The sequence below is a fragment of the Podarcis bocagei genome, assembly GCF_964188305.1.
Source record: "Podarcis bocagei genome assembly, chromosome: 12".
Taxonomy (NCBI): Eukaryota; Metazoa; Chordata; class Lepidosauria; order Squamata; family Lacertidae; genus Podarcis; species Podarcis bocagei.
In genome coordinates this window covers 40,620,006-40,907,209 of record NC_138137.1, presented here as the reverse complement: position 1 = coordinate 40,907,209, position 287,204 = coordinate 40,620,006, and the positions used below count along the sequence as shown (strand labels likewise).

The 287,204-nt window shown below is 42.7% G+C and overlaps 10 protein-coding genes, 5 long non-coding RNA genes and 1 pseudogene across 31 annotated transcripts in view; 7 read left to right on the top strand and 9 right to left on the bottom strand.

Moving 5' to 3' along the window:
* Nucleotides 1-20,595: 20,595 nt before the first annotated feature.
* On the bottom strand, nucleotides 20,596-33,633 carry RAB18 (RAB18, member RAS oncogene family). The gene is made up of 7 exons (XM_081164154.1): nucleotides 33,474-33,633; nucleotides 29,589-29,644; nucleotides 27,152-27,213; nucleotides 25,377-25,449; nucleotides 23,475-23,593; nucleotides 23,327-23,393; nucleotides 20,596-21,990 (listed from the first exon to the last, which is right to left on the bottom strand). The coding sequence occupies exons 1-7, from the start codon at nucleotides 33,539-33,541 to the stop codon at nucleotides 21,818-21,820; spliced, it is 618 nt and encodes a 205-aa protein (XP_081020280.1). The 5' UTR covers nucleotides 33,542-33,633; the 3' UTR covers nucleotides 20,596-21,817.
* Nucleotides 33,634-62,211: 28,578 nt separating this feature from the next.
* Nucleotides 62,212-68,116, top strand: LOC308569872 (patched domain-containing protein 3-like). Its single transcript, XM_081164104.1, has 4 exons — nucleotides 62,212-62,988; nucleotides 64,001-64,122; nucleotides 65,179-65,324; nucleotides 66,157-68,116. Exons 1-4 carry the CDS (start codon nucleotides 62,227-62,229, stop codon nucleotides 67,737-67,739), a joined length of 2,613 nt encoding a protein of 870 aa, XP_081020230.1. The 5' UTR covers nucleotides 62,212-62,226; the 3' UTR covers nucleotides 67,740-68,116.
* LOC308569902 lies at nucleotides 68,026-71,438 on the bottom strand. The gene is made up of 2 exons (XR_014000921.1): nucleotides 70,401-71,438; nucleotides 68,026-68,169 (listed from the first exon to the last, which is right to left on the bottom strand). It is a non-coding gene; the product is annotated as an uncharacterized lncRNA (long non-coding RNA).
* A 311-nt stretch (nucleotides 71,439-71,749) lies between these two features.
* LOC308569469 (uncharacterized protein) lies at nucleotides 71,750-94,412 on the top strand. The gene is made up of 8 exons (XM_081163391.1): nucleotides 71,750-72,729; nucleotides 73,078-73,199; nucleotides 73,829-73,974; nucleotides 75,184-76,709; nucleotides 86,952-87,785; nucleotides 90,852-90,973; nucleotides 92,141-92,286; nucleotides 92,514-94,412. Exons 1-8 carry the CDS (start codon nucleotides 71,968-71,970, stop codon nucleotides 94,118-94,120), a joined length of 5,265 nt encoding a protein of 1,754 aa, XP_081019517.1. The 5' UTR covers nucleotides 71,750-71,967; the 3' UTR covers nucleotides 94,121-94,412.
* Nucleotides 79,476-86,231, bottom strand: LOC308569885. Its single transcript, XR_014000901.1, has 3 exons — nucleotides 85,964-86,231; nucleotides 85,261-85,426; nucleotides 79,476-80,885 (listed from the first exon to the last, which is right to left on the bottom strand). It is a non-coding gene; the product is annotated as an uncharacterized lncRNA (long non-coding RNA).
* A 603-nt stretch (nucleotides 94,413-95,015) lies between the features above and the next one.
* Nucleotides 95,016-111,644, bottom strand: LOC308569864 (mycocerosic acid synthase-like polyketide synthase). 2 transcript variants are annotated; one of them, XM_081164085.1, is made up of 7 exons: nucleotides 111,612-111,644; nucleotides 107,075-107,178; nucleotides 105,982-106,135; nucleotides 104,713-104,873; nucleotides 103,680-103,883; nucleotides 102,896-103,077; nucleotides 95,016-101,830 (listed from the first exon to the last, which is right to left on the bottom strand). In XM_081164085.1, the coding sequence occupies exons 2-7, from the start codon at nucleotides 107,133-107,135 to the stop codon at nucleotides 96,290-96,292; spliced, it is 6,303 nt and encodes a 2,100-aa protein (XP_081020211.1). In that variant the 5' UTR covers nucleotides 107,136-107,178; nucleotides 111,612-111,644; the 3' UTR covers nucleotides 95,016-96,289. The 2 variants fall into 2 exon arrangements, with proteins under 2 accessions (XP_081020211.1, XP_081020212.1); XM_081164086.1 differs by having other exon boundaries at nucleotides 104,737-104,873.
* Nucleotides 111,645-116,180: 4,536 nt separating this feature from the next.
* On the bottom strand, nucleotides 116,181-133,469 carry LOC308569865 (phthioceranic/hydroxyphthioceranic acid synthase-like). 3 transcript variants are annotated; one of them, XM_081164089.1, is made up of 8 exons: nucleotides 133,408-133,469; nucleotides 131,025-131,099; nucleotides 130,205-130,358; nucleotides 126,847-127,007; nucleotides 125,003-125,206; nucleotides 123,802-123,983; nucleotides 118,030-123,555; nucleotides 116,181-117,497 (listed from the first exon to the last, which is right to left on the bottom strand). In XM_081164089.1, the coding sequence occupies exons 2-8, from the start codon at nucleotides 131,077-131,079 to the stop codon at nucleotides 117,495-117,497; spliced, it is 6,285 nt and encodes a 2,094-aa protein (XP_081020215.1). In that variant the 5' UTR covers nucleotides 131,080-131,099; nucleotides 133,408-133,469; the 3' UTR covers nucleotides 116,181-117,494. The 3 variants fall into 3 exon arrangements, with proteins under 3 accessions (XP_081020215.1, XP_081020213.1, XP_081020214.1); XM_081164087.1 differs by having other exon boundaries at nucleotides 116,182-123,555; XM_081164088.1 differs by lacking the exon at nucleotides 133,408-133,469 and having other exon boundaries at nucleotides 116,182-123,555; nucleotides 131,025-132,203.
* LOC308569893 lies at nucleotides 128,533-139,958 on the top strand. The gene is made up of 2 exons (XR_014000912.1): nucleotides 128,533-128,847; nucleotides 139,751-139,958. It is a non-coding gene; the product is annotated as an uncharacterized lncRNA (long non-coding RNA).
* Nucleotides 136,856-139,754, bottom strand: LOC308569887. Its single transcript, XR_014000905.1, has 2 exons — nucleotides 138,783-139,754; nucleotides 136,856-138,282 (listed from the first exon to the last, which is right to left on the bottom strand). It is a non-coding gene; the product is annotated as an uncharacterized lncRNA (long non-coding RNA).
* Nucleotides 139,959-149,052: 9,094 nt separating the features above from the next.
* LOC308569871 (patched domain-containing protein 3-like) lies at nucleotides 149,053-164,065 on the top strand. The gene is made up of 4 exons (XM_081164103.1): nucleotides 149,053-149,898; nucleotides 160,453-160,574; nucleotides 161,801-161,946; nucleotides 162,172-164,065. Exons 1-4 carry the CDS (start codon nucleotides 149,119-149,121, stop codon nucleotides 163,755-163,757), a joined length of 2,634 nt encoding a protein of 877 aa, XP_081020229.1. The 5' UTR covers nucleotides 149,053-149,118; the 3' UTR covers nucleotides 163,758-164,065.
* Nucleotides 164,066-167,366: 3,301 nt separating this feature from the next.
* On the bottom strand, nucleotides 167,367-187,899 carry YME1L1 (YME1 like 1 ATPase). The gene is made up of 19 exons (XM_081163366.1): nucleotides 187,687-187,899; nucleotides 185,228-185,359; nucleotides 183,970-184,132; nucleotides 182,910-183,008; nucleotides 181,757-181,866; nucleotides 180,421-180,568; nucleotides 180,074-180,157; nucleotides 179,220-179,302; nucleotides 177,884-177,974; nucleotides 176,769-176,921; nucleotides 175,772-175,904; nucleotides 174,750-174,812; nucleotides 174,166-174,278; nucleotides 172,751-172,906; nucleotides 171,992-172,143; nucleotides 170,964-171,090; nucleotides 170,791-170,864; nucleotides 169,591-169,677; nucleotides 167,367-169,124 (listed from the first exon to the last, which is right to left on the bottom strand). Exons 1-19 carry the CDS (start codon nucleotides 187,717-187,719, stop codon nucleotides 168,981-168,983), a joined length of 2,145 nt encoding a protein of 714 aa, XP_081019492.1. The 5' UTR covers nucleotides 187,720-187,899; the 3' UTR covers nucleotides 167,367-168,980.
* A 2,339-nt stretch (nucleotides 187,900-190,238) lies between these two features.
* On the top strand, nucleotides 190,239-213,286 carry MASTL (microtubule associated serine/threonine kinase like). 3 transcript variants are annotated; one of them, XM_081164151.1, is made up of 13 exons: nucleotides 190,239-190,452; nucleotides 191,673-191,810; nucleotides 192,253-192,392; nucleotides 193,026-193,114; nucleotides 194,864-194,970; nucleotides 195,520-195,664; nucleotides 197,321-197,493; nucleotides 198,563-199,765; nucleotides 202,600-202,735; nucleotides 203,623-203,637; nucleotides 206,814-206,927; nucleotides 207,013-207,114; nucleotides 212,979-213,286. In XM_081164151.1, the coding sequence occupies exons 1-13, from the start codon at nucleotides 190,246-190,248 to the stop codon at nucleotides 212,987-212,989; spliced, it is 2,580 nt and encodes an 859-aa protein (XP_081020277.1). In that variant the 5' UTR covers nucleotides 190,239-190,245; the 3' UTR covers nucleotides 212,990-213,286. The 3 variants fall into 3 exon arrangements, with proteins under 3 accessions (XP_081020277.1, XP_081020275.1, XP_081020276.1); XM_081164149.1 differs by lacking the exon at nucleotides 212,979-213,286 and adding an exon at nucleotides 207,895-208,696 and having other exon boundaries at nucleotides 190,241-190,452; XM_081164150.1 differs by lacking the exons at nucleotides 203,623-203,637; nucleotides 212,979-213,286 and adding an exon at nucleotides 207,895-208,696 and having other exon boundaries at nucleotides 190,242-190,452.
* Nucleotides 209,732-240,996, bottom strand: ACBD5 (acyl-CoA binding domain containing 5; the record flags this gene model as incomplete). 2 transcript variants are annotated; one of them, XM_081164152.1, is made up of 13 exons in its annotated part: nucleotides 240,858-240,996; nucleotides 238,847-239,040; nucleotides 236,122-236,242; nucleotides 233,841-233,913; nucleotides 230,767-230,878; nucleotides 219,178-219,303; nucleotides 216,672-216,884; nucleotides 215,551-215,657; nucleotides 214,628-214,880; nucleotides 214,258-214,457; nucleotides 213,826-213,876; nucleotides 213,296-213,405; nucleotides 209,732-211,931 (listed from the first exon to the last, which is right to left on the bottom strand). In XM_081164152.1, the coding sequence occupies exons 2-13, from the start codon at nucleotides 238,938-238,940 to the stop codon at nucleotides 211,919-211,921; spliced, it is 1,473 nt and encodes a 490-aa protein (XP_081020278.1). In that variant the 5' UTR covers nucleotides 238,941-239,040; nucleotides 240,858-240,996. The 2 variants fall into 2 exon arrangements, with proteins under 2 accessions (XP_081020278.1, XP_081020279.1); XM_081164153.1 differs by lacking the exon at nucleotides 209,732-211,931 and having other exon boundaries at nucleotides 213,292-213,405.
* A 146-nt stretch (nucleotides 240,997-241,142) lies between these two features.
* Nucleotides 241,143-241,934, top strand: LOC308569909 (centrin-2 pseudogene; annotated as a pseudogene). Its single transcript has one exon. The product of its transcript is annotated as a centrin-2 pseudogene (transcript).
* Nucleotides 241,935-251,744: 9,810 nt separating this feature from the next.
* LOC308569840 lies at nucleotides 251,745-253,374 on the bottom strand. The gene is made up of 2 exons (XR_014000897.1): nucleotides 253,183-253,374; nucleotides 251,745-252,727 (listed from the first exon to the last, which is right to left on the bottom strand). It is a non-coding gene; the product is annotated as an uncharacterized lncRNA (long non-coding RNA).
* Nucleotides 253,375-254,987: 1,613 nt separating this feature from the next.
* Nucleotides 254,988-287,204, top strand: part of ABI1 (abl interactor 1) — a 102,960-nt gene continuing 70,743 nt past the window's right edge. For 2 of the 10 annotated variants that reach the window (XM_081163234.1, XM_081163230.1), the window contains exon 1: nucleotides 254,988-255,267. In XM_081163234.1, the coding sequence (XP_081019360.1) occupies nucleotides 255,151-255,267 (117 nt within the window). In that variant the 5' untranslated portion in view covers nucleotides 254,988-255,150. The remainder of the gene's footprint in view (nucleotides 255,268-287,204) is intronic. The other 8 variants (XM_081163232.1, XM_081163237.1, XM_081163239.1 and 5 more) reach the window with 5 other exon arrangements.

Below are 287,204 nucleotides of genomic sequence, written 5' to 3'. Positions count from 1 at the left end.
AACTAGGACATTCCATGATTAAATCGGAAACTGGGGCTGCTCCTGTAAATCTGGGACTGTCCCTGGAAAATAGGGACACTTGGAGGGTCTGATGGTACTGTTTAGACCCGATAAATGCCTGTCATGTGGCACAAGTACAAAACTTTGCAACATCAGGGCCATCCATACTAAACTGTCTTCTTTTAGCATATGTTCTGTTCCCACTTCAGTATCTGTAAGCATTTCAGGACTGTGTCCCCCAACCATCTATGTGTCTTATTCTGCAAAAACTCCACAACATATTCACAAAGGATTGGGCATTGTGTATACCTTTTCAACAACACCCAAAACCCATTCATATGCAGCTGACTACTGCGGCCACCACCCTCATTCCCAGATGACCCTGCCAGTTTTTTTATTGCTTTTCTCCAGCTAAATCATTGCTATTTAGTTATTAAACCATCTGCAGCTTTTTTCCTGTGGCATCCTGAAGCCATTTAAAAGATCGTCCCTCTGCCTCTTAATATCAACATGGAGTTTCAACCCTGCCCTATTTAAAGCACAAATGAAAACCATCCCATGTCAGGGTGAAACTGCATGAGGATTCAGAACAAAGACAAGGATCCACAGGCTGTTCATTCGTATGCAGAGTCTCTGATGACTCTTCCAGCTCCCAGCAATTTCGCACAATTGCCAAGGGCTTGAGGTCTGGGAAGTAAACCAAACACTTCGAATATGGTGCTCACTTGCTAAGAAGCAAGCAAGTGAGCTGGGATGTTTCGTGCTCTAAGAGGATTTTACCACCACATGGGATTTTCCTCTGCATTTATGCTGAAAGTGCAGCCAGGGTCAACCCACCTATATGATGAATGGGACATTTGTCCCAGGAACTAGCCTTTCTGGCGTCAATCCAGAGTAAGTCTGAGCCATTGAAATTAGAAGGGCAATTTGGATGCAAATATAGTGACAGTTGTGCCGTCCAAGCAGTGACACCCTGGTTCTGAAACTTCTTGCCCCGTAAAATTCAGCGGGCACCTGTTTTCACATTTAGGCACCAGGTAAAACATGGCTTTTTATACAGGCTTTTAATGTTTGCCACTAATGTGCAGCAATAGGATGCTTCATATATTGTTGATTTTATTGGAGTGATGTATTATTTTAGGAGGTTATTGCTACTCACTCCAATAGCTTTTGATTAAAGGTGGGATATAAATATTTTAAATGAATGAATAAATGGTTGCCAGTATGCCCACTGGTACATCCTGTGGCATATATGAAACATTGCAGTATATATATCCCCTTAAAAATTCACAACCCATGACAGACTGCTTGCTCCTCCTGCTCAGTTCCTGCTTGCAGTGGTTTGGCCTCTCCTACGTTGAACATGCTTCCTTGAGATGTGTCCCCATTTCATCAGATGCTGGGATTAGACACCCACCCTACTTTCTGATCTGAACAGAGGCAAGGGGCAAATAGCTCTGCTCTGTGTGAACAAGTGTGGTGGTGACTGATATATGGGTCTTCCCAGCCCCACACTAATATGTGGGGTGGGGCTATTGGGTTGTTGCTTTTATTATTATTGTGTATTTTGTATTTTTATATCTTGATTTTATTCTCTGAACTGCCCTGAGACCCCTGGGTATAGGGTGGTATAACAACAACAACAACAACAACAACAACAACAACAACAACAACAACAACAACAACAGGGCTTATGATGTAGGGGCTTCACTTTTTTGTGGTCCTGTTTCTTTTTCTCCGGCAGCCATTTTTTGTATAGTGAGCCAGCAATAAATCACATGGAATAAGTGAAATTAATTCTATATTAGAAGAACCAAGTTCTGCTCAGGAGAGCCAGGCCTAATGAGCACAGCACCTTTTCTTGCCCCTATGAGGCAGTTGCAGAGACTGAAGGTCCCCACTTTCCCACAGCTGCCTAAGTCTCCTCCTCTCCCAGATCTTTCCCAAGCAAGCTGAGACTACTCTGCCACACCTGTCTTTGCTCCTCCCACTTCATACCTCTCCTGGTCCTGGGAGACCAGGGGGGAGGTGAGCTTGTCACAGCAGAAGCGGAAGACACCATGGCTTTTCCACCAGCCCAACTCATCTCTGCCTCTTGTCCTCCCATCTCTCCTGGGATCCAGCCAGTCCATGACTCCCCGCATCAGCCATCTTGTGATAGCACCCACAGCACTACCTCAAAATCCCAAATGTACTCACTGGCCCAGAAAGATTGCTGACTTCTGAAATTATTTGATTCCTTTTATATGTGATGGATGGGCTTTTCATGGTTCAGTGTGTCCAGGGGTGGGGTGGGGTGCAACATGGATGCCCTTGCTGAGATTCCTGCATTGCAGGGAGCTGAACTAGATAACTGTTTGGTTCCCTTCCAACTTTGCAATGCTGCAATTCTACGCTTTTAGGTAATGCAGGCTGGTACCAGCCAGGACAACATTCTTCAGTGGGGCAGATAAGATGAAGAGGAAAGGAACTGAGGAGGAAAAGAGGAGGTCCAGGAAGAGAGAAGAATGGAAGAGGTGCAGAGCCAGTCTCCGACTCACATGTGACTAAGGACAAGAAGGCCATGCAGGTCAGACATAGAGTAATGCCTTCCAAGCTGCCTTGTAGCTATACCCACTGCTGTCTGGTCAGTTAAAAAATAACCAAGACAGAGAGGAGAATAAAACTGGCAACTGGGTGCCACGTCTGGAAACTTTCACTCTCCACTTCATCTCACAGCTGCCGAAAATGAGCCGCCAAAGCAGTTGTCTTCAATTACAGGTCGAGCTGGAGAGACAAAGAGAGTAACAAGCAGTAGAGGAAGGCTTGCCAGCTCCTGGAAGACCCCATGTTTATCCACGGGTTCCTGAAACAGCCAATGTTTCCAAGGGGACTCTCGACTTTGTGTACGTCGGAGTAAGCTGCAAGCGCTAAAAGCCTAATCGCTCTACCCAATGTTGGCGCCAGCTGTTGTGGGTGAGCCATGATGGTGATGTTTATAGTCAATCAGAAAGCTGGAATCCTGCCTTCATCCCAAAGACACTGGATTTTGACGTAATCAAAGCAGTAAGATCTATTTTCCACGACCGACGCTAAGACTGGAAACAGACCGTCTATATTTTTAGAGAGCATAAGGTGTTAAGATAAATGCATCGCTACCCATTACATGCTCCCCTCTCTTCCTATAAGGTTACGGGTATTATTAATAATGAATTCTTTCCTGCTCTCCACCAGAAGGTCCCAGGTCAGGTTATAAAATACAAAAGCACAATCAAAACAGCAAAAGAAAACAGAAACTCCTTCCCATAATACCCCCCTTAAAAAAACAATAATGCATATAACACAATACAAGGAGGACACCAAAATCAATCCTTCTGTTTTCAAAGGCCAAGAGTTGCATTGTCAGCAACTGGTGGAAGCTGTAATGATGGTGGCAGATGAACGTCTGGGAGAACAGAGTTCCATGTTTGGGGGGCCATCACCAAGAAAGCCCTTTCACAAGTCATTACACCTGTTATGTACTGAGTTGAATAGGATCCAAACTGAAGCAGTCTGATTGGTCCTAGAACAATAGGATCCAAATTGCAGCAGTCTGATTAGTCCTAGAACAATAGGATTCAGAATGCAGCAGTCTGATTGGTCCTAGAACAATGCAGCAGTGTGATTGGTTGGCAGGAACCACCCAATCCTGCTCCAGATAGAAGTGAATCCACAACCTGATTGGCTTACAGTAGAATTCCGGAATTAGCCAATCATGTGGAGCCCATTGTGTAAATAATGTATATAAAGCAGATACTGTGAGGGGACTTTCATTCATTCCTCCTCACCACTATGAGCTGAATAAAGAGCATGAAATCACTTTGCGACTCTGAGTATATTTCAACACCACAAACCTCTGAGAGCAGCTTCTACATCCCCATAATCTTGAACTCTCTTGATTTCCCATTACTTACAGGGAGTTTTGTTGTGATAAAGAACATCAAGAGAATGAGACCCATGTATGCCACCTTGAGCTCCTGGGTGGAAAGGTAGGATTTAAATGCAACAACAACAACAACACCTTTTTAAAAATTAAAGTGATGTTGTGTTACCTTGAGGTTTACTACTGGAGTCTCTAATACGGTATTAGAGTATTCTTCAAGAATTCTTGCACTCACTTTTGTATTAAGGCTGAGATACTGATTTTCTTTGACAGCCACATAAATAAAATACTTATCCTGTGATCTTGCAGCTTTCTATTCCCTTGGAAGTACCATCAAAGACACTGGCACTTCTGAATAAGTTCATTCAGCACCACAGTCTAAGTATTTCCTCTCTATTCATAATCACGGGGTCCAGGGAAGGGTTATGTTTCTAGACTGGTGCATTGTCAACGGATATTTCCATCTATCTATCTATTTATTTTATATAATCCACAACAGCTGACAAGTTTTTAGAAATCTCATGGAACAGCATCACTTAAACGAAATACAAAGTCACGCTCCAAAACCTCAGCGATGTTGGGTACAATCACCATCAACAACTATATTTAAATATGTGGTATGCAGAGAGCCGTGGTGATATCATTTTCAGCCAAAGCTATAAAGGACCCAAAGAAAAGGATATAGATGACAGGAGTAAATCTCTTTCTCTCCCTCTCTCTGGAAATGTATCCTTTACTTTCTGCTCACACATTCAAAATAATGTTGCGTGCACCCTAATCTCCAAGCAGCGAGAGACTTCCAGGGCCCATGGGTTTGGCTTCCTTGGAATGAAGGTCGATTGTGGTGCCTTTAGGATATATAGTTTTATTTACACTTATATACAACCTCACCATAGGATGGAGGAGCTCACAGAACCCAACACCCCGACAGTTATTGATTCCCCATTAGGGTTCCAGAGAAACCCCAAACCACAGCTCTTGAGTAACACAGAGTAAGATGTTTCTTTCTGTCTCCAGCTTCCAGCATCAACCAGATTTCATCCAGACTGTTCCCCCCTTTAAAAAAACCCCTATAACAATACTGTTTGTGGTATGGGCCTCCTCTTCGGTGCTGCTACAGATTCTTCTTCAGTTGGGATTGTCAAATGGTGGTTCATGAGCTACATTAATTGTGCAGTGGGGACATCAGAGAAGGACTTCGGGGCAGAGGGCAGGACCTCACTCAGCAGAATGAACAGGAGGACTACCACACCCCGAAATAGCAGGGCTGGCTTACATTTTGAAGTAAACAAAGTGAAATGAATTAGGGTGTATAGACAGGTGTTATAAGACCATTGTCTAAATAACTGCCCCACATTTGCATTGTAATAATAGAACGATGTAGAGAGATGTGTCTAGAAATCTCTTTCCCCCTAAATGAATGTGTTATTCTTAAAGTGTGTGAGAAGGAAAGAAGACCTGTTCCATTGCATGAGTGGCTTGGCTTGGCTTCTGCTGTTATTAACAAGCTGATTAATCCCATGCTTCAAGTTCTGAGCAAAACATAGGAAGGAAATGGTTGTATTTTCAGATCAGGCTACTTGGAACTATGTGTATACCAGATTTCAAGCTCTCTGTCTGTTAATGGAGCTACCTTAACAATTTAGCTACTCGATGAGTCCCAAATCTGTCTTTGCGTCTAAAGTGAAATAAAATAAAGAATCACCCTATCTAAACAAAATGTTTCTGAAACTCGGGATAACACCTCTTGCATCTGATGAAGTAGACTGTAGTCCATAAAAGCTTTTGCCATAATAAATGTGCTATGTCTTCAAGGTGCCACATGGCTGCTTTTGCTGCAGCAGACCTACAGAACTATGCCTCTGGAAAAAGAAATGCTTTCTATAATTTCCTAATGGCAAAGGCTGGTGGAAACAGGGAGCAAAATCCAGATTCCTGGGTCCATCACCATAATATCCGTGGTTCCATCTCATCATTTTCAGGACACTTGAGCAAGACTCCAACAGGTGATTTCAACAACAAAAGGATCATATGGGGACAGGCAGAGCATCTGCTTTGCATGCAAAAAATCCCAAATTCAAGCCCCAATATCTCCAGGTATGGCTGGAAAAAGCTCTTTGAAATCCTAGAGAGCTGCTACCAGTCAGTGTAGACAATACTGAGTTAGTTAGATGGATCAATGATCTGACTCACTAGAAGGCAGATTCCTTTGTTTATGCCGCCAGTCCATGCAGAGTTAGATGGTCTGATTTGGTCTGGCAGCTTCTATGAACAGACTCCGTTCTTACCTCTGCACTCTCCGAAGGATAGAATCTATACCTCGCGGATATCAAATGAAATGGAAGTCCCCCGATATTAAACCTTTCCAGCCCTTGTATTTCCTTCCCCCCACCCAAAGGCTGCAAATAGCATTTCCACTCTTGACAGTTCAATGCTTGATTTTCTCTTTGTTAAACTTCATTTAGTTGCTTGGAAAAATGCTGGAAACCTTGAATAAATAAACCACCTCAGCATTGTTGGAGAACAGATTCTTTTGGTGTTAATTAGAAACAGTACTTATGTTCCCCTTTTACCTGATACTGTTTATTATCTGATAAATCTATTTCAGAAAGTTAATTTACACTTTTATAGAAATCATATGTGGTCAAATGAAGAATGCAACATGCACACGCACACACACACAAAATCCTCCTAAATATAATAAACTCTATTTATTTAGTTTTAAAAATCTGTCTTGCCCATGCAAAAAACATAAAATGTCATTTAAAAATTCATTTGAAGACTCTGAACTAGAAAAATAAAGGCTTTGAACATTGGCTTACAATACTCTCTAATTATCAGTACAGTTTTCTTTAGTAAGTGTCTGGTTTCTTACTTTAGTTCATAACCCTCTGAATGTTCTCCCTCCAGGACAAAATGAAAATTCTGATGTGTAAGCATTTTTATAACACATTTTGTTCTTGAGCTTTCCGACTTCAACTGGCATTCTATCAAGTAGCAATATTTATTTATTCATTATCATTCATATACCACTCAATTGTCAGAACCTCTAAGCAATTTACACAGAAAATATTATATATACATTAGAATTATCCATAAGAGTCAGAAGACAAAAAGGAGTAGACCTAAACAAAATTTCAAGTATACACGAAATCAGCAGTTAAAAATATACATCTATTAATAAAAATAAAAATATCTCTTAAAATATATAGTTATTATATATACTTATATATACTAACTACAGTATTTCTCTCTCCCCCCCCCTCACTCACACACACACATATCTCTAGGATAGTCTTAAAATCCCATCTTTCTGACTGCATTAGAACCAATTCTGCTAATCCAAGACGCATTAATCATAAGGAGATGGCAGAGTTATCTGAATTAAATTGAAATATTTTCTCTCTCTAAGGCTCACAGGAATATATAAGTTTTATCTATGTTAGCTAAATCTTGATCAGATATCAGGAAAGAGAAGCAAAATTCCCAGCAGGGCAATACATCACCCTATTATTTGAATATGTAACGTTTTGGAGTAGCTCCACTCTTCAATGAATTTATTAGGTGGCTCAGCAATCTTATCTTATCCATATGTAGCTAAGTGAACTCTGTTGATACCAGTTCTTCCCAAAGAAATACGCTTGAATGCCTCCCTCTGTTCAGACTTACTCTTTCTCTCTTTCCTCCTTGAGAGAGGTTATCGCTAATAAATATGGTTTTAATATTGCAAAAGTGAGCCATCTGTCTTTATCGTGGATTAAAGTATCAGAGAAAGGTACACAATATGCACCCAGCAGTGTTCTTAAAGTCAAGCTAAGCAGTCTGCCAGTCTCTCCAGATGGTTCTCATAACGCGGCATAGAGAGAGCTACATTTCACTTCACAATCTGAAGAGACGACATTCAAATAAAAGCTTGCCATAGCCGAGATACTTTTCAAGAGTCCTCACAGGTATTCTAATTATGTAACATATGTAGTTATTTGGGGTACATAAATTGGATTTTTATTGCCATACGTGGATTCCTTAAGGAACTCCCATCTTTATACGTGGATAGACAGATATGAGTATGTGGTTAAAAACAGTGGCAATGCTCTTTCAGTACAGTAGGCAGAGATCATATATGTTTCCGTTTTACTTGTTAACCTTGTTCTTCGCACTATACTAAAAAAATATTATCAGAGTTGTATACAACAATGGACATAGTCAATTGCGAATGTCTTTTGTGCAAGACCCACTGAAATGTATGAGAGCTGTGAAAAATATGTGCTGCTTTCAAAAAATTTCATCCATTAAATGTAGAGAAAACTCTGAATGGATTGTGTCCAAAATTTTGTTGTATTGTGCTGCATTAGGCTGCACTATTGTCAAGCTTTCTTGCCAACCTAGCAGTTCAAAAGCACATCAAAGTGCAAGTAGATAAATAGGTACCAATCCAGCAGAAAGGTAAACGGCATTTTCGTGTGCTGCTCTGGTTCACCAGAAGCGGCTTAGTCATGCTGGCCACATGACCCGGAAAAACTGTCTGCAGACAAACGTCGGCTCCCTCAGCCAATAAAGTGAGATGAGCACCGCAACCCCAGAGTCATTCATGACTGGACTTAACTGTCAGAAGCCCTTTACCTTTACCTTTATTGTCAAGCTTGGTGGCTATAACATTGGGTAATATCCAATGTCATAGTCAGAGGAGACCAAATGAAGTTAATGGATGCATGAGTATTGCTGTGTACAACACTCCTGTTTACTCTGCATCCAGCAAGCTTCCACTGCTGGTTTGGGAAGACATGAACCACAGTCCTCTACCCTGCAGATCACCCTGTGTTCCCCCCAAATCTGCTCTGACGTTAGATCAATCAAAGGACAATAATCTACAAAAGCTCTCTCAAATGAATCAGTCTTTGCTGCTCATCGAAACACAAAAAGCAGATTGGCTGGCTGGCTGATATGGAGGAAGGTGATTCTTAAGATGTTCTTGCTCCAAATTGTATATGGCTTTAAAGGTTAAAATCAGCACCTTGATTGGAGTCCATAATGAAACTGGCAATCAGCAAATCTGGTATAATATGATATACATCTCATCTAGCTCTAATCGGAATTCTGGCAGCTGCATTATGATCTAATTTTATTTAATTATCCCAGATCATGCAGCTGGATGGACTATTTTTAGACTCAGAGATAAAGCATAATTAATTTCTTTAGGAACAGAATCAGTTCAATGAATCAGATCATTATAGTGGTGGGGGAATCCTAGATTCACCATCTTTGGTATACATCTACAAAGCAATAAAAAGGAGAGCGTTTCCTGCTGTAAAAATTTACTATCAAAATTTAGACTGGGAGGAGGTGGTCATCAAAGGGTGGGGAAAGGCTAGCAAGAGACAAATGCGAACAAATGCATTTATACAGATTCAGGTCCTAAGCACACCTAACTGTGGGCCAGCCCCACTGAACAAAGTGGGACTTACTTCTGAGTAAGCATGCATAACATGGTACTGTATTCACTTGGGAGGACAGAAAGAACCTAACGTATTGCTTGCGGTATGTATTTATTATTTTTCAGCACCTGAAAAAGAGATCAGAAAGGTGCTACTGGAGAATACATTCATTCACATGAAAGGCCCAAATACACAGTGACACTAAACTCTCTCGTCCTCCTCCTCTATTTCTCCAAATCTCAACCAAAAGAACAAGAAGAGCAATGCCCTTGCGGCTTGCATACTTGGTGCAAATAACCCACCAAAGAAATTTGGCTTTGTACTGACTTCCCTTCCACATCTGCTGTTTCTTTTTAATGAAATGAATACCACGTCAATCAAGCCCTTACTGCAGTTTAAAAGATATGTATACACATGCATGCACAGAGAGAGGGGGGGCTTGTGTGTTGTAGTAAGGAAGGAATACGAATTTCCCCTATTAAAAGGGTTTGCAGGAGACAGTGGAGGACTGCTGTGGCATCATATAATGAGGCTCTATATTTATGATCACATTAAATTACAAATTATTTCCATGGTCTGTTTCTTTTTCTTCTTCTTTTTAAGCTGTGTGTACGCATTCTTTCAGAATGACATTCAAGCTTTCAATCCCATTCACCGCGTTGGACTAAGCATAAAATTCACCAAAGAACATACGTATTCGCTGAATGCAGTTTTGTCTCCCAGACTTGTCATCAAGAGTAAATCATAGGACCTTATCAAAACCTCAAATTGCCAGGCTCCCCTTTTGCGGCTTAACCTCAGAATCAAATTTGTAAGTAACATGTGGTAATGTACAACAGCAGTTTGCTTAAGGTCCTTTATTCTGCCGGAGTGACTTAAGAGAACAAAATTATTGCCGTCAACTACGCAAGAAGCAGAGTTTTATTGACGTAGTGTGCCTTGTTTGGGAGGAGATGAGGAGCCATTTAATCCTTCACATCCCCCGTTGCATCAGCCTGTAAATGGATTGACAAATCAAGTGTCAGACACCACGTGATGCCTTATCACAGCAGTGCCTGAACATGTGAGTCCATTGAAAAGCATTGCCATTAAAGTGGATTCGGATCTGTGAAGGCATTTTTCACACATCCACTCCTGCCTTCAAGTGATCTCTGGATTCTCCCCAGGACTGTCTACATAAGGGATAGGGAGATAGGGTCTCCAGATGTTGTTCAACTTTGACTCCCATCAGTCCCAGCCAGAATATGCAAAGGTCAGGAATGGGGGCTATGTCTATTAATGCAAGAACCCTGAAGCTGGTCCAGTGGTCTGAGCAATGCTGTCTGCATGCTTCTCCCATCATGTGAGCTTCTCAAGGGGACCTGGTTGGCCACTGATAGGCCTTTGGCCTGACCCAGCAAGGGTGTGTTCTTAACATTTCAATCAAGTTCTTTGGACGCGATCCTAAAAATCAAAACTTGCCTGTTTCATGTTCTTCAAAACGTGGGAGACAATTATTGGGGCAGCTAAACACAGCATTGTCTTTATGTAGTGATTCGGTGGAACTACTGTTAGAAGATGGCATGCAGTTAGAGAAAGTATTATACAGTTGACAACGTTTCACAGAATTAGAAACTATTTGATATTTGGGCTGGTTATCCACAAGGAGTAATCAGTCTGCAGGAATTTGAAATAAATGCGCTACTTATCCTAATAAAGCTAACCAGACCGTGAACTGAAGAAAAATATTAGGAAAGCATCATTGTTATTTTGGTAACTTAACATTGTTAGGAAAATCCCTTAAAAACTGGAAATTCAAATCTCAAAGAAAATGCCATTGGTAAACCACTAAATAACAGCCTGTAGCCCCCATCAGATATTAAACGTGCCAAGAGTCCTCTTAACCCTCATTTGTCTCATTCGGAAAATTTCTAAGCATGTGTTTAACTCTCCCAATTGAAACTCGATGCTTTTCAGTCTCATTAACTTTGGATTGATCGTGGATGGCTGGAGTGTGACCATTTTGAATGTTAATGTTTTTATCAGCTCCTAAATATGCTTTAGATATCTGTGCATTTGCTTTAAAATTCCATAGAGCGTTATGTATTTTAAGGAAAAGAAAGAGGCGGCGTTAAAACACGCAAAAATTCCCCTTAAAAGCTTACAAAACACATAAAGCCACAATCACAAGTTTGTTCAAAGAAAGATCATATCTAATCTGTCAAACTATATACCTGCATTTCAAAAAATGTTTAAAACTCTTTATCCAAATCATACTTCTGCATTCATTTGCTTGGTTTTTTTAAAATCTTTTCCATGTTATTTCATGGTTTGTTTTAAAGCTGTTGATATAAAGGCATCTTATAATATCCATTTGCATCACCACTACGTTCATGATTTGTAATCTAACTTTGCTTTTCAAGTCTCTGGGTAAGTGCATGAGTATAGGAATAGCATATATATCCACAAATAGCTTTTCCTTCCCTGTTGTGCTCATGCCCGTTGACTATCTTTTTGTTTCTTATATTGCACGCCTACAAGCAGAGCCTTGTAATCTAAGATACATAAACTATTATTTCCAAATCAATCCACTGTACAATACAATGCATCTGTTTGAAAGCGATTGAAAAAATATTATTATTATAAGGTAATCCAATTACATAACCACCAGCATTAAACATATCATCCTTCCAATCTGCTGAACCACAACTAGGCTACATATATACACAATGTCATTTTGATGCCATTGACATAAAATCTTGAAATGGTTTTCCTTCAGATTTATGCTTATAACGTGGACTGGATCCTTTCCCAAAATAAATGGAAAGCTTCATCTGTAATACACATTCTAAGGGTCTCTTTCCATTCCCAGCTTTTCCCTTTCGTAATTAACTTCTAAAATTGATTCCTGTACATTTGCTAGGTTAGTTTACTGTAAACCAGAAGAGGCAATTAAAAACCATCTAGTAAATTAAAGGGGAAAAACCCCAGAAACATTCGAAACATTCGAAATGCTGGCTCTTATCCATCCCATCCTTAAGGCTAAGGCTGCAATCACCCACATTGCAGTGGGACTTATCCTTTAAAAAATGGTGGCTGCTTTTTGTTTAAATTCCTGCCTCTCTTTCCCTCTGCATAAGTACCTGCCATATGATGACCTCTTCACAAGCACTTCATAAATTTTAAAAAAGCACAATCTTCTAATCTTAGATCAATATCCATTCCGCCAGCTGTTTTATGGAAGCTATATAACTCATTAAATAATAAAATGCAACAAATTGAAAGAAATAAACAAACTCAAATTAATTAAAGACAATGAATCCACATATAAGCAAGTGTTGAACTAGCCTGTGTGGGTGGGAAATTAAAAGGAAATATTAAAAACAAATATTTAAATGCTCTGTGTCTGAAAAACAAAGTTTCCTTTTTTTAGCTCACCCCTAAAAATATTTAACTCTAAACATGACTTTTAATTGGTGAAGCGTTAATTTTATCATCAGATTTCACCTTGGTATATGTTTGTGTATTTTTATAATGCTGTTATATAGAGAACATCAGTATTTATTTCAAAAGAAACTCTTCCTCGATACAATCAAATATTTTGAATCGTTCTGCTCTGTCACTTTCTCCCAAAGCTGATAAACCAACTTCAACAACAGCTGATAAAAAATAGTATGGTAAAAGCGCCTGACTCTTTTATCTACACACAGAAAGAGATGAAAATGGAAAGAGGTGAAATAAATAAGTCAGATACCTGACTGATTGATGGCAGGAAAGTCAGAAAGCAAATGAAAGTAAAGCCCATGAAAATGAAACGCCTCTTTTGGGTTTCAGCAATTCTCCTCCCTATGACATCTTCCTATGCCTCTTGTCTCTTGAATTCACCTAAAGAATTGCTGCCATCTTATGGAAGTGCCTTTGAAAAACACTCTTCTTTAAAACAGCTGTGCTCTGCCTTGTTGGGATAACTATCCTTCTAAGATAATTCTGATCTTGCTCGTAAGATAACAATGAAAAATAACATTGTCACGCTTATCCTCTTATTTACGGCAACGGTGGGGGCGGCTGGTGGATCTTAGAGAAAGGAAATTCCATGCTTATTTCACTTTTCAAGCTTTGTAAATACTACGTTCACTGTCTTTGGCAAATTGAAAATATTGTTTATACATATTAAAAGGAAAAGAAAGGGCTACAAAAGTCCAAACAGGATAGGGACCCCTGTGCATACTTCTCCCACTCGTTCAACTGGATTCCCTTCTGTGTGGGTTCAACTGAGCATTAGGGCACCCAAGAACCAAACTCTGGCCATTTGGCATTTTAAAACACTGATACATATGTCACTCGTATCTCCCCATCTGGATTCCCATTAATTCCCTTCCACAAATTCCAAGGCAGCTGCTATTTCTGAAGAACTGAAGAAGTAGCACTCTGGAATCTTTATGATTCAATCCAATCTGTAGAAATTAGACAGTTATATCTCAAACCATACCCACAGAATATTGGACTAAACCACTGAGCCTAGGGCTTGCCGATCATAAGGTCAGCGGTTCGAATCCCTGTGATGGGGTGAGCTCCCGTTGCTCGGTCCCTGCTCCTGCCAACCTAGCAGTTCGAAAGCATGTCAAAGTGCAAGTAGATAAATAGGTACCACTCTGGCGGGAACGTAAACGGCATTTCCGTGCAATGCTCTGGTTCGCCAGAAGCGGTTTAGTCATGCTGGCCATATGACCCGGAAGCTATCTGCGGACAAATGCCGGCTCCCTCAGCCAGTAAAGTGAGATGAGCACCGCAACCCCAGAGTCAGTCACGACTGGACTTAATGGTCAGGGGTCCTTTACCTTAAAAGCTACAAATTCATTGTCTTTGCATATTGGAGCAGGCCAGCTAGACGACTTTGTGCACTATTATCTGGTCTCACGCTTTATATAATTCAGGGATAGATTTCCCTTTGTATTTCAGGATAGACTAGGTTAAGCAGATGATTTCAAAATTAGATTTCAAAATTAGATGGTTGCTGGCTGGTGTTATCTATAGGATACAGCCGCTAGCAGTGAGAAAATTACAGGGTACTTTTTCATTTTCATTTTTGACCCCCAACAGTGCCAGCTGCAAAGAGGATTTTTAAAAAATCTAAAAGATTTGGGGAACTTGACAATTTTATGTTTTGATAATTTGCAGCTCTGAAGAGGTACTGTATATACTTTAACTTACTCTTGCATTGTCTTGCTTGGCTATTGTGTGTGTGACTTACATTGTAGTAGCCACTGGCTTCAAACACTGGAAATTTGACAAACAGAGGAGTGTTATTTTCTCATTGGTAATCTAGATGCACTTTACAGCATATTCATGTGTGACAGTATTTTAAATAGCGTTCAATTCAGATTTTTAAAAGAAAAGAAAAGGGCCAGTATTAAAAAGCTGTATAAAATTTCAGTAAGGAAATCAATTTCAGTTCCAAGCTCCACCTAGGCTTTGTAATCCGGGCATTAAAAACTGAGTGTTTTTGTATTTTATTTTATTTTTAAGATATGAAAAACAGGTTTGAATTTGTCCTTTTTAACTTTACTACTAGCAGACTCCCCTGAACAACAACTTCATTTTGAAATGGGCTGCACAGTGCCCAGTGTTTTCTTTGGCAGACAAGAAAAGGGGGATTTGGGGGCAGAAATAAATTGCTCCAGAGCACCAAAATGGGATTAAGAGATTTGACAGGAGTTCATAAAAAAATCAGTGCTACACAGCCACAGAGGTATGTTTTCGTTTGTTCCCTTTAAAAGATAAAAGCATGAAAAGAGGCAAGGACTGCTGGCAAGCTTCAATGGCCAAAGCTAAGCCTGCATGAAAGGTTCCAGAGGCTTGGGGCTAGAAAAAGCAAAGAATACACAAACACACGTCTCCCAGAGCTACTTTAAACACTACGACATGAGTAGGTTTGTCTATAATGTGCAAATGCCCATGAATAATAGTGGGGGGCTATAAAATACCAGCCCTGCTCAGCTCTCCACATTGTCCAGGCTAGCTTTCAGCCAATGTAGAGTTGAAGCTAGAACACGAAGCTAAAGACAGATCAAGTCAGGGCACTTCCAGACCATCGCTGTTTTCAGGTGAGATTCCATCGCATGCCTGCAAATTCAGGTTGTGCACTTACTTACAGGTGGTATTGAGAGCTCTTAAACAAGAAACCTGCCTCCTCAAATAATCAGACTCCTCACGATGAGGAAAATGACAGGACAAGGCACTGGCAAGTGCTTTGGCACAGCATCATCTAACCTCCTCACAAAGAGGACATCTGGAAGAGCCTGCCAAGCATACAGATCTGCCCCTTGTTGTCTTCTAAGGCATTTTAACAGCAGAAGGGTCTTTTAAATTCTGCCACGTTCTATTCAGGACTGGAATACAATTTCAAATGTGCATAAATCTAGTTCAATTCCCTCCCCTCCCCCCCCAAAAAAGTGTTCCTGGGTTCAGGTCTACTTCGTCAGATGAATGAAGTAAAAGCTCAGTTGGCAGGTATATAAAGGAGAACATTGTATGGTAGGAACTGACCGGCAAAAATTACAGTCATGATCGGTAGAGCTTAAATGGATGTTAAATAGGCACACCTCTTTGTAGCAGATTGGAGATTATTTACTTAGCGTTACTGAGAGTATGTATTAATACCTGTAGTGGGGCAGGGAAGCATTAGCAAGAAACAGTCACAGATAGCACAAATAGCCTGATATCAGTCAGCTAATTAATCCAGGTAGCGTGATCAAAATCCTGTGTCTCTTGAAGTCCTATGTGAGAAGATGGAAACTCCCCATGTCAGCCTATGAACAGGCTTACTGTACCTGAAAAACCTTGCTGGGCCTCCAATCACCCCTCCGGTTTTTGTTCCGCAGCAAATGGTAAAAGAGCACCAGTGGAAGAATGGCTTGGGAGTCTCTGCAGTTTCTGCAGATAATGATCTAGAAGTCATATTATTGTTTTGAGTATGGTTGATTGCATTTGCATTTTGTGGATTTCAAGTTTCAAACTGCACAGAGGACCCAGTTGACTGTGCAGCACAGAAATGCCTAAATAGCAGGACTCCAGATCATCTTTCTGCATGTGGCTGCATGAAATGAGTAACTTCTCAAGTGGCGGTGGGTGATGTGCAAGCAGCTCATTTGTGCAAAGTTCTGCATGTGGCACCAGCATGCGCAGAGGCCTCAGCTTAGGGCACCGCAGATGGATATTAGTACAAACAGGCTGAAAAGGGCAGTTGCCACACACTTAGTGGATCGTAAAAATAAACCCTGACAATGGATTAGTTCATTTCTGGCGTAGCGCGCAATGAGTTTTGCAGTTGTGATTCTGTCTTGCCCTCGCTGCTTCCTAGAGATGAGCCATCGTTCAATGGAGGGCCATATTCTTACCACAGAAAAAGATCCTGGATTCAGTAGTGTCGTGGGGGGGGGGGCAGAGGGGCAATCACCCCAGGCACAGTTTGGGGGGCTGCATTTTGCTCCTTACACAGCCCTGGCAACCCCACGCTGCATTGTGAGACTGGGATCAGAGAGTCCTATCGCAGCCTCTCAAAGCCACGTGGGGCTGCCCAGGCAACTTGAATGCAAGTGTGAGTTCTTTTTTACCCCAATGCATTCCAGTAGAATGCACAGGAGTTTAATTGGTTGGGGGGGGAGAGAAAATGGACAGTAACCCCCCAAATGGTTGGTAAAGGGGGGAAAGGACACCGTTGCCAAGGACATTGTGGGGAGGGCAAAAGGCTCCTTGGAAAGCTTTTCCTCCTCACCTGCTTTGCGGGCTGTCATCCATCATTATCCCTATACATTCCTAGGGAGACCAGGTCTTGTTGGAATGCATTGGAGGGGGAAAATAAGGGCAGGGAAAGCTGTAGCCCCAAATAGACTGGTGGGTTGAAGAAGCCACCACTACCATCCTGGGGAAACAGGTCTCTTGATGGGGTGTAGGAATTGCCCACCAAACAGCTCTTTTCTTCCCAGAAACAGATATGCCAAAAACAAAGCCAACCTTTCCATGCTGTACTAACTGCTAGTTAAATTTTTAAGGAGGGGAATTGCAAAATAACTGTAAATCAAAAGAGAAAAACCCAGTGCTCGTTGCTTTTAAATATTATGCAATAGATTTGCATGATGCACACATGCACCTTTGCCAAGATTGTGAACGCCACCGTTAACAGCGCTGTATCTTGAGCCTCAGGTGACTGGAGAGGTCTGGGCAGCTGAGCAGTTCCTGCTCTCATCACTTTTCCCTACTATTTCAACTTAGGCATGGAACCTTTCACCAACCATGCTAAGCATTGCACTAATGCTAATTACTTACATGTGGCTGATAATGTATTTTTAGCAACCATTCTAATGTGGTTTCAACTATATAGCGTTGACAAGACTATAATCTTGAGGGGAAGGGAAGTTGTTCAAATTAGGAGGGCAGATTTTCCTGTCAGATGAAAGATAAAAATGGCACAAAATAAGTGGAAGTCCTCTTCAAATTAGAATTTAAAATAAATGTGTGTGGGGTTTTCTTTTTAAAAAATCTAGTAATTCAACTCCACATCTGCCAGAGAAATTAGAGTTGCCTGTTTTCCTCTAAACACATTTCCGTGTGGGGCCAAGTTATGTTTTCCCCTAATGTATTTTCATATCGATTGGTAGTTTCTGCTCCAACGGAACAGAGCAAGCTACAATAACTGTTGATGAATTATGAACTTTTGAACTCTGGCAACAAAACTAAAACCCAAAAAGCTTGAACATATTTATGTGACTGACTTGTAGGTCTCCATAGTCTTTCTCTCGAGAGAGCACAATGCTATATAGCTCAGCGTTTCCAATTTGTCTGCCTTAAAGGGAGTCCTTTTTACACAGCGCTTCAGGCCACCGAGTTCCTACACTACCGAAAAAGGATTATGGGATATTTTCTAGAGCACTCTGTTTGGCAGGGCAACAACCAGCTGCTTGACAGCTTCTCATAAACTGAGCACACATCCTAGAAGATGCCTACAGAAAATGATTTTTTTCAGACTATTGTCCACCAAAAAAAGATTGCCCAGGTAACTATTGACTGGTCAGCTTGACATCAATACCAGGAAAGGCCCCAGAACAAATAAACGATCAATCTGTGAGCACTTCGAAAGCACGCTATGATTACTAAGACCCAGCATAGGTTTCTCAAAAACAAGCCATTCCAGATGAATCTTTTTTTGAGAGTTACAAGCTTGCTGGATCAGGGAGCTGCTGTGAACATAGTATATCAGGATTTCAGTAATGTTTTTGACAAAGTCCCCAATGGTATTCTTGCAGAGAAGCTGGTACAATGTGGGCTGGATGAGGTAATGTTTAGGTGGATTTGTAGCTGGTTGACTGACCGAACCCCAAGAGTGCTCACTAATGGTTCCTCATCATCCTGGGGAAAAGGGGGGCAAGTGGGGTGTCCCAGGGTTCTGTCCTGGGCTATTGTAGTTCAATGTCTTTATAAATGACCTGGATGGAGGAGTTGAGGCAATGCCCATTAAATTTGCAAGTAACACCAGACCGGGGGGGGGGGGGGAGCTAATACCACAAGACAGAATCCGACTTCAAGATGACCTTAACAGATTGGAGTACTAGGCCCAAACTAACATGAATTTCAATAGGGACAAAAGTAAGGTTCGGCACTCAAGACAGGAAGAACCAGCTGTGCAAATGGGAAACACCTGGCTTACCAGTAGTACATGTGAAGAAGATTGAGGGGTCTCAGTAGACCACAAGCTTAACATGAGTCAACAGCGTGGTGCTGCAGCAAAAAATAAAAACAAATAAATGCTATTCTACACTACATCAACAGAAGTAGTGTGTCCCAAACAAGGGACGTAATAGTACCACTCTATTCTGCCTTCTACCTGGAGTACTGTGTCTGGTTCTGGGCACAATTTAGAAAGATACTGAAAGGCTGGAATGTGTGAGAGGTGACAATATGATCAGGAGTCTGAAAACCAAGCCTTATGAGGAATGGTTGAGAGAATTGGGTAAGTGCCAAAAGTAAACTGATGCAGCTGCTACTTGATCCAGTTTCATCAACCGTAAAAGCCATTGCAGTAAGTGCAATACCAAAACATATCCACAAAGGGATAAGCTGTGTGATACAAGCTGAAAATTTGTGACCAACTATTACCGTATTTTTTGCTCTTTAAGACTCACTTTTTCCCTCCTAAAAAGTAAGGGGAAATGTGTGTGCGTCTTATGGAGCAAATGCAGGCTGCGCAGCTATCCCAGAAGCCAGAACAGCAAGAGGGATTGCTGCTTTCACTGCGTAGCGATCCCTCTTGCTGTTCTGGGTTCTGAGATTCAGAATATTTTTTTTCTTGTTTTCCTCCTCCAAAAACTAGGTGCGTCTTGTGATCTGGTGCGTCTTATAGAGCGAAAAATACGGTACTTGCCTAGCACTTGCTTTGATATGGAAAAGTCAACTCTTGTCACCTTGTTTCTGCTCCACGTTGCCTTAGTAAAACGTGGGGATCAAAAAAAGTTTAACCCAAACAGAAAGCAAGTGGCTAGAGATTATCAAAGAAGAATTCTAGGTCCACATTAGGGCAATGCCTTTATTAAGCCAAGGAAAATGTCGAAATAAAGTGGTATGCTCATATTGGTCAAGCCATTCATGACTGCATAAGATAAATTTTAAGATGGACTTTGGGAAAAGCTAGAAGAAATTCAAAATGAGGCATTTTTGGGTGCTTGCAAGTTTTATGTTACAGCATGGCCTCCAAAAAAGATGTGCACTGACCACTCCTCTTATCTTTGCAAATACAACAACCGGTTCAGTTAATCAGTTCAGCCTCCATCCCAAGTGAAATGCAAAGGTTTCTTTGGTTATTGAAGAAAAGGAATACGGAGAACAAGACACCACACAAAACTTAAGCACATATCCTATGATAAAAAGATGGCAGATGCTTTTCAATCTTTATTCTGTAGTTAGGAACACACCTCTCTGCAATAATATATGATTCTCTCCCATCTATTCAAGAGGCATTTTGCCATCTTTACACTGGGCAATAAGCAGTTCAGCAAATGTGCCATATATTAAAATGGCGGCATACATCTGAAAACTGTTCATTTAGCCTAAGTAGTGTGAACCTTTACTTACAATGTTTGGCTATAGAACTTCAAAACTCTAATAGTTTCCCAACAAGTGTAAAAAGTGGAAATTAAAGTTTTAAGTAAAATGTATTTAAAGTGACAACAGCTCATATACTTGGTGAAAGACCAGATGGTGTGCAGCCCTTAAGTGTACAAAAAAGCAACATTATAAAGGTATTTCAGTTTACTGTATATATTTACAGGAAATTGCACAGTAGCTCATACTGCGAAATATCAGTATCCCACAGTATTTTAAGTCATTAGTGTTGTCTATTACAGGATCAATAGTCCAAGAGATCTTCAATTGTGTCTTACAAAATTCACCTGTACATGAGGAAGATGTTACAAAAAAGTGAATACTGTGAAAAAAATTTATTAGTCTATACAAGTTCTCTGAAACGAGCAATTCATTGGCTGTTTGTTACAGCAAATTCCAATGAAATAGCACATGCCTTACACATACACACCCAGAAGACAGAGCTTTTAAACATTATTTAAGCTTCAGAACCAACAGCCACAAGTTGAGCAGTCATCTGGTTCAGACCATTCAAATTACATATGAGCAACAGTTTTGAGTTACTGAAATTAAATTACATTGCTAACATTTAGAAATAAGCATTCAAAGCTTGGCAAAGTGATTCACAATGAGACTCCATTAAGCCTGTAACCTAAAGGGGGGAAAAATCTCCTGCAGGTCCATAGCACACTACATCATAAATGCCATGGTACAAGAGTGCCACGCGCACACACATTCAGGATTAAAAGAAAACCAAAACAATTAGACAATCATTGTATTCACTGAAGTGAAAAAATTTAAAATCTCCTCTTTTCACCCAACCCCCACCAAAAGTAATTTGCACCTCTTTCAAGATCACAGATTTTAACTGGGATTAGTTACAAGCTAGAAAAAGTGTTGCTTAAAGCTAAAAAGGGATTGTATATCCATGCTGTTAAACTGGTAAGAAAAGGCCTTTGCCAATAAAATTGTGCAAATTTTACATGTATCGACTTGTACCATTTGAGATTTGTGTGCCTCAAACAGTGCCATAGTTGAGTTAAAGACCCGAGTTAAACAGAATGAAGCCAACATGTGTTTGAAATATTTCCCCAAAGTAATTCCATGATAATTATGAAATCTGAGTGTCTTTGTTCCTGCAACAAGTTCTTATGCTACATATAAAAAGAACCTATACGTTTCAAATTAGGCATGCTAACCATAACACTTCTCAACTGGAAAAGCTGCAGAGCACATTTTCCTAGAAAAATGTTCACTGCCGTGATACACAAATATGTGCAAACCGCAAGGTCCCTAAAATAGCAGATGTAAGTTTATGTACAGAGGACACCACTATCCATTTAAATACACCAAAGAATAAGTCTTCCGGAGTTTATAACACAGAACAGTAGCCACCGCAGCCGCCTCGATAGCCCTCTTCATTGTTTGACAACTTTACACCTCTGTTTTGGCTCTCACTTTCCCACAGTCCTGGAGTCTGTATGATTTTCTCAACAAGCTCCTCAAAGGCACACTGTACACCATCACATGTTTTTGCACTTGCCTCTGCGGGGGGGAAGAAAAGATGAAATGTTAGACATGTGTCACTGTGTGTTGTCCCAACTTCCTCTTCCATGGGTGCACCATTAAGCAGACAGCACCATGGCTCTGTCATTTGCACACCAATGTAGGTGCAAAATTCTTGAAGACTTAGCTTAGAGAAACTGATAGTTTGGAAAAGGCTTTTGCATCACAGCAAGTAAAGAATATTCTTTGAGTTTTTCATCCCCAAGATTTGTGTTTCGTGAAGATTTCATCAAACTGTACACACGAACACACTGTGTCAAGCTGTAAGTGAACAAACATGGTCTCTGGTCTTCTCAGGGAGAGACAGATTGCTAACTGAAGTCATGTCAGAAGAATGGAGGGTGTCAGTACCTGGAGGAGGCAACAGCAGCAATACCAGTTCTGCTGAAAAGCACACTGAAACTCCCACAGGAGCTACTGGCAGCATCTGGCACCTTCCTCTTTGAAACTGCATCCTCAGGGAAGAGGGATGCAGAAAGAGAAGCAGATTTATCTTTACCTCTCTTAGCAAAAAAGGGCTGTGCATGAAATGGGAGACTCTTGAAATCAAGCTAGAAGGTAATGTAAAGGTAAAAAGGTAAAGGGACCCCTGTTAGGTCCAGTCATGAACGACTCTGGGGTTGCGGCACTCATCTCGCTTTACTGGCAGAGAGAGCTGGCATACAGCTTCCAGGTCATGTGGGCAGCATGACTAAGCCACTTCTGGCGAACCAGAGCAGTGCACAGAAACACCGTTTACCTTCCCGCTGGAGCGGTACCTATTTATCTACTTGCACTGGCATGCTTTCGAAATGCTAGGTTGGCAGGAGCTGGGACTGAGCAATGGGAGCTCACCCCATGGCGGGGATTCGAACCGCTGACCTTCTGATCAGCAAGCCCTAGGCTCAGTGGTTTAGACCACAGCACCACCTGTGTCCCGGCAGAAGGTAATGTAACAGTATTTAAATCAAGGCAACTGTGACCGTTTCACCACCTTTGCCCATTAATGGGACCCATGAGAGATTCCTCTGCATAATTCATTGAAATAAAAGGACAGCAACAGAGCCTGGTGGATAGTACTCATGGCATCCAAATAAGAACCAATGTGACATCAGCTGTACAGCTGTCATATTTCATGGCCTACATAAAGTAACAATACAGTGGCAAATTTAGTTCCACAACTTTACTTAGCTTACATTAATCTTGCTGTTGTAAAATACAGCTTGATCCTCCAAAACATGCACCACCACAACCCCAGCCATTGTATCTTGTCGTACAACAACTGCAGCTAAACAGAACATTCCACCACACTTTGCATTTCTTTTAAAGGACTTACCTATGAACAACATGGAATGTTTTCGGGCAAACTTGAGACCCTCATTTCTGTCAACTTCTCTGTTTTCCTACAACAAGCAGAACTGTCAGACACTTATAAAAATAAGCTTATGAATCACAGGGGGGAAATGTATTTCAGGGCTACTCACCTTATCGATTTTGTTTCCTACTAACATTTTAACTATATCATTTCTTGTGCAGTATGTTTCTAGTTCAGTTAGCCAGTTGTCTAGTTTAGCAAAAGTGTCTCTTCTTGTGACATCATAAACTGAAATCAAGAATTAATAGCAGTCAGTGATGCATGTATTTCAAGGTTAAGAACAAAACAAACATTTCACCTTCACATTTATAACCCTTTCTCTTGCCAAATTCATTGCAGCACTGCAAAACTCACTCACCTACCCACCCACCCCACCACAGCACCGAGAAAGGGCTCTGGAGAATGCCTGATCTGCAGGTGGGACCAATCCTCCACCTATCCCATGCCATCTCAGGGAAGGGGCTTGCCTAATGAGATGGCCAGCCTTGAATTTAGTTATGACAATAAAGTTTAGAAACTAGACAGAGCCATGATACCAGTAAATGACTTATTGAACTGTGGCTCTTCCCTTATTATTGCCTCTGAGTCCTCTTCTGCAATCAGCCACTGTAATCCTTGCTACTGACTTTCAGCTGTCACCTGAAGACCTTTTTATGCCAACAGGCCTATGCAGTTATTCAAACTTTTTTTTATTGCCTAGTCTTCTTAATGATTATTTTCTATTGTTTTATAGTATTTTATTGCATATGTTGTTGTTGTACAACACCTTGGCATTTTACATAAATTTGTTGTATACAAATATTTTTATTAATAACAATAAACAATAGAACCAGAAGTCCATTTTGCAAGGTTGAGACTCTGAATTGCCAGCCATTGACTGATCAAAGCTAAGTAGCTGCTGACAACTAGACATCTGCTTAATCTCTTATAAGGGACTCAGCCCAGGTGATGTATTTAGACAAAGAAGTCTGACTAGATGGCTCCGGCCTCCAATCCAGGTAGTTATCTCACTGAGAACCTAACTGCATTATTCCTCATTGAAAAGCCAACACAATTGCAATATTGTTTACAAAAGGTTTCAGTAGCTGTAAGTTCATGAACCTTTGGTAGATCAGAGATGCACAAAAGCTCTGTGATTTGAGGTATATTGACAAAAAAATTACTTCCTCCCCCTCTAAATTATGTTGATTGAGGGGAGTGGATTTTGTGTGGATGGGGTGCAAGCTCCATTCAGTTCTGGTACTCAACACAACTTCATGGGCTCAGAATTGTTTAATTATAGACATGTCTTCTTTTGAATCTGGCTCCAGTTGGTGGATCTCAGGGTACTATTAAAACACAATGCTTGAAGTCTGCTCACCCCTGGGGTAGATAATGAAGCGAAGATGGAGGAACCAATTAAAATGTACTACTACAGCAAGTTGGAGATGGTTCCCAAGCAAGCACCTCAAGGATTACCTGGAGGGAGGTAATTTCATTTTCTATGAAAGAGCTAACTCTGGCCAGAAATGCACTGTCGCTTCCCTTTCTCCCCTCTCTTATTAAGTGAAGCAGATGCCTGTGTCATCAGATTGAGCAGATAGCAGTTGGAGGATGTGTAACCCTGAGCCTGTCAGTCGTGTGCCTGCTCAAAATTCCTTCCACACTTGCTTTACATGTGAGCACACACAGGGAGAAATTCCAGAGCCTGTATCTTGTCCCTTGGGAGAAAAGCAGCTGGGGAGGGGAACTGGAGCACAGTGGCTGGAGAAAAACATCACCCTGCACTCAGTCTGGAAAAAACCACCTGCAGCTTCTTCACCCAGTAAAATAAAGCCTGCAGACAGGGAAGGAAGAGAAACAGCAAGAGCTACCTACAGAACTCCACCCTCCAGCAATTCCCACAGTTCTTATTTCTAATTTGCCACCCATTTGCCTGTGTAATGGTAAAATTACAGTGAGGCCAAGAGTTTCAGTATCATGCCCTATACCAGAAAATGTACAGATAAGCAGTAACCAGCTGCATGCTTACCTAATATAACACCCTGTGCTCCTCTGTAATAGCTGGGTGTTAACGTTCTGAACCGTTCCTGACCTGCAGTGTCCTAAAAAATTCAGACAATTTTGAGAACTGATTTGACATAGTTAAACAGATTTTTCCTGCAAATCCCACAACAGGCAGCATGCATCCTGATATTTTGTATTTTCACCTAGAAAGAACTTTCTGATTTGCATCTTCAAGATGGCAAACCTTTTCATGCCAAAGCTTAACAGGATACACTTCCTGGATTCTACAAAGGTATCATGTGCAGAGTACAGCAGGTCTTTACTATGTTAAAGCCTATGGCAATAGACATACAATTCTATTTGCCCATTACAAACAAATATGCACAAAGTTCCTCCTTCTATGTGCTATAGACCTTATCTAGCCATTTCTTCTTCTATAGCAGGGTTTCCCAAGGTGGTCAATATTGATCCTCCTGAGGGCAGTAGAACTGTGCAGAGGGCAAATAAATACTAAAGGATTGAAAGAGCCTGAGGTAGAAAAGAATTTTATGAGGCACAGTACAAAAAAATTTTTTAATAGGAACTATGAGCCTCAGGAACAAAGGGCAAGAGCATGTACACTGTGCACTTCCCTTGCCAATAAGGAACCTCTGTTGCTGGTATTTCCAACATCATGCATGGCTAAAGCTGGATTCAGCCATGTTTGTGCTCTTCTGAACAAATAAACAGGCTGAATGTCAAACAATGCTGTGACTTAAGACTCAAATCCACAAACTTTCAGCCCAATATTCAAACGCCCAATCATCTCATTAGAGAAGATAAAAAGAATAGTATTGTTTCACTACTTTTAACTTCCTTATTTTACTTCTAAGAGTCACAATGATTGAAATGATTAATAAATAACTGATTAATAAATGTTGATTATGTACTGATAATTATTTTATTGCATATACATTTCTTAGAATTTGAGTTGGGTTGAGATGTACCTTGGTCCTGCAGCTGTTAAGTAGGTTTGAACTTCCCATGCATCAGCTGATTGACCGGGAGTTCAAAGCTGCTTGATTTGTGCATGTGAGCTAGTTCCCCCCATGGCAGGGCTGATTGGTCTGTTTTCAACATTGTGATATATCACCAGGAAAACATTGTGATATCCCGATATACCACAATGTCTGAAATAAGGATGTAACTATTAGGAGGCGATGGGGCAATTGTCTTGGCAACAGCAACTACTAAGGCTTCTAAAACTGATACATTTTCACTTACCTTTAGCATATTGTTACAACTCTTATTTTATAGTACAGAGCAACAGGGGTAGCAGGAATCATGAGAGAAGCGATGACCGGCTTCATGGTTTTTCCCGCATCACAATTTTTTACATAGCACATGGACACATTGTGATTTGCCATGTCAAATATTATGAAACCGTTACTACAATGTGCACTTCAAACCTATTTTGTACGATGTATCACTAAATCGCCCAGCCCTACCCTGTGGGGAACTTACTTGCTGAAGTACCTGAACCCTGCAGAGGTTTTCAATATGCAGATTCACTTTCACCACAGCAATGTTTTATTGAACTATAGCCTACTGACCAGTTGCTCAGCACAAAAGGTACACTGTTGCTTGCCAGGACTGGCTTTGATAACACTGGAAACAGTCTTCAGGTATCAATATTGTTTTGCTGTAAGCCACATTGGCAATGGCCCAATATGGAAAAGCAACATATGAGTAACATCAATTAATCAGTCAATCCATACATCATTCAATAATGCAAGGTTCACATGCGTTATTAGGACTTACCCAGATTGCTAGTTTAGCCTTGTTTCCATCAACAGATATTGTTTTCACTTTGAAGTCAACACCTACAAGAGAAGAATACTTAATGTTCTCTCCAGAAAAGGACAGAAGTTAAAACAGAAAACATACCAGATATTGTGGGCTACAACTCTCATCACCCCCAGGGATGATAGGAACCATACTAATTCTAGCTTTTTCTGAATCATTATTCTATCTGCACCTAATATTCTAGCACAATAATTTGGATAGACAAATATTTGGTGTGTTTATGACTTGTTATGCTTTCAGATGAACTGCAAGATTGCAACATGTGGCAAGATATAGGTGAAAAAAGCAGCGAGTTTTAATTAGCTCTAAGTTTTGCTATTAAATACAGCTCAAAAGCAAACCAACACAAAGAACATTAAATGTTGAAGGCAAACTACTGCAGAGAACCAAGCAACCCATTTTACACAAAGTCATAACTTCTATATAAATTTCACATAGGAAAACTGAATCTCGCATATAATTTGCCACATGCAAGAGTCAAGAAAGCAAGTGTACATTTTCATGAACCCTACATCATATAAAACTGGTTCCAATACCAAAGTAACCTTTGTGTAACAAATGCTGTAATTAGCTGCCCAGAAAATTTATCTATGGTGACTTCCATAATAAACTACCCATCTCTGCATTGTTTGGCGGGCAGAAGTCATTCACAAAACAGAGGCAGCAAAAGAATGATAAATATACCTCTGTTCATTTTGCTATTTGTTTTGAGATAGAAATGTAAGAGGGCCCATAATGTCATCACACAACTCAAGGAAGGGACAATCAGCTTCAGCAGCATCCAATAATGATAATTGTGGTGGCGGTGGTGGTAATAATTTTATTATTTGTACTCCGCCCATCTGACTGGTTTGCCCCAGCCACTCTGGAAGGCTTCCAATAGATAAAAATAAAATAAAACCACAAACATTAAAAACTTGTCTTCAGCTGTCTTCTAAAAGTTGTATAGTTATTTATCTCCTTGACATCTGATGGGAGGGTGCTCTACAGGGCAAGTGCCACTACTGAGAAGGCCCTCTGTCTGGTTCCCTGTAACCTCACTTCTCACAATGAGGGAACTGCCAGAAGGCCTTCGGGGCTGGATCTCAGTGTCTGGGCTGAAAAATGGGGATGGAGATGCTCTTTCAGGTATATAGGGCCAAGGCCATTTAGGGCTTTAAAGGTCAGCACCAACACTTTGAACTGTGCTCTGCGAGTCAATGTAGATCCTTTAGGACCAGTGTTATATGATTATATCGTCTTGCAGTCAAGACAAACATCCAGAATGAACGAGGAAGGTTTGTGCCTGCTCTGCAACCAAATTTATGTACTCAAGAGCTCTTTTTCACAAAGAGGTTCACTTCTGGAGTAAAAAAGTCCCCTGTAAACAAATGTAAGCTCTCTACTTGTTTACATGTGATTTTCATTAAATTTGAATCTGCTATTTCTCATCAAAATCTTATGTGGCAGCTGTGGCAACTCCTGCTGATCATGACAAATTCCACCAGCGTCATATTTCTCCCTTACAGAATCCTCTCCAACAGCCCCGCCTTGTAAATTTCAAATGCTATAGTTCCATGCTTTTATCCTTTGATCTATTTGACCTCATCACTGCTGAACTATGCAGGCCTCACAATTCAAAGCTATTAACATCTTCTCCCAAACAAACCAAAATGCTAAATATAGCCATGATCTTTGTACAGTCTTAGCAACATATGCAGAATACATGAACAGAAAAAACAGAGACCATTACATTGTTTCTGTAGAAATGCCCACTTTAAAATGCTAAATGCTTGAAAGACAGTATCAATTTTGACAAGGAGAAGGATTAGGAAGTTCAACTCCTCCTGAAAAGTTTTTAAGACAAGTTGCAGATAGCAAAGCATGTGCTTTTACTATTTGTGGGCTTCCAAACCAAGTAGTGTCTCCACTTGGCATACTTCAAATTCCTACCATCACTCACTTGTACAGGGCTTATGTCAAAATCAGACTTAACTATGAAGTGTTTCACAGGTTCAGCCAATTTATAATATTTGATATCAATATAGTTGATCCTTGCAGTTTTCAAATTACTAGCAGCGATTTTGTTCTGCATATGCAGAATCTGACTTGTCAGAATCTAACCTGTCAACAAATTCAGACATAGCTGCAATGCTGACAAAAAGGTGAGTAAACTACACTGTCAGCTTCCTTATGTTTCCCTTTTACAATGGGGGAATGGTGGGGGTGAGAGGTGTCTAAACTTCCAATTTAAGCAAATTTCTTACAGCAAATCCCGCCTGATTTTTGTGCCAGTGCTGCGGCTTTTACTTATTAGGGATCAACTTTCTCCATTGCAGTGTCTCCACTTTTAACAGCATTACTATCAAATAGTCTGAATTTGATCTAAATAACAGAGACATCACAAACTTACCAATTGTTGCTGCAAGTTCTGGATCAAATGTATCATCGGTAAACCGTAACAGAAGGCTGCACAGAGGAGAAGGGCATTTGATGGAGAAAGGAGGATAAAATGAGCATTGCAATAATTATATTTCAGAGATATAACTATCCAACCAGAGACATTTGTAACAGATCTCAGATTTGCGTTGCCAAGTAACATGATTGTAACAGAACATTTACCCTCTTCCCTACCAGATTTCAATTTTTTAGGACAGTCAACTCTCCCTCCTCCAGAAAATAAGCTTATCCTCTTTCAACATCAATTAACTCTTGTGCAAGCAAACTTGCAGCTCTATTGAGAAAGATTGGCCAAGACAGTGCCACAGAATTCCATTCTATACTTCTTGAACTCACTAGGGTATGTTAGGGCTGCCATATTCCAAAAAGGAAATTGGCCAAAATCTACACTGCTGATACTGCACAGCAGTAGAAGAATGTTAAAATGTTGAGATAGCAACATCAGGAGATACCCATTGGACTTGTGAATGTGCTATGTAATACTGAGTGGTTAGAAGTTAGCTGCAAAGAAAGGCTCTGTTTGAAAACTGAACGACAACGATTCCACCTAAACATTAGGAAGAACTTCCTGACAGTAAGAGCTGTTCGACAGTGGAATTTGCTGCCAAGGAGTGTGGTGGAGTCTCCTTCTTTGGAGGTCTTTAAGCAGAGGCTTGACAACCATATGTCAGGAGTGCTCTGATGGTGTTTCCTGCTTGGCAGGGGGTTGGACTCGATGGCCCTTGTGGTCTATTCCAACTCTATGATTCTATGACAAATCACTCTTCTAGGGCTAGGGAACCTCTGGCTTTCAAGATGTTGTTGAACTGCAACTCCCATCATCCCTAGTCATGGTAGGTGGAGGACCAAAGGTTCACCATGTGGTCACGGTTCTGCTGTAAGGATTACTATATTGTATGTGTTTACACACACAGCACAGCACACAAAATATGCTAAATAAGTGACAAGCAGTGTTAGAAACAATGAAAGCTAGGTGCTAAATGGCACCTTAAACCTATGTTATGGGTGCAACAACAGAATATCTAGGCACACTTTTTTAATAACAAGAATACAAACCTGAAAATGAATGAATTGCAGTTTAAGTATGTTCATTTTTCATATGGTCTAGTCCTTCCCCTGTCCACCCCCCTAATATTCTTAAGAGGGTCTTTTCTCCAGTATTTAGAAAGTAGCTGGAAGTGGGAAGGCAGAAAAGGGTCCTCCTTTCCTTCCACTTTGCAGTTTTAATCTGAAATCTTCGGCGCAGTACTGCACCCAGAGCTCAGAAACTGCTGCAACCAATGAAATTCCCTGTCACAAGATGCACCTAGAACAATAGGAGTCTTGAACACTGGTGACAAGGTTACACCTACAAGTCTGCTAAAGTCTATCCCACCTACTGAAATTCTACTTAAACATGAAACTCTTTTACACTGCTGATGGAAATGTCCAGGGTCCAACAGTAGCAGAATTCAGGTCTCTGGAAGATACCACTCTTTCTAAATAACTAGATTATCAAGTTCTCTCACCAAGAACAGTTCACTCAAAAGCATGTATATGACACTGGACTGTGCGCATAAAAATGCACCACTCTTCCCTCTCCTCCTCCCCTGCCAGTCCTTCATCTGCGGTCCTACTGGAAACCAAAGGTCTGTGAAAGCATCTCAACTGTATAGCTAACACAGCATCAAACTACTTTCCAAAGTGCAAGAATTCCAGAGGCTTAATTGTTAGTATGGAACCAAAAAACAAGTTGATAGCTCTCCTTACAGCGGATTACAGGTAAGCAGCCTGCTGCAATAAAGTGAAGCTTTCTGAGGTCACATACTTGGAGATGACCTAATCCAGAAGAAATCTAAAGTCTTGGCTGCCAGCACTGAGTCCTTGCAACATCTTACAGAGTCATGTACAAGGGGGTGGGGCACTGACTCTGCACTTTATACACACATCCTCCACAAATTTGTTAGCCTCTTCAATTTTGTAAATTCAAAATAGCAGACTTGGTTACTAAATATACTGATGTAACATATACAAGAACACTGGCTTCAAATAGCATGAAGCATTATTGATGGTGCTGCTATGGAGTCAAACACCACACTGATGGGTAGAAACAAATGTCTGCCATTTATACAGACATGATATATGTGAAAAAGTTATGTAAGTGGTTTTAAGGTCATGAATTAGTCTTTCAATATAGGCTGTTTCTTCTGCATACTTTCCTTTGTATCCTAAAGGATGTCCAAATAGTAATTTATTCACATGATGAATAAATTGATTATCAATTTATGACACAGACACAGCACAATGGGCTGTACTTCACAACCCAGCAATAGTAGGACAGGGATTATGTGGAATCTAGCTAGTAATTGTGAGACACTGTAGACAAGGCAAAGGTTATTGTGATTAAGAAATGAGAAGGAGCCCAGATATGAACAGAAGCTCAGCAAGACACAGATAGACAAAAGAGGCCCTTTAGAACAAGGGGCTAGAATATTTATTTATGACAGCAAACACCACTAGGGAGGGAATGCAGATCCTTAAAGGACTTCATATCTAGGTACTTGGAGTATCTTTCTAAAAGTGGGACTCACGAGGAGTGCCTGCTTGACAGCCTTTAGTCTGTTCTCCACAAACATCTGCTGTCCCAATTTCAGTTGCTGAGCATTATGTGGAAACATGGGAAGGGCCCTATGCTCCATGGTGAAACGCCTTTTCACCTTCCAACAGGCCTGCCTGGCACCAACTCTAAACTGATTCCAGAACCAGGTCAAGTCCTGGTTATATTCCCTCAGGCATTTGTTGCCTAACACTGCAGTTTGTTTATTTTAAGAGTGGCATCTACTTATCGTTTTTTGTGCCATTTTGAGTTACTGTTTTATAAACGAGCTACATTTCACAGCAAGGCCAAACAGCACCGGATAGGGCTATAAACATTTTAACGAGAGAGGGAAAAGACCATTTGAATCCCGATTTCTCCAATACAGTGGTACCTCAGGTTAAGTACTTAATTCGTTCCAGAGGTCCGTTCTTAACCTGAAACTGTTCTTAACCTGAAGCACCACTTTAGCTAATGGGGCCTCCTGCTGCTACCACACCGCCGGAGCCCGATTTCTGTTCTCATCCTGAAGCAAAGTTCTTAACCCAAGGTACTATTTCTGGGTTAGCGGAGTCTGTAACCTGAAGCGTATGTAACCCGAGGTACCACTGTTTAAGCCCAGGTTTCCAACTCTTACTTCGGCGTGTGATCCTATGCGTTGGCTCCTCACCTAGCAAGCCTGACAGTGCCCTACTCTCCCCAGACACGTCGCAAAGGCAAAGTTCAGAGAAGGGGCGAAGAAACCTTCGCGTGGTTGCCCGAGAACCAGATGCAATGGCTGCGATGTAAGGGGCTGAGCCCCGGAATGATGTTTGCAGAACCAAAAGGCTCCAATAATCAAGCAACAGGCCGGCGTGGGGAGGAAACCGAGCCTCTGTGCATATGCAGAAGGCGTCGCCCTGATCTGCGGAGACAACAAGCCAGAGGGGGAGCTTTGGCCGCCGAAGCCAAGGGACGAATGTCCCAAGTCAGGGGGCGTGGCGTCCAGTCCAGCTGGAGCTCCACCACCCGCCCCTCCCTCCTCCTCAGGAGGAAAGGCCTGAATCCGGCCAAGGCTTCCTCGGGAGTAAACCCCATCCAAGTCCATAGGCAACAGCCCCTAATAAGCAAGGGGGGGCAGTTGCAGTGGGAGGGGGGTATTGGCCCCCTGCCCCTCTCTGGTGACAAGGGGGGCGGAAGCGCCCTCAGGCCTGAGGGAGGCTGCTGGTGGGGCGGGGAGGAAAGGCGAGGCCGCAGGCGAGGCCTAGCGGGCAGGAGCCTCACCTAGACTTGCCGACGCCGCTCTCTCCGATGATGAGGATCTTCAGCGTGGTCAAAATATCCTCGTCCATCCCGACAACCGGAGGCCTCTGGCCCGACCGACCCAGCTCCTCGGTCCCTGCTACGCAGACTGCCACGTCTTCTGCGCATGCGCCCACCCCACCCCCTCCGACTCGCCCTTATCCGCCTTCCCCAGGCGCCGCCTTTGTGCGCTTGCGCGCGGAAGGGGCCTTCCGCATCCCAGCTCTTGGCTCCGCCCCTCCGCAGGTGGTGGTGTGGTGCGTCGCGCGAGCCGGTCGGCTCCTGGGGCGCAGGCGCGACGCCCGCGCTGTTTCCTCGCTGGTGTGGTGAGCTTCGGAATAAGCCTTCAAAGCGCAGCGGCAGATGGAAGGAGGCGTCCCGAGAAGAGCTAGCTGGGAGCTCGGGAAGGAAGCTGCATGGCGCCGAGCCCAGGCTCCCCAGAGATTCAGAAAACAAGAGCCTTTCTTCCCTGGCAGCACCTGGATGCGACACGGCTTGCAAAGCGCCAGGTCCGCATTTCAGAGGCTGCGCTGCGTGTTGTCGTGATGAGTCACGGAGCCACCGAGGCAGTTGTTGTTGTTGTTTAGTCGTGTCCGACTCTTCGTGACCCCATGGACCAGAGCACGCCAGGCCCTCCTGTCTTCCACTGCCTCCCGCAGTTTTGTCAAACTCATGCTGGTAGCTTCGAGAACACTGTCCAACCATTTCGTCCTCTGTCGTCCCCTTCTCCTTCTCTTTCCCAACATCAGGGTCTTTTCCAGGGAGTCTTCTCTGCTCATGAGGTGGCCAAAGTATTGGAGCCTCGGCTTCAGGATCTGTCTTTCCAGTGAGCACTCAGGACTGATTTCCTTAAGAATGGAGAGGTTTCATCTTCTTGCAGTCCATGGGACTCTCAAGAGTCTCCTCCAGCACCATAATTCAAAAGCATCAATTCTTTGGCGACCAGCCTTCTTTATGGTCCAGCTCTCACTTCCATACATCACTACTGGGAAAACCATAGCTTTAACTATACAGTAATAGCATACAAGTACAGTACAGTATAGGGACGCAGGTGGCGCTGTGGGTAAAAGCCTCAGCGCCTAGGGCTTGCCGATCGAAAGGTCGGCGGTTCGAATCCCTGCGGCGGGGTGCGCTCCCGTCACTCGGTCCCAGCGCCTGCCAACCTAGCAGTTCGAAAGCACCTCCGGGTGCAAGTAGATAAATAGGGACCGCTTACCAGCGGGAAGGTAAACAGCGTTTCCGTGTGCGGCTCTGGCTCGCCAGAGCAGCGATGTCACGCTGGCCACGTGACCCGGAAGTGTCTTCGGACAGCGCTGGCCCACGGCCTCTTGAGTGAGATGGGCGCACAACCCTAGAGTCTGGCAAGACTGGCCCGTACGGGCAGGGGTACCTTTACCTTTACCTTTTTACAGTACAGTATATGGCTGACATCAGTTATTCAGAAATGCTTATTTTTTAAACGCATTTTCTTTGGTTGGCCTTGCCTCTCTTCTGGGGTTCACTTCCCCTTTTTGAATGCTTAGAGAAGGTGGGCACACATTTTGCAATCATTTGACATCCAAATTGTCCATGTGGCCTTAAAGGCAGGGCAGGAGATTCTGTGGCTCTTGGGATGTTGTTGGACTGGCAACTCCCATCAGCCTTGGTCAATTGTCGGCGATTATGGGAATTATAGTCCAGCGGCATCTTAAGTGTTGCAGATTAATCACTCCTGCATTAAGGAAAATAACTACAGTAATTGAAGCTTTTGTGTTGTGATGAGTGTTGGGGAGTCCAAAACAGGGAGAGCAGTCTGATGTCAAGGCTGCAGTGCGACTGGTTGCTAGTTGAAGGGGACAGAGGGAACTGGCATGCAGACTGTGTATATTTCCATAGGCAGCAATCAAAGAGGCCAGATAAGTAGCGTGGTCTGTGGTCCGAGACAAGGAAAAGATCAGATTCTAAGGCAGGGGTCAGCAGAGTTTTTCAGCAGGGGGCCAGTCCACTGTCCCTCAGATCTTGTGGGGGGGGACTATATGGGGGGGGAGAGAACGAATTCCTATGCCCCACAAATAACCCAGAGATGCATTTTAAATAAAAGGACACATTCTACTCATGTAAAAACACCCCGATTCCAGGACCGTCCATGGGCTGGATTTAGAAGGCGATTGGACCGGATCTGGCCCCCAGGTCCTTAGTTTGCCTACCATGTTCTAAGGGCAGCAGCTGCAAGTCCAAGGCAAGCAGGCCTACAATGAAAGGACAGCAATTGCTCTGTCCAATAAGTTGCTCAAAGTGGGGGACCAAACAGTCATACAAGCATAACTGGGGCCCTCTTGGCTTCCCAGATCACCTGGCCTGCGTATTAACAAGACTTTTCTCTCTGGTTGTCTGGGTTAATTAAGCAACCTTGCTTTCAAAAAGCCATGATCTCGCAATGCAGGTTTTGACCTTAAATTATTAAAGTAAAATATATGTCTTACAGGAGCGGTTGCATTCAAACTTTGTTTCTGGGTATTTTTCAAGTGATAATCCACGATAATCGAAATATAATATTCCTGTGAATATGAATGGAAGAAGCTATTGTTTGGGGAAAAAATTGTGGAGCTGATTCAGTAGCAAAATGTACCAAAACTTTAAAAGACCTTGCATTATGTAATGCCATTTCCTGTTGGCATTATTTGTGTGGAATGTCAGTTCTTCATAATGGGCAGTATCTGGCCAAATGAATGACATCATCTTCCTGTTGATGTAGTAAAGGAAGAAAATCATGTTTAACATGTTTTGTAGCAACGTCTAAGACTATGTAAGCTAGAAACCAGAATTCTTCAATGTTAACAATAATATTTAAATAAATTTTAGTATCTCCTTTATACTTGTTATTGAGTTTATTTGTTGTAAACCACCCTGAACAATTTTGGAGACATAATATACATTTATTAGATAAATGGATGAACAGTTGTAACATTGTGTTTGCATTTTAAGAGGCCAGTGTCCAGGAGAGTTCTGTGGCAACCCTAGCTCAGATAAAATAGTGAGAGTAGCTCAGTCGGTAGAGCACGAGACTCTTAATCTCAGGGTTGTGGGTTTGAGCCCCACGTTGGGCAAAATATACCTGCGTTGCAGAGAGTTGGACTAGATGACCCTGGTGGTCCCTTCCAACTCTATGATTCTAGGACTCCTTCGTCAAAAGGTGATTATAAAAACTATGCTTCCTTACACAGAAAAATGTATTTTCACCTTCCCTAGGGTTACCACTAGGTTCACCGTGACACTAGGTTTTTAAAAAAGGAGAACCACCAGTTTAGCAAATACATTACATTCTGCCTCCAAAATTGTTCAAATGAGATTTAATAGGGTTGTCAAATTTGCAGATGACACAACTGTGATTGGGCTCACCCCTGAAAGGGAGGGTGAAACGGATTATAGAGATGAGGTGGAGCGGCTGACAGAGTGGTGCAGAGCTAACAATTTGCTCATAAATACAAGGAAGACAAAGGAGCTTGTGGTGGACTTCAGAAGACAGAAGAGCAACGTCCAGACACTTTTGATTGATGGGGTCTGTGTGGAGAGGGTAACAATGTTCAGATTTTTGGGCATTGAATTACAAGAGGATCTGTCCTGGAGTGTCAACACAAGGGGGCTAGTGAAGAAGGCGCAGCAGAGACTGTATTTTTTGAGAATACTAAGGAAAAACCATCTTCCGCAGAAACTGCTGCTTGCCTTCTATCACTGTGCCATTGAGAGCGTGCTTACTTATGGCTTATGTGTGTGGTACGGAAGCTGTACTACCCAGGACAGGATGGGGTTGTGCAGGGTTGTTAAGGCAGCAGAGAGCATTGTTGGCTGCCCACTCTCCACCTTAGAGCAGATTTATGCCACAAGGTGCCATAGGAAGGCACTGGACATAGTAAAAGATCAATCGCATCCTGGTCACTGTCTCTTCAAGCTCTTGCCGTCGGGACAGAGATACAGGACGATGAAGACAAGAACGAGCCGTTTTAAGAACAGCTTCTTCTCCAGAGCGATCTCGGCCCTGAATGGGAAGCCCGGACTTTGAAAGTCATCTAGTCTCCCTTGATGTATTATACTGTATTGTTTAATTAGTGTTTTTATGGAGTAGTCAAGTAATTTCGTTGTCCCCGAAGGGGGCAATGACAATAAAGATATTATTATTATTATTATTATTATTATGTAGCGAACTGAGGGTATTAATGTAGTGAAATCATGTGTTGAAATACCCCGACTTCCCTACATGTTTAATGCCCACTCTGCCTCTGAAAACCAAGTCCATGCAAAAGGGCTTGCCCGATATATACCAGGCATATATATGGCTCTGTCATGTTCGTGCTAGAGTCTCTGGGTCACTTAACAGCCTTTCATCTCTGCACTCTCTCACTGCAACATGTGTTGAAAATCTGAGGTTCAGTTGTTCGTTTGTTGACAGATCTAATGAACGACATCTGGTACATATGCCAAAAGTTGAACAAGGGTGAGGAAGGGGAGAAGGATAATTCACTTCATGTGACTGTAGCTTTTGCCCACAGAATGAATTGTCTAAGGGAAATATACCCATCTTACTTGGAAACATTCTATGGATCAGTAGGAAAAACACAGTGACCTCCTTTGTGATCAGCTACATGTGTTGACTCATAACACTTCCTCAGGCCTGTCTTCTCCCACGATGAAGTTCAGCCTTGTTCCTCTCAAGAAAGGTTAATTAACAATGGCCGCATGACATAAGCACAGGAAGAATAATTATATTAAACAGTAATGGCACATACCTTGATAAACTTGCACCAACAGCAAAGCATGCATGACTCAAGGTAAATGCTGTAGTGATAAATTTCATAACAATTTTAATGCCATAATAATAAATTGGATCATAATAGCAACTAGGAGCTGTAGCTGTGTATGTTCTCACATGTGAAGTAGCATCAATGGCATCAAATGCAAATGAAGGCTAATTTATTCATTTGTTTAAAATTCTTGACCACCTTTCTCAAATTGAAGCATGTATTAAGATGTAAACACAATAAATGAAATATAAATAGTACAGTAAACTGCACCATGTGTTGGAAGTCTTTTTAAGATAGCCAAATTTATTAGCTTAATTGATTGTCAGACTCATTTCACTGTACATCTACAAACTGGAGATAAAATTCAGACATGGATGCACTTACAAAGTATACACTCCAAATTTATGCTAAAACGTAGGGCTATTAATCCAGAGAACTCTGTGATAATGTAATATATAGTAGGCCCTGCTCCATACCACATAAGAAATCATTTAAAAACAAAACAGAGACTATCAAAAGAGACAATATTAGCAGTCACATCAGTATTCTGCCTATCCCACTAATTCTTGAACAGCTGAATCCCCCTTCAGATGCTATCTTGTCTACCATTGACCCATGCCACCCCATGCATTTCCCTGCCTCATAAAGGACCTGAATGACATGACGTCATACAATATTTCTCCACTCTTAATTCAGTGGTTGCCAGCATGGCACCTGTGGATCAGATGGTGCTCTTGAGGTCTCCCTCTAGTTCTCATAAGACCTTGGAGTCCTTTCCCCATGTCTTTGTCATGACATGAAATGAAATGAAATGGTGAGAGTGGTTATCTTCTCTTCTGGAAAGAACAAGAGTGGAAGAAGGAAGAGTGACCCTCTTTCCCATTTATTTTTTCATCTCTGCATTTCAATGCTCAGATTCGTTCTACTGGATCCAACTTTTACCCGGATGGCTTTCAAAAGCAAAGTACGTGCCAAAGAAGGATAGAACTTTCTTTATGTATGCTACAACAGCAGCAAGAATACTTATTGCAAAGTACTGGAAGACACAAGATTTACCCACCCTGGAAGAATGGCAGATGAAGGTGATGGACTACATGGAACTGGCGGAAATGACTGGCAGAATCCGAGACCAGGGAGAAGAGTCGGTGGAAGAAGATTGGAAGAAATTTAAAGACTATTTACAGAAATACTGCAAAATTAATGAATGTTAGTATGATGTTGGAATGAAGTTAAGTGGCTTTAGCAGCAATGTTTCAAAGGAGTATGTAAAAATGGATTGTTAACAGGTGAGAATTTAAAGTTATATTAAGTTAAAGGATTAAGATAAAAACAAAGAGGGAAAGGATATGCTGAATTAACTAATTTAACTGGAATACAAAAAAGGGAGGTGTGAGGAGGTCAGGGAAACAAGTAAACGAAAGACAAGACATGGAAAGATTGATTTATTTTTAAGTGTTTTTATTTTTCTGTATTTTGTACTTTTTCTTTCTTTTTTCTTTTTCTTATTTTTGTAATCTTTTCTGAAACTTTAATAAATATCATTTAAAAAAAAAAAGAGGAAAGTACGTATGGGTGTCTTCCCTGTCTTTGATGGGGCGGCCGATCTGAGAAGATGGAAATGAAGTGGCCAGAGGGTAGCACTTGCTCAAAAATCCAAATGTATTGACAGGCCTTAAAAAGTTTGGCAACACCTGCCTGATTCTTGCCTCCCATTTGCAAGGAGTGAGGAAATGCTGAATAGAATGGTGGCTCATGCATTTCTTGCTAGACACTACAGGAAAGAAATATGTGGCAGACGAGAATCAGCAGCAGCTACACAATGCCTGTAATGTCTAGTTAGGGCATGAGTATCTTAAGTTCTCAGCTGTCTCAGGTCCTGCTCCAAGAAAAAAAGGGGGGGGGGATCTGGCACCAAATGGGATGGAGACTGGTTAAACTACTTCAGCAAAGAGCCTTTCCCCATCTTCCCATAATGATATTAAGCCTGAACTACTTGCAAAGGAAAAAATGTCTTCTGGGACAGGCACTTGAACAGGGTTATTAAGTAGTCCTTGAAAGCAAGAGCATTACAGAATTGTAGATTCCTGCGCTGCTTGGTGATTAGTGCAGACGTCCCACTGGATTTCCTGCATCCACAGCCAATTCTGCTTCCCTTTGGTTCTTTGATTTCAGCATTTCAATCTATCTTACTTGTCTAATGTTCATAGCATCTGGTGACTAGAACAGAGTTACCGGGGCTGGGGTGTGAGATTTCGCACTGAATATTCTTCCTTGTGTTCTGCAAGAGTTTTTACAAAGCAACTCACATTTGTGGGAGGAGTACCTCATGATTTGGTTCAAATTGGGGAGAGTCAGCTTGTGGATTTCATTAAAGGACTCCTGCATTTTCCCCCCAGCCCCACAACACTTGGAGCACTGAATGCGATGTTTAGTTATATTTCAAGATGGGAGTGGTTTCTCTGCCATTCAAGCCACCAACCTACATTGTCTTACAAAACAGTGAACTGCACAATCTCAGATCTTAGCAGATCAGTTTCATTGGATTTCACTGGATTTCTAGAGCTATCTAATGTCTGTAGCATTAGCAGTTGTTTTCCAGAGACATTTTACGTTTAAATCATCCCTTCATTATAATCTGCACTTCATTTGCCGATGGGAGTGATTCTGGGTTCCACAGTGCTGCATTATGAATCATTTCCTGCCTCCTCTAACCTTTTAGCAATCTTCTCCCCTTTCTCATCCAAATGTTCTCCTTATATATATATTTCTAGGTAATATAATACAGCTTGACTAATATTCACAAATGTGTAAATACATATTCCTAGTCTATCATAATAAGTGTGTTCCCAGAATTTTCCATTGGCAATCTACGATTTCAGGTTTATGTGTTTTTGATTAGTTTCAGCTAATTTTCCTTAATTTTTTTGCTGGCACACTGCTACTTTAATGGCATTTTCGAATTTTTATTAATGCTTGCCACAAGTCGTACTATTTCCAGATGTCCAGATGCCATTGGAGTAAAAGAAACAAAAAGGCCAGCAATGCTGCGTTTAGAGCAGCAAAAGAACCCATGTCTGATGCTGTGATGACCAAAACTTTCATTTTCTTTACAATGACCCATTGTTCTTCCTTCTGCTTCTTACGTATGTCCATGTTTCAGGTTTGCTGCAATACTGCAAAGTATGCAGAGCAGCTAAATACTTCTGTAGGAAAAAGAGGCAGTGCATTTAAATATATACTGTTAAACACCTACAGGTGGCATGGGTGTTAAGTCTCATTGATTTCAATGAAATTAGCCTCACTGTCACACACTATGTTTTGGAATGATAACATACTGATCTGACTCGTTAGCAAAACCCATGATGCACATTTTCTCCAAATGGACTTTTGAATTTTACAAGTGTGAATATGAGGAAGAGCCACATGTTACCAATTTGCACATTTGCCTCACTTCAGAGGCTTAATGACTCCCCAATGCTGCAAAAATGCGATCCAGCCCTTAGGTTGATTTCATAAGCTTATAAAACATTTGAATGTGATTTAAAAATAAATTAATGAATACAACTTTAAACAGCATGCAGCACGGAATGGAGTTATTATCACCACCCCATATTCTATTCCTGAAAACATGAAGGATGAAATTTAGAACTTTTAGGCCCCAAAACAAGTAGACATGCAGTTCCCCCCTTAACTTTCTGTCTTACAGCCAATCCAAGTATCTGGTCCTCTGAAAGATGTGGGTGTGTAATAAAATCTTTGTACAATGCAACATTAATGTTTAAACATTAATGTGATGCAGGCACATTGCACACCATGTTAAGATTGCGGCTGAAATAAATGCCATCTTTTAACAAACTAAATAAAACAGATAAACTACACACAGTCGTTTTGTTTGTTGACATCAAACACTGAAATCATCTTCTAACCCAAATGACATTACTTTAATTCAATACAGAAGAAAAGAGCATAAGGAGCTTTGGTTTTAATCCTGTTAAATGCTAACTTTACAGTTTTTCTTGCCAACGAACACCCTGTCTGATTGATGACCCTGATAACTTTCCTAGTGACCAAGTTTTTGAGAATAATAGGTACAATTCTATCCCATGCTCCTGCTGAAGTTTCAACCAGGGGTAGGTGCAAAATTGAGACACCAGTAAGTTGGCAGGAGATGAGTGGTTTTCAGAGGAAAAGTTTGGGAGCGAAGAAGAGAGGCAGACCAATGAACAGATTACATCTGGAGCAGGCAACAAGCAATCTCAATCATGGATGAATTAAAGAGGGATGTTTGAGAATTTTCACCAAAGCCACCATAACTCGGGAGAGGTCAGGGTGTAAGAAAACTGTTAGCCATTTGGAGAAAGTAGGTCAAAATGAATCTATCTAGCCAACGTAAACTATTGTAATATAGCTAGGAGTGTCTTAGTTCAATCTAAAGGCCCAAACGTTAGTCTCCAGCTGTTACATCTGGATCCCAAAACTAGTATTTCAATTTTAACAGAGACCTTGTGCTGCAGATATATGGTTTTCAATAAACAGCTCCTAAAGCTATTGGTCTAGTCTTCAGGCTTCTGAATGAAAAACTCACTTCAGTGCTGAAGTGTACTCTGGGTTATGGATTTTACTTCTAACTCAAACCCTGGGACTTGCCCTTTGTAAACAAGGTACTCTCTGCTTAAATAATTTCCCCGTTTACTTTTTATTTTTTTGCAAGTCTACTGGCCTTCTGTTTAGTGCATTGCCTTTCAGCACAGCAAGAGGTCTGTTTGTGTGGGTGAAATAAGAGATTTGTCCGGACAGCCAGAGTTCACTTTCTGCTGAAGATGGGAACATTATAGGTTCATAAATTGTTTCCTACATATTGAATTGGTCTAGCCATAGACTGCCTTTCTAGATGGTTTTTAAATTTTTGTCAATAATTCTTTCTCTTTTGCTTCCACCCCAGACCCATTGTGAGACCAGACCACAGCCTGCCTCCATCAAGCTGAGGGACGGGACAATTTCTTTGTCATGCTCATAAACAGGAGTCTGCATTTCAGATGGAGGACATTGCTGACTAGTCACCTAGAGCCATTTCCTGACAGACCTTGTGTCTGTGAGAAAGCAACGTGGCTTTATTTGTTTAAAATATGTTAAACGTGGTATCTGGGCTGAATGCAATAATAAAATTTAAAACTACAGCAATACAATAATAAATACAAAGAGGAGATTAAAAACACAGCCCAACAATCACAGCACAAGCATTCAAAACATGTAATAAAGGTCTCTTCCAGGTGACCTATTTATTGACCATTCTGCACAAAGCATATACGGAGGTTAGGTTGTATTTGGTCTTTGTTGAACGTTTATTCTGAATTGTTTGTGGGGAGGTTATATGGCAATGAATGTTTGTCGTGATTTGCTTGTAGTGTTTATAGGTCTTCCCATTAGTCATATGGGACCGCCTCTCCTGGTATGTCCCATGGAGGACCTTATGGTCTTCAAACAAAAATATCTTGGAGGTCCCGGGCCACAAGGAGGTTAGGCTGGCCTCGACCAGAGCCAGGGCTTTTTTGGCTGTGGCCTCGATCTGGTGGAACGCTCTGTCACAGGAGACTAGGGCCCTGCGGGATTTGACATCTTTCCGCAGGGCCTGCAAGACAGAGCTGTTCCACCAGGCCTTTGGTAATCCTCATAGAACTCTAGCCCAGTGGTTGCCATTACTGTATTTTTCGCCCTATAGGACGGTCTTTTCCCCCTCCAAAAATGAAGGGGAAATGTGTGTGCGTCCTATGGGGTGAATGCAGGCTTTCGCTGAAGCCTGGAGAGGGAGAGGGGTCGGTGCGCACCGACCCCTCTCGCTCTCCAGGCTTCAGGAAGCTATCCCCCCAGCCCGGCAAGCTTCAGGAGCTTCGCCATCGCTCTCGGACCCGTTCTGGGGGCTGGGGTCAGGGGAAGCTCGGGCTTCCCCCGCCCCCAGCCCCGCAAGCTCTGGGAGAGATGGGGAGGTTGCGCAACCTCGCCTTCGCTCCCGGATCCCCAGCCCCAAGGCTAAAAACGAAGCCAGGAAAGCCAGCGGGATTCATCCCGCTCGTTGTCATGGCTTCTTTGCTCTTTGGGGCTGGGGGGGGGAATAATTTTTTCCCCTTTATTCCCCCCCCCCAAAAAAATAAGTGCGTCCTATGGGCCGGTGCGTCTTATAGGGCGAAAAATACGGTAATTTGATTCTGAATTGATTTTAGAATGTATTTCTATTAATTGATTGTGATTTTATGTAAACTGTGTTACTTTTACTGTTGTTTGCCGCTCTGAGCCCAGCTTCAGCTGGGGAGGGCGGGATATAAGTATTTATTATTATTATTATTATTATTCATTCTACGCTATTCGGTGCTTCAGGTGCCAAGCCCATTCGCAGACCAACTCTGCATTACAAAAATGTCTGCAAACATGACAGGAAGAGAAGAAACGCCATGGTGGATCTGCAGCAGCACAGCCAGACACCTTCATCTGCCCCAGCTGCACCAAAGCATGTCTCTCCTGTACCGGTCTCTACAGCCACAACAGGTGCTGCAATCTTCCAACAGTTTGACTTCACTCCCAAAAGCACACTCCTCCTTTGTTCCCCAACACAGATAGATGCCAACCATTTCCTAACCAGAAAAAAATGTGGGGGTTTTTGTTTGTTTTTTCAAAAGTGAATTTCTAGCAGCAGGATGACAGAATACTTTAATCCACTTTAATTGTGCAACCCGAAATTTCCCACTATGTCCTTGAATCCCTCCTGCAAAAAGGAAAAGAAAGGCAGCTTCGCAGCTCCCTAAATCCCAGTCAAAGTCTGCTGGAAAGGAGCAGCTTTCAAATGGCATTGAAGAACAAAATTGGTGCTGGTCAAATATCCGAAGGAAGGCAAAAGTGGGGTTCCATTGTAAAATAGGTCTTATACCCAGGGTGTCGATCTTAATGCAAAGGCAGGTATGGGAGACAGTTTCTTCTTCTTCTTTGTATAATTTTTATTAAATTTTCCTGTTTTACAATTTAGAATACTCATTTTACATCCTTAAGATACCAATGACTTCCCTTCTTCTCTTTCCATGGTTCATTTTACATATCATAAATCCCTGCATATTTTACAAAAAACTATGCCGTTCAGTATTCCATTATTGCATCCATCAAAACTTATTTACACTGTTGATTTTATCTTACTGCTGCCAGCGTTTTCAGCTGTACACAATTATTTCCCATATAGCCAATAAACGTTTTCCAATCTTCTTTAAACATGTTCTTCTTGTTCTCTTATTCTATATGTTAAGTGCGCAAGTTGTGTATATTGTTAGACTGAGGTAAAGTTCTCAAACTAAATAAAAAAATTCCTTCCAGTAGCACCTAAAAGACCAACTAAGTTAGTTCTTGGTATGAGCTTTCGTGTGCATGCACACTTCTTCAGATACACTGAAACAGAAGTTGCCAGATCCTTCTATATAGTGAGAAGGTGGGGAGGGGTATTACTCAGAAGGGTGGTGGGAATGGGTGATTGGCAGATAGCTGAGATGAGCCTGTTGATGACTCTTAACGACTGCAATAGGTCTTACAGGAAAAGGCAAGGGGTGAGAAGGTGAAAAATAGCTAGTCATGTATAATGAGATAAGAATCCAATGTCTCTGTTGAGACCAGGTCTCTCCATGGTTTTAAGTTTGGTAATGAGTTGCAATTCAGCAGCTTCTCTTTCCAGTCTATTTCTGAAACTCCTTTGTAGTAAAACAGCTACTTTGAGATCTTGTATAGAATGTCCTGGGAGATTGAAGTGTTCTCCTACTGGTTTCTCTGTATTGTGATTCTTGATGTCTGATTTATGTCCGTTTATTCTTTGGCGTAAGGTTTGGCCTGTTTGTCCAATATAGAGAGCTGAAGGACACTGTTGGCATTTGATGGCATACACAATATTAGACGATGAGCAATTAAATAGTCCCGAGATGGTATGTGTGAGGTTGTTGGGGCCAGTAATGGTGTTGTCCGGGTGTATGTGGCAGCAAAGTTGGCATCTGGGTTTATTGCAGGCTCTGGTGCCAGTGTCCGTGTTAAGTTTGGTTGTAGTATTATTGTGGGTTAGGAGTTGTTTAAGATTGGGTGGCTGTCTGTAGGCAATGAAAGGTCTTCCTCCCAGAGCTTGAGAAAGAGAACTGTCATTGTCCAGGAGAGGTTGTAGGTCTCTGATGATGCGTTGTACTGTTTTAACTCATTACCAAACTTAAAACCATGGAGAGACCTGGTCTCAACAGAGACATTGGATTCTTATCTCATTATACATGACTAGCTATTTTTCACCTTCTCACCCCTTGCCTTTTCCTGTAAGACCTATTGCAGTCGTTAAGAGTCGTCAACAGGCTCATCTCAGCTATCTGCCAATCACCCATTCCCACCACCCTTCTGAGTAATACCCCTCCCCACCTTCTCACTATATAGAAGGATCTGGCAACTTCTGTTTCAGTGTATCTGAAGAAGTGTGCATGCACACGAAAGCTCATACCAAGAACTAACTTAGTTGGTCTTTAAGGTGCTACTGGAAGGAATTTTTTTATTTTGACTATGGCAGACCAACACGGCTACCTATCTGTAACTGTTTCTCAAACTAAGACACTATTTCCGGTTTTGCGGCGTTTGGAAACCAAATCGTTCTTAAACCGGACTGCTCTTAAACCGAGGTACCACTGTACTTAACAACTGACCAATCACATCAGTTCTGGCCCCCCCAACAAAGTTCTGCCCCTCCTCAACAAAAATCCTGGCTCTGCCCATGATAGGTGACCAGCTGAAGAAGCCTGGGGGGGGGGGAGAGAGAGAGAGAGAGAGAGAGAGAGAGAGAGAGAGAGAGAGAGAGATAATTGCTACAGGCCATTTGTACTCAAGGAAAGGGCAACCATGTGGAAGATGGACCCAATCCAAGCCACTCATTCACTTTTTTGAAGGGAACACCAACTAGAAATAGAAGTTTCTTTCCCAAGCATATCAAAAGGAAGCGGGGGGGGGGCAGTCTATCAAAGCACCCAGGATATTAACGTCTGTGGGTTAACAGAATGTAGCTCTTGTGAAAGCCAAATGCCAAAATCATGGAGTTATATTTTTGTCTGACCTTGATTTTAGCGTTTTCTTACTCAGCACGGTTCACTTCATATTTGTTTTGTTTTAAAGTCTGGAATATTTTGCATTTCACCTTAATAGTTCCACTCTGTTTGAAATGTTTATATAGCGTGATTTACTACAATATGGATGTGTAATTATGTGATGATTAGACAAAACATTTCTGACAAGAAAGGAAAACAGTAGTTAATAATGTTTTCCATCTGTCTGGTAGAACTTCACTGAAAAGGCAGCCCCTTTGCATGGACCAAAGACCAAGGTTACACCTAGATGAGAGCACGGTAGAAGCAGTAATGCCTCCATAAATTCATTCTGATCGCTGCTCACACATTTTTGGAAAGCATTACCATCTGTTTTGCAGATAAATATTACAATAATTAATGTCAGCACATGTTTACATTACAGAATCTTAGAAGATTTCCTCCCTTTCCTCTGCAGAAATAAAGATGCCTTTTAAATGACTGGAATGAAACGCACCATCGTTATTAGGTAAAACGAGTGTGTGTGTCAATAATGGCTCCTTTTATTACACAACTTTGAGACATTTTAAAGTTTCTGTTCTCCATTTAGGGCAGAATTCTTGGCTGCCATTATTGTACCTAGACCAAAAAAAGAGCTGAAAACCTGCAGATCTAACAACAAAGACTATGCCATCTGTGACCCTGTGACCCCACATTGGCAAATATTTAGCAAAATCCCCCCCCCCAAAAAAAAACCTCTGTAAGGAAGAGAGCATGTCTTCATTCAAAACTCAAGTTCCCCTAGGGGACCTGATAGGTGCTATTGCTTCTAGAACAGCCACTTTCGCAGAATCATGGGGTTCAGTCAGGAAGCCTTGTGGACTGCTCTCTTCCCCTCCACTTTGCCAGGTCTGCTGATCAGAGGGGGGAATGTACATAATATTGGAGGCCACCCATCTCCAAGAAGTGAGATTCCAGGGCTTCCAGGCACTTACCAAGGTTTTGTGTTTCCTCTGTCTCCTGAGGCACAGTAGACTGTAAATATGGTTTATGTACACATTGCTACAACCTGAGCCTACCATAGAGGGGTTCACAGCATTGACACCCCCAAACGGATCTTGCTTCTCCCGTAGTTTGGATTCCAGCAGAAAGCAGGCCTGGTTCTCTCTCTAGCTAGCTGCTTTACTTCTAGGTCATTTCACCACAAACCATCAACTCTAAACTCAGACTTCATCTTCTTGTCGTCGCACACAGAGCCCCTTTCCTTTCCTTTCCTTAATGGTCCATCACCCAGGCAATCACCTCAACAGGAAGCTAGGGTCACTCATATTTTAACGATTGCTGGATCCAGGAGTTAGGAGGGTCTCTGCATACAGCACCCCCCCCCCAAAAAAAAGCAACTCTAAACAATATATTTCCAGCTGGGGCACTGGGAGAACAGCCTGATGCCAGAGAGCCAATCTGGTGCCACTGGCTGATATATAGATTCCTAGATACTGCTTTTGCTTTGTCTGATTGACTTGTCACTAAGGAGAGCATTCCCTGCACCGGCCAACTGATGCAAGCCATATTCACCAGACCATCTCAAAGACTGCGGTCACGAGCAACTCTGGTGGGGTTTTTAAACCAGGCATGAAGTGTGCTGAGAGTAATAGCACAAAACGCTGCATTTATTTCCTTACCTGATATTTGAAGGAGCAAGCGTGTATTTGAGTTCTGAAAAGTGGTTTGTTCAAATCTGCCTAATTAGAGATGTCAATTTGCATTTGAGAGGAAGAAATGTGTGTGAAGATTTTTCCAGAAGCTGCTTATTCATTTGTAGTGTCACAATGTGTATTTTATGTAAATTGCAGTTATGTTAAAGATTCTTGGTCGGATGAAATGGGGGAGGATGAGATTTCACCCCTCCCATACCCAAGAATCTCCTGATGATCTCCTGATGGTCTCTGCTGACTCTCCAGAGAGGAGGAGGTGTGTCCTGCCTATCTACTTATTCTGCCCAGCAACATATCAGTGTGTGTGAGAGAGAGAGTCAGTCAGTCAGTCAGTCAGTGTATCGGAGAAAGTGAGAGTTAGAGATTCTAGAGATAAGATTGCTGCTAAGTGCAGCTGCAGACTCTCAGTGTAGCATTGATTTATGCTTAGAATATTCAGCTCTGTATATAGTCTTGTATCATAGTTGTAGTTACAGAATAAATGGAAGATATTCTACAGAGATGCTCTCCAAGTGGTTTATACTCTGCAAGACTCTGCAAAACTCTGCTGCGCAACGACTGTATTATTGAGACAGTGCTCTCAGCTCTAAGCTGTGAGTCCACAGCACTGTGACCTGTTCCTGTGAGAAAGGAGGTCTCTGGCGGTGCTTCCCAGCTCGCCTAGCCCAGTCGGGGTTGAGGTGCATGAGTCCAGTTGGTGCACTGGCTCTAGGGCGATGCTGACACTCAAACACACGTACCTTATCATTGCAGTACACACTCTTCCAGTTTCTCCATTATTGAGTCTCCAGACCTATGAGATGCTGTGGAAGGGACCATTTTAAGAAGGAAAACCGCCATTTAGGAGAATTACTGGGGATGCAGTCACACACACAGATTTTCTTAGACTGCACATGGTGCCCAGTATCTCCAGCCATCTCAGTGGTTCTTTACACTGAATAATTATTGTTATGAACATTGAAATTGGCCAAAAGCATTAGTATGCATGCCAAAAGCGTAGGCTTCCTTGCTTAAAATAACAGCGGCTGCTTGTTCTGTGTTAATAGTTTTGCTACGGTATAAGCACAATATTGGAGGAAGCTTACGGAGACGAATGCTTCCAGCTGAAAATATTTTTACTCATTCAGTTTCAGTTACTTGTATCTTCCTTTTAAAATGCTTTAATCTTCTTTTATGCTCTTATGTCTTTTTATACTGCTATTTGCAAAATGCTTCACATAGGCTGTGTGTGTGTGTGTGTGTGTGTGTGTGTGTGTGTGTGTGTGTTACTATCATAATTATGACCTGTTTGGTTACTATGAAATGGTTACAGTGGTACCTCAGGTTAAGTACTTAATTCGATCTGGAGGTCCGTACTTAACCTGAAACTGTTCTTAACCTGAAGCACCACTTAATGGGGCCTCCTGCAGCTGCTGCGCCACCGGAGCACGATTTCTGTTCTCATCCTGAAGCAAAGTTCTTAACCCGAGGTACTATTTCTGGGTTAGCAGAGTCTGTAACCTGAAGCGTGTGTAACCTGAAGCATATGTAACCCAAGGTACCACTGTATTTGATAATATTGCTCTAGGTATTACTGGGGTGGGAATCAGGTTCTTTCCTAACGTTTTAACCTTGAATGCATCTAGCAGATGACCTTTGCACCTTACTGAAACCACACATACAGCTGAAAGGTTAAGTAATGCCCTTAGTAGGAACATAAGAATTTAAGACGATCCTGCTTTTTCCAGAGCTGGATTAACCCTTAAGCAAAATAGGGACATGCTTAGGGCATCAAGGGAAGGGGGACCCCACAGAAATTTTCCATGGCCAAATTTTTAACATTAATGGTCACAAATTGCTCAGCCAAGGCGGAAAACTGGGGTGCTGTATTCCGGGGCCGGACGCCTGTGCTAGTCATGTGACCCATGCAAGATCACTGCTCCCCCAAAAGCACTTTTTTTGGGGGTGAGATCACGACACCCCAAATGACCATTGTACTCTTGCATGAAAAAAATGGAATGTCCCGGTTTTCTGGGGACAGTTGAGAGGTTTGAGAGAAGGTTCCGTGCATGTGTGTAAAAAGTAGCCTATGGTGCAAAGACACAATTGACATTTCTTGCTCTATCCACTTTTGCTCCTGGCCCCACCCACTATGTCATGTGGCCCCCTAAAGGTTGCCCAGAAGGGAATGTGGCCCTCAAAATGAAAAGGCTTCCGTGCCCCTCCTGGAAGACATCCAGACATTTCCAAGCACAATTCAAAGAGTTGGTGTTGACCTTTCAAGCCCTAAACAGCCTTGGTCCTGTATACCTGAAGGAGCGTCTCTACCCCCATCATCCAACCTGGACACTAAGGTCCAGCGCCGAGGGCCTTCTGGCGGTTCCCTCACTGTGAGAACTGAGGTTACAGGGAACCAGGCAGAGGGCCTTCTCGGTGGTGGCACCTGCCCTGTGGAACACCCTCCCAGCAGATGTCAAGGCAATAAATAACTATTTTACTTTTAAAAGACAACTGAAGGTGGCCCTGTTTAGGGAAGTTTTTAAAGTCTGACACTGTATTGTTTTTAATATTCGGTTGGAAGCCGCCCAGAGTGGCTGGGGAAACCCAGCCAGATGGGCGGTGTATAAATATATAATTATTATCACTATTATTAGACTTTGTACAGACACCCTTGGACCAGAAGGGAGTCACCCAGAGATTGGTTCCTGCCACTGAGGTACCTGATGCAGCTTTTTAAGACAACCTGCACTTACATGTCCATATCCCTGAATTCGTCTGGTCACTCCAGTTCATCTTTCTCAGAATACAGTAGAAGGTTATTAGTGGGTAAACAGAGGACATGGGGAAATGTTGCAGCTCCACTTGAGGACCATAATCTAAGTGAGTTACATAGGCTGGTTTGATCACACAAAGAACCTCCTCGCCAGAGCTACACATTCCTGATGGTGACCAGTGCTGCAGTAGAAATTCTCAGTAACAGTCAGCATACCATTCCCGAATTTTGGTACTGGACAATATGGAAGCCATATAAAGTCATAATACAGTGGTACTTTGGTTCTTGAACATAATCCATTCCAGAAGCCCATTCGGCTTCAGAAATGTTCGAGAGCTTCTTGCACTCAGTGGAAGCCACGTCTAGTGATGTTAAATTCTCGAGAATAATCTTTTGGAGCATATTCTCAAGAATATTTTCGATTAATGAGGTGTGTACATTTAAAGCAGCTGTGTAGACAGACAACACAGATTTTACGATTTGTGGAGAATATTCTCCAGAGAATTTTCTAGCGGAGAACATTCTCACCTCACCTCGCCAGCTGCATCGCAAGTTCAGGTTCCGAAAAACATTAAAAAGTGGAAGGATTTACTTCCAGGTTTTCAGCGTTCGAGAACCGAAACTTACGACAATGGAGGCATTCGGGAACTGAGGTGCCACTGTCATCTAATTTAGCCCTGAGAGGCCTTTAGCCATAAGACAGCAGTACTGCTTTATATGGAGAGAAAGGGAAAACTAGAAATATTTTGAAAAAGGTTTTTAAGAAGACAACCAAGGGGCTTAAGGGACAGGCCTTTGCACTGGTGTCCACGGACCTGGGCAGTGGCACCATGAAGTACAGTAGAGCCTGTTTATCTGTAAGAGCAGAAGCCTATTTGGGGAAAACTGATCACTTGAGGAACAGTTTATTTCAAGGGGTGAGGAAGGGGTTGATTTATTATTTCTTCAGTTCTTCCTTTATTGCTTTTCTTCAAGTGGGTTGAGTGTGAGCATGCATTTCTATCGCTCCATTTTCTCATATATGCTTATGGCTCCCCACTTAACACATGAGGCTGGCATACAATATGTTCCAGATGCAGAAATACGTGTCTTGACAGTCTCGAAACAGAACTATTTTATGTTTAGTATTTAATAACCTTCTCTTTGTCCCAGTGAAAATAAGTCACGGCTGAATTTCTCTGTCTCCACCGTTGATATTTTGTGCACCTGTTAGGAGACTTGCCATATGAAACCTTTGTCTACCGAGAGGAGGTGGAATGAATTTTTCATCTAATGAGGTTTTGCTTACATCTCCTATCCCTTCGGTAAACTCCCTGCACTGTTAGTCCCACCTTTCATACCAGGAATACAGATATTTGTGGGGCTCATGGTGTGGTTTATTGGTGCCTCAGGCTTTTCTGTCAGGCTTTTTCTTATTATTATTTTGCAAGAGTAACACAGATAAAGCCTTTTGTTGAATTGGGTCTAGATTTAGGTCTCTCTAGAGAGAGTTAAATCTACTAACGCTACTCGTCAGTGCCGTAATTGTGGCCAATAGATTTTCCTGGATGGCTTCCACTGTGGATTCAACCCAGACAAAGGCCACGAGTAGCCATCTGATTTTCCATTAAGGTAATTGTCAACGTGATTGTTTGCAGGGAGGAGATGCACCATATGTGTTTCCACTGGAAAAATGATAGCTGCAGAGAGATTATGCAAAGAACTGTACAGGAGGGGGGAAACTTTTTGTAGTAAACACAAAGTTTACTGTCAGTCTGACAAAACCCAGGAGCGAAGCTATGTTCGTAATGGTTCTTTACTGCCACCTGCCGGCTTCTCTTGTACAGAAACAAATACATAAAAACATACACCAGCCTTTCCCAACCTGGTGCCCACGACCCTGAGATTAAGAGTCTCAGGCTGAGCTATCCCTCCAGATGTTTCAGACTACAAATCCCAAGGGTTGCCTGTCAACGTGACCAACAGTCAGGGATGATGGGAGTTATAGTTCAACAACATTTGAAGAGCGCCACGTTGGGAAAGGCTGCTATATATTATTCAGGCCAGGGATTCTCAGGGCCAAACTTGCCTATGTTTGTGGTAAAATCACACCTTTACCTTGCCTACCACCTGACTTCACTTCTACATTTGCAGGAGGCAAAAATGGAAGGACTAGTTCAATATTGTTAAACAAAAACCAAAACAGGAGGAACAAAGCAAAATTAAAGTTTAGGGTGTTGCCTACTGGTACTACACAGCTTTTTTGTCTGTTTTTGTTGCTTGCGCCACCCCTTTGCCAGCAGCAGTACTGCTAACAGCAGTCACTGGGCAGCTGCTGCCATTTTCTTCCCCCTAGAATGGTCCTAGAGCCATGGTTCCCAACGTGGGGGAGGGCAATTTGATTTTTAAGGGGGGCAATTCGAGAATGAGTTATTAACAGTGAATGGCCTTCCTCCACGTGAATCGGAGTTCACGTTTTGAATAATAAGAATTATATGTCGGGGGTGGGGGCATCAGGATTTTAGAGATGCTTAGGTGGGGCTGGCCAAAAAAAGGTTGGGAACCACCGTCCTAGAGTGATGCTACAGCATGCAATTAGAGTTGTTGCAGGTAAAAAAATAGTGGTGGCTGCCAGTAGAAGCAGACTTGGGGCTTTAAAATTTCAGCGGCGCCCTGTGCGAAGCCAAAAATTCTATGCCTGCCCCCACTTCGCACTGTCCATTGTTTGTCATTGTTGCAGTGCCCTTTCAGCTCCATGCCCAGAATTGGTTGAGCTCTTTCCTTTCTTAGATTTCAGTGCAAAAGGTGAACATGCCCACAATTTTCCGTGCATCATTTTGTCTAGAATCATGTCTATATATCCATATTCTATAACTTGAAGGATTTATGTGCTGGATCATCCATACCATATTTTGAAGGATTTCAATATTATTTGGCTAGCTCCTGTCTACCTACTGCCTCACTACAATTTTTGCATTGCAGGTTAGCTATTAAAAATGTGCTTCACATTATTCCCTTTTCAGGAAGCCTCTAGTTCCTATCAGATTGTAGTTACATGAAAAACACATTGCTCTGCTCTTAAGGACAAACACTGCATCTTTGTTGTGAAACACTTTGTATATACCACTGAGACAGCTGCTATAGTCTTCAAAACACCACACTGCTGTCCAACAGATAAAATATAAAAGAAATGATGTCACCTAATCATATGGCTTTTAAAGGTCTCTTGTCACGTGATATGGAGAGGGGGAGCAGGAAACAATAGACACTGAATGTGTTTAAGCACATTCACATATACAATGGTGGAAAAGAGATTATGGTTCAGCTGAGTTCAGCATTACACCTACAGATACACAATGGCTGCCAACTGTTTTTCCTGTGTTGCTCAACTACTTGGATTTAATTTCTGTGCTACTAAGTGGATGGGCAGGGAAGATACAACAGTAACACTGTCTGTCTGTGTCTGTGTGTGTGTGTGTGTGTGTGTGTGTGTGTGTGTGTGTGTGTGTAAACCCTTCCATTTATGAACGCACATACAGTGGTACCGCGGTTTTAGAATGTAATCCGTTCTGGAAGACCATTCGAGTTCCGAAACTTTCAAAAACCCAAAACTCAAAACGGAAGCCTCAGTATGGAAAACTCAAAACAGAAGCCGTGTTTCCTGTTCGACTGCCGAAGGGTGTTCGAAAACTAGCGTTCGAGTTCCGAAACATTCGTCAATGGAGATGTTTGAAAACCAAGGTACCACTGTATTTAACAAATTTAAACACACAAATATAAGAGCAGGGCTTTTTTCAGCCGGAACTCGCTGGAACTCAGTTCTGGCACCTCTCAGGTGGGCGCCATTGCCGTGATAAGAGAACAAGGGAAATTAGTGGTGAGCTCCAGCAGCCCTTTTTCTAGAATAGCACTGCTTGCTCCACACCTGGGTGTTACTTCAGAAAAATATAATTGCTGGCCTAACTGGACCACTGCTTAGGCCCCCAGGCTGGAAGTTACTCACTGCTATCCTAAGGGCTGGCTCAAGAGGTGCTGGATGCTGCGAAAAGACTGCTGGAAATGCTGGCTTCACACTCCTGGGCTTACCCTGTAGCTTGTCCGAACACGTGAGCAGAGGCTGCTAAAAAGTGTTCACACAATCGTGAAAAGGCTGTCGGTGACATCCTGGTTCATACACTACAATTCTCAAAATCAACACAAATTACTGAGTTAGCTCATGCAGACTCTCTTCCTTATGTAGTCAGGGCTTTAGTGGAACAGTCTCAAGCCTATTTGTGTCAACAAGAAAAAATTGCTGGGAAAATGCATTTTATATTGTGCAGTAACTCTCATCGGAGTTCATGCATTCAGAGTAATAGGTAATCCATCATCTCCAGTGACCATTTATAAATAACTCTGTCAATTAAATTGGCATCTGTAGGAAGATTCGGTTTTGCTAAAAAAAATTAACATTCATTTGAATATTATGATTAAGAGACCAGTGCATAGTTTCCAATTATCTTTCGCTTTACTATGTGCTTGTTGAACTAGACAAGATACCATTCATGCAACTAGAAACTGCATGCATGGCTTTTAAAAAGGAAACATCAGGCGATAGCTCAGTTAGCTAGAGGGTAGTGCTGATAATGCCAAGCTTGCAGGTTCGATCCCCGTGTGGGACAGCTGCATATTCCTGCACTGCAGGGGGTTGAACTAGATAATCCTCAGGAGCCCCTTCCAACTCTCTCCCCTTTCCTTATGTGATGAGCCTTGCTCTCCAGGTGTTTTAGACTACAACTCCCTTCAGCCCCAGGCAGCATGGGCAATAGGCATGGAAAATGGGAGTTGCGCTTTGAGGGCACCGGGTTGGGAAATATTGCCCTGTACCTTTGTAATCTTCACGTCTCAGCTGGGTTCACACAACACAGTAAACCATAGTTAATGGGCTGCTGTGAATTGGTTGTTTTAGTGTTTTATTAAGTAAAGTCATCCTACGCTCAAAAAGGGAGAAATGGAAGGATAAAACCCTGAATAAATAAAACAGAGCAAGCAAAAGCAACAAAGCATGATGCCTGGATTAGTGTTTTGTGTGAAACATGGATCATAGCTTGCTTCTCTCAAAACAAACTACTATTTGAAACACAGATTTGGCTTAACGTTCACGGTTTGTTTAAGTCAAACCACGATCCCCGGTTCAGATGTAGTGCTAAGCTACTCGTACGTGCTGTGGAAGGAGAAAAGCAGAAGTAATCTCTGTGTTCATGGTAAACCATTAAATATGGTTTGATCCTGATATGCAAACTGAACCACTGTGTTCCTATGATTATGTTGGACCTAAATTCAAAGATTAAGGTGTTTGGCTTCTTTCCCACTCATTCTGAGTGTTTTCTGTAACTATTCTTCTTTGACTTGAATCCTTAGCCTAAACTTTAAACAAGCAAGGCGGACCCTGCCAACCACATTCTTACACACAAGCAAATTTCCATTAACTCTAATCAGAGTTCCAAGAAGAAAATACATCTCTGCTAGAGACATGAAAATAGTTTCATGTCTAAACTCTAAAGAAATATTGAAGAGATGTTATCGGGGAGAACAACGTATGGTGCAACGTTTTACGTAAACAAAGCACTGTGGTTGCGATCTCAGGGAAGCATTCCTCTTTTCTTTAAAGTGGCTAATAATGATTTAAAACCAAAGCATAGTTTTGTAATAGAATGTGCATATTAGCTTGCTTTGTTTTTCCTGTGCAGCGCATACATTATTTGGTCGTGTTCTTTATTGTTTTGGGACTTCTGCCAATTAATAATTAGAAATAAAAAAGAATATTATAAAATAAAATATTAGCCATCTATTCCACCAAGGTATAGCTAAGTGGTGCAATCAATCATTCCCAGCGACCCTTTCAATGGCACCCTTCACCAGTCTGATAATTTAACAATCACCCGACAGCCTAATAATTCCTTGCTCAAATGCCCAACATGCTTTCAGCAGTACCTTTTTCATTTTTGTTTCCAGCAGCGTATTATGGATTCTCTTCTGGAAAACTATTGAACACAATATACCTTCCGACTTTTGGAACCATGTCAGGAATTTTGGAAATGTCTGGATAAGCCATTTTTATTTCCAAAGTCACTCTGAAAAAAATTACTTATCTATCTTTTCTGCTTCTCTCATGGTAATACCCCATAGAGGGATCACAAATATGAAATGTTGTACATGAAGTCAAATCCTAAGCATGATTACTTAGAAGAACGTCCTGCCGTGTCTCATTTACTTCTTTGTTGGCCAAAATATACCGCCAGCATTCAGAAAACATTGTGGCAGCAAACAGAACAAACAGTAGCATTACATTCATTTGTAATTTGTGATTAATTTATGCTTAGGGTGCTTCTCGCCACACCTTGCTTTGTGCTAACGTCTTGCCTGAGAACTTGAAAACTTGCCACATTTTTGTTATTTTTAAAAATTGGTCCTAAAAAAGGCATTACCTATGTGTGGACTTTTATCTATCTTTTATCTATTAAAAAGCTATCTTTGCTTTTTATGCTTAGGATTGTTGCCTCAAACCTGCATGTTTGCTATTGATCCACAAATGTTACAATGGTATTTACCATAATGAACATATAGTGTTGCCTGAAGGATGCTGTGCACAGATGCCAGATACTTGCAGCCAATCATATCCATGCAGACATATATTTCAGATCCTAGATCTTACACTTCATGAAGCTGATGGTATAATAATATAGCAGCTGCAGTAACAAACCTAGACAGCATCTTCAAACCTAGACAGCATCTTAAAAAGTAGAGACATCACCTTGCCAACAAAGGTCCGTATAGTAAAAGCTATGGTTTTCCCAGTAGTGATGTATGGAAGTGAGAGCTGGACCATAAAGAAGGCTGATCGCCAAAGAATTGATGCTTCTGAATTATGGTGCTGGAGGAGACTCTTGAGAGCCCCATGGACTGTAAGAAGAACAAACCTATCCATTATTAAGGAAATCAGCTCTGAGTGGTCACTGGAAGGACAGATCGTGAAGCTGAGGCTCCAGTACTTTGGCCACCTCATGAGAAGAGAAGACTCCCTGGAAAAGATCCTGATGTTAGGAAAGATGGAGGGCACAAGGAGAAGGGGACAACAGAGGACGAGATGGTTGGATAGTGTTCTTGAAGCTACCAGAATGAGTTTGACCAAATTGCAGGAGGCAGTGGAAGTGCCTGGCGTGCTCTGGTCCATGGGGTCACGAAGAGTCGGACACGACTAAACGACTAAACAACAACAACAACAAGCTGCAGTAAAAGTGCTTACTATTTAAAGCAGATAATTTCTAAAGCTCCACCTTTGCGAAAACAGCAATCAAATCTAACTTTCTGCACAGTTCTAATGCTGCTTCCTTGGACTCCTTTGGGGGAAAGAGCAGATATACGTTTGATAAATAAATGAATAAATTTGCTCATAGTAGCTTGCTCCTTAGTAAGTCTGGTTAGGGTTAGGGACTACTCAGTTTTCTCTCTGCTCAAGTGATTATTATTTTTTTGATTTTTTTTTTCCACTCTCATGTTCATCCCCATTGAACTATCTTGTCGTGTGAATGATTCCACATGAAATAAGCCATGGGTACAAGAAACTAGAATTTGTCAGACTGGAGCATTTTTTGAAGCTAGAAGGTATGCGTCTGAAATTCCTCAGCAGGTGTGTTTCTAGGAATATCAGCAGATGTACCATCAGAAATAGGGACGCGGGTGGCGCTGTGGGTTAAACCACAGAGCCCAGGGCTTGCCGATCAGAAGGTCGGCAGTTCGAATCCCCGCGACGGGGTGAGCTCCCGTTGTTCGGTCCCTGCTCCTGCCAACCTAGCAGTTCGAAAGCACACAAAGCGCAAGTAGATAAATAAGCGTCGCTCTGGCGGGAAGGTAAACCACATTTCCATGCGCTGCTCTGGTTCGCCAGAAGCGGCTTAGTCATGCTGGCCACATGACCTGGAAGCTCCCTCAGCCAATAAAGTGAGATGAGCGCCACAACCCCAGAGTCGGTCACGACTGGACCTAATGGTCAGGGGTCCCTTTACCTTTACCATCAGAAATGTGAAGGTGCCTACAAAGTTAGCTTAAAGGGAACGTTTTCTTGGAAACATCACCAAGGTGTGAGAACAAAACTTAAAAACTAAGTAAGTCAACAAACTAATGTTTCAAGGGTGGGCAACAATCCTGACTATTCTGAATGACTATCAGTTTTTTACAGCTGAGTATTTGGTGCCATCATGTGGCCAATTTAATTTTACATATCTGAGAGAATGGGTTTAATACAACTCCTGCCACCACACATCACTAACCACTGGCCATGCTGGCAGGAGCGGATGAGAATCTGAGTCCACCAACATCGGGGGGGGGTACAGGTCCCCCATCCCAGCTGTAAGGCATGAGCTAACAGATGAGGCGATTTCTTAAGAAGAAACCTTATACTGTATATGACTTGCATCCCAAAGCCAGACACATTTCAAAACAATCCCTTTTAAATACATTCACAAGATAGCTTTAAGCACATACAATTTCCTTCTCCAAGGAGCGTCAAATCTCCCTCTCTTGAGATATGTCTGTTCTTCATGTTACAAGGTGAAATTGCTAATAATTGCTCTGGGCTACAACCAAAGCATTAGATAAAGAGGTCAGAAGAGAGTACAGCATGCTAGTTTATGTCACTACCTGCTATTTGAATAGAGACTGAAGCAGGGTTGCTACAGCATCTTCCCTTGTGAAACTAGTCTTTCCTACATCGATTGCACACCAACAATACAATCATTTTAGTGAATGAAAAATACAACTCTTAGTTCATTGCCAGATTCATTCATAACAAGAGCGCAAGTATTCACTTAAAGGTAAAGGTAAAGGCACCCCTGACCATTAGGTCCAGCCATGGCCGACTCTGGGGTTGCAGCGCTCATCTTGCTTTATTGGCCAAGGGAGCCAGCGTACAGCTCATGTGGCCAGCATGACTAAGCCTCTTCTGGCGAAAACATAGCAGCGCATGGAAATGCCGTTTACCTTCCCGCCGGAGCGGTACCTATTTATCTACTTGCACTTTGAGGTGCTTTCGAGCTGCTAGGTTAGCAGGAGCAGGGACCGAGCAACGGGAGCTTACCCCATCACGGCGATTTAAACCGCCGACCTTCTGATCGGCAAGTCCTAGGCTCTGTGGTTTAACCCACAGCGCCACCCGTGTCCCTATTCGCTTAAGGTGAACCAAATGTTCAGATTTATAATGATGAGGAACTAAAAAACTGAGCAGATTTAACTGTGCAGCTACTTCCACAGCCACATAAATGGAATGATCGGAATTGCTACAGGAACCATGTCACAGTGGTACCTCGGGATGCGAATGGGATCCGTTCCGGAGCCCCTTTCGCATCCTGAATGGAATGTAAGATGTGACCGCATGTCTGTGCGTGCACAGGTTGTGTTTTGCTGCTTCTGCGCATGACGTCATTTTGAGTATCTGCGCTTGCGCCAGCAGTGAAACCCGGAAGTAATGCACTCCGTTACTTCTGGGTTGCCGCGCAGCGCAACCCGATAGCGCTCAACCTGAAGCACATTCAACTCGAGGTATGACTGTTCTTATTTCCTTGCTGCTCATCCCCAAACCTCTTTGCTCTCTGTAGGTAACATTTGCTATTGCATCTGCTATTGTCAGTGTTACTGGTTTCATGTCCCTTTGGCATGAGAATCTTGACTCCATATCCACGATCAACCTTGTTGATTCATGATAACCTTGTTATCTGTCAAAGGTAGCCCCACGTAGGATGCATTGCAGTAGTATAAGTAGGAGATAACCAGAGCATGTACCACTCTGGCGAGAGAGTCTGTGGGCAGGTAGGGTCTCAGTCTGTATACCAGATGGAGCTTAACATCTTTTCGATGCACCCGCCCCAAAGGTGGGGTGTCAGGCCCAAAGGTGTAACTCACTATTCCTACTGCATTGTAGTTGTCCCCAACACACTTGCTAAGTGAAAATCTTTGTTAAATCACATATTTAAGGCCTCAGCATTATACACCCAAAGTTTATAGAGCTTAACTCATGTCGACTCTCTGCTTGGGATGGAAACCTTCAGTTCCTGCTGCGAATATCTTCCCCATTTCCAACAACGCAAAAGATTTGTTGCACAAAAAAGTGGGCATTGCTAGATAGATAGAACGCGAGCCCAAGCAGGGGCCGAAGAGGGCCAGCCTTGCTTTCCCTAATATGACGTCCACCCCCCACTGCCGCCCATCCCGTCCAAGTCTGCAGCGCCTTAGGAGCCCGAGCAGGAGGAGGCCACGGCGGTGGGCGCGTGGAACTGGAACGCAGCCGCGCCCGGCGAAATAACGCCCGCCGGGCAACGGACGGCGGCGCCCACCCTCCGACGGCGCGCCGGGAAGAGCGGCCGAACCACGCTGAGTAGCCGCCCCGCGGCCCGGACTGCCTGAACGATGGCGCCCCGCGGCTGCCACACGGACTGCGTGGAGCGTCCCCTGTCGCGCGCGCTCCGCCGCTTCGGCGCCTTGGTGGGCGCGTACCCGTGGCCCTTCCTGCTGGCTCCCGTGGCGCTCACCGTCGGGCTGGGCACGGGCTTCGTGATGCTGCGCAGCCGCGAGGCCAACGACATCGAGGGCCAGTACACGCCCGTCGGGGGCCCCGCCAAGGCGGAGCGTTGCTTTATCCGGACGCACTTCCCGACGGACGACGCGCGGCGCTTCTCCCCGCAGAGGCTGAGCACCGAGGGCTCCTTCGCCTCCTTCATCGCCGTGGCCTCCGCCTCCGGAGGGAGCGACTCGGTGCTCACCAAGGCGGCCTTCACGGAGCTGCTGGAGCTGGACTCGGCGGTGCGGGCCATGACCGCCGGCGAGCGAAACTTCGCGGACCTCTGCGCGCGCTGGAACAACACTTGCCTGAGCCCCAACCCGCTGATCACCGCCGTCGAGGGCGACGCGGCCGCCATAGAGACGCTGCTGCCCGCGCTCACCTTCCCGCTCTACCAGAGCCACGTGTTCCTGGGCTACTTCCTGGGCGACGTCGTGCTGGGCCCGGGAAATGGCACGGCGCGCCCCGTCCGGGCAGCCCGGGCGATGCGCCTCTTCTACTTCTTCCAGGAGGATGGAGCTTCGCAGCGACAGGCCAGCAAGGTCTGGATCGAGACCTTTCTGGAGCGCATCCCCGTCGTGCTGGGCACTATGAACCTCCATTTAACCCGGGTAAGCGCCGCGCGTGCACGTCTCGGGAGGCGGGTAACTTTGGTCAAACCACTTTGCGACGGCGCTGCCTTGTGCTTGGCAGTTGCGTCCTTCGCTTTGATAAAAAGCCGTCGAGGTTCTCAAGCGTGGGTTGGCTTTCCTCGCCCGAAAGGCTCCTAGGGCAATAGAAGCAGGAGGACAGGCCCTGCCCCAGCCTTGCCATCCAAAAGCCGGACGGAAAAGGGATGGGGAGGAAGCTCAGATCTGCGCTGACTCTGTGGCTTATAGCTAGCACCTGCAGGATGCAACCCTCCCCTTGCATAACAATATAATAGCGAATTTATATGCATACAGCCAAGGGTGCCAACTTGAATAAAATATTGTGGGGCCCAGGTAAATAGACATCAGAGGGCTCTTCAGGCCTGAGATCAGAGTCCAGCGTTATGATTAAGATGTACGTAGGTGCCATGACCTATATTCTCTAAGCTCAAAAATACACATTTTAAAAATATGCATATCCTTTATTAAAGAATGGCTTGGTGCTCTGAAGGGGAGCAGTGGAAGATGAGCAACCATTGGAAACCTTCCCTCCCTCCATACCCAGAATGAGCAAAGGCAGAGCTTTAAATCAGACCACCCTCAATCTTTTAGATTATATTAAACTAATATGGAAGAGGAATTCTTTTTTTAGGCTGCAGTCCCATGTCCGCTGAACATGGAAGTAAAATGTGATATACTTCTCAGTGGACACGTAGGGTTGCTGAAATTAAACAGGCTTGAAAAAACTGGGCAGAGAGTTTTTTTAATTATCATGCAAAAAGTATTTCCATGGAATGAAGTTGCCACTTTCTGGAGCTTCCAACTAACCGTTGTTGTTGTTGTTGTTGTTTACATAATGCAGTGAAGGAAATTACAATATAACCATTTTATGATTTTTCTTAGCCAGCCTTGATACCCTCCAGAATATTAAGCTACATCTTAAGAGATCTATTATGCAATAGTTTGTCTTATTCTTTCTTTCCTCACTTGGCAGGTGACCTATTTTTCCTCAGAATCCAGACAGAAAGAATTTGGAAAAATTACCAAGCGCGTGATCCCATTGGTTTCTGTCACATATTTTTTAACAATATTCTTTTCCATTGTATCATGTGCAAGGTAATCTCCCCACCTTAATTCTTTGGAGAGGGAGGGAAAATCCCTGTCGTCCCCCCACCCCACCATCACAGGTAGATCTGCAATATGCACTAGCTAAGTGAAGTATTGTAGATGGATAGATCTGCTTAAAGAAATCCCAGTACAGTGGTACCTCGGTTAAGAACTTAATTCGTTCTGGAGGTCCGTTCTTAACCTGAAACTGTTCTTAACCTGAGGTACTTTAGCTAATGGGGCCTCCCGCTGCTGCCACACTGCTGGAGCACGATTTCTGTTCTCATCCTGAAGCAAAGTTCTTAACCCAAGGTACTATTTCTAGGTTAGTGGAGTCTGTAACCTGAAGCGTCTGTAACCCAAGGTACCCCTGTATTGAAAGCTAATTGGGAAAGTGTCACTCAGCAAATGAAGTGAAAGTCTCATGAAAAACACTGCAGCAAAATGGAGTCAGAGATCTGGCCCAAATGTAGGCCTACTATGTAGAGTGAAGCCCACTAGTAGACAGAAGAGGCAATGTTCTCAATAGCTAGAGTGGCTTGTTCACTCTCTGTCAGTTTCAATTTCTCAAAGTTACTGTTTCTATTTATTCCTCCCCCCCCCCCAATAATATTTTCGTGATTTAGTATGTATTTTTGTGTTCTTATATTGTGAACTCCCCTGTGATCATTGGGTTGAAGGGCGGTATATAAATTTAATAAAAGTTAATAATAAAATGTTCAATAATAACAAAAATAAAACAAATTAAAAATGTAACCTATGAAACGTCGCAGCCCGTAAAAACCAAAGGACAAAGGTACAGCACATTTCCAAAGAGATAATAAAGTGTTAACCCATACAAAGGTTTCCTTTACAAATCATAAAGATAAGTTTCTTAAAAATGCAAGTATTTGCCTTCTGTGAACTCCATCATTATTAAACCCTAGAGTATTTCTATTTCTTACAGTTGTAAGAAATACGTGCAACTGCTGTGTGGCACTGTCATTTTGTTCAAGGAAGCTGCAAATTGGCACATTACCACGGAACTCTGAGCCCAAACATAATTCTTCTTTATCTGCTTTACAGGATGGATTGTGTACGGACAAAAATTTGGATTGCAATTTTTGGGGTGATGTCAGCAGGATTATCTGTCGTCAGCAGCTTTGGATTACTGTTGTTTTGTGGGGTGCCATTTGTTATCACAGCCGCAAATTCTCCCTTTCTTATACTTGGTAAGTGTATACATTCCTCATGCCTTCTTATCCATTGGGCTTTTGATGGGTGTGCCTAAAGTAGGTATTGGGCAGTAATTCCATATAAATCTGTGATCGCTTGGAGAATTTAATGCTAATTCTTGTTTTTTTATTTGAAATTGTATAAGCAGAAAAATTTTGTATCACATGTGTTGCAGGGGGCGGGGCCAGATGTCTCTTCCAATCTCTTCCAACACTATAATTCTATGATGCTATCAATGGGCATATGCACACATTTTTCATCACACGCCTTCAAAACATTTATTAGCAAAGGGCAGATCTGGACTTGATTGCTCCTCCTACAGGAGGGGAATGTGGCCAGAATGAAAACTTGTGTGGAACAAGGAAAGCTTGCTTTGTGTGCAGTGTGTTTACGCAAGCCAATGCTTTTCCATCCCTGCTGTTATAAATTCCTGAACGTTCTTTGTAAAGCACTCAAATATCATTTTATAAAGAAAAGTAGGTTTCTGATTTGTAAATACAGCCATACCTCGGTTCTCAAATGGAATCCATTCCAGATTCCGAAACTGTTCAAAAACCAAGGCACGGCTTCTGATTGGCTGCAGGAACTTCCTGCAGACAATCGGAAGCCGCGTCGGATGTTCAGGTTCTAAAGAACATTCGCAAACCAGAACACTCACTTCTGGGTTTGCAGCATTCGGCAGCCAAAACGTTTGAGTCGCAAGGCATTCGAGAACCAAGGTACCACTGTCAATAAACGACTAGGTGTGTTTCCCTAGTAAATATCCATGTTGTTCTCCTCCTATGGCATGTTTGGAACTGGTATGTTACATATTTTTCTATTCTTCAGGGGTTGGTGTTGATGACATGTTCATCCTCGTGTCCTGCTGGCAGCAGACTAAAGTGAAGAAGGGAGTCATAGAACGGATGGCTGACACCTATGCAAAGGCAGCTGTCTCCGTTACCATCACAACACTTACCGACGTTTTAGCCTTCTACATTGGAGTTGAAAGTTCCCTTGTGTCAATTCAGTCATTTTGTTTGTATACGGGCACAGCCTTTGTGTTCTGCTACATCTACAACTTGACTTTCCTTGGGGCAGTTCTTGCTCTTAATGGCCGAAGGGAAGAGAGCAACAAGCATTGGCTCACATTCAAGAAAGTGATGGATAAGCCTCAGGATTCAAAGAGCCGTATGTATAACAGGTGCTGTATAGGAGGGGCTTTCGACGAGTCCACTGGAACAGAGACTGAACACCCCATGTATGGCTTCTTTAGAAATCACTATGCCCCCTTCCTGATGCACACCAGGACCAAGTTGTCTGTGGTAGTCCTGTATCTGGCATACCTGGTTAGTAGTGTTTACGGGTGCAGTCAACTTAAAGAAGGTATAAATGTTCGACACCTAGCTGTAGATCGTTCTTATGTCGTTGCGTATTATGACTCAGAAGAAAAACATTTTACTGAGTATGGCCCAAGGCTCATGGTTGCTGTTACAGAAAGCATACCATATTGGAATTCATCTGTCCGTGCAGGTCTTGAGAACTGCATGCAGTTGTTTGAAGAGTCCTCCTATGTGGATAAGAGATTATCGGAGTCATGGCTGAGAACTTATGAAATGGTGGCAAAAGGGGCATCTTTAAATTTAGATGACCGTACATCATTTATGACTAACTTAAAGACTCTTTTCCAAGCAAATCCAGAGTACGAGTGGGATGTTAATATTAGTGCTACTGAAATAGTTGCATCACGGTTTTTCATACAAACCGTCAATGTTACTACTGCAGTACATGAGAAAAATCTTTTAAACCAAATGAGACAGCTTGCTGAGGACTGTGAGACGCCACTATTGGTTTATCATCCAGCTTTTATATATTTTGATCAATTTGCTGTAATAATGGAATACACCATTCAAAATGTTTTGATTGCTGCTGGTGCCATGTTAGTAATTTCCTTGCTGCTCATCCCCAATCCTCTTTGCTCTCTGTGGGTAACATTTACTATTGTATCTGTTTTTGTCGGTGTTACTGGTTTCATGGCCCTCTGGAATGTGAATCTTGACTCCATATCTATGATCAACCTTGTTATCTGCATAGGGTTTTCAGTAGACTTCTCTGCTCATATTTCCTATGCCTTTGTTTCCAGTGAGAAACCGAAAGTGAACGACAAGGCAGTGGAAGCTCTCTACCGCCTTGGTTTCCCTATCCTACAGGCCGCTGTTTCCACCATTGTGGGCATCCTTGTGCTGCCCATGTCATCCACTTACGTCTTTAGAACCTTTTTTAAGATAATGTTTCTAGTTATTTTTTTCGGGTCTCTTCACGGTCTCGTTTTTATTCCTGTATTTTTAACATTCTTTGGGTTTTGTGGTGAAGTTTCAAACAAAGAGGACCAAAACGATAGCAAGGGCATTGAAAATTCACCCAATGTTTAAGGAAAACATTGTCCATATGGAAACAAGATTGAGGAACTCGGTTTTCTAGAAGGAAATGTTATGGGGAAACTGAGATTTTAGAATGAAAAATGGAACTAGTGATTGTGAACATGGAGGGAAAAACCATAATCAATCTATATTGCCTGTAAATAGCTTGGTAAATTGAAGGAATATGTTCAGTTGTTCCTTATGTTCCGTAGCTATCTAATCTTCCTATTTATGTTATGTAAATACACCCCTTGGCGTAAAATTTTCACTTGAAAGGTGTTGTGGTTTGTTACAAGACTCCAAAACGATACATGTTTATTTGGCAAAGCATATTTCAGTCTTTTGCTGATAGTATGGTACACCCAAAATAAATTAATGTGGGATAGAGACTGCTCAGGTGACTGTTTGAACTCATTCTGTAACAACATGCTGTGGTGATTGCCTTTTAATCTTAGCAGAAACTCCTGGCTTCTTGTCTTAGCTGTTCCTCAGGTTCTAAGTCATGGCAACGGCAAAATGAAACGAAATGATATAATATATGTATAAGGGGATGCGGTATGGAAAGGAGAGAGCACTGTCTGTGTTGATGGTGGTGTTATGAATGCTTCTAAGAGGCAAATCAAGAAATCCCTTTTCAACTGGAGGTGGTTGTATTCTGAGATTCTCATGGTCCAGAATTCCTTCCCATCAGTAGAAGACCCAGGACTCTCAATGTGAAGTTTGGCAGCAGGGAAATTCTAACAGCACAGAATCTGGATTCTCTTCTTTGTGAGAAGGGAATTTCCATGTTAAGACAGGGCAGTGTGAAACTTCAATATTACAGTACTGTATTCATTTTTGCAGGGATGCGGGTGGCGCTGTGGTCTAAACCGCAGAGCCTAGGGCATGCCCATCAGAAGGTTGGTGGTTCGAATCCCCGCGATGGGGTGAGCTCCCATTGCTCAGTCCCAGCTCTTGCCCACCTAGCAGTTCGAAAGCACATCAAAGTGCAAGTAGATAAATAGGTACTGCTCCGGTGGGAAGGTAAATGGTGTTTCTGTGCGCTGCTCTGGTTCGCCAGAAGCAGCTTCATCGTGCTGGCCACATGACCCGGAAGCTGTCTGCAGACAAACGCCAGCTCCCTCAGCCAGTAAAGTGAGATGAGCGCCGCAACCCCAGAGTTGTCCGCGACTGGACCTAAGGGTCAGGGGTACCTTTACCTTTACTTTTATTCATTGTTGCAGTATACAATGTAAATAGGGAGTAGAAAAGCTTCCCTTCTGGACGACATTCTGAGTGGGGGAGCACACGCCAGTGGTGGGCAGGGCCGGGGCAAAATGGAAGGCAGAAAGTAAATTTTACCTCAGGACAATAGGCTAATTTCTGCACATACACAACACTCTCTTATATTCCTCCGAAGAATTCTGCTCTGAGCGGACACAGATACAGAAATTCCCTCCATTCAGGTGTTAACTCAGGTTCAGGAATGGTGAACACAAACCAAATTTGTTCACATAATTTATTTACCCTTTTAAATCCACAGATTATGCATAACTGATGTGAGCCGCAAGAGGAAGAGGCTACTGTTGCACTGAGGTCTTTCTTGCAATACTTTTTATTACTAATTTCACATAATCAGACCAATGATCATTTTTTAACAGTGTTCTTATACATTTAAAACATTTTCAATTTTTTCACACCTGAGATTTCTTGAATCCCCAGACTTCCCCCCACCTCACCCCCTGCTTTCCAATATTTATCTATTTTTCTGTTGCATCTTATTACATTTTTCAAACTCATTTTAAATCCTTTTCTTAAATTTAGTCTTATTACATTATAAGTGTTAGAATAATCCTGCTAAAGTTTTAAAATATCTACAATGATCTTTGTGTTGTTTAGTCATGTCCGACTCTTCGTGACCGGACAATGATCTTTAAGGTACTCTAAAAAAATCCCCACTCTTTGCTGAATTTCTTGTCATCTTAGTGTCTGATCTTCATGGTCATTTTTGCTATTTTGGTATAGTCCATCATAATGGTTTCCCTTTGGTTGGGACCTTCTCTTCCTTCCATTTCTGGGCAAAAAGCATTCTTGCAGCTGTCATCACATACATAAACAATCTTTTAAAGTCCTTTGTTATTTCTCCTATTATTCACAATAAGAAAGATTCTGGGGTTTTTTTTGGCAAAGTTTGTCTTAAACATTTTTTCCCCCAGTTCATTATATATTATTTCCCAGAATTCTTTTGCCAATCTGCATGCCCACCACATGTGGTAGAACGTGCCTTCTTTTTCCTTAAACTTCCAGCATAAATTGGAAGTGTTTTTATACATTTTGCTAATCATATAGGAGTCAAATACCAACGGTACATCATTTTCATATAGTTCTCTTTCAGCGCACAACAAGCCGTAAATTTTAAACCCTCTTTCTGCAACTTTCCCCTCAAGTTACGTTGTATATTATATCCAATATATTTTGCCCAGTGTATCAAATCAGACCAATGGTCAAGTCCTTCTCTAAACTGGTGTGTTTTACTTACATCTGCAGTACTTTTCCTTTTAATTTTTTGTCGTTCCAGGACAGACACCCTCCCAAAAGCGGAGGCATGTTATTGGCCCAAAGGTGTAAACACACTGTTCCTATTTCACTGTGGTTGTCACCAACACACCTGCTAAGAGTAAATCTTTATTAAACCACATCTTTAACCCCTCAGCACTTTACATCCCAAGCTTTTTACCGCTTAACTCACAAGTCGACTCACATCGTGCACGTAACTGTGATTGGGGGATGGAAACATTCATTGCTGGTATCGCCTCTGCGAATATTTTCACCATTTCCAACAGATTTCTTTGGCCAACATTCCCCAGTGCCAGATTTACGTATAAGCTAAACAACCTATAGCTTTGGGGCCCTCTCTCTTGGAGGCCCCCAGAAAATTTAAAGGGGAAAAACCTGTACATTTCCAAAAAATAAGATAAAAAACAAAATAAAACCTATATACAGCAACAGTGTTTTGTGTTGTGTAGGCTCCTATGATACAAGCACAGTGGTACCTCTGGTTGCGAACAGGATCCGTTCCGGAGCCCCGTTTGCAACATGAGCAAAACGCAAACTGCAGCGGCACATGCGGGTTGCAATTTGCCGCTTCTGCGCATGATGTCATTTTGCGCATCTGCGCATGCGGCGAAACCCGGAAGTAACCCTTTCGGGTACTTCCGGGTCACCACAGGACGCAACCTGAAAAAACATATCATGAAGCAAACGTAACACGAGGTATGACTGTAATGGGCCCCGCCTGCTAGCCCGCTCCCTAAAATATCACTGGTTTGCTCATTTCTATATATAGGGTGCCTATGTTCTGCATGGACTGGTTGCATGGCAACATGTGCAAATGGCTTTAGATACCTATTAGGTCCATAAATTACCATATAGCATATATTCAACATGAGGGACGCGGGTGGCGCTGTGGGTTAAACCACAGAGCCTAGGACTTGCCGATCAGAAGGTCAGCGGTTCGAATCCCCGCGACGGGGTGAGCTCCCGTTCCTTGGTCCCTGTTTCTGCCAACCTAGCAGTTCAAAAGCACGTCGAAGTGCAAGTAGATAAATAGGTACCGCTCTGGCGGGAAGGTAAACGGTGTTTCCGTGTGCTGCTCTGGTTCGCCAGAAGCGGCTTAGTCATGCTGGCCACATGACCCGGAAGCTGTACGCCGGCTCCCTCGGCCAATAAAACGAGATGAGGGCCACAACCCCAGAGTCGGACACAACTGGACCTAATGGTCAGGGGACCCTTTACCTTTAGCTTACATTCTGCATGGACTGGTTGCATGGCAACATGTGCAAATGGCTTTAGATACCTATTAGGTCCGTAAATTACCATATAGCATATATTCAACACACAAAACAGCGGCAATTTGTTGTTGGCAAAGGGCACAGAAAGGGCCCCATTACCTTCAGTAGCTTAGGGCCTCATCAAACCTAAATCCAACCCTGGCGTTCCCAGATGGAACGCGAGCCCGAGCAAGGGCAGCCGAGGGCCAGCCCCGCTTCCCTCTGATACGACGCCCGCTGGGCCTTGGGCGTCCGAGCAGGAGGCCACGGCGGCGGGCGCGTGGAACGCAGCCACGTCAGGAGAAATAACGCCCGCCCGGCAACGGACGGCGACGCCCACCCTGCGACGGGAAGACCGGCGCCCACCGCGCAGAGCAGCCGGCCCCGACGCCGCAAGCGGCTGTCTCGGCGGGGAAAGAAGCAGGCAGGCGATGGCGGCCCGGGGACTGCGCCGCTTGCACACGGACTGCGTGGAGAGGCCCCTGTCGCGCGCGCTGCGGGACTTAGGCGGCTTGGTGGGCGCGCACCCGTGGCCCTTCCTGCTCGTGCCCTTGGCGCTGACGGGCGGGCTGGGCGCCGGCTTCAAGTACCTGCCCCGCAACGACCTCGGCGACCTCGAAGGCATGTACACGCCCATCGGAGGCCCCGCCAAAGCGGAGCGCCGTTTCGTCCTGGCGCACTTCCCGACGGACGACGCCGCGCGCTTCTCCCCGCAGAGGCTGAGCACCGAGGGCTCCTTCGCCTCCTTCATCGCCGTGGCCGACGGGGACTCGCTCCTCACCCGGGAGGCCTTCGCCGAGCTGCTGGCCCTGGACGCCGCTTTCCGGAGGATCGCCTTCGGCGGCGTCTCCTTCGACAGCCTTTGCGCGCGCATTGGGAACGCCACGTGCAGCAGCCCCAACCCGCTGCTCAGCGCCGTGCAAGGCGACCCGGGCAGGATCGAGGCGCTGCTGCCTACCCTGACTTTCCCCATCGCCGAAGGCGGCGTTTTCCTCGGCCCCTTCCTGGGTGGGGAGAAGCTGCTTCCCGGAGTTAGCCCGGCGCGCCCCTTGCGCGCGGCCAAAGCGATGCGCCTCATTTATTTCTTGCAGAATGACGTGTCTTCGAGGCGCGAGGCCAGCAAGATCTGGCTGAAGGCCTTTCTGAAGCGCATCCCCGACGTGCTGGACTCCTTAAAGTTCAAATTCATCCGGGTAAGTGGCTTTCTTCCAGCCGCTCCTAAATTGACACTTGTAGGAGGGTCCTCTGAAATTAAACTCATCTTGGGAAAACTGGGCAAGTGAATTTATTATTATTATTATTATTATTATTATTATTATTTTAGATCGCCATGCAACACGCTTTAATTTGGAATTAAGTTGCCATGTTTTGGAGCTCATCAGTAATCACACTAAAAAAAAACACTATGAAGGAACGAGCAATAATAATAACTATTCATTTTATGATTATTCTTAGCCCTTGAGAACATGAAGCTATAAATTAAGAGACAGATTATTTAACACTCTATGTTCTTCCTTCTTTCCCCACCCCTAACCTGACAGGTATTCTATATTTCCTCAGTATCAAAAAAAGAAGAACTGGAAAAACTTACTGGCAAAGTGATCCCATTGGCCACTATCGCGTATTTTTTAACAATAGTCTTTACAATTCTATCATGTGCAAGGTAACTTCTCACCCCATAATTCTTGGGAGAGGGAGGGAACCAGGGCCGTAGCTAGGGGTGGTGCAAAATAGGCTAAAAATGTGTCCATAAATATAAATATTGATTATTGCCTTATAAGAAATGGTTTTAAATAAAGGGTGAATTGAATGGGTGGAAGGGGGCGTTGGAGAGAGGCGGAAAGAAGAGCTAATTTGTCCCTGGCTAAGGGGTGCAATCTGGACGGTTCTGTCAGGGGCGCAAGATCACCTAGCTACGGCTCTGCAGGGAACATCCCTCTTTTTCAACATGGGCAAATCTTTAATACGCAGGAGGGAGCAAATTGGCACATGTACCATGAAATGCCATATTCCACTAGATGCTTTTAAATCTGTTTTCCATGCTTTTTGGGTGTCTACTGGTCAAGTTTCTACAGTGTAGACAGAGCGAAGCCCACACATAGACTGAAGAGACGGTGTTATCACTACCTAGAGTGGCTTTTGATCATTGGTACACTAAACACATGCTTAGTCTGCCTATTGGGTAATCCAGTACTGATACCTCTGCCAGTTTCCATTTCTCAAAGGGCATAAATTGGCACATACACATTGAAACTCTGAATCTAGGTATGTTCTTCTTTATCTGCTTTACAGGATGGATTGTGTACGGACAAAAATTTGGGTTTCATTTTTTGGGGTGATGTCAGCAGGATTATCTGTCGTCAGCAGCTTTGGATTACTGCTGTTTTGTGGAATGCCATTTGTTATCACGGCTGCAAATTCACCCTTTCTTATACTTGGTAAGTGGGCAAATGTTTGCATTCCTCATGCTCTATCTAGTGGGCTTTTGATGAGAATATCTAAATATGAAAGAGAACTTTCACCCATCTATTATTTTCCTGAACTGTGCTAAGAATTCTAGCTTCTCTATGACAGAGCTTTCCAAACTTTTCATACTTGTAACACACTTTTTAGACATGCGTCATTTCGTGACACAGTAATTCAGTATGACTAGCAAACCGTAGGTTAAACTAACCCCTTTTCCAGTCCCTGGAGGAGCACTGGGAGCATTTGCACGGCACACTGCAACCAACACACTAACATGTCGCAACGCACAGTTTGGAAAGCTCTGCTCTATGGTGCTCAGTCATGGTTAATCTTCTTAGGCTACGGAACAGCTGCATATTCCTGCATTGCAGGGGCTTGAACTAGATGAACCTCAGGGTCCCTTCCAATTCTATGATCTGCGCTATGATCAGCTATATTCACTTACTTGGGAGTAAGCTGCATTGAATTTAGTGAGACTTACTTTTGAGTAGGTGGGGCTGTGGGTTAAACCACGGAGCCTAGGACTTGCCGATCAGAAGGTCAGCGGTTCGAATCCCTGTGATGGGGTGAGCTCCCGTTGTTCGGTCCCTGCTCCTACCAACCTAGCAGTTCAAAAGCCCGTCAGAGTGCAAGTAGATAAATAGGTACCACTCCGGCGGGAAGGTAAACGGCATTTCCGTGCGCTGCTCTGGTTCGCCAGAAGCGGCTTAGTCATGCTGACCACATGACCCAGAAGCTGTACACCGGCTCCCTTGGCCAATAAAGCGAGATGAGCACCACAACCCCAGAGTCAGCCACGACTGGACCTAATGGTCAGGGGTCCCTTTACCTTTATTTTTGAGTTGAGAGGTATAGTATTGCACTGTAAGGTTCCAGTTGTGTGCACCAGAGTGGGGAACTGGTAGAACACAGGCTGGATGTCTCTGTCTAGCTCATGGCATCCTGTCCGTAACTACAGTGAAGTCTGGAGGAAAGCTTGCCATTGTCTCCAACGGAAGTCTTTTGTTAATAAGGTATCACAGTGCTTTCTGTTTTATATATAGAATTGCAATATTAATATAACTTACTAATCTGTAAATAAAAAATGACTAGGTGTGTTCCTCTTGTATATATCTATATATTCACATGTTTCTCCTGTGGCATGTTTGCAACTGGCATGATCAATAGTTCCTGTTCTTCAGGGGTTGGTGTTGATGACATGTTCATCCTGGTGTCCTGCTGGCAGAAGACTCAAGTGAAGAAGAGTGTCAAAGATCGGATGGCTGACACCTACGCAGATGCAGCTGTTTCTGTTACCATCACAACACTTACCGACGTTTTAGCCTTCTACATTGGAATTGAAAGTTCCTTCATGTCCATTCGGTCATTTTGCTTGTATACGGGCACAGCCTTTCTTTTCTGCTACGTCTACAACCTGACTTTCCTTGGGGCAATTATTGCTCTTAATGGCCGAAGAGAAGAAAGCAACAGGCATTGGCTAACGTTCCAGAAAGTGATGGATAAGCCTCAAGATTCGAAGAGCCCTATGTATAACAGGTGCTGTATAGGAGGGTTTATTGATGAGTCCACTGGAGCAGAGATTGAGCATCCCATGAATGGCTTCTTTAAAAATTACTATGGCCCCTTCCTGATGCACACCTGGACCAAGTTGTTTGTGACAGTCCTGTATCTGGCATACCTGGTAAGTAGTAGTTATGGGTGCGGACAACTTAAAGAAGGAATAAATGTCCGAAATCTAGCTGTAGATCGTTCTTATGTCATTCCGTATTATGACCTGGAAGAAAAATATTTTTCTGAGTATGGCCTCAGGGTCATGGTTATCGTTACGGAAAGCATACCGTATTGGATTTCATCTGTCCGTGCAGATCTTGAGAACTGCATGCAATCAATGGAAAATCTATCCTATGTGGACAAGGATCTTTCAGAGTCATGGTTGAGAACTTACGAAACTGTTGCAAAAGGCATTTCTTCAAATTTAAATGACCGAAGTTCATTTATTGGCAATTTATCAGCCCTGTTTAGAGTACATCCAGAATCTGAGTGGGATGTTAATGTTAGTGCTATGGAAATTCCAGTGTCACGATTTTTCATACAGACCATCAATATTACCAATGTAGAGAAGAAGAAGGAACTTTTAAACCAGTTCAGACAGCTTGCAGAGGACTGTAAGTTACCACTGATGGTTTATCATCCAGCTTTTATATACTTTGATCAATACAATGTAATAATTAAGAACACCATTCATAGTGTTTTGAGCGCTGCTGGTGCCATGTTAATTACTTCCTTGCTGCTCATCCCCAATCCTCTTTGCTCCCTGTGGGTAACCTTTGCTATTACTTCTGTTATTGTTGGTGTGTCTGGTTTCATGGCCTTTTGGAATGTGAGCCTTGACTCCATATCCATGATCAGCCTTGTTATCTGCATAGGGTTTTCAGTAGACTTCTCAGCCCATATTTCCTATGCCTTCATTGCCAGTGAGGAACCCAGAGTGAACGACAAGGCAGTGGAATCTCTCTACCGCCTTGGTTACCCTGTCCTACAGGGTGCTGTTTCCACCATTGCGGGTATCCTGGTGCTGTCCATGTCATCCACTTACATCTTTAGAACTTTTTTTAAGATAATGTTTCTGGTTATCGTGTTGGGACTCGTTCATGGTCTCGTTTTTATTCCTGTGTTTTTAACATTCTTTTTTGGGGATATTATTCCTTAAAATCAACCATTCGGGTTCATCTGCAGACTCCAAAAACACTACCTGCCTGTTTATGATGGCATGGTTCAGACACCATAGCAATGGTGCGCCCCAGATAAGAGTAGAATGGGATAAATATGGTTTGGGTGCCTGTAAGGAGCTTAGCAACATGCTGAGACGATTGCCTTTACAGAAGCACTTTGCTTCTCCTCTTTTGTGTTGGTATCCCAGCTGTGCCTTGGGTTCAGAGCCATGGCAGGCACCTAGATAAGGGGGTGCAGTGTGGTAAAGGGAGAAGTCTAGCTGGTTGCAGTGTGGGTCCCTGTAGGAGGCAAATTAAGTCCAGGCCCAAATCTCATACGATCTGGGCTCTCATAGTATTTGTGTAAACCCTTTTTAAATGGGAGAGTTTGTATTCTGGAGTGCCCCCCAGTTCAGACTTCATCATCATCGGTAAAGAAAACAGGATCATTGATGTGAGGTTTGTCAAAAGAGAAGATCTGAAATCCGTGCCGTAGAGTCAACCCTTAAAAGCACTGAGGGGCAATTCTCATGTGAAACAGGGCTGACTGTCAACAGGACATAATGAAGTTGAAAGCTGAGGTGATCTCTCCAGACCTTCATCAAAAATTGTAATGTATACTATTAAAATAATTCAGTTTATTTACTTATTGTGTTTACTTTTCTGTGCTAACTTCAGGGAGGGCGAGGAGTTAGCTGTTTGAACACAAGTGTCACTAGATGGCACTGTGGAAGAAGACTAGATTGAACAGAAAAATAAAGTTCAGTTTTGTGCTTCATCTCAAGATGGAACAAGGCTTCTGAGTAACTTGACAGCTATATCGCAGTGTGTTGCCCTGTGCACCAGTTCAGCTACAACTTACACTATCTTTAGGATCAGTCTGTTAATCTGGCTGGTGACGTTGATGACAAATGTTTTGGGGGGGGCGGGGGAATGAGCAGAGGTCAGCATTATAAATGCAAATTTTACAAATTTGTTACAGCCATTTGTTTTAAGATGCTGCTTCCGTTCAAATATATTGTATTTTTGTAATACTCAAACTGTTTTATTTTGCCACTGGAAAATCACAGTCCATTTCCCTCACTCCTTTTACAATAGTTTGGCATACGCAGTTGTAAATACCACCTAGAACAGCGGTAGGCAACCTAAGGCTCGTGGGCCAGATGCGGCCCAATTGCCTTCTCAATCTGGCCGCGGACAGTTCAGGAATCAGCATGTTTTTACATGAGTAGAATGTGTGTTTTTATTTAAAATACATCTCGGTTATTTGTGAGGCATAGGAATTTGTTGGGACGCGGGTGGCGCTGTGGGTAAAAGCCTCAGCGCCTAGGACTTGCCGATCGAAAGGTCGGCTGTTCGAATCCCCGCGGCGGGGCGCGCTCCCGTCGCTCGGTCCCAGCGCCTGCTAACCTAGCAGTTCGAAAGCACCCCCGGCTGCAAGTAGATAAATAGGGACCACGTACTAGCGGGAAGGTAAACAGCGTTCCGTGTGCTGCCTGGCTCGCCAGATGCAGCTTGTCACGCTGGCCACGTGACCCGGAAGTGTCTGCGGACAGCGCTGGCTCCCGGCCTCTAGAGTCTGTCAAGACTGGCCCGTATGGGCAGGGGTACCTTTACCTTTACCTAGGAATTTGTTTTTGTTTTTGTTTTCAAAATATAGTCCTGCCCACCACATGGTCTGAGAGACGGTGGACCAGCCCATAGCTGAAAAAGGTTGCTGACCCCTGACCTAGAATACAGTTGTGCTAGTCACGCAAGTAGCTTTTGAAATGGTTTTCAATTCACATTCTGTGGAACTATGAAGTTCGTTGTAAGTTTGGTAGGGTTCCTTAACGAGAAGTTCATGCATTGCTGACAAACCTCCATTACATCAGCAACGAGCCATCCACCAGAGCTGTTTCAAGTGGTCCGGGGTCTTTTACACTCTGGTCCATGTGACCACTGTGTACAATTTGCTCAACACTTTGTTGACAAAACCTCTCAGATTTCTTCAGATTCGGATACTGTAGTTGATACAGGTCCAGTGGATGTAATTTTGGACTCTGCTTTGGACTTTTCAAACTCTACAGCCCAAGGATGTGGACAGGATCCTTGAAAATGTGAGAGCTACCGCGTGCTAGATCTTTTAGTTCTTCTTGATGTCTCCGCAGCTTTTGATACCATCAGCTATGGCAGAGCTTTCCAAAATGTGCGTTGCAACACGTGTGTTGGCTGCAGTGTGTAGGTGTGTCACACGAACACTCCCCACGCTCCTGCCAGGGCTGGAAAGGGGTTAGTTTAACCTACAGTTTGTTAGTAAAACTCAGTGGCGTAGTGTGGGGGGTGCAGGGGGGGCCGGCCGCACCGGGCGCAACATCTGGGGGGGCGCACTCGCACTCGCAGCTCTCTGCCCCTACCTGGCTCACTCTCTCTCACTGCAGTGCTGGCTGTGCGAAACCGATCCAAGCTGCCGGGCCGCCGCCCACTGTGGAGGGGGAGGGTGCCAGGCGTGCATTGCGGAGAGAGCGAGGGAGGGACTATCTGGGGGAGGGACAGTGCAGCGGCCGCCCAGTGCAGCGCTGAGTGCAGGAGAGAACCACAGCAGACCAGCCTAGGCAGCAGCAAGAAGCAGCTGGCAGCGGCGGCAGGTTAGGGGTTAGGGGGCGCAAATTACTTGCCTTGCCCCGGGTTAGGGGGCGCAAATTACTTGCCTTGCCCCAGGTTAGGGGGCACAAATTACTTGCCTTGCCCCGGGTGCTGACAACCCACACTACGCCGCTGGTAAAACTGAATTACTGTGTTGCAAATTGATGCATGTCCAAAAAGTGTCACCAATGTGAAAAGTTTGGAAAGCTCTGGACTATGGTATCTCTGTGCTGGGACTTGGAGGTTCTGCTTTACAGTGGCACCGTCCTTCCTGGATGGGTAAACCCAGGAGGTGGTCCTGGAGGACTCCTGTTCAACATCTTGGCTGTTGGCCTATGGCAGGCATGGCCAAACCTGGCCCTCCAAATGTTTTGGGACTACAATTCCCATCATCCCTGACCACTGGTCCTGTTAGCTAGGGATGATGGGAATTGTAGTCTCAAAACATCTGGAGGGCCAAGTTTGGCCATACCTGGCCTATGGGGTCCTTCAGGGTTCTATTCTGCCCCCATGCTACTTAGCATTTAAATGAAAAAGCCGTAACTCACTTTATGTGGGGCGTCTTTGAAAAGTGCTCAGAAACTTCAACTGGCTCGAAAAGCTGCAGCCAGATCGTAGACCGGAGAGCACATGACTTCTTTGCACAATTCAAAGTACTGGTTATGACTTTTAAAGCCCTACACAGCTTTAGTCCAAGCTATCTGAAAGACCGTATTCACTCATACAAACCTGCCTGGATGTTGACATCTTTGGGAGAGGCTCTTCTCTCAGTCCTGCCACCTTCCCAGGCACACTTGGTAGGGAGAGGGTCTTCTCGGTGGCTGTTCCCAGACTTTGGAACTCCTTCCCTAGAGACGTTAGACTGGCTCCCTCCTTGTCCTTCCACCAGCAGGTGAAAGCTTTTGTTCCAAAAGGCTTTTGGTTACTGCCAGCTTTTAATGAGAGGGCTGGTGCCATGCTGTTTTTATTGTAATTATTTGTGTGGTTTTAATAGATTTTATATATGTGTGTAGTTTTACTTCTAACAATGTTTAATTGTTTTCTTTAGTGTTTCCTTTCTACATGTAAGCCGCCTTCAGTCCCATCAGGAAAAAAGGTGGGGTATAAATAAATATATAATACTGTAATTATAAGTAAAACCATTGAATGTACATATGAAAAACATTGGTCATAGGAACATACGGAGCTGCCTTTTATTGAGTCAGACCATTGGCCCATCTGTCTCAGTATTGTCTACATTGAATGACAGTGGCTTCCCAAAATTTCAGACACTGTTTTCTCCCAGTTGGGGATTGAACCTGGGACGTTCTGCATGCAATATACACGTTCTGCCACTGAACCATAGCCATCCCCCATAGCCACCATGTTGGACTCGCGGACAAATCTGTCCCAGTCCCAGCAAACATTGTTCCAAGTATTTGTGCATGCTTGTTGTGACGGTGAAGGGTTCCTGATCGCCAGAATCCATCGCACAGCAACGCTTATAAATCAGCCAATGGAGTAAGAACTGCACTGATGCCTATGATATTCTCCGAATCTTTCTTCCACTGTATGATACAAAGAGAAATACGAGTGAGAACATCTTTGTCTCCATAGCTCATATGAAGCAATATTTCATCCACTGACATTTCACACATTCTGGAGACCAAGGGCAGCCAACATAGTGCAGTCACAATGTTTGTTGGACTACAGTTCCTATCATCCCTGACCAGTGGCTATGCTGGCTGGGGGTGATGGGAATTGGAGACTGAAGGGAGTTGAAGTGCAGCACATGGAGGGCATCATCTTGGCTACCCCACTGCAGACTGTAGCCCTCATCAGAAAATTGCATGACCTTCATAGAGCTAATACGTGGAGCAGAGCAAAACCTCACCTCTTGTCAGTGACTCCCACCCCAATGTCCATGCAAGGATTACAGTGGTACCTTGGCTGCCGAATGGCTTGGCTCCTGAATGCCACAAACCCAGAAGTGTTCTGGCTTGCGAACGTTTTTTGGAAGCCAAATGTCCATTTCAGCTGTTGGCATTGTTTCCGGGGCCAATCAGAAGCCGCACCTTGGTTTGCGAACGTTTTGGAAGTCGAACAGATTTTGAGAACGGATTGAGTTCAAGAACCAAGGTACCACTGTACAGTGGTGCCTCGCAAGACGAAATTAATTCGTTCCGCAATTCTCTTCGTCTTGCGGTTTTTTCGTCTTGCGATGCACGGTTTCCCATAGGAATGCATTGAAAATCAATTAATGCGTTCCTAGGGAAACCGACTTCAGACCAGGTCCGGGGACAGTCTGTCCCCGGACCTCTTCTGAAGGCTGGGGGGGGGGGGACAAGGGCTTTTCTTCCCACCCCCAGCATTTTAAAAAACCCTGGGACAGCGGAGGACTTCTCCGCTGTGCGGGGCTATCTTAAAATGCTGGCGGGCGGCATTTTAAAATCGCTCCGGACAGCGGAGGACTTCTCCGCTGTCCGGGGCGATTTAAAAGCCCCTGGGAAGGCAGGCAGGGGGGACAAAGACTTTCGCCCCCTGCCCGCCTTCAGAAGGTGTTCCCGCCCCCCGCCCCACTTCGGAACAGCTTTCCGAAGTGGGGCGGATGGGGCAGGTGTCCCCGCCCCCCCCGCCCCACTTCGGAACAGCTTTCCGAAGTGGGGCAGCGGGGCCAGGTGTTCCCGCCCCCCCTCCCCACTTCGGAAGAGCTTTCCGAAGTGGGGCGGCGGGGCCAGGTGTTCCCGCCCCCCCTCCCCACTTCGGAAGAGCTTTCCGAAGTGGGGCGGCGGGGCCAGGTGTTCCCGCCCCCCCTCCCCACTTCGGAAGAGCTTTCCGAAGTGGGGCGGCGGGGCCAGGTGTCCCCGCCCCCCCCGCCCCACTTCGGAACAGCTTTCCGAAGTGGGGCGGCGGGGCCAGGTGTTCCCGCCCCCCCTCCCCACTTCGGAAGAACTTTCCGAAGTGGGGCGGCGGGGCCAGGTGTTCCCGCCCCCCCTCCCCACTTCAGAAGAGCTTTCCGAAGTGGGGCGGCGGGGCCAGGTGTCCCCGCCCCCCCGCCCCACTTCGGAACAGCTTTCCGAAGTGGGGCGGCGGGGCCAGGTGTCCCCGCCCCCCCGCCCCACTTCGGAAGAGCTTTCCGAAGTGGGGCGGCGGGGCCAGGTGTCCCCGCCCCCCCCGCCCCACTTCGGAAGAGCTTTCCGAAGTGGGGCGGCGGGGCCAGGTGTCCCCGCCCCCCTGCCCCACTTCGGAAGAGCTTTCCGAAGTGGGGCGGCGGGGCCAGGTGTCCCCGCCCCCCCCCGCCCCACTTCGGAAGAGCTTTCCGAAGTGGGGCGGCGGGGCCAGGTGTCCCCCCCCCTCCCCACTTCGTAAGAGCTTTCCGAAGTGGGGCGGCGGGGCCAGGTGTCCCCGCCCCCCCGCCCCACTTCGGAAGAGCTTTCCGAAGTGGGGCGGCGGGGCCAGGTGTTCCCGCCCCCTCCCCACTTCGGAAGAGCTTTCCGAAGTGGGGCGGCGGGGCCAGGTGTCCCCGCCCCCCCCCGCCCCACTTCGGAAGAGCTTTCCGAAGTGGGGCGGCGGGGGCAGGTGTCCCCGCCCCCACTCCCCACTTCGGAACAGCGTTTTAAAATGCTGGGGGTCGGGAGCGAAGCGCTGCCGACCCCCAGCATTTTAAAATCTCCCCGTGTCCTGGGAAGATTTTAAAATGCTGGGGGTCGGGAGCGAAGCGCTGCCGACCCCCAGCATTTTAAAATCTCCCCGTGTCCCGGGGAGGTTTTAAAATGCTGGGGGTCGGGAGCGAAGCGCTGCCGACCCCCAGCATTTTAAAATCTCCCCGTGTCCTGGGAAGATTTTAAAATGATGGGGGTCGGGAGCGAAGCGCTGCAGACCCCCAGCATTTTAAAATCTCCCCGTGTCCTGAAGGCCGGCGGGGGGCAAAAGTCTTTGCTTCCCCCCCCCGCCTGCCTCCCCCCCCCTGCCCCGGGCGATCTTAAAATGCTGGCGGGCGGGAGCGAAGCGTTCGCTCCCGACCCCCAGCATTTTAAAATCTTCCCAGGACACGGGGAGATTTTAAAATGCTGGGGGTCTGCAGCGCTTCGCTCCCGACCCCCAGCATTTTAAAATCTTCCCAGGACACGGGGAGATTTTAAAATGCTGGGGGTCTGCAGCGCTTCGCTCCCGACCCCCAGCATTTTAAAACCTTCCCAGGACACGGGGAGATTTTAAAATGCTGGGGGTCTGCAGCGCTTCGCTCCCGACCCCCAGCATTTTAAAACCTTCCCAGGACACGGGGAGATTTTAAAATGCTGGGGGTCTGCAGCGCTTCGCTCCCGACCCCCAGCATTTTAAAATCTTCCCAGGACACGGGGAGATTTTAAAATGCTGGGGGTCGGCAGCGAACGCTTCGCTCCCGCCCGCCAGCATTTTAAGATCGCCCGGGGCAGGGGGGGGGAGGCAGGCGGGGGGGGAGCAAAGACTTTTGCCCCCCGCCGGCCTTCAGAAGAGGTCCTCTTCTGAAGGCCGGCTGTGGGCGAAAGTCTTTGCTCCTGACCGCCAGCATTTCCCTATGGGCTTTCGTCTTGCGATGCAAACCCATAGGGAAATTCGTCTTGCGAAGCGCCTCCCAAACAGAAAACCCTTTCGTCTTGCGGGTTTTCCGTCTTGCGAGGCATTCGTCTTGCGGGGTACCACTGTAATTACTTGTAGGCATTGCTCAAGGGTGAGGATCTAAAGTGAGCCTTGCTGTCCTCCACATGAACCCTATTGATACCATTTAATTTTGGTATAGGACTAGTTTCCCTTGCTTTTTACTTTTATACCTTTGGGGGCGTTTTTTCCAAAACACCACCTACTTTTCCTCATTGTGGTGTCAATGGTTATTTCCACCACATTGCTGTTTTATCTTTCCAGCCTACCCTCTGATGTAGGTTAGGCTGACAAACTGACTGGCCCAAGGTTACCCCATGAACTTCATGACCGGAAGGGGATGTGAATGGGAGTCCCCCACTTTAGCCCAACAGTGACAGTTCTTAAAGAACTCACACGTGAAACTGCTGACCTAACAAATAATATGTAACGAGTTCCTAAGATTGGCCTCCATTCCTAAGAACTTGAAAGTGACCAATGTAGCACACAATTTAAACAATGGATCCAGAGGGAATCCAGGAAATTGTAGGCCATTTAGTTTAACGTGTGTTCTAGGTAAATTGGTGGGTGGAAAGCATTATTAAAGTTAATCAAAAATATGCAAACCCAAATCTTCCAAAGCAGGATCAACATGGTTTTTGCAAAAGTAAGTTGTGTCTCATTAATCTTTCACAGTTCCTTGGGAGTGTTAATAAGCTTGTGCATGGGGCTTGCTTGAAGCTTGGATCATAGAGTTGGAAGGGATCAGTAGGATCATCTAGTCCAGAGGTGGCCAACTCCCAAGAGACTGCGATCTACTCACAAAGTAAACAACTGGCAGTGATCTACTCCCTTTTTGGAGGGTTCAGGTCAAAGTTGTTCAGCTTTTTTAGGGAGGAGGAAAGCCCTGTTTTCTTGCGGTTCAGGTTGAAGTTGGTGAGCTTTTTTTTAGAGGAGCCAAACTTGTTGAGTTTTAGGGGGACCCATCTCTACCACAGACGTCCAGTGATCTAACAGTAGATCACGATCTACCTGTTGGACATGCCTGATCTAGTCCAAACCCCTTGCAATGCAGGAATCTTTCATCCAATGTGGGGCTTGAACCTACAACCAACAACCTCATGCTCTACCAACTGAGCTATCCCTCAGGGTTATCTAGTAAGCACTGTACACTTGGGATATTTAAAAAGCCTTTGACAAAGTCCCTCACCCAAGGCTCCTGAGCAATTTTAGTAGTTGTGCATCAGTAGCTGGAAGCACAGAGGAGGAATAAATAGACAATTCTCACAATGGAGGGATTTACTCATTCCTAAATTTATATCTCACCTTTCTTCCTAGGAGCTCAGTGTGGCATACATGGCCCCCTCTTCTCCATTTTATCCTCACAAAAATGCTGTGAGATAAATCAGGTTGAGATATTGTGGCTGGTCCAGAGAGTCATGTACTAAGAAAGGTTCCCCAAAAATCTGTATTGGAACCAGTGCTTTTTAACCTGTTCATAAATGATATACGGTTAAGTGTAAATAGATTTTACTGACCTGTGGATAGTACAGTAAGGAGGGAAAAAATACATGTCTGATATTTTGGAAAACGTGCATATACATAAACATATATATAAAGTGACTGCAAGCACAGGGAAACAAACACCTGCAGGCATGCCCACAGTGGACCACAGGTGTCTGGAATTCTTGGGGGGTGGGTGGGAGAGAACAGCAGCGCATCCACAGCTGTGGATGGAAAACATTGAGAAAGAGTGCAATTAAAAGTCAGGGCTGTGCAAGCCACATGCACATTAAAAATCTGGTATGTTCAGAGCCTATGTCACATCCTAAGTATATCTACTAGTATGTCATATGAGCAGGAAATCTATTTATAAACTTGTGGTATCTGAAATCCGGCACAAGCATCATTCTGTACAATAAAAAAATCTAAAACCTTTCACCGTGGCATTTAAAAGAACTTGCCTGGCAATCACATAATTATAATAATTTCTAGATTCATGAACTCTTGTGAATCTGCAATTTCTCACCAGTTTATTCCAAAACTGCTTCATTCAACTTCTGTGAAATCTTCTTAGTGCTAGCTTTAAAGAACAGTGCCTTTTTGCTCTTCTGGATCCTAGCTGGACTTCAGCAAGCTTTTAAAATATATATATATTTATACGTGGCACACTCATCATTAATTTTTTTTTTATCAGAAGGAGCTAAATACTATCAAAACAGCAGATGCAGCAGCAAGCAAGTTCCTTAAAAAATCAGGTCATGTGCATAAGAAGTAAAACTGAAAGTAAAATACATTTTTTTAATACTTGGGGTGTGTTCACATTCCTGCCTCAGAGCGCTATTAAGTTGTTGTTGTCGTCGTCCCCCCGCCAGTGTGTTTCATGCCTCTTTCTGCCTTTGACTGTTCTCATCAGGACAGCTTCATTACTGTCAGATTTGTTTCTGTTTGAGGGTGCTGATGGCAGGAGAGAGACAAATTAGGAGTGGCTTAAGGACTCCAGTCAGCAGTATTTTATAATGGAGTACAAAATACATAACATGTGATGTCATGGGAACATGAATTACAAACTCTGCACTGGAAATGCGGTGAGTGTACAGTACACAGAAGTGGGGAGCCGCAGGTCGCCCACCCTTGCGGAAAAAAGACTGCCGAGACGAAGGAAATTCCCAGTTAAACGGGCTACTGGTTAAAAGATCACTTTCATTGCATCTTGGCTAAAAAGGCACTGCGCCCTCTCGTTCTGGATTTTCTCGGGAGTTTCCCTCAGACATAGCGGCCACATTGCAGCCAAGAAACCGATGCCTTCGCTGAACGGAGTTTCCCTCAGCATCGCCTCGCTCCCTCCCCCCAACTGACTTCTGAGGCGGTTAGCGGGTGGGCGTTTCCCGAAGGGCGAACCTCCGCCCAGCGGCCATTTTTACCATCTTTTCCCGCTCAGTTCCCCCTTTTCGAGATGTTTCAGAAACTCGTGCTAAGTGGGGCCGGGCTGCCCTACGCCTAACTTACTCGGATAACGGTCTGAACTCCTGCTCTCTTCGCCGCTGGTAGGAGGAGAAAGAGAAAAGGCGATGGCGCCCCTCAACTGCCACACGGACTGCGTGGAGAGGCCCCTGTCGCGCGCGCTGCGGGCCCTGGGCGCCCAAGTGGGCGCGCACCCGTGGCCCTTCCTGCTCGTGCCCGTGGCGCTCTCGGCCGCTTTGGGCGCCGGCTTCGTGTTCCTGAGCAGCCTGGAGGACAACGACATCGAGGGCCAGTTCACGCCGCTCGGGGGCCCCGCCAAGGGCGAGCGGCGCTTCGTGCAGGCGCACTTCCCCACCGACGACGCGCGGCGCTTCTCCGCCGAGAGGCTGAGCACCGAGGGCTCCTTCGCCTCCCTCCTGGCCGTGGCCCGCGGCGGAGGCTCGCTCCTCACCCGGGAGGCCTTCGCCGAGCTGCTGGCGCTGGACCAGGCGGTGCGGGGGCTCCGCAGCCCCGACGGCCCCGCGCTCCCCTTCGCCCAGCTCTGCGCGCGGAGCAGCCCCGGCCACAACTGCAGCAGCGCCAACCCGCTGCTCAGCTTGGTGCAAGGCGGGTCGCGCATCGAGGCGCTGCTGCCCGACCTCACCTTCCCGCTCTACGTCGCTCCGCTCACTGCCAACCCCCTTTTCCTGCCCCCCTTTCTGGGAGGCCTCGACTTGGCCCCCGGGGATGGGCCGGCGCGCCCCGTCCGGGCAGCCAAAGCGCTGCGCCTCTTCTACTACTTGCAGGAGGATGAGGCTTCTCGCAGAAACGACAGCGCGCTCTGGCTCCGGACGTTTCTGGAGCGCATCCCGGGCGTGGTGAAATCCTTGAACCTCGCAACCATCCAGGTAAGCGTCTCCTGGCACGATGGAGCCGGAATGTGACCGATGTGAATCTCTGTGTCTGCCTGATGCATGCTGCCATGCTTACTGGAGCGAACAGGATCTGAAGTCAAATCACTAGGGCCAGAGGTTTCCCATTCCTAACCCACCTGCATCAGCAAGTGGAGGCATTCAGTGGAGGCCAAACATTAAATTTTAGTAAATAAACAATGTGCGTCACCACAGGAATTAGAAAACAGCATCTCTGGCAATGCAAGAATGCCAAGGAGTACCTCTTTCAAAATGATGCACATTATTACTATGCCTTGTGTCAATCTCTAGGTTTTAAAAATGCATTTTATCCTTTTATGCTGTTTCCTGAATTACTACTTGTGCACTGCTTGGACATGCTTGGATGTAAATCAGGGGCAGAACACCTTGAGCCCATGCGCCAAATTTGGCCTGCCAAACTTCACCATTTGGCCCATAAGGCCATTTTACCCAAACTATGCCCACACGCCCTACATCTGATGTCACATGTGATGTCAGCCACAGGGCAGGTAGAGATAGGGCTAGATCAGCTGCACATACCACCGATCCCAGCAGAAAGGACCACCCATCAGCTGATGTATTCTACTTGGGCACCATCTTCCCCTACTCCCATTGGCCCACTTTGACAGGACCACCCATCTGTCAATTTCCTCTACCCACCTGTCAAAGTTGGACCATAGGATGGGGAGAATCAGGATCTGACCTGATGGTGGTTGACTGGGGTCTTGAGAATAATGTTCGTTGCAGGACTTCCAACTGCACTATAAATAAAGCTTTCAAAATATGTTTAAATAGGGGGAGCAAGGGGAATGAATTTGGGCCCCACTGCAAAAAGCTTGGGGCCCTGAATTAACCTCTAGCAACACCTCCTCCAGATTATGTCAGTGTGATGGGCTGATTTGTTCGAAATGCATATCCTCCGATCCACAGCTCCTCACCCATAGGAACCCCTCCCCCTTCTTTGCAAAAGTGAAAACAAAAAAGGACTATCTCACCTAACCTTTGTAGAACAGAAAGCAGAACCTCACTGCGTACTAAAACTGAGGGTTAACTAACAAGCCCAAGCAAAATTAGTACTGTATCTGTTTTCTCAGCTGGGGTTGTTATTAGTGCAACTAGTTCTGCTTCTCTGTGCTACCCAGGCCTGAATAGTTTCTCCCTTTCTGTCTCTCTCTTTTTTTTTTTACCTTTATCTCCCTTAAAAAAATCTTTTTAAATTAAGTGGTTTGACTACTGGAGCCAGTAACACTGTTCAGTGTAATGCCTCTTTGCATCCAGAAGGGAAGCAAAGGAACTGCTCCAGACAGGTAAGTTTTATTCCATTTGGGTTAGCCTGTTGCAGCTTTTCATTAATTAGCATGTGTTTTCCCTCTCACCCTATTAAACAGAACTCATTGCTTTGATTTTACGCCTTCTGCTACAGCATCCAACCAGACATCAATGCCTGACATTTTATTGAAAGGCTATCTTTGTTTTAAAGTTAATTATCCTGCCTCCTTTGGACAATTATTTTATTATAAATATCAGGTGGGGTATAATATGCACATTTAAACAATATATGGAAGATGTATCTTTCAGCAGAAATGGGGTTTCTCCCTCACAATCCTCAACATTTGGTTAGTTTTACTGGCAGGCCTAACAGGAAGACTAACGGCTTCTGTTCCCTGCCCTGCCCACCCCCAGATAAAGGGGGAAATAAAGAGACAATTGTTCAGTTCCATGCTGCTTCCCGCAGAATTCTTTTTTCCTCTTCCTGATCCAATAAACTTTTAACCGAGAGGTGGGGAACACCAAGTTGAAAGTTAATTTAGTTCTCAGCGCTACTAGTTTCTGTACAACCCGAGACTAGTCCTAAAATGTGGATTCAAGGCCTTCAGTTGGTGAGCACAATAATTTCAGAGCTCTGCTGGATTAGACCAAAGCATCCTTTTCACCCATAATGGTCAAGGAGATGCTTATGGGAAACCCACAAATGAGGATTGTATCCCTCTTTTGCTCTTGTTTCTCAGCAATTAGTACTCTGGTACTTAGAGGCATGCTGCTTCTGAAGCTGGAGACATGGAATAGCATCATGACCGGTTGCCATCGGTATTATTATCCTCGGTGAAGCTCTCTTAAGTACTTTGTAAGGAAAGGTACTTAAATAGCCATCATTTATTAATAAAGCCCATATTGCTCGTAAAATTCTTAAATCTTTCATGAATTTTGCACATATATATGTATGTACGCATGTATGCAATATTGGATTTATATTCTCAGTGACTCAAAGCCTGAGCAAATGGATAGGTTTTAGAAGTTATGTAAACTAGTGGCTGTCTCTAAAAGTTTGAAACCAGACAGTGGTGCTAAGCTGAAGCGTCTGTCATAGGTTATGCACACATTGGTGACTTGAGGCATTAGAGACTTTGTTCAGCCAACCCAACCAAGCAGCTTAATGAAGACTGAGAATTGCTGGGCGGCCTCAGAATGTTGAGTGTCCAATGGGATGCGGAGTGAAATGAATGATTCTGAAAGAGGGCAGGTCTGGCTAACTTGAACCCTTGGTGTATGAAGTCTTGCACTGTTTAGGAAGGGCTATCTGAAAGAGCACCTCACCCCTTATATGGCAAGTCAAGTCACTGAGGGCCTCCAGCAGATACCACCTGATCAGGAGGTCTGTTCCACACAATGTAGGACTTGGGCCTTTAGTGCTGTGACACCTGTCCTTTGAAATTACTCCCCACTGCTTGAATATTACACAGACGCTGTATCGGCTGTCTTTTAAGTGTCTGCTGAAGAACCTTGCTCTTAGCAAGTAGAGATCTTTCCCAGTTTACATCAGTATTGGAATTGTTTTAAAGATGTTTTTATTGTTTGCTATCCTGGGCCCCTGTACAGGAACACTCCATGCTGCAAAATTTATTTCAGGTCCCACTTATATTCTGCTAATTGCACCTTGTCTTTATACTCTTGTGAGCATTTAGATTTATATATTAAGAGAGAGAAAATATTTAACATGTGATCTTCTCTTCTCCTCCCCCCCCCGCCCGCTCCCTATGGCAGGTGGCTTATTTTACTTCATTGTCCAGACAAGAAGAGTTTGAAAAAAATACTAAGGAAGTGGTCCCTTTGTTTTCCATCACGTATACCTTAACAATAACCTTCTCAATTATCTCATGCTCAAGGTAATTGCTGAGGAAAGGGAAATCATTTTTATCTTTTCATTTTGTGAGAGTGTATGGGGGACTCCCTGGTTCTGAATGGGGCAACTGTGCCCCTGAAGGAGCAGGTGCGCAGCCTGGGAGTCATTTTGGACTCACAGCTGTGCATGGAGGTGCAGGTCAATTCTGAGTCCAGGACAGCTGTCTACCAGCTCCATCTGGTACGCAGGCTGAGACCCTACCTGCCCGCAGACTGTCTCGCCAAAGTGGTGCATGCTCTAGTTATCTCCCGCTTGGACTACTGCAACGCGTTCTGTGTGGGGCTACCTTTGAAGGTGACCCAGAAACTCCCAACTAATCCAGAATGTGGCAGCTAGACTGGTGACTGGGAATGGCCACCACATAACACTGGTCTTGAAAGACCTACATTGGCCCCCAGTACATTTCTGAGCACAATTCAAAGTGTTGGTGCTGATATTTAAAGCCCTAAACGGCCTTGGTCCTGGATACCTGAAGGAGCGTCTCCACCCCCATTGCTCTGTCCGGACACTGAGATCCAGCGCTGAGGGCCTTCTGGCGGTATCCTCACTGTGAGAAGCGAAGTTACAGGGAACCAGGCAGAGGGCCTTCTCGGTAGTAGCACCCACCCTGTGGAACGCCATCCCATCAGATGTCAAAGAAATAAACAACTATATGACATTTAGAAGACATCTGAAGGCAGCCCTGTTTAGCGAAGTTTTTAATGATTGATGTTTTAATGTATTTTTAACCTTCTGTTGGAAACCGCCCAGAGTGGCTGGGGAAACCCAGCCAAATGGGTGGGGTAGAAATAATAAATTATTATTATTATTGTTGTTGTTGTTGTTCTTGTTGTTATTAGGTATCATGTGTATGCAGGCTTAAGAGGAGGTAGTAGATCTACCAAGCTTCATCTGAATGTCTGCTATCTTTCCCACATTCCATCTTAAGAATGCAGACTCAATGGCCTTACCAACAGCTTGGAAGCTTGCATCCTTTTTTGAGATATTTTGTGCAACTAGGGCTTCAAAGCAAAGCTTCACACAGCTTCAGTGCATGCATAGCCGATCCATGTGGTGCTAACGGGTTTAGCTTGGTTCAGTGGGAGGGGGGATTAGCACATGTACCGTGATACTCTGAATTGAATTAGAATCTTCTGAATCTGTTTTCCAGGCTGGACTGTGTACGGACAAAAGTGTGGGTTGCAGCTTTTGGGGTGCTGTCAGCAGGCTTATCTGTCGTCAGCAGCTTTGGATTGCTGCTCTTTTGTGGGGTGCCGTTTGTTGTCACAGTTGCGAATTCGCCATTTCTTATCCTTGGTAAGTGAGCAAATGTACACATTCCTCCTGACTTCTCCATTGGGCTTTTCATTAATATATTTAAGTATGATGATGGGTGAAAAATTCTCTTACATAGCTATGGGTTTGCAACGTTAAGGAGCCTTTTTTTTCCGGGAGCCAAGCCATTTGAGTATCAAGGTACCACTGTATTTCTCTTCTCGTTTGACATATAGGAACTAATATGTTATATATTTGCCATTCTTCAGGGGTTGGTGTTGATGACATGTTCATCCTGGTGTCTTGCTGGCAGAAGACTAAAGTGAAGGACAGTGTCAGAGAGCGAATGGCTGACACCTACAGAGAAGCAGCTGTATCCATTACCATCACGACCCTCACAGACGTGTTAGCCTTCTACATTGGAATTGCAACTTCATTCCAGTCCGTTCAGGCATTTTGCATCTACACAGGAACAGCCTTTGTGTTCTGCTACTTATATAGCCTGACATTTCTTGGGGCCATTCTTGCTTTAAATGGGAGACGAGAAGAAAGCAACAGACACTGGCTCACATTCATGAAAGTGAACAATGAGCCTCAGGATTCTCAGGGCTGCACATATAACATGTGCTGTGTAGGAGGGTCTTTTGATGAGTCCACTGGAGCAGAGACTGAACACCCCATGAATGGATTCTTTAGAAAGTATTACGGTCCCTTCCTTATGCACAGCTGGACCAAGGTGCTTGTGGTAGTCCTTTATCTCATGTACTTGGGTAGTAGTATTTTTGGCTGCACTCAAGTCAAAGAAGGTATAGATCTTCGAAATCTAGCTAGTGACAATTCTTATGTCATCCAGTATTATGAATGGGAAGAGGAATATTTTTCAGAATACGGCCCAAGGGTTATGGTGGTTGTTACTGAAAGCAAAGCTTATTGGGATTCATCTGTCCGTGCAGATCTTGAAAACTGTATGAATGCACTAGAAAGCTCATCCTACGTCAACAAGAATTTATCAGTGTCCTGGTTGAGAACTTACCAAGATGTCGCTAAACGTATGTCTTTCAATATAGATGATCGTAGGCTTTTCATTGACAATTTAGCCACCCTTTTTGGGATTAATCCAGACTTCAAGTGGGATGTTAATGTTAGTGGTACAGAAATATTAGCATCACGTTTTTTCATACAGACAGTCAATGTTACTACTGCAGTGGATGAGAGGAGTCTTTTAAATGAACTGAGAGGCCTTGCTAAGGACTGCAAGGTACCATTAATGGTTTATCATCCAGCTTTTATTTACTTTGATCAATATCTTGTGATTGTTCAGAACACAGTTCAAAATGTTGTGATTGCTGCTGGAGCCATGCTACTCATTTCCTTACTACTCATTCCCAATCCTCTTTGTTCTTTGTGGGTAACCTTTGCTATTGCCTCTGTTATTGTCGGTGTAGCTGGTTTCATGTCCTTCTGGAATGTGAATCTTGATTCCATATCCATGATTAACCTTGTAATTTGCATAGGGTTTTCAGTAGACTTCTCTGCTCATATTTCCTATGCTTTTGTTGCCAGTGAGAAACACAAAGTGAATGACAAGGCTGTGGATGCTTTGTACCACCTTGGCTACCCTGTTACGCAAGGAGCTGTTTCCACTATCTTGGGAGTTATTGTACTCTCCATGGCATCCTCTTACATCTTCAGAACCTTTTTTAAGATAATGTTTCTGGTGATCTTGTTTGGGGCTGTTCACGGTCTCATTTTTATTCCTGTGTTCTTAACTTTCTTCGGCTTTTGTAGTAAAATGCCAAATAGACAGCTTCCAGTCAGTGCCCAGAGCTCCAGTGCTGAAGGAGTTCCTTTCTCAGATACAAATACTGTATTATGAAACCGCCTAATGTAAACATGACAATATTGCAATGAGAGCAGTTCGATAATGGAACTAATTACCTAGAGGGCAGGAGTGGACTCTTCCTGGTGAGCATTTAAGGTCCCCATCCCTACCTTGCAGGCTGCCATCTGATTGGATTTTACTTTGATTCTGACTTGATTTTAGGAGGTAGGATGTATTTTAATTGATTGCTTGATTTTATGGTAATATGTCATATATTTGATATTAGCCACTCTGAGCCCTGTTTTGGCTGGGTAGGGCAGGGTATAAATAAAATTTATTATTATTATTATTATTATTGTTCCTCAGTGTTCTCTCTCTCACCACTTATGGGCCAACTTTGGAAAGTGAGCAGGACCACTGACATCACGATTACATCAGGTGGACCTTTTGTCTACATGGGTCTTACAGAGCACTTTTCATAAGGCTTCGGAAGACCCAATGATTAGCTGATTGTCAGGTGTTGCAAAGCCCTGCACGCAGCAGTTTGCTTAGGATATTTCAGGCACCACCATTCTACTGATTGACAGCGCCTCAAAACCCCTTTCAGTTGAGCCACGTTTCAAACCTGCCTGGAAATACCACCCATTGAAGTGGGTACCCCTCCTTATCCCAGATCTGTAGGGGCCTACTAAGGTAGAATCTCTTATGTTCTCTGTGACGCTGTGATATTAGCACCCAAAATGTACAATATATCAAGTTTTGCTTGTGTCATATTTTCTTTTCTTTTTTTAATGTATTTTTTTAAGATTTCTTGGTTTACAAAAATATGTGCGATGTCTCTTTTTTCGAGTTAACCTTTTCTACAGGTCAGTTTCATTTGTTGAGACATTAGTGTTACATTAGGAAGAAAAGGGGGGAAGAGGTGGAGGGGGCCATGGTGGGTGGGGTGGGGATGTTTCTATTTTACTTAATGTATGTGTGGGGTTTTGTGTCAGCATCGTTTGTGCAGGTTCTATTCGCTTGTGTTCCTTTGATGGTGAGAGAAGTTGGGGTTTGCCTAGGGTGTGGTTGCTTGTTTTGGCTGTGGACAACTTTGTTGTCATGTGTGAGTTGGGAGGGTGTTTTTGAATGTTGCGGCTGGGACGGAGGAGGGAGAGTTTGGTTGTGTTCTCCAAGCATATTGTGTCTACCTTCTGTCTCATCATCTAAAAATCTGATTCTAACCTTTGTAGCATCTTTGAAAATTGTCCTTGTCCCATTTTGTTGCCGTTATGATGTCTTCTTGGCCTCTTCTGAATTCCTGTCTTGTGTACACACACAATTTTTCTGTGGTTTGAATTTGAATTCACTCAATTGACATGATATGGAGGCATGATTTTCAATGACAGCTGGTTAAAACAGCTGCTGCTGGACCTCCCTCTCTTATCTTACAAGTAAGGAAAGTACATACAGTAGCTCCATAATTCCGAATACAGAATTCCCCCACAATACATGTGCCCTGAAGTTATTTTTGATTTCCACACATCCACAAGCATTGCTGTTCCTGTTCCTAGGCCAATACAAATATTAGAACCACACAAGAGTTTATTAATACAAATTAGGATATGTTTTGCATAAATACCCCATTATAAATCTTCATTCAAATTAATTATCTGTACTAAAGTTACAATCAATACATTTCCCATATAATTCATATTCCACTTAGCAAATAACAGTAAAAAAAAAATCAAAAAAATCAATTGTACTTAAATAATTGAATGCTAGAAATTGAAGGCTGCAATCATAGGCACGCCTCCAGAGCAACACTCTACATGCCTACTTAGAAATAAACGCCATTTTTTTTCAACTGAGCTTCATGCCAGGTAGGTCTGTGTTGGCCTGCGGTGTTACATACAGATACGTCTGTTTTGCACAATCAGAAATTTGTAGCTAAACAGAAATTCTGTATTGTGCACCAAACTGAAAAGACATTGGACTTACTCCATTTGTCATATGCATTTATATCTTCTACCACAAGCCACCTACTGTGCCTACGTCTTACCCGTCAGACTGTGGTGATAGGCATGGCCAGAACGTGTCCTGTATAGAGAGAGGTTTCCATTTTGGGGACTAGTAGTACCATGGCGATCAAGGGGTTTTGAGGTTTTGAACTGCAAAAAAACAAACCCTGAACACTAAGCCATTACTGATAATTAATTTAGTATAATTCCTGGAAATGCATTTCTACAACCAGCTTCCAACATCAGTACCTTCAGCTCCATGAGAATCGGTTGTGTCAGAATTTTCTTTCAAGTATAAGATTAAAGTTGACACTGTGGACTGAGGATCAAGTAGTTTCGTGAGAGGTATTTCCACTCTCCTTTCCGTAAAGATACGATTCTGTAGAGTTAAGGCTAATGTAGAGTCTACACCCAATGATGAAAGTGGCGTATGCATTGAAAGATCAACAGGGATTGTTTTAGCCAGGCTTTTCAAAAGTGCGATTGCATAATCTACAGGCTCATTTAGAGAGTGGTTTTTGAATCCAGCTTCACCAGCAAGCTCAGGATTACTACCTGTCTCTTCAGAAACAAGTTCATAAAAACGACTCTTCAGCGACAAATTTTGAGATAAAACATGATCAGCTAAAGTTTGAAAATTCAATTTTAACACAGCTTGCTGAGGTTTATCCAGAATTAAGCTTCTTTTTAGATATTCATGAATCTCGTTCACTTGCAGATCCTCTATTCCTTTCGTTTGTAACCTATAATTTTGATAGTGTTGTTGATCTTGCAAGGCTCCAAGATTTAAAGCACCCCAGTTAATGGACTGCGCTGGAAGGCCACTGTTTCTCCTGTAATGACAGAAGAGATCCAGGAAGGAATTGGCAGCTGCGTAGTTTGACTGTGTTGCATTTCCAAGAAACGATGAAATAGAAGAATAACATACAAAGTGGTCAAGCTCCCTTCCTTGCGTGGCACGATGAAGATTGATTACCCCTGCTACCTTTGGATTTAAAACTTCCTCAAAGTTTGACATGTTGAGGGTTTCAAGAAGCCCATCATGCAAAGCCATAGCACTGTGGAATACACCTTTAACAGGAGAGTTTGGGAAAAATTTACTGATTGACTTGATAGCTTTCTCAACCTCTGAACTGCAAACAATGTTAGACTGCAAGTTGACTATTCTGCTCCCTTCACAGTGATCCTGGAGAGCATTTATTTCTTTTTGCTCCTCCGTGCTTGGATTCCTCTGTGAAAGTAGCACAATGCACCTGCCTCCATTCTGAGCTACAAATTTTACAGTTTCTAAGCCAAGCCTAGTGAATTCATCTGCGACTATATAAACTGCATTCTGCTTAAACATTCTCCTGTCTGTTTCAGGCTCTGGTATATCTGATATCTTGCTGTCTTCCTCATCACTTTTTAATACTGCAACTGGGAAATTCTTGCAGTTGAAATAGGATGCAACATCAGGCCTCAGATGCTTTCCTGCTTGCTGAAAAATGAAATATGCGATATCTTTTAATTGTTTCATATTCATTGACTTCAGCCAACAATACATCTCCTTCTGAGATCGTATCAGATATGCTTTCTGGAAAATGCGGATAAGACTGACAGTGTGAATATGGATATTTTCATGATCACTCCCAGCCAGATACCTCAAACATTCTGGTTGTTCATTGCCATAAACCAGTACAACATCTCGGAGATGGAAAAGACAGCTTAGGCCCTCTTTAAATAGTCCATTTAGTGGAGGTAGAAAAATAAGGGCATTGCACTGATTAACACGTTGCCATAGACCAGTTGTATGGTTTGTAACTATTATTTTCCAAGCTAATTCCTGAGCTGAAAAAGTAAGCACTTTGCACAAAACTGACTCAGGCTCAGTGCAAACAATACCTAATATTTCATTATGTTTTGGCACTGGCAGCGTTTGATGAAAAATCTCCCTTGCTACCCAGAAGAACGAAGTACATGGTATATTTCTGAAACATGGAAATTTTTGAGTACTGAAACAAACTGTTTCTGGAATATTAATTCTTGACGCTGCAGAAACCGGATAACATGAAGCAATATGATCTCCCACTTTTACCTTTTTCACCTCACTACCTGTTGCTGTTACAGTGCCAGTAAAGTCTAGAGCTAATAGCTTGTGTTTATCTATAGTATCTGAATTCCAATACAATGTTTTCCCAAACTTGCAGCTGGACACGCTAACAGGGAAATAGTCTTCTGAGTGGATGCTTATTTTTTCAAGTTGAACTTCAACACTGTGGTTGCCAAGTTGAGTACGTGAATTGGCAACTTTAACTGACAGATCATTCATACAGTATGGATCTCCTGTATACAAGATGCAGAAGTCTGAGTTCTGAAGTGGGTGGGAAGGTGTATTGAAGGCTGTGGGTTCAATCTGTGTGCGCCTAATTTCAGAACTATAAATTCGTCCCTCATCAATCCAGACTTCTGGATAATCCTGTGCTTTATATTTTACTAAAACATCAGCTAAGGCCGAGATATCTATTGCATTTGTAGAGCTGATGTCAGTAATCTGAAACGTTATTTCCGGGACTTCAACCATACATGTTCGAGCCATGCCGTACAAACCAAAGCCAGTGTTTATATGGTCTACTTTCCTTTCTGATGTCCTGTAAGTGATTACTGTAATGGAGCAATGGGACTTCTTCTCCTTTAATGCAATAACAACTTGGCGAAATGCCTCACAGCATCTTACTGAATGTTTCACCACTTTCTCTGGCAAATTTTCATTCAGTTTTTGGATGCCCCACATAAACAGAACATCATCATATCCCTGAAGTTCCATATTAATCTTACTTTGTGCATAGGTATCTGTTCTCTTAGCTGCCAACAATTTCTCCCATTCCTGATACGCAACAAATCTAGACTCGCTATGTAAGTAATTCTTGAGCTGCTGCGATATTCCAAATTTGTCAGCAAACACCACAACTCGAGGTGCTTTGGGCAGATTATGCATTGCTTGATCAGAAGTTATTTCCTTCCACTGATTTTCAAACAACAATTCATTTTCTTTCCTGGGAATTTCCTGTACCAAATTAATTCGAACACATCTCAGTTCTACCAGAACGGAGCCTTGTTTATCTGTGAAGCATCCACAAAACTCTAAGAAATTGTCAGTGGACTTGGTTGTTTTTAAATATATAATCATTTCCTCTTCCAATGAGCGAGCAACTGCAAGACTACTTATACCAGAAGGTAAAACTACTTTGTTATTGGAAGTAACTGCAGCCAGAATACCTACCATTTGCAGAAAACAATCCAAAAGGACTGGATGGATATAATACTCATACATTTCTTCTACTGTTTGTCTCTTCACTGTAACAGTTGTCACAGCTTCTTTCAAGTCTTCACAATAAAATACATTACTTAGCTGCCTGAAAGTAGCATCATAGTTGGATCCAGACTGAGCCAATGTTTCATAAACCTCATCTTCGCTAACAACAGATCTACACCTCTGAAAAATGTCTTTTAAGGAAATACTCTTTTCTTCAATTGATGTTTCAGGGTTCTTTCTGACTTGTCCCGAAGCATAAACTGTATTAGCTGAACCTGATTGTATTCTGAACTTTGACACTGTTTGTTGTGGCTCAACCTTTATCTTCAAAGCATGGAGATTTTCATTTAAAACACATGGTGCAGGGAAAAATATATTCATTTGACAATAACTTAAGGGTACTTTTGGCCTTGAGCTCGTCATCACGGCTGCCAGAGCAAGTTCCACCAAAACAGCTACAGGAATTAATGCAGCACAGTAGTTGTGCTCATATAAATGTGGTTTCAGAGCCTCAGAAATAGAACATATGAATTCTGAGTTATCCTTATTTGTACTGCAAATTAAAGAATGGTTTGAGCTTACACCTCTGCTGTTTGCTTTCTGATGCAGCATGAGTTTATGATGATCAAAGTGATACCTGGGATAAGCTGATGGTACACTTTGATAACCTTCATAAAAATGCTGCCAATTCACATTCAATCCCAATTCAAAAAGATCTTTCACTAGATTAAGAAGAGTCACATATTCCCTATCCGTTTGCAAAGAATGAAAAACTCTGGTTTGCGTCCCTAATGTCTCAACGATGTATCTCTGCAAAGCTCTTTGAGGACCTATTTCCACAAATGCAATGTTGTCCTTGCCTCTTACTGAGGTTATTATGGCCCCTGCAAAAGAAACAGGATCCCGAACCTGTCTGGCCCAGTAGGTGCCTGTAACAAAATCGCCATCTGAAACGGCCTTCCCTGTTGCTGTTGAAATAAGCTCAATCTCTGGCTTCCTTTTCTTTAATTCTGATAAGTTTTCTGAGAGTTCTGTTAGTACCGGTTCTATCATGTGGCTGTGATATGCAGCTGGCCCATCTAAAGTATGAAGAAATATGTTTCTTTTACTGAAGTGCTCAGCCAGATCTTTCTGAATGGAGTGGATAGACACTTCATCTCCTGATAGGGTGCAGGACAAAGGACTGTTAAATGCTGCAACGCAGACTTTCCCGGAATATGCTCCAAGGGCTGCTGACACTTCTGCAACGGGAATGTTGCCAACCACCAGCATTCTGCCTCCAGTGACTTTAGCCTGTAGCCTGCTTCTGTGGTAGATGACTTTGACAGCATCTTCCAGGGAAATCAAGCCAGCACAATGGGCAGCAGCTACTTCGCCAACTGAATAGCCAACAGCACCAATTGGCTTAACGCCCCAGTGTTGCAGGAGTGTAACCAAGGCCACCTGCAGTGTAAAGAGTAAGGGCTGGGCAACTTCAGGCCTGGGCAAATCATTGTGCTCACTTTCTGTTAAATTCAAAATTCCAGTGGGTGAAAGCTGTTGAAATAATTGCTTGATTTCAATACATTTGTCTCTGAAGACGGGCTCAGATTTCAGCAGGATTCTACATATCCCTTTGAAATTCAAACCATTACCGGAGAACACAAAGATCAATTGTGCAGGCTTTTTCCGTGAAACAGTTTCCATTTCAGTTGAATTAAGCTGTTGCTGTAAGTGCTGGAGAGAGGATGCCACAAACGCTTTTCTGTATTTGTGGTTTATGTGACTTCTTCTACAAGCAGATGTGTAGGCCAGATTTGGGAGTGTCGCTGATTCACTGGTATTAAGGTACCTAGCTGTGTCTTCTATCGCCCGTTTGAGAGAACTTCTTAAAGCTGCCGAAATGACAAATAATTCGACGGGCCTTTTGGCTGGAAGGGTAACCTGGGCCTGTTTAAATTGTTTGACAACCACATGGGCATTGGTCCCACCAAATCCAAAACAACTGATCCCAGCAACTCTGCCGTATTCACCAGGCTCCTCCCACTTCTCCACTGTTGTTGGGATGGAGAGATTCAGTTTCCCTGTATTTATGCTGCTGGTGCTCTCTGAAAAGTGCAAGGATGGGACTATCTTCCCATGGTGCATCATGAGAAGAACTTTGATTAAGCCTGCTGCCCCAGCAGCTGACTCTGTGTGCCCAATGTTCCCTTTAATGGAGCCAATCTTGAGAGGGGGCAAATCGGGAGGCCTTTTTCTGCCAATGACATTGCCTAAGCTCTCTGCTTCAGTGGCATCTTCATTAGGGATTCCTAGACCATTTGTTTCAATGTACTGAACAGCTGAAGGATCAATATATGTTGGATAAATGTTAAGTAACAACTTCTCTTGTGCTGCTTGAGATGATCGCGTGCCTGGAGCAACAGAACTTCCATTCTGGTTGATTGCTGTGATGCTGATGATGCCCCATATTTTGTTGAATTCTTCCTGTGCCTATTTGTGGACAAAAGATTCGAGGAATACACAATGTTATCAAACATTAAGTAACTGTTGCAGCATGATTATATTTAGATTTGTTTTAACAGCGACAGCACTGATCAATTTTGTTTGAGAGCAGTGTTTGGACCTTTCAGTAACACGGAATCTTCTCCTCATCTGTAACTTCCTGTGACATGTTGCTTTGGTGATATAATTACCAAAGTCCATGATCCCAAACTACCTACTGCAGGGCAGTAGGATATACAACTTTATGCTGAATTCACTTTTTTCTGCACCATGGTATTACTCTTAAGCATTACTTACAGTACAAGAGCAGCAAGATATTACAGCCATTTATTTCGAGGGATATTGGGGAAATTTGTAATTATTATGAGGCAGTTATGCATTTTTTAGTGGCTAACTATTTCTTGTTGGACTGTTTTCTGGTTAATAGTTTGGAATACTTCATTAGTGAGTAAATTAAGGGGTCAGTCTGGTGTAATCAGAATGTCAGACTACTACTGGGAAGATCAAGTTTCAAATCCGCTTTCAGTCATTAATCTACAGTAATCGTGTGGCTTTAGATCAATGACCATCTTTCCGTCATTGGATAACAGGGTAGAGCACAACGTATGCCACCTTGAGTTCCTTTGAAGAAAGACAGGATATAAATATAATAAATAAATAGTATCTGTTTAGAAGAGAGTCTCATGATAATTGGGAATCTCTCCAATATCTTCTAATTTAGATACCAATCAGAATTCGGAGGTTAAAACCTCTAGTTCAGGGGATCATGCCAAGAAAGAGCAGCCAAAGGTAGATGGCCATTTTGAAGGCTTAGTGACATAGGCAGAGAATCTTTCTGGAACTGTTTCTGGAGATTTGAGACAGAGTAGCATCAGTGCTACCTTGAAGGAATGCCTGTTTGCCTCCACTTAGGTTCTGCTTGGGCATATTTTTTAAAAAAGCAAATATTACAAAGACAGCAAGTCTCTGGTGTTCTCCTTTCCAAAGCACACTAGACCCAATGAACATCCCTGGGACATTTGGGAAATTGAGAGTTCAGTATAAACACCCTACCTTTACCAGTGGCTTTAATAAAAGAACGCCACATCCTTCTCCTCTTCCATAGCCACCTGCATGTTTAGAGAAGGGTTTACTAATTCCGTCAGGTGATAAAAGGTTTGCTTTACTCAGAGATACAAACTTCCAAGGCTCTATGATGCAATTGACTCCTCCGCAGATAGCAGATTCGCAGTCTCCTATATCAAAGGTACAGAAAAACAAAACAAGCCTGAAATCATGAAAGGGGGAAAACGAATATTTCATTCACGTAGCCACGAGGTGTTGATACCATCTGTGTCATCATGGTGATTTCTCTTGCAGAATCCTTTGTTGGGCATATCTTTGTCTCTCATCTCCATGTTTTAAACTAGCCTCTCCTGGATCAGGCAGGGCATAAGCAGTGGAACGTTGGTTGTCGAACGTAATCCGTTCTGGAAGACCATTTGACTTCCAAAACGTTTGACAACTGAGGCGCAATTGCCGGTTGGCAAAATCCACTGAAAAAATGGAGAAATGCACCTCAGAAGCCATTCGACTTCCTAGGCGCGTTCAAAAATGGAAGCATTCACTTCCGGGTTGTCAGCGTTTGAAATCCGCAACGTTCAACTTCCGAACTGTTTGACAACCGAGGTTCCATGCACCACCTAGCACAGTGCATTACAGTTGATATAATACACAGAAAAATCATTTAGTGATCCACTAAGACCCTCAGCAATTTTCAAGTGGTCTATGGGGGGGTGGGGGAAGTTTGGGAATCACGGTTAATGGTATGCATAAGAAACCTAGTAACCAAGAATACCTTGTTTAATGGCTTTGTAACCAAGGTCTAAAGCAGAGAGAAAAGATGAACAAGCTGTATCAATGGCAATTGATGGTCCAGTCAAATTAAAAGTGTATGAAATCCGATGAGCAGCTGTACTCATTGCTGCCCCTGTGGCATCATAATGGTTTATTTCAGCAACTGCCCTGCTGGTTATAGATTCATAGTCTCGATTCATCAGGCCTGTAAATACAGAACATTCGTTTTTAAGGTCAATTTACACTCAAATCTACATCTAGTACTGGTTTTTATTCTTCACCTCCTATCCTACAATTATTTATTATTTCACTTTTATTCTGTGTTTCTTCTAAGGCACTTAAGCAGCATGTGTTTCCCCATCTCAGTTTCCCTTCACAGTAAATCTGATAACCAGCCTCGCACACAACCAACATACTAAATTTTATTAATGCATGAAGGGGTTAAAAACATAGAGTGAGCTCTGCTGCCAAGCTTAGCTATGTCACTTCCCCTGACCTTGGGATGAGATAGGTAATCAGGCTTATGGTCCCATCTACTTGAGAAACTCAGTGTGTGAGGAGGTTTGAGCTGCTTGTTTCAGCTCAGCCACATGGCTCTCACCAGCCACCCTTGTGTTCATATTCCAATAAATCTAGGAACTTTTACCACTTTGTAACTAAGCTAAGTTTTCCTGCCTGTGCAATGTTTTCTGATGAACGTATGGAAAAGCACATGAAGCTGACATTTGATGAGTTTGTAAGTAAACCAATTTTTAAATTACCAAACTTGTGGCCTTTTCCTATGCTGGGGAAGAGAGGAATTTAGGAACTCACTTGGAAAGACATATTTTAAAGGCCTAACAATATTATCCAATATTGTCAATTCTGACAAAGCAATTATCTAGCGTCTTCCAACATCATTTTATTTGGAATTGCCAGGTGTAAACACCCATATAGATGTGGTGTTACCAATCGTTGTGTGGCTCCCTCTAAAGCAGATATATGGTATGCAATGTAAATATACAAAATCTTCTGCATCATAGCTATTATCTTACCAACAAAAACCCCTGTTTTGGTACCACTAATGTTTTCAGGAGTGACTCCTGCATCTTCCAGCGCTCTGTAGGTACATTCCATGAGTAACTTTTGCCGAGGATCCATACGCTCAGCTTCCTCATTGCTGATGCCAAACAGCTTGTTATCGAATGCATTCAATCTAAAAAAAATGAAACACACTCAACGGGAAGCGGAACATGTTCTGCTTCCAAGGCAAAGTTCACAAACCAAAACACCTTCCAGGTTTGCAGCATTCTAAATCCAAGTTGTTCATAAACTAAGCTGTTCTTAAACCAAGGTACCACTGTATGAAGCTGGTGGAAATAGCAGTGAAACACCATGGCTTGAAACTATTGCACCAGGAAAAGCTGCACTGCAGTATAATCAGGGCTCCCCCTCCCTCACCAGAACTCACTGGAACTCAGTTTGCAACTCTCAGGTGGGCGCCATTGCCATTATAAGAGGACAAGGGAGGTGTTCATTGTGAGTTCCACCACCTCTTTTTCTAGAAAAAGAGCGCTGGGAATAAGGATAACTCTCATGTGGGAGACAACAGTCCTAAAATGGGTTATAGCTGCCTTAGTCCCTGAAGCAAGAATGAGGCATTTGTTGGGCACACTGGCTGTGATTTATGGGACATTTGGAGGAGCACAGAGACAACATCTGGTCTGAAGGCACTTAGGGACATCTCCTTACTGAAGCTGAGCAGGTCCAGATGTACCTGGGTTGGTGACCGCCTGGGAACTTGGATTCCATGATGGAAGGAGGGGTATAAAGTGTAAGGAAATAATAATGATAATAATGAATTTATTATTGTTGTGGCGATTATTAACTAGTCACTTTTTCAGAAAAAAAGAACTCAAAGAGGCTTAAAATGTGCCTCTGCTCATGCTGCTCACCAAACCACCTCAGCATGGGTCCTGCCCTCAAGGCCTTCCGATCATGTAGTTGGAAAAGAGATTAATACCCACACTTGAAATTGTAGCTGATGAGCAGAATGTGGAGGGACATTAGTATTATGATGACATCACCTTTTTTTGTGAAGTTCATATAGTGTACAATTTCAGCATAAGATTTGCACCCAAAGCAGCTCCCGTAGTGTGGAAATGCATTCATTATAACGCAGCACTTTGAGATTGCTCGTTAGTTTTAAGAGATATTTTGAAAGGTTCATATAATAAAACATATTACATCAGCGAGTCATTTCAAGGGGGAAATGTGCAAGTTTAGAAAGTCTGAAGGATTTATTAGCAAAATATATGACTTACTCATCAAGAAGAGCAGCACAAGTTGTACGTATTTTACCTGGTTTGTGGTCACCTGGATCATACCACTCTCTAATGTTAAATCTTTCTGGAGGTATTTCTGTAGTGCAGTTTCTGCCATTCTCTAACACTTTCCAGAAACTGTCAATTCCTTCACCTGTTGCATGAAGATTTAAATATACATTTTTAGATGTATTAAAATATACTGTTTTCGTTTTCAAAATGTCAAACCTGCCTTGTTCAGTTTATCTGAACTTACATGAGAAATCCAACTTTCAAAATGCAATACAAATTAAATTTGCATTTCATGTGCTACAAAATTTCAAATTTCATAGAAAATTGGACCTTTTCCTAAATCACACAATCTCATCATACTGTCTGTAATTTTTCTGCATGATGTTCTTATGAAAATTGCATTCAGCTGTTACCATATTTGTTTGGATGGCATCTCGCAGATGAGAGCCATCTAGTTGTGAAGGCATAAGGTTTAGGTTAGCATATTCCAAGTTCAGGAAGGCAAAATACATAATTAAATTGATATGTGCTATTCTGCTTGTTGTGGAAGTTAGATCATACATTTAAAGAGTATTGATGAGATGCAAAATTCCAAGATCTGTCATGTAACAAACCTGAATTTCCAGTGGACTTCATAATATCACAGACATTCACTTCTCCATGTTCATGACAGGGACATATTAAAAATATTTATAGCAAGAATTTAAATACAGTGATACCTCAGGTTAAGTACTTAAGTCGTTCCGGAGGTCCGTTCTTAACCTGAAACTGTTCTTAACCTGAAGCACCACTTTAGCTAATGGGGCCTCTTGCTGCTGCTGCGCTGCCGGAGCACGATTTCTGTTCTTATCCTGAAGCAAAGTTCTTAACCTGAGGTAATATTTCTGGGTTAGCGGAGTGTGTAACCTGAAGCGTATGTAACCCGAGGTACCACTGTATTGGTATCTCTCAATAACTAGTGCTGAGTTCTTAGTTTACTCTTACTTTAAATCACGAGAAAGCTTTATGCCATAGAACAATAAAAATAGTGAAAGAAACATGGATAACTTTCTTATATCACTCCCCCCCCTCAAAGACTTACCTCCAGGAAAGTTGCATCCTATACCCACAATAGCTATTTCATTCTCAGACGCCATCTTCATTTTATTTTTCTACTTGTGTTGGTCACTGAATGAGGCAATCGTCCTGTGGAAAAGAAGGCAGAGTTGTAAGTATTTATTTTTAATTGGTGCCTACTCCTTGAAATATAAGCAACCCTTTGTGATGACCGCAGAGTAATATTCTTCGATGAAGAGCAGATCAGTTCATAAATGTGTGTGTATGTACGTGTACTATATAGCTATACAGTACCAATCTCTGAGGTACAGTGGTGCCTCGCAAGACGAAATTAATTCGTTCCGCGAGTCTTTTCGTCTTGCAATGTTTTTCATCTTGCGAAGCACGGTCCGTCGCAACTGCGCGTCTTCAAGCGGCTTTAAGAAAAAAGTGAACAAATTCGCAAGACGTTTTCGTCTTGCGAAGCAAGCCCATAGGGAAATTCGTCTAGCGAAGCAACGCAAAAACCAAAAAAACCCTTTCGTCTAGCGAGTTTTTCGTCTTGCGAGGAATTCGTCTTGCGGGGCACCACTGTACATTGAGATTCAGATGTGATCCTGTTGCAATAAACAAACAGAACAGCAGGCGGCAACCTACAGGTCACCTGGGCAACCAAGCACAGATGAAGGGAAAGTTCAAGGTCTATTGTGGAGGTCAAAGAAAGAGGACTGACATCCAAATCCTGTGTAAGAAAAGTAGGCAGTTCCATAAAGATTGATACGCATACATGAGTTGGCTGCTGAAGAGGAAGTCAGTGTTTTGAGACTTAAGACTCTCCTGAGGGCCAGACTGTGAGTACTGAGGGGAATTCCAAGGCCCCACCTTCCACTTTACCTTTAAAGCAGAATCTTGCCCCATTAAACAGTCATAGCATCCCCCAAAGGATCCTGTCAGTAGTGCTTGCCGAGAGACCCTTATTCCCCTCACGCCGCTACACCTCTCAGTGCGGCGAAACAATAAATCCCTCTTACCTCTCTTTTTAATAAGGAGTATAATGGGGAAAGTGCTCTAGAGCGCGTGAGGTAACTTACACTTGACGTACTACAGGTATGCCAATTCTAGGGGGTTTAGGTGTTTTCAGTCCCCTCAATATTTGTTTGAAGGCGCCCAGCGCCCCCCCCCCAATGTTGAGGGAGACTGGTGCAACACACACTGACACACATAAACCAGTCTTGGGGGGGGGGGGACCTGGCGCCTCTCACATAACATCTAACCTTTTTAAAATAAAATAAAATGTTTCTATTACCGTGGTACCTTAGTTCTCAAACGCCTTGGTACTCAAACGCCTTGGTTCACAAATGCCGAAAAACCCGGAAGTAAGTGTTTTTTGGAAGCCGAACGTCCGATGTGGCTGTCGGCTGCTGTTTATGGGGCGCCTTCACCTATCAGAAGCTGCGCCTTGGTTTTTGAACATTTGAGAAGTCAAATGGACTTCTGGAAAAGATTAAGTTTGGTACTTTTGTTTTTGCTATTTCTTTTGCGTTTTTGTTTATGAGGCTTTTTCAGTTAATCTGCTTTTGTGACTGTGTGGAACCCAGTTCAGCTACTGATTGATTGATTGAGTGACTGAGTGACTGCGGAAATGGATAACACACACACACACTCATCCAAACAATGACAATCATCAGTGAAGGTAAGAAAAAAAATTAATTTTAATTTTTATCATCTACAAAACTTATTTATTTTATAGTACAGTACGTTGATTATTGCTTTCATTTTATGGATCAATTGTATTGTTAGATAGTGAAATTCATGTTAAATTTCTGTTTTTAAAAGTCTGGAACAGATTAATCCATTTTGCCTTACTTTCTATGGGAAAGCACACCTTGGTTTTTTAACACTTTGGTTTTGGAATGGACTTCTGGAACGGATTAAGTTTGAGAACCAAGGTACCACTTTACTGATATGCTTCCCACCCCAGGATCCATCCTCATTTATTTATTCCCTGCAAACAAATCACAATGGAAGCTCAATGAAAAGCCAGTGTATAATCTCCCTTCAAACAAATCAGGATGAATTTTTAATAAACAGGAAGCCAGAGATGGCTAAGTCTTCACAGCAAAGGAGAATCCTGTTGTGAACAAAGGTTGTCATCAAGTGAGACAATTATTTGAAGGGCAGAAAGCTACATTTGGGGAGGAATGTAGTCATCTGGTCTTTATGGGGTTAGATTTCATACTTCTTCTTATAAGAAGGAGTAAGCCTCCAGCTTTTTGAGTTTTCTCCCCAATTCTTTCCAGCTTCTGTTTATAAACATCCTGTTTTGGCTGGCCTAGATACAGTGGTACCTCGGGTTAAGTACTTAATTCGTTCCGGAGGTCTGTTCTTAACCTGAAACTGTTCTTAACCTGAAGCACCACTTTAGCTAATGGGGCCTGCTGCTGCTGCTGCTGTGCTGCCGGAGCACAATTTCTGTTCTCATCCTGAAGCAAAGTTCTTAACCCGAAGCACTATTTCTGGGTTAGTGGAGTCTGTAACCTGAAGCCTATGTAACCTGAAGCGTATGTAACCTGAGGTACCACTGTATATAAATTGAGCAGCTGCACTCACTTTACTCCTTACAAAAGATGTTCCTGTGTAAAATGAGCTTTTCTCTTTTATTAGGAGCTATCGAAGAAAGTCCAATAAAAATAAAAATATCCCACTCACATCCCATCCCTCTGTGAAGTATTTCACACTTGCATTGTTTGCAAGAGGCTGTTTATGTTAATGTTAAGCAATTGTTGTGTAAGCGCCTATACTTTGCCCTTTGCAGAAATTTCAACCTGGTCTATTTCTGCATTGTGCTATTGACATTTAAAACATCAATTTTAATTCCTTACTCCCCAGGACAATTTTTCTATAATGACAAATCATAATTGAGTATCAGTACATTAAGGCGTGAGATGATTATCGGAACCAGTTTGCAGAAACAGCTACCAACAGTTTAGGAATGCAGCAGTTCTGCTATGGCAAGAGCAGGGGACGGAGGCATCCTCCCTTTGAGATGGAACGCCCCGAGTCTCTTCCTTTAACTGATGACTAACAATGTAGTCACAGTGTAATGAATCTGAGGATCCTCCCAGCTCCCACACAAACAAGGTGTTTTCAGAAGAGCATGGAAGCTCTCCTGTTTGCACACCAGCATTTTGTTTCCGACGGTGGCTAACCAGATGCCTCTGGAAAGTTTTGTAAAATTGTACCAGGGGTTATTCCAGATTTGCTATTTCTGGATAGGCTTCCGTCACATACCAAAAAATTCAGGCTGCACAATTAAAGTTGATAGGGTGCTCTTGCACAACAAAAACATTCCCCCCCCCACACACACACCAGAAAAGGTAGAATTTTGGGATAAGGGGATTGGTGGGCAATTGCACTGGAAAGTGCGGAATAATTTATTGATTAAATGTATACACCTACAAGGATCACAGAGCAGTTTACAATATAAAAACACAAAAGTACATAATGTAATAACTAACAAAGCAATACCCTCGCCCCTCACCTTTTCCGGATTGAGAGAGTCATCTGACCAGTGAGGGGGCCCAGCTCCTTAAAAGAAAGATCAGCCCCCCCTAGTGCCTTGGCCCCAAGGAGCTGGCGCTCTGGCCCCACACAGTTCAAAAGGCCTGGGTGAAGAGGGATGTTTTCACCTGGCACCTATAAATACGTAAAGGCACCAGGCTTTGAAATTCCTGAAGTAACATGCTTCAGCTAAGGGGTAATTCCACTTGCTCTACTCATGTTCTCTGGGACACACATGCCTGCAAATATGCATATTTATCCTAAGTATATCATATAGCATTAAGACCAGTGCTTTTATTAAAGAAAAAAAAGGTGCCAGTACTCAGTTTGGCTGGATCATGCCCAATATCCTTATGGAAATCATGAAACAATTGTTATGCCTCCCGATAAAACGAAAAGAAGATCTTATTATGGAAAAACTAATACTGAACCATCTTCAATAAAAGCATCCTGGGCACATTGGAAAAAAAGCAGCTGAATAGCTTTGTAGGTGTAAATAAAGCACATTATGTAAGTTTCTACAAGCAGTTAGCAACACACAAGTAAAATATTAACTGCTCAACGACTTTATGATTTCAGATAACTTCAGGTGTGCATGCATTAGAGATATATACACCACCTTTGTGTGACGGGGGCAAACTGGTCCTGGGTGCCCATTTCTCCAAAACATCGTCAATAAAAGTTACGTTCAAATTAATCAGCTACAGAACGGAATGTTATCTTTTCCAAGGAGAAAAGGCTGAATTGTTCAATCTACATTACACACACACACACACACACACACACACACACACACACTAAACATTATATGCGGATACTCACATAAACAAAAAGCTTGAAAGACATACACATAATGTACAATAGTAGTACAGAGAACAACTTGAAGCATTCTGTTTACATATTTAAGATTTCCATACAATAAACACAATCACATATAAATAAAGCCCATCCTTTTTTTTTAATGCACTTCTCCATTTTGTTTGTTTCTGCAACCAATACGTCCTCTGTTTAATAACACCTACCTTAGGCATGGATTTCCCAGGTTCCATGTGCTCTTTATAAAGATCAGTTATCAGTTACACTGTCAATGAATCCCCAGTCCTTACTCTCTGTACAAAAGTCTATGGCTCCCTTAGTTGTTCTTCATATTTTCTAGACGCATTCAGGCTAGGCTGTCTGGTTATACCAGAACAGGCATCATGCTTAATTGGCAAGTAAACAGCACGTGGTTTTGTACACTGTCTTTCAACAGTTGGAGATCGCAGAAGCTAATGAAACATAAATAAGATTTAGAAAGGTAAAATTGCCATGGCAGAAGCAACAGCCTCAGACCACCAAATGAATTATGACATGCTTTCATGATTAGAAGTGGCGAGGGGTTGCAGACATGGGTAGTCCAAACAGGTAATGCACATTGGATAAAGACATCTCTGCCCTGTCTCTGGTGTGCACAGAAACATGCAAACGTCACTTGAAATGCAGAGATGGTGGGGCAAACTTTTATGGTTGCGTGGCCATCTGTTATGGATGCTTTAGTTGAGATTCCTGCATTGCAGGGGGTTGGGCTAGATGACCCTAAGAGCCCTTTCAGCTCTATAATTCTATGAGTCTAAGCCACTAATGTGTACATAGCCTCAGTCTCTTGGAACAGCACAAAGAAACCTATAGGTTCCATTTCAGTCTCTGCTTGTTGTCAGAATGAATGCTCCCCACATTAAATGGGGGGCGCCCTTTGCGTGGTCGTGCGCAGCCCCCTGGACCCTATGTGGCACCACTAGAACAGGCTTGGCTTCGCCTTCCCCAGATGGGATACCTGGAGGTCTCCGCCTACCTCAGCCAGTTGCCCAATCCCGCCTGGGGAGGCCAGGTAGGGGGAGGGATCACCCTGCCCACACAATAGGGGGGGGGGATCTTATCTGGGAATTGTCAGTTGGCTCCAGAGCTTCTCCCACCCTACCCATCCTCAGTTAAGACTTCTTTTGCAGGTGAACTTTTCTCCACAGGTACACGGGCACTGCTACGGCCAGGTCGCTGTTGAAGGGCCGGAAAGGAATTATCCTGCATTGGCAGATTTGCCTTTCCTGTGGCAAAACATCACAACTTTGGCGGTATCAGGCCTTGGGCAGAATCCTTTAATCTATCTTCCCTAAATGGGGGTGGGGGTGGGGGTGTAGCGGTGACCCCCCCTTCTCTTTGCAGCGGCAATCCCAGGGTTCCCCGTTAAAGGGGTTGTTTTGAGGGGAGGCTTTGGCTGTACGTCTAGATGTCATCATTGCTCTCCCCTGCGATGGCGGCGTAATGGGGGTGGGTTATCTCTGCTTGAACATATGTTCTCCAGAGCCAGCCTATCCCCCCACCACACTCTGGATAACCCTGATGTTCCCCAGATCCCAGGTGGGGGACTGGGAGGGATAAATGCCCAATGCCTGAGCCAAGGTCTACACTCATCTGAAACATAATAAAGTTGTGGCCAATTTTAATCCCATAGCACGTTGTCTTGAGTCGTTATTCTACACGGGGGCCGCCCAGGGTTTGGGGGACTCCGCCTGTCAATGCAAATCTAAGTGTCAGGTTTGTATACAGGTATTTTCTGTTGGCCACAGTGCGCACCCCCCCCTTCGTTGTTTCTGTGGTTGTATTCACCATTATTAATATGCATTTACTAGCTTTGTATAAAAGTACTTTTCTGAGAACTTGGGACTTTTTGGTTGCATAAGTACCATAAACCTATCAGTTTACAAATAGTACTGACACTTTAAAGTAATTCTTTACTCAGGGTGTCAGAAAATTAAGAAATTAATTAGAGCAATATGTGATGAGATATGGGTTTATAGCAAAAAAGGAGACAAACAAGTTATATCCCCCACTCCACTCTTATAAATCTTCATACTACCACAAAAATTATGCAGCTGCACAGATCTCTCTGGTAATGTCAAGAAGAGAGTACATAGGCACTGCACATCCTCTGTCGTTTTTATTCAGTGTCTGGCATTTAGGGGTGAATTTCTGTGCACATAAAAGTTAACTAGTAAGTCCAATGTTCACTAACATACCTCTCCTATGATGCTCAGTGGAACAAAAAATGTCAGTCATCTCCATAGCTGTCAACCTTTCCTTTTTTTGCGGGAAATTCCCTTATTCCAGCGCCGTTTCCTGCTGCTTCCCGCTGCTATCCCGGATTGTTAGATATCCCGTAGACTGTCCCCGGGACAGGTGAGGCTGCTGATCCCTTATTTTCGAGGTTGCTGATCCCTTATTTTCAAATTTGAAAGTTGACAGCTATGGTCTAAAGGGAAGTCCTCTTTCTGCATATAACTGTTAGTTCTCCTTCTGCACAAAACTGCTGCATTATGGGGAAGCCTTGCTCCTCTTTTCTTGCATTCTGGGAAGTCTTGCTTACAATCTGCTTCTGCACAAACTGTACAAAACTATTCCAAACACCAGGACATTCTTTTCCTTGTTCAGTCATCCTAAGCTCATGGAAAACAACATGACCTGCTCTTCATGCCTAGCTGACCACATCTACAGAACTTGATTGTTACATTGTTTCATGTTATGATCAATCATTAGTAATTGTTTGTGCCATATTAATCTCTAGTTACAATTTAATTAGGAGGCTTCATGCCTGTCTAGTTCCAGCTTCGATTCCCAGCCTTTAATCCATCGATGATAAATGATCACATGTAATCCCCACCTCTCACATGTAATTCCCGCCTTAGTACTTATGTTAACCAATCAGCAACAAGTTTCTTTGTGTATCAACCAATCAGCCACAGGCCCACCTGTGGCAATGTTTGTAATATTCAATAAAAGAGGCTTTTCAGGGTCCGCCCAGACAGACGCCTCATGTTACACCTGCCTCTCGTCTCCTGTGATTTTTCATTCCTACAATGGTCATATCAGAACAGACTATCTGTATATTCATATTGTTTACATGTCTTCAAGCCACTTTACTAGAAATGACTGGTTGACTGGGCCTTAAGTAGACATCTACAGGAACATGTCTTAGAAAATATTGATCTGGCCATGATCAAGTCATCTGTGTGCTGTAACTTATGCATGATTTATTCTAACATGCAGCTAGACACATTTTGTGCTGTGTAGAAGAAAAAGAGGAAGAGTGTGAAATAATTTTTTGTGCAGTTCACATTGTAGCCTTATGAGGCTTTGCCCTCGGGTGGGAAAAATATTGCGCCTGGGAAAGGGAAGTGGGAGTCAACAGACACTCAAGGAATAGTTTCGGAGAAAAAGGTTTTTATTTCTACCATCCATGAACTGGTAGAAGGAGCAAGTGTGATAAGTCACAAAAAGCATGCACAGAGTTCACAGTCATGTGCACAAGCATATATACCCCTTTCCAGTTCCCTCCTCCTTCTCCCAGAGTCCTGCCCCATGAGTTCCTCTGAGCATGAACAGAAAGCTGTCTTGGGACTATTGGACTCTTCCCAGGAAAGGGGTTTCAGAGTGTTCAGATATGTTTCAATCTCTTGTTCTGGCATGGTTCCCGGACAGAAAGTAAGTTGCAATGTGGTTCTTTAGCAAGGCCAGAAGGCATGAGAAAGGCCTGAGAAACAACGGACTGTTCTCTACCTTTGTTACAGCAGAGCGGAATGTTTCTGATGCTGAGAAAATGATTTTGAAAAGCTTTGAGAAGCTTTGACCCTGCTTTGGTGGGGGGGTGACTTCGGGCCTAGGTGAGGTCACCTGTCCTCACCTTCCTTCAACATATGAGTGAACCAAAGAGAACTTGCCCCAAACCTGTATCTTCGCATCCAGTGAATTCTTCTTTTATGTACCTATCTTTTCCTTGCCACCAATGAGTTCCTCAGCCTTGCAGTCTATTTCTTCCTTTATTTTCCTGATAATTTTCATTTGTCCACCCCTTCCTTTCCCTTCCTTTTGTTTACTAAAAGTTTGAGGAGGGGGAACTACTATTGCAGTGGGGGGGGTAGTTTAGAATAAGCCCTGCTGCACTCTGTCCTCAGTTAGTAGGCCTTATTCCACCCACATTTGGGGTATCAATGACACAATGTGACTTTTTCCATTTCTAGGCTGCCTTTCCCCATTATAAAGGAGGACTCAGGGCATGTTACAAACTTGGTAAACCATTATCAAATCCACTGTAATGGAACAGACATACTCACTGTTAAGAGGCTTCAGTGTATGAGCTACCCTCAGGAATGAGTACCCTGACTGAGATGCAGAAGGAATCCCCACTAGGGCCATGGTCAGCTCCCAAGTCCTACAGCAAGGATGGGGAGCTGGTTCCCACCCTGGCATTGCTGAGCTTCAACTCCCATCAGCCCTGACCATTGACCCTGCTGGCTGGAGCAGATAAGAATTGGAGTCCAGCAATAGCTGAAGAGCTGCAGGTCTCCCATCCCTGTTCGGCACTAAACATAAATTTCTTCCTTGTACACTCACATGTATAAGAATCTATATGTATCAGCTGAAAAAATGAAATATATTTTGTAATGCAAGAATTCTTACTAAAGTGATATTAAACATACCTACAAAGAATCTTTAAAACATGCTGAGAGTCTTGTCCCCCTTCAACAAATCTCTGAAATAACACCCCTCTTTTTGTATTAAGAATAAACATTCCATTTAATCACATAAAAGTACACTTTATTAACTGATTAAAAACAATGTAATTTATTTGAACACAAAGAGTAATAATGGTTATTTTTGATGCAAAGTAGTAATAAAGCAAAAAGACTTCGCTGTATAGCATAAAATTATAAAATATGCAAGTACAAAGTAGTAATGAAGGTAAAAACATATTCCATATTAAAAATCGGGGGGGGGGAATATGTACTTCACAATTTTAAACATGATATGCAAAGTTAACTAATATGGTACTTAACTAACCTCCAAAGTCTGCAAAATATAAAGTGTAATGTTAATTATACTGCATACAGACCTGGGAATGAAGGCTGTCAATGGCAGTGAGGACTGAACTCCAAATACAGCCCTTTGCTCAGTTCACTTTTTAAAAGACCCAGGAGAGGCAGAAGCAAAGCTCTATGTCGTGTCTCCCTTGGAAACTGTGAGATCACAGTGAAAAATGCTATGTATTGTAATGGTTGTTTGAATTTCCTTGATCAGTTTTCAAAAGGGAGAAGATAAACATACAAAACATACTGTAGTGGAGCAAATCACTTGTAGATTAAAAAAAAATCAGAAACACATTTTACATTCATTTTAAAATCCTGTGTTTAATGTTCAAACTCAAGCTCAGCCACTGCGCCCTTTCATAAAGGGCAAGTGATCCCCGTAAACCACTTTGCTTGTCTTAAGCATGCTAAAACATTAGGAAGGGCAAACCAAGAATGCCCCAAAATGGTTCAGAGTAAGCTGTTTCAGGAGCCTCTGGGCTTATCAACCTTTCCTCTGCTCTTTCCATGCTGTACTTTAAAGCTCCATGTCCCAGCACCCTTTTATTTTTTTGCTGTGGAGCTTTCCCCATGAAAACCTGCATTTTAGCACTCAATCAGAGCAAACTTCAACCCACTGAAAGCCTGAATTGACATTTGCACCGACTGAGAGCTAAAGAGTGGATTTTTGCAGGGAAAGCTCCAGGGCAAAAACCACACATGCTTGGAGACAGAGCTTTAAAGCACAAATCTGTGTCTGGAAAGAGTGGGGCACAAGGTATGTATGGATAAGTCCTCACATGAAAAGCTTAACTGTCAGCAGATTTAAATGATTGTGGTGAAATAGCAGCTGGCACTAACTAAGACTATAATTACATCTATTTAGTTAATCCAAATTATGGTTCTTGTTGAGGGTCACTATTAATAGAAAAATTAGATTTTTTTTAAAATGACGCAAATAAAATCAACACTGAAGCTAGGAAAAGATATTTCAGGTTACTACTTCACAGTTCATTTTCCCCTCAGGAATCACTTACCGTATATACTCGAGTATAAACCAACTTTTTCAGCACATATTTTTATGCTGGAAAAGCCCCCCTCGGTTTATACTTGAGTGAGGCAGTAGTGGTGAAGGGACGAGCAGCCCGAAAGGAGCCCTTTCTCGCCGCCAGTCCTGCCGCCGCCGCCGCCCATGTCTCGCAAGGGCAGGCACAGGAGCTGTGCTGTGCCTCTCCCAACCACGGCTCCTATGCCTGCTCTTGCGAGCGGCAAAGGCGGTGGCGGAAGGACGAGCGGCCCAGGAGGCTTTTATTGAAGATGGTTCAGTATTAGTTTTTCCATAATAAGATCTTCTTTTCGTTTTATAGGGAGGTTCTTGGCAGCGGCAGCAGAGGAGGAACAAGCAGCCAGAAAGCAGCCCTTTCTTCTTCTGCTGCTGCCGCCGCCACCAGGTTTGTGGTGTGGTGAACCGGCTTATACTCAAGTCAATAAGTTTTCCCAGTTTTTTGTGCTAAAATTTGGTGCCTCGGCTTATATTCAGGTCAGCTTATACTCAAGTACATACAGTAGGTTCCCCGGGTTCCTTAGAACATTCTTCTAAAAGCAGTGCTAAACTAAGCACTGTGCTATGAGGATCAAGAATTTTCACAAGTGGTATATCAACCTTATGTTCTATATAAATGAGATTGCGCAGAGTCATGGCCAACATGGAATCTATGCCAAGGGACAAGAGGGGTGTATTCATTGCAATGTCACTTGGATCTGTACTAATGAGCTGACTCACCAATGATATGGTATAGTCTTCAATGTTCAGTGCAGCCAAATCCTTGGACATGACTTGTTCAAAAACCTCAGCCTGACTGCCAAAATGTTCTATCATAATTGTATGCAGGCGACTTCTGATTGCTGGAACTTGACGATAGTAAGTGTTGAGCATTGTTTTGAAGTTCAGCTTCACGACAGCTTGCTGAGCGTGGTTCAGAGTTAAGCTTGTTTTAAGATTCTCATAGATCTCATCCAGTTGCAGAACTGATATACCCTTTGATTCCACCAATTTTTGAAGTTGATTTTTACCTTCCAGTAGTCCCAGATTCAAGGCACCCCAGTTGATTGATTGTCCTGACAGTCCACAGTTTCTTCTGAATTGGCAGAAAAGGTCCAGGAAGGAATTGGCAGCAGCATAGTTTGCTTGCAATGGATTTCCAATTAAGGAAGCAACAGATGAATAACATACAAAATAATCAAGAGCCTGTCCCTGAGTGGCGTGGTGCAGATTGATGGCACCAGCAACCTTTGGGCTTAAAACTTTCTCAAAGCTAGAGAGCGTCATATTTTCAATGCGCCCATCATGCAAAACCACAGCACCGTGGAAAACACCTTTGATTGGACACTTTGGAAAGATTTTGCTGATTGAACTGATTGCTTTCTCAACCTCAGGCCAAAAAGTCACATTGCACTGCAGACTGATGACCTTGCTCCACTTGTTCTGAATCTGCAAATCACTTATTTCCTTCTGCTTTTCAATGCTGGGCTTTCTCCTTGAAAGGATCACAATGCATCCTCCTCCATTTTGAGCAATAAATCTAACAGTTTCATAGCCAAGCCCAGTGAGTCCTCCTATGACTATGTAAACAGCATTCTGCTTAAACATCTTCCGCTTTGCTTCATGCACTGGTATGTCAGAAATACACCTGTTCTGCCCATTGCTTTTCAGCACAGCAAATGAGACAGCCTTACAGGTAAAGTAGGATGTTATCGTGTCTATGCTCTCACTGTTTTCTGTCGGCTGAAAAACGGAACAAGGCAAGTCCTTGAATTGCCTGCGTTGCATTGATTTCAACCACTCACTGAAAGTCTTGTGGGAATGTTTCAGCAATGATTTCTGAAAAATGGTTGCAAGACTGAGAATATGAATTTGAAAGTTTTCATGACCGCTTCCAATTAGAGATCGCAAGTGTTCAGAATGGTGGTTGCCATCGATTACCACAACATCCTGAAGATGTGAAAGACGGGCTAAGACGTCTTTGGGTAATCTTTCTAGGAAGGGCAGAAAGACAAGGGCGTTGCATTGAGCTACTCTTTTTTCCAGGCTGCTGTCAAGTGCTGTACATAAGGTGTTCCAGCCCAGTTCCTGAGCTGACAAAGCAAGCACTTTACACAAAACCGACTGTGGTTCATCAGAAATAATGCCTAAAAATCTATTCTGTTTCATCTTTGGTAACATCTGGTGCAAAATTTCCCATCCTATCCTGAAGAAGGAGACACAGGGTACAGTTTGAAAACATGGAAATTTCTGGGTTTTGAAACACACTGCTTCTGGAATCCTGATTCTTGAAGATGCAGCCACTGGGTAGCATGAAACAATATGATCTCCCACTTTGATCTTTTTTACATCACTGCCTGTTGCAACCACCGTTCCACTGTAGTCCAGAGCCAAGAACCTGTATTTATCAATGGTCTGTGAATTCCAGTATAATGTGTTTCCAAAGTTACAGCTGGAAACACTAACAGGATAATAGTCTTCAGAATGGATATTTATTTTCTCAACTTGCACTTCAACATTGTGATTATCAAGAGAAATCTCAATGTGGTCAGCTGGCTCAGCAAATAGATTTCTTACTTCTTGAGGCTCAGAAGTGTAAAAAGTTGACAGCTCAGTTTCTTGAAGAGACTGAAAAGGCTCATTATAGGACCTATCATTAACCTGTGTACATCTAATTTCAGAAGTGTAAATTCTCCCCTGATTAATCCAGACTTCAGGATATTTATCTGCTTCATATTCTACTAAAACATCTGCTAAAACTGCTATGTCCATTGTACTTGTTGAACCCATATCAATAATCTGAAATGTGATTTCAGGAACTTCAAGAATGCAGGATCTTACCATCCCATACAAAGCCAAGCCAGGGTTAATGTGGTCTACAGTCCTGCCTGTTGCTCTATATGTAATTATCTTGATGGAACCCTGACTCTTCTTCTCTCTCAATGCAACGACAAGTTGCCGGAAAGCTTCACAACATTTGGATAAGCTTGCAACAACACTCTCAGGATTTTCTCCATTTGATCTTTGAATTCCCCACATAAACAAAACATCACTGTAGTCATGTACCTCTAGCCTAATTTTGTCCTGAGCAGCTGAATTTGCGCTTCCTGACACCAGTAATCGCTCCCAGTCTTCATACATCAAAAACCTAGAATCTTTATGTAAATATTTTTTGAGCTGTTGAGAAACTCCAATTTTGTCAGCAAACACTGCAGCTCTGGGTGCATCTCCTGAGGTTTGGATAATCTGGGAAGGGGTTACCTCTTTCCACTGATTTTCAAAAAGGAAAGCATCATCACTATTGGACGCTCTCTTCAGAAGAGTGATCCCAACACGTTTAATCTCAACCAAAACAGAGCCTTGTTTATCTGTGAAGCATCCACAAAATTCTAAATAGTTCTTAGTAGACTTACTTGTTTTCAGATATATCATCATTTCCTCTTCCAAAGGTCGGACAATTACAAGGCTGCCTATGTTGGAAGGAAACCCTGTACAGTTATTCCTGGTTTTTGTGGTCATCACACCAGTCATTTGCAGAAAGCAGTCTAATATCACTGGATGAATAAAATACTTGTGCAGTTCTTCCCTGGTTTGCTTGTTCACCTTAATGGTGGTTATGGCTTCCTTCAGCTCTTCAAAATAAAACACATCACTCAGCTGCTTGAATACTGAACCATACTGAAATCCAAAACGAGATAATGCTTCGTATATTTCATCCTTTCTGACCATTGATTTACAACGCTGAAAAACATGTCTATATGAAATGTTATTTTCTTCAAGAAAGGTTTCTTGGTTCCATGTGATCTGTCCAGATACATATACCGCACCAGATGAGGACAGTATTTTGAAATATTTTGTTTCCTTTTGTGATACTACTGTTAGCTTCAAATCATGAGAATTTTCACTTAAAACACAAGGTGATTCAAACTTCATGCTCATCTGACACAAACTTAAGGGCTCCTTTCTTCCTGAGCTAGCCATCACAGCTGACAAAGCAAGTTCAACAAAAAAGGCACCAGGAACCAGAGCAACACCATTGAGCTTGTGCTCGTACAAATAGGGAGTCGCTGTCTGAGATATGGAATGCTTGAATTCTGAACTGCCATTGCTGACGTTATGAATTGACAGGTGGTTTGCGTTCAGCTTGGTTTGAGTTGGCTGCTGGAGCCTGTTTAAAAATGACATGAGCTTCTTATGATCAAATTGATACCTGGGGTAGGCTGCTGGTACACCCTGATATCCTGCATAGATGTGCTCCCAATCTGGATTGACTCCCAATTCAAAAAGGCCTTTAACAAGTGTGAGAAGTGTCATATATTCTTTGTCAAGGTGCAAGGAAGGAAAAACTTTAGCTTGTGTCCCTAATGCTTCAATTATATATCTTTTCAGTGCACGCTGGGGACCAATTTCCACAAATACAGGATCATCTCTGCTTTTTGCTGCAGCTGTTATAGCCTCTGCAAAAAAAACAGGATCCCGAACCTGTCTGGCCCAGTAGGTTCCTGTAACAAAATCACCATCTGAAAAGGCCTTCCCTGTTGCTGTCGAGATTAGGTCAATCTCAGGCTTCCCTTTCTTTAATTCTGATAGATTGTCTGCTATCTCAGTTAGTACTGGATCCATCATTTGGCTGTGATATGCAGCTGGCACATTTAAAACATGAAGAAATATGTTTCTTTTACTGAAGTGCTCAGCCAGATCTTTCTGAATGGCATGGATAGACGCTTCATCTCCTGATAAGGTGCAAGACAAAGGACTGTTAAATGCTGCAACACAGACTTTCCCTGAATATGCTCCAAGGGCTGCTGACACTTCTGCAACGGGAATGTTGCCAACCACCAGCATTCTGCCTCCAGTGACTTTAGCCTGTAGCCTGCTTCTGTGGTAGATGACTTTGACAGCATCTTCCAGGGAAATCAAGCCAGCACAATGGGCAGCGGCTACTTCGCCAACTGAATGGCCAACAGCAGCAATTGGCTTAACGCCCCAGTGTTGCAGGAGTGTAACCAAGGCCACCTGCAGAGTAAAGAGTAAGGGCTGGGCAACTTCAGGCCTGGAGAAATCTTTGTATTCATTTTCTTTTGATTTTAGAATTCCTGTGGGAAGGTGTTCTAGAAACAGCCTTTCTATTTCTTTGCATTTGTCTCTAAACACTGGCTCAGACCTTAGCAATATCTCAGGTATCCCTTTCAGATCCAGACCGTTACCAGAGAAGACAAAAATTAATTGTGGCGGTTTCTTCAGCGGAGCTGTTTCCAGTTCAACCGCAGGGGAAAGCTGTTGCTCTAGTTTCTGTAGTGAAGATGCCACAAATGCTTTTCTGTACTTGTAGTTTATATGGCTTCTTCTACAAGCAGATGTGTAGGCCAGATTTGGGAGTGTCGCTGATTCACTGGTATTAAGGTACCTAGCTGTGTCTTCCATTGCCCGTTTGAGAGAATTTCCTGAAGCTGCCGAAATGACAAATAATTCGACAGGCCTTCGGACTGGAGAAATAACCTGGGTTTGTTTAAACTGTCTGACAACCACATGGGCATTGGTGCCCCCAAATCCAAAACAGTTGATCCCAGCAACTCTGCTATATTCACCAGGCTCCTCCCACTTCTCCACTGTTGTTGGGATGGAGAGATTCAGTTTCCCTGTATTTATGCTGCTGGTGCTCTCTGAAAAGTGCAAGGATGGAACTATCTTCCCATGGTGCATCATGAGAAGAACTTTGATTAAGCCTGCTGCCCCAGCAGCTGACTCTGTGTGCCCAATGTTCCCTTTAACGGAGCCAATCTTGAGAGGGGGCAGATTAGGAGACCTCTTTTGACCAATGACATTACCTAAGCTCTCTGCCTCAACAGGATCTCCTGCAGGTGTCCCTGTGCCATGTGCTTCAATATATTGCACAACAGATGGATCAACACGCTCTGGGTAGATGCTGAGCAGCAACTTCTCCTGTTCCTCCTGAGATGGTCTGGTGATTGGTGTGACGGATCTTCCATTCTGGTTGACTGCACTCACGCTGATGACACCCCATATTTTGCTGAAGTCTTCCTGCGCCTGTTTTAAAGAAGATGAAAAGAGGTGAAGCTTCTTAAAGTTGTGAAACATAGGGATGGCAAACACAGCCTGTGCAATATAACTCAGTTAACATTTTATGATATGCTCTCTCTCTTTTAACAAAGATTATGAGACATGGTGAGCATTCTACCAGCTATGACTATTTTATAAATAGAATTAGACATAATTCCTAGGTTTAATGAATTAAGAGTCAGGAGTTTGTGAATCCCGTTTCTATACTCATACCTTCTTTAACGATTTCAGCAAAAGAACTCCACAACCTTCTCCCCTTCCATAGCCATCGGCCTTTATAGAAAAGGGTTTGCTGACTCCTTCAGGGGATAGCATCTTTGCTTTACTAAGAGCGACGAAGACCTGTGGTTCCATTATGCAGCTCACTCCTCCACAAAGAGCAGCTTCGCAGTCTCCTGTAGTGTAAAATAATGAATGCATTTCTGTTCAGCATAAGGCTCAGTATTTAGTCTTCTGAAAAGATTACATCGGTATACAAACATACACATTTACCTGCCCCTCCAAGCTTAAGGGCATTCCGTTAAAGGAATCCAGGGGTGTGAATCGTGTCCGAAGCCTGGGGCAGGGCTAGGGCCATGCCACAACCCCATCAGGAACCCTGGGTTAGCTCGAGTTGGTTTGCATGGACGGGGTTCCCCCTATCCGTGGTTGACCCTTACCGGACTCCCTGTGTGACGAGCAGGAGTCAGATGTAGTCGGGTCAATCCAATGCCTAAGCCAATAAAGCTCACATTCTGTAACCAATAAAGCTGTGGCCTAAATTTGCCCAATAACATTTAACCTAATACCTGTGCCCTTGTGTCTTATTCATCAATGAAGGGGTGGTTTCGGGGTCTCAACACGCAACAGTAAGTCTCTCATTGTTTGTGAGGGGAAATCTGTTGTTCTCTTTAAAATGTTCTAGTGTGAGTAAAGCAAATGTCTACGTCTTGTCACTAAATTAATATAAAATTATTTTCCTAACTTACGGTTAGCCACATCATTCCTATAAGCTCTTTTCTCTCTCACTTCCACTCAGTGCTTGCCTACTGGAGTTTATGGTCTGTGAGGCAACATACCTAAATTACAAAATGCACCCTGTGTGACATGACATAACATAACTGGTCCACAATATGCATAGTGTAAGGAAGACCAAGATAAATCCCAGAATTATACTTTGAAATATGTCAGTCTTATTTGTGAGTGCCTGTGGCCTTCAGAAGGCTGGGGGTTGGGGGGGGCTTTCACAACATACAAACTTCAGACCTTTCCAGAAACATATTCCAATATTTTACTGTGCCTTGCAACTGATGCTGCTAAATAGGAATAAGAGGCAATATAAGAGGCAATATTGCGTGCAGTGGGGACTTGTTTGCCACTTTGAAGTCCTTAGAGGAAGAATATGAACGAGTGGAAAACTATTAGATCTCATTACCTTGTTTAATTGCATGCAAAGCAAAGTGCAAAGCATAAGAAAATGAGGAGCAAGCCGTGTCAATGGCAACCGATGGCCCAGTCAGATTAAATGTATATGAAATCCGGTTAGCAGCTATGCTCATTGCTGTCCCGGTGCCATCGTAGTGGCTTGCTTCAGTGGGGGTTCTGCTACTCATTAGCCTGTAGTCTTGATTCATCATACCTGTGAATACCAAAGATGTACTGTGTTACCAGCATAGTACATTGAGAGTACAGTATTCATTCTGAACAACTTGATTGCATTTATTGCTCTAGATCTGCCACACACAACATGCTTCAATCTACACAACAAGATTAGGCTTTTCATTGAGTCATCTTCGTAAGCGAATGCTATGCAGCTATTCAGGTTTGTGAGTACTGATCAGCTAAGTGGATAGACTTTGAGTTGTGAGACTAGGGTTAAAAAAAATAAATCCACCATAAATTGCATTTCCTAGCTCTCTGCTAATCTCTCCTCAGGTCTCCAGTATATAAAATCTGAATGCAGTTCACCTACCTAACAGGGTTGCTGTACAAATGATCATGTTTTACAATTACAGATAGGTAGCCATGTATCTGAAGTGTATCTGAAGAAGTGTGCATGCACACGAAAGCTCATACCAAGAACTAACTTAGTTGGTCTTTAAGGTGCTACTAGAAGGCATGTTTTACAAGAATGTTTTACATACATCACTAATAATATGAAAACCATATTATTCCTCAAATTTGAACTGAATATTGGAAATACTGCATAAATGTTGCTTTATAGCATAGTATTATTTATGTGTTTTATTTACTATAAAATCCATATTTACATGTTCTATTCAAAGCAGCTGATAGTCACAGAAGTTCTTTTAATGATCATAAAGTCCAACAGCTCTCTTAATACACTAGACTTTATTTTTTTAAACTGCAAATCATGTAACTGATTAATCACCATCAACAGTGCTGTTCATGTAACCAATAGTTGCATGTTTGTTTCTTGAGTTATATCAGTTTAAACTTCCTTTAGCTTGTAATGCTCTTAAGCAGTTATAGTTACTGTCTAGACAACTTCACATTTTCTTCAAAAATATTGTGTAGTCAGCAATAGATGCTCTCAATTGTCTTTAACAGTGGGCTGAATTACATTAGCACGTGTTACCTGTTGACATCAATTAAAGTTCATTTGTTCAATAAGTATAGGTATGTTGAACCCATTTTTCAAATGTTCTGATGTATATTTGGGAGCTATTTCACCATTACCAATCACTTTTTGGGGGTTTTTAAGTGATCTGCAAATGAACCTTAAGTGTTCATAAGACTTCATTAACACACCACCACAATAGGAAAATTCTATTCATAACTGAGTAGGATCTAAGCTAATGGGATTTACTCCCAAGTAAGTACGTGGACGTGGGTGGTGCTGTGGTCTAAACCACTGAGCCTAGGGTTGGGGGTTCGAATCCCCGTGACGGGGTGAGCTCCCATTGCTCAGTCCCTGCTCCTGCCAACCTAGTAGTTTGAAAGCACGTCAAAGTGCAAGTAGATAAATAGGTAACACTCCGGCGGGAAGGTAAACAGCATTTCCGTGCGCTGCTCTGGTTTCGCCAGAAGCGGCTTAGTCATGCTAGCCACCTGACCCAGAAAAACTGTCTGCAGACATGAGCGCTGCACCCCCAGAGTCGTTCGCGACTGGACTTAACTGTCATGGGTCATTTACCTTTACCTTTTAAAGTGTGTATAGGATTGCAACCTAAGAGAATTATGTAGACCAGCCCTATATGTTCCAGTCTATGCTCCTAAATTAGTGCAACTGTTTTAAGCTTCAAATTATCATCTCACCAACAAAAACCCCTGTCTTTGAACCACTTATGTTTTCTCTAGGGACTCCTGCATCTTCCAGTGCTCTATATGTGCATTCCAGGAGTAATTTCTGCTGGGGATCCATACGCTCAGCTTCCACATCATTAATTCCAAAAAGTCTGTTGTCAAATGCATTAAACCTACAAAACAGAAGTCAGATAATAACATTGTAAGTAGGAGAAAATAATATGCAACCAACTCATGGCACATTCATTAATAAGACAATCAAATATTTTGACTTTTAGAAAATTATTTCCATTAATCATTTTAAAATAAAAGGCTTTAATAATTTGGTCATTTGTTCTTGGGGAAGGTAGAATGAAAATAGAAAAATATTTAGAGCCACTACTTAATAGTGGCTTAGGATAGTGGACATAAATATTGTAGAATTGGATCCAAAGTACCATGAGTAGAGGGAGAAAATGTAGGGGTGCTGTTCTGAACCTTTATACTAGCAAAAGGCTATATTAAACACATGGTAAATAAAGATACAAGCTTTAGAATACAGAGGGGAACTCAAAGGTTTTGAAAAGCGCTAGTGCAAAGTCTTGTGCAAGAGTTCTTGCAAAGGAAAGGACTTATTTAGAGTTAGGACTACTCTCTTTTGTTGAATCAGAAACAGGCCTTCCACAAAAGGAAGAGGCTTTCTTCTAGATTTTGGATCCTAGTCATAACGTTGCACGTGCCTGAATATTTCAGATTCCACACTAGTTTCAGCTGTTATCAAAACACTGAATAAAATGAAATTCAAATAAACAGATGGCAGAAAATCCCATATATCCCTGGCAGCCAGCCTGGGAATTTCCCAATGGCCGACCACCTTGCTCAGGCGTTGCTCCCCAGGGATAGGAGCTTGCTGTGGCTGGCTTCCAAGCCACCCACCCTATGACTGGTTAAGCAGCCATTAGGATCAAGGCCTATCTAGTCCAGCATCCTATTTGCAATATTGGGCAGACAGATGTTTCTGAAAAGCTTTTGAGCAGGGTAGGAAGGCAAAAGTCCTCTTCTGCTACCTCACAAGTGGTATTCAGGTGTTCACTGCTTATATGCAGTTATTTTCAAAATTGGATGATAACTTATGGACATTGTTTTATAAATTGAACTCTCTCAAGTGGGGAGAAAGCAGAGGAAGGCGGGCCCAAAAAGGAACCATAGAGGAGCTGTGCCAAAGTTTTGGCCTTGTATAATTTTAGAGCTGTGGGGACGAAGAAGCCCCCTTGTGCTCTGAAGACTTTAAGGATACAATTTGCGTTTTTCCCCCGCTGAACTCCCAATGGAGTTTATGCGTAGTTTGTTGGTTCCTGAGGCCTGTACCACCATTCCTAGATACTTGTAGTTTGTGGCTTGTTCTAGTTTATGGCCTTGGAGTTCCCAGCTTCTAAGCTTTGGTTTTCCCCCAAAAGCGAGTATCTTGGTCTTTTGATAGTTGTTTTTGAGACATTCAGTTTCACAGTATGTTGCGAGCTTTCTTAGTGCTCTTTTGAGTCCAATGGAGGTTCTAGATAGAATTACCGCATCATCGGCATATAGCAGGACCGAAATATGCCGATTTGCAATCTTCGGCGGGTGGAGTTCTGAGTCATTGAGTGCAGATACTAAGTTATTTAGATAGAAATTAAATAGTAGAGGGGCCAATAGGCACCCTTGCCTGACTCCTTTTGAAGGAAAGTGAGGACAGGTGACCTCACCTAGGCCCAAAGTCACCCCCCACTAAAGCAGGCTCAAAGCTTCTCAAAACTTTTCAAAATCATTTTCTCAGCAGCTAAGCATCAGAAACATTTCGCTCTGCTGTAACAAAGGTAGAGAACAGTCCATTGTTTCTCAGGCCTTTCTCATGTCTTCTGGCCTTGCTAAAGAACCACATTGCAACTTACTTTCTGTCCGGGAACCATGTCAGAACAAGAGATTGAAACATATCTGAACATGCTGAAAACCCCTTGGCTTCTCACCCCCCCCCCTTTCCTGGGAAGGGTGCCAAGAGTCCACAATAGTCCCAAGACAGCTTTCTGTTCATGCTCAGAGGAACTCCTGAGGGAAGAGAAAGGGGGAGGGAACTGGAAAGGGGTATATATGCTTGTGCACATGATTGTGAACTCGTGCATGCTTTTTTGTGACTTATCACACTTGCTCCTTCTACCAGTTCATGGATGGTAGAAATAAAAGCCTTTTCTCCGAAACTATTCCTTGAGTGTCTGTTGACTCCCACTTCCCTTTCCCAGGCGCAATATTTTTCCTACCCGAGGGCAAAGCCTCATAAGGCTACACTTTGAAGGTATTAATAGGGTCCGTTAGATGTCCTAGGCGGCTGCACCTGACCCTAAGAGCTGTGTTTGTGTGTTAGTTCTGGAGACTGTATCAAATGCTGCTTTTAGGTCGTGTTTAATCCAAATGTTTTATCCTATGCCTGTTTCCTTGTCCTCATTTGCTCTAACAATTATCGGTTAAAAAATCCTAACTGCTATTTTATCTATATGCTTTTTTAATTCTGGTCTGAGACCGTAATAAAGTTCATTCATTCATTCATTCATTGTTTTATATATAAAACAAGTAGATGCAGCAAAACAAGTTGATAGCCCAGTTCAAATAGACACTTTAATTGCCAAAAAATGAGATAAAATGGGATTTGTCATATGGTTAAGGGAAATACAATAAAAACCTCCATGAGTAAACAGGTTATATAAAAAATATTCTGGTTAAGATGTTCAAGAAACAACTGCACATCTATTAAAATACAAACTGAAACAGTTTAAATCTGTGGATTAAAAACAAAACAAAAAACTCATAGCTGTTCCATTTAGTTATCCTGAGTAATAGTCATTGATGGACAAATTTCTATGATCCAATTCTTTTTCAAAGCTACTTTTAAGCCAGTGTCCACCATCTCACGCACCCACATGCTGTAGCCACAGATTCTGAAAATAATTTACACACTGTGTAATTAAGATTAAGAAACAATTTGCAGTAAATTCTATTTCCAAATAAACTGACTTAAATAGTTATGTAGTTCAGGCTGCAATCCTATAACCAGTTAACCTGGGAGCAAAGCCCATTGAACTCATCTGGAATTGTACCGTCCATGGGACAATCATATTAAGCTAAAACAAAACTGCTTCAAGCCTGTAGCTCCAAAACCATTTTTGCTTACTATGAAAAAATGACTGGCATCACGCGTAGAAGTGTCTTTGAAATGTCTATTTTCCTTAACATTCACCAAATGTGTACGTTTAGGCAAATTACTTTACAATAAAAAATATTAAAAACAGTTTAGTGTTCTGCTTCCTTGGAGCTGATTCACAGTTTATTTTCCACCATCGTGTGATTAAGCATTAACACTTACTCTTCGGTAAACGCGGCATGTCTTGTACTCGTCTTTCCTGGTTTGTGACTGTCTGCATCATACCAGCTTTTGGTTTCAAATCTTTCCGGAGGTATTTCTACAACACAGTTTCTGCCTTCTACTAGAACTTGCCAGAAATTATCAATTCCTTCACCTGTTGAAAATATATTATTTTAGATAGCTGGAATTTACTTCCCAATAGTTTATTAAAATAGAAACTTAAATTATTTTGGTGTGATTCGTTTGACAGAAACTACAATGGAACCCCGGTTGTCAAACGTAATCCGTTCTGGAAGAGCCATTCGACTTCTGAGGCGCATTCGAAAACGGAAGCATTCTCTTCCCAGTTTTTGGCATTCGGCTTCCAAATCATTTGGCTTCCGAGATGCTCAAAAAACAAAGTTCCATTGTATAAGACAATTAAAAAATTCTGAGTAAATAACTCAACATAGCTCAGCCAGTAGAGCATGAGACTCTTAATCTTAGGGTCATGGCTTTGAGCCCCGTGTTTGGCAAAATGATTCCTGTGTTGCAGGGGGTTAAACTAGATGACCCTCTTGGCCCCTTCCAGTTCTATGATATTATGATTCTATATTATTTTATCATAGAACTGTATATCAGAAGTGTGCATCCATGATTCAGCCTTACCACATGAGCCGATACTGATTATGATAATTAAAAAGCTGCTATATGAATGCTGCTGTATCATTGCACTAGAAGTATAATCATATTCCCTGTTAGTTCTAATATAAAGATCTCTGGTAGCACCCACTACACATTGACTTATACTTAATATGTGATTTAAAGGAGCAGTGCTCACCTCCAGGAAAATTGCATCCGATCCCCACAATGGCAATTTCATCCTCAGTGTCCATCAGTTTTTTTTACTTTTATTCTGAAAAGTATAAAATAATTAGTTCAATGAATCCACATCTAAAATTAAAATATGTTTCCCCAACAGGGTGAGCGCTGCATTGCAGGGGGTTGGACTAGATGACCCTTGGGATGCCTTCCAACTCTACAATGATACGATTCTATGATTTCTGTGTGGTCATTTGGGGATAATCCTTAGGGAACATAATGTCAATGACCATTCATTATTGGCTTAATTAATGGCAAGCACCAGCCAGAAAGTGGACATTTAGATGGAGCCAATATATTCTAGTTACCACTGGGGGCCAAAGTAGACATGATGTTAAATACATCTTCATCTGTCCCATCCCTTTTTAAATAACAGGTGGGAGTAGGGGCTCCTTAATTATTTCCTAGTGCTTCCCCCCCCCCCCCGTAAGAGAGCACAAGGGAGAAGCTATAACTGAGTGGTAATAGCACATATGCCTTCCATGCAAAAAGTCCCTGCTTCAAGCATCAGCATCTCAGGCCAAAACCATCAGAGGGTGATGGGAAAGACTGCGGAGTGCCGGCTGCCTGCTGCCAGCTAGTTAAAAAATACTGGGCCAGATGTACAGACAGTCTGACCTGTCAGATGCTTTCCCGTCTTCCTAATGTAAAATATTAAGGCATCTACACTAGTGGCCAAAATTGTGGAAATCTTTTGGGAAAAGTGTATTTCCAAGGTTTGATAGCTCATAACACCGCTCCCCCCCCCCCCCCGTAATACCAAAACAAGATGACACCTGATTGGCTCTCTAAACACTCATGCTCATTGGCTACATTCAAATGAAGGAAAGCTACTGCATATCAACCTAAGCAAGTTGTGCTTCCTTTTTCTGGTTATTTGGCTTTAACTTTTGATAGAATACAAATAGTTGAATAAACTTTGTTGCATTGCATTCTTCATTAAATTATCTTTCCATTGATATATAATTTTATGGTATTACTCCAAAACAAAGTGGTGTTATTGTTATGACCAAATAGGTTGTGTGTCAAAGCCCCAAGCCACCCCCATGAGAATAAAGACACAAGGACACAGAATTTTAGGTTAATGTTAATGGGCAAAATTTAGGCCACAACTTTATTGGTTGCAGAATGTGAGCGGTAGTGGCTTAGGCATTGGCATCCTGCCCACCTTGCAGGGAGTCTGGTACGAATTCTTTTATCTGTTTAGGTGTTTAACATAGATGAGACCCAGTGTACCCTAGGAAAGTGCAAGTAACCTCAGACAACCAATATATATTGGAATTTCTATATAATACTGCTTTATTGGTTAACATAGCATATAACAAGACAGGGAATATGCACTCATTTACACATCCATACTCACCGGCTCGTCACTGAATTGATTAGGTTCAGTAAAAGCTAGTGGGAATCCTGTCTGCGTCTGACACACAGACCAATCTGAAAAGTCTCATCTTATATAGTCTTCTTGTTGTTCATCTGAATCTTGGCATTTCTCCCTTTCTTTGGCATGTTACAACACTCATTGTTTGTAACTAGTGTAGTACAGCCAGTCTTTATGCTTCTTTGTGTGTACCGTTCACTTGGCCAGAACATGCACATACCATTAGCTTTTTGATCAACACAGTTCATTATTACAGTTACAGATAGGTAGCCGTGTTGGTCTGCCATAGTCAAAATAAAAAAATTCCTTCCAGTAGCACCTTAAAGACCAACTAAGTTAACTTAGTTAACTTAGTTTAACTTAGTTGGTCTTTAAGGTGCTACTGGAAGGAATTTTTTTAGTTCATTATTAGTTCATCAACAGCATCTATTTTGTGGTGGTGGTCTTCAACCATTTTCGATCCATTCAAACCATATCATTCATTACATTATGAGCCATCAAACCTCAGAAATACACTTTTAAAAAAAGGTTTCCACAATTTTAGCCACTAGTGCATATAAGGCTAAGTGGAATTATTACTGTTTTTGTAGCAGCAAAACAGCAGATAGCCTCTTCTACTGCAACCTCTATGGCCACATTTTGTAAAAAAAGAACTCAAACAACATTTGGTGCAAATTGCATGCCACATCGAGCACAACCAGGCCTTCTGCAAGGTATGAGGTATGGAAAGGACAGAATAGAGGAAGCTGTGCTGCTATTAGAATACAAAGGATTTCAAAATTCTACTCAGCATGCCCACAGCAAATAAACTATTTGGGTCCCAGATACAGTACTTGTAAACTGCAAACATTAAAATAAAAATGCAAAAAAAATGAAGGAACAGACAATATTCTTATGTAAAGTAAACATGCACAACAATCAAAGTCATCAATACATACAAGAGTAGGCTATTCAGACTCACCTCCAGTTGTTTTAATGCACACAGCTTTTTGAAGTTTGCTGGTGAAATCTTCTGTGCTGTGTATACATTGAAGTTCGCTAAGAAGCTATAACCGTAGTGAGGGCAAGTCCTCATATACTAAGGTTCTACAAGTGCTAGAACTGCTGAGACTTCCTTGCATCTTTCATTTATAAAGGTTTCAAGTTGGCTAGCTCATCATTTTTTCATGGTCACCTTTCCATTACATCATGCTTGGGAAGTTCCCACGGAGTGCAACTTTCAGATTTTGCTTTCCAATTGAATACAGACTTCTGCTTCTCCAAAAAAAATTATGCTTTGTCATCTGACCAAAACAAATTCTTTTTACCACGTAGCATTTTTGCATTGATGAATTCTTAGCTGTAAGTCGAATGTGCTATGTACATACAGCATAATAATACATACTATCTTTCTCTCGCCATACATTCAGATATCTATCTGTGTGTGTGTGTGTGTGTGTGTGTGTGTGTGTACACACACACACAGATCTACACAAACACAATTAGAGCACTTACCTAAGATGAAGTAAATAAAGGGAAAGGGACCCCTGACCATTAGGTCCAGTCGTGGCCGACTCTGGGGTTGCGCACTCATCTCGCTTTACTGGCCGAGGGAGCCGGCGTACAGCTTCCAGGTCATGTGGCCAGCATGACTAAGCCACTTCTGGCGAAACCAGAGCAGCACACGGAAATGCCGTTTACCTTCCCGCCAGAGCGGTACCTATTTATCTACTTGCACTATGACGTCCTTTCGAACTGCTAGGTTGGCAGGAGCTGGGACTGAACGGGAGCTGACCCCGTTGCGGGGATTCGAACCGCCGACCTTCTGATCGGCAAGTCCTGGGCTCTGTGGTTTAACCCACAGCGCCACCTGTGTCCCTTATAAGATGAAGTATTTCACTCAAATAATACATAGGGCGAAACAGAATAAACTCAGCTTCTGGGAGTCATAGTTTATAATTGCTATGATAATACCTTCTCATGTGATTAACTGCAAAAAGATGTTACAAGTATGAGGCTAAATCATTGTGTCCATTAGGATTTACAGAGTTTAAAGTGAAAATCCAGTAAGCCTTACACCCATATAAAACTAAGTGTTTGTCCTAGGACAAAATATTCAGCTGTTTGGGAGTATGTTTGGACAATATATGTAGTTAACAGAGCTTCTATTATATTAATGTGAATCTTGCTCTTCTGCTCACTAATCTGACTTATTACTGCTCTCCTGGTTTGTTCTGCATATAGGGTTTTTGTGGCAGTACTCAACATTATGGAGTGCCAACAACTGTTTTGTGGCTGCCTAAATGTCATTTTGGTTCTGGCACTCACAACACTCTTATCAATATATGAGACTGTAATAACATTTTTTAAAATAAAAAAAATGGATTGCCTACATATATTAACAATCAAGGGCACAAAAATAGCAGATGGATAATAGGTGGAACATATCCAAGCAGGTTTCCTACACAGCTTCTTGATCACTCACATTTGGAAGATTTCACCTTGGGGTATTTGCCTTATAAGCAGCTTTCTGCATGCAGTGCAACTATTTTCTCCTTGTGGCAGGCTGTGGTCTTTCTGGTAAGAGTTGGTTGGGGTATTTGGTGGCTAAGTGGGCCTGCCTTGTGGTGAGGGAGAAGGCTTGGACTAGTCAAGTGAGATAGTCTCCTGCTCCCTGTTCTAAATCCGTTCTAGTATGATAAAATGCTGTTGTTTAAAGCCATCTTTCCCAACCTGATGCTCTTAAGATGTTTTGGGCTACAACTCCCATAAACCCCACTGCCATGTTAGCTGGGGCTGATGGGAGTTGTAGCCCGAAAAATCTGGAAGTAACCAAACAAACCCCTGTGTTGCAAAGAGTATGTCAGCAATGTCTAGGCAACACGATGACCATGTACATACGCAATAAACAATCTTTATAGGATTCCTTCAAACCATAACAAGTACTAAATGAAATCTTTAGTCTCAAGTCTCTGACAATCTTTAAATGAAGCGAGGTACCAGACTTTGTACGATGTAAGACAAGCTGTGAAGCTTTATGTATTCAGCAAATATGATGTCCAAAACTTAACAGTGATTCCGGAGCAGTGGCGTAGCGTGGGGGGTGCAGGGGGGGCCAGGCGCAACATCTGGGGGGGCGTGCTCGCACTCGCAGCTCTCTGCCCCTACCTGGCTCACTCACTCTCTCTCACTGCAGTGTTGGCTGTGCGAATCCGATCCGAGCTGCTGGGTTTCCGCCCACTGTGGAGGGGGTGGGTGCCAGGCGTGCGGTGCGGAGAGAGAGTGAGGGACTATCTGGGGGAGGGACAGTGCAGCGGCCGCCCAGAGCGCGGGAGAGAACCACACCAGACCAGACCAGGCAGCAGCAAGAAGAAGCTGGCAGCGGCGGCAGGTTAGGGGTTAGGGGGCGCAAATTACTTGCCTTGCCCCGGGTTAGGGGCGCAAATTACTTGCCTTGCCCCAGGTGCTGACAACCCCCGCTACGCCGCTGTTCCGGAGATTGACTACTGTTTCGTAGAATTCTTCGTCAGCGTGGGGGGAGGATATAGAATAGCTTCATAAACTGAAAATAAAATTTTACAGACGATGACCTGCATGCACATATCACTTTACAAAAATTATAAATTATAATACAAACAGTAATGAAAAAGAGTACATACCCCACCATATTTAGAATGAATGTATGTAAATGAATATATCAAATGCTGTGGAACAGTGCTCATGTACCACCTGTAGTTGACTTTATATGTTGTTCAAAAAATATTGTTAGTTGCAGTGACTACATTATAACATGTAAAACACATGAGGAATAACTGGCCAGTTTATAGGAATTTAGTAGAATATTGATCGTTAGCATGTATGGGAACTAGGTGTGAAGACGCAGTTCATTTATATTTATAGCATGAAAGGCATATGATTTTAGTATGTCGAGCTGGGGCAGTCTGTTGCATAATAAGGAAATTTCTGTGGCTACATTTTCCAGCTGATGGGAAGCCAAGGAATGTTTGGAAATTTTGCTCTCCTCTGTGTCCTTACTTGCTTTCTTTAGCACATGAGAGAAAGATAATGCAGCCCCAGTTAAAATACAGATTTATGTATTTACTTAGGTGATTTCTACACCTCTTAATAAGTTTCTGGGTGGTGCTCCTGGATCACTCACATTTGTTTATCATTGTGCTGTAGCCATGATTTTTTGTAATATTTTAGGGAAAGCAGGGACATAATGTATGGATCACAAAATCTTACATGCTGAAAAGGCCTTTGATAGTGCTTCATGGGATTTCCTATTGAAAACTATCGAAGGAATGAGACTAGGAAACAAGATAATTAACGGAATCAAAGCTATATACGCCAATCAGAAAGCAACATTAATTATAAATAATGAAATTACGGAAGAGTTCAACATTTAAAAAGGAACAAGACAAGGATCCCCTCTGTCATCGCTTTTGTTTATTACTATACAAGAAACTTTATTAACAGCCATAAGGAATGAACCAAAAATACCAGGTATCAATTTAGGAAATAGGTATTACAAGCTTAAAGCCTTCGCAGACAATGTCATCATAACCACTGAAAATCTGGCCGAGAGTATACAGGAAACCATTTAAAAAATGAATTAATTTGGGAAAGTCTCGGGGTTCAAACTAAATAAAGATAAATCCAAATTATTAGTGGAAAATATGAACAAAAAAGAGCAGAAAGAACTAGAATGAGCAACAGGATTAAAAATAACCAAGTGAACTATTCGGGCGTTTGGATTACAAACAAAAATATAAACTTATACAAATAAATAAAAAAAGATTTGGAGACCTGGGGAAGGCTAAATTTGTCTTGGTGGGGAAGGATGTCAATAATCAAAATGACAATACTTCCAAAGATGTTATTTTTATTTCAAACTATACCAATCATTAATGGGGTTAAATGTTTTAGAGACTGGCAGAAAGACCTTGCAAAATTTATCTTGCGGGGGGATAGCCACGAATAAAATTTAAACTATTAACGAAGATTATGGATAGAGGAGGCTTTGCGGTCCCGGATTTTAAATTATATTACGAAGCGTCAAGTCTGACCTAGATCAAAGATTGGATGTTGTTAAAAAAATACGGAAATATTGGACATAGAGGGCTGGGACAATGTCTATGGTTGGCATGGTTATTTAGGACATGACAAAGTTAGGAACCATAGAGGATTCCTAAATCATATAGTGAGGAAAGCCCTGTACACTGTATGGGAAAGATATCTACCACTACTGAACTGAAAACCCCATGGTGGCTCTCACCTATCGAAGCAACAGCAATACGCACACAAACAAAAACACACAAGGAATAACTGGCCAGTTTATAGGGACTTAGTAGAAGAACAAAACAACTGCCCTAAATTGAAGAAACATGAAGAGTTAAAAAAATTAGGAATAACCTGGCTAGAATACCACCAGCTATATGCAGCCCTAGAAAAAGACAAAAAATGAAAGGATTCAATAACAAAACCTCAAATTTAGAGAAAGAATGATTACAAAATAATAACAAAAACTTTCAAAAATGTATAGGCTACTCTTAAATTGGAATTTAAAAGACAAAGAAATATAAGATGTAATGAAAAAGTGGGCACAAGACCTCGGTCATCTGATAGAATTAGAAAAATGGAGGAAGCTATGGAAGATAAAATTAAAATTCACGGCATGTCACCAAATTAAAGAAAACTTCATGGAAATGCAGTTCATGTGGTATTTAACCCTGGTAAAACTGGCAAAAATCAACAAAAGCCACAATAACAAATGTTGGAGATGTAAATCACAAGTGGCAACCTTCTTTCATGTGTGGTAGTTGTGCCCAGGAATTTAAAAATTCTGGGGCACGATCTATGAAGAAATGGAAAAACTATTAACATTCACATTTCCCAGAAAACCAGAAGCATTCCTTCCTGGGATTTTAACCAAGGATATCCCAAAAGAAAGAACAATATTATTTCTATACGTAGTGACGGCAGCTGGGGTACTGGTAGCTATGTACTGGAAAAGTTAACAGATTCCTACTAGAGAAGAATGGGAAGTAAAGTTAAGCAAGTACTTGGAACTCGCAAAAATGACCGAATCATTAAGGAATAAACCAATCAATGTAGTTCAAAAGGAGTCGGAATGCTTTAATACTTATCTAATGAGACAAGGTTCAACAAGCAAAATTTGGTTATGCCTAGAATAAATCCGTAAATAGAAGAAATGTTTCCTTATACCAAGATGAGGACAGAGGAAGATGAAGGAAATTGACCCCTTCCTCCATGTCCGATTCCTCCAAAAACAAATTCCACAATACTTCAAAGTTTTAAAATAAGATGTGGAACCGTAAGTAGAGAAATACATACCGGTATCCGTGATGAAAATCAGTCCCACGTTTCTGCTGAAGTTGGCTCAAATTATTAAATAAGAACTATAATTCTATGTGTGCTTGTTTTTAATAACCATGTTCATGACTTTCTAAGGTGATATACTTCCATCACACATGGAAAAACCAGCCACTCCAGGTAAAGCTGCAAAAGTAAAAGGGAAAACACCAAAAACAAAAGAAGCAAAAGAAGATGATTCAAAATGGTTCATAAAACTAAATCCTCATGAAATCATTGATCTTTGTAAAATAATAACATGCCAACATGCTTTGGTTGGTGATGCACCTCAAAGACACAAGATGAGGAACCTTCATTTTGTGGAGGTTACTAATAACCAAATCAAAAGGGGCATTTTATTATTTTGCAACAAATGTTTAAAATGGAGAAGTAGGATAAAAATATAATACATAGGAAGTGATAAAATCCCATACTGCTGCTATATTAATGAAACAAGCAAGGATCTTTTCTTAGGAAACAAAACAAAATTAGATGTGGCATATCACAAAAGCTTGGATGATTTTGCATGTGACATATTCCCTTTTCTATGCCCCTATGAAGTAAGTTTACCTAATTAGGAAATGAAACAGCACTTTAGACCAGCCTTTCTGAACCTGGTGCCTTCCAGATGTTTGGGACTACAACTCCCATTGAAGGGACAGAATACCCAAAACCTGTCTGTGAAATCACCCCAGGCTTCAATAATCACACCAGGCCTCAAAACTGTCCAAAACTCCTTTTGTCTTCTAAAAATCCAAAACAGCTTTTCTCTGCTCTTCTCTGCTTTTCTCACAAGATGCCGTGGCAAAAGGCAAAATGTTACTTTTAAAGGCTAATGAATAGGCTCTGTTCATAGCAGGCCTGGGAAATGAATCTTATCTCATCCTAGTTGCAACTTCTTGGACATGCTTGGACATGCTGAACCACTCTCACTCCCCTTTCCTAGGAAGAGTCCAATAGTCCCAAGACAGCTTTCTGTTCATGCTCAGAGGAACTCATGGGCAGGACTCCTGAGGGAGGAGAAAGGGGGAGGGAACTGGAAAGGGGTATATATGCTTGTGCACATGACTGTGAACTCGTGCAGGCTTTTTGTGAACTATCACACTTGCTCCTTCTACCAGTTCATGGATGGTAGAAATAAAAGCCTTTTCTCCGAAACTATTCCTTGAGTGTCTGTTGACTCCCACTTCCCTTTCCCAAGCGCAATATTTTTCCCACCCGAGGGCAAATCCTCATAAGGCTACACCATCAGCCCCATCCAGCATGGTTATGACACACGGGGCAACAGGGCTTATGGGAGTTGTACATGTAATAATGTAGTCACTGCTACTAACAATGTGCTACTAACCACGCTGATGAAGAATTCTACGTAACAGTAGTAAATATCCGGAATCACTGTTCAGTGTTGGACATCATATTTGCTGAATACAGTGGTGCCTCGCAAGACGAAAAGAATCTGTTCTGTGATTCTCTTCGTCTAGCGGTTTTTTTCGTCTTGCGAAGCAAGCCCATTGAAGGATTAGCAGATTAGCGCTATTAGCGGCTTTTAGAGGCTTATCTGATCGGATCAGCTGATAAGCGGCTTAGCGCTATTAGCAGCTTTTAGCGGCTTATCTGCTGATCGGATCAGCTGATAAGCGGCTTAACGGCTTAGAAAGGGGGGGGAGGGAAAAAACCAGCAGGAACTGCAAGACATTGTCATCTTGCGAAGCAAGCCCATAGGAGATTCGTTTTGCGAAGCACCTCCAAAACGGAAAACTATTTCGTCTAGCGAGTTTTCCGTCTTGCGAGGCATTCGTCTTGCGGGGCACCACTGTACACAAAACTTCACAGCTTGTCTTTCATCGTACAAAGTGTGGTACCTGGCTTCATTTAAAGATTGTCAGAGACTTTCGTGGTATTGATGGGTTGGTTAGGCATTGGAATAATGTGTTGTGGTGTCGAAGGGCTAGGTGTGGCCATCGCCTGCGCCTTCAATTTTGGGGTATTCCGTTAAAGGAATCCGGCGGTCATGTATTCTGTCCGATGCCTGCTTGGCGGGAGGCCATGGCACGACCCTCGGTGACATCAGGGGTGAGCCTATAGTTGGATTAGCATCAACAGGCTCCACCTATTGGTGAATAAACCCTCGTTTGTTTGTTTGTTTTTTAGACTCACCCCTCTCCAAGTGGGTGGAGTCAGCTGACGTAATCCAATGCCTAAGCCAATACCTTTTCACTTGCTGTAATCAATAAAGTTGTGGCCTTTTCTTGCCCATTAACCTTATATCACGTGTCCTTGTGTTTCATTCCACTGCGCGGGGTTCGGGTCATCGAACCACAAGCATCTTTTCTTAGGAAACGAAACAAAATTAGATGTGGCATATTACAAAAGCTTGGATGATTTTGCATGTGACATATTCACTTTTCTATGCCCCTATGAAGTAAGTTTACCTAATTAGGAAATGAAACAGCACTTTAGACCAGCCTCCTATCAGCCCTATCAAGCATGGTTATGACACACGAAGCAGTGGGGCTTATGGGAGTTGTACATGTAATAATGTAGTCACTGCTACTAACAACGTGCTACTAACCATACTGACAAAGAATTCTACGAAACAGTAGTCAATATCCAGAATCACTGTTCAGTGTTGGACATCATATTTGCTGAATACACAAAACTTCACAGCTTGTCTTTCATCGTACAAGGTCTGATACCTCGCTTCATTTAAAGATTGTCAGAGACTTTGAGACTAAAGATTTCAGGAAGATTTATTTTTCTGAACCGTTTTAAGGCTTTGGCTTTTATTTTTCTTCCTCTGGATTTTGGCAAAAAACAAAACCCTTTTTTTCCCCTTTTCAGCTTTAGTGAGGCCTGCAGATTTTTCCATATGTGTTGAAAGTACATCATCTTAAAGAGTCCTAAAAATGGTTTTTATTTTAAAAAACAAGCACAGAGAGAATTATAGTTGCTATTTAATTATCTTAGCCAACTACAGCAGAAATATGGGACTGATTATTATCACTTGACATTTATTTCTCTACCTACTATTCCATATCTTTTACAACTTCAAAGCATTGTGGAATTTATTGTTGGAGGAACTGTTGTTGGCATCTATCTGTCTCCAGAGACTTCAAGTGCACCTCTGGGTCTGAAGTCACACCACCTAGTGATCTCCCCAGGGCGAATGCCTGGGCAGTGTGCATAGGGGCCCTGGACTGCCTAGGTGACAAGAATTAAATAGAATTAAATCTGGAGAATCAGTAAGAGCTATTACTAATCAACATTTTATATTGATTGTTAGCGTATATGGTAACTAGGTGCGCAGATGCGGTTCATTTATATTTATAGCATGAAAGGCATATGATTTTAGTATGTCGAGCTGGGGCAGTCTGTTGCATAATAAGGAAATTTCCATGGCTACATTTTCCAGCTGATGGGAAGCCAAGGAATGTTTGGAAATTTTGCTCTCCTCTGTGTCCTTACTTGCTTTCTTTAGCACATGAGAGAAAGATAATGCAGCCCCAATTAAAATATAGATTTATGTATTTACTTAGGTGATTTATACACCTCTTAATAAGTTTCTGGGTGGTCTCCTCGATCACTCACATTTGTTCATCATTGTGCTGCTGCCATGATTCTTTGCAATATTTTAGGGGAAGCAGGTGGTACATGTAAAATTATGTGATCCATACATTATTTCTATACATACATGATTCTCATTGAAATTTCGTCAGAACCTGGCGATTTCCCGTTTGTCATCTTTTTAATCACTTGGGCAGTTTCTTCTATTTCTATGTCGGCATTTAAATATTTATATTCTTCTTCTAATACTGACAGTAAATTATTCTGTAACAAATACTCTTTTTGTTTTGTTTTAATCTTTAAACTCTGTTTTATACAGCTTTTTGTAGTAATTTATAAAACTTTGTTTAATTTTTTCCGGGTCAGTAGTTTCTTCTCCTTGATCTATTATTTTGTTTATGATTCTATCTGTTTTTCTTTTATTAACCAAGCCAGCATCCTGCTGGCTTTATTGGCCAATTCAAAATATCTTTTGTCTCATGCATTTTATTTTACTTTCTACTTCCTTATTTTAATAAGTTGGAAATATGTGATTGTAAGATCTTTATTTTTGGCTTACTTTTTCATTTTTTGGTTTTTTGATCAATTCATTTTGTCTCTTATCTGTCTTATTATTTCTTGAATATTATTTTCCTTTATTTTTCCATGCCATTGTTGTATCCCGAAGCGCCTCATATAAGCCTTACTTGTGTCCCAAATTACGTTTCACCCAAAAACCCTTCACTGTGGCATTGAACAGAACTTGCTTGGCAATCGCATAATTATAATCATTTCTAGATTCATGAACTCTTGTGAATCTGCAGTTTCTCACCACAGTTTATTCCGAAACTGCTTCATTCAACCTCTGTGAAATCTTCTTAGTGCTAGCTTTAAAGAACTGTGCCTTTTTGCTCTTCTGGATCCTAGCTGGTCTTCAGCAAGCTTTTAAAACATATATATATATATTTACACGTGGGACATCCATCATTAATTTTTTTTTCAGAATAAAAAAAATACTAAATTACTATCAAAACAGCAGATGCAGCAGCAAGCAAGTTCCTTAAACAATCAGGTCATGTGCATAAGAAGTAAAACTGAAAGTAAAATACAATTTTTTTAATACTTGGGGTGTGTTCACATTCCTGCCTCAGAGTGCTATTACCTTATTTTTTGCACCATAACACTCCCTTTTTTCCTCCTAGAAAGTAAGGGGAGATGTCTGTGCGTGTTATGGAGGGAATGCCTATGGGTGGCGGGGTGGGGGATTTGCTGCAGTCGTGAGCAGAGGATCCATGGTTCCCCTTCCTTCCCTCCTCTGTGGCTCGCTTTGAAACAGCAAAATGGTTCATAAAACTAAATCCTCATGAAATCATTATTGATCTTTGTAAAATAATAACATGCTAACATGCATTGGTTGGTGTTGCACCTCAAAGACACAAGATGAGGAACCTTCATTTTGTGAAGAAGGTTGCTAATAACCAAATCAAAAGGGGCATTTTATTATTTTGCAACAAATGTTTAAAATGGAGGATAAAAATATAATACATAGGAACTGATAAAATCCCACACTGCTGCTATATTAATGAAACAAGGAAAGACTCTCCTCCCTGCGAGAGGGGAGTGGTTGTGGCCGGGAGCCGGACTCCGCCTCAAGCAGGGGGCGTTTGCCCCCTGCCTCCCACTCACCTGGCTGGCGCCCACGCCCTCGGTCAGGCACCCAACCAGGTGCCTTCAAGGGGGCGTGTACAGCAGCCTGAATTGCTGCGGCGGCAGCTTCCAGCCCTCACTTTTGTCGTCCCGTCGCGAGTCACCCACTCTCCACTCCCTTTGAGCTCAGGGTCTCGGTTTTCTTTTGGCCTTGCTATGGACCTTAGGTTGGTCGCCCTGGTTGGCTGGGGGGCCTGGTAGGTATTTGTCCATTTGGCATTAGGCTTTTTGGTTTTTTCGCCTACCTCGTAGCAATCGTCACAACTTTCGTGGTATTGGTGGGTTGGTTAGGCATTGGAATAATGTGTTGTGGTGTGTCGAAGGGCTAGGTGTGGCCATCGCCTGCGCCTTCAATTTTTGGGTATTCCGTTAAAGGAATCCGGCGGTCGTGTATTCTGTCCGATGCCTGCTTGGCGGGAGGCCATGGCACGACCCTCGGTGACATCAGGGGTGAGCCTATAGTTGGATTGGCATCAACAGGCTCCACCTATTGGTGAATAAACCCCCTTTGTTTGTTTGTTTTTTAGACTCACCCCTCTCCAAGTGGGTGGAGTCAGCTGACGTAATCCAATGCCTAAGCCAATACCTTTTCACTTGCTGTAATCAATAAAGTTGTGGCCTTTTCTTGCCCATTAACCTTATATCACGTGTCCTTGTGTTTCATTCCACTGCGCGGGGTTCGGGTCATCGAACCACAAGCATCTTTTCTTAGGAAACGAAACAAAATTAGATGTGGCATATTACAAAAGCTTGGATGATTTTGCATGTGACATATTCACTTTTCTATGCCCCTATGAAGTAAGTTTACCTAATTAGGAAATGAAACAGCACTTTAGACCAGCCTCCTATCAGCCCTATCAAGCATGGTTATGACACACGAGGCAGTGGGGCTTATGGGAGTTGTACATGTAATAATGTCTCTCAGCTATCTGCCTATCTCCCATTCCCACCACCCTTCTGAGTAACACCCCTCCCCACCTTCTCACTATATAGAAGGAGCTGGCAACTTCTGTTTCAGTGTATCTGAAGAAGTGTGCATGCACACGAAAGCTCATACCAAGAACTAACTTAGTTGGTCTTTAAGGTGCTACTGGAAGGAATTTTTTTTATTTTGACTATGGCAGACCAACACGGCTACCTATCTACTAATGTAATAATGTAGTCACTGCTACTAACAACGTGCTACTAACCATGCTGACAAAGAATTCTACGAAACAGTAATCAATATCCAGAATCACTGTTCAGTGTTGGACATCATATTTGCTGAATACACAAAACTTCACAGCTTGTCTTTCATCGTACAAGGTCTGGTACCTCGCTTCATTTAAAGATTGTCAGAGACTTTGAGACTAAAGATTTCAGGAAGATTTATTTTTCTGAACCGTTTTAAGGCTTTGGCTTTTATTTTTCTTCCTCTGGACTTTGGCAAAAAACAAAACCCTTTTTTCCCCCTTTTCAGCTTTAGTGAGGCCTGCAGATTTTTCCATATGTGTTGAAAGTACATCATCTTAAAGAGTCCTAAACATGGTTTTTATTTTAAAAAACAAGCACACAGAGAATTATAGTTGCTATTTAATTATCTTAACCAACTACAGCAGAAATATGGGACTGATTTTGTCACGACATTTATTTCTCTACCTACTGTTCCATATCTTTTACAACTTCAAAGCATTGTGGAATTTATTGTTGGAGGAACTGTTGTTGGCATCTATCTGTCTCCAGAGACTTCAAGTGCACCTCTGGGTCTGAAGTCACACCACCTAGTGATCTCCCCAGGGCGAATGCCTGGGCAGTGTGCATAGGGGCCCTGGACTGCCTAGGTGACAAGAATTAAATAGAATTAAATCTGGAGAATCAGTAAGAGCTATTGCTAATCAACATTTTATATTGATTGTTAGCGTATATGGTAACTAGGTGCGCAGATGCGGTTCATTTATGTTTATAGCATGAAAGACATATGATTTTAGTATGTCGAGCTGGGGCAGTCTGTTGCATAATAAGGAAATTTCCGTGGCTACATTTTCCAGCTGATGGGAAGCCAAGGAATGTTTGGAAATTTTGCTCTCCTCTGTGTCCTTACTTGCTTTCTTTAGCACATGAGAGAAAGATAATGCAGCCCCAGTTAAAATATAGATTTATGTATTTACTTAGGTGATTTATGCACCTCTTAATAAGTTTCTGGGTGGTCTCCTCGATCACTCACATTTGTTCATCATTGTGCTGTTGCCATGATTCTTTGCAATATTTTAGGGGAAGCAGGTGGTACATGTAAAATTGTGTGATCCATACATTATTTCTATACATATATGATTCTCATTGAAATTTCGTCAGAACCTGGCGATTTCCCGTTTGTCATCTTTTTAATCACTTGGGCAGTTTCTTCTATTTCTATGTCGGCATTTAAATATTTATATTCTTCTTCTAATACTGACAGTAAATTATTCTGTAACAAATACTCTTTTTATTTTGTTTTAATCTTTAAACTCTGTTTTATACAGCTTTTTGTGGTAATTTATAAAACTTTGTTTAATTTTTTCCGGGTCAGTAGTTTCTTCTCCTTGATCTATTATTTTGTTTATGATTCTATCTGTTTTTTCTTTTATTAACCAAGCCAGCATCCTGCTGGCTTTATTGGCCAATTCAAAATATCTTTTGTCTCATGCATTTTATTTTACTTTCTACTTCCTTATTTTAATAAGGTGGAAATATGTGATTGTAAGACCTTTATTTTTGGCTTACTTTTTCATTTTTTGGTTTTTTTGATCAATTCATTTTGTCTCTTATCTGTCTTATTATTTCTTGAATATTATTTTCCTTTCTTTTATTTTTCCATGCCATTTATTTGTTGTATCCCGAAGCCCCTCATATAAGCCTTACTTGTGTCCCAAATTACGTTTCACCCAAAAACCCTTCACTGTGGCATTGAACAGAACTTGCTTGGCAATCACATAATTATAATCATTTCTAGATTCATGAACTCTTGTGACTCTGCAGTTTCTCACCACAGTTTATTCCGAAACTGCTTCATTCAACCTCTGTGAAATCTTCTTAGTGCTAGCTTTAAAGAACTGTACTTTTTTGCTCTTCTGGATCCTAGCTGGTCTTCAGCAAGCTTTTAAAATATATATATATTTATACGTGGGACACCCATCATTAATTTTTTTATCAGAAGGAGCTAAATACTATCAAAACAGCAGATGCAGCAGCAAGCAAGTTCCTTAAACAATCAGGTCATGTGCATAAGAAGTAAAACTGAAAGTAAAATACAATTTTTTTATACTTGGGGTGTGTTCACATTCCTGCCTCAGAGCGCTATTAAGTTGTTGTTGTCGTCCCCCCGCCAGTGTGTTTCATGCCTCTTTCTGCCTTTGACTGTTCTCATCAGGACAGCTTCATTACTGTCAGATTTGTTTCTCTTTGAGGGTGCTGATGGCAGGAGAGAGACAAATTAGGAGTGGCTTAAGGACTCCAGTCAGCAGTATTTTATAATGGAGTACAAAATACATAACATGTCATGGGAACATGAATTAAAAAATCTGCACTGGAAATGCGGCAAGTGTACAGTAAACAGAAGTGTGAACACAGTGTTTGAAAGATACACCAGCTTGCATAGTAAAATTCTTGGAAGGACTGAAAGAATAACCCAACTTTCTCCCTGATCCAGCATTTCATTAGGCTGGAGCTCATCCAAATGGTGATGAGCTAGCAAATCAAGGGAATCTGGCTAGTACTGCGATTGTGCTGTGCAAACACAAAAAATACAAATGCATTACTTGGCGCCTTTATATTTTCAGCTTCTTTTTTCCCTGGAAATGTTCCAGTTGTTAGGGTTGCAAAGGCAGGCTTGAAAATGTGTGGATGATCTCTGGTGATGCCTCTAATGCCACAGGACTCCAAAGGGTGTGTATAGGTAGCAGAATTTCAATGTCCTGAATAAGTACTTGCTCCTCCTTGTAAGCAGGAAAGCTTATGTGAAGTGAGGAAAAATAAATTAACCAGTTCACACTGATCTGGAGTTGGGGGTGAACAGGGAAGCGGCTAAGTTTGCTGAGGATAACAAATGGTTCTGGTCTGTAAAAATATAGTACCGTATTTTTCGCCCTATAGGACGCACCATCCCATAAGGCGCACCTAGTTATTTGTGGGGGGAAATAAAGGAAAACAATTTTATTTCCCCCCCAGGCGTGGGGGAAGCCCGAGCTTCCCCCGACCCCATAACAGGCAACTCTCCGCAAGCCGTGGGAGCCCGGCGCCGGGCTCCCGCGCCTTGCGGAGACCTGCGCAAAGCCTGGGCGCGCTGAGCTCAGCGCGCCCAGCCTTTGGCATGCAGGCAACTCTCCGCAAGCTGCGGGAGCCCGGTGCGCGAAGCCTGGAGAGTGAGAGGGGTCGGTGTGCGCACCAATCCCTCTCGCTCTCCAGGCTTCAGTGAAAGCTTGCATTCGCCCCATAGGACGCACACACATTTCCCCTTCAAATTTGGAGGGGGGAAAGTGCATCCTATGGGGCGAAAAATATGGTATATATGCATCTGTTTTTCTAAACACAACCTAGATTAACTGTGGGGAACCAGTGGCCCTCCAGATGTTAGGACTCCCTCTCCAGAACGGCCAGTCATCAAGCACATCTGGAGAGCCGCAGGTCGCCCACCCTTGCGGAAAAAGGACTGTCGACTAGAAGGAAATTCCCAGTTAAACGGGCTACTGGTTAAAAGATCACTTCCATTGCATCTTGGCTTAAAAAGGCACTGCGCCCTCTCGTTCTGGATTTTCTCCGGAGTTTCCCTCAGACGTAGCAGCCAGATTCAAGCCCAGAAACTGATGCCTTCGCTGAACGGGGTTTCCCTCAGAATCCCCCCCAACCGACTTCGGAGGCGGTTAACGGATTGGCGTTTCCGGGGAACCTCCGCCCAGCGGCCATTTTCCCCATCTTTCCCCGCTCAGTTCCCCCTTTTCGAGATGTTTTAGAAACTTCCCAGCACACTCGTGCTAAGTGGGGCCGGATAACGGTCTTAATTCCGTCCTGAGTCCGGCTCTCTTCGCCGCTGGGAGGAGGAGAAAGAGAAAAGGCGATGGCGCCCCTCGACTGCCACACGGACTGCGTGGAGAGGCCCCTGTCGCGCGCGCTGCGGGCCCTGGGCGCCCAGGTGGGCGCGCACCCGTGGCCCTTCCTGCTCGTGCCCGTGGCGCTCTCGGCCGCTTTGGGCGCCGGCTTCGCGTTCCTGAGCAGCCTGGAGGACAACGACATCGAGGGCCAGTTCACGCCGCTCGGGGGCCCCGCCAAGGGCGAGCGGCGCTTCGTGCAGGCGCACTTCCCCACCGACGACGCGCGGCGCTTCTCGGCCGAGAGGCTGAGCACCGAGGGCTCCTTCGCCGCCCTCCTGGCCGTGGCCCGCGGCGGAGGCTCGCTCCTCACCCGGGAGGCCTTCGCCGAGCTGCTGGCGCTGGACCAGGCGGTGCGGGGGCTCCGCAGCCCCGACGGCGCCGCGCTCCCCTTCGCCCAGCTCTGCGCGCGGAGCAGCCCCGGCCACAACTGCAGCAGCGCCAACCCGCTGCTCAGCTTAGTGCAAGGCGGGTCGCGCATCGAGGCGCTGCTGCCCGACCTCACCTTCCCGCTCTACTTCCCTCCGGGCATTGCCAACCCCCTTTACCTGCCCCCCTTTCTGGGAGGCCTCGACTGGGGCCCCGGGGATGGGCCGGCGCGCCCCGTCCGGGCAGCCAAAGCGCTGCGCCTCTTCTACTACTTGCAGGAGGATGAGGCTTCTCGCAGAAACGACAGCGCGCTCTGGCTCCGGACGTTTCTGGAGCGCATCCCGGGCGTGCTGAAATCCTTGAACCTCGCAACCATCCAGGTAAGCGTCTCCTGGCACGATGGAGCCGCGATATGACTCTCTGTGTCTGCCTGACGCATGCTGCCATGCTTACTGGAGCGAACAGGATCTGAAGTCAAACCACTAGGGTCAGAGGTTCCCCATGCCTAACGCACCTGCATCAGCAAGTGGAGGCATTCAGTGGCGGCAAAACATTTAATTTTAGTAAGTAATTAGAAAACAGCAGCATCTCTGGCAACGCAAGAATGCCAAGGAGTGCCTCTTTCAAAATAATGCACATTATAACTATGCCTTGTGTCAATCTCTAGGTTTAAAAAATGCATTTTATGCTTTTATGCTGTTTCCTGAATTACTTCTTTTGCACAGCTTGGACATGCTTGGATGTAAATCAGGGGCATCGGCGCCAACTCCATGGGGCTTGAGGGGCCCCGAGCCCCCTCAAAAATTCGTTTGGGGGGGCTCTGCCCCCCAATAATCTCCGGCGCCCCTCCAGCAGAGCGCCATCGCCGCCCCTCCCCCAGCCCAAAATGCACAGGGTCGTGCTGCATGCCTCCTGCCCTCCCTCCCGAGCAAAAGCTCCACCCAATTTCCTTCGGAGCGGATTAATAGGCGCCGCACGCTCTCCCCTATTCGCTCACGAGGAGGCGGTGCCACTTTATTTGCATATTCATGAGCTTATTTATTATTCATGAGCTTTCCCGGGGCCCCCCCCCAATATTTTTTATAAGTCCGCGTCCCTGATCAGGGGCAGAAAACCTTGAGCCCATGGGCCAAATTTGGCCTGCCATGCTTCACCATTTGGCCCATAAGGCCATTTTGCCCAAACCATACCCACCTGCCCTACATCTGATGTCACATATGATGTCAGGCATAGGGCAGGCAGAGATAGGGCTAGATCAGCTGCACATACAACCAATCCTAGCAGAAGGGACCACCCATCAGCTGATGCATTGGGACTTCAGTTCTGCTTGGGCACCATCTTCCCCCGTTCCCGTGGGCCAACTTTGACAGGACCACCTTATCTGTCAATTGCCTCTACGCACATGTCAAAGTTGGACCGTAGGATGGGGAGAGATATGGTCAAAAAGGTTCCCCACCTTTGATATAAAATGATTAATAAATTATGTAGATAAATAAATGAATACTTAAATGATCCAGAGCCTAGGCCCAGCACATAATTTTTCATATAATTTGCATATGTAATTGATGTGCATACAGTGGTGCCTCGCAAGACGAAATTAATCTGTTCCGCGAGTCTCTTCGTCTTGCGGTTTTTTCGTCTTGCGAAGCACGGCTATTAGCGGCTTATCGGCTATTAACGGCTTAGCGGCTTTAAGAAAAAGGAAACAAACTCGCAAGAACTCACAAGACGTTTCATCTTGGGAAGCAAGCCCATAGGGAAATTCGTCTTGCGGAACGACTCAAAAAACGGAAAACTCTTTCGTCTAGCGAGTTTTTCGTCTTGCGAGGCATTCGTCTTGCAGGGCACCACTATAGATGCCTCTAGAAAATTAATATGGTGGTTGACTGGGATTTGGAGAATACAGTAATATTCTTTGCAGGACTTCCAACTGCACTATAAATAAAGTTTTCAAAATATTTTTAAATAGGGGGAGCAAGGGGATTGAGATTTGGGCCCCACTGCAAAAAGCTTGGTGCCCTGAATTAACCTTTAGCAACACCTCCGCCAGATTATGTCAGTGTGATGGGCTGATTTGTTCGAAATGCATATCATTCGACCCACAGCTCCTCACCCATAGGAACCCCTCCCCCTTCTTTGCGAAAATGAAAACAAAAAAGGACCTGCTCCCTTAGCATTTGTAGAACAGAAAGCAGAACCTCACTGGCTGCTAAAAATGAGGGTTGGCTAACAAGCCCAAGCAAAATTTGTACTGTATCTGTTTTCTCAGCTAGGGTGGTTATTAGTGCAACTAGTTCTGCTTATCTGTGCTACCCAGGCCTGAATAGTTCCACCCTTTCTCTCTCTCTCTCTCCCACCCCCCTCCCCCCACCACTATGTGGTTTGAGTACTGGAGCCAGTAACACTGTTCAGTGTAAGGCTATTAATATGCCTCTTTGCATCCAGAATAAAAGTATAGGAACTGCTCCAGACAGTAAGTTTTATTCCATTTGGGTTAGTCTGTTTCAGCTTTTCATTCATTAGCATGTATTTCCCCTCTCACCCTATTAAACAGAACTCACTCTGGTACTTAGAGGCATAAGGGACATGGGTGGCATTGTGGTCTAAACCACAGAGCTTAGGGCTTTCTGAGCAGTTTGAATCCCCGCAACAGGGTGAGCTCCCGTTGTTTGGTCCCTGCTCCTGCCCACCTAGCAGTTCGAAAGCACGTCAAAGTGCAAGTAGATAAATAGGTACCACTCCGGCGGAAAGGTAAACGGCGTTTCCGTGTGCTACTCTGGTTCACCAGAAGCGGCTTAGTCATGCTGGCCGTACGCCACATCCCTGAGCCAGTAAAGCAAGATGAGTGCCACAACCCCAGAGTCATCCACGACTGGACCTAATGGTCAGCAGTCCCTTTACATTACTTAGAGGCATGCTGCTTCTGAAGCTGGAGACATGGAATAGCATCATGGCTGGTTGCCATCGGTATTATTATCCTCCGTGGATTTGTCTAATCCCATTTTAAAAGTTATGTAAACTCGTGGCTGTCTCTAGAAGTTGGAAGCCAGACAGTGGTGCTAACCTGCGGCCTCTGCCAGTCATAGGCTGTGCACACATTGGTGACTTGAGGCATTAGAGACTTTGTTCAGCCAACCCAACCAAGCAGCTTAATGAAGACTGAGAATTGCTGGGCGGCCTCAGAATGTTGAGTGTCCAATGGGATGCGGAGTGAAATGAATGATTCTGAAAGAGGGCAGGGCTGGCTAACTTGAAGCCTTGGTGTATGAAGTCCTGCACTGTTTAGGAAGGGCTATCCGAAAGAGCACCTCACCCCTTATATGGCAAGTCAAGTCACTAAGGGCCTCCCGCAGATACCACCTGATCAGGAGGTCTGTTCCGCACAATGTAGGACTTGGGCCTTTAGTGCTGTGACACCTGTCCTTTGGAATTACTCCCCACTGCTTGAATATTAAACAGACGCTGTATCGACTGTCTTTTAAGTGCCTCCTGAAGAACCTTGCTCTTAGCAAGTAGAGATCTTTCCCAGTCTACATCAGTATTGGAATTGTTTTAAGGATGTTTTTATTGTTTGCTATCCTGGGCCCCTGTACAGGAACACTCCATGCTGCAAAATGTATTTCAGGTCCCACTTATATTCTGCTAATTGCACCCTGTCTTTATACTCTTGTGAGCATTTAGATTTATATATCAAGGACTTCCGGGTTGGCGCCATCGGCAATGGCTGAATTCCTCTGACCGGGAGGAATTTGCCCCGTGGAAAATTGGGTCTGGCCGCTACGGCGAAGGCAGAGACCCGCAAAAAATCACAGGCAGGAGAAACCTGTGAACGTGGGATTCGGCGGGCACCTTTTGCGCCTCCCCTACTCGCGGGGAAACCCAATTTCGGGGTTTCGGAGCGACGTGCAGTGAGTGGTGCGGTGCTTCGAGTCGTCTGCTTCTTCCATGGAGCGAAGCCGCATAGCTGTTGCCGGAGAGCGCTGACTTTTTCCTGTGGACAATTTGAATCTAAAGCAATTACCCGTGAGTAGAGCTGGAACGGGAGAATTAGATTTCTAAACGTATAATTTGGTATCGAAGCGGGGAGGTTCAATACAGGAAGTCCGCCTCCCCTTTTTGTAAATAGACTGAAGCAAAAAGGCTGTAAGCTGAAGCCTTGGAAAGCCCTTTGCAAAAGACTAAAATTTCAACGGTAAAGAACATTTAATCCCCCCTCGGGGGCAGGAGAAGAGGGGGGGAGTTGTGGACTGAGTAGACCTGCAGGAGAGAGTGAAGAGAGTCAGAATACTGCCGCTCTGACCCTGGAAACGGGCTGCTAGCTGGATTGACGTCTTTTGGAATGTCCATTGACAGCGTATAGAACATTCACTGACAGCTAGCTAAGTAAGACAAATACATTGTTTCTACATTGTTTCTACAGTCTCTGGTTGTTTCTAAAAAGGAATAAATAGTAACAGAAAATGGAAACTAACTTTGGACGTTTGAACTCTGTTTAAAAGAGGACATTATTGATCAATACAAGTAACATAAATTGAAACTGTTTCCCCCTAGTGGAAGTTTTTGAAACTGGTTGTTTTACAAGAGTTCTACAAGTGTGGAGCTAGGGGAATTTCCAGCTGTAAGATAAGAAACTGTGAGACTCTGGGACTGACCTTGAATCGTTTAAGTGTTATGGCAAATGGAAAGGAAAAAATAGATTTGCCAACTGCTGAAAAAACATTAAGGTCTGGGAAGATTAGGCAGCAACCTAGGAGAAGTTCAATACCAGATCCCCTCCCTCCGGCTGCTGCTGTGTCTATATCAGCACAACCAAAATCAAAAGGAATGCTATCAGAAGAGGTACTAGCAGTTGCGTTAAGTAAGATAAATGACTCATTGGAACAGCTTGATAAGAAAGTGGACGCTGCAACTAATAAAATTGATTTAAATACGGAAAGCATAAACAATTTGGGACTAAAGGTGAATACCAATACAGAAATGATTCAGAAATTGATACAGGAATCCACTCTGATACAGCAGACTGCGGAGGAAGCTAGGGAAAAGGCTGCAGCTGCTGAATGTAAAGTAACACAATTGGTGAAAGAGAGAGTCCCAGCCCTACAGAGGCAACTTGATGAACATAAGCTGACGCTTGCTATGATTGAACTTAAAGAAAAACAGACGAATTTGAGGATCAGAGGCCTACCTGAATTTGAGAAGGAAAGTTTGATAGACTTTCTTACACAGGAATTTGCTGATTTTTGGGACCTGGACTTGGGACAAGAAGAGTTTAGAATAGTGAGGGCCTTCAGACTTGGAAGAGGAGGGGGAAAAGAGAAGAATATAATAAGAGACTGCTTGATTACTCTTCGATCTAAAGAAGAGAGAGATAGAATCTTGGGTTGGCACTACCAGAAGAACCTAGAAGTACAACAGTCAAGAGTGGTAATTTTTAAAGCGGCTACCTTTGAAGGTGACGCGGAAACTACAACTAATCCAGAATGCGGCAGCTAGACTGGTGACTGGGAGCGGCCGCCGAGACCATATAACACCGGTCTTGAAAGACCTGCATTGGCTCCCAGTACGTTTCCGAGCACAATTCAAAGTGCTGGTGCTGACCTTTAAAGCCCTAAACGGCCTCGGTCCAGTATACCTGAAGGAGCGTCTCCACCCCCATCAGTCTGCCCGGACGCTGAGGTCCAGCGCCGAGGGCCTTCTGGCGGTTCCCTCACTGCGAGAAGCAAAGCTACAGGGAACCAGGCAGAGGGCCTTCTCGGTAGTGGCGCCCGCCCTGTGGAACGCCCTTCCAGCAGATGTCAAAGCGATAAACAACTACCTGACATTCAGGAGACATCTTAAGGCAGCCCTGTTCAGGGAAGTTTTTAACGTGTGACATTTTACTGTATTTTTGGTTTTTATGGAAGCCGCCCAGAGTGGCTGGGGAGGCCCAGCCAGATGGGCGGGGTATAAATAATAAATTATTATTATTATTATTATTATTATTATTATTAAAGACATCCTGAAATATCTTTTGGATCTTAGGCCTGACTACGGAGATATTGTTGCCCTGCTGAGAAAGAATAAAATTATCTTTAGGTGGGAGTTTCCCCAAGGCCTATCTTTCAGTTTCAAAGGTAGGAAAATAAAAATAAGATCAGTAGAGGATAAAGTGAAGTTTTTGTACAAGTACGAGGAAGATTTGCAGAAGGGACTTGGAAAAGAGCCAAGAGCATCGGACAGAAGATCACCAGATAGAGCACCAGAGCAGAGAGCATCGGACAGAAGATCACCAAACAGGGGAACATTGGACATATCAACATTGTCTTTTGGACTGGACTCCCCAGTGAACGTGCTACCATTACTACCAACAGAAGAAGAGCAAGCATTGGGTGCAGTTGGAGGAACATTAGCGTAATTACATGATGGCGTTGCAGGTTTTGAGCTGGAATGTGAATGGACTAAATTCCCCTGAAAAGAGGCGGAAAGTCTTTCATTTATTGAAAAAAGAACATTTGGACTTAATTTGTTTACAAGAAACACATGTGATAAGGCTACACAGGAAAATAATGAGTAATAAAAGATTGGGCCAAGAATTCATTTCATCAGACAAAGTTAAAAAAAGAGGAGTGGTCCTCTATGCAAAGGAGAGTCTATCACCGAAATTCTTATTTAAAGACGACCAAGGAAGATTTGTAGCAATTGAAATTCAATCACAAGGAGAGAAATTTTTGATTCTAGGTATATATGCACCAAATGAAGGAAAATCGGAATTCTTTGAGAAGTTACATGAGACCCTGATGGATTATATGGATTATAATATGATTTTGATGGGAGATATGAATGGAGTGGTGTCTACAAATATGGATAAGGCACAGAGACAGGTAGTCACCAAAGATGGTAGACTACCAAAAACCCTTTTTGACATGACTGAAAATATGGATTTAGTTGATATTTGGAGAATGAAGAACCCTCTGGGAAGAGAGGGAACTTTCTTCTCTGAGGCTAAAATGATGTGGACAAGAATTGACCAAATCTGGGTAACCAGGGGACTGGCTCCGAAGACTAGCAAAGTGGAGATCTGCCCCAAAACTTGTTCGGACCATAATGTGGTGAAGATGGAAATGAAATTAACGCCAAGCGGCTCCTTCAGATGGAGGATGAATGACACCTTGTTTAGGAATGAAGAGGTGACCAAGAAGGCCCAAAAAACTCTAAGAGATTATTTTGAGATAAACATGAACACTACAGTGGAAAAAAGAGTAATTTGGGATGCAAACAAAGCGGTTATGAGAGGATTCCTAATACAACAGAATGCAATTAAGAAGAGAACTCAGAATGAAAAAAAGGATAAAATCCTGGGAAAGATAGGGGAAGGAGAGAAGAAACTGAGAGCAAAACCAAAGTTACAGGAGATTCTGAAAGAGATAAAGTTATACCAGGTACAATATGCGAAGCTGATGAATCAGGAAATAGAATGGAAGATTAAACAGATGAGGCAAAAGACATTTGAATCGGTAAATAAATGTGGGAAATTGTTGGCCTGGCAAATGAAAAAAAGACAAAAACTCAATACTATCACGAATTTGGAAGTGGAAAGAAAAAATATACAGAACCCAGTGGAGATTAGGAAGTGTTTCCAGAGGTATTTCAAACAACTTTATACACAGGAGAAGCAGAAAGAAATGGACATTGATCGATTCTTGAAAATAAATGGACTACACAAAATCTCACAGGAAAAACAACTAATGTTGAACTACAAAATAACGGATCAGGAGGTGGAAGGGGCTATTCAGAACATGCAATTAGGTAAATCTCCAGGACCAGATGGTTTGACTTCAAGATATTACAGATCTTTGAAAGATTGGTTAATACAACCATTGAAGGAAGTCTGTAATGAAATATTGGAAGGAAGAAAGGCACCAGAGTCGTGGAAGGAAGCTTACATTACACTTATACCGAAAACAGACTGAAAAGACACAGCTCAAAAACTACCGCCCCATATCGTTGCTAAATGTGGATTATAAAATTTTTGCAGACATTTTGGCCAAAAGATTAAAAAAGGTGTTAGTAGAAGAAATTCATAAAGATCAAGCGGGCAGACATTTGTCTGACAATATGAGGAATATAATTAATATTTTAGAAAATACTAAGGCTGTCTTGATATTTGTGGACGCGGAGAAATCCTTTGACAACATTTCTTGGAGTTTTATGAAGAAGAATCTACAGGGGATGGGGGTAGGCCAAGGTTTTGAAAATGGTATAGGTGCAATTTATTCAGAACAAAAGGCAAAATTAATTGTGAATAATGTAGTGACAGAAGAGTTTAAGATTGAGAAAGGGACACGACAAGGTTGCCCAATTTCTCCACTGCTTTTTATATCGGTCCTCAAGGTTTTGTTAAACATGATAAGAAAGGACCAAGAGGTCAAAGGTATACAAGTGGGAGTTAAACAGTATAAACTGAAAGCATTTGCTGATGATTTAGTATTGACCCTACAGGAACCAGAATCTAGTACAAAAAGGGTATTGGAATTGATTCAATAATTTGGGCAAGTAGCAGGTTTTAAGCTGAATAAGATGAAAACTCAGGTTTTAGAGAAAAATTTAACTGTAAATGAGAGAGAGAAATTTCAGGAAGAGACATGACTAACATTGGTTAAGAAAGTGAAATATTTAGGGGTTAATATGACTGCTAAAAATGTAAATCTATTTAAGGATAATTATGAAAAAAGTTGGATTGAAGTGAAAAAGGACTTAGAAATATGGTCAAACTTGAAGTTATCATTGTTAGGCCGAATTGCTGTGATAAAAATGAATGTGCTGCCAAGGATGTTGTTCTTGTTTCAAACATTACAAATTTTGGACATGATGGATTGTTTCAAGAAGTGGCAGAAAGATATTTCCAGATTTGTTTGGCAGGGCAAGAAGTCCCGAATAAAATTTAAGATATTAACTGATGCTAAAGAAAGAGGTGGATTTGCCCTGCCAGACTTAAAACTCTACTATGAATCAGCTGCTTTTTGTTGGCTGCTACTTGAAAACACTGATGTGTTGGACCTAGAAGGTTTTAATAATGTATTTGGTTGGCATGCATATTTGTGGTACGATAAGGTAAAAGCACATAAAGCGTTTAAAAATCATATTGTCAGAAAAGCATTGTTTAATGTATGGATAAGATATAAAGATTTGTTAGAAAAGAAAACCCCAAGATGGTTGTCACCAATGGAAGCGAAGGCACAGAAAAAACTCAATATGGAGGCCAAATGGCCGAAATATTGGGAAATTCTGGAACAAGAGGGAGACAGACTAAAATTGCAGAGCTTTGAAAAATTGAAAAATAAAGTGCGAGATTGGCTCCATTATTATTAAATAACGGAGGCATATAATTTGGACAAAAAAAGTTGGTTTCCAGGTGGAAAAATCAAAATTGGAAACAGAATTGCTAGATTCTAAAATTAAGAATTTGTCAAGAATGTATAACTTGCTGTTGAAATGGAACACTCAGGATAAAATGGTGAAATCAGCTATGATTAAATGGGCACAAGATGTTGGACATAATATAATGATGGCTGACTGGGAACAGTTATGGACCACAGGTATGAAATTTACGGCATGTAATGCCCTAAGAGAAAACTTAATGAAAATGATTTATAGGTGGTACATGACACCAATCAAGCTTGCAAAAATTTACCATTTGCCTGAAAATAAATGTTGGAAATGTAATGAGACTGAAGGCACATTCTTTCACCTTTGGTGGACGTGCCCAAGGATTAAGACGTTCTGGGAGATGATTTATAATGAAATGAAAAAGGTATTTAAATATACCTTCTTGAAGAAACCAGAGGCCTTTCTCCTGGGCATGGTCGGCCAATTGGTGCCAAAGAAGGATAGAACTTTTTTTATGTATGCAACAACAGCAGCAAGAATACTCATCGCGAAGTATTGGAAGACACAAGATTTGCCCACCCGGGAAGAATGGACTACATGGAATTGGCGGAAATGACTGGCAGAATCCGAGACCAGGGAGAGGAGTTGGTGGAAGAAGATTGGAAAAAGTTTAAAGACTATCTACAGAAATATTGTGAAATTAATGAATGTTAGAAAAATGTTGAAATGAAGTTACAGTGGTGCCCCGCAAGACGAAATTAATTCGTTCCGCAATTTTTGTCGTCTAGCGAATTTTTCGTCTTGCGAAGCACGAAATCCCATAGGAATGCATTGAAAATCAATTAATGCGTTCCTATGGTCAAAAAAAGTCCAAACAAAGCCAAATTTGGTACAACAACAGTTTATTAACTGCTCTTTAAAGTCACACATACTGTAAAGAGCAGTTCAAAAATTGAAGGGAAAATAAATTAACTTTATAAACCAAACATGTCTTTGTTTTTAGACAAAGGAAACAAAGCCGCGAGACGTTTTCGTCTTGCGAAGCAAGCCCATAGGGAAATTTCGTCTTGCGAGGCAAATCGCGAACGGAAAAACCTTTCGTCTAGCGAGTTTTTTGTCTTGCGAGGCATTCGTCTTGCGGGGCACTACTGTATATGGCTTTAGTAGAAATATTATAAGGAATTAAGTACAGATAGGTTAATAGAGTATTAAAGGAAAAAATAAGGTTAGAATGAGTTAAGATAATTATAGGATAGAAAACAGAGGAAGATGGAAAGGAATTGCTGAAATAATTAACAGAAGTGGAATACAAAAAGGGAGGTGTGAGGAGGTCGTGGAAATAAGTGAATGAAAGATGGGATAATGAAATTGTTTGATTTATTTTATTGTCTTTGTCTTGTTTTGTTAATTTGATGTGTTGTATTGTTTTTCTTTTTCTTTTTTTCTTTTTTTCCAGTGTTTTTGGAAAAATAATAAATATTATTTTAAAAAAATAGATTTATATATTAAGAGAGAGAAAATATTTAACATGTGACCTTCTCTCCCCCCCCCCCCGCTCCCTATGGCAGGTGGCTTATTTTACTTCATTGTCCAGACAAGAAGAGTTTGAAAAAAATACTAAGGAAGTGGTCCCTTTGTTTTCCATCACGTATACCTTAACAATAACCTTCTCAATTATCTCATGCTCAAGGTAATTGCTGAGAAAAGGGAAGTAATTTTTATCTTTTCATTTTGTGAGAGTGTATGGGGGACTCCCTGGTTCTGAATGGGGCAACTGTGCCCCTGAAGGAGCAGGTGCACAGCCTGGGAGTCATTTTGGACTCACAGCTGTGCATGGAGGTGCAGGTCAATTCTGAGTCCAGGACAGCTGTCTACCAGCTCCATCTGGTACACAGGCTGAGACCCTACCTGCCCGCAGACTGTCTCGCCAAAGTGGTGCATGCTCTAGTTATCTCCCGCTTGGACTACTGCAACGCGTTTGAAGGTGACCCAGAAACTCCCAACTAATCCAGAATGTGGCAGCTAGACCAGTGACTGGGAGTGGCCACCACATAACACTGGTCTTGAAAGACCTACATTGGCCCCCAGTACATTTCTGAGCACAATTCAAAGTGTTGGTGCTGATCTTTAAAGCCCTAAACAGCCTTGGTCCTGGATACCTGAAGGAGCGTCTCCACCCCCATTGCTCTGTCCGGACACTGAGATCCAGCGCTGAGGGCCTTCTGGCGGTATCCTCATTGTGAGAAGCGAAGTTACAGGGAACCAGGCAGAGGGCCTTCTCGGTAGTAGCACCCACCCTGTGGAACGCCCTCCCATCAGATGTCAAAGAAATAAACAACTATATGACATTTAGAAGCCATCTGAAATCAGCCCTGTTTAGGGAAGTTTTTAATGATTGATGTTTTAATGTATGTTTAACCTTCTGTTGGAAGCCGCCCAGAGTGGCTGGGGAAACCCAGCCAGATGGGCGGGGTAGAAATAATAAATTATTGTTGTTGTTGTTGTTGTTGTTATTATTATTATTATTATTATTATTATTATTATTATTATTATTATTATGTATTAGGAGGAGGTAGTAGATCTACCAAGCTTCATCTGAATGTCTGCCATCTTTCCCACATTCCATCGAAGAATGCAGACTCAATGGCCTTACCAACAGCCAACTTTGTTCTCCCCCCTCCTTAGTTTGTTTACTGTCTAGCTGATGAAGCATTCTGGGGAGCTTGGAAGCTTGCATCCTTTTTTGAGATATTTTGTGCAACTAGGGCTTCAAAACAAAGCTTCACACAGCTTCAGTGCATGCATAGCCGATCCATGTGGTGCTAACGGGTTTAGCTTGGTTCAGTGGGAGGGGGGATTAGTACATGGACCGTGATACTCCGAATCAAATTAGAATCTTCTTAATCTGTTTTCCAGGCTGGACTGTGTACGGACAAAAGTGTGGGTTGCAGCTTTTGGGGTGCTGTCAGCAGGCTTATCTGTCGTCAGCAGCTTTGGATTGCTGCTCTTTTGTGGGGTGCCGTTTGTTGTCACAGTTGCAAATTCGCCATTTCTTATCCTTGGTAAGTGAGCAAATGTACACATTCCTCCTGACTTCTCCATTGGGCTTTTCATTAATATATTTAAGAATCATGATGGGTGAAAATTCTCTTACATATCTACGGGTTTGCGGCGTTAAGGAGCCGTTTTTTGGGGGAGCCAAGCCATTCAAGTATCAAGGTACCACTGTATTTCTCTTCTCGCATGACATATAGGAACTAATATGTTATATATTTGCCGTTCTTCAGGGGTTGGTGTTGATGACATGTTCATCCTGGTGTCTTGCTGGCAGCAGACTAAAGTGAAGGACAGTGTCAGAGAGCGAATGGCTGACACCTATGGAAAAGCAGCTGTATCCATTACCATCACAACCCTCACAGACGTGTTAGCCTTTTACATTGGAATTGCAACTCCATTCCAGTCCGTTCAGGCATTTTGCATCTACACAGGAACAGCCTTTGTGTTCTGCTACTTATACAACCTGACATTCTTGGGGGCAGTTCTTGCTTTAAATGGGAGACGAGAAGAAAGCAACAGACACTGGCTCACATTCATGAAAGTGAACAATGAGCCTCAGGACTCTCAGGGCTACACTTATAACATGTGCTGTGTAGGAGGGTCTTTTGATGAGTCCACTGGAGCAGAGACTGAACACCCCATGAATGGATTCTTTAGAAAGTATTACGGTCCCTTCCTTATGCACAGCTGGACCAAGGTGCTTGTGGTAGTCCTTTATCTCATCTACTTGGGTATTAGTATTTTTGGCTGCACTCAAGTCCAAGAAGGTATAGATCTTCGAAATCTAGCTAGTGACAATTCTTATGTCATCCAGTATTATGAATGGGAAAAGGAATATTTTTCAGAATACGGCCCAAGGGTTATGGTGGTTGTTACTGAAAGCGAAGCTTATTGGAATTCATCTGTCCGTGCAGATGTTGAAAACTGTATGAACGCACTAGAAAGCTCATCCTACGTCAACAAGAATTTATCAGTGTCCTGGTTGAGAACTTACCAAGATGTCGCTAAACGTATGTCTTTCAATATAGATGACCGTAGGCTTTTCATTGACAATTTAGCCACCCTTTTTGGGATTAATCCAGACTTCAAGTGGGATGTTAATGTTATTGCTACAGAAATATTAGCATCACGTTTTTTCATACAGACAGTCAATGTTACTACTGCAGTGGATGAGAGGAGTCTTTTAAATGAGCTGAGAGGTCTTGCTAAGGACTGCAAGGTACCATTAATGGTTTATCATCCAGCTTTTATTTACTTTGATCAATATCTTGTGATCGTTCAGGACACGGTTCAAGCTATTGTGATTGCTGCTGGAGCCATGCTACTCATTTCCTTACTACTCATTCCCAATCCTCTTTGTTCTTTGTGGGTAACCTTTGCTATTGCCTCTGTTATTGTCGGTGTAGCTGGTTTCATGTCCTTCTGGAGTGTGAATCTTGATTCCATATCCATGATCAACCTTGTAATTTGCATAGGGTTTTCAGTAGACTTCTCAGCCCATATTTCTTATAATTTTGTTGCCAGTGAGAAACACAAAGTGAATGACAAGGCTGTGGATGCTTTGTACATCCTTGGCTACCCTGTTACACAGGGAGCTATTTCCACTATCTTGGGAGTTATTGTACTCTCCATGGCATCCTCTTACATCTTCAGAACCTTTTTTAAGATAATGTTTCTGGTGATCATGTTTGGGGCTGTTCATGGTCTCATTTTTATTCCTGTTTTCTTAACTTTCTTTGGCTTTTGTAGTAAAATGCCAAATAGACAGCTTCCAGTCAGTGCCCAGAGCTCCAGTGCTGGAGGAGTTCCTCTCTAAGATACAAATACTGTATTATGAAACTGCCTAATGTAAACATGACAATATTACAGTGAGAGCAGTTTGATAATGGAACTAATTACCTAGAGTGCAGGAGTGGACTCTTCCTGGTGAGCATTTAAGGTCCCCCTCCCTACCTTGCAGGCTGCCATCTGATTGGGTTTTACTTTGATTCTGACTTGATTTTAGGAGGTAGGATGTATTTTAATTGATTGCTTGATTTTATGGTAATATGTCATATATTTGATGTTAGCCTCTATGAGCCCAGTTTTGCCTCAGATAATAAATAAAATTTATTATTATTATTATTATTGTTCCTCAGTGTTCTCTCTCCCACCACTTGCGGGCCAACTTTGGAAAGTGAGCAGGACCACTGACATCACGATTACATCAGGTGGCCCTTTTGCCCACATGGGTCTTGCAGAGCACTTTTCATAGGGCTTCGTAAGACCCAATGATTAGCTGATTGTCAGGTGTTGCAAAGCAAACACAGCTGTTTGCTTAGGATATTTCAGGCACCACCATTCCACTGATTGACAGTGCCTCAAAACCCCTTTCAGTTGAGCCATGTTTTTACCTGGTCAACACTTGATGTAGGGCGGGCAGACATGGCTTGGCTGAAATAGTCTTGTGGGCCAAATTGTCAGGAAAAAGCACCAAGGCAAAAGCCAGCTCCAGATGGCTGGAATGCAAAACAGGATGTTATGTTTTGCAGATGTACTGTTGGAGAAAAGGTGGAGCCTATTCTCTGTACTGAGCACCGGATGTTAGCTCAGAGTGTCATGTGACCTGTGCTGGAAGTACAGGGGTGGAGTTGTCTCTCTTCTGATGGAGTCTGAAGGGTGCAGTCGCATTTCTATGTACTGCTGAGTGACAGGAATAAAACATGTAAAAAGGACTTCTGTCTGTCTCATTTCCCCTCCCTGGGAGAATGCAGGGAGGGAGAGAAGCAGAGAGAAAGCAGAGGGTGTGTTCTTTCTCACGACTATCTCGCTCAATTGCCTCGGGGGAGGCCAGGTACCTCTGACTGTGAACCAAGATACTAACACAAATGAGGCCTCACAGACCTTATTATTTATTTCATTAAAACTCTATACTGATTGAATGTAAAAAACAAACAAAAAAACCACCTCAAAGTGGTTTACAAAAATGCACCCCTGCTAATTATGCTTACGGACCAGAAGTTCTCCACACCTGCTGTAAACTATGGGCCTCCATTTGGGTTGGGTTAGAGACTGGTGATGTACTGGAAGAAATGTTGAGAATTTTCAACCTGTGCTGTTACCGGTACATCTTTGTCACCCAAGGTGCCTTTAGAGCTTTTAACTAACCTAGTGTCCTTCAGATGTTGTTGGTCTACAACTCCCACCATCCCAGACCATTGACAGTGCCAGCAGAGGCTGATGGGAATTGTAGTGCAAAACTGGAGGATACCAGGTTGGGGGAGGTTGCTTTAGAGAAAGGAATACACAATCAGTGCCTTTTTAAAAAGAAATTCGGTGCCAAAGTTCAAACCTGCTTGGAAATACCACCCATTGAAGTGGGAACCCCTCCTTATCCCAGATCTGTAGGGGCCTAAGGTAGTATATCTTATGTTCTCTGTTAAACCAAAGATGCTGTGATATTAGCACCCAAAATATACAATATAGCAAGTTTCGCTTGTGTCATATTTTCTTTTTTAAAATTTCTTTTTTTTAATGTTTTTTTCAAGATTTCTTGGTTTATAAAAGTATGTGCAATGTCTCTTTTTTCAATTTACCTTTTCTACAGGTCAGTTTCATTTGTTGAGACATTAGTGTTACATTAGGAAGAAAAGGTGGAGGGGCCATGGTGGGTGGGGTGGGGAGGTTTCTATTTTACTTAATGTATGTGTAGGGTTTTGTGTCAGCGTTGTTTGTGCAGGTTCTCTTTGCTATTCGCTTGTGTTCCTTTGGTGGTGAGAGAAGTTGGGGTGTGGTTGCTTGTTTGTGATTGGCTGTGGTGAACCTTGTTTTCATGTGTGAGTTGGGTGGGTGTTTTTTGAATCAGGATAGCCATCTTCTATTGATCATGCTTCTATGTCAGTTTCAGTTTATTGGTTAATTTTTCTAGTAAGGCTGTTTTCCATACTATTTGGTACCATTGGTCCATGCTTACTCCTGACAGGCCTCTCCAGTGTCTGGTTATGTTCCTGGCTGCTGAGAGTAGGTGGGTTATGAGTTCTTTGTGATGTGAGTGGGCATTATTGTCTTGGAAGATGTTTAGTAGGGCCAGTTCTGGGGTGATTTCTAATTCTTAATTATTTTACATATTTCTCGTATGGCTGTTGTCCAGAATAGTTGGATTTGGGGGCATTCCCACTGCATGTGGAGGTATGTGCCTGTGGAGGTGCACCCTCTCCAGCATTTTGGTGAGGTTCCTGGGCATATTAGCGCTAATTTCCTTGGTGTTAGGTACCACCTGTAGGTGAGTTTCAGAGTGAGTTCTTTCCTTTTCGTTGATATGGATTTAAAGGGGGGTTTAGACCACATTCTGGTCCACTGAGTGGGGTTAATCTCATAGCCTATGCCGTCCTCTCATTGTTTTTTTTAAAATTATTATGTCTAGGGGGTTCGTGGGATGTTGTAGTAGTATGCATTTGTCTACCTACGGTTCCACATCTTATAACTTTGAAGTCTTGTGGAATTTGTTTTTGGAGGAATCAGACATGGAGGAAAGGGATAATTTCCCTGATGAGCTCAAATCATCCCATGTATGAGGATAAGGCAATAGGGTCAGTGTCAGCCAAGCCAGTTGCTATGGCAACAGTCCAGTGCCACCTGTATAGGTCAGGCATCCCCAAACTCGGCCCTCCAGATGTTTTGGGACTACAGTTCCCATCATCCCTGACAACTGGTCCTGTTACCTAGGGGTGATGGGAGTTGTAGCCCCAAACCATCTGAAGGGCAGAGTTTGGGGATGCCTGATATAGGTGATGGAGGCATCTCTGCTCAGCTGTCCAGTGTCTTGTCCTGAGAGTCAGTCAGTGAGTGTTGTCGGAAACTGTGTTACGTCTTGAATTGCTGGAGCAACAGAAATACTTTCTACTTGTACATATCTTTATCTGCAAAGCCTACAAAGTGTATGAATGTATCAAGTCCCGAACTGTATTACTGAAGCCTGATCTTCTGCAGCAGTCAAACTCTTTGGACCTTAAGCTGTGTCTCTGTTGTGACTGGAACTCAAGGCAACTTCCGTTGTGTGGATATCTCACTTCAGAATCCCAGTTTTTGTGAGGAATAGTATTAAATCTGGATAATCAGTAGGAACTATTGTTAATTAAAATTTTATATTATTAGCATATATGGTAGCTAGGTGTGCAGATGCAGTTCAAATTTATAGCATGAAAGGCATATGATATTAATTTGCTGAGATGGAGCAGAATCTGTTGGGTAATAGGGAACTTTCCATGGGTACATTTTCCAGCTGATGGGAAGCCAGGGAATGTTGGGATGTTTTCCTCTCCTGTCTCCCCACTTGCATTATTTTTCTCTAACGTGCTGAAGTAACAGCAAACAAATCAATTTGGAAGGAAGGAAGGAAACGAACGAAAGATTCTTTGGAAATCCAATTCACTAAAAAAATTCCACATTTCGGTTAACTCTCAAATTTATTTACAGGTTTAAGATATGTTTTGTACACCTCAATTTACATAAGAGGGAAACCAGAGATAAAGCAATTTACAATGAGGAAAAGCTTTCTGCATAATTAAAACAAACCTTTATTGTCTTTAAAAAAGGTGCCATGCATGCCTTATTTGCACATCTTTCACTGTAAGTCACTGCAAAGAGTATATTTGTAATGTGTCAGCATAGCAGCTTGGTATTCTGCTTTAAGACAGGGTCTTGAGGTCCCTCCATGTGTTACTAGATTAGCTGAATGGGAAAAGCAAAAAAAGAAAGTTGCACTGAAGTACTGGATTTGCTGAATGAAAGAATTCTTAAACCAATTCAAAAGTAAGTACACTGTCAAGTTGTATTCACAGCAACGTCATGTTAGAACTAATTTGAAAGTTCACTGCCAACTTTCTGCCATTCCCCCCACTGACTGACACAAAACCTTTTCTGTTTTAAATGCCTGTTTTGAATGTAGGGGTTAAAGTTGTGAGAATAACCCACCCATTGCCCATCCTCCCAGAAAACACTAGTATTACTAGCAATTGTTTCTCACTCCACCCTAGCCCAACTCCTAACATTTCAGAAGATAACTGAACACATTTTACTGTTTGGGTACTATGTGCTCATAACCTGGGTTGAAGGACTTCAAGATTTCAAATAAAAAAAATGTATTTTAATTGGGGGAAAGGGACTGATTTAAAAGGAACAAAAAGAGGAATCTAAACTACTCTCTGACTGATTCAATATGGGCATCTAAGAAAATTGATGGAGCTCTCAAAACAGCTGTACACGATCTCATTTTTAAAAATCCAACAGGACAGCACCTTTCAGAGCAATGCAGTTACACCCCCATACCACTTAAACTAAACTGGAAATGTACTCCCAACTGACTCCAAAGAGGCAGTGCAATTCTTTATAGCTGTTACAATTCCACTCCGCCCTCCCGTCATGTGATCTAAAGGCATCCAAACAGAAAACCCTATTATTTCTTTGACCAGTTATTGTGCTCCAGGATTCCAACACCCTGGCATTTATAAGAAGACCAATGAGGGGCAGGGAGCAGCTCTGTTACAGCAATGCCAGTTCCCAGCTTCCTCTAGTCTTATGTGACCTGCTAAATAAAATCTGTGGGGTTTTTTTCTAACTGATGAGTAGTGATGGTTTTATAAACTGCCCGTGGAATTAAGACTAAATGGAGATGTCATCCCCTCTGCAACCTGTAAATCCTGCAGCATTTCAAGGGACCTCAAGCCGCAAGATTGAACACGTCCAAGTCCACATGGAGCAATTAGCTAGGGAAGATATGTTAAGAACATACTATTCAGCGTCAGTATTTGAGGTTTCCAAAGAAGCGGGATTCAACCCTGAGATCGTATTATCTATACTTGTGGGAACTTCTTTTGCTCCTGGCATCTCTTTCTAAGGAAATACAAAAAGTTAGGTAAAATGTAACAAAAGCACACAAGACAAATTGCTTATCTTTAAGAAATGTGATTATTACCACACACACATGGGGGGGGGGTACACTGCATAAGTAGACTACTGCATTCTTGCAAGTAATCCATTAGAACGCTTAACAAGGAAGTTATCATCTCACTTCTAGTTTTTTCCCCTCTAAAACAATCTGAATTTCTTTGGCATCCAAAGTCTCATAGGTCAGCAATGCTTCCGCTAAATTCTTGTGCTCTTTTGTGCGGTTCTTCAATATATTCTTCGCTCGTTCGTATGATTCCTATCACAGAATAAAAAAACCCACACACATTAAGGATCATTTGCAATGAAACTGGAAATCGAAGACATGTATTCTAAAAACTTTTAAGATTGACCCCTGAACTAATATTTTCAATAAAGCCACAAATATTCACGTTTCAATTTTATTCTTGTATACTCATTGCAGAAACCAGACACCATAAAATCTTTTAGTTTAAAACAAGTAAGAAACACAATGGATGGAAGGGAAAAATAAGGTAGATAAATAAATGAATATGAAAAAGGAATCTATTAGCAACAAGGAGCTAGAAGAATGTTCTACTGCTAATAAGTGGTAAAGGAAGTTCCTGAATTTTTAACAGGGCCATGAACTGAATTAGAAGTTAGGCCATTTTTATGGTTTACTAGATATATACATGAAACCCAAGGGAAGGAAAACTTTATTCATCCAATATTTATTCCAGTTAGTCCATCACACTTTTTCTTACCTTTAAAAGCATTCTTATTTCTTGTTCAATTGCGGACTGAGTTTCGGGACTGAGTTTCCCTGTATCTGTGTAGGTCATGACACCAAGCTTATAGAAAGCAAAAGAAAGAGACAAGAGAAAGAGACATTTTACATTCCAATTGTGGTGCTATTTAACATCCCAGCATCCTGCAAATAATATCTTCTGTGATGCAACAGGCCCCCAAGGTATCCAATATTTAAGCAGCTGTAGCCGTACACAGAAGTATCCCACCACCATACCACAGCTTTCTTGTTAAATCTGGATGGGAGGGAGTTGGTCAGCATAAATCTAATCATGTCTACTCAAAAGTTAGTCCCACTGTTCACAACTGGACTTACTCCCTGTAAGTGTATACGACCTCAGCCTTTGTCACCGATCACACATTTTGGGGGATAATCCTATTAAATTATTCACACTTGATTAATTTTGAATCGTCGTCTTAACTTGTTGCTTTTTAAAAAATTACAAAGAACATGCATGTAAGAGAAATCTCACTATCCGTGATGACGGAAAGGAAGGGGCAGACCAGGAGGAAACAAAACATATAAGCAAATACAGGCAGAAGGAGCAAATGCTTTCTGAGCTCTCCCTATGGTATAGAGCAACCCCCCCCCCCCCAAAAAAAAATGTGCTGTGAAGTGAACATGGCAGCGTAACATATACAGTAGTGGCTGGTGAGGTGCTGTGGGTGGGGCACAGCTGCTTTCCTGACTTCCAACACAGAGGGAAAGAGAGGTGGGGTGAAGCTTGGGAAGATTGGCTCCATTGTTCTGCACCCATCTAATACTCCCATGCTTCACCCCACCCCTCTTGCTAAGTGCCAGTGACCCTGCGTTGGGAGGCCAGGAGAGCAGCAGTGTCTCATTTATCACTACTATTTTGTCAAGTCCATACTGTAAATTGCTTTGTATAATCTCCAAGGGAAAATGACAAAACGTGTTTCTTATTCACCCACGCTGTTCATATCTTTGATAATCCGTAAGGCTGAGTTGGTCACATACACATTCTCACTTTATAATGTACATTTCGCTTTATAATGCACTACCATCTAAAGATCCAGAGAGGGATAACAGCAATTTAATACAAGGATCTGATACCACGTCCTGAAGGACTCCTAATCAATGCGGAGAGAAAAGAGGACAGCATCCAAAACTCAAACAGGAGATATTTAGATCTTACCTTCTCACTCATTCCAAACTTAGTCACCATGAGCCTTGCTATTTTAGTAGCGTTGTCAAAATCACTAGAAGCCCCTAAATGAACAACAACAAAAGAAATTATACAAAAGTAATTCAGATTTTGAAGTGAAACATTTTGAATACTAATCTTGTTTCTTTCGGGGTTTTCCTGACCTGTTGTGATGTAATCACCCCCAAATATAAGTTCTTCTGCAACTCTTCCTCCCATGCTAACATCCATCTGGGCAAGCAGCTGGGACCTAGTTTCACTCCACCTGTCATTTTCTGGCAGCAAAGACACCTTTAATACAAAATTGTGTGAGCAGAGATTAAAGTTCATGGAAACAGTAAATTACACTTTGTAGTTGCTTTGACAATCTTGAAACAAAGGCGAGTTAGAGGATACTAACTGCCGTGATACTCTTCTGAGACATTTGTTGGTTTCTCTACCCCAAACTAAAACCTGCTTCCCAAAGAGTAGACACCTGCAGTCTTGCAGGCTCTGTCCGGACCCGTCATGGTCATGCAGTATCTTCGCGAGAAACAAATCAACAGCAACTTTTTGCTGATGGCCAGTCTTGGCTTGTGGTACACTAAAGGTAAGAGCCCTTCTGCACACAGCCCCTGCAGCAGCAGTAGGGAACCTCCAACTCTGCTATGAAACAATTTTGTGCATGTATTTGGGCAATACAGTCCCAAAGTTCAAAATGCAGCAGAGCCAGATGAATGAATGTTTTCATCCACAATGTGGATGTCTTTTTTGAACTGACAGCACTGCAGGGTGTATATAATACATTTCTAAAATGGCAATTATTATTATTATTAATTAACTTTGTATACCACCCTTCAACTGAAGATCACAGGGTTGTTCAGATCATAAAGATACAAAATGAAAACATGTAATACATAGCAAAACCAAAACAAACCAGTAAATCCTTCCCTCAAACACATTTAAAAGGCCGCAGGATGTTAATCAGCCAAAGGCTTGGTTATAGAGAAACATTTTCGCCTGGCGCCTATGTAATGAAGGTGAACCTCCATTACGAATGCCACGGCAACCAACCAGGTTCTCATTTCAATTGCATTATACTATGGAAATATATTGCCAGGTGTTTGATACCAGCTCTGTTGAAAAAGTAAAGCAGTCAAGCGGTCAAAGTCTAGTCAAAAGTGGGTATTCTCTACAAAATCAAAATCCTCACATGTCCGAGTGTTGGCCCTCGTGGCATAATGGTTGCTTTGTTGATTGGCATCGCATCTTTAGTATAGTATGCAATAATGGCATGCCCAGATTCATGATAGGCTGTAATTGTTTTATTCTTATCATCAATTTCTACACTTCTACGCTCAGGGCCTGAAATCAAAGAAAGGAAATCACAGAAGCTGAAAAGTGACCAAATGCACGCAGATGCTCCATTCTACTCATAATGCACACTCACACCCACAACCCTATTTCTTTTCTCACCACCATGCAGACTTAGTAGGCTCAGTCCTCACTGAACTGTTCTGAAGGGGTTTTTGTCCCGTTATTTGTTTCCTCCCTAAATATTTTTTCTACTTCTTCAAACCTTGAGATTCCCCTGCGCATGCTCAGAAGTCCCACCTGGGCTCCACAGTCATAACTCAGCACTAAATTTTGCTATTAGTATATCCAAGGAGAACAAGCAAAACACTGCACTGGGGAATGCTCTTCTCAAGGTGCCAGCCAGGATACTCCATTCCAGAATACTCCATTCCATTCACCCCGCCCCAGTTTGTTATTGTTTATTCTCAATAGTCAACCACCAATCAGAGCTCCATGGCTAATGAGCATGTTCTGTCTTCACTTTTTTGTATTTCTGCAAACCCAAAAACCATCAGTGTAGCATGTAAGTGGAGTTGTAACTTAACTCCAACGAAGTGCCCAAGGTCAAAATACTTACCTCGCTGAATTCAGAAATTCAAATTCAGAAATAGCCTACCCATAAGAATTTTGTCCTTTGAGAATTCCAGCTCCTTCATAGTAACCATATCCTTCCCATCAACCGCAGCTTTCAATGCAGCTTGGTTCACTAGGTTTTCTAACTCAGCTCCAGAAAATCCTACCGTTCCTCTTGCAATGATTTCTGCATCAATAGCTGCAGTAAGACACACACACAAAGTCCTATATCAACCTAATCTGAGAAATTAATATTCTTTAAATCTGCTTTTCACATTAAAGCGAACTTTAATTTTATTGCCACTATAATCACAATATGGATCAAGAACAGAGCACTGATTTGTTCAAGCAATACTGTAAGCAGAATCAAAGACTCTGGCTCCCACTGGTGACAAGATTCTGAATTTCAATCACAAGCATATAATAACTAGGGGTTTTGTGTGTGGGCCAAAAACGAGTGAATTGGGGTTTTTCCTCCCGTCCCCACATCAAAGTACAATGTCAATAAACCGACAGATCAGGTCCTCTACAAAGTCTTGTGTTGCTGTGTTTCTACACTTTTCTTTACCTTATAGCTCTATATTTTCCTATATGTTTGTGGACATTGAAAATAGTGAGGCTGTCCAAAAGGTTGCCTGTGGAGTACTGAAGAGCTTGGAATGGTCTTCGCTAAAGCACATCAACAGTTATGCTTTCTTTATTAAGACGTTATTCCCTATCCACCACCACCCAATTAGATTATGGGGGGGGGGGCAGAATAAATCTGTTTTACTCCCCCCACCTCTCAAAAAGACCCTGGACCTATTTGCTTGCAATTTAGCATGCTTTAATTCACTGGAAAGGGACGCTGGTGGCACTGTGGGTTAAACCACAGAGCCTAGGACTTGCTGATCAGAAGGTTGGCGGTTCGAATTCCTGCAACGGAGTGAGCTCCCATTGCTCGGTCCCTGCTCCTGCCAACCTAGCAGTTTGAAAGCACGTCAAATGCAAGTCGAGAAATAGGTACTGCTCCGGCGGGAAGGTAAATGGTGTTTCCGTGCGCTGCTCTGGTTTGCCAGAAGCGGCTTAGTCATGCTGGCCACATGACCCGGAAGTTGTACGCCGGCTCCCTCAGCCAATAAAGCGAGATGAGCGCCGCAACCCCAGAGTCGGCCACGACTGGACCTAATGGTCAGGGGTCCCTTTACCTTTACCTAATCCACTGGAATAGCTCATGTGCCCTAAATTTCATCCACTTTGGCCAAAAGGGGGAAAAAGCTATAGCCATTTCAGATTCCTCAGTATAGTGAAAGGGGAACAGAGAGATTTGTTTTATTCAAGGCGATTCAGAACTCAAAACACAGATCTAAATTAGAGAGGTCACAGAGCGACTTAGAAACAGATTAAAATTTACAGCCACTCTACAACAACTTTCTGTATTGCCTGCCCCCAAGATAACAGTTGCGTATTTATACTTACATTCATCATACTTTATTTTATTCAGGTACCATTTCAGAATCTCTGTTCGGCCCCTGACATCTGGCCTGGGGACTGTAACTTGCATGTCAAAGCGGCCAGGACGTATCAAAGCACTAATTGGGGAGGAAAAACAATTCTGTGAATGATTCAATATATTTAAGATCCTTGCTAACCAGATGACTTAAAAGATTTTTATTTTTTTAAGAGTTAAGAACATGATGGGGTAAAGTGAGCAGCTAATATATTTCTGACCCACTAAAGATGGTTTCACACAAGCAAATGGCCTCCTCACAACCCTCCTTGGATTACAGGAACCCCCAAGGCAAAAGGTACTTTATGAACCAACACTTCATAGATACATTCCGGCTGCCATTGCTCTCATTTTTGCTGTTCCTGATAATGATAGCAAGAAGGGGCTAGTCCTTCTGAGTGCTGCCTTCAAAGATAAAAATATAGACATGATGCAAGAATAGTACGTTGTAAATTTTAATAGCTATTACTGACCTACGCTTTCAAAGTCATATATGCACAAAATCAAACCATGCAAAGTTACGTTTTATGCATATATACGCACACACACATACTTATCTAAGGCTTCAGGGAAGTTTGTTGCACCAATGATAATGACGCCTTCGTTGGGTTTAAAGCTTGAGAGAGAGAGAGAGAGAAGAGAGCTTTTGTTAATATACTTTGGTGTGAAGAGTTTCTCTGTTCTTACAATGAGTACAACAATGTCCATGCAGTCCAGTGAGGGCTTAACGCACACTGCAAGCCCTTTATTGGGCATGACTCAAAGCAATCTAAGGCTCCAGAGTGGGGCTCATCCATTTGTTTGGAAATCTGCAGGCATGCCAGAAGAATACTAGTAAGAACGTAAGAGCAGACCTGCTAGACCAGACCAAAGGTCCAGTGAATCAAAATCCCATTTCCAACAACAGCAAGCTGGATGCTGCGAGGAAGCCTCGCGGTAGGGCATGCCCTCCCATTTTTTGCCCCTCAGCAATTGGTATTCAGAGAACTCAGAATCTATCCTCTTTTCATGGCCATCTTATGGCTGCAAATTTGAAAGCTTAGTTGTGAGTGACATGTCCTAAATCTGGATTAGCAGTGATCAAGGCAAATGACTCGATGAAACAGGCTTGTAGGTAGGCTGTAATTAGTGACACCAGCCCAAAGCATGATCAGTAGACCTGCTACTCTAGTGTAACCACCAAGGCATCATCCCTACTAACTAAACTATGATGTGATGTGCACCTAGACAATCCTTGCCTGCATACCAACCACTTTGTGCCCTGGTCAAAGAAAGAAGAGGGTGCTGCAGGCTTACCAACTAGTTGGAATAGCAGCATCAGTATAAACTGTATAAAGTATAGTAATCTGGGGTTTCCCAGGGCTTGGCTATCCTGCTATATAGGGGGATACCAGGCATTTGAACATGCTTTAAATGGCTATGATATTCTTTCCAAGTAACATATCAGATTTCAAATTATTTTACTGCTTGGGGGGGCCACACACCTCTCCATATGAACCCCACGCTCATTCTCCTTATTTTGATGTTCCTATATAACAGATAATCCCTTGGCTCAGAAAGAAAGTTAGTATTTACCCATCCATTTCAGCAAGGAGCTGATTTATAGTCTGTCTTGAGTAGGGATGCATTGGAGACTCTATCCTTTTGCCACCAACAGAATCCAGCTCATCAATGAATATAACACATGGTGCATTCGCTTTGGCTTCCCCTAAGAATGCAACATGTCAAATTTATTTCTTCATACTACAAACACCATTTTGTATTATTCACACATTTCTAATATGAGATTCACAAGTTTATTCTGGCTACCCTCATGAATTGCACTTTTCCAGAAAAATAGCTTTCCGGTGTCTATACTGCTATTTTAGCTAGAAAACAGTCAAAAGGAAAACAACTGTTCTCTGAATTAGGGATAAAACAATGGGCCCATGATAAAGGTCCAGACTGGAATGAATATATACATATGTATATTGGGTTACAACTGTTCAGACAGAATTCAGACTTTTGATATAATGATAATAATAAGAGAATGTTTTTGAATTTTCCTGATGCCTGCTAGAGCCTTCTTTATTTTAATAGAGAGCTTAGACTTAAGAGCATTTATTCAATAAGAAACTGCTAGATTTCAAAGTGTGTTCATCCACACTCCTGAAATAAGTTAATAATAATTATTATAATAACAGTAATAAAAAATAGTTTATTTATACCCCCCCCAATCTGGCTGGGTTTCCCCCGCCACTCTGAGCGGCTGCCAACAGGTTAAAAATACATTAAAATATCAGACATTAAAAACTTCCCCAAACAGGGGTGCCTTCAGATGTCTTCTAAAAGTCAGATAGTTTATTTCCTTGACATCTGATGGGAAGGCGTTCCACAGGGCAGGTGCCACTACCAAGAAGGCCCTCTGCCTTGTTCCCTGTAACCTCACTTCTTGCAATGAGGGAACCGGCAGAAGGCCCTCGGAGCTGGACCTCAGTGTCTGGGCTGAATGATGGGGGTGGAGATGCTCCTTCAGGTATACATGTGTTCATGAAAATAGCCAATGTTCAAGGGAAAACTAAGTTGTACTCACTAAACAAGTTTCTGATGCGACTGGCTCCAACGCCAACAAACATCTCGTCAAATTCCGATCCAGAGGCATAATAGAATGGAACATCAGCTTCTCCTGCCACAGCTCTAGCAAGAAGAGTTTTGCCAGTTCCAGGTGGTCCAACCAACAGAATACCTGGGGAAAGAATGAAATAAAATTATGACAAAGCATACGGAGAACTGATTATCACCCATGTTTACCCCAATTTTTATAATTTCTCAACAAGTGATTCTAGTCACTGCAGATTTCAGCCCAGCTAGAAGGAGGACAACGATGCAGGCTAGGGATGTGGCTCTGGATGTGGATCTGGCAGGTATTTAATATAAGGGCAGGAGCACCCATCTGTCTATCACCTAACATCACAATGTCAGGTGACACGGGCGCTTCCAATCCCAACAATCAGCTGACTGTCAGGATTTCAAAGCATCACCCAGGGCTTGCAAAGAACCCTGTGCTGCTCTTTGTAAACTTCAGAAGTCCTTTTTGGAAGAGCCCAGCTACCTTTTTACCAGCCCACACCGGTTCTGATATCATACATGGTGTCAGGTCATTAGGCTGTTGGGCCAAATGGCAAAGCTTAATTAGGCCCAAACCAATACAAAGAGTATACATAAAGAAAATCTGGACAACAAACACCCTCCCCTGAGTGAAAAAGGTTACTTCACAAGAGTTACAAAAGGGGAGGGTGAACTAAACACAGATTTAAAAGACACTAAGAGCAGAGCAATCCAAAAAGAGGAGTAGCAAAGGTGAACAAACTGCCTTTTTTATGCCTGCTTTGGATATATTCTTCCTTTCCCTTTGCAGTTTTCTTTTTTTAGTTTCCTTCCCAGTATGTCAGGACTGGTATAATTTATCCCACAATGCAGGGGTGTGTTGGGGGAGTGAGGGGACCCTGTCGAATGCCTCTGACGGTGGAGGAATACCTGCTGTAGGATTTTAATGATGTTCATGAAAGAGGCACATGAGGTTACATATCCCTCTCAGGGACAACACATTATTACCTGCCTCACATAAATCAAATAGGACTGCAATGTAACAAGTGGTATGAACACCCCCATGAAAGCACCTGTCAATAATCAAAAGCTCATAGTTACCTTTAGGAAGTTTACCTCCCAGTACAGTAAATTTCTGAGGATTTTTCAAGAATTCTACCACCTCTTGCAACTCTTGCTTTGCTTCTTCAACCTTCATTCAATTAAAATTTAAAAATAAATATATTATGCCAACATTTTTAAAAGACCTGTTTTATAATTTGGCCAAATTAGCTTTAGGTAGACTTGTGGTCACAATCCTGAGCTATTTTTAAGCACAGCCAAATGCTCATGTGCACCCCCGGTATAACTTTTTTTCTTTTAAAATACAAGGCCCCCCTGCTGTATAGTCAGCTGGCCTGGAAACTCCCATGCTTCCCAAAGCAGTTTGCCCTGTGGCAAGAGGAAGGCTGCTATTATAAGAAAGTAAAGTCCGAAGTCCCACTGGACAACAGACACAGAACTACACTGATCTCTTGCCTGTGTTTATTTAACATAAAACATTTACTGAAAAACCAAGGCATACAGTTAATAAAATATACTAGGTAAAGCCTCTAGAACTGTAAAAGGGGAAAAAGAACTAATTCCTACATAATTTATCAAGAGTACAGTGCTGGGGGGGGGAGCAATTAAACCTCAATTGTGATCACGTGTAAGATCATGATGGAACAATTTAAGAGAAAACACAATACTCAGAGGTGCATGTAAGGAAGCAGTAATTTGTTTCGTTTGATTTATAAAAAAAGTAACAGGGATCCATCTGTAGAATTTGTTTTCCATGGGTAATTATTTTGTGGAAATCAACAGAGGGGAATTTAGTCATTACAGGAGGCAAATGGAGAATGTAGCCGCCTACGCTGGCAACGCTACACTGCATCATCATGGAATAGTTCCTGACACAGCAAAGATAAGCTGCCAGAAGCTGAGCAACAAGAGGCACATCATATATTGGCAAGTATTATAGAAAGAAAAGCTAGTGTGAGAGGCTACCATCCAACTATATTGGTAGACCCACTCCAATATTCATCTTGGGTTTATTGCATGATCCATACACATGGAAAAGCAAGTCTGTGGATGTGTGTGAGGTCAGGGTGTATTCACAGGCAGTGGTTTCTATATCTGTCAGTCACAAGCAGGAGGAAGGCTGAAGAAGGATCCTGTACCCTAAACATGTTTCAACATGTGCTGCTGTGCTTGTTTTTGGATTTATGTTTTATAGTGATCTGTTGCAGTTTTCTTCAAATTTTGCATTGCATTACACTGCGGCTTCCGTGTGTCACTGTTTGCAGTTTTTTTGTAAATTGCTTCAAAACTGTTTTAAGTATTGTGTGGTATATCAATATATTACATAAATGAATTTCAATTCAATAGTTGGTGGACATCAAGCATTTGAACTTACCCCTTTGACATGTTCAAAGGTAACATTTTTCATCTGAATAGGGTCCACAGCTGCATCAAGCCCAGAAGTTGTTCGAAAACGCACTAAAAGCAAAGGTTAAAACAGATTAATGTACTGACAAGTCATTTTGTCAGTATCATTTGTCATAGCAATTTTTGCGCCTACCAATGTTCAACTAAGCATTTCTTTAAAAAATAAATTCTTTAGTTCACGTGTATCGTACTCTTACGTGTGGCTCTCAGAACTGACTATGCCCACATCTGTTTAGCTGCAGTAATGATTCAGCATCAAATACTATCAGGCCATTCACTGAGTCCCAGCTAAACAGATATTTATACCTATAAAGACTTGTGCAATGTACCCCCATGCCCATCTGAATCATATCACCTGTACACCAAATCTCTACAATGAGGAACTCTCAATGAAATATCCATAGATGTAATTCTATGACACACTAGATCTATACAACTCTGTCTTTAAAAATAATGGTCTGATCTAAGAAACTAAATGATTCCATTCGAGAACCAAGGTACGACTGTATTGAAAAGCAGTAGGAGACAAAACTACTTAGGCTGCTAAAACTAACTATTCAACTGTCCTAAGAAAAGTGAGGCCTGTGAAATGTTCTTGTCCAAATTTTACTAAGATATATTGTCCCAACTATTACTCATTTCAGAGAAAAGAACACTAGATGTTTTCACCTGGAGTAGTGTAAACCACTTTGTGAGTTCATTCAACTTGTGATTTTAATCTAGACTTAAAATAACAGACTAGCCTTACAAAGCAAAACAGGAAATGAAAGATTAAAGAAGAATGAAAAGTTAACAAACCAGTATCCATAAAGGGGCATTTACCAGATAAAAAAGGAGTTTTTGACAAACCATAAAGGCCAAGCAGGATCAGAACAAGGACAAAGAAACGATTTCGTCTTATGGAATCTGAAGAAGAAAAATATATATTAGGCAAGCAATTTTTGTACGGTATAAAATCCAAGGAAACTGATAATCAGCTAGACTAACTGATAAGGGGATAACATTGTGGGACAATGACAATGAAGAACCTGCTGCCTAATTCTTATTTTTCTACCATATATGGATACGGCACAAAGGGGGTTCATTTACCGTGTATTTTAAATGTGACCTGTAACACCATTCTAACACCGCATATACAAAACAGAACACTTTGAATAAGACAAACAAACCATTACGTTGATTGAGTGACTGTGCTTTCAAAAAGCCCTCTGCAAATCCAGTTTTAAAGGCATCTTGTTGAGCTTCAGGTATCTTTTTTGTTTTCATTAGTTTATCTACACTTTCAACATCAGGTCCTCTCTCTCTCAGTAGGAGACCCTAAGGAGTTGATGGAGAAAACACTTGCATTAGTTTTTAAACCAGGGGTCAGATTTTTGGGCACATAAGAAGAATAGCCTGCTGGATCAGGCCACCTCGCCCCACATCCTGTTCTCACAGTGGCCAGCCAGATGCATGTGGGAAACAGGGACAGACCATGAGCAGAAGAGCACTCTCCTCTCTCTTAAGGTTCAGCATGCATTGACCTTTTCCATTTTATATGAATGGATAATTAGAGTAGTAATGCTACCACTTGCAAGGGAAAGGCTTGCAAGTGCATCATGCGGGGTGAGAGCCAACCTTGTGGCAGTGGATGTGACGAGACTTCCCTTCTCTGTCCTTCACCTTGAAGCACCCCCTTCTGCTCGGGGTGGGGGAACCCTCCAGAGCAGGAGGCCACAGTGGGGAGGAATGGAAAGTTGGTGTGAGCGAAAGTCTGTTGTACAAGCAGATTACTGTAACTGGACAGCAACCTAGAATTCTGTGCAGCAATTCAAATACCGTATTTTTTGCTCTATAAAACGCACCAGACCACAAGACGCACCTAGTTTTTGGAGGAGGAAAACAAGGGGGGGGGGAATTCTGAATCTCAGAAGCCAGAACAGCAAGAGGGATCGCTGCACAGTGAAAGCAGCAATCCCTCTTGCTGTTCTGGCTTCTGTGATAGCTGCGCAGCCTGCATTCGTTACATAAGACGCGCACACAGTTCCCCTTACTTTTTAGGAGGGAAAAAGTGAGTCTTATAGAGCAAAAAATATGTAATTACAGTGAAATCTCACTATCCATCAGTCTCCAGGACATTCCTGTCTGTTGGATTTTACAGTGCTTGGATTACAGTACCATTCAGCTGAAATTGTTAATATTCTAGATGTGAAAAGGTATATAGTTAGTCATCTACGTATTTCAGAAGGATTCTGCTTGTATACCTCCTATCAGCAATTATCCCTTTTGCCCATCTTTTCCTACATCAGCTTTCTAACAACTACCATCATGATTCATAAATCCCTTATCTCTTCCTGATCCCTCCCTTTCAATCACCTTTTACCTGTCCTCAATTACTTCAGTCTACAAACGCCTGAGAAGAGGGACTTGGCTTCCAATTTTTAATGGGTCAGGTATTTTTTAAGACACTGTATAAAACAGCATCAGAAGAGGTTATGATCGGAACACACAAATCTTTAGACTTGCCTTTATAAATGAGGGCGCTACATTTTCTGTTTCTGTTAATCGTTCTGATGAAGACTGCAGCCGTCTTGCTCTTGATTTCAGTGTCTTAAAACCTCGTGTCTGAATAAAAACTTAAAACACACAACACACTGTTTCAAGATAACGTAACAGAAGTTCTTATGCAAATTCTTTCCTTACTTAATTTTTTAGTGTAAGTCCTGAAACACAGCCTATGCAAAGAGCCAAACACCAGGTTCTGTGCTTTTGGGTGGGTGTGTCTGTGTTTTGAGTAGTTTCCCCAAAACAGTACTCCTCCATGCTGTACAGCAATCACATACAAAAATATCTGGAGTTTCAAAGCAGCTTAATACAGCACGGGAAAAGAAGGGAAGGGGCTGCTGTTCAAATTTGAAAATTCAGCCCCCCATTCAGGCTGCTCTTTGGATCCCTGTTATATTATTTAAAAGAATAGCAACACTCGCCATCCTATAGCAACAACAATTCACTCTATTCCAGCAAGCAATTTTTAAGGACATTTTGGAAATGTATACGTTCTAAGATCTTGCTAAATACAGAACATTCATATGTACAAAAGCTCCTGTGGAGTCTCCAAACTTTGTAGAAACCGTAAATAACAGACAAATAAGAGTACCTGCATCAGTTGCAAGTTAGGCAATTGCTAGTTAGGTAATATACTAACTCCCTTCCCTTCAATGAAGTTCAGTCGAGAATTCTAAACTTGTGAGAAACAGAAATCTGAGAAGGCTTGACTGTCACTACAAGTGTTACATTAACCACTGGCAATGAAAGTACCATTTCAAAAATACAACTAATTATTATGACTACTGAGTAAAGATAATAATATACTCTAAATATGTTCAAATGCAAAATACTTTCATCTATATCATATAAATAATAAGTAATTTTAGAGAGTTGGATCCAGAGTTGTCCCATTCCCAGCCTCCAGGTCCACCTCCTGTGAAGCAGGGATAAGTTCCAACCCTCTGGAACAGCTTTTCAGAGGAATTAGTCAGGGAGAATAACCTCCTTCCTCTAATAAGCATCACATGAGCAGAGTTCCACTGATGGGAACTCAGGATTCATCTTGTAGTATATACTACGTTCTTCAGCCAGATAAATCAATTTAATCAAGAAGAATATTCTTACTTCATACCTGGCCAACGCTGAAGATCTGAACATACACTCTGGAGGGGGCTAGGATGCTGTCTGTACAGGTAAGATGAGCGCAAGACACTAAAGACATCTGCGAAACCTAGGAAGTTACCATAAAGACATTATTATTATTTTGCAATCACTAAGCTAAACAATGGCTTTAGAAAATCTTTATAGGTTTAAAATATTTTACAGGATAAAATGAGTCTCCAAAATCTATTTCAAAACATATAGAACTTAAATAAACTTCACATTTTTAATTTCATTTGAGAGTTAATCAGTCTGATTCACTCTCAAATGAACATGCTGCTCCTATCCACATTTATCTGTGAGTTCTGCTGTGCTTAACAGAGCTTCCTCTTGGGAACAAGATTGCTTTTTGTATTCTTAGGCTGCAAATAATATTTTATTCAGTCCCTGTAATATTATGAAAAGCAGCCCTGAAAAAAAGGTCCACAAAAATGTTTACTGGCCCACACTGAACTACGTTGGTACTTAATAGTATTTCAACAGCCTGTAAAAGAATCACTTATTTAAGTATATAAAAGCTCCAGTACTCAGTTGCCTTAAGAAAGTTCTTACTCACCATATGAAATCAGGGAAGTGGTTATTTACATGTCCAAGTTCAGGTACAGTCCCATTTAGAATTAAATGGGTGTGCACACATTCTTTGCATGTTTCTTATTGCTCTTAACTATGGCCACTGATGTGAGCAATATGTGTTTTATGTCTCTAATAACACAATTGTGCAACTACTTTGTGGTGCACAAACTCATGTTTGTTGCTCTGCCCACTTTTGCCTCTGGTCTTGCTCAGCAGAGGCATGACACACACACTCCTATATCCACCTGAAGGACGCCCAGAAGGGAAAGAGGATTCATGCTGAAATGTCTTTGCCATCCCTGCATTACAGAGGCCTTATAGAAGAAATAAGCATGGAAATGAAGCAGAAAGCAAGCATCTCACTGGAACCATATATTAAGAGGTGGCATGTGATGCTGCCTTGGCTTCAATTCAGTAAGTGATTCAACTTTTCGCTGCCATAAGATCCTAAGACATACCATACTTATTTTCAAAGAAGGACTGTGCAGATATATACGATGTTTGCCAGTGTGAAGAGATTTTGTTTTCTACACGATAGCCAGGTAGTAGCCTGTCCACTAGTTCATCAAACTGGCTAGCTTTCAAGTCAGAAAGTCCTAGGTCTCGTATATTAAGTACTGGCTGTAAAAAGAACAGATGAAGAATGGAAATGTTTAAGATCATCAGATTACTCAAAACAAGAAAAAGAGAAGAAATGTCCAACTATTATGATTCTAAAAAGGGTCCCCAAAGTAGAAGCAGATTGGAACACACACACTTTTCCCATTTCATTCCCGCAAGCCCCAATCATTGAGGCTATTCAAAATATCAACTTATTTCCATCAATTGTTTAAACTGTGCAGTCACTAATTTCCAAAATACAATTTCTAAGTTGAAGTCACTGCTCTTTACTCAAAGCAAATGAAAGTAGTATCTATGTACAATAAAAGCCTTTATTTGGTGCAGTTTCAAACATCAAGAAATTATCATTGACCTTATTGCAAAATATACATCGCTAATTCAAACTGAAGGGCTGTAGCTCTACATCAGTTATCCTCGTAAACTAACAGTTTCAAAGAGTTATAATTTCTGCTGTAACTGGCAATACAATCCTATGCATGTTAACTCTGAACTTTATTCTCAGGTAAATGCATGCAGGACTGCAACCCAACCCCAAATCTCTAGATTCAGGTAGGTAGCCGTGTTGGTCTGCCGTAGTCGAAATAAATAAAATCTTGAAAAATATTATTAAAAAAGCTCTTCCCAGAAAAAATCCTTTAAAAGAATCAAGTCCTTAAAAAAAAGGTTTTGTTCTAAAAAAGTCTTTAAAAGAATCCTTCCAATTTTTTTTTAAATGTCCAGTAGCACCTTAAGAGACCAAGTAAGTTGTCTTATTCCTCAAAAAGGCAAATTCAGCAGCACAGGGTAATAAATTTAATAACAATTGTCATTATATTTGTAACTGCAGTGCACAAAAAATATTTAACCAGCTGTGCACAAATGAATACTTGCATATCAGAAAATTCTATCTTTTCAAAACTAAGTGGAGAGCTTTGTATATAATAATACTACTCCATCTGGATTGTTACAGCACAGTATAGAATACTAAAAGGAGTATCAAAATTCGCTTTATAAGATTCCTTTTTATGCCACATGTAAAGCACCAAGCAAATTTAAATCATGCTAAATGATACACGAACACAAATAAACCTAGCACTCCTATCAGAAGATTCTTACCTCACTATTCTGTACCTCATGTTCGGGTGCTGCTTCCTTTTGTACACACTGGGTAGATGGTGTAGCAAATGATGGAGCTGGAGTTATGGGTGAATGGAAGGCATTGATGAGGTGACTCAATGGAACTGTGACCTAGTATAAAAGAAAGTTTATGTGAAAGCACTATCTTTAAAATGACTACGTTAATCTAATCTGAATTTTTACAACAAATCTTTTTTCCTAATTTTTTTTTTAAAAAAACAATGCTTTGGGCATGTTTTCTATAACACAAAGCAACAACTTTTTTAAAATAATAAACGTATTATTGCAATGAAATAGTTAATTTCCTTCAGTACCAAGAAACCATGCCCTGCTTATTAGGAGAAACAGCCTCTCGCAAATTTCCTGATATTTACAAAACGGCAGGGTTCAATGTAATTTAGTATTCTTTCTGTCTAGCTGTGCATTCAGCAGTTCTCAAAGAAGAATCAATTTCTACTGTTTTTGCTTCAGGGCTCATCTCTCATTGGCTTTTCTTCTGATCACAAGAAATTGTTTAAGTGCATAAGCTTCAACAAAACAGAACATACAGTGGTACCTCTAGTTACGGACTCGATCTGTTGCAGGGTGCCGTTCGCACCCCGAAAAGTCTGCAACTAGAGAGCTGCTTCTGCGCACGCAAAGTTCAGAGTGCTTCTGCGCATGCGCGCATGGTAAAACCTGGAAATATACACTCCCAGGGTTGCCGTGTTCGTATCCTGAAAACACGCAACCGGAGACTGACGTAACAAGAGGTACGACTGGACTTTGAAAACAACAACACATTTCTTTACATACTACTCTAACTGGAAACTTGACATACCTGTTTGGTGTCCCATCTTGCTTTCAACATTCCCCCAACTCAAGTGCATGATTTAGTGCCCCCCCCCCCAAAGCATTCTACATAGGAATGCAATAAATGTCATCCATGGACAATGTTACATCATACAAAATTCTTCAAAAAGGCAACTATAGTCATACCTTGGGTTACAGACGCTTCAGGTTGTGCACTGTGCCGAACCCGGAAGTACCAGAATGGGTTACATCTGGGTTTTGGCGCTTGCGCAGAAGCACCAAATTGCGATCCGCGCGTGCGCAAATGCGGGGCTACGGGTTGCGAACGTGCTTCCCACACGGATCACGTTCGCAACCCGAGCGTCCACTGTACAGCATTAGATAGGAAGGGTGCAGATGCTTTTCTGAGATGTTAGGACATTAAACATGACAACGTAACATCAATTTAAACCATATAAAGCATTCACGGACGATTAGCCTAACCAACACTTGCTAGTCATGACAACTAAACAAAATCTTCTAAATTTTGTTAAACGGATAATAAAATTCTTTATTCTCTACTATACACCAACCCAACTGACCTTTAAACCCAAGACCTGCCTACCTAGAACTTGTGTGTCTAACAATGCTATCAAGGAAAAGTTGAAGTGCTTGGGCTTTTTTAGTTCAGAAAAAAGACAATTAAGCAGGTAGGCTAAAACGAAGATTCATAATTTTATTAGCATTTGATAAAGTTCAATAGTGTTTTTCTAGGAGTAAACAGACTGGAAGAATTGAGCCCAAACCTGTTTCCCCCAAACCTGTTTCAGAGGTTTTATTATTTTGAGGGGGGCCTCCACTGTGGATGTGGAGGGTTGTGTAGGGAAAGGGGTTGAGAGAAGTCTATTTGCATGACATTGAACGTCACTCAGTAAGGTGCATGGATACCATATTTTTCCATCTGTAAGACGCTCCCATGTATAAGACGACCCCAATTTTTTGAGCCCCAAATTAAGAAATAAGTATTTTAAACATTCTGTGTATAAGACGACCCCCAATTTTAAACTTAAAAAGTTTGGGAGGAAATACAGTCTTATACACGGGAAAATACAGTAATCTGTCCCTTTTCTAATGAAATTCACAAGCACCAGCGTCCGAACTGGCAAATGGAAATAATACGTCACGGTTTAATTTCCAAAGACATTCTGCGCCGATTACTTTTTTTAAAGGGGAAAGTGATAACACTGAGAACCACGGAGATTTTAAACACGGGTGGCTAAGCAGAATCTCCATATTCAGCCGCAGCAGCAGCAGAGCCCTGGATATTCGAGACTAGGCCAATCCACTGTCCTCCGGAGGCTGTTTGCGGGCTTCGTGAGAGGAAGCTGTCTGTTCGGAAACAGGATCCAGCTGGGCTCTTCTTGTAGGGTCGCGAAACCTCGACTCGCTCCCGAGAAAAGCCGGCGCGAAACCCGCCTCTCTCTAAGCGGCCGGGCAGCCGGCGGCCACTTCTCCTTCCGCCCCAGATCTCTTTCCAGCCGCGGCCGCGGCCGCCGCCGGCGACATCTTGGGCCCTGCTCTCCCAGCAGCCCGAGTGGCTACGCAGAACAATAGCTGCTCCTCCCGGAGAGAGACTCCCCGCCCTCCCCCCCCCGCCAGGCCTTTACCTGAGGCTGCACCGTGGTGGAGAAGGAAAACATCGTCGCCACTTCCGGCCTCCGCAGCCTCAGGCCGGGGCCTCGCTTCTCGGCCCTTCCGGGCTCCTCCTGGGCAGGGGGGAAAGGGGAACTCGGAGGCTACTCCGCTCTCGTGGAAAATGGCCGCCTCCTGCCGCCGGCACAGCCCGCGACGAACCCGACGCGAACGCTCGTCCGCTAGCCCGGATGTGGGCGGCCCAGGAAGAAGTGCTTCCGGGTCACCCGCCAGGTCTCTCCCCTTTTCTGAGCCAACGTGGAGCGGCGCTTAAGACTCAGCGGGGAGTTTTGAGTGCGGGGTGGATGCGCCGTTGGGGTTCCTAGAGCTAGATGCTTTGGGGTGCAGAGGGGCAGCTCGCATTGCATTCGTGTTGCTGGCTAATGCTTTTCCTACCGAGAAACCTCACTCAGGCAACCCAGCTGCACGGCCTGCATTATTATCATCGTTAAAGAGCATAGCGGGAACATAAAGAGGGCAGTGTAGTGATTAGGGTGTCCGATTAGGACCGGGGAGTCCAAGGTTCAAACCCCATGGGTCACTTACCCTCAGCCTAACCTACCTCACAGGGTTGTTGTGAGGATAAAATGGGGAGGCACGGTGGGTTATAAACGAATGAATAAATAAATAAATATGAAGAGCCAGAGGCCCATCTAGTCCAGGTACAGCACCCTGTTCTCACCGTGGCCCAGCCCCATGTGGAGGCTGGGGACTGAACCTGGGGCCTGTATACAAGGTATATGCAAGGTGTATACAAGCTATATACAAGATCTTAACATTGAGCTATAGCCCTTCTCCCAAAACCACATTTGGCCTTGAACTCAGTAGCAATTGATAAATGCTAATATTTATATAGACAGATATACAAAATGGCACACACAGCAACAGATTTATTATGGTACAAGCTTTCATTGACCCACAGTTCACTGCATCAAATACATAAAGTGTTATCTTCAACTGACAGGTAAAAGCCGGGGTTAAATGACAACGAAATGCAAAATGTGCATTTTTCAACAACTACATCTGCTTTATTCAGTGCATTTTTCTTAAAAAATGTTTAGGGGTACTCTCATTTTGACTCAAGAAAATCACCATTTTATAGTCCAAATCGGAGAAAATAAATGCAGGAAATGGACAAAAGTACAAAGATTCACAAAATGTTTAGTGTATGCATACCCCTAGAAAAAAAGCACTGGCTTTATTCATTTGAGTTGTCACAAAATCTATTTTTACATTTTATTGACATTTAACCCTACTCTTTACACTTTGTTAAAACGTATACAATCACGTAAAAGTTTCCAATAACCCCCCTCCCCCACTCCAGGTTCCTTGACCTTTAATAGGTGCATGACATACAGCAACTGAACTGGTGATGCTTCATCCATTCCAATGGTGATATTAGACACCAATATCCATCTAATTTCTGCCTTTCGCACACCCTCAAAGATAAAGGACTCCTGGACAATTCTATTCCCCGCCCCACCTCCACCCCATTGTTTTGTTTAGCATGCAGCCTGATGAAGAGTTCAGGAAAACTTGAAAGCTTGCATGATATGATTGTGGTTGTTGGTTCTCTCCGGACAGAGAGATGAGGTGATGATTTTTTTACTATTTATATGCCCCAGCCATTCCGGGAAAATATAAAAAACACCGTAAAACATCAAGCATTAAAAACACCCCTTCCTTCAGATGTCCTCTAAAACAGTGTTTCCCAACCTTTTTTGGGCAAAGGCACACTTGTTTGATGAAAAAAATCTCGAGGCACACCACCATTACAGCCCCGTGACGTCAGCGCGCAGCGTCACGCCGGGAGGGACGCACGAAAGTGTAAGATTCAATTTTTTTCCCTCCCCCTTGCCGGGGAACCTCCAAGCTTTGGGGGTGGGGGGGAGGAGGCAGCAAAGCGAGGCAGGAAGGAGAGCGCGGCTTGGCTGGGTGAGCTTTGGCAGGGAATGAGAGCCGCGTGGCGGGCGCTGCAGACGGAGGCGCTGCCCGCCGAGCTCGCAGGCAGCCAGGCAGGCAGACGGCGAGAGCCCCTCCAGGCAACATCTCGTGGCACACCAGGCAACATCTCGCGGCACACTAGTGTGCCGCGGAACAGTGGTTGGGAAACACTGCTCTAAAAGCCATATACTGTAGTTGTTTATCTGTTTGACAGCTGATGAAACGAACACGCCCTGTCTCTTGAATATCAGACCAGCAGCCCCGCCCTGTGGTGTTGAAAAGCGACAATATCCTTCGCTTTTCGAAGTCCAACGGGAGGGCGAGAGACGCCGATGCTCAGCCGGAAGTGTTTGTCGAAAACCTCTTAATTCGAGTCTACCTCTACGGCTTGGCCGGGCGTCCGGCGTGCGGACCGTTTCCACCCCTTTTTTTCTTCTTCAGTTGACGTCCTGCGTCATACGTACGCACGCTGGGGAGGCGGAGCTTAGCTTTGAATTTGTCGCGGGGCGAAGCTGGGGCTGGGGCCGCGCCGGGTGGGGGGGACGGGAGAGGAAGAGAGCGGGCGGAGGAGGAGGAGGAGGGAGGCGAGGATGGGGTCGGTGGAGCCGGCGGCGGCGGCGCCTCCCCAGGACAGCGGCCTGCGTGAGGAGACGGCGCCCGGCTCGTCCCGGGCGAGGCGCGGTGCGGCGCCCCAGCCGCCCTCCATCGAGGACTTCGCCATCGTCAAGCCCATCAGCCGAGGCGCCTTCGGGAAGGTCTACCTGGGCCGCAAAGCGGGGAAGCTGTACGCTGTCAAGGTGAGCGGCCTCCGCGCTGCAGTGCCCGCCGGCTTCCTTATGTTATTATTGTTATTATTACTATTATTATGAGGGCCGGATTTAGGTTTGATGAGGCCCTAAGCTACTGAAGGCAATGGGGCCCCTTAATATGCCCAGCTGTCCTTCGTCAACAACAAATTGTCGCTGTTTTTTGTGTTGGATATATGCTATACAGTGGTACCTCGGGTTACATACGCTTCCGGTTACAGACTCCGCTAACCCAGAAATAGTACCTCGGGTTAAGAACTTTGCTTCAGGATGAGAACAGAAATTGTGCTCCGGCAGCACGGCGGCAGCAGGAAGCCGCATTAGCTAAAGTGGTGCTTCAGGTTAAGAACAGTTTCAGGTTAAGAACGGACCTCCAGAACTAATTAAGTACTTAACCCGGGGTACCACTGTATGGTAATTTATGGACCTAATAGGTATCTAAAGCCATCTGCACATTACAAATAGGACCCTACACAACACAAAACATTGTTGCTGTATGTAGGTTTTATTTTATTTGTTTTTTATCTTATATTTTGGAAATGTACATCCAGGTTTTTTCCTTTACCTTTTTTTGGACCCCCAAGAGCGTGGGGCCCTAAGCTATAGCTTGTTTAGCTTATACCTAAATCCGGCTCTTCTTCTTCTTCTTCTATATTTTTCATCTGTTTGCCAGCCGACTGGTGCCTTCCCGCCTCCTCGAGGGTGGAGACCAGAGACAGAGACTTTTCTGTGGTGGCTCCTAGCCAAGGAGGCCCCGCCTACAGGTGTCACATGCTGTCAGTTATGCTCCAGGCCTCCTTCCCCTCTCCCCACAACTATTTCCACAAGCTATTAATAACAGCAAATATACACTTTCTTTCACTTTAGCTAGGCACCCATTGGGCTTCAATTGGCTGTTACTGTTTCGGAATGCAATCGTAACTAGGTCCACTCAGAAGGCCTGTTGAATTCAGTAGGGCTTATTCTCAGGTAAGTGAGTTGAGACTAGCCCCTAGGTTTCAGATTTGCTGTATTAGCTTGTATGCCTTTATTTTACCAGTTATCCGTAATAGCATTTTCAGTTATTTCTTACTACTTGGTTTGATATGCTGGAAACGTAAGTATCTGTTGAAAGTGTGACATATTGGATAGATGAAAACATTTTAAAAAGCAAACAAACAATGAATTCCTCCCTCCTCTGTTTATCAACCTATTCATGTATTGCTTTACAGGTAGTAAAAAAAGCTGACCTGATCAATAAGAATATGGTCCATCAGGTGCAGGCAGAGAGAGATGCCCTGGCTCTCAGTAAAAGTCCTTTCATTGTGCACTTATACTACTCACTTCAGTCTGCCAACAATGTCTACTTGGTGAGTAAGCTACTTACAGTGCCTTAAGGTAGCTTCCAAAATATGCTCCCCAGCCAGTTTTAGAGAAGTCTGTCTTCTCTGAAAGGTAGCATTTAAAAAATTGTTTGTTTTTTTTGTTTTCTGTTCTCTTCTTGACCAACTTTGACCTTTTTTCAGGATAGTCAACTTGGAAAAGAAACAAGCTGTAGAGACCCCAAGTATATCTCTGTATTAAGGCATCATTGATTTGGCCCTTTTAAAAATCCCCATAATTTAATTTCCTTTTCTGCCTATATCATGACTTCTGACATGGCCTCTCTAGAAACTGGCATGCATTCTAGAAAACAGTAATGTAAGGCAATCAGGAACTTCACCCACACTCCAAGCATAGAATTATAATAGATGTTACCTCTAACCCAAGAGAACAATGAATGTCTTTTATAGTAACATTTTTCACTGGCAGGTAATGGAGTATCTCATTGGTGGAGATGTTAAATCTCTTCTTCACATATATGGCTATTTTGATGAAGAAATGGCGGTGAAGTATATTTCTGAAGTAGCACTGGCTCTTGATTACCTTCACAGGCATGGGATAATCCACAGGTAAAATTGGTTTTTGATGCCTTTCTTGCTGCATTTCATTCCACTTTTAGTTGAGACCAGGGAGACTGCAGGTGTTTAAACAAGGCAGAATTGAATTCCCCTCTTATGTTACTTTTAATGTCAGTCTAGCTGTTGCCTTGGCAGTTCACCACAGTTCCTCAAGGAATCAAATATGTCACTTAGCTTGTTCTCCTAATGGTATTTTGTTTTCTGGTAAGTAATATTAACATAAATGCAAAACCTCATCAAAGGAAGAAAAAATCCTATGTACCTGTTGAGGTGTCTTGCTGGAGTTTACACTACCACCTCCTTATTGTTTTTATTTTTTTGTTATTTATTACATTTATATCATACTTAATGGCAAAAAATAACGCTACTAATATTACTAACACAGGACAAATACGCCCTCTTCTTTTGAAGCACAGGGATTTGTGTCCTTCACATGCAAACTTAGTCTTATTTCTTACCAAAGCTACTTGGTGCTTAGACCTACTGACCTAGCATGGATCATGAATGTTCCTTTGATAGCTTTTTGTGGGAAGTGGGGAGTGACATCTGAAAATAGTGCCCCATGTTACAATAAGCCACCTGCATTTGTGCTGCAATGTTATTTCATTTTCTTTATACCTGCAGAGACCTGAAGCCAGACAATATGCTGATATCTAATGAGGGTCACATTAAGTTGACAGACTTTGGTCTCTCCAGAGTTACTCTGAATAGAGGTGAGACATGTATACACCTCAGCCCATCTCATGCATACACACTTGTGTATGTGTGTGTATCTAAGAGATGATTGGAATTCTCCCAGATATATGTATTGATGCTTAGCATTAGTTTAGATGTACCAAGATTCATTATTAACAAGTCTGCCTTGTCACCTGTAGGTGACCAGACAGGGACATTTTTTTTAAGTTGGAGAAGTTCATTTTTTCCCTCCAGGTTGCTTGTGACAACTGCTTCAATCCTATAAACCGGCCTTTCCCAAACCTGAGGCCCTCCATATGTTTTGGACTGCAGATTCCATCATCATTGACCATTGGTCATGCTGGTTGGGACTGATGGGAATGGTCATCCAAAATGCCAGGATGAGGAAAGCTGCTATAAACACTCACTAGCAAGTAGGATTCCTTGAATAGCAGGACTTGCTTCCTTGTAAACAAGCATAGGATTGTGCCGTAAGTTAAATGCTGGCACATGTGAAAGTCAAATAATTTTTCAGGCTGGTGACTCTTACGGAAATATTTGCAAGGTGTAATGTAAGCATTTTTGTGCTTTTTCAGTTTCAGTTTTCCCCCCTGTAAAACTTCTTCAGTCTGATTCACATATATTTTTCATCTTCAGTAGCAATCCTGACCTTCCTTAGGTATATGCTTCTGTGTAGATCAAAAGAAGCAATTTCTTCAAGTTATTTTCCAAGAGCCACAGTGTGGGAACTGCTGCCAGCTATATGCAAAACAAGCCTCTTTAACATGCCTATATTTTTTTCTTATTTAACTGAACATTTGGAGAAGCTTGGAACTCTCCACATTGCCAAAAAACCAACATTGTGAGGAGCTGCTTTTCGTTTTACTATGCTCAAGCTTATGGAATTTAATAAAGTAATATTTTGGCTTGCAGTGACCTCTACTGGTAAGTGCAAGTAGAAATAGCTAAACAATGTACTAAGATTTATACCATTTGATCAGATAGTCCCCAGTGCATCTTACACCGATTATAACAATTCAGTACAGCACAATTAATTCCCTCAGGTGATGGGACATCCAAGGGAGATGTTGGGGATGGAGGAAAGACTTGGATGTAGCGCTGGTTCAAATATAACACTAAGTCAGACCATGGCTTAGCACAAATGCACAAGTCTGAGGGTTCCTAGAGAGGAAATTGTGTGACCACTGTGCTCCTCCCCAGGACCTCTTGCTGATGTACCCCATAAGCTTAAGCCATGGTTTGGCTCAGTGTGCTATCTGAATCTGGGCTTGTGGTTTGTCTCCTCCAGCAGCCAGTGCAGGATTAAGCCCTGTCCTCCCTGCATCAGGGGGTGGATGGGAAATTGGCCTCAAAGCCCAAATCAGACCCCCTGGTGGCCAGAATTTCCCCACCTCTGCTGTAAACCTAAGCCTCTGTTGCAGCTTATGGTTTATCTGGAGCGAGACAAACCATGAGGTAAATGATGCCTTGGCTCGCAGCAGCTCAGTAGCAAGATGACTGAGGGAAGAGTGTTGTAGCTGCAGCATTTTCTCTCTATTCTCTCCACATATTCACACTAAACCATTGTTTGGCTTAGTGTTATGTACAAACCAGCTCATGATGTTAAATCATTTTCCCAACCTGGTGCTCCTATCACCATTTCTACTGTTCATATGGGGCCTATAGCCAAGTCTAAAGTTAGAGCTAAATGCGCTTCACTGCAGTCTAAAAATACTTTTTAAAACCAAATTATAAAGTAGGTCCTAATACTCTTACTCTTTCTTCAGAACTAAATATGATGGATATTCTCACTACACCATCCATGTCTAAACCTATGCAAGACTATTCACGCACTCCTGGACAAGTGCTGTCTCTCATCAGTTCCTTGGGTTTTGTAAGTAGACAAAATAATTTCCTGTTTCCCAGATGATTAGAATATAGGCAGCTGGCTTATACTTTTGGTCCATAAAGCTCAGTTTTGTCTGCACCGACTGGCAGTTTCAGACAGAATGGTAGGTATTGATCCTGCATGGAAAGCATGTTTCTCAACCTGTGAGCACAACTCTTTTCCTGGTTCTAATAAATTTCCTGAGAAAGTTCTCAATCTTTTGGAGTATTAAGACAGTCCCTGAATTTCAGCTGATGTTTCCTTCTCCCTGTAAAGCAGGGATGGGGAGTCTATGGTCCTCCATATGTTGTGGACCCCAACTCCCATCAACCTCAGCTAACATGGCCAATAGCCAGGGATGGTGAGAGTTCTTGTCCAGCAACATCTGGAGGGCTACAACTTCCTTGTCCCTGGCATAAAGCATGTTACAAGAACCTTTTGTTGCAAAGATCCAGTTACATCAAGTGTGTATAGGATATGAAATAATAAAATGTTATGGACTGTCTTGTATCTGGTTGTTTGTGTATCTGTTGAACAAGCTTCTCATTTTGACAGTATACCCCAGTGGCAGGGACAGTGCATGCACCTAGTCCAAGCCCTCTTTGTGGAAATACATCTCAGCTTTCTCAACGATTTGTTTCCCCGCTATCCGTGAACCACAAAGACTACAGTTCTGTGTCAAACAAGCTACTGAAAGCATGTAAGTATAAAAGAGTTTCCTATCTTCATGTGTCTAAATACTTTCTTGTGAATGCCCTTGCCATCAGAGATGTGGCAGGTGGTGGTTGGGGGAAGGGCCTTCTTGGTGGTGGTGACCCATTTTTGGAACGTAGGCCATGGGACATATTGTGGTCTCCTTCCAGCTCCAGGTTCTTTTAACTTTTAATTTATTCATTATCATTTATGCTGCTTTTTGTACAGCTTTGAGATTTGTGTGTGGTGGTGCTTTGTAGGTGTTTATTATTAATACAGGCAACTCACAATTTATGTAGTAGTTATGTGCATTTAAGTGAAACTGTGTATACCTGTATTTGAAACACCATTGAGAAAGCCTGCAAACACCCCATTCTGCCTCTACCCTACCCCGTTCTGCCCCCTGTGGCGTTTGCCTCCTAGGATGGCTCATAAGGAAAGGGTTAAAATAGGTGTGATGTGATTGGCCAGTGAGAATGCAAGGGGGGAATAAAAGTTAGAGTGGGAGGTTTTGAAAGTCAGTTGAGGTTTGGGAGTTGAAGAAGGAAGAGGGAGGTTTAGGTGTGGGTTGGTAGAGTTGTATTGTGAGAGAGTGAGAGGAATTGGTAGGTGGAGTCAGATAGATAGTTGGAATAATCAGTTTGGAGTTGTTAGGAACTAAGAATAAGAAACTGACAAGAGAAAAATTAACTGAAACCATAAGCTTGTTCCTGCATTTAAAAATAAACTTGATTATTTGTTTATGTTAACAACTGACTGGACTCCGTGTGTCCCCGTGAGATACAGGGTACAGGAAAAAGCAATCGCAGTGGCGGCACAGGGTCAATAGACCGTCAAACGTCCGGGGGCCCTGTGTGTGATCGCCACACCCCCTTTTGTGACACTTCCAGGTTCAGTGTGGTGTGCACGCATGTGGTCATGCACATATGGGACATGCCTAAAATGGTCACTGCCTGTATACGGTATGCAAGCTGCCCAGAAAGGTTTCTGGTGGCTGAACCCAAAGAAATTCAGATATACAGAACTAGGGTTCACACTGTTTTATTGAAATAGTCTTTAAACTTTTGAGATTTGGGGCTTGTCTTAGCCTCAGCCTTCAACAGAGAAACCAAATTGCTGTGATGTGAATGCTGTTTTATTCTCCAGGATAGATGGGTGGGCATTCTAGCTGCTTTGACTGCCTTGTTTTCTTTTCTCTTTCATATTATTTATTGAGATGGTTTCTTTCCTCCAGATAAGTGGCTAATCTTGGTGCCAGTGTAATGTAGCGACCAAGTGTAGCAACCACATTCACACCCTCCCCACCGGGCAGAACTCCATATTGCACACGAATCTCATTTCCCCCTTTTTGTCTTTTGACTGCATTTATATTACTGCTTTTTATAGCTTGATTGTATTTTATAATAATTGAAATAAGACCTTGCTTCATTGCCACTTGCATAATGTACTTCTATTGTATTATTCATATTGAATGTCGCAGTAAGAATAATTATCAAGAATTCTTCTGGAATTGTGAGCGGGGTGGGTGTGGGACCTGTAAGGCAGGGCAAGCTGATAGTTACATACTTTTTCTAGTCTTCCCTCACTGTTGAGCTGATTTGCCATGAAACTGGCTACAATGCTTTTTGTGTCTTCATAAAAACATGAATTGCTATTTCTGAAGGTTTAGATTCTTCGGCTATAACACCAGGAATGCCTGTGAGGAGTCTGACCCCAACTCTGCATCAGTGCAGGAAAAGGTTTGGGACCTCCAGCGCCAGTAGCCATTCCCGCACCCAATTATCCAGCATGGAGTCAGAGTGCTGCAGCAGCCCCAGGTGGGAAAAAGACGTGCAGGTCAGGACAACTTCTTTTCTTTCTGATGGTTTCTTTTTTTCTTCCTCTAACTTTCCTCTAAATAAATCATTCAGAATCTACCCTGTGAGGAGGGCATTGTACCACATTCCAAAGCCTAAAAAAGTTAACCTCCCAGAAGGGCAGTCCTTAAATCTTCTTGGGCTTTTCATTACAGGTACAAGCAGATTCCAAGGTAGGCATATAGTAATCCTAGGGCTCACATAACCTCCTCCTGGTCTCCTTCTTTCAAACATGCTGCTGTGTAAAGAAACACAAGCCCCGAACTAGGAGAAACCTTGTGGGTTTGAACACAAGGTCTCTTGGGGCAACAAATCAAGTTCTGCTTTCACATAGGGTCTAAATAGAAAGACTATGGTGCTCCTGTAAGAATGAAGAAACCTTAGATCTACCCTTGATTTTATGATGCATAGGAGATTTGGGGTAAGGGGAAGAGGAGTATCGCCAGAACAGGCACCTAGGACTTCTTTGCTGTACGATTACACAGCTCTTTTTTCAAGTGTGATATATGTGCAGCAGAGTGCATTGTTCGTAAAGTGTTTTATTCCACCTGTTAAGTGTTTAGTATGGTGGATATGTTTTTGGCTGGGAAAATGCAAACAAGAAACCACCATGATTAAGGACTGCCCCTTTCTATACAAACCTTCTTGAGCACTCAGGTCTGTATTGAGGGCCCAGTTCTATTCTCTCTCCTGCCCCCTTCCACCCCAGAAGCTATCTGAAGTATGATGGATGTATCACAAAGCAAAGCCTTCTCAGTCTTGGTGTCTAAATTTTCATCCTAGAGAAACCTGCTCACCTTTTGGCAAGCAGGCCCTTTCTGCAAGCACTTGAATTGGAGGGAAACAGTTTTGTGTTGCTGTTGTATTCCTTTTAATTGTGTATGGTTTTTGTTTTAATCTACTGCAAATTTAATATACAGTATGTTGTTAAGCTGCCCTGGGACAAGGGGTCTCGACTAAAAGGAGGAATAGGGAATAGTATAATAAGTTTGTATAATTTATTAATTCGTTTAAGCATTTTCATACATTTGGAAGTACTTGATTTTCAGGAAGCAGAAGATATACTCTCATCTGCCCCAGGCAAAGAGAATGTACCAGAGAAGGCCAAGGATACAAATTTTCTGCTTGTCAATGATGCTAAAGGCTTAAAGCAGAAAATACTGGAGTCTGTCATCTCTCCTATTAGCAGCAATGACTCTGGGAACAGGCGCAAAGGACGGATTGGACATTTTGACTCATGTGATATTTCTATAAGGACTAGCGCTATCAAAGACCTCGGCCGAAAATGTCTTTCAGAATATAAAGAATGGGAAGAAAAGGGCTGTACAGAACAACCTGCTCTGACTAAAAAGGTTGCAAAATCTAGTTACCACTTGTCCCTTTTGGGAGATAAGGAGACAATGTTGGAGATGCGAGGTGTCAAAAGATCTTTTGAATCAATTGATACCAGCCCTTCACAAGAACGGATCCTTGCCAAAAAAAGCAATTCAGAATACAAACGGGGCTGTAAAATTCCAGAGAAACAAAGCACGGGTTTAACAACTGAAATCTGTTCTTTAAAACTTGATGGACACCTGCAAGAGACCTGTACAAATGAAGCTCAAGCAGAAGATTGCTGCTGCACTGAACAAAACAGGGGTTGCAAACCAGCCAATCCTCTAATAGCAAAGAATCTCATGCATGATCTAGATGCAGATTGTGGAAAAAATGAGAAAAAGGAACACATGAATTCCAGTTTCTTGTGCATTGATGATGAAAAGCCTTTAGCAAGCATGAGTGTAGACTCGGATCTGTCCCTTCGAGAAGTATCTACTGCAGAGAGTCACTTGGAAAAGCACCTTTCTGATTTCGATGGAAGCATTAAAGATCTCACCTTTGAGGAGCTAAAAACAGAGAACATGTCAACAACATCACCTTATTGCCCAGATGCCTTGCCAAGAAGTGAAGAAGTACATGCTGTCCAGGAGAGCAAACCATTGTATCATGAGCAGGACAAAAACCTGAAAGGTGTCAATGAAATGCACACTGACAATAACTGCTCTTCATCTGTGGAGATGAAGGCACTGAAACTCTTAAAGAAAAATGTGGTTGCTTTTCGGAGTTACAACAGTCAGATCAGTGTGTCTAATACATCTGAGCCTTCGAGAATTAGCTGGATGACAGTAGAAGGAATGGATATCTCTGCTTGCAGTGGCTCTTATCCCATGACTGTTACACCTGCACAAAAGGGAGCACATTACAACGTATTTCAGGTAGGTACGAAACAGGCTTATTGAACATTGTGCAGTATCAAAGGGCCACTTGATACAAGTCAAATGCCCTTATTGAAGGGACAGAGCTGCCTTTTCAGCTACCATATTTTTCGCTCTATAAGATGCACTTTTTCCCTCCAAAAAAGTAAGGGGAAATGTGAATGCGTCTTATGGAGCGAATGCAGGCTGCGCAGCTATCCCAGAAGCCAGAACAGCAAGAGGGAGAGCTGCACGGCACCTCTTGTTGTGATGCCTTCAGAGCGATGCACGATGAGGGACGGAAGGGAGCCCTTACGGAGCCCCTTCCGTCCCTCATCCTGCTTCGCTGGGAAGCCAGCAGACCAAGAGGTGCTGCGCAGCTCTCCCTCTTGCTCTGCTGGGTTCAGCAGAGCAGCGCAGCGCCTCATCAGCGAAGCAGGAGGAGGAAAGGAATGGGCTCCGTAAGGGCTCCCTTCCTTTCCTCCTCCTCCCGCTTCACTGAAGAGTGTCGCTTCGTCTCGCCTGCCTCCTCCACTTCCCCCGGCAGGGACAACGCTGCTAGGTGGCCAGCAGATCCAGCTTCCCCAAAGGGGCGGACGGACCGCAGGCTCCTTAGCCTGATCCTCCCTCCTCCTTTCTCTTCCAACAACATTTGATTCATAGTGGTGTATTTGAACATAATACTTGATTATAAGGCAAATAACCAAAGTGATTTAGAAAAAATTAACTCCCCCCCCCCCAATACTTCGCAATATGAAAATATTGAGAAGAATGGATACATCACTGGTGATATTTCTTGGCAGAAGGAACAGGCTCTAGCCGTTCCACATCTAACTCATTCCTACACAGATTTAGAAGTTGTGAGTACCTTGTATGTACTTGGGTGAAAATGTGTATGACCACACCATGGGGAATTTACTGCCAGTCAATGGGCGCCACTTATGTGTTGAAATAGGTTTTGTGTATTACAGTATAATTTCCCGCGCAGGGAAGTCATTATGTGTGAAATGGTTGTAGGCTTTGTGGGAGGTTCTGAAGGAAGCAGTTAACTTGAAGAAGAGGGTACACATTTCTTCTTTTCATTTGGTGACAGTTTAGTTGAATGTAGATTCCATTTACACAAATGACAAATCAGTGGGTGCAACTAAGCAGTGGGTGCAATTCTTCTTACGTATGAACACATGATGAGGCTTTCCGATCTTAAATGGGCTAACTCAGCTTTATACAGTGGTACCTCGGGTTACAGACGCTTCAGGTTACAGACTCCGCTAACCCAGAAATAGTACCTCGGGTTAAGAACTTTGCTTCAGGATGAGAACAGAAATTGCGCGGCCGCGGCGGGAGGCCCCATTAGCTAAAGTGGTACCTCAGGTTAAGAACAATTTCAGGTTAAGAATGGACCTCCAGAACGAATTAAGTTCTTAACCCGAGGTACCACTGTATGCTAATGCACACAATGGCCAAACCCCCAGCCCTTTATGATGTACACGTATAGTGATCTTTCCATGGGAACACGAACTGTTGTCAATCAGAATTTATGTTTCAATATTGGGAGCCCAATGCATGTGCATCTATGCAGAGCTCCTTTTGGACTGATGTCAGTTGTGCATTGGCTGGGGTAGTGGTACATGTCAACCATGCATGTTAGTATCTAGAGGGTGGAGTTAGTCCATTTATGCACCATCCCTTTCACATGCTTATACTGCTGTGAGTCCTGGAAGACCTGGTCACTGCCTTGTAGCCCTTTTCTACCTGGTCTGGGAGGGCAGGGCCCTGACTTAACTCCAACTACAGAAGCTGAGGCTGCTGAACAGACTCTTGGGCTGGCGTGTTATTTGGGGATTTTTGTTGTTGGAGGTTTCTGTATCTTGATTTTACATCTTATGGTTTATGTGGAAATTATTCAGTTTGGTTGTGTGTTTTTGGTGTTGTATTTATTGTTTATGACCACTTTTGTTATGTTGCAGTTACTTATTTCTTAAATGCTGTAAGCCACCTTGAGCATAGTTTGAACTGTGGAAAGGCAGCATCCGAATACAATTATATATGTATGTAAATCTGTTTTGTTGACAGATTCTCTCTGTGGCTGTTGTGCATTTTCTTCAGTGCTATTTTAGGAAAAGCATCTTGGTAAAATGGTGCAGTTTAGTCTTAGTGATGTTCATGCCTTAAAAGTGAACACGTTTTACTTTCTGGATACATAAACAGTGCCTCCTATGTTTTTATAATAACTATAATTACTGCTAAAGGCTGCATATAAAACTGATCATAGAGGGCATTGTTGAAAAATACATCCCTGGAAGTCTTTGGGTTAAGACTAATTAATAAGAGTTGCTGGCGGACTCTTTGAAGAAGGGTGAGAAGTTCCCAAGAGTAGATCTTATGGGAGAGATGCAGTTCCCAGGCACATCTTTCAGTCTTCATGAGTGCATTTCTTCTAGAGATTTGACACATCCATAGCTTCATCATTGTCCTTGAGTGGTTGGCCTAGTTTCATAATGGATTGTAGAAATAAAGATTCAGAATCTCTCATTCCTTTCACACTCACTGTTCATGTGCAGCAAGAGGCCTTGATAAGACAAATGTCATTTATTATTAAAAACCATTTAAAATGGTCATATTCAGTGAAGGCATTTCTTAATGGAATGTGAGAAAGACTTGGCACAAAAGGAGGCAATTGGAAAACCTTTTTGCTTGAGAAGTCCTCATTAGGAGGCTTAGATTCAGAGGGGCCATCATTGCTGGATGCTTTTTCAGCTCCACAGTTCAAGTAATTGAGCCTACAGCCAGTGTGAAAGTATAAACGTATAGCTTGTTTGATAACTGTGTTTGATATATCTATTCTTGGACATCAGACCCCTCAAGGAAACAGTGGTACACCATACAGGACCCCCAAGAGTGTCCGAAGAGGAACTACTCCAGTAGAGAGAGAACGCATTTTAGGAACCCCTGACTACTTGGCACCCGAGCTCCTCTTAGCAAAGGCTCATGGTAAGCAAACTGCAGTATAATTTCATGTATCTGTTGCACACATTTCCTCATTTTTGTAGTGAGATCTGGCTCACTGCAGTTGAGAGCACTTTGTTGTTAGACATTACTGGAATCTGTGTTTAACCTTAGAAGTTCCTAAGGGTTAAGGGTGTTTTCTTTTCCTTATTTAGTCTTTCATTGCACTATTATCCTAAAAGTTTCCTAAATTCAATTTTCTTTGCACAGGTGGGAAGGAAAGTGAAAGTTTTTGCTTTCAGTGTTTCATTAAATCACAATTATGGATGGTCTAAATTCCATTGCAGATGATTTTGAACTATGATTTATTCCCACATTGGGGTGGAACAAAACATGATCAAACCATGGGTTAATAGTTTGGTTTGTTCTCCTGGCTAGGTTTTTCTGGATTTGCACCAGTTCAGAATGACAGGACGAAAAATGGTATGACCCAATGCGAGAGAAACAAGCGCATAAGAAAATATGGTTATCCTTAACTAGCTGCTTTTTGTATGTGCACTGTTAGCTTAAGCAGGTGCATTCATACATACAACCCTTGAGTTGCACCCTGGAGCATTATAGTTTGCAAGTATTGCCATTTGAGCCTGCAAAATTTATAAACCGTCCTGTAATCTCTGCTAGTATGTGATAAATAGACAATGTAGCAAAATAGTCATTGTGTGTTTATATATTAAGTTAACCATTTTAAGGAAGCAAAGCTAGGATACTTGTCTTTATAAAAATACCATGTGTTGGTGAATTTGTAAAAAAGTTACTCGTTAGAAAAATGTAAAAACTGAGTGCAATGTAATGAAGTTTTTTATATATTTTTATCAAAATGTTTCCCTGGTGTGTTTTTGTTTTTTGTTTTTTTTTTGTTTTTTTACACACAGGAGTTCAGGTCACTGGTAAGTTTGATTATAGCACTTAACAGAACAGTCAAAGCATAATTTGATCACACTGTTTAAGATGAAAGTGAGAGATCCGCATGACTTGGCATATAGCTGTATCAGCTTCTGCTGCCACATCTTTTCCCTGTTCCGTCAGGGAAGGGGGCGGGGCAGAAATAAATAACTATACAGCAGCAGGAACAAGAAGCAATAAAAACACTGTGGCATCTTAATGTCCAGCACATTTAATATGGCAGAAGACCCATTCCATGGAAGATCTTGAATTCCATTGTTCTTCCCTGACCATACTGGCAATAAGTAAAACATTTCCTTGTCCTTCTTTTCTTGCTTACAAATGCCGTGTTGTAATCCTAGTAGAGTGCTCCATTCTTTTGTTTTCTGAAGCCTGCTGCATAGAGATGATGGTGGTGATATTTTAAAGAACAAATCTAATGTGGAGGGTGGAAACATACTAATTCCTTTTACCACTCTTAATTGCAGTTAGGAGGTCTGTCCTGCAAAGGTTAACATGCAGTAGCAATAGCACATAACTAATCATCTGGAAAAATCTGTGGAATTAATGTTGGCTTCTCACCGGAGGAAACCAACATACCCAAGTTACAATCCTTCTTTTGAACATAGTTTTCCTATCATAGGACAATCTGGTTTCAGCAAAACACATACTAAACTAGAGCTGAGGTGGGCAAACTGGGTCCTGTGCTGTCTGCAGCTCCATGTCTAGTCATGGATACCAAGAGGGATCCATCTACATTGGCACTTAAGATTGGGATAAAGAAGTTGGTGTAATCTGCACAGATCCATCGGGGGAGAAGGACAGCTTGAGGATATATAGAGGCAGAGTCTAAGGATAGAAAGGACAGGAAGAAAAGTAATAATGCTGGGAGTTACGGCCACAGTGTCATTTATAAATGGAGAAGTGTGGGAATTGTGTGCCATTAGACTTTTAACCATATAAGGTTGTCTTGTAGTGAAAATCAGGAAACTTGTCTTGAAAAATGTGGCCATTTTATCAAATATGAAATACAGTTTTCTCAACACTTCCTATAGGATGTGATCTTATTAGACTTTGACAGCTTTATGCATATTCCTACTCCCCCCCAAACCCCCCCCCCTCACATTATTAAATGCTACTTGCTTCACTGATTGCTGGATATATATTTATTAGAAATCAAGAGCTAAACTGAATTGTAGAAAGAGGCTTTAGGTAACTTGATACACCTAGCTTTTATTTCATATGAAAACTACCATATTGATTAAATGAATGGGCTGGTTTCTCATGTGTATGCTCCTGACTATCTGCCGTTGAGTATTCAAATACAGATAGAATGTATGAACCAAACAATTTGTTACCAGCTGGCAGAAACTTCTGCAATTACCGAAGTTGCTGAGGTCTGATGATGGGGGTCATTCAGTTCACCTGTCGTATTCGTGCACACAAGCACATACTCTTGGGTGGTTTCACCGCTGTGTACTGAGAACCCATTGGACAGTGGGGGTGAGTGAAACAGCAGGAAAATGTACCAGCATCTGCAGTGCAAGCAAGTTTTCACAGCAAGTGCATCCTTCCTTCCTGACACGATGGGCTGTCTGGAGCTTTAGCTGTGCAGCAGCTGCAGGGTGCATGTTGCTTTTTAATGGCTTGTGGTGTCTCAACAGCTTTGCCTGCTTGGTCTTTGACTGCACTTGATCAGTATTCAGTTTCATTCAGAGCATACCAATAGCCTGTTAAGATCAGGGCAGTGGCCCATCTAGTCCAGTGTCCCGTTCTCACAGGGGCCAACCTGATGCCTGTGGGAATCCAGGAAGCAGAACATGAGCACGAGAACCCTCCCCCCTCTGGTAGTTTCCAGCAACCGGTGGTTGGATGTATTGCTGTCTCCAGCTATGGAGGGTAGAGCAAAGCCATCATGTCTAGTAGCCACAGATACCCATCTCTTCCATGAACTTGTCTAATCCTCTTTTAAAGCCACCCAAGCTGGTGGCCATCACTGCCCTCCTGGGGGAGCTGAGTGAAGAAGTATTTTTTTACCTGTCCTAATTCTTCCAACCTTCCCCTTCATTGGATGTCCACGAGTGTTATGAAAAGGGGGTGGGGCTTTTTTCTGTCCACCTTCTCCATGCTAGGCGTAATTTTGTAAACCTTAAAGCTGTCAAAGAGCAAGGAAGTGGAAGTTCGCCATATGCTGTCCTATTAGCACTGCAGAGAGAACTTCCTGTTGAGTCCGAGCTTCTGTGGTGCCTATTTCTACACTAGATATTCACATAAAGGTTTACTGTACTTTTCCGTGGATAACAAGCCCCTGTATAATTTGGGGGGACTAAAAATTAAGAAAATGGGGAGAGATTGCCCAGAGTTGTTGAGCTTTTTGGGGAGAGGATTGCCCCTCCTAACATATGTCTCCTCGCTGGCAGAAGCAGCCAATTGCCCGCCCAATTGCCGCAGCGACAGCCAATCAACACCACCCCTTGCCGCAGCCACCAATGACATGCTGCTGACAATCTCCGGCTCGTGGTATAAACCAATCCCCCGTCCCGTCCCCCCATGCACTATCCATGTATAAGACGTTCCCCCCCCCCATTTTAAACATAATTTTTAAGTTAAAAAAACCTAGTCTTATACACAGAAAAGTACAGTATTTTTATACTAATGACTTGTTCTCTGCAATCATTAGTCAACTCAGAATTTATTTTGACTATGTGGCCCTAAATCAGGGGTAGCCAAACTTGTCCCTCCAGCTGTTTTGGAACTACAGTTCCCATCATCCCTGACCACTGGTCCTGTTAGCTAGGGATGATGGGAGTTGTAGTCAAAAAGCAGCTGGAGATACAAGTTTGCCCACCAATACTCTAAATGATGTGCTTGGTTCCTTTTTAAAACCTAGGAAATACAGACCTTTGAATTTTTGTTTGCTTACACAACTGGTCTTTGAAAGTCCCAGGGTGGTTTAGAATGGGAGGTGACTTGCTTTGCTCTGCCTTCTGTCGTTTTAAGGAAACATTAACATATTGAGAATAGCAGAAGGGAAAAGGAAAGGTGATTAGAAAACAATTTCTGCCTTGTATGCTGCTTTCATGAATAACAGGTGTTTGGGCGCTCGGTATCTTCCCAGGCAACACACCTTTGCATAATACCTCTCATGGTGGTCAATTTATGTCGACTTTCTTCACTTCAGGTCCTGCAGTAGACTGGTGGGCACTTGGAGTTTGCTTGTATGAGTTTTTAACTGGAATTCCACCATTCAATGACGAAACACCACAACAAGTATTCCAGAATATTCTGAAAAGGGGTAAATTACCTTACTTTCGAGCAAAATTAATTTCAAAGGTTGTTGGTCCAGCATAAGTACAGAGATGTTTTGTGTGTGTTTCTAGATATTCCGTGGCCTGAAGATGAAGAGAAATTGTCAGATGGTGCTCAGAATGCCATAGAAGTTCTTTTAACCATTGAGAGCAGTAAGCGAGCTGGACTCAAGGGTTAGTATATGTTAGTTATCTCTTTAATGTTACCATTATGATTTTTCTTTAGCAATTTAGAAACCTGCAGTTTGAGTACATATGCTATTGGAGGGAAGACTATCTGCTATAGCCATTTCTAGTCATTATGCATGAAGATGGTCAGCCCAACACTAGCTGCCAGGTTACAAAAATCGCAACACAAGATGAAAATCCAGTGAAAGGCAAGAACCATTTTATTTATTCTTCCATGGAGCCCATAGCAGTGTATGTGGTTCTCGCCTCTCTTCTACCCTTGTAGCAATTCAAAAGAGTAGGATAGGCTGAGATACAGCCATGGCTTGTTTAGTCAGCTTCATGGTTGAGCAGTGGTTTGAATCCCAGATTCCCTGAGCCCAGCCTCACATTCTACCCACTACACCACACTGCCTTATTGCTTCTGTTTTTTCCTGTTAGTGTGAATCTGGTTTATCAAATCCACACATCATGGAGTTGCTGTCTAGAGACTGCTTCATATTGTCTAGAGTATGCAAGTTCTGGGAACAAAGTGCTGGCTTAGGGCTACCTACTGTAGAAAGAGAACTTTGATGAATGCATTGCAAAAACATTTCAAATCTATAAGGGCAGGAGTACGTTGGCAAACCCTTACTAAGACGTTTAATTTCAGTCTTATGACTCTAAATACAGTCAGACAAATTTAAGAAAAAATACATTGCAGACATCCAGAATCAGACAAAGAACCTGGAAAGTGCAAGGTATTCATGCAAAGAAATCTAACCTTTGTTTAAAAATTTATTCCAGAGCTGAAACTTCACCCCCTCTTTCATGGTGTGGACTGGGATAATCTGCATAATCAGACCATGCCCTTCATACCACAGCCAAATGATGAAACAGATACTTCCTATTTTGAAGCTAGGAATAATGCTCAGCATCTAACAGTATCTGGATTCAGCTTGTAGTACGGGAAAATGGAATTATTTTCCAGAGAACGGCACATTTAAGAAGCTTCCTTAACATAAGTTTTACTCTCTATTTTCTAACGCACCTAAGTTTTTTTAAAAAACCTGATTTGCTTTTAACTCTGCATATATATTTATATATATTTCTTACAAGCTGTATTGAAACCATTCATTCCAAACAGCTTCTGAACTATATTTTTAGTCTACTTACAGCACCTTATGTAAGTCTTTAAGTATTATGTATTTAATGGTGGTATAACACAGTGACACTGAACAAAATGTCAAACGTTGGGAGGAAGAGCTGCTTTGTTGTTGAATATACCTGGGAGGTTAAGTGCATAGTGATTATTTTGGTGCCTCCAATTCAGCCACTTTACAGACTGAATTCAAAACTGTTTTCTGACTTTTCAAGCTGTGCCTATAGAGAAGCCCGAAGATGCTCCTATCCCACATACTTTAGGTAATTTGTATACTACCTGCCCTGATGCTTAAGCTGCCAATGTACTAAATTATCTCTAATGTCATTGTCAAGGTCTGTTTCTCCCACCCACCTTACCTATGAACATTGTTTACATCCTCACCAATGCCATCAATCAGCCTATTACCTATCTAGTCAACTGTCATTTTATTTTTGGTGTTGTTACCTATCTTTAATTCAAAATATTATCATGTTACCTATCTTTAATTCAAAATATTATCATGTTCAAAATGAAACTATCATCTGAATTATCTAGCAGTCATTACAGAAGTTATCCCACCTGTATAATGCCAGTTTTCTACCTGTAGGCAATATGAGTAATTCAGCAATTAACACCTTCCTACATACTGCTGCCAGTAATGGAATTAATAAATGATAAAGGTGTGAAGTTATTCATTGATCTTAACAGCCCAGAATAAATGATTACACAATATTTTCAGCAGGTGTACTGGTATTCTGTAAGATGTATGGAGCAATGCTTTGAAACAACTGAGCTGTCAGTGCAAATGAATAAAATGAGAACTGTGAGCTAGCTTGCTCTCAGAGCCTACCTACTTTGCAATTCCCAGTTAGTTTCCTCCTTCATATAATCAGTGGTGATGGTATCTTCAGGTATATTCAACCTTTTCAGGCCCAGGACCCACTTTTAACCCAGACATGGAGGCCCATTTCTTCATCTTTTACCATATATTTGCATGGTGACAGCGCTTCTGTTGTGACCCACCCTGGGTCAGGCCGTGACCCACTAGTGATTCTCAACCCACCAGTTGAACCCCAATGGCTTATTAGAGGAAAGAGTCTCAAAACCTGACAATCTGCTGGAGTACTTACCTGTTCTGAAGACACACTACCTAGTTTACATGCTGCTGTCACCCTCCACCCTTTGGGGAAGACTGAAAGTTTTGTTATTTCCACAACTGCTCTCCTACTTCCCCTTCCTTAAGCTGTGCCCTCACGTTCTGGTGAAAACCAGCAGGAAGACTGTCCTTTTTAAGAAAGCGTATTTTCTGAAGCTGATCCCCTTCATCCTTGATGAGAATAAAGCAACTTGGAACAATTAGGACAAGAGTATTCTTATTGTCATATTCCAACCCGGTCACTGTTTTGAGAACCTTGAAATCTTAAACTTCAAACAGGCCTATGTTACATTCATTCAATCAATCAATCAATCAATCAATCAATCACTCTTTCAGTTATAAAATGTCCTTTGATAATGCACCTGTCATTCTTTATTAAATGTTATTTACAGTAGATTAAGATGAACTAACTTTTAAAACTGAACTTCAAAATCATGTTCTAGTAAACAAGGCAGAAATTCTAACTCCTGTAATTACATTATTTATATAGCATATAACAGGTATGAAGGTGCTTTTCTTCAAGACCTTGCCATCAGAGCAGATGCAACACTGCCCATGAGCTTTCTGTAATGCATCACTCGGAAGAGTTACACAGTGCAAAAAATGTCACAGTCCAGAAATTACTTTAAAGTAGATCAGTTGACTGCAGTAGGTTCATGAAGGAGTAAGCAGCTGTGGAGTTGCTGCTCTTTTCACAGGTCTAAAATACGTTTTTCTATTTTTTCAATACACAAACTGAAAAGCAATCACTTTAGGTTGATTTTTATAACATCATATAACGAAATGTAATGTTAGTTAATTGCTAGCTTTCTCGTTTGCTATAGAAAAGTCCCTTCTAGTTGTAGTCTGAGATGTTACTACTGAAATTATCAGGCTGTTATATTCAAATAGGTATCTAATCAAGTAGAAATCTAATAAAGTGACAATGCTAAAATTGTCTTGAAAGTGTTTAAAGGAAAGAGACTTGCACTTGTAAAAGGCCTGGGTATGAGAAAATGCCGCAGCAATTAGGTATGTAAAAAATATTAAAACAATAGAAATATTGCCCTAAAGTTTTAAAAAGCAATGGCCCTAAGCTGCAAATGCAACAAAAGTTTGGGTGCCAACTGCTGCTTTAGAGTATTCACATGTGCAGGTGTGCACATGCAGACACACACACAGCGGTCTAAGCTGACAGTGCTGATTAGCCATGGGAGCAGGAAGGGGCTAACTGGCTTGAGTCGAGGGGCAAAATTACACTGACACCAGCTGAATCTGTGCCAGGACTGTCACTACTTCTAACAGAAGATGGGAAGACTGAATGCTTGTCCCAATTTTTTAAAAAATCCTCCACACAGAAACATGGTAGGGAAAAGCTCTCTTTTTTTTATTTAAAATAATGTGGAATTTCTGGTATGGAGGAACATTCAATCATACAAGCCTCACCTGCTGTATTTGGTAATAGTCATAGGTTTATAACCCTAGTGAGAAAATATATAATAGAGGCCCTTTTACCAGGTCTAGCCTGCACATGTAGCACAGCTTAGTCACCTTTAAGGTATTGGGTGCAGGATTTTCCTGCAGCAGCAGCAGCTTCCTATTGCCCTAGCACTGGAGCCAATCCATTCACAACAGCCCGTTTCTATACATTTCCTGGGACAGCAGTGTAAGTTTTTAACATGCATTTTGAACACCTTCTAAATTAATATTATGCAACTTCTAAAACTGAACATTAAGGACTATTTACAATAAACTGTACTTACATTCTTGTTCCATTGATTTCAATAAGACTATGTAGGTTAGGGGGTGCCAGGGCCATTTTACGTACTTTATTCTGTGTACTGAGTTCTGAATCTATCATGCCATATTCAAACTCTGACTGCTGGTCTAACAAATTAAGATGCTTGACTTGTTTTTTAAAGAAGCATTGATGGTCCCCATGGAAGTACAATCTACAGCTTCAAACACTTCATTTGTTTCCTAAAAAACTACCTCATCTATGAAGCAGCAATTTATATATTAGATCTCCCAGAGCTACAATGTTAATTGCAGTCATACAATCCAGATACTTGGACTATTCTAGACTTTAAAGTTTCCTCTGCTTATTGTATGTTTTGTATGCTATGTGGAAAGTCTTCTGCGGCATTATAAAATAAATCATGTTAAAAGTAACAATTCACAGGCTTTCATTATTGTTTTGTTGTTTTTCATTAATTGAAGGAACTTCTTCATTCCAGCTTTGGGAAGAAGAAACACTCTCAGTAGATGCTGCAGTAATAGCCTTCAACTCTACAGACTGTTCATCCAAAAAGTACATTCCAAAACAATTAATTTAGGGTTCATGTGATTGCTGGATGGGATAGTTGTATTTATTTGTAACCTAAGAGAAAGGGACCATTCATGTATGGTATGCCAGGTAGTGCAAAAAGGAGAAAAAATAGAAGAAAGATGTAGCCATCCCAGCATCTGCAGTTCTTGCAGGTCTCTTAAATTACTTCACCTTCCAGAGTCTCCATGTTAGCAGTCCTTAAGTAAAATCAGGAATTGAATCCTCAGTTCTGTTTTCTGAGAAGGGGAGAAGAAAACACCAACTTGAAATGCTATCCTAAGTATTTCTTCTTAGCAGTCTGTTGAGTTTGATGGAATTGCATGCAAAATTGCTACCCCAGCACTTTCATTTACCCATAAACATTTTACAATATTCTTGTTCTAAGCCTTAAAATGCTTAGAATTACACCATCCCTGATTAATACCATTTACTGTTTCACTTTATTCATTTTAATACTAAAATGAATAAGCTGCTTTACACATTCCTGTAACATGACCGTTGTTGGTGAAATGTCTAAAAATTCAGCAGATACAAGGGCTCTTCAACTCCATATATATATATATATATATATATATATACACACACACACACACACACATATATACATATATATATATATATATATATATATATATATATATATATGTTGCTTTTCGTATATATATGTTGTATATATAATATGTGGGACGTGGGTGGCGCTGTGGTCTAAACCTCTGAGCCTAGGGCTTGCCGATCAGAAGGTCGGTGGTTCAAATTCCAGTGACGGGGTGAGTTCCCATTGTTCGGTCCCTGCTCCTGCCAACCTAGCAGTTCGAAAGCACGTCAAAGTGCAAGTAGATAAATAGGTACCACTCCAGCAGGAAGGTAAACGGTGTTTCCGTGCGCTGCTCTGGTTCACCAGAAGCGGCTTAGTCATGCTGGCCACATGACCTGGGAGCTGTACGCTGGCTCCCTTGGCCAGTAAAGCGAGATGAGCGCTGCAACCCCAGAGTCGTTCGCAACTGGACCTAACGGTCAGGGGTCCCTTTTATATATAATATATATACAAGGCTTGGCTTGGCGAAAAACTTTAGTGAAAATTTTTCAACAAAAGAATACTTATTGTTAATAGTTAGAATATATTCATGGCAAAACGTATTTCACATTAAGCTTGTCCTTCTAAATTCCTACCAAACAAGAGAAGTATTCCCCAAATTCAAGTGTTATCAGGACAAATCTTCCATTTGTCTGTCCATTACTCTCATACCTAATAATAAGCCTGATGTCTTCATTATTTTCTTCAGAAAAAAGTTAAGACTCGACCACTGGACAGCACTGACTACTCAACAAACTATGCAAGTACGACACATGAGGCAGCTTGGCATAAGATTCTGCTTTGACTGGTGTACTATTCCAGCAAAACACTATCTGTGTGAAAAGATATATCCCTAATATAACATGGAATCTTTATGGTCCTTGTGAAAAAAATCCTTGTGTGCTGATAAGATTATACACAATCAAGAAAGGAAATTGAGAGGGAGAGGCCAAAGATCCAAAGGGCAGCATGGACTCCTGCATTAGCAGAGTAAATTAGCATATCTAACAGGATTGACAATCTTACCTCCTCCTCCTTTGAAGATACAGATGTACCAGCCACTGGGCAACAAATGGCCAGAAAACAGCAAAGACTAAAGTACCAGGAGAAATCTCGAATGGCCACCAGGAAGGTCTCTAAAATAACACACACAAAAATAATTTCTCCAGTTATATAAGATGTTGGTAAATGTCTGCATAGACATAGAACTATCTAAGATTATATATATTTGGAACCTGTATGTTCTGCCCCAACTGGGCACTGTGTCACTTGTATATTCCTCCCTAGTCTCTACATTTAGAATTGCTTTAAAATTTCCTCCTGTAGATCTGTCTTGCAAAAAATATTCAAGATTAATCAGGGTAATAAATAAAACAAATGCATCAAATTAACAGGAGACAAAAGGAACAGCATTTTAAACAGCATTTAAAACACTGCTTTTTGGCCCCTTTTTAAGATAATTGTGTTATGAAAAGTTCCATTTTAATCTACATACAGTCAAAGGAAAGCCAACATAAAAATCAAAGCTGCTCTGTTGAAAGTAGGTAAGATCTTACCTTCGCAGGTGAGGGAGTCTGATTATTTGAATGTACAGTTGCAGTTCCTGCCTGGAAATAAAACACAAATTTAACACAGTGACAGATTATGTTTCAAATTTATACTCACAGCTTCATATTATATTCCTACTGTGGTTTCTGAAACATTGCAACGTAACATTGTTGCTCACATAATGAAATGGAACACTTCTGCTTGGAGTGATGATTTTGCCACCTCTTCCCTGCCACCCATCCTTTGCAATTAAGCCTGCTTACATACAGACTCCCCTACATTACACACATGCTTACATACATTACTCCAATAATCAAGCTTTTTAAAATAATGAGTAAGGATGATCTCCAACTAAGTCATGCTCCAAGTAGGAGCACTGAGGTAAAGTAGGACTAACACTAGACATCACCCTAACTTTATAGAATACAAGCGCATCTTACCTGTGAAGTTGTCAGTGTTTCCAATGCATGCAATCTCTGAAGGACATTTTGCATGTCTTCTTGTAATCGTATAAGCACTACTGCAATTTGTTCATTGAGGCCACTTCTTGGTCCTCTATCTGACCCCCATCGTTCTCCATCTCCACCGCTACCCATTTGTCCACCTTGGGCGCCATCACCCAAAGGGTGCATTCTATGACCTAAATTTAGGAGGGGAAAGAGAAAGCATTGAGAAATAAGGCATGGTTTTTAATCCATATAAAAATCAGACTATGAAAACTTTTTTTGTAAATTACAAAAAAAATTTAAGTATGGCACTAGACTTGCTTATCTACATAAGTACATAACAAAACAAATATTCCAACAGTACCTCTCCCTCTTCTGATTCCGTAGAAATCCACCTTTTCACCACCTTTCTTTTCTTTGTGAGGGCCTCCATCACTTGCCTTGCCATCCTCACCACCACACTTGACTTCACCTTTTCCTTCAATTGCAGCCACCATTATACCGTCTGTCTTGTAGTTTCCAAGTTCAAGAAAACCAGAAGCACCCAGCAGACTGCTGTGGTCTACTTCTGAGAAATGTAATGGATGTTTTGAAAATCCTTTCGTTGACTCCAATATCTACAAGTTAAGAGAATTGGCTATTATATTTTCCTTAAAGTATTTCCCATAAAGCTGGGATACCTAATATACCTAACATACCACCTATGTTAGAGTCTTTTGTGGGCTATTGTTGTGGTCCAGGGGCTCCTCTGCATTTAATATGCATGTTGTGGAAAACGTAGATTTCTTTCTAAAGTAAATAGCAGCTTGAAAGGACCTCAGCAGGGTAAGAAAGAGTTAAACTCTCCTTTCTCATTTGCTGCAAAAAGAGTAGTTATCAGCTCCCCTAGGAGCATATATATTTTAAAAGCATGCTAAAAGCAATAGACACATTTAAAACCACACCTAGGCTGACCATTATACAGATTGTGGAAGCGTTGTATTAGATGTACATTCTATTATTTCTTCCAGATTCTAACCCTTCATCCGTTTAGCAGAATCTAAAGAACTGCTTAGGCTTACAGAAGGCAGTTATGTGAGACCCCTGGAATTTTGGGCTTTGAGCAGTTATCTTCATGCTATATCAGGAACTGATTTCATCAGTCTGCCTTGCAGCATGAGAGGATTGCTGTTCAAGCAAACAAGTTTAAAGATTATGTAGGTTCAAATAACTAATTTCATGTCTCTTTGGATTCTGGTCACTTTATGTTACCTTTTCACATTCAGTACAAAACTTGATAAACTGTACCTCTTCTTGTCCAAACTGCTCCATGGAATCACAGTATATTTCACTATCCGAATCGCTTGTCAAGTGCTGAATGCCAGAGACCTCTTCAGCGGTATCTTCATTTGCACCTGTGTGTACAGGTATATGACCAAACACTTAATAAGTGCAAACAGGCCAATTTGGGCAAGAATAAAACAATGACAGTGCAAAAGTCCACGTATAAATATTTCATCAGTCTAAACTTGCCTCTCTCAATCTTGGGTCCCCAGATTTTGGACTACAACTCCCATCATCCCTAGCTAGCAAGACCACTGGTCAGGGATGATGGGAATTGTAGTCCAACAACATCTGGTAACCCAAGGTTAAGAAAGGCTGGTTTAAACAGTGAGCACATGATCACACTTCAAATATTAAAAAGCTTATTATGTAAGTTGTCTGCTTAAGATAAAGCAGGTGAAAGCACTGCTTGCAATAGCTATTCACAATGGGGCAATATCGTTAGATGTGATTGTTGAGGTTAATTTATCCTAATTACTTTGATCCCCACCTCTCTCAATTATATTTTCCACATGGATGCCCTTTGTGTAAGCACTTTATTTGCATGAATCTCCCAACCACTTTGGGAGGAGGAGGAAGAAACTTGTCAGTCAGAAGAGAAGAAGCCTCAGTGTCATTTACTGTACATGGAGGAGTTTACTTTGATTCTCCATCACACAAAGACACAGTAAGTATATGAACGGAGGGCACACAACAGTCAAATACTGTATTTACTCAAATCTAATCCGTACCTTTTTTGGCAAAATTACATTGCGAAAATTAAGGTGTGCATTAGATTCAATGGCACATTTACATTTGCCAGCAAATACTTTTTTTTTCAAGGTTCTGAAAACTGAGGTGCGCATTAGATTTGATGGCGCATTAGACTCGAGTAAATATGGCATAAAAAATTTAACAAGTTTACAGAATATATTATAAAGCATACCAAAGTTTAAATCTCTAATCATTTCCACTACAGCTTGGTAAAAGTGAGGAAATAATCTTTACAAACCAGACAGCAAATTCCCAGGGTAGTCTTCACCACTGGAAAATTCTGCTTGACAAACATATAGACTAATTTGGAAAAATGCACGTGAGGAAAGCACCTTGGTGAGAAGACCCAAAATGAGAAATTATAGGTAGTTCAAGGCGCTTGTCTCTCTTCTTTACTTCTTCATCCACATTTATACCATTCAGAGCAGATTTAGTCTGTATGCCATTGTGAATGTCAGTATTTGGGACATCTTCACAGCAACCATTGGCGACAACACAGTCCAGCTCCTGAGCAGGCGTCAAATCTGGTCCCAGACTCTCACTTTCTGTAAAACCAATAAATAAGGGGACAACATTTCAAATAGACTAATACTATGAAATATACTAGTTTTTACAAATGTGCTTTTTTAATTTGTTCATAGATTTAATGAACTCTACTCAGGGCCAGATTTAGGGTTGATGAGGCCCTAAATTACTGAAGGTAATGGGGCCCTTTCTATGTCCAGCTGTCCTTTGTCAACAAGAAATTGCCACTGTTGAATATATCACTGCTGAATATATGCTATATGGTAATTTGTGGACCTCATAGGTATCTAAAGACATTTGCACATGTTGCCATGCAACCAGTCTATGCAGAATGTAGGCACCCTATATATGGAAATGAGCAAACCAGTGATATTTTAGGGAGCAGCCTAGCAGGCAGGGCCCTTTACTTACATCATAGGAGCCTACACAACACAAAACACTGTTGCTGTATGTAGGTTTTATTTTTTATATTATATTTTGGAAATGTATATCCAGGTTTTTTTTCCTTTAATTTTTTGGGGGGTCCCCACAAAAGTGGGGCCCTAAGCTATAGCTTTTGTTTAGCCTATACGTAAATCCAGCACTGACTCTACTCATCTCTGACAGTCTCTGTCCATGAAGTGGGCAGCATTACTCCACTGGTATGGAAGCCTCCAACTAAATGTGTGGAAGTCCCACTGCCAGGATCCCAACTGGTGAAAGCCTACGGAAAGTCCTAAAACAGCAAGGGGCTGAGCTAGCACAGGATCTGCTGGATATCAAGCCAGCCCCACTGCAATGACATGTCAGCACTGGGCCCAATGTGGGCCTCGTTGCTGTAACGATTTCAAGTGTTCCCCTTCCTCTTCTGCACCAGGCTGTGAGAGTAGCTGAGCTACGGATGTGGCTCTGGGCCTGATAGCCAGTTAAGCCCCGACCAAGGGACATGGGTAGCTCTGTGGTTTAACCCTAGGAGTTGCCGATCAGAAGGTCAGCGGTTCGAATCCCCGTGACGGGGTGAGCTCCTGTTGCTCGGTCCCAGCTCCTGCCAACCTAGCAGTTCGAAAGCACGTCAAAGTGCAAGTAGATAAATAGGTACCACTCTGGCGGGAAGGTAAACGGTGTTTCCGTGCGCTGCTCTGGTTCGCCAGAAGCGGCATAGTCCTGCTGGCCACATGACCCGGAAGCTGTACGCCGGCTTCCTCGGCCAATAAAGCGAGATGAGCGCTGCAACCCCAGAGTCGGTCACGACTGGACCTAATGGTCAGGGGTCCTTTTACCTTTACAGTGGTGCCTCGCAAGACGAAATTAATTCGTTCCGCAAGTTTTTTCTTCTTGCGAGTTTTTTGTCTTGCGAAGCACGGTTTCCCATAGGAATGCATTGAAAATCAATCAATGCGTTCCTATGGAGACCGTCCGGGGACAGAGGGGAAGCGCCGTGGTCCTTCCCCTCTGTCCCTGGACCTGTTTAAAGCAAGGGAAGGGGCAGCGGGGAGAATCGCTTCTCCCCATTGCCGCCCCTTGGTTCAAAAGGGGTCCGGGGACAGAGGGGAAGGCGCGCGCTCTGTCCTCGGAGATTGCGGGGCTGTCAACGGGGAGAAGCGATCTTCTCCCTGCCGCCCCTTGCTTCAAAAGAGGTCCGGGGTGCGGGGGCAAGCTTCGTTTTGCGAAGCAAGCCCATAGGGAAATTCGTCTTGCGAAGCAATTCGAAAACGAAAAAACCTTTCATCTTGCGAGTTTTTCATCTCGCGAGGCATTCGTCTTGCGGGGCACCACTGTACTTAAGGTTTGGATTGCAATGTTAAGTTACTTGTACTACACAATTCATTATGCAATGTTTCCATTGGTTACAAAATAATAAAGAAAAGGAAGAAAAGCTGAACCACCTATAGTCCAACTACCTGCATGTTGCTTTTGACTTTTTTTGTGTCTTACTTTGTATTTAAATTGTGGGCACCCATTCCATCTCTGCAGTTACATGTCCTGCATTCACTCATCACTCCTATTACCAATCTATTAAATATCTTTCCATTAAAAAAAACAAACCACAATTGTACACAAAAGGTTACATCCCAACAACATCTGTTTTTCCATCATGTTCAGAATTTGCTCCTAGGTAAGTGGGGGCAGGATTACATCTTGATAATCAGATTCCCAAGCCTCTTCTGAAATCTGAAGTTTCCAAACAGGGCTCACTCTTACAAAATAATGTAGGGCAGAGAGACACGGGACCATTGCTTTTTTGTGTTCCACAGCAGCCACAGTCTGATTGAGCAAGACTGGAAAGAAGCACAGCTATGAAAAGGTGGGTGCGGTTCAGAAATAAAACTGTACCTTTCTCAACCTGCTTTAGCTCTGTTATTTCTTCCTGATGGGGTTCCTCCTCCGACTCTGCTCCGCTGTCGCTGCTTTCAGATTTGCCATTCACAGCTGGCATAGACGTTATGGAATATCCAAGGTCTAAAAGCAAGTTCAGAAAATGAATATTTACTATAGGAGATTGAAAATAATTGTGTAGTTATTAAATATTTGTTTTTTAAAAAAATAAATCAATTCAAGGCAATTTCTACCTCTTGTCCTTAAATATAATTCTCATATATTATATATATTTTCCCCAAACTTTCCCTCCTTTGGCTGACAGCATCTGTACTGGTAAGTGAAAATTCCTTATCATAGCTTGAAACCAGACTTGGATTTTTTAGGGCTTTCAAGGGCAGGGAATGTGACCTTGCCAATGTTGCTGGACTTGAGGTCTCATAATGCCTGGCCATTAACTTTGTTGTCTAGGGCTGATGAGAGTTGGGAGTCCAGCAACAACTGGAAGGTCACAGGCTCTCTACTCTCGGGCAAAACACACCATTAACTATTTGCTATTGGTTCAGAATCCATTGCTTAGGCAAGAAACCGTAGGTACGCCAATACTATTCAGAAGCCAAACTTCTCCATGGCTTAGAAAGCTTCTTTTAGCAATGGCATACTTCATTATAAAAGTATTCAATGCAAAGTGTTGTGTGAGAAGAGCAGATATAGATATGCTTCAGCTTTTATATCAACTACATTTATGTCAGTAAAGAACTTATAGTTTTGTATTATTATTACATGGCTACAGATACAGGAATGCGAGATAGGCCGTCACTATCAAAGCCAACAATTTTAAATGTCAAGCAAGCCTTCAGTATTCAGTCATATATTCTCTATTTTGAAACCAGAAGAAAATTCAACGTCTTCCTGAAACACTATTACTGTATTGGCCCAAATAGAAGCCACACCTTTTAAATTCGGGGGGGGGGGGAGAAAAAAAGACAATACCCAAATGTAAGCCGCTCTCTTAAAATTCTGCAGCCACTCACACCCATTCCGTTTTACCGTATGTCTGCTTCGGCAGCGAAATCGTAAAAGCCAATTTTTGTAAGGTCGCAAATTTAAGCCATACTTTAACTTTTCACGGTTGGAATTTGGAAAAAAGTGATGCTTATATTCAGGCCAATACGGTATTTGTACCAACATAACATTATATATATAATAATCAGTCTGTGAGGGTATTAAAATAGGTCACTTCTTGACTCCAGAGATGAATTATTTAGTTCTGGCCTTAAATAACAGAAGTATGTATGCACCTATGCCACTTCAATTCAATAAGATTCTTTTTTATTACTAATTTCAGTCTGATTTGGGGAGGTCTACCAACGGAGCAACAGTGAAACAACAGAGGCAAGAAGAGTGTGATCGGTATTAGCATAACTTTTACTTGGGGTGCCAAAAACTTTAGCATGTTTAATCTTTTGATTCAAGTTGCTTGTTTTGCAAATCAATAGCTGGGACTTGTTAAACATGTTTTACTGCTTCCCTTTGTCTGCAAGGGACTTTGCTACTCATATCTATATGATAAATTAAAGGGTGACAAGGCAGATTAGTTTCCATACTTTTGTTCCAGGCACTGTGACAAGAGTGGATCGTTTTCGCAACAGAGCCGACTAATGTTTCAGACAAGGAAATTTGTTTGATAAACAAAGCAGTCCCAGTGCAATACAGTAGCTCCCCAAATTGATATGATTCCCAAATAATAACCATTTTGATGATGTTTAAGGAAAACAACTACGGTATTTTTATTTGCTGGATCACTCATAAATATGGCTTGCAGAACTTTACTTAGGATCAATATGGCTTCCCTATGAAGCATCAGCACATTCCCTGCCTAGCCACATATGGACTGAAGAGGAAGACAATAGGATTATGTTCAATTCAATCACAGAATCAAAGACTCGTAGTGTTGGAAGGGACCACGAGGGTCATTTAGTCCAACCCCCTGCAATGCAGGAATCTTTCACACAATGTGGGGCTCAAACCCACAACCCTGAGAGTCTCATGCTCTACCAACTGAACTATCTTTCATGGATGCAAGAACTCTGCTATAAAGTCCAATCAGGACCCTTCTTTGAGAAAGGCTCAAACCTCCATAGGTTGCAGAAGAAACAAAGTTATAGAATACAGTTAAACAAAAACCCACCTGTACCAGTTTTGACTCTCTCCCCATCCTCTCTTCACTATCCTTGATCTCTGATATCCCTTCTTACTACTATACTACTTCTTTCATGTCACACCCTCTCTCAGTAGTTTTGGGAACAAAATTTAAAACAGCAGACGAAGACAAAGCATGAGGTGCAATCATATTACCACCCACTTAGGTGAAGTTGACAAATGGTGTTCATTAAATAATAGTTCCCTAATTTAATCATATGTGCCTTGGCATACAGATGTCTCCCCCCCCCCACTTATGCAGGGGTTATGTTCCAGGCCGCCACGTGCGTAAGTAAAAATGGAGTAGTCAGGAGTACCCTCTAAATGTCATCTCCACCGTTCTCTTTCTCCAACCTAGACCAAAAATACTGTATCCAAAAATATCCACAACTGGAATTAAAGCTCTGGGGCTGGCAGGAGGCTGGAGGATGCTACCACGTTCAATACCATTGACTGAAGAACGGTACACTCCTTCTATCTGGGATGGTCGTCCTCTTCCACCGAGCGCGCAGCTTCGGGAGGGACGCACATGGAGCGGTGAGGGAGGAAGGGGACACCCGCCTAGCCAGCCAGATCAGCCGAATCAACCCTGGCGATCAATGGGGTGACAGATGTCGCAGCCAGATTGCCCTCACTACCACGTTCATCGGCTGTTAAGTAGGGAGGCTGAGAGGCCAAAGCGAAGCCCTGCTGTGCCTCCAGACTCTTTGGGGCTTCCTCTGCCCTCTTCAGACTCTGGGGAGGGTCTGGCTGGATGCAGAGGAAGCACCAGTTAGGGAACCCCCTAAGGACCCCCCCAAGGGAAGAAAGCTCAGAGCCAGGGGATTGGTGGTGGGAGGGAGGGAGGGAGCAGGCTGGGAGGAGGAAGCGTTGGAACCTGAAGAGGTAACAGGGTTTAGTGAGCAGGAAGAGGCTGTGGCAGAGCCCAGACACAGAAGCAGAAGCAGAGCAGGATCTAGAGACTGAATGGAAGTAGGCTTCTGAAGAAGCCAGGGAAGCTTCCTGTGGTCTCCCAGAACACACAGAAAACTGAAGAGAGCAGAGCAGAGACGAAACAAATGACCCTTAGGTTGCTGGGGAAGGAACCAGAGGAGGAGCCTTAGAGGGCGGTGGGAGGGCGGAGACCTTCAGTCCTCGCAACTGCCTCATTGGGGCAAGTCCTGCTAGGAAGAGTTTCTGTGATCACTAGGTCTGTGCAGTTTTGGATTCTTTAAATATAGAGTTAATTTTACTTACGCCAGTGTTTTTTATTGCTGACCTACTCCTGACATCAGCTCTCTCCCGCCATTTCCATGTTTGAATTGATTTATTGATTTATTTCCTGGCCCCACACGTATATGTGGTAGCACGTAAGTAAATTGTGTATAGTAATGCAAGATATTTAGCCTCTCCAATGCACTGGAAGAAGAGTACCTAATCTTTTTCTGTTGCCCAATATTTTGATTTCTGGGTTTAATTTCAGCTTCAAAGCAGTCTTTGCACAGATCCACACCATACAAAGAATCATGGGAACTGTAGTTTATTAAGGATGCTAGGAATTATATGATGGGAAAACTACAGCTCCCAGTATTCAAAGGGGGAAGTAATGGGCTTTGAATATGGGTTGGATGTGCTTTAAATGTATGGAGGATCTTATTCATTTTATAAAATATGTTATCTCACAGTTTAGTAATCTGCTTTGGGTTTTTCTGCTTCCAATCTATCATTTAAAAAGTATTTCTAAACCACTTAATATTTGCTTTATAAGGTTCTAATAATCTTTGTAATTTTTCTGGTCTACATAAAGTTTAGAACAACAGTAGAATTCAACTTTTTTCAGACCTGCTGTTCACTTTCACATAAGTACGCATTATGAGCCCCAGCTTCTAATTTTACCATGTTTGTGTCTGGTGGTAGTGCTGCTGGTGTCACCCCCCAGATGACCCCCACCCCCAGGCTGTGACTCAGTTCAGTTCAACCTGCTAGTTGAAAACCAATAGCGTAGAATGTTTGCTAGTGAGTGCAGGAATAGAAATGGCTCTGAGAAACCATAAAACTCTTTCCAGTAACCAGTTTTGCATTGGCGTTTTCATATAGTTCTTTCACAGATTCATAGCTGCCAGAAGGAGTCTTTCCTATTTCTAAATAGTTTTGTGTCAACAGAAACAACTTTGCACGTGTGATTGTGTTTAACACGGAACAGGCATTTATTTATTATTTACTATTAAATAAGTAATCTGTATTGAAGTTGCTGATTATACAACAAGTAAAAGCAGAACTAGATTAACAAAAGGAGTTTGCAGGACCATAAACCAGTTTCTACATTATAGAAAAATGGGGAAAACATGTTGTCAAACTATTCAGGCAATATTTTTCGTAGGCAGGACCCAAGAAGGCAAAAAGGGGAATCTTCAAGTAGTGACCAGTGAGTGGAGCTGGAAGGATCTGTCTATTTTCATTCTCCCAGTTTCTAATTTCCCCCCATTCTCTGCATTTTGCAGCAATTTGCAATTTTTAAAAAATCTCATGAAAATTCATCACCATTTTAGTGCTAATTTCTCTTAATAAAAACATGTTATATGTAGTTTTGACTAATGTACACACTTTGGCAAGCAATTTCCCCTAATACAGTGCATTTATGTTGGTTGTTTTCACCACTGTCTTCATTTTTATACATACTTTTCCCTGGTAAAAGCATTTTATATACATCAGTTGGCTGGAGGACTGCATCACAAAATTCAGATAAGTGCACATTTCAAAGGATAGCTGTGTTTCAGTTTGAATATTATTCTGGACAGCTTTTAATGTTTGATGTATCACAGTATTTTAATATTCTTTTGGAAGCCGCCCAGAGTGGCTGGTGAAACCCAGCCAGATGGGTGGGGTATAAATAATAAATAAATTATTATTATTATTATTATTATTATTATTATTATTATTATTATTATTATTATTATTATTATGTTTGATAGATTCAGCTTTCAATGCATGTGTTTGTGGGATGGGGGTTATTGGTTTGCTTTTGTTTGTTCTTTACTATGCATTTTGCAATTTAATGTTGTGAACTGCCCTGTGATCTTCGGATGAAAGGCGGTATACAAATTTAATAAATAACAAACAACAATAATACAAAAGTGAATTTCTCTTCCGTCCCTCCAAGTGAGATAAACCAAGCTAAACAAAGAAAACAGACAGTGCAGTATTACGAGCACACAAGCCTAGAAATTAAACTAATAAGTTTCAAAGCTAACATGGGATACATTTTCAAAATAAGATGTTACAAGTTTTCTGCAGCTTCAGAACTTCACTGAACTATTGTAGAATAGCAAACATTCCTTTGACAGAAACAAGTCTCCTCTGCTAGAAAATCTCTTCTTGCACTGCAAGGACTCTCCATGGAGGAAATGAGCTTTTGGGGAACTTCGATACGTAACATGCAGAAAACCTATTTATTGGAATAGGTTCTTATTGGAATGGGTAAGAAATGTTCATAAAGAAAACAGACACACATTTACTAATTACCAGAAAACCAAATCAAGGTTTTTTTTTAATTTAAATTTTTTATAGCAATAATATAAAAAAGAAGAACAGGATTACAACTTCCCTTGTCACAACAGTCCCCCTTCCAAACCATTCCCAATACAACTACGCTCTTGGTCCATGCAACATGCAAACACAGTATCAGAACAGAATATCCATTAAAAAAGGGGGGGGGGGGACAGAAAGAAGTCCAGTTATGTTGGTGCTAGAAACTGGAACAAATTCCCAGCAAATGAGGTGCTACCCTGATAAGGGGATTTGGAGTATTAAAACACACAGTACCACTATTTGGGAAGTTGCAGCATGTGATGAGTATTTCTTCATATTTTCTATAATACAACCTTAATACTAAACTTCCACATATAACATTTGGAAGCTGCAAAAATAAGTATAGGTCACGTTTTTGTTGTTTGTAAGAAGCTATACTGAAGGCTGTTACTTTAAGACACAGTTTCTGGATGAATACACAGATCTTACGCAAATAATGGTCAGAACAAAAAATGCTACTTGGGCTTATGCAAGAGACAGTTGGCTTTTTTCTTCGCATTTCATTCCAATTACATGCTTTGCCATCTGGCATGGCCAGGGGTTGGGGTTGCTGCTAATCGAGAAAAACAACTCCAAAGTCTATTTGGGCTCATGGAACTATGGTACTCAGGATTTATTTTGCTTAGTTTTGCCAGTTATATGCTGCCTAATTAATCAAGTCCTCATAATAAATAAAAGATAAATACAATCCAAATGAAAAATCAATCAATACAAAAAAACAGATTGTCATAAATCCAACATATAACTATCATAATAATAAAAAGCAGCACTGAAACCAGTGAAGGGGGAAACAAAATAGTCCCAATGAATGGTATAGCTTAATTCATTTATTTAAAATCTCATAAGCATGCTTTTAAAGAAAGACTTGGAAAAAGTCACTTGCTTATACTCTGACACCTACTTGGCCTCTTTATTTATTTATGAGCACATAAGTCCATGTTGATATTTCCCTTCATTCTCTTCAGTGCAGCTGAAATTGAAGGCACATAAAATACCACCACAAAAATGTTTCTGAAAGCCTGGCTCCATTTTGAGCAGCAACACATATTTTTTAGAAAGCAATGCAGTTTAGCTTCCCCAGAAAGAATAAGGCCCTTGAACCCTTCAATGCCCCAAGCGCTTCAAGCAAAAAGTTGCCCAATTCCCTTCTGCAGAGCCCAGATAATGCAAACACAGTGCTCCACATGCCTCTTCCAAGCCTACCCTAAGTTCACGCAGGCCGGCCGGGCCTCTTGCGCTGGATGTAGAAGCCACATTCTTCTTTCGAGTCTAGTGTTTTTTACGAACCTGAAAATAATATTTTGGTCAGCTACTGATTAAGAGTGGGTTCGTCCCTTGCAGAACAGTTTGCGCTCCTTTGCTTTGAAAACAGAAGTGCATCAGACCAAGCCTTCAAAACAAACTCTTCACAACATTAGCAACAAGAAAGTAATTTCCTAAGCTTCTCTTGTCCACTCTCGCACATGTTCCACAGATGGCAATCCAAGGATGTAAACTGTGAGCAGTATTTCATTCCTCTGTGGTATGTCAGCGGACTGAAATAACTGGCTTTAGTTAAGAGGCTTTAAAAAAATTACTTAACATGGTAAATAATGCTTTCTTTTGCATTAAGTTCTGTCTGTAAGCATCAACAAGCCTCTAAACTTCCACATACTTTTTTACACCTCACCTCAAATGTTTCCCTTAAGAGCATTATTTTTTATCTAAAAGTTTAGCTTTGTAAATTTATTTTGCACTGAAAGAGAAGTTTTAATTGGAATTAGAAGACTTTTGTGCCTCTCAAAAGCATACTGATTTTCATGAGGAAAACCTGACCCAATTATATACATCACTGTCCCTATGCCGAGCATAAGTGAGGCTGTGCACATGTGGTTTATTTTTTTAATTCTTCTTGGAAATACTTATGTCTTCCCCCAAGGTCACAGCTCCATCACAGAGAGCTGAACATTCAATTTGCAACTAGGGTCTTCACTGCTGCGAGGATAAGCTGTGTATTTGAAGGTGCAACTCTCAAATGCACCTACTGGATAGCACCTGTGGCAACACAGATGATAATGGAGATCTCCACTCTGCATGACCATACAATTACCGGTTGGAGCTTTTGTTGCTTTTTTGGTCATCTTTTCAGTTTTGTTTCCAGGGTGGGCAGGCCTGCCTGGGCAACAATGTGGAATTTAGGGCCAAACTAGCCTGGGAGAATCTGATTTAAACAGCAAGTAGCCAGTAGGTTATGTACGGGATGTAGGTAGCACTGTGGTCTAAACCACAGAGCCTAGGGTTTGCTGATCGGAAGGTCAGCGGTTTGAATCCCCGCAACGGGGTGAGCTCCCGTTGCTCGGTCCCAGCTCCTGCCCACCTAGCAGTTCGAAAGCACGCCCAAAAAGTGCAAGTAGATAAATAGTTACAGCTCTGGCAGGAAAGTAAATGGCATTTCCGTGCGCTGCTCTGGTTTTGCCAGAAGCGGCTTAGTCATGCTGTCCACATGACCCGGGAAAACTGTCTGCGGACAAATGCCAGCTCCCTCGGCCAGTAAAGTGAGATGAGCACCGCAACCCCAGAGTCGTTCGCGACTGGACTTAACTGTCAGGAGTCCTTTACCTTTACCAAGTACGCAAGTGATATATAGATTCCCCTTTGCATGTCCAGTGCTTATCTTTCCCACACTTTCATTTCAGCTCAACTTTTATCTCAAATTAGAACAAGGCTGATAGAAAACAGCCTTCAGGATATATTCTGCAAGGAGGCAACCATGGGTAGGTGTGGATTTAGCATGTCCCACATGAGTACCACCTTTTGCTTTTTAAAATCAGGACTACCATGTAACTTTGCACATCAGTGAGACAAGGATACATTTAAATGCACCTCCAAACTACAGCCCTTACAAGCACTTTAAAAAATGCCCGATGCTCTTTCTCTAGCAGCAAAGGGCCTCCATGAAAGAACTCTCCTCACACTTTCCTAGACAGAGACTAATCTCACATGTTCCCTTTCTTAGTTTTCTGTTCTGGTATCCAGGTTTTGTACATTTTGCATGTTTAGCATAATAAGAACTAGAAGAAGAGTCTATAAATTATCTGTATAAATTGTTTATAACAGTCAAAAATCAACCTGGCACAGTAATGTTTGGTTTCAATTTAGAACCTTTATAGTAGGTGCATTAAAATAATAAATGAGACATAGATTACCTAAAGAGCTATGAGCTTATTCGGCACTTTGGTAAGGAAAACGTAACAAAACTGACTTATTCAGAACAAGGAGAACAAGAAGACGACTAACAATGCAATGCTATATATGTCCTATGTTAGTGGGACCCAAGGCTATAATCCTATACCCACTTACTCAGGAGCAAGTCCTTTTGAACTCAATGGGAATATTATATTATATATGCCTACTCCCTCAATGGGAGTAGGCATATATAATATAGTATTGTATGTAATCTCAGTTATTAATAACCACAACAGTTCTAGCAGCCTCTGTTTCCCTTCTCCCACCGACCCAAATACTTTACATAGAGGTTCCACTGTTTGATACTGAATTTTCCTGTATGAATTTAGGATATGCATATTAAATCTACAATAAGAAAAACCATAACTAGGAAATGATTCAAGCACATTTTGTAAGCAAAATATTCAAGTGGTATATCAGTTCTGAGGTAAACAGTAGAATACCCATTGGAATGGAGAAATGGACTACATAATAAAATGTCATACCAGACTTGGCTATCAATTGAGGCCATCACATGTTCCAAAACCACAGGATGTTAGCATTCACAAAGAACCAAGTACATTTGCTCTGAATTTTGCTGCTGGCTTGTTGCAGCAGAGACACATAATATTTTGTCCATTGAAAGAAAACAATCAGTTATTGGTAAAGATTTTTAACATCTACATTTGCATGAAAATGGAATGGAAATAGTGGAGAACCTATTTATGCCTAACTCACTGCAATGTTGCTAACGCCAGTGAATATTTGCATGCTACATAATTATTATTTTTCCTCTTAAGAGTAGGACTTTGACTGGAATAAGTCTTTAAAATGTGCCAGTAGTGGTTGGCATTCTGTGCCAAGTGACAAGAAATGTAATTTTAGAGAACCGACTAGATATATATAGACACACACACACACACACACACACACACACACACACACACACACAAATACATACACAGAGACAATATTTTAAACCAATTGAAGTCAGGCTATTTGCATAATAATGTAGTTCTGGCTGTAGACTGCATCAGTTGTACCTTAAGTGCAGAGCCCAGCATGCCAGAGGTGCTCAGTACTGACCACTTGACCAGTAAGGGCTACTTGACATGCCAGTACTTTGAATACGCTAAATAGATAAGCACATGTATTTTGCTACATGTACATGCAGTGAGGAGCCAGGATCAACAGAAGAGATGATCAGACATCATACTAAACCAAGGAAGGGGAACCTAAAGTCCTCCAGTTATTATTGGACTGGTGTTTGAGCTTTCTTTTTTCTCTTCTTCTCTGCCCACCCCTTCTTCCTCATACGCTCATCTCTTTTAGATTGTAAATCTGAGAATAGGGATTACTTCACTACTGATTTCTGTGAACTACTCTGGGATCCTTTTTTGGCTAAAGAATATAAATCAGGAGTAGTCCTGTGGGCCGGATCTTTATCTCCTCACCCACTAGGGAGCCATTTCCACAGGTGAGTGAGAGCACCCATCTGTCAATCATCAAACATTATAATGGCATCAAGTGATAGACCCCTGTTAAAATTAAAAGGTTACTGTAGTGCAGCCTTTGAAGATGTGCTCTTTCACCAATGATCAGCTAACATTTGGCTAGATGGAGACCCTTTGATGTCTCTGCAGAGAACGAAATGCTCCTAAGACTGGAGCATCTTCCCCTCTGCCAAGAATGCCTTTTCTATTCAAAGGGCTGGGGGAGGTGCTTTGGGAAAAACTTGCTCCCTTTTCGGGAGGGAAATGCAAAAAGAACTTGCAGAGCCACTTTTGCAGCGCTTCCTAAGCAGGCCGAGCACAGAGCTTGGCTGAGCACAGGGTTTGCAAGGCGCTTTGTGCAGCAGCTCCCAAACATCTGACAATCTGCTGGTCGTTGGGTCCTTGGGAAAAACTACTATGCAAAGGCTTTTGCAGGCACTGCCCTTTTGACCAAGCCCCACCTTTACCTGCCCCACATCTGGTAAGGTGTGGGACAGGTAGGCATGGCTTTGCTGAAATAGCACTGGGAGCCAAATGGGAAGGCCTGGCTGTCCACATTAGATATGTGGGCCGAAGGTTCCATATCACTGATATGTGTGTTTTAGATAAACAAGCAAAACACCACCACCCCCCATCGCCACTGGCCAAGCTGGCTGGGATTTATGGAATTTTGAGTCCAACAACAAGTCTTAGGTTTCTCACACCCTACACTAAACACTGATGTGAGTGAGCCCCAGATCCATGGCCTTGTGCATTCCACCAGCTCAGAAGCTTTTGCTTCCAGTTTGCATAACCATGGGTTGTTGAAGTGTCCAAACCAAGAAACAGGTTAACCTTCATTGTGGTTTATGTGAAACCAGCCAACCTTAAGCCAACAGGATTAATTAAGGACATGCAGGTGTTTTAATATTATGAAAGCTGTGGCAAGACAGACTTGCAACACGTTTGCATGGAAGTTAGAGCATATCAGGAAAATGGAGAGAGGTGTTTTGTGCAAGAGCTTTCTTGCTCCTGGCTCTGAGGTGCTTTGCAACAATTAGTGCAATTACCATTAAAATTATTCACAGAAGCTGAACAAATTGCAAAACATAGCTTAATATAACCTGCAGTTAATTAAGATAAGTAGAGTTTATATCCCAACCTGCTATTATGCCAGATCCTCTGCTCTTTTTATCCTCAACAATTTCATAGAATGGGCCTATTACATGTAGGAGTTCTTCAACCTTGTCTGTCATTGGCATAGTTTCAAGAATCTGTAGGAATACAAAACATTTATGAATTGCTTATCAGTTAATAATATTGCAATACTTCACAAGAACACAGCATCACAATAAATAAAAAAATTCTGCACCACCTACACTGGCCTGCAAGCGCTCCAACTGGAGAACAGCCTTACCAAAGGCATCATGGACTTTGAAGATGCTCAAACTCAGGATGAAAGGGAGAAACGTGCTAAGAGGAAGGCATGTTCGGCAAACCCTCACTGCAATCAACTCCCGCATGGAAACCTATGTCCCCACTGTGGAAGGACGTGTGGATCCAGAATTGGCCTCCACAGTCACTTGTGGACTCACTGTTAAGAAGACCATGTTCATGGAAGGCAATCTTACTCGGCTACGAGTGATCGCCAAAAAAGAAGAGGATTTTGAAACCCTTTAATTGCAACATCAACTTTACCCGAGGGACTGCTTTGCCCCATACAGCTGTCTGTCTGAGAACTGTTCCTCTGCTCTGATAGGGTGTTGTTCTGTATGCCCCATAGGTATGTCTGGCATCAAATCAAACATTTAGCATTTTGATTGTAGCTCCATGGAATCAGCTTCCCAGTGAACTTAGTCAAGCAACTAGCATTTTAGCTTTTAGGCAGCTGTTTGAAAACATATCTATTTAAGAAGCCTTTCCCTGAAGACTGATTCTTTATACTATGCAGAACCTTCTAATTTAGTGCTTTTAAGATAGTGTTTTATAGATTGTTAAGTATACTTAATTTTTACTATATGTGTTGTTCTTTCGGTATTTCTACATTGCACTACTTTAGAAACATGCATTGGGAAGCAGTTTATAAATCCTTAAATAAATAAATATCATTATCAAATATCACTGCCTCTTTTTATGTATATTCAGCCCAATCTCACAAATATAAACAGGCTTGATTTGTCATTTTTATGTGCTTGTGTAAAGGATATGAATACTAAGCAAGAATGCAGACTGCTGGGCTAAGGAAGCTACACTCATAATTTTTAAAATAAATTTCCTTTGAAGAAAATGAGAAAGGCTACTACAAAAAAGCTCCTGTTGTTTCTCCCAATAACTCTGCATGGCGAATCATGTTTGCCACTGCAGCAAAGAGCTTATCCAAAAAACTTCTAGGCTCAAACATGTTAAACAACTTAAATACCAAATTCCATCCTTGTTTACTCACAAACAAGTTCCACCAAATGTAGGACTTACTTTCAAGTAACTCGGCACATGGTTTTCTGCCAAAAGCAGATTTTGTTTGAGAATAAAAATATTACAACATTTTCTTAGCATATTCTTTCATAATTTATAACTCCTTTACAAAATGAATACATTTATCAGAATAAAGACGCCACAAAACAGGCATTACAGGAAATACAGAGAAACTAAATTCATCAGCAGATAAGAGTATTCTGATATATTTTCTTGCTGTCTTCCATTCTATTATCTACTACTCTCAGAAAGGCAGGCAGAGGTTCAGCTTTATCTTGCTTAAGCCTGTTAAATCTATGCATGAAAGATGCTTTCCCAAAAGAAAAATTAGGCAATATATAATATTGTAGCAACAATAATTTGGAAACATTTAACACATTAACTGGAACTATTTCATCAGAAGCTCCTTCAACACATGTGGTATTAGATTAATCCTAACAACGCCCCAAATTACATTTAGTAGTTTAAGTACAGTATGTTTCTTTTCATTTTAGGCTCAAGCCTACTCAATTTCTATTCTAACCAGCTTACTCCAATACCCAGCCTACTTACTTCAGAGTAGCACTACTGATTACCAAAAGCAAGTGGATGACATGATTCAGATATGAAGAAATAGTAATGCATTTGCCATGACAAAAAACAACAATAGTGTGTATATTTTCTTTTTATTATGTGCTTTAGGATACTACCAAATCACACGTTGAAGTTAAATATAAACTGCACAATGCCCTAAAGCATATTTAAAGCTCCCATGCAAATCTCAAAATTAATCAGAATTTGCCAACACCTTAACATTCAAGCCTATTAGGCTTCAGTCTCTGGGTAATCCACACCGCAATCTCCTCTGATGAGTATCTCACTGATGAGCTTCCATCAGCCTCAAGCTAGATCCTTCCTTCATCTCTCATGGGCCCTTCCTTCCTTCTCCTATCCTACAGATGCTCTCCCCATGCTTTCTGCTCTCTTCTTTCTCCCCATCAGAAATTTCCTTTCCTTATGTCCTCAATCCAGCACCTTCGCCCCATATGAGGATTGCCGTCTCTGTTAACCTTCCTACACCCCCTCCAATGGCCTTAACACTAGGGTTCACTGTTCACTATAATATTAGCATAAATGTTAAATCAGAATTCTGACTTGGTACTCTAAGCAGGTTTTCAGTGCTTTATTTTTGTTAGCTATTATGAAGTATTTATAGATTGACTGATAGCTTTATTGATTTCCAATATATAAAGAGTATTGCCATCTATCCTAACCCCACATAATCGAAAATACACAGCAAAATGGAAATCTTGGTACAAGCTGTATACAAGTACCCAAGGTTTAGCTTTTTGCATGTTTCAGTTCTGAGTCATCTAGTACTCTTGTAATGCATTCCTTTTATCAAATACTCAGAAGAGCTGAAACTCTTCCAACTGATATTACAGTACAAGTGTTTTTTAAAAGAGCCTGCACAGCCCATTGCCTCTCTCCATCTCTGTTTTTGCTGTGAATTAGCTCCAGTTCCAGTGATTCACTGCAGGCTGCTTACCATAAACTTCCATAATGCACTGCATAAGCATTGCTCACTTCTCTTTCATGGCAGCAATATCCCCAAAGCTCTCAGCATTTTGACAGCTAGGCTGCCTAGGGTAAAGTCCATCAAATAATTTGCAGCAATTCCTTTTGAAGCTTGGCTAGAATCTAATCAAGTTTCCAGCTTCATGTGCCTAGAAATGAAATTATTGTGGAATATTTGCTTTCTTCGACATACCTAGCAACTCTTACCTTTTTCATTTCTTCAACATAGGCAATCATAGCATCTTCTTTGGGCATATCACCTAAAGCGCTCCATGCATCCCTACAATAAATATCACAAATATCCTCAAGACATTTAAAATTATAATTCCTGTAAGATTCAATAGGCTCATTCTTACTGAGCCCTTGATTCTGCAACGACAGAACTCGCTACAATCTAGTTTTGTGTACATAAATATGTGCTCATTGTCTGTAGAGTAACACAAATTCTGAGATTGAGATTTAACATAGGCTTGGTTTCTCAGTCTTCAAACAATGTGCTTTTTAATATTTAATAAATGGCCTCGTTTCCATCTTTTCCTTCTCACTTTTTGTCTGAGGGTAGGCCACAGTTATGAGTAATTTATACTCGGCTTGCGTGCCCAGTTCAAAATGCACAACATTTTGCAGAATATATAACTTGTACTAACTCTTTGCAATAGACTTGAGAAACAGGTAAGTGAAAGATATAAAACTGAAACAAGTAAATAAATAGCTGGATCCAATAACCCAGATGGCCTTTTCAAATGAGTTTGTCTATTGTGTGCATAGTCAAATATCTGTGTGGGAAAGTCACAGATAGCACAGCAGTCACTGGGGGGGGGGGCACAATTATCCAGCTCTGGAGCAAAAAACACTGCTGCTGCTGCAAAAATGCAATTGCCCGATACCTATTCCCTGCCTCAAACTGCATTTTCCTATTCTTCTGTACACTATAGCTGCACAAGTGTCACAGAAACCTTCCAAGGACCTACGACACATTCCTCTGACTTATTTCGGCTTCCCCCCAAAAATACAGTTTTAGAATTTGGGGTTTTGTTTTGTTTACTTCTTAAAATAGCCAAATATCCCTGCAAGTGATTTCCTGAAGCTTAAAAAAAAATTTAAGAGAAATATTAGTTAGCAAGATTGCATTGTCTCCATGCAGCACTCTTCCCACAATACCTTACTTCCTGGTATTCCTGGTATTATTATTATTATTATTATCTTTATTATTATTTCCCCTTTCCAAAGACAAGAATGAACCCTTAATTTGATTTAACCTTTGCTTGAATAAAAGTGTACTTTGCTAATCTGCTGTGGATCTCAATTATAACACAAGTTTTTAAAAAAGAACACCTCTGGAGGGTTGCACTGAGAATAACAGCAACTAAAAAACAAATATCAACCCTTTCGTCATTGTTTTTTACTGAGGTGTGTATAGCTCTATAATACTTCCCAAAAGTCACTAAAAAAATACAGATTCCTCTTACATATACATATTTTTTATTTCTGCCCTATTATAGCGGGTGGGTAAAAACGCTTGGGCTTCAAAAACATGCAGAACTTGTTTGACAAGAAACCTCTGTAAACTGAGAGAAATTATTACATGTGCTTACAGGCAACAATGTCTCTGTTAGGGAGAGCCAAACCGCAGAATCTAACCCGGCTACCTCCACCTCCAACATATGCTGCACAAGAATGGGGGCAACACTGCACTTCCATCAGCTTGACCACCAATTTTACATGTACATTGCCACCATCTTTATTAAGATATTTCCCAATAGTGGGAGACCAGCATGAGGAGCAGAGACAGTCTGCAAAAATTCAGTTTGCAGTCTGCTGGTAGACAATGGTCAATGAACCTTCTTAAAGTTTCAGAAAAAACATTTTCTGTACCAAAAGTCTCTTTGCGCAATTATTATCTCTATCTTAATCTTGCCTGCACTCTCACAGCTACTGAGCTCTTTCCTGAACTAGGTACATTTTAAACAGAAATAGCTGGGAAGGTGGGAGTGCTCAGGTAATCATGGCGTGCTAGGCAGAGCAGGATGCACATGTCAATTCCCCAGGTAACAAAGGTAAAATACCTGGAACATAAATCTCAGAAATGATACCAGGCCTTGGTTTTTAAAAAGAGAGGCTGAGAACATCCCCTACTACCAGTGATCTGGTGCACATTTATATTCTTTATAACTAAGGCTTTTCTCCATATGCAAGTTGTCACAGGAAGCTGCCTTATACAGTGTCACACCACTGGTCCATCTAGCTCAATATTGTCTACCATGATTGGCTGTGGCCCTCTGGAGTTTGAGATGTCTTTCCCAGTCCTACCTAGAGATGTAGGAAAATGAACCTGGACGTTCTGCATGCAAACCCTTTGGTCTACCAGTGAGTTGTAGCAGTGTCCCATTAAAAAAAGTAATCAGTAATTCATCCTTCCTGCTGCCCCCCACCACAGCAGGGCTTGTGTACATAGAAACTAAAAACACCTCTTGCATATCATATTTACCATTTGTATCTACCAATAGGATCCCAGAATCCAGGTCTTGGACTACTGCAGGGTCCTTGAGTTGCTTGCTTATAAAAGCTATAGAACTTGAGCATCATTTCATTTGTTGGCTGGAATGAACCTAGAGAAAATAATCTTAGAGTGAGAAACACCATAAATGACAGATATTTTTTAAACACATAATTTCTGTACCAACTCAAAGGGTTAGATTCACACTTGGTTAATTTAACTGAAGTTCCATTGAAATCAAGGGGCCATAACTTAAACCATGACTTATTGTTCGCACTGAATTCAATGAGACCAAAGTTCAACTAACTTAAGTTAAGGCATCCAGTCCAAAGTTAAAGATCCAGTCCAAAATAAATAGAATATGACTGCATGACTTACAGCACCAGGCTATTAGGAACTAAGTACACCCATAACAATGACTAAACTCAAGACTTTATGCACACCAATTTCTGGTTTTAAAAAATCAACTAATTGCACCTTCTGTCTGTTTATTTTCATTCCATAATCAGAAAGGATACACTAGTGAGTAAAGTATACTTGTGCAAAGGAACATAGTCACCTTGATATTTCAAGTAATGATATCATCCCTGTTGTTGATTCTCCTATTAATGAAAGTAACGTGTCCAAACAAAGAGAAAAAACATGACTGCTGATACTTCTCATGCTAGCTTTATGGTAGAATTGTCCCTACTGTGGTGCAGCTCACACACATCCTGTGTTGAAGACATATTGCAGTACTGGAAAAAAGCTATGGAAATTCAAAGCCCTGTCAAGGATCAAAATACCACAGCAGATCCTCCTGTGACAAAAACCCCCAAAGTCATTTTACCCCACTATGGTTACCTAAATTGATGGTTAGGTTATTCCAGTCAAACTGCTTCAAGCAGTTTCTATCATAGACCCTGCTCCCAATACTATCTGCCCTACTGAAAACCAGGTAAGGAGAAGATTTATTGACTGCTTATGCTACCACTTTATACATGGCTGGTGTACCTGACCACCAGCCAATCCTTAGCTCTTAGAATGGAACTTGCACAAGCTCAAAATTTTAGATTGATACATTTTTTAAAGATTCTGTTACTAAAGTGAGACAGAAAAGTATTTATAGCATGCACACCATGAAGGATACCTCTCATTTTCTAATATTATGGGTATGTTCATATTGGCGACTTAAAACACAGTGAGGTCATTTCATCCCACTATGCTTCAGGCCACATTTGCATAGTGTTGTTAACATTAGAGCAGGGTGTATTCACTCAATGTGTGCATGCCCATTTTGATTTCCCCATCCCTGCAACCCCATCCCCCAAGCTCCTATTCATGAAACTGTCATCTGCACATGTGCAACGGCTGTCTCAAATGTTCACACCATTCTTAAGTATGAAGCGAATGCAGCTTAAGTTTTCCAGTGTTATGCGACTCCGCCAATTTCACAGAAGGGTGGGGTGGGAAAGAGAAGGGATTTGAAAATCACACCATTTACACCCACAAGCTGTTACCAACGCAAAATCAAGTATGAACATAACACGCTCAAGGCAAACCCCTCCTTGTTTGCAGTGCTTGGGATAACATGGTTGTTGGTTTGTTTTTTTAAAAAAAAAGAAAATAGTTGAAGGAATTAAAGAAAAATCTCTGGAGCAGAGTTGGCTGAGTATTTGGCTCTCTTAAATAGAGATGGAAGCTTTTCTTTTTGGACATACTATTTTTAGTCCTGCTCTCAATTTAACTTTTCATTGTAAATATTAAACTACGTATCAGGATTACACACAGAGATTGCAGAATGTTTCATTCTGGGGAGAGGAACAATTGTTGTATGGAACTTAATATGCACAAAGAGCATCAAGGCAGCAGTTCTATATACACATAAGTGTGTATAAGTACTCAAATTTGGCTTCAGAGTAGGGATGTATAGAACTGCAAGGACCACCTATTCCCTCAGCAACCCAACAAGCTATTAAAATTTGTCTGATACCTTTAGAAGGCAAGGTGGGAAGAGGCCTACGATAAGGCCTTCTGAGTTGCGGTAGCCAGAATGTACTTTCCAGAGATGTTTGACTGGCTCCAACTGCTCCTTACCAGTGCTAAGGAACAACCTTCCCGGCTTTTAGATTCTTGGTATTGCATGCATGCTTTTTTATCCGACTACAGGTTCTTCCCCCTGCTTTTAAATAACCAACTACTGTACTATAAAGACTTTTAGAGAAATCTTAGGCTAGCTGTTCTGCCAGTCAGCTTGCCCAAGGGGTGGAATACAAATCCTCCAAATAATAAGGTAAACAAGTTAAAATGGTTGCCTAGGTAGAAAAAAAAGAGCCAGGAGCACTAGAGTTCTTTGCTAAAGAAATGCTTTTGCCAGGAAAGGCCATTCCCCAATATATTGTGCCGGTTTTTCCAAACAGTTTTAACCGTCTTTTAAATGGCAAATTTTCAAGATCGGCCAGTGAATTCATAATAGAGCTAGTTGGCAGGAGAAGGCAGGGGGTGGCGGAGGGAGAGAAAAGATGCAGGTCTTTCGCAGTGGCTCCTGTGGGTGTGGCGTGGCTAGGATGGAGAAAAACCCCAATTCAGGGGGACCCTTCTCCTCGCCCCGCGAAGAGGCACAGAAATGAGGCGGCGCTTCCCACCCTCTCCTCGGGGTCTCTGTCGCCTTCGCTGCCCCACCTTCCCGGTTCCTGGCCCTCGAACCGTCTCCTCGCTCCTCCCGGGCTTCACTCACCGTTTTTTGGCAGGCTCTGGATCACCTTGACGGCCGCCTCGAAGCGCGTCTCGTGCAGCGAGCCGCCGCCGCCTCTCTCCTCCGTCTCCGCCATGTCCCGCCTCTTCCCTCCAATGGGCCCCTTGTCGCGTCGGCCGCCGGAATCGCGCTGCCGCCGCCGCCGCTGCCGCTTCTTCCCTTCGCCCAGGAGTTCCCTGTAACCGAGTGAACGCAGGACATAACGGGGGTCTGTCGAAGGAGGCGGTGGCGGAGGGGACGCGAGGGCCGCGGCTGCCTCCGCCCCCTTCAGCCAAGGAGAGGCAGGAAAGCCAGGACAGGCCTTTGCGGCTCCCCTCACAGCCCCAGTCGCCCCAGCCCCACAGAAGATGGGCTCCCCTCGGCCCCAGTCGCCCCTCGGTCGCCTCGTGAAGGAGTCGTGGAGGCGACGGTGTTCGCTCCCTCGTAAAACAGCCCGAAGTGAAGGAATAATAATAATAATAAGGCGTACGCCTGTGGTTTTGAGGCTTGCCTATTTTGGTTCCACTCTGGGGTGGTGGTGGAAAAGAAATATGTGAACTAACTAAACCCAAAGTCCACCCTGGATTGTCACTCCTTACAGTGCCCCGGCTTCACCCTTCTACAGCACACAACTTGCCGGTTTAATCTTTAGTGATTTATATAATGTCAGCTTTGGAAAGAAGACAGGTCCCTGCCCCGAGAGGCTTACAATATGAAAGACACGAGGCAACGAACAGGAAGGGGAGGAAAGATCAACAGGGAATAATAAACTATTTTTTTCCAGTTACAGTATGGAATTGGGAGTAAAGGGTTGTGCCAAAGGCGCCATGGAAAGGGGTGTTTACTACCCTCCTTTCGCTCAAGTCTGGTGTAGGTTCATCTCCCTGTATATAAAAAATGCGGCCCTATTACTTAGCTCCTGAATGCTTTTAAGCCCGACCCCAAAGAAGTCAATGGGGCTTGCTCCGAAATCATTATACTTAGGGGGGGTTAACGATTCGTAACCCAATGCTGACACAGAAGTAAGTACTACTAGGCATGGGCGTAGCTGGGGGAGTCGGAGAGGGGCAGCTGCCCCCCTAAAACAATAAAAATAAATTAAAATACATAGCAAACTGAGGTCCTGCCCCCGCTAACAAAAGCAACCCCCCCCCCAAATCCTGGCTACGCTCATGCCACTGGGTTCAGAGGGGCTTACTCCCATATATGCATGCACAGAATTGCAGCCTAAATGGATCATATCCTCTAGTCTAGATTTTGTACTCTCGTCTTCAAAGTAGATGAGAGGTGTCATTAGCAAGAAAAGGGATTTGGACGGATGGGGGTTAATCGTGTCACCTTACTTTCGCCAGCCTGATCAGGAAGTTCAAACAAGTGGTTTTAAAAGACTGTATTGGAGTAACTGCTGATATACACTAAATTCACTCGTACACCAGTCCTCCGTTAAATTCCACTTTTTCTAGCCCATCCCATTGCTATTTTCCTGGACTTAACAGCACCTGTCATTTCCTTTCTTAGACGTCTGTTGTGACCTGACAAGTGCGACATCACGCACCCCTGGCGAACAGCTAAACAATCAATTCAAAACTTCCCAACAACTTTTATTTACACTCACCCCATCCTCACTCAGATAGATAAGCTTTGCAAAGCCAGCCTCAGCGCCAGTGATTTCCTGTTTCCAGTACACAACGCTATACAACCACCCATTATTACTAGGCATCTATTATTACACACTCTTGGGGTGGGGATCGGGGGCGAGCCTTCCCAGTAACACATATCTGGTCCCAGTTCCCTCAATTACAGACAAAACCTGACAGCTGCAAGGACAAAAATAACAATACAATGTTTTTTTCTCCTCCAACTTTTTGAGAGCAAAGCGTCATCCCTAAGCACGGCCTAGAAGGCTGGCGGCGCCGAAGAACAGCTGACCTTCCGCCTCATTTCCCGAATAACAAAACATAACAAACAGCACAAGTTGTTCCCCGCTCCTACCTTCCGTGACAGGTTCGCTCACCTTTTATTGCCCAAGGCTCAGGCTTCTCCTGTTAAATGTCTCCCAACAGCAGCGATCAGCTCATTCTTGCCCCGCCTCCTCGAGGAGCATGCTGGGAAATGTAGTCCTTCCCGCTACTACTTCCGGTCTCTGGCATCCATGATCCTCCCTGCCATGGCAACCTTCAACTGTTTTCTCCCCTTAGGCAGAAGCATTCTCCCTCCGGGCGTTTGCGGGGAGCAGCCAGTAGCAACGGGCAGAACGGCTTGAGGAGCCCGGAGGGCGCTGCCTTGAGGGCCCCGAAGGATGGCTTATAGGAGCAAGTGGTCCCAGAGGAAGAAGAAAGGCCCTAAGCTTGAGCTCAGCCCCGCTCAAAAGCAGCAGATGCGCGATGCCTTCGACCTGCTGGATTCCGACGGCACCGGGACCATCGACGTGAAAGACCTGAAGGTGTCCATTCGGGCCCTGGGCTTTGAACCCACCAGAGAAGAGATCAAGAGGATCGTGGGCGAAGTGGATAAAGAAGGCTCGGGGAAGATCGGCTTCGACGCTTTTTACTCCGTGATGACCAAGAAGATGTCCGAAACGGATCCCAAAGAGGAGATCCTGAAATCCTTCAAGCTGTTCGAGGACCCGGAAAGGGGCAAGATCGCCTTTAAAGACCTCAAGCGCGTCGCCTCCGAGATTGGGGAGAAGCTGACGGACGAGGAACTGCAGGAAATGATCACCGAAGCGGACCTGAATGGAGACGGGGAAGTGAGCGAACAGGAGTTTCTGATGATCATGAGGAAACACGGCTACTAGCCTAATGGCCTCCTTGTCCTCCTCCTCCTCCTCTCTGCCCTTCTCGGCTTCCTCCGCCTCTTGAGAGCACCTGCAAATAGTGTTGGGGAGCTCCTCACTTTCCTCCAGCCACCTTCCTCCTCCTCTCTCAGGCAGAAACTCTCACAGGTTAAAGTCAGGGGTGTGGGGAGGGGAGGCTGTAATTCACTGCTGGAACATTAAATGTGGCTCACCAGAAGAAGAAAGAATTCTCCCTCCTCCTGCTCAACCTTGCTCTTTCTGTTTTCAGTGAATAAACATACCAGTTTTAGACTCCTTTGGGAATAGTAATGATTTATACTCTTATCGCAATAGGTAGAAACATCAGGGTTTTATTGTACAAATTGCTAAAATCTTCAAATCACTTTCAAAATGATCAAAACACAGTTACTACCACACACACTTAAAATCATCAAGGCAATACTTCAGGGATTAGTTATTGAATGTTCATATTCATATTATATGTTCTGTATTATTTTTCACATTTGCACACCTGCTACTCCCATCTAAAAACAACGCTTAGTATCTCTACTATAGGAAATTATATTTAGTACATTTATGTTCAAGAATTACATGCTACCTTTCCAGATGAAGATTTGCCAAAGGCATCTTAAAATCAGTATGATAAAAAAAACACACCTATGCCTAACCATTTCCAACTAAAACAGGAGCATGCTCAATGCTAGAGCATCTGTTTTGTCTCAGTTTCAAACCTCAGCACCTCTAAGTAGGGATGGAACAGACCCCATCTGAAACTCTGCATTGCTACTATCGGTCAGTGCACAAACAGTGAGCTTGATGGCACAAATGAATGAATGAATGAATGAATGAATGAATAGTTTATTACGGTCATAGACCAGAAGAAAAGATAAAAGCATAAAAGGCAGCAATAGTTTACAAGGGAATGATGGTGTCAATTAAAAGTTGTAAAATTATACATAAAAACAATACACATATGCACACACACACATATACATACTCATATATGCACTACAGTATATGTATGGGCTTAAAAAGGGGGGGGGCTTATCCAGGGGTCAGATCTTTTACTTTTTTACAGCTAATGCCCTCCGCTTGATCGCGGCCGCAGAAAACTTGGCCACTTTCAGTGTTACTTCTGGGTTTTTATCTCCTAGTAGGATTTTCAGCCGCTGAGATTCAGATCGACCTGGAAATTTCTGAACGATAGGGGAGATAAACAGTAACCTGATATCCCCATAAAGGTCGCAGTGTAACAGCACATGTAAAGCCGTTTCCACCTCCTTCAGACCACATGGGCAAACTCGTTCAGCATAGGGTGTGCCCTGGTATCTGCCCTTTAGTAAGGCAGATGGCAATACATCAAATCTGGTAAGGGTAAACGCCTGCCTATATTTTGCGATTTGTAGGTCCAGCAAATATGGGGTTAGATTAAACCCTTTTCCATAATCTTGGATAGCTGGATATTTATCTATCTTGCTCATATGGGGCTTTCCTCACAAGAACTCATAGCCTCAGGCTTTGAAAAGGCTAAAATGATGGTGAGCCAGCGAATAGGAGATGTAGAGCTTCAGGATGGCACAAATGCTCTGATAAGGCAGCTTCCTATGTTCCTAAGTATCAGCAAGGTCTGCTCTGTCGGGGCCTTTACAGCAGTTTGTTTTAAATAAATCGGACCACACTGTTTAGAACTGCTCCTCCCAGGATGGCTAGCTATCATATACAAAAGGTTTCTTTAAAAAATAAAATGATGTCTCAAACAATATGAACAGCAGAGCACTAAAAACATAAATGTCAGAGAAATAAAGTAAAAAATATTTAAACAGTATCCGAAAAAGCCTTGGAAAATGAGGTAACGGCCTTTGTGTTTACTTAACATTGGAATGGCATAAGAGTGGGTGTCGAGTGAGCCACAAAACATAAAAGCAAGCGTCACAGTTGCCAGCTGCCTGATCTCTGAGAGAACCAAGGACAATCAGAGAAGGGTTTCTAAAGATGATGGGGGATTTACCAGCAGGCTCATGTGGAAGAGGGCATTCAAAGGCTGTGGGATGGTACCTCTCTCCACTCATGCCATGTAACTTCCAGACTGGATTGCTGCAATGTGTCCTGCGTGGGGCTGCCCTTGAAGACTATTTAGAAACCTCAACTGTTCCAAAATGCAGATTACTGGCTAGGTTTTCATTTAGAAGTCATCTAACCTCAGTTTTAAAACAGCTGCATTGGTTGGCAGTTCACTTCTGGGGCTAATTCATACCATTTTAGGTGTTAAGATCAACAGAGGAGGCCCTCTTGCTATTTCCACTGCCCTCGGGGGGGGGGGGGGAATGACCCAGGAGAGAGCATTCTCTGGCAGCCTCCTAGTTTTGCAATTTGCCCCCCCCCCCAGAGGAATTATACAATTTTTGTGGTAATCTGAAGATGCAGCTCTTTACAACTAGAGAACACACACACATTTAGGACCCACCCTATTATTCTGATTGGTAATTTATTTTAAACCGTTTTTAATGTTGTGTTTTAAAATGCTGTTATTTACTTTGGGACTTTAGGGTGGTGAAGGTGGTTAATAAAACAAAATATCAATAGCCCCACCCCCCTCTTTGCTAGCTTTTGGGAGAATTTTTCAAATTAACGTAGGATGAGGCTATCATGATGGCTATGTTTCACTTTCATTGTTGGAGACTGTAATACCAATTACTGGGAATTGGTGTGAGTGTTGTTGCACTTAATTCCTGATAGGCATTAGCTACTATGAGAATGAGATCAGGATTCTGGTCTAGGTGGAGCTTTGGCCTGATTCAGCAGAGCTTTTATTGCACTCTTACTTAGTTTCAGCAGCTAGATGTTGGGTACTTGTTTGTTTTTCATATTGTGTTCCAATGTGATTTTGTCACTTTTCTAAGCCACCTTGAACTTGGGAAAGATGGGAATGTTAAATGCCTGTTTTTCCCCCAAAGTACTGTATACATAGGTAAAGGTAAAGGGACCCCTGACCATTAGGTCCAGTCATGACCAACTGTGGGGTTCCGGCGCTCATCTCACTTTATTGGCCGAGGAAGCCGGAGTTCGTCCGCAGACAGCTTCCAGGTCATGTGGCCAGCATGACTAAGCAGCTTCTGGCGAACCAGAGCAGCACACGGAAACGCCATTTACCTTCCCGCTGGAGTGGTACCTATTTATCTACTTGCACTTTGACGTGCTTTCGAACTGCTAGGTTGGCAGGAGCAGGGACCGAGCAATGGGAGCTCACCCCATTGCGAAGATTCGAACCGCTGACCTTCTGGTCGGCAAGCCCTAGGCTCCGTGGTTTAACCCACAGCGCCACCCGCGTCCCTACCGTATACATAGATGGCTATAAATAAGATGACTCCACACTGTTTGAAGAGATATAGTCTGGAATTCTACCGCTTTTTACCACTGAAAACTGCAATGTGCTTTGTGACACCAGCTGAGAAAAGGGCCGAATGACGTGACATTTTTCTTCCATTCTTTCTGGGTAAAAAATAGTCAAAGAAGGCTGCTGAATAAAAATTTGCTCCTTGTGAGAACCTCTGCATTTTGCTTCTGTAAGCTACTGGTGGTAGCAAAATCAGGTGAGTAGTCAGAGGTGTTTTGGGGGTGGAACCTAGCTCTCTCCCCCTTTTAACCACAGTTTCTGTAAACTGTACTCACCCAGGGTGACTGAATGTGCTGCAGAATGCAGTGCTACTGAGATCCCAGCCACATGCCATCTTTAATTTGCCAGTGGCAAATTTGTTTCGTGGTCCTAGACCTTTTCCTATTGCCTAGCAACTTCTGTGTGCTAAGAGCAAATGAGATGCCTGTATTTTGCTACCTGTCAGATCTTCTCTTTCCTGCTTCTTAGAGCATTTCTCAAGACAAGATGAAATCCACATCAATGCGTCTTGTTTGGGGCTTCTTCTTGAATTACAGGAATTGCCCAAGGCCTTTACTGGTTGGTACACATTAAGATTGAAGCGCCACCAAGTGGCTTTGAGGAACAAATGCAGCTGGAGAACGAATCTGTTCTCAGAGTTACTGGTTTTCTCTCATACCCTTTCACCTCTCACACTGTAAAACTTAAAAGACCTCATGGGTATATTGTGGCTCTTTGTGCTTAACGATGGCAACACTAAGAGCAGTCACACCATTTAAATATTAATAGAACATTTCAGATACATTTTACTTGTATGATCTGATTATACTTTGGCTAAATCAGTGAGATACAGCAAATATGGAATTGTAAAAATAAGGTAACTCCACATATAAGTGTGTCTTCATTATAATGTGTATAATAGCCTGTTTTTCACTTACTTTTTTTTTTTAAAAAGCTAGATGTTTGTTTTTATTAAGAAATTCTAAGGAAACATAATTTCTACTTTTTCTCTGATACGAGGGAAGCTGTTGATGTCCTGAACCAAATGTCTGAAGGTGGTTATGGGATGGATGAAGGTTAGGAGAGTGAATCTAAAGCCAGACAGAGATGGGCAAGGCCACTAGCTCTCAATTAGCAATTGTACTAACTGGTTAAAAACATTACCAGGCAGATTTTTTAAATAAAAAAATTAAAAAGTAGGAGACCCTCATTTTAGAAGGTTTGCATTTGTTGAGCCTGTTTCCATTTTTATACTGCTGCTTTGTTTCTTTTGTAGGATCATTTTATTTTTAATTGTACGCAGCCCTGAGCAAAGCAATTGCATTGGAAAGGCAGTGTATAAGTTTTCTAAACAAATAATCGTTGCACTATAGAAGACTATCATCAACAGCTCAGTACCTGCAGTTTATGAAACAGCAAAGCTATACTCTGTGCCGTGCCTTAGTGTTCATGCTTGTACATTGGTAAATAGGCATGTGTGCACTTTAGACAAGAGGCATCCAGCCATCTATTCCTCTCCAAGATTTAACTTCTGGAGACCCCGAGGGAGAGAACTTAAGCCTGTAGAACTATAACTCCAGCAACTCACACAAACATTAAAACAAGTCATCCTTAGCAACAAAACAGAGACAGTTATTTACTAGGAACAAAGACAGGAAATCGGGGCTGACTGATAAACACGAGCTGTTCTCAAGCATATAAACTTGTTTATTCATATTCAAACACAAGCATTTTCTATGCTATATCAACATTATCCAATTCCCTTTCATACTTATACCGAAACTGAAATCTAAACCTGCTGCATTAATCAAGTATTGCAGAGGTATTTCTAATAAATATACATGACTGCCAAAGATATCTTGTGCTGATGATCAGATACCACAGTGATCAGTGTATGCTTAAAAATGCAGATAGCTTTGGTGAAAGAAGAGAAGCTGGAATGTAGAACTGTTATACTAAAAGGCTGCTTGTGCATTATCACCTGAAGTCCAGCTTAATCCCTTTTATTCTTGGTCCAGTAGCAATGTTCCATCAATATGGGGGGAAAGGATAGCCATGCTGCTATTGAACCCCTTTAAAAAGCAGCTATATGTGTTACCCTTGCACAGGAGAGGAAACACAAATTATTTCCAAAGAATGGAAATTTTTATTAGTGGGAAGGATTGACTTTAGGATTCTGTGCTTCAGGTATCAAAATGCCCTTGGCTAGTCACCATAAAAAAGTATTGAAGAAATGGATGTGATCTGAGGAATGAACCAGAGTCTTCTGCTTCCCCACAACCATTATATTTTCCCCAGGGAGCCATAAACCTTTTAAGCACAAGGAATCCTTTCATAGTAATTAAGACAAGAACTCTAACTTTCACACTGTGCTGTAAGAAGCAATATTGGCCAAGATGAGAAGCTGAATTCTGAAACAAATGAGAGTGTCTTTATTATACAGCTACAGCAAAACACAAACACAAGAGAGATTCGTTCCTTTGTATTCTACCAGTTGGCCTTCTTTGTTTTTCTTGTTCTGCTTAGTAACTGTTTATGATCATAAGGTGCTTGGGAAAAATGCTGAAAGACAAGCAACTTTTGGTTCCGCCTCATCTTGAAATCTTTCCATTCCCTCTGGTCATTGCAAGAAGTGCACTCTGTAACAAAGATACCGGGTGTGACCTTTTTTTCTTCTTCCTCCTCTCTCCTATTCCTTTTTCCTTTTGTGTGATGTCTTTTAGACTGTAAGCCAGAGGGCAGGAAATGCCATATAACTGGCAATTACAAGCCACTCTAGAAGCCTCTTTTGGATGGAAAGTGGGATAAAAAAAGACACACACACACACACACACACACACACTTCTGAAAACCCACTTCAGATATTTCTTGCAAAGTCTCCAGTACTGCTGAAGGTGCATAATGGTGACCTACATGGATATGCAATATTTTATTGTTGTTTAGTCGTTTAGTCATGTCCCACTCTTTGTGACCCCATGGACCAGAGCACGCCAGGCACTCCTGTCTTCCACTGCCTCCCATAGTTTGGTCAGACTCATGCTTTCATATCTCCAATTTTCTTGAACAGATCTCTGGTTTTCCCCATTCTATTACTTTCCTCTATTTCTTTGCATTGCTCATTTAAGAAGGCCCTCTTGTCTCTCCTTGCTATTTTTCGGAGATCTGCATTAAATTTCCTGTATCTTTCATTATCTCCCTTGCATTTTGCTTGCCTTCTCTCCCCCGCTATTTGTAAGGCCTCGTTGGACAGCCACTTTGCTTTCTTGCATTTCCTTTTCATTGGGATGGTTTTCGTTGCTGCCTCCTGTATAATGTTACGAGCCTCCATCCATAGTTCTTCAGGCACTCTGTCCACCAAATCTAAATCCTTAAACCTGTTCCTCACTTCCACTGTGTATACCTGCCAAGAAAACTCCATGGACAAAGACAACAGGCATATAAAAGTTATGACACTGGAAGAAGAGCCCCTCAGGTCGGAAGGTGTCCAACATGCTACCGAGGAAGAGCAGAGGACAAGTACAAGTAGATTCAGAGCTGATGAAGCGGCTGGGCCAAAGCCGAAAGGTCGCTCAGTTGCGGATATGCCTGGAAGCGAAAGGAAAGTCCAATGCTGTAAAGAAAAATATTGCATAGGAACCTGGAATGTAAGAACCATGAACCTTGGTAAGCTGGATGTGGTCAAAAATGAGATGGCAAGAATAAATATTGACATCCTGGGCATCACTGAACTAAAATGGACGGGAATGGGCAAATTCAGTTCAGATGACCATCATTATCTACTACTGTGGGCAAGAATCCCATTAAAGAAATGGAGTGGCCCTCATGGTCAACAAAAGAGTGGCAAAAGCTGTACTGGAATGCAATCTCAAAAATGATAGAATGATCTTGATATGAATCTAAGGCAGACCTTCTAACATCACAGTAATCCAAATTTATGCACCAACTCCTGGTGCTGAAGAAACTGAAATTGACCAATTCTATGAAGACTTACAACACCTTCTAGAAATGACACCAAAGAAGGATGTTCTTCTCATTATAGGGGATTTAAATGCTAAAGTAGGGAGTCAAGAGATAAAAGGAACAACTGGCAAGTTGGGTCTTGGAGTTCAAAACAAAGCAGGGCAAAGGCTAATAGAGTTCTGTCAAGAGAACAAGCTGGTCATTACAAACACTCTTTTCCAACAACACAAGAGACGACTCTGCAGCCAAAGATGGAGAAGCTCTATACAGTCAGCAAAAACAAGACCTGGAGCTGACTGTGGCTCAGATCATCAGCTTCTTACAGCAAAATTCAAGCTTAAACTGAAGAAAGTAGAAAAAATCACCGGGCCAGTAATATACAATCTAAATCAAATCCCTTATGAATATGCAATATTACTTGTCTCTTATCCAGTCTAAACTTACCAAATTCCTTCAACCTGGCAGAAGCATGATTCAGAAATGCCAATTTATTTAAAAACAAAACAAAACCCATTTACCTCTGATAAAAATGAATCCTTAATCTCTGTTTTCCTCTATATCTGACTTACTGGCACAGAGAACCTGTTGACCTCCAGAATTTTGTTGGACTGCAACTCCCATCATCCCTCACCACTGGCTGTGCTGGCTGGGGCTGATGGGAATTGGAGTCCATCAACATGGGGGGGGGATGGTTCGCTGTCCCTGTTTTGTAATAAAGCATGGAACCTCATCCGCTTCTTGACATGGCGTTTGTAGACAGATAACATTCCTCCACACAGCATATTTGAAAAGGGGGGTGGAAGAAAACCCAGAAGTGTCTAGACTTATATTTATTTATTTTAAGGCATGAATATAGAAAAGATAGGAAAAGGAAAGATTGGTACAGAGATGGCAAACAATTGCAGTATTCATTGATTAGGGGAGATAGGGCAAGTTACATAATGAAGCGCTGTCACACAGCTTATTTTTGTCCTTTCTGATTTTTGTTCCTTCTCAGACCAGCAATTTTGCATTTATTTTTGGGCTTCCCACCAGCTTTGGCTGCCTAGCAATGCCTGGCTGGAGTGTGCTTGCTCCTGCTACTGCAAAATGCTACAGGCTGCCTAGCAACAGGCAATCAGAGTGGGCTGCGTTGCCCATTTAGAAAGTACACCCAGCAGGAAGTCAGAAAAGGTGGGCTCCTTTCCTTCCCAGGCTGGCGACTCACCTTGAATAAGCAGAAGGTTTTTACTGAACTAGAACCCAAATCTCTGTACACTAAAGCCCTGGGGCTGGAGACACACACACACACACACACACACACACACACACACACACACGAGACAGACGGAACTGATTGCCTTACCAATACATACCTGTTCTGCAGCATTTATTGGATGAAAAGATGCAACATCGTATCAGCTTCCCCCAAGCAAATAAGAATGAATGTTCAATAAATAGCCAATCTCATCTAACCTCCCCGCAAACTTTGCACAAACTAATCAGAATGAACGCTCAATAAACAGGTCATCTAGAAGTGACCTTCATTGTTGTGAAACTGGAGCTATATCTGTTATTCATGCCCTCTTATACTGCAATTTGTATTATTAGGGGAAGAGACTGATTCTTCATTTATTATGAACTCTAACTGGAGGACCCACTGAAACATTGGATATCTTTATTATTCTAGTAACGTTCAGCTAAATTCCCTCTATCTTGAGAGAAAATATAAAGCATTGAGAACTCCCATTTAACCCCCCCTGTAAATTTCTCTAGTATTCTTTTTGTGTTCTGCACAGATCAAATCTTACTGATCTGTGACAGTAAGAAATTAATTAGTTCAGTTGCAGGTATCAACACACCTTTCAATTACTGCTGTGTTTTCCAGACTTTATATTTCAGTGGCAGTAATCCAGGAGCACACCAAAGTTTGTGGTTTCAACTGTCAAGCAAAGCAGGGTGTAGCTATAGACAGTACCTGTGTTTCAGGCCGTGTGTGCTTAGGCTTCATGAGTGCCTATATCTAGCAGGGCTGCCAACTTTTCCATTAGTCCCCACAGTGGTGCTTTTAACTGCGGCACAATCGGGGCAGAGGAAGGGGGGTGCGGTGGGGGTGGTTCGCCCCAGGTGTCACCACTGAGGGGGGTGACAAAATGCCAGGTGGCACTCAACGCGGGGCCTGCAGTGCGCCCGAGCCACGCGTCTCTCCTGGGAGTGACGCAGTGGCTTGGGTGCCCGCAGGCTCCACACTGCCCCAAACGGTCCGCCCGTGGCCTCCCCCTCAGCTGTAGGGTGGCTGAATGGGAGGAGGCAGGCAGACTCCTTGGAGGCCCCGCAGAACGTCCTGCCCCCTGGCTGGCCCCTCCCCTCCCAATGAAGCTTTCTACAACTTGGAAGCAAGCATCATAATTGCTAATCCCAACCACCCTTAAAATGCAAAGCTGCATGGTCCAGCCAAAAGTTGTCAATTTTGGGCTGCATCCGCTGTTACTCATCATCAGAGCAGACCCACTGTAATGAATAATGGGCACAAGTAAATTAGGTCAATTCATTTCAATGGGTCTACTTTGAGCAGAACATAGCTGGATACAACTTCTTATTTGTATCTCTAAAATTCCACTGGTTTAACATTCTGAGTGGCTGAATGTTCCCCTACCCTGGGTCAGCATTAAGGGTCAGCACTACTGGGCAGCTGGTAAGGTGCACACTGCCAAAATCTGTACCTACCTTATCCACCTAGTTGTCACACTTCCCAAAACAATACGTGAACAGAAACAGTCATGGTTCCAAAGTCACACTTGTCTGAATTTTGTAATGCAGTTTTCCAATATATAAGTGCATCTATTAGTGAAAATAACATGCAGACTGTACTAGATAAAAAAAATCCTTCCAGTAGCACCTTAGAGATATCTGAAGAAGTGTGCATGCACACAAAAGCACTTACCAGTGACAAACTTAGTTGGTCTCTAAGGTGCTACTGGAAGGAATTTTTTTATTTGGTTTTGTCTACAGTAGACCAACACGGCTACCTACCTGTAACTAGACTGTACTACAGTAGGAGAAATAGCTTTGCAAAAATGTGTATAGTAGGAAAAATTGCAAACAAACGTTAGGAGAATTTTGCATTAAAATGCTGCTGGATTTTTATTAGAACTTCCCTCCCCCGCCCCCCAAAAGATACAAACCAAGGCTGATGTGAAAATGTGGAAAACCAAACTTAAGATCAGAAAAATGTGAATCTGAAGGAAGTAAGGTTGTTCACCCATCCCTAAAGTAGGTGCTGTGGCACCTACCAGCTACAATTTGAAATGATATCCCTGGTTTTAGGACTGCCACGTTTAAGGAGGGTACATTGAGCTCTATGTTACACATTATTATCATCTTTGCAGTTGGCACTAATTGGCATTCTTGCTAGTGACTTCTGCAGGAAAAGAAGCAGCAGCAGAGGATTCTGGGACTGCCTTGAAACGGAATGTCCTGTCACAATCCCTTTGATGTTCTTTCCATATGAAAATCAATCAGCATGAAGCCATAAGCAAAGCAGATGGTGAGGTTTCATAATCAAGGCTTCCATCCTAAAATTCATTTGTGCCAGCTATGGAGAAGGGAGATGCTTTGCTATAAAGTCCTATAATGATGTGAGTGTCAGAATCCTCAGTGCTTTCCTCTTTCACGAAGATAACATTTTACATATTTGTACTATTATTTCTGCCCTTCTCACATACTAGCCTTCTGCAGTACATCCACAGTGTCTTTCAGATGATCCACGGTGTGTCTGTAATAAATATTCATATTGATTATTTAATTGCATTTCTATTGATTCTTTTATCTTTATATTGCATTTTATTGTATTACAGTTTGAATTCTATGGAATTTAGATTGCAATACAATGACACCCACTATAAAAAATAAAAGTAGCAATAGAAATACAATTAAAAATCACACAGCATCTAGCCCAGTGCATTACAATTGCTACAACCAGTAGCAAAATTGTGACCTGCCAAGACTCTCAGCAATTTTCAAGTGGCTGGGGGCGGGGGGAGCCTGGAAACCACTGCAGAGGTCATATACATACATGTATATAGCTGTTTCATAAAATTTGTACACTGTTTGATTGTAAAAAATAATAATAACAGAGTGGTTTACAAAAGATAAACCAGTAAAAGCAAGAAAAAAATACAATTCTACTTTTAAACTTACATGTTAAACTACTAAACAGACTAAAATTACCTCAACTTCCTAAGCATATGAGTAGGCTTGTCTGAACAGGAATGTCACCAAAAAGAGTATACAGTGGTACCTCGGGTTACATACGCTTCAGGTTACATACGCTTCAGGTTATACACTCCGCTAACTCAGAAATAGTGCTTCAGGTTAAGCACTTTGCTTCAGGATAAGAACAGAAATTGGGCTCCGGCAGCGCGGCAGCAGCAGGAGGCCCTATTAGCTAAAGTGGTGCTTCAGGTTAAGAACGGTTTCAGGTTAAGTACGGACCTCCGGAACAAATTAAGTACTTAACCTGAGGTACCACTGTAGTGAAGGCACCTGCTTGATTTCAATAGGCAGGGAGTTCCAAAGTGTGGGTGTTGCCACACCAAACAACCGAGTTTGCACAAACGTAGAGCCGATATTATGTGGCACCTATAGTAGTGCCAACTGCTGATCAAAGTGGTTGACTGGGCACATGTAGGGTAAAGCTATCTCATAGGTCCCAAATATTTTTATTTAGCTGTACTCCCATCTCTGTTGCAGAATGAGATGTCCTGAAAGCCCACTGATGTCAGGAGGCTTAGGCCCATCAAATTCTGTATGAATTGCAACTATGGCTGCATAGTCCTGCCCAACCCACTTGTGTACTGTGGAAACTTCACTTTTGGAGGTTTGGGTGGGTGCACCTGGCTGTCTACATCATACACGTTGCTGTCCCCCCCCCCCTGTAATCATAAGGACTAAAGGTAAAGGGACCCCTGACCATTAGGTCTAGTCATGGACGACTCTGGGGTTGCGGCGCTCATCTCGCTTTACTGGCCGAGGGAGCTGGCGTACAGTTTCCGGGTCATGTGGCCAGCATGACTAAGCCACTTCTGGCGAACCAGAGCAGCGCACGGAAACGCCATTTACCTTTCTGCCAGAGCGTTACCTATTTATCTACTTGCACTTTGACGTGCTTTTGAACTGCTAGGTTGGCAGGAGCTGGGACCAAGCAACAGGCGCTCACCCTGTCGCGGGGATTCGAACCGCCAACCTTCTGATTGGCAAGTCCTAGGCTCTGTGGTTTAACCCACAGCGCCACCTGTGTCCCAATCATATATATATATCTTCTCTATATAGAATCATCATTATTCTTATTTATTAAATTTGTGTATCTCTTTTCATTCGTAGATCTCCGGGCGGTTCACAACAGAATCACAGCGTCGGAAGAGACCCAGAGGGTCATCTAGCCCAACCCCCCCTGCACTGCAGGAACCACAGCTAAAGAATTCCTGACGGGTGTCCAGTTTGTGGGGGGATGGGGCTGGAGGCTAATATTTATATTTTGCTAGGCTTGGGGGGTGGGGAAACCACAGTATTTCCGGCACGCGCATGTCAGCACTCAAAGCTTTCTGCCTCTCAAGGGCAGCTTAAATCGGTTAGAGCGCGGTGCTGATAATGCCGAGGTTTGCAGGTTCAATCCCCGCCCAGGGACAGCTGCGTATTCCTGCATTGCAGCGGGTTGGGCTGGTCCGACTGGATGACCCTCAGGATCCCTTCCAAGTCACTCGCCCATCCCTGGGAAACCCTGCCGGGTTCGCCCGCGCGGATCCCAGGGAAACGAAGCCACTGCCAGAGCGCAAGGAGATGACGGCGGCCGCGTCCTATTACTAATATAGACTGAGCAAAGCGGGTAAGAGGAACGGAGGGAGGCAAGAAAGAGCCGTGACTACATCTCCCGGCGTGCCTTGCGGTCGCCTTTTCCTGCGGGGCGGGGGGGAGGGGGACGGCGGCTGAGAAGGAAGGCGGGCGAAAAAGAAGGCAGGCGAGGGACGGGCGAGAGCGGCTCGGTGTGGGTGGGAGGCGGGGGGAAGCGAAGTCTCTGTTGCGAGAGCGAGGCGAGGAGAAGGAGGAGGAATCCCACAATACCAGGCGGGCTGGCTGGCGAGCTTGCGGAGCTCCCGCTGTCTCTTTAATGCAAGAGGAAGCGATGCGGAGGGGTGGAAAATGGCAGAGCTGCAGATGTTACTAGAGGAGGAAATCCCTTCTGGCAAGCGGGCTTTGCTCGAGAGCTACCAGAACCTCACCAGGGTCGCCGACTACTGCGAGAACAACTACATCCAGGTAGGTAGGAGGGAAGGCAGCGCCGGCGGGGAGACCTCGCTTGCCTTTCCGGGGGGGGGGCGGCGGAGGGGGAAGCCAGTCGCCTCCCTTCGCCTTCACGGCAGGGGGAGGGGGGGGAGGACCTCCCCTAGACACACACACACACACTCACTCGCCCTCTTGCGCACACACACACACAGGAAGTGGGCAAGGGCTGTTGCGAAGGGGAGAGAAGCACCCAGCCCAGACACTGGGCAAGCCTCTCCGGGCACGTTGTAGCGCCCAGCCCAGGCTGCGAGACATGGTGTCGCCCTCTTCTTCCCCCCACCCCGACCCTCCCCCAGTCCAATCCCTCGGCGTTTCCCTTTAAACTTTTGAACCAAACGAGGGCTTCCTTTCCACCCACCCACCCAGCTCCACCTCGGGGCTGTGTTTCCCTTGAAGCGCCTGGGGTGGGGTGGGGTGGGGGTTTAATGGACGGTGGCTATTCCGTCTGCTCCGATCTGAGGGTGTGTCTGTAAGGGTATCTTCTTCTACAGCCCTCCCTGTGTTTCTGTGAACGTCTGGAGGCAGAAGTGGCTGGCTGGGTGGGGGGATAAATGGTTCATGGGTTTAGTAAGAGCCCTGCCTGTTTACCTTCAGACTGCTTCCCCTCATCTTCTCTGCCTCTCTCCATTAGTTTCCCTTTGGGGTTCTGATCATATCTCAATTTGTATGTGTTTGTGTGCAGTTTAAAAGCCATTGAGAAAACTGGAAGTAGAAAGAGAGAGTATATTACATCAGACTTCTCTCAGGGTTATTTTTCTGAGGGGTGGGAGCGGCGTGGTGTGAGGGATATGCCTCCCCCCCCCACTTCAAATATGTCGAAATGAATACAGCGAAATGACTTTTGAAGTGAGACTTGTTTGGCTTGTTTACTGTAGTAATGTGAAATCCTGAATTTGTGAAAGAAGGGAAGGGGGTGGGGTGGGGCGGGGAAAAACCACCCCAATCTCACGCTTGTGTATGCATGTGCACGCCGCGCACACTTATAAATTACTTAATGTAATTTAATAATGCAAGCGAATTCTCTGTGGATGCTGTTTATTTAATATTTGGTGTGTAATTCATACCAAGTCCAAATGAATTGTGTTCCTGGCATGGTGCTAGATTGTTGAAACGATAAGTTCTGAGAGAAGGGAGCTGCAGTTATGCAGCCAGGAAAAGTAAAGCATTATTTTTTTAAAAGGATATGCTGGTTCTCCTCAAAATGGGCTGACCTGCTTATTTCATATAATTAATACATTCTGGAGTGAAATATTTAGGCTCCATGAAAGGTAACCTGTGTCTAAGGCCTCCATCTGCACTACTTTAAACAGCCATGGTTTCTCCCAGACAATTTTGGGAACTGTCATTAAGGCTGCTGAGAGTTGTTAGGAGGACCCTTCTTCCCCTCCCAGAACTGCAGTTTCCAATGTTCCCCAGGGAAAGGGATTGACTATTAAACTACACTGAGAAATGTAACACTGTGAGGGGAATGGGGGTCTCCTAACAATTCTCAGCACCCTTAACAAAATACAGGTCTCATGATTCTTTGCAGGAAGCCATGCCTGTTTAAAGTGGCTTGTTACTGCTTTTAAATACATAGTGCTGATGGGGCCTTTACGTTACTCAGGAAAGAATCTTATTTGTTACTCTTTTTTCCAGTCTATCTACTAGCCTTGTGTATGTGTGGGTGGTTCAAATGCATTTCTACCCTTCTAAATGATCTTTGTAACTTCTAAAGGCCTTAAACAGCACAATCCGTTGTGTGTGTCTACTTGGGAGTCTGCCCCACTAAGTTGAATGGCAGTCCTACGCTAGGTGCTCATAGGTTTGCAGCCACTGTCCCCACTGATTATTTACACACATTTCTGTGGGGGTAATATTTAGGAAAAGGCTACAGCAACTTCACTATTTTTTAAAACTAGATAAAAGTACTGTGGAACCTGTTGCATGCTGCATATGTTTGCCTGGCTACAATCTAGGCTTCACACTGCTTCCTCCCAAGTACCTTTCCTTAGGCTTGCCTCCAGCATTAACTACCCTTCCTAACTTCTGCATGCAAAGTTATGTAGTGATAAGTATATACAGTGGTACCTCTGGATGCGTCATTTTGACTGTCTGCGCATGCGCGAGCGGCGAAACACAGAAGTAACGCACTCCGTTCCTTCCTGGTCGCTGCAGCGTGCAACCTTAAAATACTTATCCCGAAGCTACTTCAACCCTAGGTATGACTGTACAGTAGATTTCTCTCCCTCTCATACCCATTTTTTATTATTATGGCAATCACTGAATTCGGGAGTGGTTTGGTATCACTATCTGAATGTTCTCCACGTTGCCTTTACTTGGAATATTTATCTGCATCCAAGTAACATTTTTCATTGAAACGTTGAGGCCCAAATTAGTTGTGACTATGGCAGATCTATGCGCTTAAACACTTACTACCTTCCCCATTCGCACAGAATGAAGGGTGTTGGGGATTCATGTTTGAGCAGCAAATGGAGTACGTGGATGAGTGCAGAACCTATGCCTGCCTGCATCATCACAGTTTGTCCTCCTGTGGTGTTTTTCTCCTCAGCTGAACTCTAGCAGCAATGTGTGCTTGGCTAGAAGAAAAGTGTCTGTAGAGACAGGCTGTGGGGTAGGCTGGGAGGAGGAATTTGCTTTGAATGGATTTATAAACACAATTGACAGTTCTGACCCGATCAAGCTTTGGACCACCTCTTTGCAACAAGTACCCACTCATACCCAAGCTGCTTGTGCATTGTCAGTTTTCTAAAAAGCCTAAGTATATATAAAATTATATACAGAAGCATGTATATAATATGTGGTGTTTTTATGCAGCTGGATTTAACAGTGTACTTTAGGAAGCCTGGAGTGCATAAAATATTAAATGTATGATATTTTAAAGCACAAAATAAAAACCCCCACTCTTCTTACTGATCAAGGAGTGGGATGAGAGTTGGAAAAGAAACAGTGTGCAGATAAGCTCAATATTAAGATTTTTGGAAAATTTCTTTTCTACCTGTGGGAAATAAGCAGGAAGTCATCCTTTAACTGTGCACTGTTTTTCTGAAAAAGGAATCCACCATTCTAGATTTTGGGGTCAGATCTATGCTTAAACACATCAATCTGCTGTCATCAGTAGTTGAGAAAATCAAATGTGAGTTTATTAATTAAGTGCTCTTTCTCCCTTAATGTGACCAAACTTTCTGCTTCTCCCACATCACCACCTGGTGTCAAGTGAGGATAGGCAGCAAAGTATTTTCTGCTTCCCACTGAGTCTTCAATATTTTGTTCTTTAGCAAAACATGGACTTGCCATGTTTTAGAGACTGTACACTATGTGATATATTCTAAAAGGAAGTTCTGACTCCCAAGTGGCTTCAGATGTTACTCATCAGGGCTGCCGGCTTTGTGTTTGTGTTCGCCCACCCCCAAAAATAAAAAAATCAGCTTGTGGCACTTGTTGGTAACATCTAAAGGGGAACTTCTGTAGGAAACTCTGCATCTGACACACTACAAGGATCAAGTGACTGAGCCTGTAGTGGGAATGCCCCGGATCACTTCTGCTGTGACTTCACTGGGTTCTAAGTAAAATCCTATTTCTTGGCCTCTTCTATCCCCCTCCCAAACCCTCCACCCCCGGTAATGTGGGGATAATATTAACCTACCTTCCATGTCTGTTGTAAAGACATGGAAGACTTATGAAAAGTGCTATTAGTGGGGAAATGCGTTTTGAATATAATTCCTGTTGTTCTGTCCCGTGCAGTTGTGGTAGGAGGGGCTATAGTCTTAGTCAATTTATTTATATACCGCATTTCCCACAAATATATTATTTATTTGGATATCTAATTGGCTCTAGTGCATATCGTGCCAAGGTCTTGGCAATGCACCAACGCTAATTGGGCCCTTCACTCATGATTCAAATTGCGCTCAAAGCAGTTTGCATAAAAAGGGAAAACAAAACTTAGAGTAGGTCACCTTGCCTCAGATAGTTAAGCATTAGTTCCAAGCAAGAAAGATGCTAGACTCTCTGGTCAAGCTACACAGTGACATACAGATGCATAGCTGGTGTTCCATTCTGCAGCTAACAGGCTTTTTGCAATGATGCTCTGAATCTTCTTTAACTAAGCATGACTCTCCTGAGGAAGAGCTCACAATGCATTGGGACTCTTGGGATAGCTATTGCTTTGCACCATTTGTCGCCCCCCCCCCCTTTCTGTTGCTTCTATAAATCCTCGGGAGACCACAATTCTTGCATTAGGTTTCATAACTTCTAACGAATCCATCAACTAAAAGCTTGGGGAGCACTTATTTCATGCTGCTGATGTGCCTGCCATATGACCTTAGCATGGATCCCTCTCAGGATTGCTTGGAATTTGCTGCACATTTTTTTCCACTTTAGTTTAACTTGGATCTAATTTAGGATGTGTGGGAATTCTAGAGGGGCACGGCTGTGTCAGCAATAGGCCTTGAGGGCAAGCCATCCTTGCAAATGTACCCACATTTGTAATATTATATGAACCTTCATAGTGGTTTCCCCCATAATTCCCCATAAAAGCTGTCTTCTTCGTTTACCAAGCAAGATGTAGCCTGAATATGATTTGGCATGTTGTTCCTGTTTAGACCACACTGGCGTTTACATATGAAGTGCTTGAGGAGAACAGGTTTTACGTCTTGGCACTGCCAGCAGCTAAAAGTTTGACCTGCCTTTCCACAACTGTAAGAGTTAAGCAGTTTCCTCGCCCCTCCCTCCACCTCCTGCTTCAGAGTTTTCTTGCTCCACCCAAAGAAAGCTGCTGATACAAATGCTTGAAAAAGGCGAGGTTGCTTTTGGTTTTACTCATGGGAAATATGACAAATACTGTGGTGTTGTAACTGCAGCACATGTTTTGACCTGTTGGTTGGTGTTTGTGTATGTGTTTGTGTGTCATTCCTGTTGTGGCAAACCTGTCCAGCACTGTGTTTTTTTCAAATAGCTTGTAAGTACGTTTACCCCAGTGTGGATAAGTCCCTCCCCCCCAAAAAAATATAACTAGCATTCGCTCATATAAGCTCACATAACCTGCTTTTAAAACAGAGCTGCATGTCAACAGCTGGGGGTGAATGAGGGGTGAAAAGGTATTTCCCCATGCTAAGGTGTAGAAGGAAGAACTCGTGGGTTGTTTTTTTTAGGTTAATACCTAATTTTTCTGCTTTTATGTGGATTTAGCCCAATTCAGTATAAAGTGATAAACAAGTTGATAATACTGATTTGATTTTTAGTGTAAGACAGAGTTATACCAGCAGTTGTACAAAGCCATCTGCTCTGCAGTTGGACTAGTGTAGAGATTACTTTTCTAGGGGATTGAATTTGCTAGTAGTGTCAATGTCTATGGTCTTGCTGCCCCAGGATTAGAGAATGTAACACACAGGGCAATGTAGGGCTATGTGTGTGTGTGTGCCTGTGTGCATACAAGCTGGGGGCTGGGAAAGAAATCTCTGCAGTTGGTGTTTGCATCGGATTCAAACTGAGTTTCCAGTGCTTGTTGAATTGCACGTTCTTGTCCCAACTTCCTTCCCTGTGGAAAGCAAGTCGTAGCAGCTCAATATGCATGACTAAAAAAAAGGAGGCATGAGGGAGATGCATAGTTAAAGAATACAGTGGTGCCTCGGGTTACATATGCTTCAGGTTACATACGCTTCAGGTTACAGACTCCGCTAACCCAGAAATAGTGCTTCAGGTTAAGAACTTTGCTTCAGGATGAGAACAGAAATCGTGCTCCGGTGGCGCAGCAGCAGCAGGAGGCCCCATTAGCTAAAGTGGTGCTTCAGGTTAAGAACAGTTTCAGGTTAAGAACAGACCTCCAGAACGAATTAAGTACTTAACCTGAGGTACCACTGTAGATGTGTTTGCTTAATTTTTTTGAAAAATGCTTTGCTCCCACTTCACTTTAAAAAACCACACCCAGTATACCTACAAGAACGAAAGCAACAACCATAACATGTGCTTTAGTGGTTAGACTGTTTGGGTTTGTATCGGGGAGGTCCACAGATGAATCCTTGCACGTCAGTGAAGTTCACTGGGCGATCCTAGTTCTACGTCTTGGCTTAATCTACCAAAAGAATTCCCACGTATGAAAGCTTTAAGCAGGGATGAGGTGCCTGTGGGCCTCCATCAACCTTAGCAAGCATGACCAGCGGTCAGGGATGTTCAGAGTTGTATCCTCAACAACATCTGGAGAGCTGTAATTTCCTTTCCCTGCCTTAGAGCTCTCAAAATCACGGCGTGCCTTTAAGAGAAAGAAAGCGTGGAGTGCATCCTATAGAAAGGGACTGGCTTGTCTTCTGTCGCCACCTCCATACTGCTGAGCGGATACGGAACAGGTTTTGTCTCTCAACTGTCTCTTGATCAGAGCACATGTGGATCTTCTGGCGACGCCTAACCTTGAAAGAGCCATTTGACACCTTGCTTTTCTGTGTGTGTGCATGTGCTTGGACAAGTGTGGCTTAAACCAGGCTGCCAGTTCTCATTCTGAAAGTCTAAATTTAATCACTGTAAAAGACAAAGGGCTACTACGTCCAAATCTTCTGGATTTGAATCCTATTTCTGTCTTCCTTTGCCTCCCTCCGACTGCCAAAGCTGTAGCTGCCAATATTGTATTGTACTGGAAAGTAAGCTTCTGGCTACCATGTGCAGTGACGCAAGCAGCAGCAGCCAAACAGAATTCTAGATAGTAGCCTCCCCTAGCCCTCTGGGTCAGATAAGCCTTCTAGGTAATCAGCACTTTATCTGAGAGAAATGAAAAGGGGACGATGGTGGAAGAGACTTGAAAGGAGCCAGTGAGGTTCAAAGAATCTCCAGCATGGAGGAAATTAAAAGTGTGTGTCAGCTGCTGGATGCAGAGAAGGCATGAGGAACTGAATATAAATAAAAGGAAGCTAATGCAAATACTGCGGGGATTTTAGGATTTGACTAATGGGGGGAAGATTGCACAGCTGAATTATTGCAAATCTGTCTTTAAAATTTCCAAATCTTGTTTTGTAGGCTTCACTGCTGTGAAAAAAGAGAGAGAGATAAAAACATGTCTAGATGAAATGGAGTGAGGTAATTTATTTTATAACCAGGCTGCTTTAGAATAGAGAACCTTAGCTGCTACTTCTCTGATGGACATAGATGGAGAGAAGTGGGTGTCTTGATCAGTTTTTCTACACTGCCCAGCCTGATACAGGAATATAGGAAACTGCCTTATATTCAGTCAGACCATTTGACCATCTTACTCAATATCATCCATGCTGACTTGCAGTGGCTCTCCAGGGTTTCAGACAAGTAGATCACCCAGCCCTTCATGGAAATGCTGGGGAATGAATTTGTGACCTTCTTTATGCTCCTTTTTGCTTGTGATATATATATCCTGTTGTATGGATTATTACCATATTGGCCTGAATATAAGCATCACTTTCCCCAAAAATTCCCACTGTGAAAAGTTAAAGTGCAGCAGCTTATATTCATGACCTTATAGTATGCAGCCAGGAGCTCGGGGCAGACAGCTGATTTTGTGGAGTGCTCTGGGTGGAAGCTGGACCCGTGTAAGTATGTGTAGCACTCAGTGGATTTTCTGTATAATAAGGTGGTGCTTGTGTGTCATTATGTAGCTGCAAAATAGTGTCCAGAAACTGAGCCGCTTGTGTGGACTTGTTCTAGGCTCAAGGTTGATGGTAGATGATATTCCATCTGTGAGCAGAAGTCCTTAGGGGAATTCCTGTCTCTTAAAATACAAGTCACAATTCATCATTTTGGTCCTTGATTTTTTTAGACGTGGCTAAACAGCATAGCCATTTAATTATATTAATTAGATATTGGTGGCGAATTACAATTCTATGAAGATGACTTGGTTTGCATAGCAGTTTTCAGTTGAGTATTGTCTCACCTGGCTGCAGGAGATTGGGTAATATGTTGGATCCTCCTGCAACAAGTCTCATTAAGAGCTAATTAATATAAGTATAAGTAAAGACTTAAGGAAGCACTTGCCATTTCTTTCTCTCTCTCTCTCTCTCTCTCTCTCTCTCTCTCTCTCTCATGCTGGGCAGATGCATTATTTGCTTCAGTGTTTGCAGTTTGCCTAAGGAAAATCTACTAATTAGATCAAATGTAAACTTAGGGTCATATTCAATTCTAGTTTCAGTCGGGTTAGAATAATGTGACACTTGTAAACAGATCAACCTCAGTACATGAATGACTGCTGTTATTGGTAATACTACTTTAAAACTTGTGAATCCCTGACTCGTATGGGATGTGTATGTTCATGAATGGGGTATAGGTTTATCCAGTCCACTGTATAAATAATGAACATTAGAATTTGGGGGATGGGGCAACAACTTCCAGCCTTTTCCTCACATTTTATGAGGGTCTACAGTACTATCCTCTTACAGCTGGCTCCACTCTGACTTTTGTCATGCTTTTAAAAGAAGCATGTATGGCTAGACCATCTTGGCGGGTATCACTGAATAAATATTCTGTTTGCAGTGACCATGGATGAAGGTTTGAAAGGCGGGGTAAAAATGTTTTAAACAAATCAGGTGTGGGACGTGCCTGGTCTGGCTGTGCAAGTTCCTCACACGGAACTCACTTGCGCAGCAATTCTTTGCAGAACTCCCTGCCTGTGTACCATGGGTGGGGAGTTGAAGGCAAGCCTGCTGAACATTAGTGCTGCAAAGCACAGCACAGGGCTCTTTGCAAGCCCTGCATGGTGCTTGAAAGTCATTGCTGTCCCCTTATGAAGTCATATGATTGAGAAAAAGGTGGTTCCATCTACCTGTCAAATTTGGCCTGCAGGGATAGGCGGCTATAAAGATGTAACCCGCCAGGTCTAAAAGGCTTCCCATCAACTGCTGGTATAGGAGGAGTAGGTCCCTAAGCTATTTGGCACCTGAACCATCATCAAGGCCTTTAAAAGTCATCATTCTAGGCACTTTGAACTGTGCCTAGAAGCAAATTTGTTCTCTGTATAGCCCTTGCAGAACAGGTATTATGTAATCCGATAAGGGAGTGACTGCCAGCATCCTTGCTTCTACCTGTACTGTTGCTTTAAAAACATCGGTGGTGGCTTGGGATCAGGCCAAGACCAATCTAGCCTAACACTCGGTGGTCTAAGGGAATCTGGTTATTGCCCATAGACTATCTTCTGCTGACCCATGATATACGAGATGTAGAGAATATGTAAGTTATGTTAGCGTAGAAGTCTTGGCTTTTTTGGTACGCATTCTTGTAGGTAACTCTCTTTACTAATTTCCCCTGACAGCATTAAAAACGCTTCACTTTTGAATCCAACACATTAATTTCATGGGGGGGGGGAGCCCTTTCGTAGGTCAGGTCTCCTTGGACTGTGTGCAGCAGTATGGAAGGGACTGTAGTGCACTAGTGAGCAAGAGACTTCAAAAGATACTAAAATTTTAATCTAAGCCTACATTCAGTAGATTTCCTTCCTAACAACAAATCAACGTTTGTGTTTAGTATGGCTCGAGATCTTTCCTCCTTCGGTATCAATGACTGTTTTATCGCTAGTTTGAAAGAGAGCAGTTCATTAAGGGTACATCTGTGACAGTTCATTTTCAAATGAGCTGTCTGTGAAAAATGAGTGCAGTCGGCATCTCATCCCTTATCCTATCATAGATGATCCCTGGTTTGAAACACACACACAAATTCCTTCCAGTAGCACCTTAGAGACCAACTAAGCTTGTTATTGGTATGAGCTTTCATGTGCATGCACACTTCTTCTGGTTTTTTTGGCCAGGGGATGGGGGGCTGCGTTGTCTCCCCTTCACCCAAAAAATGACTTGCCTTCCTCCTGTGATATTGGAGTTGTTTTTTCCTTTTAAGTTAGATCCAGTTCTCTCTGCATGGAGAAAGGTGTTATTTTCTTACGGGTCCCCATTGCTGACTGGCAACCTAGGGAGGGGTGAAGGAAAGCCATGCCAAGCTGATTAGGTTTGGCCAAAGCATTACTCAGAGTCTAACTTTGAAGGCATCACTGGGCATCTGCACTGGCTATCTGTGCTCTAGTGACAGCAATGTGATAACCTTGTTGGTCTCTTCCCTTGATCATAATCCACAATGGCTGGGGCTGATTGGAGGACTACAGGTTCCCTGTTCCTATTCTGCATGCTTGACTCCTGTACCTACCATGGCGAGGAAGGGCTCCATAGTTGTGTTTGCATTCCAAACTTTAAAAACTCTCATGACAGATGAACTCCCAAGGTCTGTTTATAGTTTAGTGGCAGTTAGAAAACTTGATGTGTTCTGAAGTTGGTGCAAGCTCTGCAAACAATCCTCTAGCTAATTCACAAAGTGATGCACCATCTTCCATTATTCCTAGGCACTTCCTCATGTTTTATGGTCTTAAATTATTCACATCCTTTAAATAAAATCTCCCAAAGTTTATTCCATCTAGAGTTTCAGCAGAGGTTAAAGAGTTGGTGATAAAAATGTGTGCGTAAGCGTGCCACAAAGGAGTGTGGGTTGTTGCAAATGAGTGAGGGTTGCAAAGGGAGCCCTGCCATGAGGCAAGGTGAGGTGGCCATCTTGAATGAGAGACTTGGGTGCTGTGAAGACTGGCAGGCTGGGGTCACCTGTGGGTCACAATCCATCAGGACATTATCCTATGCAAGCCCCATTTGAAAGGAATAAAAACACTGGAAAAACATAATGGTGCTCTTGCCCAAGTCCTGGAAACATATGGAAATCCTCTAATGTTGGGAACCTTTGAACTATAACTCCTAGCAGCCCTAACAAGTGTGGCCAAGGATGATGGGTAGTTCAGCAATATTTGGAGGGCCAAAGTTTCCCCACACCTGCTATAAAGTATGGGCTATTTCTTCATCCAGCCCATTGTGTCTACTTTGACTGGCATTGGCTCCGCAAGGTATCAGGCAGTCTTTCCCATCACTCACTACCTGACCTGGACACCCCACCAACTGAGCCTCGGACCTTCTCTGTGCTAGGCATGTACTTTGCCACTAATCTGTAGTCCCTTCCTTATAATCTCATTTCAAATAATGATAATAAAGGCTTATGTATTTAATCAAAGAATTATTTATCCAACTCTTCAACCCAACAAGGCTCCTGTAGCAGCTTACAGACCAGGGAAAAAAGAAGACCAGTCCCTGTACACTGTAGAATGTCATGACACAAAAGGAAAATGGGTTGAAGAGGAGGAGGGTGGAGGAAAAAGCAAACAAGGGGATGAGTTTTTAGTTATAAATTCTAATAATCAGCTTGGTTGGAGGGGTTCAAGGAGAGGAAAAGTTGCTGTTTTCTCAGCTGTGGGATGGTCCTGTATATCTTCCCTCCTCTGTGGCTGCCTGATATAATGGCTGTTGCCAGGCAACAGTTGATGGAGGGGGAGCAGAGCTGATGATGGTCTTGCATCCCTTCTCTCCCCTTCTTCTGTGACAGCCTAATGTAATGGCTTGCATAAGGCAGCTTCCTGATGGTAGATGTTAATTGCTATGGGAGAAGTTCATTTGGCTTTTTTTATCACCCCCCATCAAAGTGTCTTGTTCCTCCCTTGTCTGGAGCATAAGATCCTTTTCAAGAATTCTGGTACTGTTCCCATACTCAGGCTGTGTTGCTGCCTCCTGAAGAAGATGGCATTCCTTCTGATTCCTAGTGTGCTAAGAACCACTGTTCTGATGGCTTTCTTCTGGGAGGCCCTGGCAATAGAGCAGTGTTTCCCAACCACTGTTCCGCGGCACACTAGTGTGCCGCGAGATGTTGCCTGGTGTGCCGCGGGAAAAATTAAAAAATTCGAAAGATTTTTTTTTTAAAGTCAAATTTTCGATTGGGGCGCCGTCACTAGATGACCCCTGGGGTTCCCTCCCTCCCTCCCTCCCGCTCTGCGCCTCCCTCCTCCTCCTCCTCCTCCTCCGGGGAGGCCCTTCCTGGCTCTCGGCCAAGGCTTGGCGGCTGCCACTCACTCACTCGCTCGCCCACCCGTCCCTCCATCCCTGCACCCGGCCTCTCCCCCTCCGTCCCCGGCGCGGGGGCTGCCGGGATCCGTAGTCCCCTCGCCCTTGGGCTCCGCGCCCGCGGGGGGTGCGCGAACTACGTTTCCCAGCGTGGCCTGGCGGGCCGGTCGTTTTGTTTGAAGCGCTCTTCTCCCGGCCATGGAATGAGCGCGGCGGTGGCGGCCGGGCAGGCAGGGGCTCTTCCGCACAGACCCCGCGCAGCCTGCCTGCGCCCCCGCGGAGATCGGGCGGCAGGATGGAGCCCGGGGATCCCCGCGGAGGCGGAGCGGTGGCGGCGGAGGCTGCCCCCCAGGTAGGGCTGCGTCGGGGGTTTTTTATTTTTGCAATGCTGCATCCGCGCCGGAGGGGACGCATCAGACCGCGGGGAGACCCCTTGGCGGGCGTGCAAGGCAAAGCATGCGTGCAGGCGTTGCATGGAGTGCAGTGCAATGCAATGGCAACGCGGCGCCCTGCATGCATGCATGCAACTTCCACCGGCGCTCCGGACTTGGCAGGTGAGGGGGGTCCCCAGTGGGCGGCAGAGAGAGCCGGGAGGGCGAAGGGGAGCCGGGGGGAGCAGCGCTGCTCCCCGAGCCGAGCCCGGGGGGAAACTTCAGCGTCGTTGCGCCGGGTGTTGGAAGCGGAGGCTGGCGGGGGCCCCTCACCTGCAAAACCTGGTCGCCTCTCATATATTTCGTGCATTGCATTCATCGCCCGCTTTCTCCTCCAAGGAGCTCCCGGGGGCGCGTGTGGTTCTCCCCGTGTTATCCTCGCAACAACAGCCCTGCGAGGTGGGTCAGGCGAGTGGCCCAAGGGAGCACCCAGGGATTGTCCTGGCCAGGTGGGGTGATTTGAACCCTGCTCTCTGCCCGGTCTTCGTCCTCATTTAGCCCCCACATGTGCATGACTGTGCATGACTGAGGTTTTCCCCCCTCGTCTTGGCTATGGTGTGAGTCTGTGCTGTTAATTAATGGGGTTCTGCCTTCGGAGAAGATGAGCCAGCCCTCAAGGAGGTGATTATGTAATTTGCTAGCAATTCATGTCCCTCCCGGCGTGACGCTGCGCGCTGACGTCACGGGGCTGTAATGGTGGTGTGCCTCGAGATTTTTTTCATGAAACAAGTGTGCCTTTGCCCAAAAATGGTTGGGAAACACTGCAATAGAGGATTTTGTCTTGACAGCATGGAATGATGGGTTTAGAGTAAGGACTAAGATGTTTTCCTTATTTCCACTTAGTCTACTTCGTTTCAAAGTAGTGGTGGGCGATGTGGTGTCCTCCAGGTGATGTTGGACTACACCTGTCATCATCCTTGACAATCGGCCAAGGATAAGAATTAGGGCTGATGGGAACTGTAGTCGAGCGATATCAGGAGGGCACCATATTGGTTTATCCCTGTTTTAAAGTAAGGACCATACAGAAGTATGAAATTATTATGGGGAGACTGAAGTGACTGGGTTTGACCTAGAGCAAATTACAGTGGGATCTCGGTACTCGGACGGCTTGGCTCCCAAACAAATCAGCTCCTGAATGCTGCAAACCCGGAAGTGAGTGTTCTGGTTTGCGAATGTTTTTCGGAAGCCAAACGTCCGATTGAATGCAGAAAGCTCCTGCAGCCAATCAGAAGCCACGCCTTGGTTTTCAAATGGTTTGGGGAGTCGAAAGGACTCCCAGAACGGATTAAGTTTGAGAACCAAGGTACCACTGTAGTTGCATTTTGGTCCCACACAAATCAGTGGGTTGAATGGGAACTTAGTCATGCTTAGGAAAGGACCCTTTGAACTCAATGAGGTTTAGTCATCATCATTATTTATTAAATTTGATAGTTGCTTTATTTTACCCAAGAGCATTTTACCCACAGCAGTTTACAGCCAAACAAACAAACAAACAAACAAACAAACAAACATCACAAGTCTAAATTATAATGCTGTCCTGTTTATGTTTATCTGAAAGAAAGTCCTCATTGAACACAGTGGGACTTCTGAGTAAATGTGGAGGATTGCACACTATAAGTTTAGATCCAACCCAATTGGAGCTTAAGGTAGTCGTTACTATTCACAATGGGACTTTCTTGGAAAGCACGTGTTCAGAAAGTCACAGTGCAAACTGATGCATTTTTACTCCCATTGTATGTATTTATTTTCTGCACTACACTTATCCCACTCCCCCCCCAAAGAGGTAGAGTATGTTGTACCCCTCTCCCTGTTTTATCATCACAATAACCCTGTGAAGAAGGGTAGTGTGAGAACAGAGCATGACCCAAAGTCATCAAGTGAGCTCACTAAGTGAGTGGAAATTTGAACCCTGCTCTCCCAGATCCCAGCTCAGCACTCAAACCACTACACCACACTGGTTTAATTGAGCTTACTTCCAAGTAAGTGTGCCTCTGGGTGAAGCTGGAAGATACGAAATTTAAAGTTGAAGATCCTATGTGATGTTGCTAAGCCAAGGTGTGCTGGTTCCTGAAGGGCAAACAGGCATAGTAGTCGAAGTAGAAAGTGTCCTTATTTTTGCCAGTCATCTAGTGAGGCCTGCCAATGTTTCTTTGTAATCACTTGTACTATAATTAATTTCCAGATGAGTAAAGGGTAAGGTTGATGATTAAGTGTGAGTCATTGAGGTTGGGAAGGGAACCAAACTTTTGATTCCTACTCCTCTTCCAAATGCCTCATATTTGGAAATGAATGTACTATCATTCCTGTTTTGAGTGATCACACTAGAAAAACAAGCTTTGTACTAAATCAGTCATGCTGTAGCCATCTTGGCCATTTTATATTTCCCGATTGAACCTTGTACATATTCTCACAGAAATTCTCCACTCCGACTTTTTGACATTTGCCATGTTACTAAGCATAATTTGTTCGCCTTCGTACTTGTGATGCACTATTCAGTATACAGATAGGTGCTCCTTAAGGATTTAATTTTTCATGGAACAGGACCTTTTGGTGGTCAGGGAAGGGCATTCATACTTTTTTCCAGGTTGAACAACAAACATTAGGGCTTATGACTGTGTGAATGAATAATATGGAAATAAATGTTCACTGTTGCCTTAATGTAATTTCTCGGTGCTATTAACAGTTTTACGGAATTTCTTATCGTGAACTAGAGATGTGAATTTGTTACTATGCTGCACGTGTGCTCTCCCTTTCTTTAAAAAAAGGCTAGCCCTGCAATAACTAAGAATCCCAAGTGCACTGTTTCTTTTAAAAATATAAATAACGGCTAACCATAGTATACGTGTGGTGTGCCACCAGTGTTTACTAGGTACAAAAAAAAGGGAACTACAAAACTCAGTCTCAAATGATCAACCAAAATGCAGTCCTCAAGAGCCCAGCCTGCCTGGGCCCTGAGACCATAATCTGAGCCCTTTCATTGTGTGCCACCACAAGGGAGGTCCGGAGGGTGGCAGTATGGGAATGGGTCTTTTCTGTAGTAGCCCCCTGTGTATAGAAATTTCCCCTCAGGGAGGCCTGCCTGGCACCAACCTTGCCATCATTTTGGATCCAGGCAAATACATTTGCCTTTCCCCAAGAATTTGCGAAGCACAAATGATATGATATTGTGCTGTTTTAATCTGTTTTTTTAATCTGTTTATATGAGTTTGTCGTGGATTTTTTTCTTTCTTGGTGATGAGTTGATTCCAGACTTCTTTTAATGGGAGGCAATATATACATGTAATAAACGCTACCTAATCACTGGTGGGTGTTAGGCTGCAATGCTCGTATGCTCTGCAGCCTGTTATTAGTAACTTCATCAGTGCAAGCGCATGCTAGAACACAAATTAAAACTTACAAAGTAACCTTTAAAAGTGTCGAAATATCGCCTCGTCCCCCTTGTAAGTCTTCCAGGACAGCAGAACTTTTGAAGCTGGAATCCAGTTTAGCCTTTTCTGTTCAAAGAGGCACCTCCCCAGATAGGTTTCCAGCTGCTCCTCTGTTTTGTCTACAGAGCAAAGCAAGCATAAACAGTAGTAAAACTTATTTTCATTGGAAGTGCAACAAGAAAGGATGGGTTTGTCAGGAACGCTCTCGCTGAGTATAGAAGCAGTAATATTGGCATCACACAACATGGGCAGATGTTCTGAGTGAGGGAGTGGACTGCAACTTTCAAGACAGTTATTTACAATAGAAAATGCACCCGCATGTTGCATGATGCTGTTTGCTGCTTGTTTCCTAAACTTGCTTACAGTGGTACCTCGGGTTAAGAACTTAATTCGTTCTGGAGGTCCATTCTTAACCTGAAACTGTTCTTAACCTGAAGCACCACTTTAGCTAATGGGGATTCCTGCTGCCACCGCACGATTTCTGTTCTTATCCTGAAGCAAAGTTATTAACCCCAGGTACTATTTCTGGGTTAGCGGAGTCTGTAACCTGAAGCGTCTGTAACCTGAAGCATCTGTAACCCGAGGTACCACTGTATTTTGCACATTCAATAGAAAATGTTCCGAGGTAGCCACAGGTGATAAAGATAGATCTGATAGCGCTTCCAGACTGCGCACCTGATCCTTTGTGCCAGGTGGCTCGCCTGTAGCCCTGTTGAACTTCAACTCCCTACCAGGTCCCCATTCATTGTGACAGGTGTTGGGGGTGATAGTGGATGATAGGGTTACAGCCTCTGCAACATCTGGAGGTCTCTCCTGCTCTAGGGAGCATCTCTCCCTGGAGGTCTCCTGCTCTAGGGAGAATGCAGGTATCACCAGGACTGGTTGAAGCACCCACCAGCACATCTCTGCCTCCTCAGGATTGAGTTTCAATTTATTGCCCTCACCTAGTCCATTACTGTTCCTTAATACCTGACTGGCCCTTGGCTGGAACTAGTAGCATATCCCTCTCATTGGAGAGCTTTCAGTCCAGTCTTGTCAAATGCAATCATTTGGAAAAGGTAAGTTGGTGTTATCTGCTGGTTTAAGGACCCAGCTGCTATGCCTTTAAATGTCTTGGTCCTATGATTGCCTTGGGGATACCCCCCATCCCAGTCTAGTTTTGGAAGGTCCTATAGTAGTTGTGCTGGCTGTCCGGGAGGGCAAGACTCCTTGCCGGGGCTCAGATTGATAGCTCAGTTGGTGGAGCATGTGACTCTTAATCTCAGGGTCGTGGGTTTGAGCCCCATGTTGGGCAAAAGTTCTACAATTCTATGATTATGTGTCAACCTGGTGCCTGGCTTTCACTGCCCCTATTTGTTAACTGCAATACCATTTTTTAAAAAACACATACACAGGAGTCAAATGGAAAATCTAAACCTCTTCTGCTCCTTTTGCCTTGTATATTGGCACAAATGCAAAACTAAATGGAAGACTTAATAGGATTCTCTGGGAATCCTGCCCCCTCCTGCCCCCCCAGTACCCTTGGAGAGCAGTTGCTGTTTACAGCTATCGGTATGAAAGCAACTGTTTTGCCTGCTTTTAGAAATCTATGCCTCTTGAGCAAATCAACACTTTCTAGGATAAAACAAATTGTGTGTTTAACACTCACGGCAGGAAAAACACAGACACCTGTCTATTGGGACTCCTGATTAACTTTTGCATTGTGCTGGGAGTGAGGATGTTGTGTAGTCTCGCTCGCTAGTAAGTCAGGCTCCATGCATCCACATTTTGCTTTTGGGTCTGTAAGTCCCACCTTCCTTTGCAGGCTGAGGGTTATGCAGAGCCTGGAGCAAACAGAAGACTGTTTGTTGAACTTCAGTGATGGGGGCGAGCAAGTGGGGTGTGATGTACATTTTAAGGAAGGAGTGCAGCAGCAATGCTAATTGAGAACAAAATCCTGTGTCTCACGGGGGTCATTAAGCGACGGCAAAAGGCTGCAGCAGAGTTGCGACTTTGGGAGTGGTGGTGGAGATGATGTGAAAGGGAAACCTCCATAGACACTTAATGGAATGGGCAAGATTGTAGGAAGAAGGTTACAGAGACTGGGCACGGCCACATGGAACTGGGTGGAATGACGGAGTGAATGCCATGGGCCAAGCAGTTAAAATGACAAATTTCTGATGGTAAAAAGTGATGGGGAGGAAGGATAACATCAGCAACAATGAAGGATGTACCTGCAATTCCACCTAGACCTCATAACTGCATCCCTGTTTTTCTGCTTTATTTGTGATTGAGTGCCAAAACAGTTCTAAAAGTTCTGGACAGAGATTTAACCCCTTGCCCGTATCCGCGACAGTGTTTTAGTGACTATTAAAGATTCACATCTTCACCCACACATTGCTGGGGGAGGGGGTTAATAAAAAAATAATACCCAGCTTCTGGTGATGGATTTTTAAGAACTTGTTTTGCTACCATGGTTTATTGTTACTGTTGTAATTTGGTGGGGTTTTTTAAATAAAAAAATTAATGTTATTTTAACTTTGGATTTCAATGCACTTTTTCTGCTGTTTTCTTGTATATCGCCCTGATGGAATTTTCTTTAAAAGGGGAAGAGTGATATATAAATGTTTTTAATAAATGATGGGGGGAAACAAACCATCCCTGCTCCCACAGGCTTTCACTCTTAGTAAACAGGAATGAACAGGCAGGAGGAAAGATTATATTCCAAACACGCAGGGATTGATTGTTAAAAACTGATCCGATAGTGATCAGTTGGAGTGGCCACAGAGGAGACACGTTTTGGAGGGTAGTAGCCAGGGACGTGGGTGGCGCTGTGGGTTAAACCACAGAGCCTAGGGCTTGCCGATCAGAAGGTCAGCGGTTCGAATCCCCGCGATGGGGTGAGCTCCCGTTGCTTGGTCCCTGCTCTTGCCAACCTAGCAGTTCAAAAGCACATCAAAGTGCAAGTAGATAAATAGGTACCGCTCCGGCAGGAAGGTAAACGGTGTTTCTGTGCGCTGCTCTGGTTCGCCAGAAGTGGCTTAGTCATGCTGGCCACATGACCTGGAAGCTGTACACTGGCTCCCTCAGCCAATAAAGCGAGATGAGCGCCGCAACCCCATGACTGGACCTAATGGTCAGGGGTCCCTTTACCTTTACCTAGCCAAATGGCATTTGGACTCAGAAGAGGTTTCTGCTCTCCGTCCTCTTCCTCATAAATTCATTTTAGAAATGCAGAAGAAAGATTGATACCCCGAACTCTGGTGTTAGAAAGCTTCAGTGGTTTCAAAATATGTTAGCTGTCTTACCAGTGCTTGGCACAATGCAGGGTGCTGGTTTTGAGCCAGAATGCCCCAAAAGTTCAGGGACTGGCGTAAGGACTTCCTGTTGCCATATGATGTGATCATACCCAATGGATAGGATGTTCTGTGCTCTCTCTCTCTCTCTCTCTCTCTCTCTCTCTCTCTCTCTCTCTCTCTCGTGTGTGTGTGTGTGTGTGCGCTACCTCACCAGAACTCTCTCTCTTCAAAAACCTGCCAGTCATCAACATTTAGTATTTAGGCACCAGGTTAATTTCCCCACTTCTTCCACCTGCCCAAGCATTTCCAGTTTTAACTGTAGATTTGTGGTTGCCAGATTAATGTGGTCCTTTCTGGGGATTTTTGTGGTCAGATCACAGGATAAAAGTCTGACTTAAGTGGGAGGCAGGCATGGATAGCCCTGCGTAGCCATGGAAAACCTAGAGATATTTTGCAAAGATGAACAGAGGAAATAAAGCAGCTGAAAGAACTAAAATGGGAGGGAGGATGAAGGAAATGAATTATTTAATACTCTTGTATCTTATTAAATTATTACAAGAATTGAACCATATAGCCAATAATGACACATAGGCAGTAAATCTAATGGAAAGGCAAGTGCAACATCATCTTCATGACAAGGGAATAATTTTTGAGAACCGTAAGGTTCAAATTTCATAAATTACTGCTATAGGCAATCCTCACTACTTCATTGATAGAAACAAAGTAGAGGCGGAATGTTATTTAGGGGGACACCATTTATTTCTGCCAAGTGGTTATTTGTGACTGGAAATTTGTATCTGCTTGGTGCTTATGTACTGGGTTGGGACTTAATCTGAAGTTTTTCTGCCTCTCCACTGAATTGAGAGCTTTTAATTTTAATTTAGATGCCCCTATTGTACACAAAGGGACACAGGTGGCGCTGTGGGTTAAACCACAGAGCCTAGGGCTTGCCGATCAGAAGGTCAGCGGTTCGAATCCCCGCGACGGGGTGAGCTCCCGTTGCTCGGTCCCTGCTCCTGCCAACCTAGCAGTTCAAAAGCACGTCAAAGTGTTATAACTTTAAATTCTTGCTTAGAAAGAGAAAGCCATTTTATCATAATTACAGCTTGAAAGCACTTAATTTCAGTCCAAAGTTATAACAATTTAAGATGTTGGAGAGAAAATAAGGTGTTTTTTCCTCTTTTTTGTTTCTTTTTAAGCTGTAATGCTTTGAGATAAGGATTTGCTGTATAAACAATATGAACTGGATATACAAGAAGGGGAGGTATGAGGAGGTGGGGAAATAAGTTATGAGAAAATAAGTTGTGAAATTTATGTGTTTTTAATATTTTAATGTTTGTTTTTTCTTTTTGTTTGTAAAAAATTGGAAACTCTAATAAATATTTTTTTAAAAACACCACAAAAGCACGTCAAAGTGCAAGTAGATAAATAGGTACCGCTCCGGCGGGAAGGTAAACGGTGTTTCCGTGCACTGCTCTGGTTCGCCAGAAGCGGCTTAGTCATGCTAGCCACATGACCCGGAAGCTGTACGCCGGCTCCCTCAGCCAGTAAAGCGAGATGAGCTCCACAACCCCAGAGTCGGTCACGACTGGACCTAATGGTCAGGGGTCCCTTTACCCTTTACCTTTATTGTACACAAAAGTGACCATGATGATCAGTGGGGAGCAGAATGTGTTCGTTTTTCTTCTTGCCACACCATGTAAGGTTGGCTGGAATTTAAAGATAGCTGCCCTCAGTGCTTAAGGCTCATCTTAGAGAAACTAAGTTGTTCTTTTGGTCTATCGAACACTGTTCTGGTTTAGATGAACATGCCATTCGGTGATGATGATCGAATGAGCGTAGGTCTTGTTCTGACACTTATGCCATCAAAGGCCCTGTTCTGATAGAAGCTGATAAATGAATGATGACCTGCCATGTGCTTAGTGTCACTGCGAGGCTCTGTAATCTCTTAACAGTGGCTCAGCTGTGCCAGCAGGCTACGGAAGTGCATGGCAGCCTTAAGGACAACTTAGTCAGCATGTCTACTCTGCCCACCCCCAACCTCTGTCTGTTGTAGCTGTCTCTTCTTAATTGAGCTCTGTGTAATGCTGTGGTCTTTGCAACTGTCATTAAATGGAATAGATCACAGGTAAGGGAACCTTGCGGGGGCCAGACGTGACTTTCCAGACCAGACTTCTCTATCTGGCCCTTTCCCCCAACTCAGGCTACACCTGCTCTGTGTCATGTTAAGCTTGCCTCTTTCTTGCCTGATGAAGTATGTGTTTGTAGAAAGCGCAGACTTTTGCACGGCTGGAATGTAGACTCCTGTACAAAGGCAGGAGCCACATCTATTGCTCTGCTCACTTTTGCTTCTGGTCCCATTCACTTTTTGCTCTTCATCCCTGGCCCCCCAAAAGGTTGCACACTAAGGGAAGGTGGCCCTCAAGCTGAAAAGGGTACCCACCCCCAGGGTAGAGAGAGTGCTTAGTTAAATTGGGCCAAGTGCTTGTAGACTCCCTCCAGAATACTATTATATGTGATGGATTGAGTGGCTGAGGCAACCCAGTCAGATGGGCAGGGTACAAGTAATAAATTATTGTTGTTACTATTTTTATTTATTATAACCATTGCTATTATTTGTGGGCATATGCACATGTGAAGGAAGCTGCTCTCAAGACACTGCAGTTGTGGTAATTAGTGTGTGGGTAGTGTTAACTAGTTACAAAATCAAAAGGCTTTGCCTTTAGCGCAGAGAACATAAAATATTTATTATTGTGTAATTAAAATTACAGAAACAGGAGACTCAAGAGCAGAATATAAACCACTCATAGAATATTGCTTTCAATAGGTTTAGAAATTGGTGTATTAACAGATAAGGGCCATATTTCCCTATTTTTGGAAACTTACAGTATTACAAGAGCTACTACTCTTTGAACATCTTGTTTAATAGGAGTTTTATGACCCAGGGTTTTGAAAAGTGAACTTTATTTTGTAGTCTTTAATTTAGCCAGATGTGTGTTCTCTAAATAATATATATTGTTACTCAGGTCAGCTCTGCTAGGCTTAAAATTTTGTTTGTCTTCCATTATCAGCCAAGAATAACATGCGTAAAGATGGCGGAACAAAGCTAAGCTCATGCTGTTGCTAGTTTTTGTGATGGCTACTTGGGTACTCTTTTGGGGGAGGGAGTACGTTGCACCGTGGTTAACTAGAAGTTGAATAATCTTAAATCAAGTTTTTATTAATCCCGTGTCATCAGGGTTCAAAATTAGTAGGGCACCAGGTGTATTTTGCGCCTAAAGATTCTCCATTTACAAGCACCTCAAAAAGTCTGGGTGCCATTTTTTGTGCCTGGCCGACCCTCAAGGATTACTGAAATGTATGTGCTTTGAAGCCTTGAAGTAGATGTTAAGGATAGACAATATGTTAAGGAGTTTAACAATAAAGAGCAGGGTGTTTGGAAAACTGAAGTATGGTGCCAATATTTTTATTGTAAACACCATGCTAAACATGCATTAACAATTTCTGCTTAAAATGTGATATTAACAATGTGCTACTTATGTGAATTGGATATTAATTCATACTTATCAATATAATAAATAAAAAGTGTTGTTGACCACCCCCGTCCCGTGGCGACTAGACATTCTGTTTCGGCACCCACAACCCAGGACCCAGAAGTCATTTGGCTCCTGGCTCTTCTACCCCAGTTTCTAACACTGTGTGTCGTTTCTGCAACTCCACAATCAAGCCCCAGAACTTATGAGAATCTTAATACTTTTATAGATGCAAAGTGCCATATAAACAATACATAAATAATAGCAATTGCTATGGAATACTCAATTGTCCATTTTTTTCACAAGAATTAGGGCTTTGTCATACTAACATGATAAAGACTACATTTAGTGGAAATGGACCATTACTGGTTATTCCATAGTAATTGGCATGGTTATTTTTTTATTTGTATGGCACATTGCAATTTAATTGACATTTTATACGTTCTGTTTGTATTTTGTGTGTTTTGTTACATTTCTCTGCGATTCTGCTGGTAAACCGGATTGACACTCTAGATAAACTCTGATCCTGGAGACAATCTTGTGTTATGGATGGCGGCCTGCAAGCAAAGTAAACATTAAGCTGTTTTAATTTCAAGCCCCATTAGTAACAGACAACAATGGTAACAGGAAAAAAAATAATCAATAATATCTAGACAGTCTATAGGGAAACCGTTTTGTAAATAGTCTCTGAGAAATCGCAGATGGAGAATTAAAAGTAGATGCATACATAATTAGCAGCGTATAATCCAACCTTGAGTCTCCCAATTACTGCAGGCTTATTATAAACATACCTGTTACTGCTCAAAAGGCTTCTTTTAATAACTCTAGATCTTCTTCCCAGACCTAATTGTAAACATGGTAAGTCTGTCTCTCGCTTTCCAGTCCACTGAGACTGCTCTTGATGGCTTGTGTGTCGTCTGATGCTAGATAGTTGTGCTGAACAAATCTGTCTATAAACTGGCTGAACACAGAAGCAAGTAATTGCTTGGTGATTTGGCAATGATGGTGAATGACCATGTTGACATATTCCTGTAATAAGTGTCCTTGGTGCGCATCAGATAGTCCAACTTACCTTAGTTTGAACCCCAGTGTATATATATATATTTCCAATTGGATAAACCACTTTCAAATGACTGAAATGTTTACCACTAGATGTGAAAATTATTCTTGTAGATCACTGCCTACAAGAATAATCTTCACATATAGTGGTAAACATTTCTGTCATTTGGAGGTGGTTTTAAAAGCCTGAAGTGATTGCTCTGCTTTATCCAATTGGAAAAATATCCTTATATTTCTTTCTTGAGTCAGTCTTTGTTTCCACAGTCCTCACTTTCATTTTCTAATGTGGGTTCTCCAATTTTTTAGTAGTTTCTGCTATTCAGTAAGGAAATTCATGCAGTTCTTCATTCTGAAAGAAGTAGCAATATTAAAATGCTACAGATCCCCAATGCTGTGTAACCATGGTGTTTTTTTCTCCTTAACCACAGTTAGGCATAAGGTTAAGCATTGGTTTCACATGTTACTGCATGTGTTCTGGGATGTCAACAACATTTAAGGCACCATACTATGGTTTCTACCTAACCATGGTCTAGTATTATGACACCAGCAGGCCTTATTTTATTTGGGAATAATTTCTTATTGGGAACTTTTCATGTTGGTGACACACTTTTTAGATACGCATCATTTCATAACACAGTAATTCAGTTTTGCTAGCAAACCGGAGGTTAAACTAACTCCTTTTCAGCCCTGAGAGGAGCACAGGGAGCGTTCACAAAACTCACCTACACACTGTAGCTGACACACTGACCTGTCACGACACACAGTTTGGAAAGCTCTGCTATAAGCAATGCTCTTATCTGGTGACAGTATTTATCAGGATGGAGTACTGGCTAGGCCCACGCCAACCTATTAGCAACCATTTTGTGCTGGCACCCACAACACTTCACATGAAGAGCACCAGCACCTTATTTTTTTTACCAGAAAAAGCGTTGCCTTTTCATGTCTTTGAAATCCATACAGTATTACTCCCATTCCCCCCCCCCACTAAATGTATGCTGCTGGGCCTTTGTGTAACTGAAAGAGTGGTTTTTTATGGCTAATAGCTTTCCTTCCATCCATACCAGTATGATCCTTTGTAAGACAGAAAGGAGAGTATGTATAGTTCGTTGTCCCAATCTTAAGGGCCCACTAAATTAACAGAGCAGTCTCTCAACTCAGTTACACTTTCAAAATCCCCTGCCATTTTCTTTGCTCTGAATTTCCATGGACACAGAAATGGCACAGGTTGCCCCTGCCAAACTTAATTATTTGAATAACTGTGTGACTAAGATAGTTGTTTCTCTTCACTCCCCCCCCCCGGACTTTGTTTATCTTTTTGATATATTATATTTATAAGTTTTTAGCCTTGGTTACTGAAAATCTCTCTCTATATCTTTGGAATATAAAAGCTTACACTTCAGACTTCCATCGTTGCTTTCACTGGAGACTGCATGTGCGTTGATATTTTTTCTTGCTTGCTAGATTTTTATTAGTCGGCTCTACCAGTAGTTAGTTGCGGGGGGGGGGGGGGATATGTTGAATTTTAGATTGAGTCCCAACATTTTAGTCAGTACGTTTTTGGGCAAAAAAAAGCTGTATGTAACCTAACCTTGTAGCTTCCCAGAGCCTTGGGCAATTTATGGCTTCTTATAGTCTGTTGCAGAAGAAACTCCCCACCCCCTGCAGACATGATATATTAAGAAGGGTGCATTAAAAATCACATAAAGGTGCTTCTTGGCTTGTTTAGTAGACCTGGAATATGGCCAAGCAACTGTGATATTTCTCCACCCACATGCAGCTCTGTTCCTGGGCAGGCTTTCCTGGACTGACTTATGTTTTGAATATTTTTGAAAACTGCACTGATGATGGGCTTAACAGGACTTTGAGCAAGGTACCCCCTGGAGGTCCCCCTTGCTGCCTAGCCATTTCCCCTCTTGTAACACACTGCCCACCCCATTTCACCTGTTATTGTTCTGCCTTCTGCTCCCCACTGAGCACCCCATTGTAGCTGCTCCACTCTCTCCCCACATAGGCTTGCCAAGCGTTGGGAAGAGGTCCTCTCCCCCCCCAAAAAAAAACACCTTCCCATAAGTTGGCTGGGCTTTGGTGTGCCTCTGGCATTGTTTCAAGGCCTCTGGGCAATGGATTTCTGCCCTGAAGCCCAAACCTAACCATCCATCTAGGCTCAATTTCCTTGGCTTCTCATTTGATGATGGTTCCATAGCCATGCTGCTGTAGGCCCCTCGAGCCAGTTCGGCTATACCTACTTTAATCCGCAAGACGTCTGTTAGGAGGTTTCTTTCTGGGTTTTTTACCAATTGACCGCTATGTACTCGGTGGTTAATAGCAGGAGGTTTCCAACTTTCTTGGGGGTTCACGTTTGCAAATGGGAGAAACTGTTGCAGGCACCATGTGTACACCAGGTGTATTGGCTGCAATAGATTGTCTACACTACAACTCTCAGCACCCTTAACAAACAGAATTGTTTGGAGGAAGCCATGTGTGGCGATCACACAGGGTCCCCGGGGGTTTCACCGTCTATTGATCCCTGTGCCACCACTTTATTTCTTGCTGCCACCACCCAGGCCCTACCTGGTACAATACTGAGTCCAGTCAGGGTTAAATTGGAACATAAACTTCTGTTTATTTATTGCAGTTTAACAAGCGTGTGGTTTCATAAACGGTATCAGTCCATTACTATCATGGGTTGCCTGTCCAGACCTATAACATCTGCTACCTGCTCTCTCATTAAACCACCTCTCAGATATTTACCGTATTTTTTGCTCTATAAGACTCACTTTTTCCCTCCTAAAAAGTAAGGGGAAATGTGTGTGCGTCTTATGGAGCGAATGCAGGCTGCGCAGCTATCCCAGAAGCCAGAACAGCAAGAGGGATTGCTGCTTTCACTGTGCAGCGATCCCTCTTGCTGTTCTGGCTTCTGAGATTCAGAATATTTTTTTCCTTGTTTTCCTCCTCCAAAAACTAGGTGCGTCTTGTGGTCTGGTGCGTCTTCTAGAGCGAAAAATACGGTACTTGTCTTCCTAGTTCCTAACTGTTCCTGACTCAGCTTATTTTGCTACACTAACTCAACCTACTCACAGACTCTATTCCAATTCACTCCCACTCCAACCAACCACCCAACTCCCAATGAACTGCTCCCTTCGCCCCTCCCAGAGCTGGTTTTATAGTCCCCCTGACTCTACCCCCTGGGTTCTGACTGGGTAACATGTTTAACTATTTCACCTCCAACACTCTCATATGTTAACATAACACCATGTTGTCTATCACAGGGCTTTAAATGAAGGGTGTGAATGTGGTCTAATTTCAGTGGTGGTAGGTGAGGCTTGGTGCCAGTCCAGTTCTCTGTGGGTGCAACGTTCTCACTGAGACTCCTGCCTAATAGCATAGTTCCTACTTACCATCTCCTGTTCTGATAAGGCCAGTAGACTCCCAGCTTTGCTATCAGGCTTGAGTTGCTACTAACTAAAAAATGCAAACAGTTAAAGAACTTGGGATCTGAGATTGTAAGACACAGCAAAATAGGAGATAAAGCCAAGATCCTCAGAACAGGATGTTCTGTGTAATTTGCATTGCAGTGCAAGCTACAAATTTGATGTTTTGTGCCGAATTCTGCATCCTGTGGACTTCTTTCATTATAAAAGCAAGTTTCTAGTTACCAATGGCTCTGAAGTTATACTTGACAGTAGAAGATACTAGGAAGGAAGGATTCCCAGTTTTAACAGGGGTTAAAACTTAAGACCACTCATTTCCCCCACCCTATTCTCATGACTGGCAGAAACATAATACAGTAAGGGAGTGGGGAGGTTGTCAAGTTGGCTAATTTACATAATTTATGCTGATTGTATAATTAATGGTTCATGATTGAGAATTCTGCTGTACTTGGGTGCCGAGTTGTTTTCTTTTTATTAGCTGAAGGGCATAAACAGCCATGCACACAATTCTTGAAAATTACTTTTGCTTTCCCTTGGTTAATGCTGTACTTCTCTGAAATTAACCAGTGTGGAGTTAACCCACTGTTTTCACATTCTTGTGGTCTAAATGCATATTGTTTAGCTTAATGACCTGAACTTCAGTCCTCTCAAAAATTGCAGTTATTATGAATCAGCGTGACTAAGCAAATGTAATCACTCTGAGCTGAAATGTAAACATTTTCCTAAGGCAAACTTGGCATGCTTTTCTGTTCCTTTCCCTTGTCTTTCTATCTGCCTTAAACTATTAATAGTATTTTAAGCACAGAATAATATAGAATTGTAGAGCTGGAAAGGGATCTTGAGCAACCACCATTTTGTAATCTACATTCATCCTCAAGTGGACATCAAAATGATTCTTCCCCCTGTCACATTTTAATGGTCATTTTACAAGCAGTTGTAGCAGCAAAAAGCTGGAATGTCCAAGCTGGCCTGTTGCCTCCTTCCTCCTTTCCCAGGATCCTGAGAGACCCTTTCCCACATTCTGTGGGGCGAACAAACACACAAACACACACTACAAAGCAGAGCCAAAAGTGTAAATGTCTCTCTCTCATCAGATCTCCGCTCCCCCCCCCCCACTCCTTTTCAGGGAGCTAAATTTTTATGTCTGGCATTTCCACTTCAAAAAGAATCTTCTGTAGGGCAGCTAGGAAAAAAATAAATCTGTGCTTGAGGCCTTAGAGATCCTTATCAGTCAGAAGAGACAGTGGGGAACTAGATGGACTAACAGGCTGGTTCAGTGGGGTGCTGGCCTGGGGAGACCCAGGTTTGAATCCTCACACAGCTGCAAAGGAGCTGAACGCTTCAGGCTCGCCTACTTCCCTCTGCATGACAGTCCCCTCCAACCAATCCTTGCTCCTGGCAAACCTATAGTTTTGCCGTTTGGGCTGACTTGCCCAAGCTGCGGTTTGCTCTTGATCCTGACTTGCAGCTATGTGCTCAGGACCTGATCTCGTGGGCCTTTCCCAAACAACAGAATTGGTGGACCCTCCCAGCAGGATGCTGAGCTCATTGTCTTGTTTTTTGGGCCCCACCCATGTGTGGGTGGCTGGGCCATTTAACCACGACCACAGCTGCAATGGAGTTGACTTTCTCAGGAGCTGCTGCTCTTATATAGCCAAAACAGTGTTTGAAAGGTTCTGTAATGCTTCCCAGGGCTGGCAGGGCCTTCTGTCTGGATCCCTCATGCCCCCAACCCCAGAGATCCGGTGTGGGAGACTTCCTGATATTGCAGAACTACAACTCCCATCATTCCTGGCCATTGACCAACTCCATTGCTGGAGTTGTAGTTCAACCACATCTGGAGGGCCGAAGGTTCCGCACGCCTGCTATAGATCTTTCTCCATTATAGGCTAGGTCTGTACTCCTCTGTACAGAGCAGAGTATTTTAAGAGCAGACTTACGTAGCTATGTTTCTGTTCTGCCTTGTTAAATATTAATCTCCAGACTGTTCCCCACGGTGCAGAGGAGTTCTGTGGCTGCTGCCTTAGTGAGTGCTGACCTGGCGTTCTTCCTTCCTATCTTATGTATTGAGGTCATGGCGGACCTGTTCCGGGGCCATAATGGCAAGAGCTGGGCTCCTGCTAAGCGCCTCTTAAAAGCTTTGTGGAAACGTGAAGAAACGGACGGCAATATCTCAAGCCCCCCACCTCAAAAACCCACAACCCTCACTCGATAGGTAGCTCTCTCGTAATTATTTTAAATGACCTCTGGATTTACAGTTCTTAATCGTTGCTGCAAATTGGACTCTTGGCTTGTAGTCTGTAAACATTAGCTAGCGCAAGTGGGATAATTAAACCTCCGGGACACATTATCACAGATCACGTGTGGAAGGCTTAGACTGAGCTGAACAGGAACTCGAGGGGAGCTTGGAGAAACTGCGACGTGTTTCTACAACAAATAACGAAAATAGTTGAATAATGCCTTAAAAGTGCAGGCCAGTCTTCCAAGTTCTTAAAAAAACCCAAAAACAAAACACCAAACATGTGAGGTGGACGGATAACACTTTTGAGCAGCCTTTCTCAACCTTAGGTTCCCATATATTGTTGGACTACAACTCTCATCATCCCTGGCCATTGGTCCTGTTAGAGAGGCATGATGGGAGTTTTAGTTCATTGTCATCTGGGGACCCAGGGCTGACACAGGCTACATTAGAGGGTTACTTCAAACTGCTGAGAGACACCAAGGAGTCTCTTGTGTCAGGGCATATATAGGGCTGCTGCTTGGAGTGAAGCAGTCAGGTCCTGCATCCATAGCAGTGACCAGCGGAGGAATGACCTTTTGGAGGAACATAGAGAGAAGAATTCCCATGGTGTATCTGCAAGTAGCGCAAGCAGACACCTTCATCTGCCCCAGCTGCAACAAAAAAAGTATCTCCCATATCAGTCTCTACATCAGCGGTCAGCAAACTTTTTCAGCAGGGGGTCAGTCCACTGTCCCTTAGACTATTTTTTTTTTGGGGGGGATGAACGAATTCCTATGCCCCACAAATAACCCAGAGGTGCATTTTAAATAAAAGGACACATTCTACTAATGTAAAACCACGCTGATTCCCGGATCATCCATGAGCCAGATTTATAAGGCGATTGGGCTGGATCCAGCCCCTCGGCCTTAGTTTGCCTACCCATGCTCTACAGCCACAGCAGGCACTGTAACTCTTGAATGGATTGACTCCACCCCAAAAGGCTTACTCCTCCATTGTCTTCCAAGACAGACAGATGCCAGCAACTGGCTGTATAGAGTTTATCTAACCACTTACTATAGGGGCAAGGCTTTCTCTCTCTCAGGGATTATTAATTGTATATGTAGGCACTGATTAATAAAGGAAGTTAATGCTCAGTATTGGGGATTAGCAGAGGAAAGGCACCTTCCTGGTTGGTGATCTGAATCAATATAACTTCTTCTCAAAATAATTCCACTGGGAATGTTGCAAATGCCCTCCCCATCTGTGACTCCCAGCAACTGGTGTTTAGAAGCATAGTGTCTCCCAACAGTGGAGCTTAAAACATGACCATTGTGCAGGGACGCGGACTTAGAAAAAATATTGGGGGGGCCCGGGAAAGCTCATGAATAATAAATAAGCTCATGAATATGCAAATAAAGTGGCTCCAGCCCTAAGTAGGGCAAGCCACGCCCCCCAGCCAGCCGATTGGCTGGCTGGGAGGTGTGGCCAGTCGGGATTCCCCTGTTCTCGCGGGATTTCCGGCAGTGCCTCCGATTAGGGCGCGCGGCTGGCTGGCTGGCGAAGGAGCAGGTGAGGAGGAGGCGGGGGACGGCGGCGGCGCTCTGCTGAAAGGGCGCCCGCCCGAGATTATTGGGGGGGCTGAGCCCCCCCAAAAATTTTTTTGAGGGGGCTCGAGCCCCCTCAAGCCCCATGGAGTCGGCGCCTATGCCATTGTGTTTAAGTAGCCATCACAATAGCCATATCTTCCATGAATTTGTCAAACCCCCTCCTGCTTTTGAAGCCATCCAATATCTTTTGTACTTCTGCAAACCTTGGGCCTCTCCCAAGTTTGCTGAGACCTCCCTCCTGTGCCTTAGTGGTGCTGTTTTGGCACTGGCAGTTAGTTGCAGCCTGAAAATTGTGGAAGGAATGACAAATGAAATGTCTACAACTCTCTTGCTATTTCCTGCTCTCCCCCTCCTCTTTCAAGAGTCTTCCCTTGGCTGCTTACCAGATGACTCCAGCTGAGTTAGAGAGTTCAGCATCCTTTCTCCTTGCAGCCTTGCTAGACTCACAATGTCCATCTAGCAACGAATCCCTTGATACTCTTTCAACACCAGAGAGTTTGGGTGAAGCCATGCTAAGGTGCTGGTGATGATGAAAACTGCCTGTTCAGGTCTTTAGAGGCAGGAAGGATCACTCAGTTAGTAATTTGAGACTTACTAAAATCCTGGGCTTTGTTGTTGTTGATGATGATAATATTTTTTTATTTTGGTTGCTCCAGCCACTCTGGGCAACTTCCAGCATAGAAAATATTAGAAACATTAGAAAAACATAGAAAATATTAAATTTTTAAAAGCTTCCCTATACAGGGCTGCCTTCAGATGTTTCCTAAATGTTATCGAATTACTCCTTAACATCGGGTGGAAGGCATTCCACAGGGTGGGCACCACTACCAAAAAGGCCCTCTGCCTGTAAAGAACGCCTGAATGAGCCTTAAACCGAAAATTGCTTTCAGTTGTGCACATTTTATTTTTAAACTGCTTCACAAACCCTTAGGTTTTGCTTTCTCCAAAATATGCTGGTCAGGCACAATGGAAGTCCTTACAGCAGCTTTGCAAATTGGGGA

What these genes read in the sequence shown, in the direction of transcription:
- LOC308569871 (XM_081164103.1), top strand. Translation starts at nt 149,119, where the DNA reads ATGGCGCCCCTCGACTGCCACACGGACTGCGTGGAGAGGCCCCTGTCG. An exon ending in TGAACCTCGCAACCATCCAG is followed by an intron (nt 149,899 to 160,452) that starts GTAAGCGTCTCC and finishes TCCCTATGGCAG; the next exon opens with GTGGCTTATTTTACTTCATT. An exon ending in TCAATTATCTCATGCTCAAG is followed by an intron (nt 160,575 to 161,800) that starts GTAATTGCTGAG and finishes TCTGTTTTCCAG; the next exon opens with GCTGGACTGTGTACGGACAA.
- LOC308569469 (XM_081163391.1), top strand. Translation starts at nt 71,968, where the DNA reads ATGGCGGCCCGGGGACTGCGCCGCTTGCACACGGACTGCGTGGAGAGG. An exon ending in ACAATTCTATCATGTGCAAG is followed by an intron (nt 73,200 to 73,828) that starts GTAACTTCTCAC and finishes TCTGCTTTACAG; the next exon opens with GATGGATTGTGTACGGACAA. An exon ending in TCAATTATCTCATGCTCAAG is followed by an intron (nt 90,974 to 92,140) that starts GTAATTGCTGAG and finishes TCTGTTTTCCAG; the next exon opens with GCTGGACTGTGTACGGACAA.
- YME1L1 (XM_081163366.1), bottom strand. Translation starts at nt 187,719, where the DNA reads ATGTTTTCCTTCTCCACCACGGTGCAGCCTCAG. An exon ending in GGGAGGTAAACTTCCTAAAG is followed by an intron (nt 176,922 to 177,883) that starts GTAACTATGAGC and finishes TTCTTTCCCCAG; the next exon opens with GTATTCTGTTGGTTGGACCA. An exon ending in GAGGGCCAACACTCGGACAT is followed by an intron (nt 171,091 to 171,991) that starts GTGAGGATTTTG and finishes TTTGTATTAAAG; the next exon opens with GTGTCTTTGCTGCCAGAAAA.
- RAB18 (XM_081164154.1), bottom strand. Translation starts at nt 33,541, where the DNA reads ATGGACGAGGATATTTTGACCACGCTGAAGATCCTCATCATCGGAGAG. An exon ending in AGAACTTGCAGCAACAATTG is followed by an intron (nt 27,214 to 29,588) that starts GTAAGTTTGTGA and finishes CTTCTCTTGTAG; the next exon opens with GTGTTGACTTCAAAGTGAAA. An exon ending in ACATTCCATGTTGTTCATAG is followed by an intron (nt 21,991 to 23,326) that starts GTAAGTCCTTTA and finishes TCCCCCCCGCAG; the next exon opens with AGGCAAGTGCAAAAACATGT.
- LOC308569865 (XM_081164087.1), bottom strand. Translation starts at nt 131,079, where the DNA reads ATGGACACTGAGGATGAAATTGCCATTGTGGGGATCGGATGCAATTTT. An exon ending in CGGATGCAATTTTCCTGGAG is followed by an intron (nt 130,359 to 131,024) that starts GTGAGCACTGCT and finishes TATTTTCAACAG; the next exon opens with GTGAAGGAATTGATAATTTC. An exon ending in CATGCCGCGTTTACCGAAGA is followed by an intron (nt 127,008 to 130,204) that starts GTAAGTGTTAAT and finishes TCTGTTTTGTAG; the next exon opens with GTTTAATGCATTTGACAACA.
- MASTL (XM_081164149.1), top strand. Translation starts at nt 190,246, where the DNA reads ATGGGGTCGGTGGAGCCGGCGGCGGCGGCGCCTCCCCAGGACAGCGGC. An exon ending in AAACAAGCTACTGAAAGCAT is followed by an intron (nt 195,665 to 197,320) that starts GTAAGTATAAAA and finishes CTATTTCTGAAG; the next exon opens with GTTTAGATTCTTCGGCTATA. An exon ending in TAAGCGAGCTGGACTCAAGG is followed by an intron (nt 207,115 to 207,894) that starts GTTAGTATATGT and finishes AATTTATTCCAG; the next exon opens with AGCTGAAACTTCACCCCCTC.
- LOC308569872 (XM_081164104.1), top strand. Translation starts at nt 62,227, where the DNA reads ATGGCGCCCCGCGGCTGCCACACGGACTGCGTGGAGCGTCCCCTGTCG. An exon ending in TCCATTGTATCATGTGCAAG is followed by an intron (nt 64,123 to 65,178) that starts GTAATCTCCCCA and finishes TCTGCTTTACAG; the next exon opens with GATGGATTGTGTACGGACAA. An exon ending in TTCTCCCTTTCTTATACTTG is followed by an intron (nt 65,325 to 66,156) that starts GTAAGTGTATAC and finishes TCTATTCTTCAG; the next exon opens with GGGTTGGTGTTGATGACATG.
- LOC308569864 (XM_081164085.1), bottom strand. Translation starts at nt 107,135, where the DNA reads ATGAAGATGGCGTCTGAGAATGAAATAGCTATTGTGGGTATAGGATGC. An exon ending in AGGATGCAACTTTCCTGGAG is followed by an intron (nt 106,136 to 107,074) that starts GTAAGTCTTTGA and finishes TTCATGCAACAG; the next exon opens with GTGAAGGAATTGACAGTTTC. An exon ending in CAAAACAGGGGTTTTTGTTG is followed by an intron (nt 103,884 to 104,712) that starts GTAAGATAATAG and finishes CTGTATTTACAG; the next exon opens with GCCTGATGAATCGAGACTAT.